This window comes from Pongo abelii, chromosome 10, assembly GCF_028885655.2.
Source record: "Pongo abelii isolate AG06213 chromosome 10, NHGRI_mPonAbe1-v2.0_pri, whole genome shotgun sequence".
Lineage (NCBI taxonomy): Eukaryota > Metazoa > Chordata > Mammalia > Primates > Hominidae > Pongo > Pongo abelii.
The window spans coordinates 101,421,305-101,709,662 of NC_071995.2; the positions used below are offsets into that span (position 1 = coordinate 101,421,305).

Here is a 288,358-nt window from a genome sequence, read left to right on the forward strand (position 1 = left end):
CAAAGTCAGCTTTGCAGCATTTTAGTCATTAGGGGAAAAAAGACTGCATTCTTGAATTGCACATAGTTTTATGCTGAGAGATCACAATGTGTATTAGCTTATTAAAGGCTCCAAGAAGTCCTGCAGTAAATAAACTGGGTAAATAGCTATTGCTCAAAACTTATTTGACCATGGAATTCTTTCTTTTCCCCCCAAGAAATTCCTGGTCTAGCAATTTTAGACTTATCAGCAAGACAGTATGTGCAAAAAACAAAAGAATAATTACCTGTGAGCACTGGGTAAATTCCTTATCTGCAAACATGGGACTATGATCTAATAATTCATGACAGCGGCCTCTAGAGAAGAAAAACAAGAGGTGATAAATACGATTCATAGTCACATAGCAGAGACCATAGGAAGACGTATCTATGGAAAAAGTTAAACATGATGCATGTTTTGACATTCAGAAATTACTCCAGAGTATCTCACCTTCTAGCTCATTAAAATGTTATCTCAGAAAGTCCAGCTATTCAGAAGATGTATTCCTGTATAAAGGAAATATTAGTACATTTGTACAAATAGTTTTTAATAGCGTAAAGGATTCATGGCAGAAGCACTAAATCCATGCAAATTCTCTGTAATATCAAAAATCCTATTTACATAACTGTGTCATCATTATAGTCCTTTCTTATACATTTATCACATTTGAATCACTCAACTGTTCAGATTTTTAAAAATATTTGTATTTTATACAATTCTGATCCTATCTCCAATTTACAGATAAGAAAATAAAATTAAAACTGAGAGAGACTTAGTGGATGCTGTGGTGTGCCACCCAGATTCCCCTTAGGACCAGAGCTCTCCTTCTCCTAGCCAGAATGGGAGGTAGCTGATGGATCTCAGTTTATTTCTCTCTCCAGGAATTGACCTCTGCCAAAGTTAGTTGCCTTGCCCAAGTTCAGGCACCCTCCCTGAAGTAGCTCACATCTACTGATTTGCCAATAAAAGGGTACAAAACTTAATTCCCTTGCCTGGATTCAGGACATTCCTTAAGGACCATCCTATCCCAGCTGCATAATTCATTGTAGGATCAGCTGAATCTTCTGAAACTTCATCACAGTTCATCTTTTGCCTTTTTCCAGTTCTACTTCCCTTACTCCAACATAGGTGTGAATCCCCAGAGTCTGCCTCTACACCCCCAGTAAATATCATGCATGCAAATCTCTGCCTGAGGGCCTGGTTCCTGGGGAAATCCAAATAATGACTCTAAGTCATCCTACTAGCAGTTAACAGAAACAGAACTTGAAGGCAAATTCCGTATTCTCTCCAGAGAACACCAATCTGGCACCTGTCAGGTGAATTTTGTGGGCCCCCTTCCATCAAAATTCAAATATTGAAACCTAATCCCCAATGTGATGATGGTATTAGATGATGGGGACTTTGGAATGTGATTAGGTCATGATGGTTCCACCCTCACTAGTTGAATTAGTGCCCTTATAAAGGAGATCTGAGGGAGCTTGTTCACCCCTCCCACCATATGAGGACACAGCTGGAAGATGCCATCATTGAAGCAGATAGCAAGCCCTCACCAGACACTGAATCTTCTGGGCACCTTGATCTTGGATTTCCCAGCCTCAAGAACTGTGAACAATAAATTCTGTTGTTAAAAATAAGCCAGTCTAAGGTATTCTGTTATAAAAGCCTGAGTGGACTAAGCCTATAAATGGATGTGACCTCTACAAACACATCTCCTGCCATTAGGCACCTCATTGGTTGGCTTCAATCACATTAGCCTTCTTTGCCTTCCACAGACATGCCCAGCACAATCCCATCTCAGGAATTTGCACCGTCTCTTCATTGTGCCTGGAAATTTCCTCCTCCAGATATTTACATGACTGGCCCTTGTCAGTTATGGCTCAGCTCCAGTGTCACTGCCTCAGAGATGCTTCCCTGACCATTCAGTATAAAGTAATCCCTCGGTTCTAGTCTTTCTTCTCTACAATACCACTCTGCTATATATTCATTGTATCACTTATTACTCCATGTTAGCTTATTCATTTATTTGTGTATTTGTCTGTAGTGTTCTCCCCCAGTGCTTGATCTCCAGAATAGTGTAATCCCCACATTATTAAAGCAGAGACTTTGTGAATATTCTCAGTGCCTTGAATGGCACTTCTCAAAGTATGGTCCATAGATGGCTGATCAAATTATTTTCATACTAATACTAAGGCATTAAATGCCTTTTTCACTGTGTTGACATTTGCAATTATTGTGTAAATGCAACGGTGGGTAAAACTACTGACTCCTTAGCACAAATCAAGCAGTGGCACCAAACTGTACAAAAGGTCACTGCATTCTTCTTTTTCATGCTCTTTCAGGAAAAAAAAAAAAAGTCAGTTTTACTAAAGAGTGCCCTCGATGAAGTGGTAAAAATTATTTTGAAATTGTAACCGCCGAGTACACATTCTTTTGATGTGCCATGTGATAAATAGGAAAGCACACCCAAAACATGCCTCCCCACATAGCAAAGTATAATGATCGTCTTGAGGAAAAGCATTTGTGTGACTGATTGCAAGCTGCACTAGCTACATTTTTCATGAAACACCATTGTTCCTTGAAAGAATGACCACCAGTCAAGCAATGGTTACTTAGATTTGCGTATCTGGCAGACATTTTCTCAAATAAACAAAAAATATCACTTGATAAAATTCAAAATTTCAAGTGAATGTTAGAATTTTGGAAAACTTGTATCTGCCACCATCGGTTTGACAGCTTCCTAATACTTAAGAGACTTTTCTGATGAAATTGATAAGTGATGTTAACGAATGTATGCTATTTTTGGATCTAGTCTATATAGTACAATGTAATGTGTCAACTTTTAGACTATGTTAATGACTCAGTAAACCAATATTTTCCAAGTGAACAATGCATGAGGTTACAAAATTATTCATGGTTAAAGGACCTATTCCAAGTTCAAGATAGATCAATGAATTTTAATATGAGTATGAAAAGTTGATTGATATGGTTTCAAATTCCTCCTTGCAACTGACTTTTAAGAACTTATAGCCACTTGGATTTTATTTTAGCACCAAAGAAGATTACCCACAATTATCTGAAAAGACTATTACAATATTTTCCCCTTTCCAACTATGTAACTATGTGAGCCCGGATTTCCTTTATGTACTTCAGCCAGAACACATATCACCACAGATTGGATGCAGAGTATGAGAATCCAGATTCCAGATGAAGCCAGATACTAAAGAAATCTGCAAAAAAATGTAAAACAATTTTACTCTTTTCACTATGTTTTTGTTTTGAAAAAATAAAGCTATTTTATATTCATAAATCATATTTGTATTAACACATGATTTATTATTTTAAAATCAACCAATTAATATTTACATTTCTTAGTTTTAATTTCTAAATCAGTAAATATTGATTAACACAATAATAAACACAGTACCTAAACACAATCCTTTGAAGTCCTCAATTTTTTTTTTTTTTTTTTAGTTTATTAAGAAAGTGAAGGAATAAAAGGATGGCTATTTCATAGGCAGAGCAGCCAAGTCCTCAATAACTTTTAAGAGTGTAACAGGATTCTGGGGTCAAAAAGGTGGAGAACCATTGACCTAGAATCTGTGTTGGCATAGAGTTGGCATTCAAAAACTATTTATTGAATGATTTCAATATTTATAAAAGAATATAAATAATAGAAATTCACTCCCCATTAGATTATGCATCATGTCTCTGCACATTACAAATAGGATATTGTATCCAACTGAGTGAATGAGTACACCTTCGTGGTGGCTAAAGTAGGTGGTTGTCAAGAAAGAGAGTATCCATCTCAAATTTGATGGAGTTTTTTTTTTTTTTTTTTTTGCAGAGGGGTTGGGGTTTGGAGACGGAGTCTCCTTCTGTCACCCAGGCTGGAGTGCAGTGGAGCAATCTTGGCTCACTGCAACCTCTGTCCCCCAGGTACAAGCAATTCTCCCGCCTCAGCCTCCCAAGTAGCTGGGATTACAGGCACGCACCACCATGCCCAGCTATCGTTTGTATTTTTAGTAGAGACAGGGTTTCACCATGTTGCCAGGCTGGTCTCAAACTCCTGGCCTCAAATGATCCACCCACCTTGGCCTCCCAAAGTGCTGGATTACAGGCATGAGCTACCGCACCTGGCCAATTTGATGATCTCAAAAGGAAATCTTCATTTCCTACATACATCCAAAATCTTAGGTATTTTGGGAGTACAGGAAGTCTGTGGGCTTAAAATTAGTTCTTAGAGGCCTGGCCTTGCCTAGTATGTTCTTTACTTGTAACCAAGAAACATTTACAAGAAGGAAGAATTTCAGCACAGCCTCAGAAAGTTAATGAATTTGTATACATGCTCTACCCATCAGATTACCCGAAGACATGAAGGGAAATGCTGCTTGAACAGGAAGTCTGTTTTGGAAGCCCAGACTTTTGAAGATTGTCTTTCTTTAATGAAGATGTATAAAATCAAATTCATAGTCAGAAGCACCAAGCTGACCCTCTTCCTCAAGCTCCCCTCTCAAGCCAGGGCATGATAACCAGAAAGAAGCAGACCAACTAAAATTATTGGGGACCCGTTAGCCATGCCAGTGTTACAGAGGCTAAAATTAAGCAGCACTGAAGTGAGCATTCTGAATAGTGAGACTCGGAGATGATGATGGGGCTTTCTGTAGAACATTTTCTGGAGCTGGCCCTGAGACTTTCAATGACTTTAAAGCAAGCTTACTCAATGGCTAGCCAGATTTTGAACAATAGCTCTGACTGGCTTTCATAAGAAAAGTATAGGAGGTTTGCTTCAAATTTTGGAACAAGAGGAATGCTTATGTCTGAATTACAGCAACATCTTGATTAACTAGAACTGAAGCAACAAGACCTTTCAATTAGACACATTTATCTACATTTAAATTAAAAATTGAAGTGAGAAGAAAACCATGTGGCATAAACAATTGAGTAAGGGGAAAGGACTACTGGCAGAGAGTATCCAGGGTTAAACATCCTTTCAGTTCAATCTCCTGTACTTTCAAAGTTCAGTTGCACTTGATACAATAGTAACTATGGTTCCAAATGGTGATTCAGAGGCTTTGAAGATTCAGGTACTCACCAATTCCTCCTGCATTTTGGAAAATTAGTAGACACAATTTATTATTTAAAAACTTGCATGATGTATGCTAACTTGGATAACTTGGAAGCCTATGAAGTTTTACAAAGCTAGACTACAATCTGTTGTAACATATTCCCCTGGTGTGACACACTCACACTGATAGCCACTATCAATTAACAAGTAGTTGCTTAATGATAGCAGCTAAAATATTGAAGATGAATACAAAATTACTTTTATTATAACAAAACAGAGACAGTATTTTTAAAAGTGTAAAATGTAATGTGCCTTACTTTACTCCTTTTCCTTTCTCCATATTTGACTTTCACTCTACTAGATCCATTCATCCATTTGCTGGGGGAGTAGGGCTATCATAAAGGAGTTCATTGCTAAAGATGAGGATGATTTTCATAAAAAATAAGATTTCAGAACTGGAAAAAAAATGTGTGAAACTTGAGTTTTTGTTCAGAGGAAGATTTTGTAATCTCTTTGTCTCTCTTTTAGCATGGGCCATTCCTGGAAGACCCAGCTCTAAGACTCCTCCTGTAGGGTGGTGACAATACCCCATCTATTTGATAGAAGCCTATCAGTTCATTATAGTACATGATGAAAAATGATACAAAATAAAAGTTACATCACTCTTCCCATATACCCAGACATCAATCTCAGGAAAAGAGAAAACAGAGATAGAAAACAAAGCTGGTAGATTGTGTGTCTTCACATTCCCTTTTTTTCATCTTTGGACAGGAGAAAGGAAGGTGTATTAGAAAAGCAGAGATAATCCTGAAGGAAAAAGGGGGTATTGTGTTTTTAACTCACAGACTTCCCCATAGGCTTGACAAGAAAAGCAGAGATAATCCTGAAGGAAAAAGGGGGTACTGTGTTTTTAACTCACAGACTTCCCCATAGGCTTGACATAGCAGTGTGATCAGGCTGAAGGTGGCCCTGAGTTGAGATCATCTGAAGTTGCCTTCTGTTCCCATTTGGGGTAAAAGTGGAATTGAGACCCAACAGGCTAGTGGTTGGTCTCTTCTATAGATGATGGGTGTATTAGTCAGGGTTAGCAGAACCAGGGAAGGAGGACCAATAGGAGGTATAGATATGAGGACATTTATTATGGAAACAAATATAAAGATCAAGAAGTCTAACAATCTACTGTCTACAGGCTGGAGAAAACTAGGAAAGCCATTGGTGTAATTCAGTCCTAGTCCAAAGGCCTGTGAACCACGAACTCTGATGTGGAAGGGCAGGGAAGTTAGATGTCCCAGTTCAAGAACAGAGAGTGAATTCACCCTTCCTCCACCTTTTTGTTCTACAAGGCCTTCAACAGATTGGATGATGGGACTCACCTTGGTGAAAGAGAGCCCCTTTTCTCAGTCAGTAGCAATTCAGTTGTTAATCTCTCCTCTCTTCCAGAGACATCCTCACAGACACACCCAGAAGTAATGTTTTACCAACTATATAGGTATCCCTTAGCCCAGTCAAGCTGACATAAAATTAACCATCACAGTGGGTGAAAAGATCCTGTAGCAGAAGTTAGGTGGGGCATTTTACCAGGAGAACAAGAGGAGGCCAATGCTGAAAAGAGAGGAATAGTCAATTTTCCCTAAGAGTACTGGCCAGGTCAAAGAATGGTTAGCATTAGAAGGCAGCAAATACCCAGCTTTCAGGCAATAAGAAACATCACCCAAGAGACTAGGAATGCCAAAGATACTATCCCCCAAAGTCTCTGAACCTTACCACCCTTCACAAGGTCACATGAGCCATGTACCCCCACCCCATATACGTGGATGCCATCTTACAGAAGAATCAGGGAAATCATCAGAACGCTGATGAGACACTGAGCACTATCTAAAGGGACTATTTTAGTGATCAGATGTCACTAAAGTTTTAAAGTATGTAGCTAGGACTGAAAGTTATTCCCCACTCCCCCACCCCCTCCGGCTATCAGAAGGCAGATTAGAATTAGTTATAGATAAAATAATAAAATTGCATTTCCTCTGTACTTTCAAATTGTTGGGTGAGTAAATTTGTGGCCAGCTACCCATGAGAGTTCTATTAGGATTTATGGATCTATGGCTACCCTGTCTCTGTGTAGGTTAATAAATGCTCAAACTAAATTTAGGAAGGTATATCAGGCCAAGGTCAGAAACAGATATAGAATAATCAGCAGATGGGAGGAATGAGACAAGTTATCATGAGGCCCTTTCTTGACTTCCGAAATTTTCAACAATTGAATTGTTCTTTCTGAAAAGAAAGTCCAATTGCAGCTGGAACTCAGACCATTAATTCACTGACCTGGGACTTCTTCTGAGACAACTTGGGGGAAGAGATGGGACTTCATAACAAGTTCAGAAAGCACATGGGTAGTAATGCAGCAGTGTTTATAAGTCCATGGGAGGCAGAGTGGGAGCCATGCTGGTCCCGCAAGAGCTAACTCAGCTAGTGCCACTTCCTCTCCTAAGCCAGCAGGCAGGAGCCTGGAGTATATAATTCAAGATGATCAGGAGGGGAACACGATGGATAGTTGGGTTGAATTATCAGCCAATACTTGCCATAACAAACCAGCTGCTCACTCCCAGCTGTATAGGACCCACTCATGATTTGGTTCTGGACAGGGATACTCTCTGCCACAGTGACTGAACTCCTTGGGGACTCATGGAATCTATGTTAGGGGAGAATCAAGCCTCTTTGGGGATTGAATTATGGCACCTAGTGGCAGGAGGTAAAGCTTCATGAGTACCAAAGGTTAGCAAGGCAGGATTTGAGGGCTTGGAGAGTGGAGAGAAAAACAGATTTGAGCGAGACCTGATCCCAAATCCACTTAAAATAAGGCAGCACTTAGATGTAAGTAAAAGTTATTGATGGGTATGTAAAACTTTACCAAGGATAAAGTGAAATGGGGACAATAATAGACTTTACTCTTTTGCTTTTCCCAGTATGTGCATGGCTCAGTATATCAATCTGCAGAGAATTGAGAAGAAATTAGGAATGCTGCAATTAGAATGCAAAAAAAGCACATTAATAATTTTCAAAATTGATCCCTTTTATAATAGCCTCCCGGTTATTCATTTGCATAGCAATGTGCTTTCTGGAGTGCGGAAGGGACAGCGTTGGAGTCTCAGCTGTGAATTATACACATCCTACAATGGAGCTCTATCTCACAGGGCTTTTTCTTGGCACATTTCAGGGCATCTGTCAAAAACATAAATGATACCCACTACATGTGCTTTGGCAGGAAAAAGATTGAGAACAACTGCTTTAAACAACGAACCTGTACTGTGGATAATAAGCAGCTTGAAGGGGTACAGCGGGGCTGGGGAGCAGGGTAACCTAAACCTGAGCAGCATTATATTGGGCAAGTTTCTCCACCTCTCTGAGATTCAGTTCTCCCTTCTGTGGAGGGAGAGAATTGAAGATGATTTCTACAGGAACTTCCAGAGGGAAGAATCGTGAACTCTTCAATGCTCCAGGACACAGGGTTGAGTCCCCTCACTAGCCTTCAAGTACTCCGGACTAGACATGGCAGTGTGCAGAGTGGCCTCCTGGCCTGAAAAGGGCTGCAATAGGGTTGTACAGGATCATCTGGGAGGAGGGTCATTTTGCTGTGTGCCTCCATCCTCCTCTTTCTTCTCTGACTTCTTATTACCTTTTCCCACTTGCCCACAAACACCACAATATACTCAAGATGCTCTCCATTATCAAAAAGTGCTTTTACTTAAGCTAATACCAGCAATTTATACTTTGGTGTGAGTTTATGTCCCAAATCACCACCCCAAAGGGGTGGTTTGGTTGCCACTCACTGCATACATTGCCCCACATAACTCTGTTTGCTCTGTCAACACGTACCCTCTGCTGCCTCTCACCAAGCCCCTAATCTCCTCATATCCTCTTCCTGGTGAACTTCCATCCTTTAAGACACATCTCACATAAATGCCACCTTTTCTGTTACAGGCTTTGAAGCCTTGACTCCCAGACAGAGTTATTTGCTCCTCCTCTTGGTTCTGGTGGCATTTAGGGGCTTGCCAATTCCCCCACAGCTCCCTCAACTCTGGCCAGGTCTTCACCTGACTGACTTCTAGGGAGTCCTCCTTGCACACAGCATCTCCTCAGAGAGGCCTTCCTTGAGCAGCTTGGGCTTCGAGTCTCCTCCCCCAGTTATTCACTAACCCTATTTTAATTTCTTCATAGCACCAGCGACTCTGCAGTTATTGTATTGATATATTTGTTTCATGTTTATTGTCTGTGTCTCCCCATGAGAGAGGACGCTTGTCTCATTCTCTGCGGTGTCGCTGTCACCTAAAACAGCCTGGTACACTGTCAGGGCTGATAACTATTGTCCTATGAACGAATCTTGTGCACTCCTTAAGAGTCTGTCATGCTATATCACACATAACATATTCATTTCTCTGTCTCTCTCTCTCTCCTCCTTGTACTCATGTTCAGCTGTGTTCTCGACACTAGTCAGGAACTTGGTACATATCAGATCTGATGAGGGAATAAGTGAATGAAGAGTAAGACTCTCTTCTACTTATATTATTAAGAAAAGTTTTGTCCAATTTTAAGCATTAGAGAGTGGCTGGAGAAGGAGCTACTCCAATGCCCCTGAAAGTGTTTACCCAGAGACTGCCACCTGCTCTTCCCATGGGTAGTGTGGGTGGTGTGGGGCCAGGAGTGATACTCAAAATATGTAAGGACTGTGATGGCAGCTTCTGCTGGTGACTCTGATGTTAGCAGTAGACTGGAGTGGCTCTCAGGGCCAAGCATCAACCCTTCAGTGGCTGGATTCTAGGATGTTCCAGGGGCACCAGGAGAGTGGCTGGGGTCCTAAAGGCATCATGCAGGAACCTTAGAGCAGCTGCTTTTACCAAGATATACAGATATATTTAAATATTTTCATAATCGCTACATCTCCATCCTGGCTCTTGGCTGAATCTTAGCCTGGCCTGGTGCCCTTGCAGAGAAGAGGGCCTTCTTGGGAGAGTGTTCACAGACAGAGCCTGTGGGGCTCAGCCCTGGAGGGATGCACAGCAAGAGTAATTCATTTAGCAAAGCACAGAGCAGTCAGGAGTGGGGAGACTACGAACCGCCCCTGCACTTACAGCTCAGGGGACTGCTTCATGGAATGAGGGGTATTTGATGTATTGGGTGCTCTGGAGGATCTGGAAAGCGAGGCTGGCAAGGAAATTTCCAGCTGACAGCAGCCCTGCAGCTAAAAGTCTCTTCTGTCTGCCTGTAGAGAAGAGGATGATCTGGACCTCTGACACAGAGTCCCAGGCCACCACCACACTCCCAGATCCACCGAAACAACCCTTCACTGTAAAGGTGGGTTTGGAGGCCTAGGGAGGAAAAAGGATTTACCTAGCTACCGGGTGGCAGAGTTTCTACTAGTCTTTAGATCTTCAGGGTAAAGATTAAAGGTACAGGCTTTACAATCAGCTAGAACTTGGCCTGCAATTTGGTTCTGCTACGTGGTCACCATGTGTCACTGAGCAATCATTTTATCTCTCTGAGCCTCCGTCTCCTTGTCTGTAAAACTAGAACGGTTGTATCTGCCTCAGATCATGCTTGAAAAGCCCTAAGCATGATGCCTGGTACACTGTAAAGACCCAGAGAATGTGTATTATCACTAATATGACTAGTATTATTATGTCCTTCCTAATTTGGGCATATTTTGATTGGCTTAATCTGAATGCTGAATTTATTCAGTGAGAGCTCGAACCTAAATCTTTGTCTCATGATCCTCTCTTTCCTATTTCTGCTCCATCTACACGTAGCCTTGCTACCAAATTTCTGAAAGAACAGCTAACTTGACCAGGGTAACCCACTGTTACCTAGAGTTAGTAGATCTTTAACATAGTGCTTCGAGGAAAGGTTACTCCTTTCAGCAGTCTTCTGATGAAGTAGAAGGTTAGCCAGAAAAACTGCCTGGTCAGAGCCTTGTTGACAAATCTGAGGATCCTTTCCCATTTTGCTGAAGCATGGGCTGGGGAATGCAATTGAATTGTGATGATTCTGAATCTCCAGTGCTGAGGGGTAGATTCTCTGAACCTAAAGTATTACCGTTCCACCGAACTGTCACCCTATAGATGGGATCCCAGAAATAACATTTGATAAGCATTGTTTGATAAACATTGTGTATCAAACCGTGACACCAGCTGGTTCCTTGCTTTTTTTTTCTTTAGCCTAAAAGTGAAAAAAAAGAAAAAAGAAGAAAAAAAGAAAGATGTGTAGTTAGCTAAGGGCTATTTATTGTTCACTGGGCTTTAGTTAAGAGGCGTACCATCATTCAAATCAGCCAAACCACCCTTGCCTCCTTTGTCTGAATTAACCTGAAAGAAGGAAAGAGATTCTATTTTTTTTTCCACTTTATTTCCAACACATGTTGGCCTGAGTTTCAATGGTCTATGAACCATACCTTCTGTGTCTGTACTCTAGACTCTGTGTGAGAGATTCTGGAATCTACCTAAAACATTAGCATTTTTTGGTCCTAGCTAACAAGAAGGTGAATGTTTCTATTGTTCAGTTATGCAATTTCCCATATTGCTGAAAAGCCTGTTCTCCTTGCCAGTGAGGAGGTTTGTGGACTGATATTTTATGAAAGATGCTAGAAGAAAAGAAGGGGAGAAGTGGGGCATCAGGAGGGTGAGGAGGGCACCATGCATGAAGGGAGGATGGTTTCACACGGACAGCCCCGACAGGAGCGCTTGGATGAAGAGAGCTTGCAGTGCAAGCACGAAGCACGAGGTTTCACTCTTGGCCTAAGAAAACCTTTGCAAGGGCCTAAATAAAACTTTTTAACTTAAAAAACTTGTAATGAGCAGTAATGAGTTCCAGCTGTGTAGCAGAGCAAATTCCCAATTCCAAACAGCTTCCCTAGAAAGAAACAATCATGTCTGTCCCTGCCTCCTTAACTCTTTCATCCCTGGGAGAGAGACACACTCAAGCCTGTTCCTGGGTGCCCAGGAGGTGGAACAGGTGGAGTGGCCTTTGCAAGGTGGGCCCAGAGCATGTTGTGGGCTTCCCTGTTTGATCAGATCTCTGAGATGGGCCAAGGTTCTGCTGTCACTGCTTCTCCCAACTCTCTCTATGACAGCCATCATCTAAATCAGGGATTGGTAAACTGGAGCCCACTGGCCAAGTCCAGCATGCTAACTTTTGCCTGTTTTTGTAAATGAAGAGTTATTGGCACACAATCACACTTATTTATTCATGTATTGTCTATGGCTGCTTTCCTGCTACAACACCAGAGTAGTTGTGATCAAGAGACTTTGACCCACAAAGCCCAAAATATTTACTACCTGGCCCTCTACAGAAAAAGTTTGCACAGCTCTGACCTAAATAAAATTTAAGGTTACTTGAGGCTTGCCTATCCCTATCAGTATCAAGGCTTTGGTATTTTTTCACTGTAGAATTGGGTGAACAACAAATATCTTCAGAGATCATAGGGTCCAATCCATTTCATATAAGAAACTGAGGCTTACCAAGTGATTTGCCCAGAGTTAAGAAGTTAATGGTAGAGCTGAGGTTGGTATTGTGTACCCCTGACTCCCACGTCAGTACCATTTCCACCATATGAGCTACCTTTCAAACAAGGAAGCTAATCTCTCCAGAAAATGGACTAAAGTGACAGATCTTTGCTTTCCATGATCAATAGCAAAATACCTACAGTAAACTGGTTTTCAGAAGGAACATTTTATTAAGATCTTTTTGCTATGTATTAGAGATACTCTAGTGTTTGCTAAAACATGTCCTGTAACTTGTGTGTGTGTAATGATCTGGTATTTTAGTGGTAGAGTGTTTGTATCTAATGATTAAATAATCATCTCGTTATTTAACCCAGGACAGAGCCAAAAAAAAAAAAAAAACTGCTCGTTTGATCAGGCCCTATGAACAGTGACAAGAATTTGCATAGTGATTTAATGGGCTGTTACACAGAATATGCACAGAATAAGTTAGTTTTTAATGGGCTGTTACACAAAGTATGCATAGAAAAAGTTAGTTTTTCAACTGAGTTTTAATTTGATTTTTTTCTAATAATCTCCCAAGGATACATTTTGGCTCTGGCCAAATAGATCAAATGTTCCAAGAGGGCAAGTAACAGACATTTTGAAATTTGTGTATTCTTTCCAGCTTTCTTGGAACTTTAGTAACACAATAACACAATAGCATAAACTCACAATGAACTGAAATCGATCTAAACCGGAGCTCAAATAACTGAAATTTAGTTTTTGGGTCACTCTTCCCATCACTCAAGTTTCAGAGAAAAGAGCCTCATAGCAACAAAACAAGTAGATGAACATTTAGTTTAAAAATTGACAAAGCAACTTCTGGAAAATGTCTCTGGACTCAGTACAGACATGGGATGGGGAAGATGAGTAATTTCCCGGGGTCCCCATAGTTTGTTAGGTATATGCCCCTTGGGGGACTGGGCAGTGGATTCCGGGAAGCAGCCAGAGGGAAAGGCGGAGTCACCAGCTGGAGCTAAAGAAGAGCCGAGTTCATGTTCTTATAAGCAGCCCCGAACCAAACCACCTCCAGGCTCTGAGGCTTGCCTGGCTCACACCCTTGCACTCCTTCGGCCTCTATCCCACCACCAGCCCCAAGGCTGAGCATCTGCCAAACTGACTTTCTCAGGGTTCTCCGAAAGTGCCCACGCTCTCTCTCAAGAGGCAGATGAGAGTAGTGTGGTCTCTGTAGCTGGATTCTCTGGGTTCAAGTGCTAGGTTGGTTCTTTATCAGCTGGGCAACCTTGAGCAAGTTACGGAATCTCTCCGTGCCTTTGCTTCTTCATCTATTAATGAGAATAATAATGGTGCCTGTCTCGTAGCTTTGTTATGAGGTTTAAATAAGCAAAGTTGTGTCACCTGCTGAGGACACAGGCTATTTCTCCAGGATTTTGCACTTGCTACTCCTTCAGCCTGGAACACCATCATGCTACCTCCTAAGAAGGAAAGGGACTTTCCCTGACTCGTCCCACTCTGTTGATCAGCTTCCATGCAAGGCTGGGTTATGATTCCTGCCTCTGGGTCCTCATGAAACCCTATGCTACTTGAAGGCATTTTATCTACTTGTCTGATTCTCCCATTAGGCTGAACTCCCTGAAAGCTGGAATTTGGTCTTAAGCATTCCAATGTTAGCACAATGTTTTTGCACAAGCTATCACTCAAGGTCTACTTTTTAAATTGATGATGCATAATGCATGCATGAATGAACAAGTCATTATATGAATAAACTAATAAGTCAATGAATAAAAGCCAAATCACTCTTCATATCTTTCATCTATCTGGATCCTGGAGTGTATCTATAACAAACACCCACCTATCTGCTTTTGAGTGGATCAGAAAATTTTTAAAAATGCTTTCTTCTTTAAGATACTTCACTGCCATCTCTTCCATCCCATCAATTCATTCCATAATTATGACAATTATAAAAATGTCATAATACATTGATTTTGTTAAAAATGAGACATTTGACTGTCATCTTCTTAAAACTTTAAATAATAAGTATATAAATCTACAGTGCCTATCTTGTAAATGGAACCCCCATGGGTTTTGCACTGCCCAACCTACACAAAGATGGTGGCCTTGCCTGTGCTTCCTGGAGCAGGAAACCAGGTTGATATATTTAGAAATAAATATTTACCTCAAAACTCAGAAATCAGACCATCCTGTGAACCAGCTACTTGGTCTTATTTCTGGGTATTTTGCTGTGAAGGACTGCAAGCCTAATGGCACATTGGGACTTACCATGGAGTCAGTCCTTTCACTTGGTTCATCTGTCCTCCTTAGTCATGCCTACTCTGGGACTTCTGTCAGCTTTTCCTCTCAGCAGTGAGATATGCCATAAAAGGGCATGGACTGGAAGCCAAAAGACTTGGGTTTTACTTCCATTAACTCACCACTGATCAGTTAGGTGATCTTGGGCAAATCTCTTAACTGATCTGAGACTTAGTTCCTCCTTAGAAAATCAGTTGTAAGGTGATTTGAAGACCACAAGTTCTCTGCAAAAGCAAAGTGCTATATTATCATCATCAATAATAATAATAATTACCTTAGTATAATAATAATAACAGTGACAGTACTTCTAATAAACCTACCATGAATGTCACATTTTTAATTGATTCAAATATTCTATACATTTGATGAGATACATTAGTTCATTAATAAGTTAGCAAGAATTTGATTATCTGACATAAACCATCCTCAGAACAGAGAGAAAAATCCTAGGAAGGAGTGACACTTGGTAAGTTTTGATTCATGAGAAAGAGGTTAGGAACATGAGATGTCCCCATACCAGAAGAGTTTGAAGCAGGGGGACGATAGGAAGGCATTGGACATCTGCAAGAAAATGGAGGTCTTGTTATCCTCAAAGTTTGGCACAAGGATTGTTTTCAACACATGATTCGGGGCTTTGGGTTGGCTTCTAATGAATGACTCAAAATTATGCTGTGCACTAGAGTTTACATGTTCGTTTGTGAACCAAACACTATAGTGACCATATTGGTCTCAAAGGGTCAATCTTAACTTTGGTTAAGAGAGAAATGATCAGGAAGGAAATATTTAAACAGAACCTTTCCCTTTAAGATAGAAAATCTCAGATTCTTGTGAAACCTTGCCATACTTTGGGGTTCAGACAAATGTTGTAACCTTGTAATTAAGATAAGATGTTTTGCGTGAAGATACTAGAATTGGGAATGCAGACAGTGTAGCCCAATAACATTCTCCCTGGAGGGAATGTTAAGGTAGCTTGCCCAAAGTCATGCATCAAATTAGTGTGACAGCCATAACCCCAACCAAGTCATCCCATATGTATGGATATTAACAAGCTGCATTACTCCGAATATCTGTATACCCATAAAGCATTGACAGGAGTCTCTGATGAACATCTGTAGGCTTCACTAATGGAGGTTTCCTGGGTGCCCATATCTAATTGCTCCACTTGTGGCCACTCGCCCTGAGGGCCCCAAGTTTTTATCTGGGGTTTGCCACTATACAACCAGGGTATAGCATTATGGACTGATAGGTGTGGGGAGGCAGCAATAATGAAGACAATGAATATTGTAGGCTCAATTATGATGTTGGAAATACTCGTATTGGGTCTCTAGAACTGCTGCCAAAGGTGGGACAGGTACAGAATTCTGGCCAGTGCTGACTCTCTTCCTTGCCACTGTTCCCCATATATTCTTTGGGAGAAGCATGTACCACTGAGCAGATGTTCCTTCTCCTATCTAGGTTCACTCCTATACTTACTGGGGCTCATCACAATGCTAGATGTTGTTTTGCTTTGTTTGGACCATCTGCATTTATTTCTACCTACTTAATGCTCGCCCCTGAATCTCGGGGGCTGGAAGCCAAGGAGCTACATTTCCCAGGCTCCTCTGCCTCCAGGATTGTCTAAATGTGATTTAGTCGTATGACTTTCAGTCTGCCAGTGAGATGCAGTAGCATAAGATGTGGAAGGGGGAAGACAGACCAAAGCCACCATTTTCCTCTGGAAGGAGTAGCATGTGATGTCATGTAGGCATGCTTTTATAATGATCTCCTGAAATTTACCTGCCTCAGGCCTATGGAGATGACAAGTTTCTGAGCCAGGCAGAGCTTCATAAATGTTATGACTCTTGGAACCCCAGCTTAAAAGCTAATGCTAATCCTCCCAACTTGCCCTTTCAGCCTTTTCAGTGATTTTATAAACTTATTACTCAATGTTAAATCCCCTTTTGCTTGACAGACCTAGTGTGATTCTCTTTTATTGACTGAACTGCCTGATGAAACCAGCTTGCCACTAACCATTGTGTAACACTGGGCAAGTGACTTTCCATGCTGGGCCTCCACACCCACTTGTTGAGGACCCACAGAATTTCTCTGGTAGCAGAAAGGTATCCAGGTACTGCTTACAGGCATGGGTTTGATAGGGGCTATTTAGTTTCCAGTAGAAGGAGTACTGGTTGCATTTTTACTCCATTATGAAAATGGATCCCATCTCACCTATAATCTCAGGAGAAGCTCATATATCTGCCATATGTAAGTGGAAACTCATTTGACCCTTCCATGGTCAAATGAATTTCTATACTTCCCTCTCACGTTCCAAGCCTGAACAAGAGACACATTTATTTGTGTCAAATTATTGCCCCATCCAAACCCTTCCTTAGAAGGTCAGATCCTTCTGGCAAGGGGTGGAAATTTGTGGTCAGCCATTTCACCCTATAAAAATTATAGTGGCCAATGCTGTCAGTGCCCTACCTACACTCCTTCAGCTTCAACACTTTAATGTGCCCCAGGTATTTCCAACCATATGTATCTGCATCAGTTTACTGGATTGTTTCCTCCAAAGCCCAGAAAAGCCAAGTCTGCCTCTGTGCAAGGAAGCCTGGCTATGCCAGAGAATTAACAGTCCTCAAACAAAGACTGGCAAGGTGGTGTATAAAGACCCCAGCTCTCTTGACCCCGGGTAGGATAGCTCAGAATAGGTGGCATATTTTTCTCACCATTTTTCAGAGTTTTCACATAAGATTTTTCTTTTTTTTATTATTATTATACTTTAAGTTTTAGGGTACAGGTGCAGAACGTGCAGGTTTGTTAACATATTGTATACATGTGCCATGTTGGTGTGCTCCACCCATTAACTCGTCATTTGGCATTAGGTATATCTCCTAATGCATATCTCCTAATGCTATCCCTCCCCCCTCCCCCCACCCCACAACAGGCCCCAGTGTGTGGTGTTCCCCTTCCTGTGTCCATGTGTTCTCATTGTTCAATTCCCACCTATGAGTGAGAACATGAGGTGTTTGTTTTTTTGTCCTTGCGATAGTTTGCTAAGAATGATGGTTTCCAGCTTTATCCATGTCCCTACAAAGGACATGAACTCATCATTTTTTATGGCCACATAGTATTCCATGGTGTATATGTGCCACATTTTCTTAATCCAGTCTATCATTGTTGGACATTTGGGTTGGTTTCAAGTCTTTGCTATTGTGAATAGTGCTGCAATAAACATACGTGTGCATCACATAAGATTTTTCAACTAAGGTTGCCCATAGTGGTAGCTGGCTTAAGTTTGTGAGCCTTGATTGGCTGTCTTTCCTTCCCAGCCTCTGTTTCCAAATAAGCCCCCTGCACTTGGATGCTTGCTCAGAGTCTGCTTCTGAGGAAAGTAAACCTAAGGCAGTTAGTTTATCAAATGCTTTTCTTTATGACAGCCACTTACACTCAGCGGACTGAGATAGCGGGGATTTTTATAGATGAAGAGGAAAAGGAATTCTGGAGTTAGAATGAAGGAGCAGTCTGTGTCAGGGGCTACAGATTGCTGCATGGAGGTCCCAAGGAATTGAGGAAAAGCCAGTACAAGCAGGAAGAAGGGTGAAGAGCATGGGATGCTTATTCATGGCCATCACATATAAAGCTCTGAGGATAGAGCCTGACATGTAATAAGGGCCTAAATGTGTTTGTAGCTCTTGTCAGGTGTTTTCATTTTCTTCAGCACTTAGCCCTGGGGATCAGATCATTCATTCATCCTTTCATTCATTGATTTGGTAACATATTTACTCACTCAACAATGAAAATCATTTCTTAAATACATATGTTGTATTAGTAACTGTGCTAGGTGCTGGGATGGAAAGATAAATAGGGCACAGCTCTTGCCTTTAAGATGCTTCTAGTCAAAAGGCCCAGAATGGAAAGCGCTCCTCCCCCTCAGTACCAAAAAATCCTTCCCAACTCAGATTCACTTGCCTGGGGTCTTTTTAAGGAGGCCTTTGCTTGACTCCAGAAGGGGTCGGCTAGAGTCCACTACACACTGTATTTTGCTTATTTAAAGCAAATAAGTAATAATGTAATGGCAGGAAGTCTCATAAAATGGTTATTTCTGTTCCCGGACTACTCTGGGGTTCCATCTAATTTATAAACATTGTTTTATGAAAAATTGAGATCATTCTTGGAAGTGCCCAGAGAGAATGACCTTTGCTTGTTTTGGTGCAGTGTTTGTGTGTGAGTGTGTACACGGCTATTGTTGCTAAGGAGGCGATGACCAGCCATGGGTAATGGCTGTCTTTCCATTCTGCACATTTCCTTAGTCAGGGAGGGTGTAACTGACACCCCCTCCCACACCCAGCTCTCCCCAGAAAGACAGAAATGGAGTCAGACCATGGAGTCAGCAGTCTAACTGAGTGCCTGGGAAAGGCTGGTTTTACCACTGATACAATTAGGACAAGTTCCACTATGCCTTCAGGTGCTTTCAGACCCGGAAATTTGGGGGCACATGCCTCAAGTGGTTTCTCATCTAACTCTTTATGAGAGTCAGGCATTAATACCAGACTCTGTCTCTAGGGATCTTCACCCAAGCTTAAGATGGTGGGGAAATATGCTTTACATGGGTGGGGGAGGGGCAGACTGGCAGGGAGCAGAGAATCAGATTCCAGTGAATCTTAGGAGTGCCTAGTCCCAGGAATAATTTGGCAAAGGATTAAAAAGCAAAAAGTTAGAGTCACTTTCCAACTCTGCCACTTAACTTGCTGTGTTGCCCTGGACACATCACTTAACCTCTCTGTGCCCCAGGTTTTTCAAATAGTAAAAATACCTGCATCATATTTTATAAAATAACTCAACAAATATTTATAACGTGTATACACTACATCGCAGGCAGCCTCTGATAAGCATTTGGTTAGGCTGTTTCCTTTGTGTGAAATGTTCCTTCCTCAAATATCTGTCCAGATCCACCCCCCCTTCATTTAAGTTTCTGCTCAAATGTCACCTCTGTCTAGAAGTCTTCCCTGCTCAGCTGCTTCTTAAAAAGCAGTATTTTTTTTTCTTTTTTCTTTATCCCCTTCTCTGCTATCCTGTTATCCTTAGCACTTATCATTACCTAAAATTATGTCACGTATATCTTTTTATTTAACTAGTTTGTTTTTATTTTCTGTTTTCCCTAGCTAGGACGTACATATTATGGGAGCAAAGATGGCTTTTCACCACTGCATTCAAAACGCACATAATGATGTCAAGCACACAATAGGTACTCAATACATGTTAGTCAAATTGACTGATTTTGTGTACACTCTCCCAGAGTGTGTACTCTGAACTAATTTAGTAATTGGAAATCCCAGATTAAACGTAAATGTTCATAAAAATACCCCTATCAGAATTTGCTAGACTTGGTTAGGCTTGTGATTGAAACAATTAGCATTTTCCCTTAATAGCCACAGAGGTCACTTTTTTCTGTATCTTCACCTCCTTCTTCCCCCCAGCTCTCCTCCATGGTTTTCCTTAGCCCTGGACTGTTTTGGGAGTGAATCTTTTGACTCTGGGATCATTCTTTCTCTTTGTATGGACCTGAGGCACTGCAGGGGGGAGGCATCCTGCTTCAGCTCCTCAGAAAGCGTTTGGAGGAGGTTGTCATGGGCTACACAGCTCCCCTGGGGCTTTGCTGGAGCCCTCACATCCATGAGGTAATGAATGTGACCCTCTCACATAGCCAGAGCACACACGAGCTAATTTGGAGAGCAAATTCTGAAAAGGTTGATGTAATTGGCCCCAGGGGCCCCTGGGTGGGGTCAGAAGGAGAAGACAGCCTTTTCACTGGGCTGGCATGGCCTAGCTCTGCACAAACAAGAATTGGCTAATGGGAAGACAGTCACACGCACCCATGAATTATCAATGTAGATGGTAACCCCACTGACTCTCTAAGGCCACAGATGCTCCTGTAAGGGCTGTGGTGAAAGAGAGGTTAAAATAAGAAAGCAGAAATGCATGGAGGTGAAGTGGCTTACCCAAGGTCACACAGCACGTGAGTGACATGGCTGGGATTAAAGCCTAGTTTGCCTCTTCCTGAGCTAGACTGTAAGCAAATTTAAGACAAGGACTGAGTCTAACTTGCTCATCCTAGATTCCTCAGCACCTAGGACAGTGCCTGGCACTGACAGATGTAGAACATTCCATACATCCACCATTTTGACCTAACATATAGAAAAAGAAGCCAGAGAAGCAGAGAGAACAAAATCTTGGGTGGCTGCCATGGTTATCCCTGAGCTTTCAGCAAGCGAGCTTTTCCATGTCTGTCCTCAATACTTCCTTCACAGTTGTCTCCTGGCATTTTGTCTCCACAGTTCTTCTAAGAGAGCTTTGGAATGCTTGATCCAATGGCATTGGTGAGGAAAGAATCTAAGTATTATTGTTTCTCCATTTTAGGATCATTTAAAAAAAAGAAACCACTTTTGGACTTATTATATCCACATTGGGTCAACAGGTCGATGGAATCCAATTAATCAACTCACTGAAAACAAATTGCCTAGCTGAACTGACTAGAGCCATCTAGCTAAGTATGTTACTGGAAAGAGGTAAAATAATAGTTAGCATTGTGTGGGGCAGAATGCAGATTGCTGGATTTGAAGCCCAGAGGTTCTAATTCAGTAGACGTGAGGTATGGCCTATGAATCTGGATTTTAGCAGGCATCCTGATGAACCAGATGCAGGTGATTCAGGGCCTTTGCATGACTTTGGGTGAAAAAGCCCTCATGTGGGAGGTAAGAGATAAAAATTCTAGTTGGGACACACCTCTATGTAGACTATGGGAGCTTATCACTTGACCTTCTTGGACATGACTTTCTTAACTAGGCAATGAACACGTCATTTGAGGCTTGCAAGCTGGCAGCTTGGTGACTTCCTATTGCTTCCAGAAGGGTGTTGTTATTGCCATTTTCTTCAGCACTTTAGGCGGTCTTTTTCTTGCAGGGCCATAAAATCTATGAAGCATGTTAATGTCAACCATATTTCACATTCCAAATTAAATATAATTTAAATTAGCTACAAAATAGTTAAACTGCAGTTGGTTGGTTAGCATGTTACACTTTGCAGTTATCTAATTAAATGTTACTTTTGATTTTGTAATTTTCTTTTTATGTTTTGGAACCAAAACGTCTTTTTTCTAAGGTTCTAACAGTTCTAGAAGGTCTAAAAAATCTTAGGTCCTAGATAATATGTCTTTAGTTTTTCTAATAGTTGGGATTGCTCTGATTTTGTTTGTCTAAGAGAGTATTTTAACAGGCAATAAAACTAGTTAGGAGTTAGCTTGATGAGTTATAAGTTAGGAGTTATAAACAGCTTAGCCTCTAGGATCCTATATACCATCCGTTTTATTCCATCCAATTCTTTTTTTTTTTTTTGAGATGGAGTCTTGCCGTTCCATCCAATTCTTATTACCTGTTGGCCCCTGGACTTGTTACCCATTATCTATCATGGGATCTACACTTAGAAAGTAGAGAAAAAGAAAACACAAAGAAAGACATTGTGTAAATATATTGATCACAACCAATTAGAAGACTATGAAACAGAATGTTGAAGCCATTTTATTAAAATATAGGCATAAATGGAGACTTCCTCTATAAAGAAAAAGAGTCAAATATGAATGAATTTTCTCCAAACCCTCTTTAAAAGACAGAATCCTGAGCAGAAGGTTTGCTACCCTACAGGGCTCCACATTCCATTGTGTAGACTGCTGGCCACCTGTGGTCATTTACACTTAAATTTAGATGAATTAAAATAAAATAAAAACTCAGTTATTTAGGCATACTATTGACATTTCAAGTGCTCAGTGATCACATGTAACTAGAAGCTATTGAATCAGACAGGGCAGGTGTGGAATATTCCCATCATCACAGAAAGTTCTGTGAATAGTACTGCTGTAGGGGATGTCTCTTGCTCTTATCAAATAATCTATTGATTCACATTTTGTTGAAACAGTAAGTTTAGTCATCTGTGTTTCAATTTCTATGTCTAATGTCAATATGGAAGAATGTTTCGTGCCATGGGTAATCAATGGAATGATGAAATGGTCTGTAATAAAGTGGACTTTGTAGCACATTAATATGTCTTTTTTTTTTTTGGAAGCACAAGATGAGTTTTTAAAAATTCAAAATTGATTTCTAAAATGTCACCCAAGGCCAGGTGCAGAAGCTCACACCTGTAATCCCAGCACTATGGGAGGCCAAGGTGGGAGGATCACTTCAGCCCAGGAGTTTGAGATCAGCCTGGGCAACACAGGGAGACCCTCATCTCTACAAATAATAACAAAAAATTAGCCAGGCATGGTGGCAGGCACCTGTGGTCCCAGAAACTTGAGAGGCTGAATCTAGGAAGTTGAGGTTGCAGTGAGCTGTGATTGTGCCCTCACACTCCAGCCTGGGTGACAGAGTGAGACTGTCTCAAAAAGATAAAAAAAAAAAGCCATCCAAGCTAATGTTAACTCAAAGCTGCAATACAGATGGTCATAAATAAAACATTCCATATAATGAATAACCTTTTGATTTGATAATTTATATGAGGGGTATTTGATATTTTTGTTGCAGTTATCAGACAGAACTAAGAAAAAGATAATCTGTTAATGAAACTAGGTCATCTGTTTATTTAATCATTGAATTAAAATACAAGCAAAAGAACAACTGATATTTTTAGAACAATTTACAAAAAAAATTTGACATTGTACCTCAAATTAGAGACAGATATATTTCATGTCTAACCTTTAGTCTTCAATTTTGTTTTCACCTTCTTTAACTCAGTCTTAATTTTCTTGTTTCCTTTTTTTTCCAACACTGGCAAGTTTTTAATCCTTTAGAAAATCAAATCATTTCCAAAGAATAGTACACATACCACTTTAGATGGAATAAAGATATTAACTTTAAAATTTATATATTAAAACAATATAATTATTCCTTCAAAATGATGAATTCTCAGATATTAAGGTTTAAAAAATATTTAAGCAAAGAAATAAGACAATTTAAAAAATGCTAGATAAATAATAGTAGTGGTATCTTGATAGAAAAAAATCATGAAGTTGGTGTGTAAAAAACTGAAGTTTAGAAAACATTGTTTAAGGTAACCATCAGTATTACCTGGCATCAACCCGCTGGCATATTATCTCTTAATTGTTTTAGATTTATTCTAAAAAGGCCTTGTGTTGGCCATTGGTATCATGCTTGTTCCAGCTGCAATACTCCAGCGTTATTTAGAATCTCAGTCTTCTTTTCGAACTTCCATGAAGAGGTGAGCATTTCTCCCATCTCCCCAACACATTCCACACCATATTTAGCTTCCCTGCTAGACCTGTGGCTTTCTATTCTTACCTATCTGCCATATACCCTTTTTTCTTCCTGAGAAGTCCCAATTCTGACTGGTATTGTACATACTTCGAATACACTGAATAGTCTTGGTTTAGTGGCATTCACTTTGAGAACTTAGATTAACATGATTAGAGTCTTTCCATCAAATCAAAATTCAATCGTTACCTGTTCAATTATATGATGGGCCTGTGGACTTATATTTTTAGTTATATTTTAAAGAGGGGCGGCATAAATCCATTGCTTTATTGAAGCATTTATCAGAGTATCCCATTACATACTTGTCCTCTATGTCGATTAGAAGGAATAAAAGGGTTCCAAAGCCAAATAAATTTGGGAAACACTGAATGTCAAATTCCCCCTCTTGGAATCTCCCATTGCAAAGCATTATGGTGTCATGATTAAACATGCAAGTTCTGTAACTAGATGGCCCCAACCGGAAGCTCAGCCACCAGTTATAAGCTCTGTGCCTCTGTTTCCTCGTTTGTAAAATGGGGAACACAATTAGTGCCTATCTCATAGGGCTATTGCCAAGTTTAAATAGGCCACTGTGGGTAATGTACTTTGCACAGAGCCAGTCACAGAGCAAGTATTCCATCGTGTTTTGTACAACAAAAGTATATTAGGCAGGGTGCAGTGGCTCACACCTGTAATGTCAGCACTTTGGGAGGTTAATGCGGGTGGATCACCTGAGGTCAGGAATTCGAGACCAGCTTGGCCAGCATGGTGAAACCCCATCTCTACTAAAAATAAAAAAAATTAGCTGGGCATGGTGGTGGGCGCCTGTAGTCCCAGCTACTCAGGAGGCTGAGGCAGGAGAATCAGTTGAACCTGGGAGGTGGAGGTTGCAGTGAGCCGAGATCGCGCCACTGCACTCCAGTCTGGCAATACAGCGAGACGCTGTCTAAGAAAGAAAGAAAAGAAAAAAAAAAGGTATATTAAACATTGTGAGAAGTCCTGCAGGGTTAAAAACCTATTTAACTTGGTTCAATCCAAATTTATTTGATTTTGGAAGCATCCTTCTAGTATAAGTCTTTAGAATATTCATGGGTCCATAATTTGGAAGACTTGTGTTTGAAAGCCAGGAGCTCAGAAAGCCAATTGCTTTCTTGGAGGTACTTTTCTGTGTGAGGGTCTGCTGCCCCCAGGTGGACAGAAAGACCTTGGCTGGAAACCCAGAGTCTGCCCGGCCAAGCTCCCCACAGGTGTAATTAAGAGAAAGTAGAATAAATAAATAATTTTTTCTGTTACTATATGTTTTAAAATAATTTGAGGAAGAGTTATTTATTAAAATACTAAGTATAAAAATGGATATTACTAGACAGAGGGAGTACCAAGAGCTAAGACTCGAAGTTGCTCCTCATTAAAAGATAATCTTTTTATTTTTGTAGCCCCTGCTTGGAGAACTGCTGAGACAGGCACACAATAGGTATCAACAAAGATTTGTGGAATAAATGACTGGCTCATTGACTTATTACAAAGAAGGGCAGAAAATCTGAGTGAATGTTGTGTCTCTAATTACGCTCTTTAGGGAGCTCAAAGAACTGCTGCAAATATGTATAAAAAATTCCAGGTAAATGACTGGGAATCTTTTCTCTGGGAAGATCCAGTACTCATTAAGGAAGAAAGGTAAGCTAATAATGTTTTAACAAATGTGTCAGCTAGAATTAAAATTCAAAGCCTCTAAACAGATAACCAGTAAATTTGGCTAACCAGAATAACCAACCCTATAAAAATTACAACCCTATAATTAAGTATAGTTAAGTTTTTCTCTGAAACAGCAATGTGAGAAAGTGGAAGATGAGACCAGTGGTTTTCAACAGGAACATGCCAAAGAAGTTTCTACTTTCCAAGTTTCTAAAATCATTACTTTTTGTTCTTGTCTTCTCTCCTTTTTCTCTTTATTTGTATTACTGTTCAATACGAGCCATTTTGTTGACTGTAGTTGGGAAGACAGACATAAAAGCAGTAATCTAACTACTCATGCTAGAGAACAGGGGATGATGGAGAGAAAACCTGGGCATTGTTCAGTTGGAGGCCTCAGGTTCTGAGCAGCAGTAAGTGCCTTTGATTAGGTGAAGCAGAAGTAATGATGTATCAGAAAGGCACTGGGGAGCTTGGCTCCTGATGTGTAGAAGGAATGAAAGCAGAAAAGCTCAAGCCTCATCAGCAGTAGAAATCCACGAGCTTTCTGTCATGGATCATTAACACTACTCATTTCTAATGACAGTTTCTGTATCTCTGAGTTTACAGTCAGAGAGAGAGGAGCTGATTGGCCAAACTGAGATCAGATGTGCCTGAATATTTCCCTTTTGCTTCTCCAAGTCCATTCTTTTTTCTTCCCCACCCTTGTCTGCTCTGCTCTGAGCCCCAGGCGGGTCAGCCTGAATGGACTGAGTCATGGGCCCTTTGCCCTCTGACTTCCAATTGGGTTCAGCCAATGGAGAGTGCTATAGCAGATCAGAGGGAAAGAGGGGAGTGATTAGGATATTTGTTCCCCTAGCTCCCTCCCTGCTGTGCCATGTGGCCCGGATACCTCCCTCCACTCAACCTAACAGCTCCTGTTAAAGGTCTTTCTTTCCGTTTAAGTTCAGGGGTGGGGCTTTGCCTATTCCTTTTAGATTTTTTTACAATTTGCCCATTGCTTGTATCCAGTCCCCATAATGAATTCCTCCCAATTTACTCAATTTGAGTATTCCTTCTATTCCTGTTGGGTCCTGATAGATAATAGAGAACTACCACACAATTCATCACGCAATTACTCAGCATCTCTGGGCTACACTTTCCTCAGCTGAAAAATAGGTCAATACTTCATAGGGTTATAGTAAGGCTTAAGTGGGTTAATATATATAAAGCTTGGCACATTAAAAACCAACAAACCTATGCTATTATTATTGACATTTTGTCCTTGCAATGAGGACATTAAATATATTTTTATAAATGTGATTAAAAATGTTATGTTTGTAAGAGACTTCACATAAGCACTTTTCAAACTCAGTAAAGATTCATGTGTGACCAAGTGTCTCCATTTGGGCCAGGAGAAAGTGAGATTATAATAGTTCTGGCAGCCTTTCCAGGAGTAAGTAGGTAGTGGGTTTCTGAACTAATTGTATGGATTGACTTATGTTGATTTCTGAAGAGATGGGCTGTGAGCCGCCTTCCGCCCACTGATCGCTCCCAACCTCTGAACCCATCAGTAATGAGAGCCCATCTTCAGAGGAGCACCAAAGGCAGACACTGCCCTCTCTTCATGGAGAAACACTACCTGCTGGCTCATCCTGCACGATTAAAAATATTGTCTTTAAAAATGTCCCCTTCCAGGGAAGGCTCTGGATCCCAGAATACTACATAACGGGCTTACTTACTCTTCACAGCCCAAAGCCAGTTCCACAATGTCTGCCCTTAACTTCTGTTCTCTGGACCTGTGGTACCCTAGAAAGGAAGAGATTTGCTGAGAAGGCTCCATCTTTGGGACACAGCCCCATTTGTTCAGCAAGATATTTTGTTTTGGGGGTTTTGTTTGTTGTTTGTTGTCCCCCCAAGATAAGAAGTTACCACAGTCCTAAGGTTGAAAAGCATCACTGAAGGCAGGCAACATGGCTTTGTTAAAAAAGCATGAGGTCTGAAGCCAGAGACATCTGGGATTAAATCCCAATTTGGTCATTTATTAGCTGGATGACCTTGGGAAAGTTACTCACCATCTCTGGGCTGAAGGATCATCATCAGTAAATCAGGGGATACATCTTGTTTCTGTAGGATTCTTGTGAAGATTGTGAGAAGATGGAAACTGCCTGACAGGGTACCTGACACAATCAATAAACGGTGGCAATTATTGGCAGAAATAGTAGTCGTTTTCATTCTTAAAGTCCTTACCTGTCATGCAGAAATACTCCAAAGCATCTCATAGACTCATATATTCTGGATTGGGAGGGGCCGAAATATCTAGTTACTTCAACAACCTCTCCTCCCCAACCCCCTGCCAGACAGAATTCTACAAAGCCAGTGGGAAAGGTGTAGGGATCCTCCTGGGACTTCCAGTTGGCTTAAATCTAGACACATAACTACAGCGTGCAGTTAGTGAGGGCTCACTCTGTGATGGGCACTGCTCTAAGACTTCCATAAATATTTTCTGAGTTAATACTCAACACAATCTGTGTTGTAATTCCTACCATTGCCCCCATTTTACAGATGATGAAACTAAGCCTCAAAACAGTTAAGTGACTTTTCCAAAGTCACATAGCTCATGAGTGGACACAGAATATGACCCCAGGCAGTCCTCCTTTTTAACTGCTCTATTGTGTTGGCTCAATATCTGGCTAAAAGACACAGCAAAAAAGTCATAAGCTCTACATGCTAACGTGGCTACTTGGACTGAATTGACTCATCAGCACAGCAACTGATCTGATTGATTTGAGCATGCTGCATCTATTGGAAATACAGGTGTCTTATAGACCAGAGCTTCTCAACTCTGGAAGCATATGAGGATCACTTGGGGAGCTTTTCAAAAAGTACCAATGCCTGTACCTTACTGAAAGATATTCTCATTTAATTGCTCTGGGGTGGAATCTGGGCCCAGAAAATTTTCAAATCTCCCAAAAAGTTCTAATACATAGCCAGTGTTGAGAATCACTGGTGTAGACTCTTCTCGTCCTTGATGGCGACACTTAGTCACAGAGCTTCTTGGAGTTCTTTAGAGGTTGGGTTTGTTTATCTTGACATTTAGTTCAGAACTAATTAGCTGATCCTCATACACTAGGCAATAATACATTGTGTAAATTCTGACTTGGGACGCCACTTTGCATAGAAATATGAGACTTTCCAAAGAGAACATTTTTCTGTATTACTAAATGTAGTCAAGTTTCCTTTGGAAAATGGCAAAATCCAAATCTCTTTTTCCTACTAATCATGTATTGCAAAAAGATTGCCTTGAAACATTGCAAGGCAGCCAACACCATTCAGTAAATTACACCATGCAACTGGCTTAGGCCTCATTAGGCTTGCCCTCTTTGGCCTTATCAAGGGAACAGCCACTTCCCTTTGCAATCCCTTCTGGGAATGGATTTCTTCACTTTCCCCTGAAAGGTCAAGACATCCATCTTTCCCTGAATCTCTCATCAAGTAGTGACAGTTCAGCCTTTTTTGTTATCTTGTTGTGCCTCTCCTTTGAGGAGGAATTTTACTTAAAAAAAAGATGCCTTCAATTGTAGATAATTTATATTCGAAAACAAAACAGAACAATCTTATTTTGAAAAAGAATACTTATAGTGAATTGTGTTAGATGTCTAACCAGCTTCCTCTTCCTCTTTCCTAACAGGATATGATTTTGTTTAGGTGTCTGTCCCCTCCTTTGTACAGCTCATGTGTATTCAATGTCCATGTATGCTCATAATTCCATATGCTTATCCTTCTCCACTGTGACCTAGAGTCTGAGTGCCTGATCTGGTGATGAGTGTGCATTGATGGCATTAATGGCTTCCTTGCACTGTGGCTTTCAGAAGGAGGGTGGGTATTTTTTCTTCTGGCTTCCTTCTTTGCTAGGTAGTTGCAAGTTGACAGCATCCCTCTATGAATGGACAAAGAACCTCTTGGGCAACCCTCCCTGTCTGATTCTTGGCACTTGTGTTCTAATAATAGCCCCCTAATCCTCAGGCTGAGGGCAGTATTGGTTCCTGTTGTTGCCAACCCTGGACACTGCACCATCCTTTGCTGAGTTCCCTAAACTTTGCCCACAGCTTTATAGTCACTTTATTAAATTCTCATTAAACTAGTTTCAATGTGCCATCTGCTCCCTGCTGGGACACTGACTAAGATGTGTGACTCATATCTCCAGTTCCAGGGTCTGAATCTTGATTGTCCTAACCTAGTCACACTATCCCATGTACCAGGGATCAGTTCAGACATGGGGTTAAGGCAATCGGTGCGTGGAACTTCCTTAAGAAATAGTAGTGATGCGGAGGTGAGCACCTGACTTACGTTGGCCAATTAGATGGAAGAGAAGAAGGAAGTATCTGGCTTCAGCTTCCAGTAGTAGCTGTCTTGTGAGTGAGAGGGAAGACACTGCAAGCACAAAGACAACACCTCACGGAGCAGAGCCTGGAATTATAGCTCTGGAGCCCTGACTGTCACATATATGAGCTAATTGTTATAGGAAATAATAAATCTCCTCATAGGTTAAACCCATTTTAGTTTTGTTTTTGTTTTTGTAATTTGCTGCTGAAAGCACCATAGCTAATGTGATTTATTAGCATTTCTTTTAGTTGTGTAGCAGCCGTGGGGTTTAAAGCATTTCCCATGCATTGTTCATTTTCATTTTTTCAAAAGCCATGTTAATGATTATAATAATATTAATAGTTAAGGTAATAAGTAATAATTATATCTATGTGCTAGGCACTATTCAAAGCACTTTATAAATGTTAATTTGGTTAATCATCACAATAACTCTATTCAATAGGTACTACTATCATTCCTATTATGGTTATTAGATGACAGACAGAAAGCACTAAAATATCAAAAACATATATCAGGTCACCCAGCTGGTAAGTAGCAAAGCTGAAATTTGAGCTCAGGCAGTCCAATCCCAGAGTCTGTATTCTTTATATGAATGTATCCTACCACTCATATTTCAAATGAGGAAACTGGGCTCAGAGAACCAATGAACTAGTTAGGAGAAGAATCAGGAAAACTAATCTTGAGCAAAATCTACTGCTATTTCCACTATGCCACATTTTCCTTCCAGTGAGCTTCCTATCAAGGCCTTTTTAATAATTTGTGGAGCAGTTAATGCAAATGAGAGCTCTCCACCCTTCCAAGTTGTCCTTGTGGAACTGGGGCAACATGTGAGGAGAGACTCCCTCTAGGGGCCACTAAGTATAGTGCAGTCTAAAGATTATGCACGTGATATTCAAATCTTATACACTCTCTAAAAGAATTTTGCAAATATGTATACCCCTCAGATATTTTTAAGTTATCGCCTAAAAATTTATCCTATGTCATAAATATGTAATTGCTGGCATATTAAAATATTCACATTTAAAATAAAACGGTTAGCTAATTCTTCTATTGGTATCCATTGAAATCTGATTCCATTGCAGCTTGATACTCACAATAATCCAGCCAAAAGCTGTGGTATGCACTTTGCTAATAGTTAGAAATTTTCTGTCTGTCCTCTTTTCTTGAAACCATATTTTCATTTCATATTGCTCACAAAATTTTGTTGCAATGCAATATATTTTATTCCTAAAAGCATTTTATTGATCTTCACAAAAAAAAGAGTATAAATTAAGCCTCTTTAAAACTTTTTTTCCATGACTCTAAGATCCTGAGGATTAAAATATGTTTTGGATTGAGTGATATTTGCAAATATTATTAATACACAATGTATAAATAATTGCTAACCACAAAAGTGCACTATAATTGGGAATGCATTTGTTAATTAAAAAGATGGAAAATTTTTTAACCCTTTTAGTTTATACAAAATTTGTTTATTACTAAAATGAAACAGGAACCAGTATTGATTATATTTGTTTGGGTTTTTCCCCATTTTTTATAGTTGTAGGTGCTGAGAAACTACATAGTAACGCCACTCAATTCTTTGAGCACCTTCAGGTTATTTGGCAAAAGTATATCATGATCTATTACCAAAGATGATTTTGATGAGCAATCAGATGTTTATTTTCTTCACAGTCTTTATCAGACAAAATAATCATATCCTTCATTTGTTTCTTTTAGTCTCCCCTCCCTCCTCCCTCTATCAGGATACAGATATTATAAAAGCGGAAATCTTGTCTGTATGCTTTGGAATAGTGTCTGTCACATCATAGGTGCTTAACAACTATTTGTTGAACAAATGCCTGAGGCAACCCACATTCAAAGGAAAGGCAAGTACAGTGATTCTGTTAGGACAGGGGATAAGGGAAGATTGGATGTGTAGGTGATTGTAGTCTTCATGTTCTCCACTGTTAAAGCTTCCTTCTTCACCATGAGTAGTAGCCTCTCTGAAGCGTTGTTGTTCCAGCAGAACAGGGATTCTCCCCCCATCCCCACATGTGCAGTAAGGGCAGCTAATTTTCCTGTATCTCTGGCCTCAGGTACCTTAGCAGCCTCCCCTCTATCCTCTCCTCAGTAGGTTCTCTTACTAGATCCCCCAGTAGGCTGAATGGCCATCTGTGGTGTCCTTGGGTGATTTTGATGTGTCTGGTGTTTCCATGAAACTTTGTTTATTCCCCAGCTCTGTGCAACTTAGGCAGACGCTTCTAGAAAGACCCAATAATACTTAACAATACCATACTTAACATTTCCATGCCATTGGAAGGTCTACAAATTACATTTTTATATCTAATTTTTATAATTATCATGGATTTGTGAGGTGAACACCCTAAATTTAAAGGTGAGAAAACTGAGGCCTAGGAAGGTAAAAATCACACGCCCAATATTACATCATCCTCAGATGGCTGAGTATGAGTTTGAATGCCTCAACTAGAAATAGTATAGATTTAAATTTAAGCCCAGCTTTGTTCAGTAACTTACCAGGGAGACTACAAAAAAAGTAACTTAATGTCTCTGAATTTTAGTTGACTCAGTAAAATGCAACCATTAAAACCATTTAATGTCAGAAGGAAATTATTATATTTATAGCCTTAACACTCCCCAGTACATTATTTTTCCTGCCATGAAGCAGTATTATTATTATCCCCATCTTAAGATGAGAAAACTGAGGCATAACATAGCAGAACAGCATAATCCTCAAGAGTCTGGGCTTTGGGCCAAGGGTGGTGACTCATGCCTGTAATCTCAGCACTTTGGGAAGCCAAGGTAGGAGGATTGCTTGAGGTCAGGAGTTCAAGACCAGCCTGGCCAACATAGTGAAACCATGTCTTTACTAAAAATACAAAAAAAAATTAGCTGGGTGTGGTGGCATGCATCTGTAATCTCAGCCACTCAGGAGGCTGAGGCAGGAGTATTACTTGAACCCAGGAGGAGGAGGTTGCAGTGAGTTGAGATCGCGCCATTGCACTGTGCCAGCCTGTGTGACAGAGAAAGACTCCTCTGGGAAAAAAAAAAAAAAAAAAAAAGAATGTAGGCTTTGGAGTCAAGCTGCTTGAGCCAGGTCCTGGCTCTATCACTAACTAGCTAAGTAACTTTGGGCTAGTTGCTTAATACCTGCCTGGCACAAGGTAAAAGTTAATATAATATATGTCAACCACTGTTGGGCAACTTTTCCAAGGCCACAAACAAACCATGATAGTGCCGGGGTTCAAAGCTAATTAGCCAATTTGGTTTCAGAGATTATGATGTGTACTGTAACACTGTTATCTTTAGATCCAGAAAGTCAGGAGATAGGAAGATACATATGAGAAAGAAAGAAGAGCTGGAGGTTTGAGACTGATAAAACCTACAGGCAAAAGAGAGAAGAGCAATTTGTGGTGCATCAGGGCATTTTACTGTATGTCAAGAAATGGAATTTCCCATAAGTTGCCCTTTCCAAAGATTCCACTAAAGAATTATATTGCTTGACAAGGATTTTTTTTTTTTGCCATGATGACATTTCTTTAGAAAGAAGTACTGTTTCTAAAATAGGACATAAGGTAGCCCAGCTTTATTTGGGTTAAAAGTTCTAAAAGAATTTCAGTAGTTCACTCTGGATAGAGCCTCCAATGTGGGGTCTTGGAAAGAAGGGGCAGAAATTCCTAGGGCAAGCACCACTGTGTGTTTCCTAGGCAGTGATATGGTCTACATGCTGTGGATCCTTATTCTATCCCAGGAACTGACCAACCAACCGATCAAGATATCAACCCACTAAGGGTGGCCAGACAGAAGCATGCTGCCCCCATGTCTGTTTCTATCTACTCTCACCTCAGTGCCCATACTAATTAGAACTCCTTTTCTCTCCAGGAAACTTTATCCAAGAAGCCCCACTTCCCCTTCCAAAGCAGTTTGGTTCCTGGAAATATTCTTGGCCTGGAAAAGAGAAATGGTTTCCTATTTTCAGCTGGTGTTAGGTATTATTTGTGGCCACCTGCTAGATCTCAATAGACATATTCTGCATGAAATTATAGCCTTTTTGTGTTCCAAAAACTAGCTCTCCTCTTAGCCTGTAGTACATACAATAACAAACCCAATATCAACAATCATATCTATCATGCAGTAAGCAATCACTACGTTTGCTTGTTGAGATGAATCCTGTGTTTTTGAGAAGGTCACCTCACCTGATCTCAGTTGGGGAATTTCTGTGCTGCAGAATGTCTATGGTCTCTTTTCAGCTTTGAGATGTATAAATCCGGTATGTACCATGAGGTCCCTTATGGTTCCTCAGTAAGATTCTATTGCTGTTTATTATTATTATCAAAAGGAATAACAAAGGCTAACATTTCCTGGACACTAACTATATGCCATTGTATTAAGTACTTACTATATATAATATATATAATCCTTACCCAAAAGAATGTGAAGTGTGTATTATTTTCATTATCCCCAGTTCATAAACAGGGAGACCAAAGTTTATGTAAGTTAAATAAATTCCCCAAGGTTACCCAGCTAGGAGTGGAGGAGGCAAGATGTAAACCCAGGCCAGACTATTCACTCCAGACTACTCACTCTACTGTGTGGAATTACTCTCTCCAAGTTACACATGAACAAGAGAGTTCAATTTACCTTTGTCTATATATTTGGGGCTAGAGTTTTTATAGTACATCATAGTGACTGGCCTAAATTTCTAGCCATATTCTTAGGAAAGATAGGGATCTGCCTGTCAGGTTCCTGCATGATAGTGGCAATGATGGCATTTATTTTCAGTGAAGATAAAAAGCCTGCCTAGAATCTTCTTTTTGAAAGGTTGAAGAGTATAACCAATAAGTTGTGAGGTGGAATTAAGATAAACAAGTGCATTTTACTTACAGGGTGAAAGTGGTCCATACCAGATTCATGATTGGTTACCAGGTGATTGCAGTTGTCAAGATCTTGTATTTTTCCTTGGAAACAAGGAAACTGTAAGAAGGAGAAATGAAGATATCTGAGGTAAGAGAGAAAAAAAGAGACATTAGAATTAATCATTTATAGGATAAGGGCTTATAGATGAGAATCTTGGGGAAAAAACAATGCAGAAGCTTGGGTGAGAAACACACACTATCATCATCATCATCATCATCATCATCATCATCATCATCACTGTCTTCATCGTTGTCATCATTATCATCATATGCACATATGTCCTAGTTTGGGTCTTTTAGAAGCAGACTCTGAGAAAAGGATCCTGGTGAAAATAGTATAGTTGGGAACTAAAAATAGAAAAATGGGAAACAGAGACAGGTAAAGAAAGGCAATAATTACATGAAGTGTTATCAGGCAGGCAGCTATTATTGTGGGCAACTGAGCTTACTGCCTCTGATAAAACTTTGAGAGTCAGTGAGGGAGAAAGCCTCTACCAGCTCTTACTGGTCATTGGTAGAGGAATGATGTGATGGGAAGTTATTAATTCCTAGGAACTTTTGGTCTATCATAAAGGCAAAGTGCCTTAGAATCTGAATAAAACTTTTAGAAAGAGAAACTTAGGAGCTGGCAGTTGGCAGCCAGCCATTCTGCACTGAAAAGGAAAGGGCAGAAGGGTAAGGGGGGTGGGGAGTGTCACTGAGAGCATCTGAAGCAATTTTGCTTTTAGAAGGTAAGAGACAGATGGTAGCTAACATGTATTGAATGCTTAGAATTCGTTTAATTTTCACAGTCTGCATAGAAAGTGTGTATTATTGTTGGCATTTTGTAGTTTACAAGAAGTACAGAGAGGTAACATATTTGTTCACGTGGAAATAGCTGGTAAGCGGCACAGCTGGGAGTTGAATCCAGGGGTCCTAACTCAAACCCTCCACGTTATTCCATCTAACTATGCAGACTGTAGCGTCAGGTTCCTTAACCTATAATCTCCAGCTCCATCCCTCTTGTTCATTATGGATATTTTTATCCAAAACAGACCAATTTGCTTGCAACAGGTTTCCGCTCTACTTGATTTGCATTTTTTCCACATAGGGTTAGTGATAATGACTACTACAGTTAGCACTCTCCTAAGCTCCTTACAGGCTAGTCTTACTTAACACTCCCATCAGACCTGTAAGGTGGATACTGCTATGTTCTCACCTTACCAATAAGGAAACCAAAGCACAAGATGATGAATAACTTGCTTAAGGTCATGTATTGAGTGAATGGCAAAACCATGTTCAGCCCTTGCTTAACTACGATGTTCTGCTGTCTCCTTAGTTAGAAAGGTTTGAAATAGCAAAGTTGTGTGTAGACTGTGGCACGTGGCCATTCCAGGAACTGCCTTTAAAGTGGAACAGGTTTGTAACCATAGCCAATCCAGGGAAATGGCAGAACTTTATCTCCATCCTCAGTTTAGATTCAGAGCCTATGCATAGAGAAATACAATGATTTACCTCTTTCTTTTGGGTGAGCATGCCCACATCTGAGCTCTTGTTTTAAGGCATCAATAAACATGGTGATGATGGACTTAGAAATGTTACATTTCATGTAAATTTTCACCTGAGACAAAGCATCCTTGGTCTTGGCAGGTCTGAATTCTAAATGATGAATCTTTGCTTCAAGGGATTGAAAGGGAGAGATGGATCAGTAATTGAAATCTTCATGTACTTGCTTTTTATCCTCAAATTTCAGTAATTTTTTATTACATAAAATATTAAAATAAAAATAAAAACAGCAACAGTAACAAGTCCAAATCACCTTTAATCACATTATCTTTCTTCTTTTTAAAACAGCATGTGGGGTAAAGAGCAAGAGCAGTCTTTGACCATCATTTCAGACCCAGTAGTAACCACTGGCAACATTCCCACTTGCTAGTCTCTGTTATTCTCTGTGATCATACAAATATACATATATCCATGTACATACATATACATCATTAATAGCATTTTTCAAAAAATGGAAATGTGGTCATGCTTTTTGTTTGCTTAAAAATACCTCATAGACTTCCCTAGGCCATTATTTATAGATTTTCTTCATTTTATTTTGAACTCTTGAACAATGTTCTGTTACATAGATAATAATTTATCTGAGCAATCTTACTAGTGGGCACTTGGCTTGTATTGTGACATTTGCTGCAGAGATCGTGTTGGTGTATTCTTTTATACTCCCCAAATAGTGTCTTTTTAGAGCATGCAGCACTTGCCTGAAGATATCAGGTGGTTGTTTTTTTCTCTCTTCAACTAAGTAGGTAAAGCCTAACTGAATATTTAGTTTTCAGATTTCCAGACACCCTTTTACAAACACTTCCTGCTTCGGATTCTAGTTTAGATGCCCATAACCAATAGCAGTAATTTATATTCTAAATCCTTAAAGACAACAGCATGTCTGGGTTCCCATTCTAATGCCCAACCAAGAAGAAAACTTGGTGGTCACCTTCCACCTTCCTCTATCTTCTCCCCACTGCCTAGTCCAGCCTCCCACTCTCTCTAGGACCAGCCCTGAGTCCTTTGGGGGTTAACAGAGACCAAACACTTGGAAGCCATTGATCAAATATGCTTCCCAGAATTCCCAACTCATCCCCCCACACCCCTCCTCACACATACACAAAGAAAGGTCCAACTCTTTGAACAAAGGTTGCACTTGCAAAAAGCTTCTTCAGTCTTGGAGAAACAGACTTTTTCATTGAGCTCTCCCCTGCACTTAAAACAGAAGCCAGTAGAAAAGACCAACCTGAAGCAGAAGGATCTCACACTCCCTCTCCACCTTCCTCCAGAAGGAGAGAACCCCCAGGTCCCAACCCACCTGGGCCCTGGAGACTCAACCTTCTTCTCAGCTCTCTCCATGGGACTGAAGATTGGCAGGTCTGGGAAGAAGGGAGGTGGGGAGTGTGAATACCTCCCAGTGGTTGGAGAAAGGGGAAGCGCGATGGATGAGTGAATTTCACATCTGGCTAACCTCTTTCCTCGAAGAACCAAGTTAGAAAGAGCATGGAGAAGGGATGGGGAGGGGAAAGTGGATGAGGACTGCTCTTACTATGCTGGGAAACCTCAGTTTCACTGTACAGTGAGGCGTCTCGCATGTCTCTGGTCTCTCTCTCATTTGTGAGCAAACAGAGTTCTCAAAGGAAGTGGTACCTGAACGACGTGGGGTACTTTGAAAGCAGGCCTTCACCCTCTGTCTCCGGGGGCTCCGCGGCCGCCTCCTCCCCGCTGTCTGAGCGCTGCCTCTCGGGCGCAGTAGCTGAGCTCCCAGAGAGGGACGGACCTAGATCTTCATCGGGCTCCCGTTTCTCATCTCTCGGGCTCTGACTCCTCTTGGGGTGCTTAGTTCAAGGCTGGACAGCCTAGAAGACACCCACCAAGTGTGGGTGGGGAAGAAGCAGAGCAAGGGCAGGGCGACCCGATCTACAGCCACACTCCTTGTCCTCCGGGTGAAACTGCAGACGGCACAGCGCTGGGAGGACACAAGGGCCACAGGGCGGGAGCTGTCCGTGGTTCTGGCCGGCGTCGACCCGTGGGTATTTAAGGGTTGGGGTAGCCCGCCTACCTTCTGCTAAACCGCAGGGAGGAGTCAGGGGCTGCAGAACCTGGATTGGTTTTCATTAACCCACGCGCAGGCAAGGTCTGAGAACCGCGTTTCTGCGCCCTTTGCAGCGCAAATCACTGCTGGGGAGAATCTGAAGGTTTCTTTTCGGGTTCTCCGTCAGTGCCATTTCTCTTTGAGGACTTAGAAAACTTTATTCGGATACGTCTCATGTCCTCTTTTCCCCTATCCCCCAGAATTTATCCACCATCTCCCCAGTTCTCTCCAGTTCTCTCCCCTGCCCCACAAACAAATCTAGGCGGAAAAGCGCAAGGTGAGGGCTGCAGTAGCCAAATGGTCATTCCCAGCTTCACTCCTGATCTCTAAGCAGTCCTGCTGGCCTTGGGGATTCTGAGGCAAACTGGGGATGGGACTGGTTTTAAACCCACCGTCCTCGCCCGTGTGTTGACGGGATGCCACTTTAAGTTCATCAGATATAAACTAAATTTTTGGAACGATGAGGGTTGAATCTCTTGAAATGAATGGAGCATGTTTCTGGTTCCAGCTAAGCTGGTTCTAAGCCAGGACTGATGCGTGGAAGGCGCTCCTTTTCAGGTTGGAGCGTTCCTGGGGAGGGAAGAGAAAAGGAGGTCGAGGAATCCAGCGGTGCTTAGGCAAAAAGACTAATATCCTAAATCAACTCCACAGGGTGGAGCAATAGAGGTTCTGCTGCATCGCCCTTGCAGTAATCATTTTAATGTGTCTAGTCTTTCACTGAGCCCAAATAAAATATTTATTTTATTTTCAAATAAAAACTTGTGGAATTAAGCCCGAAAAGTGCAATAATTTGAGTTTTAAAACCTTGTATATTAATGGATTATCTTTCCCCCTCGTCAAACTATACACCTGGTGGCAGATTTTGGCAACTTTTATTCTACAATCCTTTAATGAGTGGGGATGGAGCAATATTCCTGGAGCAATAGGGTGCTTTCTTTTCACTTCCTCATATTTGAAGGACTGGTTTGTCTTGCCTTATTTTGCAAGAATTTTTGATTCTGCCCCCAAATTGGCTTTTTCTGTAGGCTGCAATGTGCGCAAAGGGTGAAATGGCCACAGTGCCAGCAACTTTTTTGTTAAAAATTGTTCTCCACTTCCTGCTCCTGGAAACACAAAAAGCCTCCCAGATCTCACCAAAATTACCTTAAAATTGGGCAGCAAAGTGAAGTCATGCTTTCTTGTGCTGGTTCCTTAGTAAAACAACCTGTCTGTAGCATGATCTATTTTTTTTTAAATCAATGTTGTTTATGTTAAAGTATTAACTATTTCATAAAACGTGCACTGCACAACACCCCCAGCTGAAAGAAGTGTCTTAATCTGTTCTCACTGCTAAAAGGAACTGCCTGAGACTGGGTGATTTATAGAGGAAAGAAATTTAATTGACTCACAGTTCCGCATGGCTGAGGAGGCCTCAGGAAATTAACAATCATGGCAGAAGGGGAAACAAACACTTCCTTCTTCACATGGTGGAAGAAGAGAGAAGTGCAGAGCAAAGGGTGGAAAACCCGTTCTAAAACTATCGGATCTCACGAGAACTCACTCACTATCATGAGAACAGCATGGGGGAACTGCCCCCATGATCTAATCACCTTCCATGGGATCCCTCCCCCAACTTGTGGGAGTTGCAATTTGGATTCAAAATGTGATTTGGTCGGGGACACAGAGACAGATCATGTCAAGAAATGTCTTTAGCAATAAAGCAAATGTTGACTTTTTGAAGGTTATGATCTACGAGTCTGGTAATGCTGCAGCTCCATGAGAGAAAGGAGGTTGCAAAATGAAGAGCAATGTCAGAAATGAGGGTAAAAGAATGAAGGTCTATTGCCTTAAGCTTCAAATGGGAAATTTCAATTTCAATCTCTAAAGTTGCCGTTTTCAAGATAGTTTTAGTTTCAAGTTGATGCAAATTTTATTATTTTATTGTTCATAACACATGCACATGTGTGTACAAGTATGTGTGTGTGTGCGTGTGCAGTGTGTGTTGAAAGGTTTAAATTCTACTTTAATTAAAATTCATTTCTCAACTGGAAGCTTCTCTACAGTTGTCATCTCTTTGGAAAGAGTGGTCAGTTGGGATTATGTTGCTGGACCAAGATGATCAGAGTAATAATAACCAACACTTATTAGAGCCCATTTGTGCTTTCAATAAGAATAATAAATATTTAAAATTGTTAGATAATATTGGAAGTGATTGAGAGCTTCCATATCCACAATATGTGGTTTGATCTTTGTGACAACCTTATAAGATAGACATGCATCTTCTTCACCTTACAGATAAAAAATTGAGACTTGGGGAGATTAAGAGTCTATTTAAGTAGGTTCAGCTTGATGGAAAAACTGCCATTTGAATTGGGATCACCAGAGCTGAAAGATGCTATGTCTATCTCTATCCCAAATTGTAACATGTAAGATTGTACTGCTTTTTAAAAAAAAAAAATGGTACCTGATTTTTGTCTGTGTAAAATGTAAGACATTGGACATTGTCATTAAGGAGATAAATGACACACTTTTTCATGCTGTCTTTATGCAGCCAAAGTTTATTCAAAGTTTCCTGTAAGCAAAATAATTGTCATAATCTTGTTTCCTGGTCTTTGTACAAACTCATTCTCTTTCCATGCCTGACTCTTGCTCCATAAAAAGATAGGCTTTCAGCCAGGCATGTTGGCTCCCAGCACTTTGGGAGGCCAAGGCAGGTGGATTACCTGAGGTCAGGAGTTCGAGACCAGCCTGACCAACATGGCGAAACCTTGTCTCTATTAAATACAAAAAATTAGCCAGGAGTCATGGCACATACCAGCTGCTTGGGTGGCTGAAGCAGGAGAATCGCTTTAACCCAGGAGGCGGAGGTTTTGGTGAGACAGGATCGCACCACTGCACTCTGGGCTGGGCAACAAGAGCGAGACTCTGTCTCAATAAATAAATAAATAAATAAATAAATAAATAAATAAATAAAGGCTTTTAGGATTACCACCCACTTCCCTACCCTCAGTACTGGCAACAAATGTGGGTGCTGTCCTCGGTGCTGAGAATCTCCCCTCTGGAAGGCATGGATAGTCTGCCCCTCTTTCTCTTTGCCCCAGGCAGAGTTGCCTTGTCTTAGAAGGCACTTCACAGTCACAAAACTTCTGTTGTGTAATTCCAGGCTGCACTCCACGCGGGAGAATTAGTAGTTATTTTTCACAAGAGTGACTTTCAAGACAGCCTCCTGTCTCCTTGGCTTTCCCAAGGACATTCTAGGAACAGAAAGTTTGGGAAAGTTTCTGCTTCCTCCTTTTTCACTCTCAAACTCGATTTATTTTGTTAGGCCAAGGAAACAGAGTTTATCTATCTTCACAGATTTGGGGAAGGTGGGCAGAAGCAGTATTTTGGTGCTGCCGGAGCTGGGAAGCCTTTCTAGACCAACGTTACCTTTTGCAAGCAAAGTAGTTGTTCCAAGCTAATTTTTTGTTTTGGGATGATTTTGATGCCTGGTGACTCTCTAATGAACAGCTTTAAAATGTGTTCTACTCCGATATATGGCAGGGTGGGTCTTAGGGAAAGGGTCAGCTGCTCTGTGCCTTTGCTGATGAAGTCCTCAACTTAGCCCTATCTATGGCCTCTGAGAGGTCGGAGGAATGGAGGGGAGTGGTAATAGAATAAATGACTTCTCAAAGAAATCCACACTTTTGAAAAGAGAGACATAAGGGAGAGACTCAAAGTTACAAATGAACATACACCTTAGTCCTTCCTTTCTAAATCCAAATTCCATCCTCCCCAGAACCCTCACAAGGAAAGATAAAAATTATCCCTTTGACACAACTCATTCACTTACCTTGCATTTGCAAGGTAAGATTGTGGGACAAGACAGGTCCAGCTAACATTTGTTTGAGAACCCTTTGGAATAAAGAGACCTCAAAGACGACTAAGTTTCTTTATTTTAAAATAGATATTCCTTAATTTGTGTCTACTTCTAGGAATAGTAAATTGAAGGCATCCAAAGTATAGACAAATTTTAATAACATCAGTGAAAGATGCTGATCTACTTACTTCCTCTGGGCATCATGTACCACCTAAGAATGATCTAATGAAAAGTAAGTACTGCAGTTCAAGCTTAATTGCTATTTATCTTTTATTCATTTAGGCAAATTAAAAAATTAAAAGGCTGTTATGATTTCTTTAGTAATGTTTTCTTGGAAACTTAAGAATCCCATCTCTCAGAGAAGCACATCTTTTTAAAAGAAAGTTTTAAAATTCACAAATACAAATTGTATATATTTATGGTGTATAATGTGGTGTGTATATATATTTGTGCAATACATATATTGATATGCATATATATGCATATATGTGCATATATTGATATGCATATATATGCATATATGTGCATATATACATATGCATATACATATATGTGCACACACATTGTAAAATGATTAAATCAAGGTAATTAGCATATCCATCATATAACATATTTATATTTTTGGGGGGTGAGAACATTAAAATATACTCTTAGCAACTTTCAAGTTTCAAGCAATTTTACTTTTGAAACTTCACAGGAAATCTATTAAAAGGCAGTGACCATCTGTGTGTGTGTGTGTGTGTGTACGTGTGTGTGTGTTGAGGGTGCATGCACACTTTACTGGGAAGAAGATACTTTAAACACATTTTTAATCTTTCCTTTGCAAAATACATTTTTATATACTTTCTTAATTTTGTTTCCTCGATGATTTTTTTTTTTGCAAATGTTAGATAAGTCACTAAATGCTTTCTGAGCATTTCAGCCTGACTATGGACAACTGTGAAGTTTCACTGGTATAATTTTTTATCTTTACTTATCAACAAACATTTATTAAGCACTTACCATAGTGCAGTTATTATCCAAGCAGCATAAATACAAACTAGTCATAATCTAGTCTAAACTAGATATAAGGGGTAATATCTTTCTTTTAAAATAATTGCAATTTTGTCTGGGCATGGTAGCTCACACTTGTAATCCCAGCACTTTGGGAGGCTGAGACAGGTGAATCACTTGAGGTCAGGAGTTCAAGACCAGCCTGGCAAACATGGCGAAACCCATCTCTACTAAAAATACAAAAATTAGCCAGGTGTGGTGGTGCGTGCCTGAAATCCCAACTACTTGGGAGGCTGAGGCAGGAGAATCGCTTAAGCCCAGGAGGCTGAGGTTGCAGTGAGCTGAGATCATGCCACTGCACTCCAGCCTGGGCAACAGAGCAAGACTCCGTCTCAAAAAAAATCACAATTTTGTCTAATTTATAAATTTTCAATAACTTTTAAAATAAAAAATTACAAATTTAGTTGTTTCTAAACTTTTCTTACACAATAGTTTATTTGTGATAAACAATTTTCGCTACCTTCCTTGTGATGCAGCTCACGCAGCAACTGTTTTAAAATAAATTATTGAGCATCTATTATGGGCTAAGTGCTAATGGTTTTAGAGGTGAAAATAAAGTCAAGGTCTCTGTTTTTATAAAACTGACGTTTTATTGGTGGATTTTTTAAAACACAACTAAATTATGTAACTTAGAAACCTACAGTTAAAATTCAGATTCCTACTTTCAGAAACTTATTAAACATCAATGCCACAGGCTTGGAATTTTTTATGTATTTATTTTGATTGTACTCAGCAAGATCATCTGTCAGTAAAGACTGATACTGTTTCTAAAATATTGCTCATTTACTAGAAATTAAACAAATAAAAACACTTACATATTGGAAATTTATTAAATCCCATTGCTATAGACTGGGCTTTTATATCTGGATAAAAAAGAGCTAAGAACTGAGTAGCACATTACCAAAAATACAAATATTATCTTTCATTCAGTATGTAACTTCCTGTGAAAATCATAACTTAACCGAAACTTTACCTTCAAACTCATTAAAACATCTTTACTGGACTAAATCTCACTCTTCAATATTGTCAAAAATATTATCTAATATTTGAGTTCCAGAGTCAATAATTAACTTTTCATGTGAAATAAAGAAACATCAGAATAATCCCTTTGCAGGGATTGTTTGGTGTTTAGAGTAAAAGCAGAGAAAAAAATCCTTTTTCACTTTTAAAATCAGTGGGTTTTACAAAGGCATAAACATAGATACAGGCATAAAATTCCAACTTCAAAACAATGAAACTTCAGACACATTCAGCAAATTCCTCTTTCCTCCCAGCTGGCATAGGTAAGCAGGTATTGTAACACCCCATTAGTGGATCAGGAATAGCTATATAAAGACACATATGAACACTTGAATCATATTTCAAGGCTGCAATGGACCTTGGTTTATAAAGTTTAACTCCCTCATTGTTAGAGTGACACTGAGGTCTAAAGAAGGGAAACAGCTTATCCACATTGACATCATTGGCAGTGGCAGACTGACCACCACAAGTCAGGTTTTCTCAAACTGAATGTACCTGATAGAATTTGGCTATGAATAATAAAAAAAAATTGGGGTACTTAAAAATACAGGTCTCTGGGCCTTATCTTCAGAGATTCAAATTGGGTGGAGCTGGGAAGGTACCCAGAATTTGCTGTTGATGATACTACAGCTGTTCTGAGAACTAAACTCGAAGAAACACTGCAAATTCTTTAAGACTTAACTATTTCCAAAATAAAATGTAAAGTAGTATGAGAATTTCAAATCATAGCTTCAAAGACATTGTTTTTTTTCTCCCCACTGCTTCTCAGATATTCATGTTTTCATGGCAAATACACAATCAACAAAAGTCAAAGTCTGTTGACTGTCCAGGCATGACTTTGAGTGTCACAAGGAGTCCCTGCAAAGGGTTGGAGATATGAGCCTCTGGCCATTTTCTCATGTTACAAAATTATCTAGCTAATGTATTTCTAAGGCAGTGAGAGGAATATTTCATTCCAGGAAATAACTGAAACAATGAAATTGTTTAAACTACTAATGTTTTATTACTAATACAAATAAAAATTTCACATTTATACAGATTTGCTTTTCAATAATGTATTTACTTATTTATTCAGTGAACATTTCCTGAATATCTACCAACCAAGCCTTTAGTCAACATCTGCTGCATCATAAATGTCTTCAAAGTGTTTCCCAAAACAGACTTGATAATTAATTGAAAAATGATACTGGAAGTTATGGGGATTAGGTGCGGAGTTTTATTACCTTATACAACAGTATTTATGATTACAATAAAACATACAAAAATGTTTTTATATTAATATAATACTAAAGAAGTTCAATGCTTGTAACTATTTTAATGAGCTTCTGACTTAAAGAAAATTTACTTAGGTACAATAACAAAGTAGTAATTGGAATCATAGTTAACTAAAATAGAAAATAAACTTCATAGGTTACGATTTATATTAAGCCCAATAATTCAATTCTAATGACAGTCTTGTGTTTTACATTTAGCCTTACATACTCCTTTATGAATTCTCTGCGAAGCATATATGAAGCTTGAATGAAGCAGGTCCCAAATTTTAATTAACCTTGATGAAATGCAACAGATTACTGATTTAACTCAATTGAGAGTATGGGATTATCATCTCTAAATCAAAGATGACCCCAAAAGATTTACCATTATGCTTTTGAGTATGTACTCATATCCTGTCATTTCAGATTATTTTGACTTATTTGTTGTTTCTCCATCTTGTAAAGGATTTAAGGCTGTTATTTTAAATTAAGGTTTGCTTTTCAGACTTTTTCTGATGAAAGAAATAGTTGGATCTCCATCAACAGATTCACAGTTGACAGACCACGTTCTGTCCATGGCTTTACTTTATTTTCTGGAGGGCACTGCAAAGGATTCCAATTTCACCTACAAAGAAAAACACCATCAAAATGGGCCACTTACATAATAAACAAACACTCTTCAAGTGTCCTCAGTGAAAAGCACTAGGGGATAAGTGGGCTTCTTGGATGAGCTGGATGCCACCCCAACTTTCAAGGAGCTTACAGCCTCATTATGGTATAAGTACTTGCATGTTTTAGAAAATGCCAGAGCCATTAATGTAATCAGCATCCCTTTTCCATAGGTCACTTCCCAGGGAAGGACTTAACAGGTCTTTCCCCAGGCAAATCATTAGCTGTTCCATTTCTCTTTTACATTACCATATGCAGATGCTTCAAGAAGCGAAATCATTGAACGTAATAGTATGGTTCACACAAAACTCTAGTGTCAGAATCACCTGAGTTCTATAAACTCCCAAGAGTTATCACAAATTTGGTAAATTTAGCCTTGGCTGTGACTCAAAGTTATTAATTTTTAGCTAGCTTTTCATTTGATTCTGATGCACATTCAAATTTTAGAATCCATGGTCTAAGCAGATAATTCAGTCTAGATGGCAAGATCACTGGATGAAGGTGTGACGCAGCCTTCCATTTATGCCATGTCTTCACATACCAAGTAAATGAGATTGGAAAGGAGAATATTTTAAATATAAAGAACTGCATGGGCAAGGGTTAGGAGTCAGGAAAGAGCATGAGAACTAAAAATTGATCAGTGTTGCTGGAAAAGAGTATGAAGGGCTAGAGAGATAATCAGGTGATAAATGAGGTAACCCTGTGATATTCTTAAGAGCAATTATTATAATATTCTCATTATGAAGGAAGAGTGGAAGGCCAACAGATGAGCCACTGGACAGCTTATAAAGTGGATAGAACCAGGCAGAGTGATACCAACTGGACACTTTGCATAGAAGGGATGGAGAGGCGAAGGAGAAAAAGGAACATGGCAGTGATAGGCCAAGTGTGGAAAGGTGGAATGATGGTAGGAGGTGGAGTGGAATCTAGGAAGGTCAAAGGAAAAAGGACACAAGGGTAATTCTGACCTTTTTGTCAAGTTCTTCTCCATCAGTGAACCCATGGCTTACATGGAGGTGCTTTTCTTCTTAATTAAATATTTCAATAAATTTATTATTTTTCCTATGGCGATGGTAGGGAAAGACAGTCTTCTATTACGGAGAAACTGAGTGGCCTCATGAGGTGTAAATTACTTACTGTTAATGGAATCAGCCAAAATCTTAAGCTGCTGGGTATTGTCCAAGACCTCAATCCTTTGGGTGTATGGGTCATAGTGAACTGAGAAGGGCCGAGGTATTGTGGCAGCAAAGTTCCTAAGACCAAAACCACAGGCTTGAGTGAAGGGCACCATTTGGAGAAAGGTAATCTTAAGAGAGTTCTCAGTGGCATTTTACTTCTTTTTTAGGAACACGGACACCTCCCTAGAGGAGGGTCTTCAACAGCCAGGGCTGAGGAGGGGGAATGGAGTTTTAGTGAGTCTTCTTGGGAAGACTTTGCATGTGTGTATGTGTATGTACAAACACATATATACACATATTTATTTAGTCACCTAGCTCCAAGAAGACAGAGATAGCTTACAATGAAAGTACTGAATACAATAAAGCCACAAACTCCTATCATTAAATAAAATCAAGAGTAAGTAAAATCTAGCTAAAGAATGCTATATAGAGGAAAAAAAGCTCTGAAATGCTTGACAATCAATGCAGAGGGAAATAGCTCTCAAGTGGTGAAGAAAGCACTATGTTAATAATGAAATTTAACATCGATGGAGTACCTTCTATGTACCAAGAACTATGTTAAGTTCTAACTGCCCAATGCTCTTTACAAATATCCTTCCTTATTTAACCTTCACAAAAATCTTAGGAGAAAGGCACCATTAGTATGCCCATTTTACGGATGAGGAAACAAGCTTGGGAAGGCTATGTGACTGCTAAGGCCATACTGTCAGTAAGTTATGCAGCTGGGAAGGAACCCAGGCAGTCTGACTCTGGCCTGGACCCTTTGCTTTCCTGCCTTCCCAGTGCCTTACTCCTGGATCTGGGAGAAATCCACCATGAGGGCCTCTATGAGGGACATCATACAATACCATTAACAAGATGTTGCAAAGTAATCACAAATTTCTAAGTTGGCCTCTGGTGAACGTATAAGCTGCTGTACTGAAAATACAATGTTACGGGAGACAGTAGGGACCTCCAAGTTTGGCAAGAGTGGCTCCCCAAGTTCCAAGTCAAGCTGCCTATGCTGAAACCCTGCCTCTGTCTATTATGGCCCTTGTGACCATGGGCACAGGGGACCACTCTTCTGTACCCCAATTTCCTCTGTAAAATTGGGGCAATAGTAGTACCTGCCCCAGGGGGTTGCAGCAAATGCTCTTATACTATGGAGTAAGTGCCCCATGAGTGTTAGTTGCTATCTTTCATGAAGAACAAATGGCCAAGTATATATTTCCACCTTTTCTTGTCTGAAAGGAGCTGTCTCAGCCCAGCTGGTGGCATGAGCCACGTGTTGCACATCTGTGATTTTGCCTGCTCTGCACCTCTTCCTCCTTCTTCCCATAAAGCAGCTCATTTTTGCTTTAGGTGATTTACCCCTACCCTACTAGGTGTGTATCAGTCCAGAAGTCAGTATTCTGTGCCAGCCCTCCTCTGGCGAGGAGGTAGAATGTGAACCATGCTCAGTCAATCACATCTCTGCCTACAACTTGAATCTTGAAACCCCAAGTGGTTAGAATTGGTTTCTCTTGGCTGAGATGCTTTGAGGGAATCCAAAGGGATGTGCAGATTCCTTGTTTTGAACCCCGTCCTTTAGCATTCTCTTTGACTCTCTGAGCCACTTCTCAGCAGAATGGGGTTTTCATGGTTGTTTCCCTTGAGGCCTTGGTACTGACAGGCCTGTTTCTTGGCAAGCTCTTCCCTGCTGGTCTGGGACAGATCACTTGCTGGTTAGAGAGTTGTCTCCAGGAGGGCCCACCCAAATGTGATCTTGGTATGACAGGGTGCTCATCAGCACTGCCTCTAAGCCCCAATGCCTGGGTCCAAACCTTGAGCCTTGGAGGGAGAGGGGGATGATGCTGGAAGGAGGCTAGGCTCCCAGTTTAGGAGAGAACCAAAAAAGCAGAGCCAGAAGGACTTGAGAGCTCTAGACAGAGCTGGAGAAATAGTCATTTTAGGCCACACCAAGTGGATTTGTGGGCCAGCATTTTACCTTTAATTATCTAAAGATAGTAGACTTAAATTAAGGAATATCTATTTTAAAAGAAAGAAACTTAGTCCTCCTTGAAGTCTCTTTATTCCAAAGGGTTCTCAAACAAATGTTAGCTGGACCTGTCTTGTCCCACAATCTTACCTTGCAAATGTAAGGCAAGTGAATGAGCTGTCAAAAGGATAATTTTCACCTTTCTTTGTGAGGGGTCTGGGGAGGATGGAATTTGGATTTAGAAAGGAAGGACTAAGATGTATGTTCATTTATGTCTTTGACTTTCTCCCTTATGTCTCTTTTCTCCCTCATGTCTCTCTTTTCAAAAGTGTGGATTTCTTTGAGAAGTCATTTATTCTATCACCACTCCCCTCCATTCCTCCGACCTCTCAGAGGCCATAGATAGGGTTGAAAGCTAACATACCCAGTGTCATAGACTCCCAAAGGCCCGTATGTCCCATGCCTGTCATCCATCACTGATAAGATTTTTTTAAGTGGTAACATACAGTGAGTATTAGGATATTCATGTCCAGGTGGACCCTCTGCCCAGTATGTCTCCTGCTTAGGTGCAGGAACTGTGCACTTAGAGGGCCAACAGTCTCAGAGTCCCAGAACCACTCCATCAGCCTCTTGCTGAACTGCCTCTGAGATTAATGCCTTCACCAATTATTTACTGAGTGCTTACTCTGTGTCAGGTATTGTTCCAGGGGCTGGAGGAAAAACAGAAAATAGAAAACAAAATTTCTACCCTCATGGAGCTTACCTTATGTAATATATTACAAGTTAATAAGTATTACAGAAGCACTGGTGGCAGGGATGAGTAGAAATAAGTTGGTTTGAGAAAGACATATAGAGATTAAATTTGGGTAAAGATACAAAGGACAAAGCACATTTTGTAGGTGTTTGGGAGAAGAAAGTGAAGAAAGGACTTCCTAGGTTATAAGACTTCTTTGATTTTGTGGGGAGACTTCTGTGGCCACTCTGTATTCAGGAGGCTTCAGTGTCTTGACTTGGTGGTTGCGTTGAACAGGGACCAGGTGGCAGGGGTGTGTGCAAAGGTCAGCATGCCCAACCTTCCAACAGAGAACGGAAGAAAAGGAGGGTGGAGAACATGGGAGAGAAACTGTCTATGGTACAAAGTTGCTGTAGGCATTGGAGTCCACTCTCCTGGCCAACCACCCACAGATGAGTGGCACCAGTCAGGAGGCCCCCAGAGCTAGTGGCTCACCTTTGTCACTACCTCACCTTACTTTCTCCTTGGCATCATTAAAACTCTCCGCCACGTAATACAGGGGCTGGAACTCCGTGACAGGGTAATTTTGGATGGCTGTCTTCTCCAGTTCCAGGGGGAGAAGCTTTGGCTTGTCTGATAAGCAGTACTGTAGGCCCCAAGTGAAAAATTATTATCACTGTTAAATCAGGATCAGTATTCCCTGCTGCATCCCATAGGCCATTTGTGCCCCTTCTCTCATCTCACCCTGATTCCTTCTACATCACAGCCCAAATGCTGTGAGCCAAATTACTTTGCACATACTAGGTTCTACCCTTCATAGCTCATCTAAAACCTACAGCCAAGGGAGAAAGGAGTAATTCATTCCAATTACTTTCAAGTAAGGCGGTCCATAGATGATGTGGGAGCCAACCACACTTTCTGGCATGTGTTTGCATACTCACAAGCCTGCATGCATAGGTCAGCCTTGGAATCAGGAGGCCCCTTCTCCCCAGAGATATGTGTACTTGCAATTCCATTTCTATCTGTAACACCCACAGCCATAATCAAATCATAGCTGCTAAGGCACCAGTCACTGGAGAATGAGTTCCCAGGTTGCATATAAAAATGGATACAAATAGGGTTTCAACAATATTGAAAGCACAATAATGGTTTTCTGTACCCACCACTTTCAAATCTATCCTTGGTTCCTGTTAAGGTCATACCTGTAATTCACCAAAGGATGACAGGAGCCCAGCACCATATGCCTTTATGGAGTCTCCTTGTTTGCAGAGCCCAAACTCCACAGTAAACCAGTAAATCTGGAATGGAAAGTCAATCTGAGAGCACACTCTGTGATGGTTAATTTTATGTGTCACCTTGACTGGATGAAGGGATACCTGGATAGATAGTAAAGCATTATTTTGGGGTGTGTCTATGAGGGTGTTTCTGGAAGGGATTGGCATGTGAGTCAGTGGACTGAGTGGAGAAGATCTTTCCTCAATGTGGGCGGGAACCACCCAATGGGCTGGAATCCCAGATGGAAGAAAAAGGCAGAGGAAAGCCACATTCGTATTCTCTCTCTCTTTGAACCAGGACACCCTGTTTCTCCTGCCCTTGGACATCAGAACTCCAGGCTCTCCGGCCTTTGGACTCTGGGACTCGCACCCAACCACCACCCAGGAGTTCTCAGGCCTTTGGTCTCAGACTGAGAGTTATACCATCAACTTCCATGGTTCTGAGGCTTTTGAACTTTGACTAATGTACGCCACTGACTTTTCAGGTTCTCCAGCTTGCAGGCAGCATATCGTGGGACCTCTCAGCCTCCATAACTGTGTAAGCCAATTCCCCTAATAAGTCCCCCTCAGATTTCCCTCTCTCTCTTTCTCTCTTTCTCTATGTCTCACTGGTTCTTTCTCTCTGGAGATCTTTGACTAGTGCACACCCCAAAGAAGGAGAAGGCAGCAACTGCCCCAGTGCCATGGACAGGATTGCCCAGGTAGAAGCCTGTGCAGGTTTGTTCTCTGAATCAGCATGACCTGTGATCACATCTCTGTGTCCTGTGTCTCACTCTATCTAGTCACCTGTTGAATCGAGTGTTGGCTGAATGTAAAGCATGATGGAAAATATCAGGAGGTACTAAGAAGCCCCAAAAGGAGGCCCCCAACAATTTGTTCTCCATATAACAGGAACTCCTCCATCTCTTTTGTTTTTTTCTCTGTGATGTCAACTAGACTGAGATGTTCCTCAGATGCTCTGAAGCTGGTAGAGCTCATCAGGCACAACAGTGGGAGGTAGCAGATTGGGTAGTGATAGAATCAGTGAGGAGAATGTCCCATCATCCATGCTAAAACTTGGGGATGTTTCTGAAGTCAACTACTGCATTTATGCAAATAACCAAGTATTTTTCTTTCAATAACTGACAGTTCAATATGTCCTAGAGAGTTGGCCTGAAAAAAAGAATATTGGGGTTCTGGGGCTAAGAGGAACCCAGAGCTCAGTTAGCTGCTGGAGACAGTCACAGTTTTGGAGAATTAAGGGTAGGTTATTAGTTACATCTGTTTATTGGACTAGAAAATGTTAAACCTGGGAGGGCTGTCAGAGCTCAGTCAGTCTGACCTCCTCACATACAGGTGAGGAGTCTTCAGCCCAGGAAGGTAAGGCAACATGCATGTAGTTACACAGCAAATTATGGGCAGCAAGAATCCAGGACTGTTCCCCAACCAATCAGTAACATTTTTTCAATCAGTAACAATTTTTTAGAGAAGTCGAATTGGTGATAAGTCATTTTAATATTGTTATGGCAGGTAACATGATGCTTTGCGTTCCAAGTTTATTTTCTTTGTAGAAATGAGAAATTCTATCCAGCTCTGTAACTTCTTTGAAAGCCGCTCCTTGTATCTCTGTAGCCTCCGGCATTTAAAAACCTATGTTCACAAAAATTTAAATAATTCAATTTAAATAGTTAAATTTTTAGTTGCTTTTGAGATGGGCAAGATATGAGCTATTGCATCCCATTTTTAGAGATGAGGAAGAAAAACCCACTGTCCAGCGCCTGAAAGCAGCTGTCAGTGAGAAAATAACCTTCTGGGAGTTTTTAGCCTTTTGATGGAATGAGTTCATAAGCTTCTAAACTGATATATCTTAATAATAGATTTGCACTCATTGGCAGTCCTTAATTCAATTATAAATGTTTATTTTTCAACTTCCCGGACAGGCAGTGTGGCTAGTGGCTGGGGTGAGATGTACTAAAATTAGAAACGAGTATGAAGGAAGGAAATCACCTGCTATGCAGAATTGCTGCTTCTATAGCCCCAGTGGACAAGTGTCATCAGATATACTCAGGAGAAGAAAGTGTTCAGCAAGAAGGGGAAAGCCCACCCCCATTTCTCCCTCATGTCTGAGAAAGAAAAGATCCTAATGTATGCTCTGGTGTGAAAAGTAGAGATGTAAACATTCCACATTCAAAGCTCTGGATCCAGATTACTTCATACACACACTTTATGCCAAGGGTTTTCAAGGGCTACTATTACAGCCTGTTGGTGGGTTCAAGATACTGCTTAAAATTTAAGAGATGTAAACATCTTCAGGTAGCTGATTTCAAAATCAAATTATTAAGGAGAAATCTATCAAAATGTGAAGTTTCACTGGTGCAAATGTAACCCACCACATTCTGATTTTTTTCCCCAGATAACCTGGCTTCCAGGGGAGTAGGAAAGTTTCAAAGACCTGAGGGCCATAGCCTATAGCACTCCCACCATCCACCCAGGGAGAGAAGGGACTTACTGTGGCGAGCTTTTCAATGTACTCATCAGGCGCACCCAGAGAGGCAAGGCCAATTTCCTGTAATTGGGGGAAAACAGTCACTGGAGTAGCTGGTGTCTGGCCATCTTTAAGTTTCACCCACAGAACCAACCTGGTACTTGGCCATAAAAAGGTGATGGGTGGCCAGATGCCTTCAGAATGGCCCACATAGACCCTGAGTGTGGTGTCAAGTCTTTCCTGCCCATATGTCATAGAATCACAGATCTCCAGGGCAGGGGGACCCTTTCACTCTCACTTGGCCCTTTGTTTTCACTTTATAAGTGAGGAAATTGAGGCACAGAGAAGTGAAGTGACTTGCTCATGGTCACAGGGTCGGTTAGTATCTAAAGCTTCTTCTCTTGACTCCAGCTCAGTGATTATTCATCAGCAGAACATTCCTGGAGTGTTAAATGAGTCTTAATCATGTAGCCTGGAAACATCACAGGAGGACTGCAGATAAGTGGTGACATCGGTCCAGGCATATATATAGGTGGAGAGTCTAACATGTCATAGATTAATTCTCACCACAGCTTCTGTTGCAGAATTTCTCTACTGTCTCTTTGTCTCTTTTACAGCACTTACTGCAGCCTGCCTTGTGTGTATGTGTCTTTCCTACTGTATACATTAATTCATTCTCAAAATATTTATTAAGTTCATTCGATGTGCCAGGCAGTGTATAAAATCAGTAAAGACATCTTGTGAGTTTTAGTGGAGACAGACAATAAATAATGAACATATACATAACTATGTTAGAATATAAGTTCTTTGGAAAGAAGAAACAAAAGGAGAAATAAATAAGAGGGAGTGAGAGCTCCAGGGGATCAAGGGGAGACTTCCATTTTAAATAGGGTTCCAGGGTAAGCATCATTGAGAAGGTGATATTTGAGCACAGACTTGAAGGAAGTGGGGTTGTTGGTTATACTGAAATCTGAGGGAAGCACACTGTTGGCCAAGCATATAGCCAGTGCAAAAGCTTGCATTTCTTTCCCAAGAAAAGACAGTGTTGTTTGGGTCAAGAAACGGAGGAACCAATGTGGCTGGAGAAGAATTAGTGAGGGGGCAGTGGCAGGTGATATCAAAGAGGGATCCAGAGCCAGATCACATAGAATATTTTTAGATGTTTTAGGGCTTGAGTTTTTCCTTTCAGTGAAACAGGAGCCATTGCAGGGTAATGAGCAGATAGATGGTCATGATCTCACTTGTGTTATCAAGTACTCCTGGCTGCTGTGTGAGAATAGATGGTAGGAGTTGAGGGTAGAGGCAGGACACCAAGAGATGGTAGGGGTTGAGGGTAGAGTAGGACACCAGGAGACTGGAGGGTAGACAGGGAACCAGGAGACTGAAGGGGTTGAGGGTAGTGTAGGACACCAGGAGACTGGAGGGTAGACAGGGAACCAGGAGACTGAAGGGGTTGAGGGTAGACAGGACACCAGGAGACTGGAGAGGTTAAGTGTAGACAGGACACCAGGAGACTGGAGAGGTGGAGGGTAGACAGGATACCAGGAGACTGAAGAGGTGGAGGGTAGACGGGACACCAGGACACTAGAGAAGCTGAGTGTAGACGGGACACCAGGAGACTGGAGAGGTTGAGGATAGACAGGACACCAGGAGACTGGAGAGGTGGAGGGTAGACAGGACACCAGGAGACTGGAGAGGTGGAGGGTAGACAGGATACCAGGACACTGGATAGGCTGAGTGTAGACAGGACATCAGGAGACTGGAGAGGTTGAGGGTAGACAGGACACCGGGACACTGGAGAGGTGGATGGTAAACAGGACACCAGGAGACTGGAGAGGTTGAGTGTAGACAGGACACCAGGAGACTGGAGATGTGGAGGGTATATAGGACACCAGGACACTAGAGAGGCAGAGGGTAGACAGGACACCAGGAGACTGGAGAGGTAGAGGGTAGACAGGACACCAGGAGACTGGAGAGGCTGAGTGTAGACACAACACCAGGGCACTGAGAGGTTGAAGGTTAACGGGATACCAGGAGACTGGAGAGGTGGAGGGTGAACAGAACACAAGGAGACTGGAGAGGCTGAGTGTAGAATATTCCAAAGAATATAAGTTCTTTGGAAAGAAGAAACAAAAGGAGAAATAAACAAGAGTGACTAAGAGCTCCAGGCGATCAAGGGGAGACTTCGATTTTAAATAGGGTTCCAGGGTAAGCATCACTGAGAAGGTGATATTTGAGCACAGACTTGAAGGAAGAGGGGTTGTTGGTTATACTGACATCTGAGGGAAGCACACTATTGGCCAAGCATATAGCCAGTGCAAAAGCTTGCATTTCTTGAGAGTTGAGAGTAAATGGGACACCAGGAGACTGGAGAGGCTGAGTGTAGACAGAACACATGGAGACTGGAGAGGCTGAGTGTAGACTGGACACCAAGACACTGGAGAGGTTGAGGGTAAACGGGACACCAGGAGACTGGAGAGGTGGAGGGTAGACAGGACACCAGGAGACTGGAGGGGGCCAGGGTAGAGACCACTAGAGGGGGCCAGTGAGGCGGCTACCGCAGTCACCAGGATGAGAAGACTCTACACATATTTTGAAGGTAGAACACACAGGATTTTCTGAAAGATTGGTTGTGGGGTTAAGAGAGAAAGGAGTTGGTAATGTCCCAAAGTGCTTATCGTTTGATCAGCTGGAAGGGCAGAGTTCCTATGAACTGATATAGAAAAAGCTGTGCTGGAGAAGGTTTGAGAAGGAAGATCCAGAACTCAGTTTTGGACAGGATGATAGAGATGTCTTACAGACATCCAAGGGGAGATGTTGAATAGGCAGTTCAATATGTAAGTCTGAATTTGAGGATGGAAGTCTTGGCTGCAGATGTAAATGTGTCCATCATCAGAGTAGAGATGGTATTTAAAGCCATGAAATTGAGTGAGATCACCAGAGGAGTGCGTGTAGACAGAGATGTAGACTACGATTAGGCCCACTTTGAAGCAAAAAGCTACATGGTCTGCATCTCTATATCACTCCCTGGGCCAAGTCCAGAGCCTGGTTCAGATTAGGCTTATAAAATACTTTCTGATTTAGAGTGAGCCAAATTCAAATTCTTAGCCTGGATCTGCTCTCTCAATTCAACTAGAAACCACTGATAAATCCCAGACCAAAATGGCACCTTGTTCTCTTAGTCACCATTCTTTGTGAGCCTAGAGCTTGCCTACAACAAGGGGGGCCCAACATTCCCTGTGCTCCAGCCCCACTCCATCCTGTACTGTAGTGGGAAGCAAGTCCTGCCTCTGATCAAAAAGGAATGTTCTCAGGAAACTTTCAACATGACTTGCTGCCTTGGAACTGTCCAGATCAAAGTTGGAATCATGTGACACTGATGCCCCAGGAGCTCCTGTTTGTTGACTTGAGCAACTGTCCACTCTTCTGTGGGGTTCCCCAAAGTGGAAATGGCTTAAGGAGGACTGCCACTTAGCCCCTGACTTCGTAAACTAGCTTCTGGTGGTAAGAATAAAAGGTTCCTATTCTTCAAGGAAAAATCTGATTGTTTTTTGGCCATAGTAACAAATCCAGATTTTAAAACTGTCCCAAGCAATCAAAGATATCTTGGCAGCAGTAACCACACTTCTGAATGACATTGGTGATGCTTCTACAGTTAAAGTTCAACTAATCCCTAAACACTTCCACTTCCAAAAGTCCAATGATCTTTGAACGCCATAATTCCCCAAACTTCACATAAAAGTAATTTTTCTTTTGTTTAGAGAGACTGCATCTTACAAGTACAGTTTTCCCTCACTTAGCAAGCAATAAATTCCACTTTTTTGTTTGTTTGTTTCAAATATTTAGTGGTAGCTTCTTTATTTGACAGTGGGAATGTTTATTTATTCCAGCTGAGGGAAAATGCCCATTAAATTCACACACAATCCCATTATTCTGAAATCCCAATACTTGGCTCAGCATTTGCTCATAGGTCATTCTATTTGATTCTCATGCTTCTTTGTGAGGAAGATGACTGGTGGAGAGGGCTTTTGACTGATCCACACTTATTAAAACTGAGGCACAGGGTGGCTGATAATGTAACCCCAGGTCACACAGCTGGTTAGTGGCAGGGTTGGAGCCTCGGTACATCAGAACACCATTCAACCTTCTCATGATCCCAGCTACCAAACCATGGTTTTAGGCTGCCTCTCAGTGCCTGGAGAGAATTAGTAGCATTATTTTACTCAGCCCAAAACTTTCTTTTTTGGCCAGGTGTGGTGGCTCTTGCCTGTAATCTTAGCACTTTGGGATGCTGAGGTGGGAGGATTGAGGCCAAGAGTTTGAGGTCAGCCTCAGCAATGTAGTGAGACTCTGTCTCCACAAAAATTAAAAAATTCAGCCAGGCATGAAAGCATGTGCTTGTAGTCCCAGCCACTCAGGAGGCTGAGGTGGGAGGATTGCTTGAGCCCAGAAGTCTGAGGCTGTAGTGAACCATGATTACACCACTGCACTCCAGTCCAGCCTGGGTGACAGAGTGAGACCTTGCCTTAAAAAAAAGAAAAGGAAAAGAAAGCTTTTTTTTGAGCTTGTTAACCACTGTGAAAGATGAATGAAATTCTAGGTTGCAGGGTTGCAGCTTTGATGATGGTGATAAGATATTCAGCTCATTTTTTTTCTTTGTTAACTCTAAGTCAGGGTATCAGCATTGGATTCTTGGCAAATGTCACCTCACTTAATTCAAGCCTATACACAAATAACTGCCTGACAAGGTAGAAAGTTGCAACAGCCCTGAAAAGGTGAGGGGAATGTACTAAGAGACTGGAGAAGGTGAGGTAGTTCCTGCATGGGAATCAGGGAGGATTTCATGGATGAAAGGCTCTAGCAGGAAAAATGAGATTAGTACACTGAAGAACACACATATGATTCAGAGGATGAGTGATTCACCAACCCCATGCTTGATCTCCGAAATGGGTATTTAGCTTCCCAGAACCACACACCCATTTCAGGTGGGATCATAGAACTGTACCTGGTTTCCGCTCTTGCAGAGGGCATGAGGACCCCTCCCTGGGCTCAACTCATTTGAGAAATTCAGGTCACAGACCTATAACTGGAAGGCTAAAAAAGGCATTCCTTACCTGGGAAAACTGGGCAAAGCTGCGATCTGAAAACAAGGGCACATGTCCCAACAGCTCATGGCAGATGTCACTGAAAGACAGAAAGCACAGAGAGCTTGGAGGGGAGGAGGTTTAAGCCAAGCCAGACTCAGTCTTTCTACATGAGGAATGGGCAGAAAGAATGGAAATAGCTCTTTTAGGCTTATGATCCCTCTCCCAGGAATAAGTGATATGCAGAGGTTGGGATCAGAAAAGGCAGGGTACAAGGTAAAAAGGAGAAAAGGAAGGAAAAATAAGAGACAGGTGCAGGGCAGGGCACAGCAGCCAAGGGTCTTAAGAGTATGCCCAGTGGGGTACCAGGCAGAAGAGCTAATATTCCTGTGGACATGCTCCCATATACCTAAGTGAGCTATGAGTCATGAACACGTCTCATCCTGTCTTCTCCCTGATATTGACTTCCCTGGGCAGATACAATATGCTCAGCTATTCCACTGGGAACTAAAACAAAAACAGTGCTGCTCTTCTCTTAGTCTGGAGGCAGACAGCAGTGAGGGAAGAAAACCTACATTTATTTAACACTGTATGTGCTATGTCCATTTGGAACAGGTCTTTTTGGATTTGTAGCAATGAACTTTATGGGCAAGGAAAAACAATTTTGGATGTTCTATTAATTGTTTATAAGTTGCATAAGTTTTGTCAGACTAAGGGGATAACGAAACACCCAAATAAGAAGTATAATGGCTGCAATTCTCTACCTCTATCCAATACACAATCTAGGCAAAGAAAGATAAGAGTAATCTAGATGTATACTTAGGAGGTATTGAGATAGCTTGGGTGCCACTTGTTCCTGTTCTTATTTGCAACTTCGTAGCTTTGACTTTAGAACTTGATTGGGATCTCTCATTCTCACTGCCAAGGGAGTTCTGAGTTACTGGATCACAGGATGCCCAAATCTCCAATCAGTCTGGTCTATCTACTTGGATGGAGCAGATCTCCAGAATAGATGAGTTGTTTTTAGTACTACCAGCAAACAATCTAGACAACTAGTCCTGTGGACCAGCCAGCAATGAACCCAAACCTCATTCTTGCAGCAGGAAAAGATGGCGCTCATTGTGCCTGGCAACTGGTAGCTGGAGGACAATACTCACGGTTCGGGGGTATACATGGGCCTGGATCCATGTCTGATGTACTGTGTGCAGTGGAAGACTCGGAAGGCCAGGCCACCCAAGAAATCCCGAGAGGAAAGCAGGCCAGCCACAGGTCGGAGGCGGAAACCAGTGCAAGCTGGGATGCAAAGAAGAAAGAAAACTCAAAGCTCATCACCGCTGAGTCAGAGGCACTAGGAGACCTTCAGGTAGTGGAGTAGTACACATAGCTGCCCAGGGACATAGGCTTTGACACTAGGTAGACTTGGCTTCAGATGTCTGCCTTGCTGCTTTCTAGCTAGGTGATCTGGATCAAGTAAATTCCCATTTCTGAGCCTCAGTTTCCTCATCTGCATAATGTGGATAGATACTTCTTAGAGATGTTCCAAGAATAAAAAGAGCTAATGAATACAAAGTACTTAGCACAGAGCCTAGCACATTGGAAACATGCAATAAATTTAGCTTTCATTACCATTTGTTAGGGTGGAACAATTATTCCCTACTTCTGCTGCTTCTAGAGTGAAGAGGGAATTTGTACCTCATTTCCCAGAAGGGAAGAGTATGGATAGAGTGCTTCCAGCTTCTGTACTGCACCTCACACAGTCGACCCCATGAGTAGCAGTGACCTGTCTGACTGGAGCATTTGGGAAGAGAATATGAATATTGTCAATTTAACTCTTTCTGTACTGCTCTTTCTCTCTTGATTGCTCACACAGGACGTCATTCCAGTCTGCTCTTGGCCATGCAATGGACTATGCTCCATGAATTGGCAGGTTAAGTTTACCTAATTAAGGGGTAAAATATTAGCAAGTCCATTTGTGTGCACATCTATATCACATTCTCTAAATCGCTCAATTTTAAAGCTGACCTCTGATCACCATCTCTATGGTTCCTGTATCTGTCTCTCAATTTGTTCCAAACTTTGGAGGATAAGGACAATGACAGTGATAATGGTAATAATAGCTAACACTATATATGACCTACTGTATGTAAGACACTCTTTTAAGCTACTTTAGATATGCTACTAATCCCCACAATAGCCCTGTGAAGTAGACACTTTTATTATGCCCACTTTACAGGTGGGAAAGCTGAGACAGAGATAGGTTAAAGGTTTTATTCAAGGTCACAGCCACAGGGAGTCTAGCTTCAAAGTCTGTTCTCTTAATTACTATTATGTAGCTTCCCAACTGCTAGTATTACTGTTTTATTATTCTTATTATTGGTCATAGCAATAAGAGTAATTAGCTAAAGAAGTCTTTGAGATCCCCTTGCCTCTTGCCCCCATGTTTTCTGTGTCTTCAGGCTGAAGCACACTCTGCTTGGACCCTTACTCCATTCTTTATCTAAGAAGCAAAGACTTTCTAATGGAAGGGACCCAAAAGGTCATCTAGCTCACCCCCAAACTGTCCTGGCTACAACTTCCCTTCCTGCCAAGTAATTTCCCTGGCTCATTGCCCGCACAGTGGCCCATCTCTGCACAGCTCTGATATATAGAAAATTTTGTAACCTGTAGTCTGTCTCCCCACTTCTGCTTATTCTACCTGGCACACAGTAGGTGTTCAATATGTGCTAGTTCATTATTTTGTTTTTGCTAAATTAACATCCTCTTGGCAGAAAGAATAACACCCATTTCACCTGGATATACTGTACAGAGAGGCTTGCGACTCAATGTACTTACTTTGAGTAAGTACTTGAGCTACTCAGATATCAATTCAGTCCAAATTCACTGAGTACCTGCTGTATATGCAAGACTGTGCTGGTTGTTTTCATATGCAGCACCTTACTTCATTCTCATAATTTCCCTATGGGAAAAGCTAAAGAGTTGATACAGTGTCCATTTGACAGAAGACAAAACTGAGGCAGGTTTACTCAGCTGGAGAGGATCGAAGGCAGGATTCATACCAGATGCACAGACTCAGAGCTCAGGGCTCTTGGCACCATCCCCCAAAATAGCACATTTCTTACACAAACACACACTCCTAGCTCATAACACAGCAGGAACTACAGGGCAAAAAAAAAAAAAAAAAAAGAAGAAAAACTCAGTGAAGCACCTTGGGCTTTAAGTGTGAAAGAAAATACTTTTCAGGGAAAGGTACACAGCAAAATCCACAGCCTCAGGTGTTTGATTGAGTGAAAGTGGATAAACACAGTAGGGGCTGGAGCGAAGGCAGAGTGCAGTGAAATTGAGTTCCTCCTGGAGGAATCAACCTGCATGCATTTCTACAAGCATATGCTTTCACACTTGCCTCCACGTACTTGTCTTCCCCTTCCCTCTCCTCTGCCTCAATCCTCCCCCAACTTTCTGCAGGGCCATTTACCCTGATGTGGACTTACTCTGCAGGAATTGAGAAACGTCTTCCAGCTGGGGAATGTTATCTTCATGGAAGCCACAGTACTTTTCAAGAAGTGGAAAAATGTGATTGTACTCATAGCAAGCATGGGTTTTATACAAGGACTTCAGAGTCTTGAACACCGTGCCCCATGTTTTCTTTTCTTCCTCCATGTATTCCACTCGAGGGATGGGCTGCCCACTAGAATACAGGCACAAAACAGGTGTCTCAAGCAGGGCAGGGGCACAGCAGAACACAGGTTAGGTTAGCAGAGGGAGTCGGGGACCAGAACTTGTGAGCTGCCATCACTTGCTACAGTGAATTTCATACATTATTTGAAAGAGAAAAATTCCACATCTTGATATAGGAAACATTATTGCTTTGATTTCCCACATGAAAGAGTGATTTGGTTAAGCAATGATACCGGCTGCAATGAGGATTTGCTCTCACTTTTGGGAAATCACTTGGTTTTTCTACTCTTCTAATTCTCTAATTGCTTACCTAGGGTAAAAATTCACTTACCTGCACAGGCCAGTCAGGTATCACAAAGGTGTAAAGTTGCAGAGATTGGCAATAAGGAGAATAGGGTCTGGCAGAATACATTTCCTTTCTAAACCAGGGCATCTAAGTTCAGTTTAAAGTAACACAGTGTATTTTTATGGTGTTAACTAAAGCAATTATACCAGTGGGCTAAACTGGATTTAATAATATGTAGGCCATAAATCTGAGATCCCCTTTGTTTGGTAGGCATGCACTTATTGGGTTTGATATTTCTGCTCCTGGGAAGTTATAAAGGTATTTAAATACATGTTAAGTAAGATTCCACATTGTATACAAATATCAAAACATCATGTTGTATACCATAAATATATACAATTTTTATTTGTCAATTAAAAAACTAAATAAATAAGTTCTAGATCAAGGATAATAAATAAATATTGGAACAAAGGAGAGAAAATAAATATATAAATCCATGCTAAGGTATAAAATGCTTTATACCTTCTCTACACTGAGCTTGTTCAAGTACAGATGCCAGGCTGCATAGATCCTGAATCTCTTGGGGAAGGGAAGGCTTACATATCTGGATTCTAGTAAGCTCCCCAGGTGACTCTGAGGCAAACTATGGTTTAAAAGTCATTAGTTTTAAAAGTCTTGGAAGCTCGAACTGGGTGGAGCACACCACAGCTCAAGGAGGCCTGCCTGCCTCTGTAGACTTCACCTCTGCGGGCAGGGCATAGCCAAACAAAAGGCAGCAGAAACCTCTGCAGACTTAAATGTCCCTGTCTGACAGCTTTGAAGAGAGTAGTGGTTCTCCCAGCATGGAGTTTGAGATCTGAGAACGGACAGACTGCCTTCTCAAGTGGGTCCCTGACCCCCGAGTAGCCTAACTGGGAGGCACCCCCCAGTAGGGGCAGACTGACACTGCACACGGCCGGGTACCCCTCTGAGACGAAGCTTCCAGAGGAATGATCAGGCAGCAACATTTGCTGTTCAGCAATATTCACTGTTCTGCAGCTTCCGCTGCTGATACCCAGGCAAACAGGGTCTGGAGTGGACCTCCAGCCAACTCCAACAGACCTGCAGCTGAGGGTCCTGACTGTTAGAAGGAAAACTAACAAACAAAAAGAACATCCACACCAAAACCCCATCTGTATGTCACCATCATCAAAGACCGAAGGTAGATAAAACCACAAAGATGGGGAAAAAACAGAGCAGAAAAGCTGAAAATTCTAAAAATCAGAGCACCTGTCCCCCTCCAAAGGAACGCAGCTCCTCGCCAGCAATGGAACAAAGCTGGACAGAGAATGACTTTGATGAGTTGAGAGAAGAAGGCTTCAGACGATAAAACTTCTCTGAGCTAAAGGAGGAAGTTTGAACCCATTGCAAAGAAGCTAAAAACTTTGAAAAAAGATTAGATAAATGGCTAACTAGAATAAACAGTGTAGAGAAGTCCTTAAATGACCTGATGGAGCTGAAAACCATGGCACGAGAACTACATGACAAATGCACAAGCTTCAGTAACTGATTCAATCAACTGGAAGAAAGGGTATCAGTGATTGAAGATCAAATGAATGAAATGAAGCGAGAAGTTTAGAGAAAAAAGAGTAAAAAGAAATGAACAAAGCCTCCAAGAAATATGGGACTATGTGAAAAGACCAAACCTACCTCTGATTGGTGTACCTGAAAGTGACGGGGAGAATGGAGCCAAGTGGAAAACACTCTTCAGGATATTATGCAGGAAAACTTCCCCAACCTAGCAAGGCAGGCCAACATTCAAATTCAGGAAGTACAGAGAATGCCACGAAGATACTCCTTGAGAAGAGCAACTCCAAGACACATAATTGTCAGATTCACCAAAGTTGAAAGGAAGGAAAAAATGTTAAGGGCAGCCAGAGAGAAAGGTCGGGTTACCCACAAAGGGAAGCCCATCAGACTAACAGCTGATCTCTTGGCAGAAACTCTACCAGCCAGAAGAGAGTGGGGGCCAATATTCAACATTCTTAAAGAAAAGAAATTTCAACCCAGAATTTCATATCCAGCCAAACTAAGCTTCATAAGTGAAGGAGAAATAAATCCTTTACAGACAAGCAAATGCTGAGAGATTTTGTCACCACTAGGCCTGCCCTAAAAGAGCTCCTGAAGGAAGCACTAAACATGGAAAGGCACAACCGGTACCAGCCGCTGCAAAATCATGCCAAAATGTAAAGACCATCGAGACTAGGAAGAGACTGCATCAACTAACGAGCAAAATAACCAGCTAACATCATAATGACAGGATCAAATTCACACATAACAATATTAACCTTAAATGTAAATGGGCTAAATGCTCCAATTAAAAGACACAGACTGGCAAATTGGATAAAGGGTCAAGACCTATCAGTGTGCTGTATTTAGGAGACCCATCTCACGTGCAGAGACACACATAGGCCCAAAATAAAGGGATGGAGGAAGATCTACCAAGCAAACGGAAAACAAAAAAAGGCAGGGGTTGCAATCCTAGTCTCTGATAAAATAGACTTTAAACCAACGAAGATCAAAAGAGACAAAGAAGGTCATTACATAATGGTAAAGGGATCAATTCAACAAGAAGAGCTAACTATCCTAAATATATATGCACCCAATACAAGAGCTCCCAGATTCATAAAGCAAGTTGTTAGAGACCTACAAAGAGACTTAGACTCACACACAATAGTAATGAGAGACTTTAACACCCCACTGTCAACATTAGACAGATCAACAAGAAAGAAAGTTAAAAAGGATGTCCAGGAATTTAACTCAGCCCTGCACCAAGTGGACCTAATAGACATCTACAGAACTCTCCACCCCAAATCAACAGAATATACATTCTTCTCACCACATCGCACTTATTCCAAAATTGACCACATAGTTGGAAGTAAGGCACTCCTCAGCAAATGTAAAAGAACAGAAATTATAACAAACTGTCTCTCAGACCATGGTGCAATCAAACTAGAACTCAGGATTAAGAAACTCACTCAAAACCACTCAACTACATGGAAACTGAACAACCTGCTCCTGAATGACTACTGGGTACATAACGAAATGAAGGCAGAAATAAAGATGTTCTTTGAAACCAATGAGAACAAAGACACAACATACCAGAATCTCTGGGACACATTTAAAGCAGTGTGTAGAGGGAAATTTATAGCACTAAATGCCCACAAGAGAAAGCAGGAAAGATCTAAAACTGACACCCTAACATCACAATTGAAAGAACTAGAGAAGCAAGAACAAACACATTCAAAAGCCAGCAGAAGGCAAGAAATAACTGAGATCAGAGCAGAACTGAAGGAGATAGAGACACAAAGAAACTTTCAAAAAAATCAATGAATCCAGGAGCTGGTTTTTTGAAAAGATCAACAAAATTGATAGACTGCTAGCAAGACTAACAAAGAAGAAAAGAGAGAAGAATTAAATAGACACAATAAAAAATGATAAAGGGGATATCACCACCGATCCCACAGAAATACAAACTACCATCAGAGAATACCATAAACACCCCTATGCAAATAAACTGGAAAATCTAGAAGAAATAGACAAATTCCTGGACACATACACCCTCCCAAGACTAAACCAGGAAGAAGTTGAATCCCTGAATAGACCAATAACAGGCTCTGAAATTGAGGCAATAATTAATAGCCTACCCACCAAAAAAAGTCCAGGACCAGATGGATTCAGGGCCGAATTCTACCAGAGGTACAAGGAGGAGTTGGTACCATTCCTTCTGAAACTATTCCAATCAATAGAAAAAGAGGGAATCCTCCCTAACTCATTTTATGAGGCCAGCATCATCCTGATACCAAAGCCTGGCAGAGACACAACAAAAAAGAGAATTTTAGACCAATATCCCTGATGAACATCGATGCAAAAATCCTCAATAAAATATTGGCAAACCGAATCCAACAGCACATCAAAAAGCTTATCCACCACGATCAAGTGGGCTTCATCCCTGGGATGCAAGGCTGGTTCAACATACACAAATCAATAAATGTAATCCAGCATATAAACAGAACCAAAGACAAAAACCACATGATTATCTCAATAGATGCAGAAAAAATGCCTCTGACAAAATTCAACAGCTCTTCATGCTAAAAACTCTCAATAAATTAGGTATTGATAGGATGTATCTCAAAATAATAAGAGCTATTTATGACATACCCACAGCCAATATCATACTGAATGGGCAAAAGCTGGAAGCATTCCCTTTGAAAACTGGCACAAGACAGGGATGCCCTCTCTCACCACTCCTAGTCAACATAGCGTTGGAAGTTCTGGCCAGGGCAATCAGGCAGGAGAAAGAAATAAAGGGTATTCAATTAGGAAAAGAGGAAGTCAAATTGTCCCTGTTTGCAGATGACATGATTGTATATTTAGAAAACCCCATCGTCTCAGCCCCAAATCTCCTTAAGCTGATAAGCAACTTCAGCAAAATCTCAGGATACAAAATCAATGTGCAAAAATCACAAGCATTCTTACACACCAATAACAGACAAACAGAGAGCCAAATCATGAGTGAACTCCCATTCACAATTGCTTCAAAGAGAATAAAATACCTAGGAATCCAACTTAAAAGGGATATGAAGGACCTCTTCAAGGAGAACTACAAACCACTGCTCAACGAAATAAAAGAGGATACAAACAAATGGAAGAACATTCCATGCTCATGGATAGGGAGAATCAATATCGTGAAAATGGCCATACTGCCCAAGGTAATTTATAGATTTACTGCCATCCCCATGAAGCTACCAATGACTTTCTTCACAGAGTTGGAAAAAACTACTTTAAAGTTCATATGGAACCAAAAAGAGCCCGCATTGCCAAGTCAATCCTAAGCCAAAAGAACAAAGCTGGAGGCATCATGCAACCTGACTTCAAACTATACTACAAGGCTACAGTAACCAAAACAGCATGGTACTGGTACCAAAACAGAGATATAGACCAATGGAACAGAACAGAGCCCTCATTAATAATATCAAACAACCCCATCAAAAAGTGGGCGAAGGACATGAACAGACATTTCTCAAAAGAAGACATTTATGCAGCCGAAAAACACATGAAAAAATGCTCACCATCACTGGCCATCAGAGAAATGCAAATCAAAACCACAATGAGATACCATCTCACACCAGTTAGAATGGCAATCATTAAAAAGTCAGGAAACAACAGATGCTGGAGAGGATGTGGAGAAATAGGAACACTTTTACACTGTTGGTGGGACTGTAAACTAGTTCAACCCTTGTGGAAGTCAGTGTGGCGATTCCTCAGGGATCTAGAACTAGAAATTCCATTTGACCCAGCCATCCCATTACTGGGTATATACTCAAAGGACTATAAATCATGCTGCTATAAAGACACATGCACACGTATGTTTATTGCGGCATTATTCACAATAGCAAAGACTTGGAACCAACCCAAATGTCCAACAATGATAGACTGGATTAAGAAAATGTGGCACATATACACCATGGAATACTATGCAGCCATAAAAAATGATGAGTTCATGTCCTTTGTAGGGACATGGATGAAATTGGAAATCATCATTCTCAGTAAACTATCGCAAGAACAAAAAACCAAACACCGCATATTCTCACTCATAGGTGGGAATTGAACAATGAGAACACATGGACACAGGAAGGGGAACATCAGACTTCAGGGACTGTTGTGGGGTGGGGGGAGGGGGGAGGGATAGCACTGGGAGATATACCTAATGCTAGATGACGAGTTGGTGGGTGCAGCGCACCAGCGTGGCACATGTATACATATGTAACTTACCTGCATGTTGCGCACATGTACCATAGAGCCTAAAGTATAATAATAATAATAATAATAATAATAATAAAGAAAAAAAAACAAACATAAAAAGAGAAAAAAAAAATAATACCACACATCTACAACCATCTGATCTTTGACAAACCTGACAAAAACAAGAAATGGGGAAAGGATTCCTTATTTAATAAATGGTGCTGGGAAAACTGGCTAGCCATGTGTAGAAAGCTGAAACTGGATCCCTTCCTTACACCTTATACAAAAATCAATTCAAGATGGATTAAAGACTTAAATGTTAGACCTAAAACCATAAAAACCCTAGAAGAAAACCTAGGCAATACCACTCAGGACATAGGCATGGGCAAGGACTTCATGTCTAAAACACCAAAAGCAGTGGCAACAAAAGCCAAAATTGACAAATGGGATCTGATTAAACTAAAGAGCTTCTGCACAGCAAAAGAAACTACCATCAGAGTGAACCGGCAACTTACAGAATGGGAGAAAATTTTTGCAATCTACTCATCTGACAAAGGGCTAATATCCAGAATCTACAAAGAACTCAAACAAATTTACAAGAAAAAAACAAACAACCCCATCAAAAAATGGGCGAAGGACATGAGTAGACACTTCTCAAAAGAAGACATTTATGCAGCCAACAGACACATGAAAAAATGCTCATCATCACTGGCCATCAGAGAAATGCAAATCAAAACCACAGTGAGATACCATCTCATACCAGTTAGAATGGCGATCATTAAAAAGTCAGGAAACAACAGGTGCTGGAGAGGATATGGAGAAATAGGAACACTTTTACACTGTTGGTGGGACTGTAAACTGGTTCAACCATTGTGGAAGACAGTGTGGCAATTCCTCAAGGATCTAGAACTAGAAATACCATTTGACCCAGCCATCCCATTACTGGGTATATACCCAAAGGATTATAAGTCATGCTGCTATAAAGACACATGCACACGTATGTTTATTGTGGCACTATTCACAATAGTAAAGACTTGGAACCAACCCAAATGTCCATCAATGACAGACTGGATTAAGAAAATGTGGCACATATACACCATGGAATACTATGCAGCCATAAAAAAGGATGAGTTCATGTCCTTTGTAGGGACATGGATGAAGCTGGAAACCATCGTTCTCAGCAAACTGTCGCAGGGACAGAAAACCAAACACCACATGTTCTCACTCATAGGTGGGAATTGAACAATGAGAACACACGGACACAGGAAGGGGAACATCACACACCAAGGCCTGTTGTGGGGTCAGGGGAGCGGGGAGGGATAGCATTAGGAGATATACCTAATGTAAATGACAAGTTAATGGGTGCAGCACACCAACATGGCACATGTATACATATGTAACAAACCTGCACGTTGTGCACATGTACCCTAGAACTTAAAGTATAATAATAAAAAAAAAAGACAGTGTGGCAATTCCTCAAAGACCTAAAAACAGAAATACCATTTGACCCAGCAATCCTATTATGAGGTACATAACCAAAGGAATATAAGTCATTCTATCATAAAGACACATGCATGCATATGTTCACTGCAGCACTATTCACAATAGCAAAGACATGGAATCAACTTCAATGCCCATCAATGGTGGACTGGATAAAGAAAATGTTGTACATATACACCATGGAATACTATGCGGCCATAAAAAAATGACATCATGTCCTTTGCAGGAACATGGATGGAGCTGGAAGCCATTATCCTTAGCAAACTAATGGAAGAGAAAACCAAAGACCACATGTTCTCACTTATAAGTGGGAGCTAAATGGTGAGAACATACAGACACATAGAGGGGACCAACACACACTGGGGTCTATTGAAGGGTGGAGGGTGGGAGGAGGGAGAGGATCAGGATATATAACTAATGGGTACTAGGCTTAATACCTGAGTGATGAAATAGTCTGTACAACAAACCCCCATGACACAAGTTTACCTATATGTAAATACCTGCCCATGTACCCTTGAACTTAAAATGAAAGCTAAAGTAAAGATTAAAAAAAAAAAAGTCCTTTTGAAAACCACCTGGGAATGAACTATGTTCTGAACAGCACAAACAGATGTAAACCAAACAAAGCCTGACTTCAAAGACCAGTGACTATTCCCTAGGCTGCAGGCCTATTTCTCTAACAGGAACACAGGGTCTGGGACAAAGTGAGACTGTTTATCTCAGAATTATGGATCATCATTAGGCTCCAGATTAGGTCTTTCTTGCCCTTTCAGAATTGTACCTCATCCAAACACATTAGAGCACAGTCTTTGTTATTGTCTAGAGACAGGTGACAGGGATTAGGCAAAAAGATAGCATTTTGCTTAAGTATTGAAAGCCAGACAAGTTCAGAAGGTCTTGTGGTAGCCAGCAATGATGGTGAAAAAAAAAATCAGGTAAGCTCTTGCCCAAGAACGCGCCATTATCGAGACTAAGCACTGATACAGGAGACAAACAGACTTCGGAAACAGACAGAGACTGTTCAGTCCTTGGCCCTGCCATTCCCTAGCTGTATCAGCTCAGGCAATTTAGTAAACCTCTCTGAGCCTCAATCTGTGCAGCTGCTACGTGGGCTAAACATAAGTAACTATTTGTATGGTGTGGATAAATTTAAGTCTAATACTATGTATAAAGTACCTAGTATTAGTACTGACAAATCCTAACAATTGGATAATTGATCATTACCATTATGACTGATTCTCATTTTAAAAGAAGGGCATCTGTTACTCCTGCAACAAATTTCAAGAGATGGTAACATCCTGAGCCCCAAGATGTTCTGTTGGTTGACACCTGCTGTTCTAGGGACTCAACATCTGTTCCCCATTCATCAGTAAAGCACCTTTCTCCCTTCTCAGTCTGTGAGGTTCGTGTGAGGAGAGACTCCATTCCTACCTTCAGAAATGGGCATGTGACCAGGCTAAGCCAATTGAAATCTCTCATTCTCCTGCATTGTGCCTGGCTGAGAGACCGGCCTATGTCCTAATCAGAGTCAGTGGACTCAATGCCAGAACTGTGGTTGACTTTGTTGGCAATAGCACCTCTAATTGAATTGAGGTATCAGCCTAGAGGTGCTAGGTTCCCTCTCCAAGAGAAATGAGGCCAATGTCTGAAAGCAAGGCCAAAGCAAAGGACACTAGAGTCAGAGAGGCAAATAATGAGACACTGAATCCTGGACCTGCCTGAGCCTAAACTACCCCCCTTAAACTCTTCATTTATAGTATCCAGTAGAGCTCTCCTTTATGTTTGAGTTGTTTTGCAGCTGAAAAATATAAGCTCCTATGATCCATTTTATCTATTCCTAGATAAAACTTAAAAGCCCAACCTCCACTCCAGTAATATCATCAAAACCTGCTGTAGCAGCCTTCTAGATGGTTCTAGACACAATTCCTGGCTCTGCCTCCAATTCACCATTTTGAATCTTTACTCTTATATGGTCTCTTGGATTCATTCATTCATTCAACAAATGTTAATTGAGCACTGTGACAAAACAGTCAATTATCCCTGCCCTCATGGAGTCCACATTTCTAGTAGAGGCAGATAGAAAGCCAACACAACTCCGTTAGATGGTGATAAATGCCATAGAGAAAAAAAGGCCAAAGGTATAGGGAGTTTCAGAGTGGGGTTTCAATTTTACATAGGGTGTAGAGAGGGCATGGCTGAGAAGGTGACATCTAAATGAAAACCTAAGGAGATGAGGCCTTGGTGCTTCACTCTGGAGTCTTCCGTTTAGCTGGAACATAACTATTTGAGATTCTGATTCTGCTTTTCTGCAGGTTAATCTGATTAGCACCAGTACCTGAAGTCTAAAGCAGTGACAGCTGTATCCCCTTTATGCAGTTATTGGGGCTGCTCCTCCCAAGCTTGATAGCAGTGGCTCAGCAGTCACTGCTTTCCTGGGAAAAGCAGGAGAATCTCAATTCTAACTCTGCTGCTTCCTAACTGAGTGAGAGCTTGGTCAATTTTTAAAAAGCAAAATCACAAACAAAAGCACAAAAATGTTAAAAATGTGACACTAAACAGACCATGTAAAGGACACATGTTGACAAAATGAGGGTAGAAACAGAAAGGTAGAGTGTTGCCTTGTTTGACCTCAGTTGGAGATATACACCTCAGTAGAATCAAATTTTTTCTCCTCTCTGTGCAAGTCTGGGAATGACTGTGAAAGTGTACAGTGAGTATCGATTTTGGGGTCACAAATACACTTAAGCAAGTAGGCAAATTCGCAAAATAGAATCTGCAAAAAAAAAAAAAAAAAAAAAAGGATGAACTATATCAGACCCTGAAGTAAGAGACTATTTTGAAGAAGAAAGACATGGTAAAAACAGCACCGAAAGCTTAAATGAGATGAGATAAAGTAAAGTCTGAAATAGGCTTTGAATTTTTTAAAAAGGCGGGCCCTTTAGTAGCTACATGACCTTCGGCACATCAGTTAGTTAATCATGTGGGATTCATCTATAAAAGGTGAGAAATTGACTAAAAAATTTTAACGTACTTCTGAGAGTCCAGCCATCTATAGATGATTTTCAATAACCAAGTTAACTGATTAACATCCAGGATTGTGAGATGATTCACCAATTTCACTCTTCTTCATAAGGTTTCACATTTCTATGAGAAGGAGGTTGAGGAGGATCTGTCTCCGCTCTCCCCAAATCCCAGCAACCCAGGAGTAAGTGAATGTACTTTCTAAGCACCTCCTCCTTGATTATATGAAGTGCAGTCTCTAGACTCTAGGAGTCCCCAGACACTCAGAAGAGTGGCTAAAAATACCCTTAGAATTCAACAAACCTGAGTTTAAAACCTGATTATGTCACATACTAGCTACATGATGTTGGCAACTTACTTAACCTTTGTAAGCTTTGATTTCCCTATCTGAAAAATGAGAAGTTATTATTGAGGCTAAACAAAGTGATATATACAAAGCATTCACCAAAGCCCCCAGACACACAGCAAGAAGATAATAAGTATGATCTGTTATTGCTGACTATCTGAAGGACTCTTGCCTGTACCTGCTTTGATGGTGTCCACCTGACTGTGCTGAGGCAAAGGTGGGGTCAGGAGAGGGAGGTCACCATCTTCTGTGAATCCTGCTCAGCAGGATCCAAGGCCCAGATGGGCCTTTAGGTCTGACTAAAGACAGCACATTTTTGAATTCTTCCACTACCGAAAGTCATTCAGAAAAAAACTTTCTCTCTCTTTTTCCGGAGGTTTTTCCATGTTGAAAGTAACGTTGTATTCAGTATAGAAAGGCCCATCATCTTTTCCATCTCCCTGAGATTCTATCAAAGCTGTCAAAGTACTATGCTATGAGCATTCTGGACAAATTTTAAGTTTCTTCTTGTGGATGTCTTTTCTTAATCCCTTAACTCAGTAACAGCACTTGTCAAAACACTAAGTTTCCCATGGTGGCATTTCTGTAGTTCCTTAAGACTCAAAGGAGCAAAGCTGTTGTCTTCTCAAACATGTTTGATATTTGCATTTTCTTTTGGCTAAAATAGGGTAGGGGAGGAACACAGAACCCCAGACAGGAAAAAAAAAAACAACATCCTAAAATTGTCCTTCACAGCTGGGTCAGACCAGATAAAAGTAGAAAGCTGAAGTTTGGCTGGCCTGAAATCTTGAATGGTTCATTATTTCAGTAAAGCAGCCAGCTCCTTCTTGAATGTAAATGATTCTCTTTTTCCTTCTTCCCTGTTTAATGTAGAGAAGACTGGAGGCTGTTTTATTCAGGACCAAGGCCTTTTCTAATTACTGCAGACACCACTGTGTAATTAGACAACAAAGCTTGGGAGAGAGCAGGGCCCCAGCACAGTGGGTAATTTTGTTTTGTCTAGCAGCAATCGTTTTTTATCGTGTGTTATTAAAGAGAGGGTTTAAACACACCCACACACACACATACACGCATGCATGTGAACACATGCACACACAGAAGGCAGGACTCTTCATGCTGGTATTTTCCATCCTCAACTGGATGAGGGCAAGGGAGAAGCAGGCTATGGGTGTGTTTTTCTCTCTTCCCCCCAACAAGCAAGGCAGACTTACTGGCGGTAGTTGTAGGCAATGTCAGCAAACTGCTTCCGTCTTGCACGGTACACAGGATCTTTAAAACCCTAGGAGAAAAGAGACACCTGATTTTTCAAGGCTTCATAGGAAGAGGTCTGGTACCTTTATGAATGCTTTGAATGGGGGCTCTCAAGCCATGACAGTGCATGTCTCCTTCCCTTGGTTATACCCTAAAACTAAAGTCTCGGTTAAACTTAGCTCTCCTACTAGATATTGTGAGTGACACCTTATTAGTAACTCCTTTGATTTAGCATGAGCCTCCTTGCTGTGGATTCCAATGTGCACGATCTGTTCTTAAAGAAACCTCATCTACAGCATATCTGACTGACACACTTGCTAAATTAGGCAGAGTTCATAGGATGGATGTCTATGATTAAGATATACAATATCCATTTAATTCCTGATTAAGGTTTGTGTCTAGCTCTACCTTTTAATTTCTTGATAGACAAGCAGGCACATGCTTATTGCTCTTGCAATTTTTAAAAATACCATTGATTAAATACATACTATGTGCCAGTTTGTGAGTACTAGAAACTGATTTTACATATAATTCTCACAACAAACTTGCAAGTTCGACGAGTATGATTATCCTGTTCTTTCCGGAATAAATGGTGGTTCAGAGAAGTGGAGCCATAGTGAAGGTGAGGCTGGGATTTGGATCACCATCAGTAATTGTCAGTCTTTACAATCTGGCAGGGGCCTAGCTAACTGAGAGTCTGTCTCAGGACCTAAAAAGGATGATAATGGCATCTCCTCTGAAGCTGACTCACAGGCAGCCTTTTCCCAATGATTTGCAAGCAGCACATTTCCGAGTGAAAAGAGGCTAAGTGTGTCTTTGAGTGTTTGGGGTAGAAATGGGATTCCAATTGATTGAAAGACAATTTTCCAAAAACAGTTGATTGCAGTCTAAATTTTGGTAAGACAAGAGACTGATGTCATTTCTGTAGAAGTCTGCTGTGGTTCTTCCAAGCCTTTCCCAGTAAGCCATGCCATCCACCACTTTAGCTCACAATTTCTCTGCTCCACTGTCCCTCCAAACCAAGGCAGTAGTGAATTCAAAACAAAAGCTTATGTCACAGAGTGTAATGTTTAAAGGAGCCTTTTAAAAAGAGAAATATTCCCTGATTTTTAGATATTGTTTTTTGTTTTGGTTGCTTGATTGTTTGAATTTTTGTTTTGGGAGAGTTTTCTCTCTCTGTCTCTCTCTCTCTCTGTCTCTCTCTCTCTCTCTCTCTCTATATATATATATATATATACATATATATATCTCAGGGCCTACCAGTAATTGTAAAGACACAGAGGGCAATGTAATATAATGTAATTTCTTCTGAGAATCTGCGGCATTGATTCTGGCACACAGGAAAAAACTACAGACACTTGTTGGAAGAAAGGAAGGGAGGGAAGAAAGGAGTTAATTAGTTTATTTCCTGGAATATACTTTGAAAAATAGAAACATCCAAATGTTTCACACTTGAAAAGTGAAGTAAAACTACTACACATTTTTTTTTTTTACTCCAAATCTAAATCCCACATAAATAATGTGATTACTGTGTTTAGAAAAGATTTTATGACACGGTTATTACAAAGTATAACTCTTCCTTTCCCTAGAGGACTGAATGGTTTTTAATCATTAATTACAGATTAGAAAGCTTAGGAATCTGAGGACTTAAAACTACTGTTGTGCCTCGTTTCTACTGGGTGAAGATAAGTTGGTTTGAGATGATGTGGTTAAAAAAAAAATAAAACTGGGCACAATGATTTACTTTCCAAACATCAATAACACATCATTTTAGAAACCTGTCTACTGGACTAAACAAAGAACATTTATTTGTCCACATCTCCATACTTGGGGCTCAAAATAAAAATGAAGTATTGGTCAGTCATTAAGGTTTGATTGTTACGGTCATTCTCACTTGCCATTCTTATTTAATAGTTAGTAGTGAATAGTTTTTCTCCAGGCCCTAAGGATAATATGTAGACTTTTGACCCTGTAAGCACCTTGGGGAAAGGTCCATTTCTATATTTTGGTCTGGACTTGAAGAATATGAAGCCCATGGAGCCATTTGCCTAAAGGCCCAAAACTACAGAACTAGCACCTCCATTTGGATTTTGTGGTCCTGCCTAGGCTGGCAAGTTGAGATTTGAGCACTGAAGTAGGAATCCAGGAAGAAAAGAGAATTCCTTCAATCCGTGGATTTCCACTTCACCATGCTGCTTCTAGGAATGAGATATCCATGAACAGTTCTTACCCCCATTTGCCTTTATTGTTTATCTTTCATTTACCTTGCCTAGGTGGTTTAAAGATTTTCCACTTGTGAAAATAAAAGCTAATGTAATACTGTATACCCAGTTGATATTATCAATTATGTCAATTATGTCATATATCAATTATGTCAGAGGAAATATGTAAGTATATAAATGAAATGATTAAAGAAATACACCAAACTCTAACAAATGTTACTTCCAGGTAGTGGGAAAAATAAGTAACAGTAACAGTTGTATTCTTGAAAACTATTTATGCTTTTCAAGTTTTCTAATGTGAGAATGGGTTTCTTTTAGAATAAGAAATAAAGAAAATAGTATTAAACATCCATCTCAAATCATTTTAGTGAAGTAGCAGGAGATTCACACATTGGTATACAGGAACACACACACAGATAACGCACTATACAGATCTTCCATGTGGGAAGGTTTCTAACCCTTTCCAGCTCCTGGTTCATTATCAGCCTGCAAGGGGCCCCAACCAACCAGGTTGCAAGGAGTTTTGCTTTCTCAGTTACCAGCAGTCAGAGAGCTCTGTGGCCTGACGCCCAGCCTCTTGGGGATCTGGCCTTGCATTCCTTGGGCTACCAGACGACCACAGGGCCTCTGTAGCCGTCCATGTGGAGTACATTCTGAATCAAATCACAGTTGGTGATGACTGATCACCCTGTCTCAATTTAGACTAATAGCAGCAATTTCAGTAGCACTGCATGTAATTTATTTATAATCACCCTGTCTCAATTAAACTAATAGCAGCAATTTTAGTTGCACTGCATGTAACCAAGAATGTTTTGACAGGAAAATATATTGTTGGTGAAGGAGTGGTGAGGGGGAGGGGAGGGGATAGGAGAAGACAGAAGAAAGTCAAGAGAGTTCTACAGGATGCAAGTCATGACATCAACTGAAGTCTGCATGTATTGAGAGGCATAATTTGTGTGTGTGTGTGTGGGTTTAGGGGAGAGGGTAACTACATATATGGAAAAGTCTTGAGTATTCTTGTAGACTGAGATATTTATTCCATAATTTCCTAATATCATAGCTAAGGTTAAACCTCAGAAGTGCTCTCTTTAGGCTAGTGAGAACACAGGTTTTAAAGTCAGAAAAGCTGTGTTGGAATACTAATTCATTTATTCACTAGGAGCATGGCTTGGGAGTGGCCAGTTTATCTCTCAGAGCCTTAGTTTCCTCACCAGTCAAATGAGACTGTCAATCCTACCTGCTTCACAGTGTTGTATAGTTTAAGTCAGGTAATGTCGGCAGCACATTAAGCAAAATTCTGAGCACATCGTAGTCGCTCAAAGCATGATGCATTTGTGCAAAATGGCAGGAAATCCAAAGACAGAGAAGTCTGGCTCAGAATATAAAAAAGATATACTCTGGAATGGGTCAGTGATCCCCACTGGCCACAAGGGGCTTTTAAACCAACATCTACAGAATTCTTACCTTGCTGTGTATATTTCAGCTAGGCCAATAACAAGAGGCTTTTTGCACTTTTCATAATGTTTCATGACAACTGGGGGAAGGATGGAACACAGAAGACAAAAGGTTCAAACTGGCATTTATTAAGTAGCTGCCATTCCCATCCTATAGACATCAGTCAAGGAGGACTTGCAAACAGTAGACTAGGGGAGCACCGACCATGCCTAATCCCTTTGCTCACCCTACAATTGGCCAAGAAGCCTATTCTGGAAAAATGTATGTACCTAGTTGCCCAAGCCCATAAGCCAGGAGTTATTGTTTTACTTCCCCCTTCTCTCTTCCTTCACATCCAGCAATCAATTTCTGCCCATACTACCATTGAAACATCTGAGTCTGTCCTTCCTACTTCATTCTCACCGCTGCACCTGCATTCGACCACCACCATTTCTTGCCTGACTATTGTAGCTGCTGTGTAAGTGGCCTCTCACTCCCTCCACTTCAGCCCAAATTATATTTATAAAGCACAAGTCTGGTGAGGCCACTTGCCTCCTCAAAAGCCCTTCAATGGCTTCTCGTTACTATTAGACTATTGTCCAAAATATTTAGCACAGTCCACAAGGCTTTACATGATCCAGCTCTGTCTATGTGTCCAGCCCTGTGCTGACTCACTCTGGCCTTCCTATGATGCTCCAGAGTGCACTGGTCTTGCTTTAATTCCTTAAACACACCATGCTCTTTCCCACATCAAGGCCTTCACACGTGTTCTACCCTCTGAGTGGGACCCTCTTCCTCACTCGTTTAGACCAATAAGTCACTATCTGTTCTTTCTGTCTTCCTGGATTTTTCCAAAGTTTACTGGTTTCTCTCAGTGTGCTGTATGTTTCTCTTTTCAGATGGTCTCACATATGTTAATAATGATTAAACTCAGGAAACTCTTTTACATATCACTGGATTTTCAGGGCATAGCACACTCAGCATATCCCCAAGTAGAAGCTGTTCAAAAATTATGCAAAACAGGCCGGATGTGGTGGCTCATGCCTGTAATCCCAGCACTTTGGGAGTCCAAGGTGGGCAGATCACCTGAGGTCAGGAGTTCGAGACCGGCCTGGCCCACATAGTGAAATCCTGTCTCTACTAAAAATACAGAATTAGTCAGGTGTGGTGGCACATGCCTGTAATCCCAGCTACTCAGGAGGCTGAGGCAGGAGAATTGCTTGAACCCGGGAGGCAGAGGTTGCAGTGAGCTGAGATCGTGCCATTGCACTCCAGCCTGGGTGACAAGAGCAAAACTCTGTCTCAAAAAAAAAAAAAATATATATATATATATATATATATATATATATATATATATATATGCAAAACCTAGGGCAAAAAAATTACTGTGTGCCTTTTAAATGTCATATGAGATCATTGTCTCACAAGCTCACTCTGCTCTAAGGGGATATATATTTACTACTTATAAAGTTACAACCACTTCAAAGTAGATGCTGGCTTTTTAGAAGACCAATAAGTTGCAAAATATTCATTTGATTATCAAATTGTAAGTTGTTTCTGTCTAGTAGAAAGGATAAGACACATGATTATGGCTTTATTGTCTTATGGAACATTAATCACTTGTGCATCCATCTTTGTGACCTTATTCTGGCTTTCTATTTTCCGATGACCACATGTACTTTGGTCTCTTGTATCTTTTCTGCACTATCTTTGTCATCTTGCTGGTTCCCTCAATAGTGAGTTAAATGGATCTTTGACAGGTGTTCACTATATACCTGCATGACAGTTATGTTTTTAACTTTTCACAAATTATGCTTGGATAGAGCAATTTAGTAAGAATGCAACAAGTCTTTGATGACTCAACTAGCTGACTGACTCTTAGAATGAACTCTGACAGGGCTTCAGGTGGAGAAAATTAGGTGGGCAAAAGGAAAAGAAAAGGAGAAAAGTATTGAAAAATACAGCCTTGTTCTTGGGCTATTTGCTGAAGAAGAAATTTCCTACAGGAGAGCAGGAAAACTTGATGCCCACACCTTGAAAGATTAAAAACAGTTTCAGGCCTGGTGTGGTGGCTCATGCCCATAATCCCAGCATTTTGGGAGGCTGAGGCGAGCGGATCACCTGAGATCAGGCATTTGAGACCAGCTTGGCCAACATGACGAAACCCCATCTCTATTAAAAATACAAAAATTAGCTGGGTATAGTGGCACACACCTGTAATCCCAGCTATGTGGGAGGCTGAGGCAGGAGAATCACTTGAACCCAGGAGGTGGAGGTTGCAGCGAGCTGAGATTGCACCATTGTACTCCAGCCTGGGCAGCAAGAGTGAAACACCATTAAAAAAAAAATGTAGTTTCAAAGACTTGGGTCAAGAAGTAGAAATATCCACAGAAGGACAGTTGTGTTGGCTGATATTTTCTTCACTAAGAAGCCCCCTCTATTGCAGATCTGTAGCCTAGACTCCAGTGCAGCTGCCAGGTAAACTGGAATAGGTAGCTCTGGAGTTGGGGTCTATGTGGCAGAGGTTGCTGGTGCTCCCCAAGATCTGTCCTCTCTCCTTTGTTCAGAGAACGTTGCTAAACTATTTTCCCCCATCTCCTTTGCAGTTAGTAGTGGGCATGTGACTGAGCTCTACTCAATGGAATTTGATTGAAGGGATGTGAGTCATCTCCAGACATGGCCCATGAAAACTTCCCAGAAGCAATTCTCACTCTCTCTTCTCCCATCCACTGGCAGAATGAGTGGGCTCCAAGGAGTTGAAGGAGGGTACAGCCATTGGTGGAAGGAGCCTTGGTTCTGAAAGACCATGTGGAGCAGTTTCCTTACTGACCCACATTGGAAGTGAACTTTTATTGGGTTGGCCACAGAGATCTGGGGGTTGTCTGCTGAGCAGTTAGCCTGCTCTGGTTGCTAGAGGGCTAGACTCAGATCTTCCTCTTTCTAGAAGTCCTCCCTAATCATTCCAGTCCACAGTGACCTTAGAAATGATAGCACATGCTATCTGACTCATGAAACCTGGCATTTATGCACTTTTTTGAGTTATTATTTAACTAATTATTATCCAAACTGTATTCCATGGAAAACTACTGCTCACGATAATGTTGTTACGTATTTCATTAAAAAGAGTTCCATGGGTAAGTAAGTTTTAGGAAACATTACATTGACTGGGTTTCATTTTTGCAGGATTTTCCAAAGTTTCTAATGAGATCATGGAATTTGCATACTTAAAGTAGGGTTATAGAATACAGAGTTTCTCTCTTTGATCATGGGATATTTTTCATAAACTACAGTTTGGGAAACATGCATATGGCACTTTCACTTGCATATATATATCTTGTGCCTCCCATGAGGTTGTAAGTCATGAAGAAGTAAACTTATTGTGATCTGTTACTCTGTACCCAAAGTATAAAACACAATGTGATTGTTGCCATCTCTGAGGTAGTAACAGTGTGAAAACCTTAAGTCTGGGAAGAGACAAGAGGAAGGCTTTAGGGAGGCAACATATATGATTTAGACCTTAGATGAATAGAGGTTTTCAAGTGGGGAAATAACAGGTGGGTTGGCAAGAAAAAACATGTCAGGTAAAGGGAACAACATGGACAGAAAGGGGTGTAAATTTTGGAAATGGAAATTAAATAGAACCAGCTGGATTCTGCCTGCCAAGTTTGCAGTTACTATTCCAGCTCCCTCCTGCACTTCTTTGAGAAAATCAACACCCCTTCTCTCTCTACTGTACAACCACAGGCCCCTGGAGGGCAGGGATCATGTCATCTGTCACTTCAACCCCTTTTCTTTTATATGGCCTGAGACATAGTTCACATACAGGTGATGCTACACGGCCCTATCCCTCTGAGATTTCTCATCTGAAAATGAGATATACAGCCCTCGTAGGGTGGTGATAATATTCAAATTAAAAACGGAATGCCAAGCATTTAGCATTGTGCCTGGCACACAGCCCATGCTCAAGAAGCATTAGCTCCTAATATCATTAGTTAAATAAAAGCTTTTGGAAAAAAGAAAGCAAGGTGGGAAAGGGGAAAGGAAGGAGACTGGGAAAGAAGGGGAAAGGAGGCAAGATGGTCACCAGGAAATCTAGCTTTCCTATTTCATTTTCCCACTTAGCTAAAACTGAAAGGCAGAGGCCGTTTTCTTTCTGTCTTGGAAACAATCCTTCCTTTACTTCATTTTTCAAAGTGACTGCTTTGGAGGACCTGATGAGAGATATTGGGTCACACATCCATGCATACTGCCAAGGGCCGGGTTCAGGGACGAAGAGATCACACAGGATGCAACGGGACAGAGAGAACAGAAGGTCCTTTCGAGAAGAACACCCGCTGCCTGCACCACTCCTTGTGCTGGTGTCTGTTTGCAGTCACACACTGAGGCCAGGCCTGTGGGCCCCGGGGTCTCTGGGAAAGCACGCTGGAGGGTTTGTTTTGTCCTTGGCCCACGTCCCTGGGATCTGATGAGAAACCAAAGGAACAGAGAGAGCCTGGCGCCTCGTCTTCAGGGAACTGTGTACCTGATATGTTGTATTTTTACAATAAAATTCATAACATTGAGAGGGCAGGGAGTCAAAGATGTGGCTTTTAAAGACCAATGCATTCCAGAGAGTTTTAAAGCCAGTGCCAGCTGCTTTGGAGGGGACTTGAGGATACAGGGAGAAAAATGTCCATCTCTTTGCATTGGCGTCTTCCACTGTCCCAAATGAAAAGGGAGTGAGACGAATGGGAAGAATGCCGGCTTGGGGCAGGAAGACAGGAGTTTGGTAAGAGGAGAATAACGCCCTGCTGGGCAGACCCCTTGGATGGGGTCAGAGGTGAACAGACAGCTTTTCTGAGAAAAAGTATCTTTGGAGATGCTTTGCTGACAGAGTTGATGGCTAAGAGGCCCCAGACAGAGACCTGTTGAACGGGTACACAGAGCAGAATCCCACCTGGAGCAACCTTGGCACCCCAGGGCTCCTGGGAGTAGGCTACATGGTATATAGGAGGATGGAATGGGGGTCAAAAGTCCCCACATTTACCTTTACTTTTCGGGGAGAGAGAGTATTTAAGTAATATACACTAGGAGCTTTAAATTTAATTCCTATCCTTAGTTTAAATATAACTTAGTTTAATTTCACAACTGATATTCAAGGAAGCCATTGGAACTTCACATGAAAATGCATAGGTGAGACTCAAACTTCCTACACGTTTGCAATTGGGTGCTGGTTAGTAAGTTGTGGCAGTTAATACACACAAACACACACACACACACATATTTGTGTGCACATATATATACACCATATATATACACACATATATATACAGGTATATATATACATATATACCTGTATATATATACACATGTATACATGTATATATATATACACATATATACATGTATATATATATATACACATATACGTATATATATATATATATATACATAGAGAGAGAGAGAGAGAGAGAAAGGAGGAAGGATGGAGGCACACCCAAATATTAATATTGATTTATTGATTATTTTAGAATAGTGTGATAATAGGTGATTTTTTTTTTCTGTTTTGAAGTCTGGGAGATTGGAGGAAATTCACCTCTGTTTCTGTTGATATATGCTTTCTCATTATTTAAAAAATGCAGAACTGTCCAGAGAGAAAAATAGAAATAACTGAAATTATGGTGGCTTTTCATTTTCCTCCTCATGCCCCTCTGTGTTTTCAAGCCCACTATAATTGGTTTTACAATTTGAATTAGAAGAAGCATCAATCATTCATATTTCAAAAGGCCAGCTTGCCCCTGAAATAGCTTGCCTTTGGCCTCTGTAAAAGAGCCTGGATTTCTGCCACTAGCTAGGCCTTTGTCTTCAGGCACCGTGAGCTCTCAGGATTCACAGTTTAGCACGGGGCCTTAGAAAAGTCATCAGGCTCCTCGGGCCTCACTAGTTCTGTAAGATGGAAGCATCTGCTTTGCCTCCTGAAAAGTGCCTTTGTGAACATTCTTTGCTGATTATAAAGACCCACATAAATGTGAGGAGAAAACAGACTCCCGTGGAAATGTAGATGCTTCCTCTGGGTTCTGCTAAACCTTCACCGATGTAAATGGCTGCAAGTCATTTAAAGATGAAGGAGTCATTTGCCTGGCAGAGAATAAAGGGCAGGCAACAGGACGGTGGCCCTTCCCACCGATGGAGGCTGTGAGACCTGGCCCTGAGCCACCGCAGCCTGGGCTGTTCCTCTCCAGACCCTCTGCCCCAGAGTAGAGGGAACGATGAAATATCCCCCACTCCGGTCCTCTACTCAAAAACCATTAAAGGACCTGCCCCCATGGCTGCAAGACACAGGCCCAGCCCGTGTTCCTCTTTCTGGTCCATTAGACCTTTTACAATCTCATCCCAACCCACTGCCCCAGCCACATGTCTCATTCTCATGCTTAATGCACCAACCAGTCATTCCCACAATATTGTGAATGCTTCCAAGACTCCCGGTATTCTCATACACTGTTCTTTCAGCCATAAGCCCTCTCCGTTCCTTATCTGACCAGCATCTCCTGCTCAGTTTTTAAAATCCAGTTTCAACGTCGCCACTCCCCGCTGCCCCCTGCAGTTGGCAGAGTTGTTAGTACAGGTTGCTGTTTACCAAGCACTTGATTTAAACCTCCATAGATGTACACAGGTAGAAACAATGATGATTTGCATCTGTGTGTGTGTTTGTGCATACACAGACCTAGTATATAGAGACAATAGTTTCTGGACAGTGATTTATATTTGCTCCTACAAAAATAGTGACCATGATAATGATGATGACAATAATTTCTTGCTAATTTTTCCCAGCCCTCGTGTAAATAGGAACACAATAAGTGTTTGTTGAACAAGTGAACGAGCACATTGCTCCAAGTAGAGGAGGTAGGAGGAAGGGAGGGGAGTGGAGGAGAGGCACTGAAAGAATCTCATCCTACGGGCCATGGACTCACAGGGTGGTCAGCATCCAGTTCCGCTCCATAGCTGAGAATCTGATTGGCAAATCTATCCAGCTCTTGAATGGTTCTTGGGAACCAGGGCACTGAAACACAGAGAAGGCAAAGTCCTGAGTACAGATTGGCAGGACATGACCAAAGGCCTTGCTGAGATCAGAAGTGGGGATCCCAGTCAATGGTGATGGCAAGTGGGCTGGCTTCCAGATAACCCCCAAACTACTATCATTCAAAAGTTAAACTCCATTTTCCTTAGAAACCAGTTTTAAAACCCATTCCCAAATACATTCTCTTTCCTGGAGATGTTCTCTGAATTATCTCAAAACTCATCTCCCTCCCACCCATCATGGTAGTTTTCTTTGATGGTTTTCTTTAGCAGCAGAATTTTTTTCCCTTCTGTCACCCAGGCTGGAGTACAGTTGCACGTGATCTTGGCTCACTGCAACCTCTGTCTCCTGGGTTCAAGTGACTCTCCTGCCTCAGCCTCCCGAGTAGCTGAGATTACAGGTGCGCGCCATCATGCCTGGCTAATTTTTGTAGTTTTGGTAGAGGCAGAGTTTTACCATGTTGACCAGGCTGGTCTCAAACTTTTGACCTCAGGTGACCCAACCCCCCCTTGGCCTCCCAAAGTGCTGGGATTACAGGCATGAGCCACTGCGTCCGGCCATTAGCAGCAGAATATTACATATAGGCCCAAAATATAAATTATATAAAACCAGACTGTTCTACTGTAAATGAGTTCATGAGACCCCATCTTCCCATTATGTGTTTCCCTCCGAAAGGCCCCAGGCACTGCAGCAAAATCTTTCGATCGCAAAGCCAGTTAGAAAGCCGTTGTTGAAGCAGAGTGAACGGAGTCAGATAGTTGGGATCTGAAGATGCCTTGCAGCACCTAAAGGATTTCAGACTTGCTTCTGAGCCAGTGTAGTGGGGAAGGGGTTGGGCTTGAGTGGGGTGGACTACAACACCTGAGGCTTGCAGAGAGAGGGGCCCAGGGAGAAGGGCAGGTGGCAGCACCAACGTCCCTGTGGGTTACAGGAAACAAGATACATTGCAGGTGAAATTTTCCCAGGAATGAACAGAGACAAGGGCATTTTGGACTGTAAGTTTCATGAGGGCAGAAACCATGGGTACTTTGTTGTACCGGGCATAAAGAGAAAAAGAAGGAGGGAAGGAAGAGGGAAGAGAGGGAGGGAAGAAAAGGTTAGAAAGGAGGGAGAAAACAAGATAAGGAAGGAAGGAAGAAAGAAAAGGAGGGAAGAAAGGAGGGAAGTAATGGATTCACCCTGGTTATGTTAACATTTAAGTTATTGACAGCAGTAACCACCATCCAGAGTGCCTGCTTTGGTACAGTTGCTATTTCTGAGGTACCTTCAAAATAAGGAAGGCATGATAACCCCTCTTGCACGGGTAAGAAACTGAGGCTCTAAAAGCTTAAATAGCTGGTTCAAGATCACACCAGGAGTAAGAAAGTGGTAGATTCAAAAAGAATCCAGAGAGCCAAAATAGACGTGGTGGGAACCCTGAAGTGAGTGCAAGGCTTCCAGAACTTCCCCTGAAATAAGGTTGAGGGGAAGATGCTGAACTTCCAATCAGCATGCGGTCTGGCTTGGAATCCGGGTTCCATCTGCCTACTTAACCTCTCTGTGTCTCAGTTCCTCCTCTGGGAGGAGGAGGAATAAAACAACTGGGATACACAACTATAGGAAGAACAGCAAACGTGTTTTTGAAGCCTTCCTACGTGCCAGGCACTTCTGGTGGAGCATTTCTGGTGGAGTAGCTACTTGAATCTGAGGATTGCTGTGGGCAGTGATGAGAAACAAGCAAAGGGCGCCGCTCAGCGTCTGGCACATAAAACGTGACTTTCAATCTGACACCCATGATTCATGATTCTGACCTGCTTAGATGGGGCAGGAAAGAGCATGTGTGCCATCTAGTGGCCAATCTGGGGAAATTCCTTCCGTGATCTAAACAGGAGCCTCAGGAGGAGCAGCAGCTGCATTCCAGCAAAACAAGGAGAGCTGATTCCAGCAGTTCATAAAGGTCCATTTAGACCCTTGTTTCTGCAGAGCTGAGGAACCTAGGCTCTCTACCACCCATGTTAGCAATAAAACTAACACAGAATGGTGTTCTAAATATTTTACCTGTGGGGGGGGGGTACTATTAATATTCCCATTTTAAAGACGAGGACACTGAGGTACAGAGAGGTTTAGTGCAAACTCAAATACACACACTGCTAAGAAACAGTGGAGTCAGAATTCAAATGCAGGTCCAGCTGACTCTCTGGCCTCTGGTCTTGATCATCAATCCATCTTGCCAATCATGGGAAGGTGGCAGAGCATACTGATAAGGAGGGCTGACTCTGAAGCCAGATTTCCTGCCCAGAAGTTTCCATGCCCCTAAAGCACAACCCTCTTTTCCAGATTGGCTCCCCATGGACAGCAAGAATAGAAGCAGATGCTGCAGCCATCACTCCAGGTAACACTTCTGTCGTACTTGCTGTGTGTTGGACACTGCCTTAAACATTTCACATATGCTACCCCCTTCAATTTCTGCAACAGTCCTTTGAGGTAGGTATTATTATTATCCCATTTTACAGATGAAGAAACTGAGGAACAATGAGGGCAAGTCTCTTGATAGACCTCCTTGGTTCCAACTGCTGAAAGTTTGGAGTCTCGGATGACTCAATACCATGCTCTGTTCATTTGGTGAGGAACATGGCTTCCCGCCTGGTCACCTACACTCCTCCCCAAGCTCTCCTTCCTCCGTGGGTCCAGCATTTGCATTGTACACTGAACCTCTGTTGTCAGTGCCAAGAATGGCGGTCGTTTCTCACCCAGGTTTGCAAGGGCTTGAGAAAGGAATCAGCACTTTAGAGTCACCCAGGGCTCAGGATCTTCTAAAAGATCTTTCTTGCTTCTCCAGGACATTGTCACCGAAGGGTTTCAATGAATGGCACCCACCTGGACAAGGGGGCCTGACCCTTACCTCTATGTTCAGGACCATGGATAACCCCATCCCCGCACTGTGGAGGTAGCCTGCCTCCACTCATTCATCATCTCTCTTTTGCCTGGGAATCGTTTGTAATTCTGGCAGTAACTGCTGCCCCCAGAAATAAGGCAGAACAAGTCCTTTCTTGCTGCACCCCCTTTACTTAGGGGACCTTTAGAATCACCAAAGGAGATTCCACAAATATGTACTAAGCACCTCCTGCGTACCAAGCACAAAGCATTGTGGAGTGCATACAAGGGAGTCTCCATCCTTGTGGTGCTTACATTCTGGCAGGGGCAACACGAAATAAGCAATAAATAAATGTAAATACATGACAATGTCAGGAAATTCTTGAAGAAGAAGAATAAAGAAGCATAAGGAAATGGAAAGTGATGGGGATGCTCTTTTTTAAATTATTTTTTAAAAATTCCATCTTTATTGGGGTATAATTGAACAATAAAAATGCATATATATTTATAATATAAAATTATAATTGTATAAAATTGCATTAAATTGTATAATTTATATATACATAATTATATTTGTATATATTGCATATATTTTATTATTTATTAATTTAATTAATTTATTTATTTGAGACAGAGTCTTGCTCTGTCACCCAGGCTGGAGTGCAGTGGTGTGATCTCGGCTCACTGCAACCTACACCTCCTGGGTTCAAGCAATTTTCCTGCCTCAGCCTCCCAAGTAGCTGGGAATACAGGCACGTGCCACCACACCCGGCTAATTTTTGTACTTTTAGTAGAGACAGGATTTTGCCATGTTGGCCAGGCTGGTCTCGAACTCCTGACCTCATGATCTGCCCACCTCGGCCTCCCAAAGTTCTGGGATTACAGGTGTGAGTCACTTATATATATTATATGTGTTATAATTTATATAACACTTATATATATTTATATTATAAAATTATAAATACAATGTAATTATTTAATACATGCATACATCATGGTTACCATGATCAAGTTAATGAACATATTCATCATCTCATGTAGTCATTTTTCCTGTGTGGGTATGGAGTGGGACAAGGACACTTCAGATCTCTCTGAGCAAATTTCAAGTACACAGTAAAGTGTGATTAACAATAGTCACCATGCCGTACATTTGACCCCCAGTACTTGCTCATCTTATGACTGAAACTTTGTACCCTTGACCATCTCCCAATTTCTCTCATCACCCTACCCCCTGGCAACCACCATTCTACTCTCTGCTTCTATAAATTCAACACGTTTTGAATTGGATATAAGTGAGATCATGCAGTATTTGTCTTTCTGTGTCTAGCTTATTTCACTTGGCATAATGCCCATGTTGTCCCAAATGACAATATTTCTTTTTTCATGGCTGAATAATATTCCATTGTGTGTGTCAGGGGGGTATCACATTTTCTTCATTCATCCATCTGTTGATAGATATGTAGGTTGTTTCCCTTGGCTGTTGTGAATAATACTGCAATGAACAGGGGGTGCAGATATCTCTTTGACATACTGATTTCATTTCCTTTGAGTATATACTCAGACATGGGATTTCTGGAAAGTATGGTAGCTATATTTTAATTGTTTGAAAAACTTTCATGCTGTTTTCCATAATGGCTGTGCCAACTTACATCCCCACCAGCAGAGTACAAGGGTTCCCTCTTCTCCACATCCTTGCCAACACTTACCTCTTGTCTTTTTGATGTTAAAGACAACATGCTATTTACTATGACATCCTCTGCCTCTAGACCCCAGAGGGAAGACCCTGGTGACTTGACATTGCCTTGGCGTGGCTCAATGAAATCTGGGATACTCAGGATCTGGCCCTAGTCTAGAGTTGGTTTCCTATTTGTGTCATGAATAGTCAGTCCAGCAATGGTTAAGAGTCTTAAAACAACTAGACAGCCCAGGTTTAAATCTTATCTCTGCATTTACTGTCTATGAGCCCAGGAAAAGTTATTAAATCTCTTTGTGCCTCACTCTTCCTATCTTTGAAATGGTGAAAATGGTAGTACTAGAAAGTATTGCTTTATCAGAACAACATGATGTTAAATGAGTTAATATGTGTGATTTATGGAAAACAATACTGGCACATAGTAGACAGTATTACTGCTCAGCTGTGAGTTACATATGTGTGTATGTATATATACACATACACGTATACACACATACTATATATATATATATATGCATATATATACACTATATATATATATAATTTTTTTCTACTCTATCCTTAGTTTATCATAGCAGAGGGCAGAGTGGAAAGTTTTCCAGCAAGCCTAGAAAGTCTCTACCACTTATTTCGTTGTGTAACTGGCAAGTGTCTTATCTCCTGGAGCCTTAGTTTCCTTATTCACAAAATGAATTAAAATGCTCTTTCCGTATTATTGGATGGATTAAATGCTGCAGCAATATGACACATATTAGCACAGTGGCCCATAATATGTGTTTTATCAGTGTTAACCATTAATATGACAAAGATTTTAATGATGATGATTAAAGGAGGAGGAGAAGGAAGAAGAGGAGGAGGGAGGAGGAAAGAACAGAGACTGGGATCAGGAAGCTGGTTCTCTGTCCAGCTTGGATATTAAGAGGTTTCTAATCTTGGGCTTCAGTTTCTGTAACATGTGGGTATTAGATTCATTGGCGCGGCAAACCCTTTTGAGTTTCATATTCAGAGACTTGTGGGATCCTCTGAAGGGCTGAGACTGGCCAGATGATACTTGAAAAGTCAGCTCCACTTCAATCAATGTGTCAACCTCACTTATTTTTCAGAAGTACAGTCACTACATTTGTTCAGCTCCCAAATGCACAGCCTCATTTTCCTTTCTCCTCCCACCAGAGAAATAACGTTCTTCCCCACAGACCTCAGTCAGGGTGCACCACCTTGACTCGGGGCTGTGTGGGCTGGCTGGCGCCCAGCGAACACCAGAGGGCAGCAGAACCAGCATATTTCTAGCTCTGGGTGACTTTTTTTCCTTCTCCAAAGGAAAATTCTTATTGGGCCACCTGGCTTCATTCAGCCCTCTTGGTCGGAGAAACAAGACAAAATAAAACAAAATGAAAACAAAAAATTTGAAGAACTTGAGAAAGTTGCCAAGACTCAGAGGATTCAAGTCTTTGTAAAAAGAAGACACAGATCAAAACAGCTCACCACATCCCAGACCTCTGAGCTCTGCACCTTGTCGCAAAGGCTGTGAGGGACCCTGAGGTAGCACTGCGAGGCTGCAGGGTGCTCACCTGAGTCCAGGGGCCTTTGGTGGCTTCGGGACCCCATCATCTTCAAGAAAAGGTCCAAAACACAGCTAGGCTGGAGAAGTGGCAAAGCCTGGGGACTCATCATACACATTTTGGAGCCAGACCACCTAGCTCCAATCTCAACTTTGGAACTTTGGAACTTTGTGCAAATTACTTAATCCCTCTGTTCCCTAGTTTCCCATTTACGAAATAGCTATAATAATAGTACGTCCTTCAGAGGGTTGATGGGAGGATTAAAATGAACTCATGTATGAAGAGTTCTTAGAATGGTGTCTGGCACACAAGTGCTTCTAAGTATCTGGAAGTGGTATTATTATCATTATAGAAGGACAAGTGAGAAACGGTGAGAAGGTCTGGTGCTCACTTCCTCCAGGCAGCAGCCCAGCTCCACATTTGATCTATTCCCTCACATAAAGTTAATGCCCTTGGGTGCAGCCTATTTGTCTTCTAGGGTAGGATGAGGACTCAGGTCAGGCCTAACCATTAAGAGAAATTCACCATTAAGAGAAATTCACCAGCTGTCATGTTGGAGAGCAGGGACAAAGCCTCAGGAACAAGACCGGGGAGACGCACCTAGGTGCTGGGTGTTGGGGATTGGGGGTCGATCCCTGATGTGGCTCACTTCCCAGCTTGCAGAGTTGTGAAGCGGGCAGTGTGAGGACCTCAGGAGAGACCACAGAAGACCCCAGACAAACTCAGTGCCAAGCCTTGACACATGTGCTGACTCTTTACATTGTGCGAAGGGTGTGCACATCCTGGGTTTGAAGCCAGCAGGTCTGAGTTCAAGTCTCATCTTTCCCACCCACACAACATGGAAGTCTGAGCAAACTACTTAATTCCTGAGTCTCTGGCTTTGCATCTGTGAAATGGGCAAGGTGCTGAGCACTTGCCTGCCTCTTTCTTTGGGGTGGGAAGAAACTGACCCAAAACAGATGCATCTGTGGCATCAGTCCTTGCACCTGAGCCTCATAATAAACTCCAGAGTTGCTTGTCTGACTAAGATAGTGGTCCCAGAGGCCACTAGAGGCCAAGCCAGTCCACACTTGTGTCTCTAACCTCTGCACCTGGGCTCTTCTAATTTTTCCCAGGCAAAAAGGGCCTTTTTCCTCTAAAGTTACATTTTCTTGAGCGCTTATTATGCACCAGATACTGTGCTAAGTGCTTTACTTTCATCATCTCCTTTAATTCTCAAAACAGTCCCAGGTGGTAGACATTATTGCTGTTCACTGATGAGCAAATAGGCTCAAAGAGATAAAGTGATTTGCTCAAGATCACTGAGCTAGCTGAGCTGAAAGAACAATTCTGCAGCCGATGCACTTCACCAAAAAGCAATGCTGGGCTTAGAATAAAGGTGTGGTGGTGGTGAAAGGGTGCTTTTAAATTTTAGATTCCTTTTCTCCCACCTTGAGAAGGAAAGGAAGTGTGACAAACTAGGGCTCTAAAGGTGCTTGAAGAAGATCCCTAGGACAGCCTTGAGTCCGCCCCATCCTAAGCATCCCTGGATTTAGGGATAGTCACTTTTTAACCTAAGTTCTCTTCACATACCCCTTATTTTCTTTAGTGAAGGCTGCAGGTCCCTTCCCCCTACCCGGTCTCTCTCAGAAAGCTGGAAATAGAGACTGACCTCAGCGACCCAGGCCTCCGTTTTGAAAAGTTAAATCAGATTAGCTCATTAATGGCCTTGCCAAATACCTCGGCCGGTGGGCTGGCCTCTGTGAGCCCCTCAACAGTCTCTCCGGTGGGCGGCTGGGCTCCGCGGTTAATGAATGACTTGGGCAGGCTGGGGCAACAGAGAGCCTCTGTGGAGCAGAGGCACCCGGTGGGGGCAGATCATTAATAAATATTGATTTGGCTCCAAAGGAAGCAGCCCGCTGGAGAGCTGGCCCGGGACACCCACGTAGTGGTCCCATTAAGTCGGGGTCAACTGCTCAGCTAGGACGCCAAGGGGTGGCTGGCTCAGGAGCGCCACTGAGCAAAAGACCCCCCAGGCCTGGCCAGAGCCTGCTTCCTGGCCAGTGGGTCAGAGGAGGCCCATTCAATTTACAGCAGTTCAAGGTGCAGGCTGAGTCCAATCTTACCCCCTCCCTCCACCCGATGTTCACCAGCCCCAGGGGTTAGCCGGCAAGGCACCCAGGCTTGCCTCCAGCCTGTCTCAGAGAGAGCAATAAATCCTGGTTTCTTGGGTCTGAAATAGAAGGCTGTTTCCACCACCCCCTCCCAGGCTCCCGGATGTCTCCTCCTAGGCAATGGCCTCCAGCCCCCCAGAGAAGCAGTCCCTGTGTGCTGATCTCCACAGCTCCCACAAAGGAAGAAGAGATGGCATGCCAACATCCTGCAGGAGGAAGACTTTTGAGGGTTTTATTTTTCTCTTTTAAGTAGCTTCTACTTTCTTTCTGGAGAAGTAATGCTCTTCAGGAAGCTCTTGGCAAGAATGATGAGCCAAAGGCTGGCTGATGATGCCCAACTATTACCCTCTGCCTCCTGGTGACAGCAGTGGTCAGAAGTCAGAAGTGGTGATTTTAGGACAAAGCATCTGTTCTCTCTGTTCACATGGAAAAATAAGAATCCCCGAACCAGATGAATAAAAGGGATCTTGCACACGAAGTAGTGAAACTGTGCTTAATAAGCAGAGGGAGTGAGTGAACAGATATGAGTGAAATTATGAATAAATAAAATAATAACCTGTAGGGCTATTTATTCCAACCACCCACTTAAATTACAACTACCCTCCCAATATCCTTTTTAAGATACTATGTATCTCATAAACATTATCCATTGGCAGGTTGGCCCCCATATCCCCAAATATCTAATTCTGTCTTCTGAGAGCTCACCATTGCATCGAGATCTGGTTACCTGTCACTGACAACCCTAGTTATGGTCAAGCAACATTGGTTCAAACAGAAGATATCTAAAGCCTCCTCCATGTATTGGTTATGTCACTCCAGGAGCACTTATTTGGCCCTGCTCCCCTTCTTCTCATCGACTGAACCCACGCCTGGGCTCACTGCCTTGGTGTACCTCCTAAGACTGAAGCACGCCATCTTCTCTATCACTGCCGTGTGTTATGCCATGTAGCCACAACCTACTAGATTACAAAATGCATGGGTCTAGGCACCATGTCTGTCTTTTTCACTATTGCATCCTATCATGTGGCTGACACCGAGTGGGCACTCAATCAATATCGGTAGCATAAATGATCAACTGAATTAGGAGATAGTTGTGAATGAGAGAGGAAGTTGGCAATGCTGACTCTGTGCTGTTTGAGAAGGAGTAGTAAGAGAAGGAAGAAAATCCCAACAGTCAAGATTTTTAAAAAGTAAGGGCCACATAATTCATAACATGCTAAGGAAAGAGAGAATTCCTGGGGGATATTTGTGTCAAATGCTACAAAAATGTCAAAGAAGATGGAAAAAAAAGAGGCTATTGGTTTTGAGTATTGTCAGAATGGCACAAGAGAAAGGAAAATGAGAAGAAAAAGGGGAAAGAAGAAAGAAGGAAGCAAGGAGGAAAGAGGATGGTGGAAGTAGGGAAGGAAGGAGGAAGAAAGAAGGGAAGGAGAAAGAAAAGCTGCATGAAAAGCTGAACTTCTATCTCATATGCCAGTGTCATGTGCAATATAGCACAAAGTCAAGTGGATGATGTTAAGCACAAAAAATATTTGGAAATGAGAGATCATTCACAGGGTCTCTCATACAATCCCACACATGAAGTTGTCTCCATGGCTGCTAGGTAAGCCTGGCTTCAATGAGGTGGTGGCTGCCACCAACTCCTTATATATTATTATTGGCCTGGTAAGTGTCTATGTCCACGGAGCTGGTGGTGACAACTGACCTGTTATTGGCTGGGGTTATAGATCATAGAGAGCTGTCCCTATTGAAACTTAAGGATGTCTAAGATCAAGGGCCTATTCAACTCAAGCAAGTTCGATTTGATCTTTCAAGCACCCTAATGCACAGGATACTCCACATAATCCCCTCCATGAGCCACAGGAATTGGGAGAGTGGGTCTTCACTCCATTTCACAGATGAAGGAGAAGCGGTCATCCATCTGGAAGGATGTCAGATGGAATTCAAACCTAGCTAGTAGTGCACAAAATGGAGACCCAAATCCTGGCTCTTGACTCTAAATTCATGGCCCTTAGTGCATCACGACAATACTCCCTCAATCCAGCATGATGGCAAAGTGACATTTAGTTAGTCATTCCATATCCTTTTACTTCCTTCTTCAATTGAGAGAACACACCTGTCACACAGAGAAAATGTATTCCCAGTCTAACTTTTTCTACCTTTCACAATCTTTTGGACTGACCCAAATAGCATTTCACGGTTGCCTTTGTTTATCAAACTTCAGGAGTTTTGGGAGTTTGGACTTGCTCAACCCTAAGATTCATTGTGTATCCTTGTGAGAGACTTAAGGGTAAATTTACTTGTAACCTTTTGCATGGGCCCTACATGCTAGGCACTTTATGCAAATTATATCATATAATCCACACAACCACACTGTTACCCGGATTTCTTCATTTGCAGATGAGAAAATTGAGACCTAAAGAGGGAAAGCAACTTGGCCAAACAGCTACAGCCCAGGAATTGAACTGCAAAATCCATACAACCTTTTAATTATACCTTTCTGTCTTGTTTTCTAATACTGAAAACAAGAATAATACTATGTTTGCTTTAGCTGCCTGAGTTGGTTGTTGCAAAGCTTAAATGAGATAACCTAATGCGAAAGAATTTGGAAAACACTGGATGTGGCATACCACTGAGGGATTCCTCTTGGAATGAGAGCCTCCTTATAATTTTGTAATCTTCCTGAGCTTGAAGCTCTGTGACCTGGCAAACTAGATGGGCTGCAGAAATAGCATTTGCTCAGGATCTTCCTTTGCCAATGAATAGAGCTACCTGTGACTGACTGCAGGGAGCAGACCATCTTCCAAGCATATGAAGGGACTCTGCTTCCCACTCCTGGGTTGGTGTCACCTGAATGGGCTGATCCTCTCAGCTGGAGTCTGCTTGTCTCAGTGAGGCAGTTTGCTGAAAGAGTGACATCCCCAGCTGCCAGGACTTAGTGCTACATCAGTGCATCCAGCAAGCATCCAGGTAAAGACTGAAAAAGGCAGCCAATCCTGTGTGTTTTTGCAAACATGCAGATACTTGGTCTCCTGCAGACACAGAGCCACATACATCTACAGCTGTGAAAGGCACACATGGAATGCACAAAGTGAAATGCACGGGACAAGGTTTAGAATTGAGAAGAGGGCAATGGGAAGGTGGAGACAGAAAAGCCAAGCAGAGGACAGGAGAGAGGAAAGAAAAGTGCAGGTGGTGGGAGTGGGGAAAAACTCTAACCAGATGGATTCCCTTCCAGCCCTAAGCGGCTTCTTTCTAAAAATTCTTAACTCTTTGGGAACCATAGCCCCTTTGAAAAATCTTGTCTCCTAAAAAATGTGCATGCACACACATGTACTACCTTGCCCACAATCCCAGGGGCTTTTCAGAGCCCTCTAAGGAATCCTATCCTCCCTTCAACCCCAATTGATCTGAAACGTCAGCTTTACTCAGCACTGTTCTTCAGGTCAGCAATGTTGAAGCAGAAGAAACTCAAGAAGGCAAGGAGGGGCAAATAAACAAAACCCAACAGATATTTATCTGCTCTTGGAAAATAACTGCAAACATATTTCTCAAATGGTGATGTTCCTAACCTCTGTCTACCCAAGACATTGTGTCTGTCTGCTTCTCCTGGCTGCAATCTGTCTCCATGTAGGAATTTTCTAGCCCCCACTAAATGTAATGTCATGCAGTCGACTCAAAAGGAAAGGTAAAAGGATTAGTAGATTGATCGATGAAAGATATTAATGCTCTTTCATGTTGGGTTGAAGAAGGATTTGAAGTCATCAGGAAAGAGGGTAGCAGGAGAATAGACCTCAAGTATTCAAAAGACTCTCTGGATTAAAATCCTATTAAATTCACATCAGCTTCTCCAGGAGGCATTTGAGAAGGTTGGGGTTTCTTTACCATGTCGCCGTAATTAACCTTCTCTTAAGCTGTTTTGGGTGGGGAACTTTCGCAATTAAGAAACTGAAAAACTTTTATTTTCTATCACCCACATGGCTTTTTGAATGGTTTAAAAACTAGAGTGGAAAGTGGTTTAGCTTAATTGATTTGAGGGGTTCAGATCTCCTACTTGAACCTGCTGTCAGAGTCGCCTCTGAGATCTGAGCCCCACAATAAAAAGGGCATTTTGTCCAGAGAAAGAATCAAAGCTTCAGATCTACTACAATGCTTTTCTTCCTCTGACTGTTCTCCCACTGAGTCCTATAGAAAGGGCAACTTTGCAAAGGAATGGTTGTTCCCCTTAAAAAAACCTGTTTCTTGGCCCAGACCCCACTTCATGGAAACTACCACAGAAACCCAAAGAGTCTTTCTTGGCAGATGCCAGGTCGTGGCATGTCAACATCAGCTCTCTCTCATTACAGGTACGGTAAGGTCAGGTGGGGGCAGCCACTATGGGATTGGGTGACCAATCATCTGAAGAAATAAGGGTCACAAAACACATGTTATTTTAAAGGGTTGATCTTAGCTAGTTTTCCTTCCCTAGGGAAAATGTCATCCCACTTCAAATATCAACAACCTTGCCATTTTGAGCAAGAAAGCGAGAAGCCCCATTAGGGAACTGAACCTGTGCTTCCTCCAGGCTCCAATAAGCCCAACTTTTATTACACGATGCCTCTATGTGAAAACATTAACTTTTTAGGCCGGGCACTGTGGTTCACACTTGTAATCTCAGCACTTTGGGAGGCCGAGGTGGGCGGATCATCTGAGGTCAGGAGTGTGAGACCAGCCTGAACAACATGGCGAAACCCTGTCTCTACTAAAAATATAAAAATTAGCCGAGCGTGGTGGCATGCGCCTGTAATCTCAGCTACTCGGGGAGGCTGAGGCAGGAGAATGGCTTGAACCCGGGAGGCAGAGGTTGCAGTGAGCAGAGATTGTGCCACTGTACTCCAGCCTGGGTGACAGAGTGAGGCTCCATCTCAAAAAAAAGAAAACATTAGCTTTTCTACTTTCTTACTTCCTGGATCCTCAGAGCTAAACACAAGTGGAGAACAGGCGGAATCGCACCAACCCTGTCTTTGTCACAGCACCTGTCCCTCTATTCTACTTACCTAGGTGTGTCTTCCCCTTTGCCAGGCTGTGAGCTCCTTAAGAACAGGCAGTTTGACCCTTTCTCTCCTAGCACTGTGCCCGTCACAGAGCTGCTCTCAACACACCCTTGCGCATGACCCCCCAGAACCCACTGTTTGCCTTAAGGCAAGTCACAGCCTCTGTTTTTACAATGAAAAATGAAGGGGTCTGTAGGGCTGCATGACCTCTCAGGTCATTTTCCAGTTGCCAGACTCTCTGAAAAAGTAGCTGTGTACAGGCTGCATTTCGGTCGCTCTTGTGCTCATGCCAGTGTTTATAATAATAATGATGATAATGGTAAGAATAGAGAATAATTTTAAGTCCTTAATTAAACATGCTCTGCTCTGTTCTCAGTGCTTCACTTGTGTGATTTCACCAGTCCTATAAGGCAGAGGCTCTTGTGACTCCCCTTTGATAGAGTGAGAGACTGCAAGGGTCAATGATTTGCTCAAAGTCACACAAAATGTGGTCGCCGTGCTTTCTGAATCTGCACTCCTAACTCCCCCTCTATGTCCCCACTAAGAACCTCCTTTCTGAGCCTCCAGTTCAGGCTGCCGGCTCTCCAGCTGGTTTGCTATATATTCCCTGGCTCCTCCAGGGGCTGGCTGTCTGCCTGTCAATTGCTTTGATTTCCTTCCTCATGGCCCCAGCTGGCCCAGCCTCCACCTGCTCCAACCAGAGGCTGAATTGCCCCAGGATCTGGCAGGCCCTTTGTCCAAAGGGTCTGCAGCTCCTGTTGAGAGCAGGTGGCCGGAAAAAAGCAAGGGAGGGCAGTCATTGGGGAAGCAGCTTGGGAGGCTGAAAAGGAAAGAAGGCAGATAGTACTGATCCAGGGAGGAATTCCAAGTGCCTGCCCTCCAGGGATCTGAGCCCATCTGCATGGCTGTCTGCTCTCCACAAGGCCAGAACACTGGAGTGGGCTTTCCTTGCCTTGGTTATACCTACAGAAGAATGAAGGCAGAGACGAGTCTCCTAGAAGGGCCATGGAGCTACCTTTTAAAAAATGTTTCAGTGGCCTGTTTCACAGGGTGGATCTTGCCTCATTTTAAAGCATCTCTGCCTATTCAAATGCTTCTTTCAGCTATGGTGCCTGAACTCCTCTTGACCCAAAGTCTTTCCAAGTGTTTTTGAAAGAAACTTGATTTTACAGTAGAAAAAAAAATAATTGTTTAAAGAAGTTAACCTCAGCAATCACATTCTTAGGTATTTACTGGAATCAGTTGAAAACTTATCTTCACACAAAAACCTGCACATAAATGTTTATTCACAGCTTTATTCATAATCATCAAAAATTGGAAGCAACCAAGATGTCCTTCAATAGGTGAATGAATAAAGAAACTGTGGCACATCCTGACAATGGAATATTATCCAGGAACAAAAAGAAATGAGCTATCAAGTCACAGAAAGACATGGAGGATTTGTAAATATGTATTGCTAAATGGAGGAAGCCAGTCTGAAAAGGCTACATACTTGTATGATTTCAACTATGTGACATTCTTGATAAAGCAAAACTATGGAGCTAGCAAAAAGAGCAGTAGTTGCTGGAAGGAGTGTATAAAGAAGAAGGAATGAATAGCTGGAGCACAGGGCATTTTTAGGGCAATGAAACTATTCTGTATGACATTGAAATGGTGGATACATGACGTTATGCATTTGTCAAAACCAGTAAAACTGTAAAACACAAAGCATGATCCCGAATGTAAACTGTGGACTTCAGTCAGTGATAATATATCAATATTGGCTCATCAATTCTAAAAAAAAATACCACACAAATGCAAGATGTTAATAGAAGAAACTGAGGTAGGGACGAAAGACCTGGGAACTCTCTGTACTTTCTGTGCAGTTTTTCTGTAAACCTAATACTGCTCTTTTAAAAAGTCTATTAAGGCCAGGCACAGTGGCTCACGCCTGTAATCCCAACACTTTGGGAGGCTGAGGTGGGTGGATCACCTGAGGTCAAGAGTTCGAGACCAGCTTGACAAATATGGTGAAACCCCATCTCTACAGAAAATACAAAAATTAGCCGGGCGTGGTAGGGCATGCCTGTAATCACAGCTACTCGAGAGGTTGAGGCAGGAGAATCGCTTGAGCCCAGGAGGCAGAGGTTGCAGTGAGCTGAGATCACGCCATTGCACTCTAGCCTGGGCAACAAGAGCGAAATTCTGTCTAAAAAAATAAAAATAAAAATAAAAAATAAAATAAAAAGTCTATTAAAAAATGGTTCATTTTAATATGCTTGAGGCCCAAAAAAGCAGTCACCTTCCTCCTCTGTATTGCTTTCAGGCTAATCATAATCATAATAACAACCACATGCTATCATTTGTCCAGCCCTACAGTGCACCAGGCACTGTTCTAAGCGCTGTTTATGTATGACTTCATTTAATCCTCACAAAATCCCTAGGAAAAATTGAGGTCAGGGCAGTTAAAGCAATTTGTCAGGGGTATCAAACTCAATATGTGGAAGAAGTAGGACTTGAACCACAGTCTATTCAACTTCAATCCCACACTTACAATTTCTACACTCTATCACTCTTTTCCTCCCCGGAGGATGAGTAGCATTTCAGTATGTAAATAATGGGACAATGCAAGTTTTGACAACTCCTATATTAGTCATTCACTCAGAAATATGTGCAGAGCACCTGTGTACCAAGCAGTGTGCTAAACTCTGAGGATACAAATATAGGTAAGAGAGTCTACTTGCCCACAAGGAGATTGCATGAGAGGAAGAGACAGATAAGAAGATGGAAAATGACAATGAAAGCCCTAGTAACAAGGAGCCAGGTAGCTCCAGCTCTGGAATTGGCATGTTATGAAAAGGACTTGGGGAGATCCCTCTGGTTGGAATGGAGAGATTCAAAAATCCATTCAACCGTCTTGAGTTGATTTTTGTATATGGTAAAAGGCAGTGGTCCAGTTTCAATCTTCTGCATATGGCTTTCGAGTTATCCCAGCAGCATTTATTGACTAGGAATCCCTTTCCTCATTACTTGTTTTCATGGGTTTTGTTGAAAATTAGATACTACTTATTGGGTATTTTGCTGATTACCTGGGTGACAAAATTATCTGTACACCAATTTACCATGACACACAATTTACCCATGTAACAAACCTGTACATATAACCCTGAATTTAAAATAAAAGTCAAAAGAAAAAAAAGACAGAAAAATAAAAATAAATAAAAATTAAAAGCTTATAAAGTAAAAACAAAAAAAAAGAAAGAAGAAAGAAATAGCTATCTTTAGGAAGGCGAAAAATAACTAAAATTCATTATATGTCTAACATATACCAGGCACTTGCCTGGGTCCCCAACCTACATCCACTCATTTAATCCCCCAAACAGTCTTCCAAGGCATTATTTCCAATACATATATATTATTTTGCTTCCGCAAAATAACAGCAATATATATTAAATATACATATATTTAAATATGCTGTTAAATATGTATATTGCTGTTATTTTATGAAGACAGTGTGGAGTTACTTATGTTGCAAAATTTCTCTAATTCTTACCTGTGTCTTTCTTCTTATCTCGTGAAAGCTCATGGACAGTGGCACCAATGTCGTGCCTCAAGATCTTGATGATGTTTGTCAGAGCAGGCAGGCTACGTTTATCCAAATGGGTGAAAAATTCATACTCATCTTTCTTTAAACGAGAAGGTCTAGATTCAATGTGGGTCAGGTTTATATCATTCTCCTAGAAGAGAGAATGGGGAGGGTGAGGAGACAGTCACTGGAACTAACGCAGGCCAAAGATGCAGAACCAGAACAAGAAAACCTAACACAACAAAATGGAGAGTTCAAGAATACAATTATTTTTATAAGAGTAGAAAAAAGTCCTTAAATTTGCAAAAGTTGTTTACTTTTTATTCTTTAAAACCAAGTACTAAGTGGCAGGAGGTGGGGCAGTTAGTTCACATGTCACAATTTAATCACATGAAAATCTGCTAAAGGCCTAGAATTGCCACTATAAGATTTTGATTTGGTTAAAATATTTAGGACAGTGGCTGCCAAAAATATTTACATAGGAAACACCCCCACTTTCCAAACGAAATTCTATGGAATTACAATAAATAAATAATATAGAAGCAACATTGTTCTGCTTGAATAGGGGGTCAGACTTATTTGATTTATATCTAATATCTAAATTTATTGCTTGTGAGACAATGTACTTTCATGTTTCTATTCCTCAGTTTTTCCATCTGTAACTCGCTGGTCTTAATTATACCTGCTTAATAAGTTCATTGGGAGTGTTGGATGATATGTTACATGTGCACCACTTGGCACATAGTAAATGCTCAGTAAAAATTATCTATTACCACTAATATATTTATATAGGCCTGGCGCGGTGGCTCACGCCTGTAAACCCGCACTTTGGGGGGCCGAGGTGGGCAGATTGCCTGAGGTCAGGAGTTGGAGACAAGTCTGGCCAACATGGTGAAACCCCGTCTCTACTAAAAACACAAAAGAATTAGCTGGGCATGGTGGTGTGTGCCTGTAATCCCAATCCCAGCTACTTGGGAGGCTGAGACAGGGGAATTGCCTGAACCAGGGAGGTGGAAGTTGCAGTGAGCCAGACTCTGTCTCAAAAAAAAAAAAATATATATATATATATATATATATAAAAAATTACTTTCCATTCAAGCTATTCAATAAACATATACATTTGTAGCACCCAACAGTGGCCAATCATCCTTCTAGCAGCTTGGGATCCATCAGTGAACAAAATAAAGATGCTTTCCTTTATAAAGCTTACATTCAAGTTGAGGGGATACAAACAACAAACAGAAACTCATTTGTGCATGTTATCATGAGAAGGGCTAAGGCAAAAATGCAACACAGAGCAGGGGGAAGCAAATGGGCATTCCTGAGGCAGGGTGAGGGCAGATTGCAGGACTAAACAGGGCAGGCACATGGGGCCTCATTGGGATGGCAGGATTTATGTACAGTCCTAAAGGAGTTGAGAGAGGTGAAGGCCGGAAGGTGGCAGCATGCCTGGCCTGTTGAAGAGACAGCCACAAGGTGGGTTGATGAGAGTGGAGGAGGTCAAGGGGAAAATAACAGGAGACAGTGTCAGAATAATCACAGGGTCATTGCAGGCCATTTTAAGAATTATGGTTTTGATTCTGAAAGAAATAGGGATCTTTGCAAGATTTTGAGCAGAGGAAGAATATGATCTCATAGGCTTAAAAGGACCAGTCTAACTTCTATGTTGAGAATAAACTTTAAGGGATAAGATATACCAAGAAAGGCCTGTTAAGAGGCCATTGCTGACATGCAGACAAGACGTGAAGATGGCTATGTCCATGTTGGTGGGAGTGGAAATGGTAAGAAGATATTACATTCAGGACGTCTTCTATAATCTCCTCAAAAGGATCAAAATTATCCAAGGATATGAGAAGAGTTTGTGGGTAGGAAAATGGAAAAAGTCCATCATATTCCATGCCAACCTCAGATTTGACTATTACTCCGGTGACTACGTGGCTAAATAAAGAGAATTTCAGGAATCCAACGGGAAGAAAAGAGCACATCATATCTCCCTGAGGAATATCATCTTTAAATCAAATATCATGGGCCAGGCTAGGTATTTGGACAATGCAAGGATGAATAAGATATTTCCTGCTTTTACATTAGCCATTCCTACCCTCATCAGACCATTTTTAATGGCTGCCTGATGATCTGCTGCATAGATGTAGTCATAAATTCTTTAACCAATACTCTAGTGATGGATATGTTGCTTCTTGTTTTTCTGCCACTAGAAATAACGGTCAGCATTATACATAAAGTTTTGCCTACTTGTCTACCTGATTTCTCAGAATAAATGCCTAGGGGTCAAATTGTTTAATCAGAAACTACCCTTTAAAGATTATTTATATATTGTCCCATTGCCTTCCAGAAAGTCTATACTCATCTCTTCTATCTTTCCACTAGAGGATCCATGTTTCTCATCTGTACTACCTTTAAGGATTTTCAATATTCTTGACTTGACAGATGAAAACAGCAAATAACTCATTGTTCAATTTTTTATTTAACTGCTGATGACACTAAATATTTTTCCTAGGTTTAGTGGCCATTTGCATTTCTTTTATGAATTATCAGTTTATACCATTTTCTTATTATAGAGATTTTTTTACTGATTTGTAATAATTATTTATATTTTCATATTAACTCTCATATATATGTGTGTGTGTGTATATTTATATATATTTATATATAATTCAAACTGACATTTATTGACTATTCTTAAACACCTCAATGAAAAAACAATTTTTAAAATGCTCTCAAAAAATGTTGGAACATCACAAGTATAAATAGTCTTAGAGTTTTTAAGAAATGTAGCTGTGATGCATTATCAGAAAAAAGGCAATAACTTCTTTCTCAAAGGCAATAACTGCCTGAGTATCAGAGTTTGCTTGATATCTCAAATGTCCCTAATTGTAGAACCAAATTCCTTGGACTCCTCTGGATTACTACGGCATCTGCTGAGTGCTAGGTGCAAAATCACCAGACATAAATAAGAAGCACAAGGTGGGTTGTATAATTTGTCCAAATGTGTCCTCTAAAAAATATTAGGCTGGATGACTCAAGAGTTTTATTTACATCTGTCTTGTCCCTTTCCAAGAATGGGCTGTGGGGGACTGGATCTCATTTGTAATTATGGCACAGTTTTCTTGTAAAACCTGGACTCTTTACATTGGTTCTGAAGTAGAAATGGACTAAAAAATGAATGTTGGTCAGCAGCAACACTTGGCAAAGTCTACTAAAATACCCTGAACCCCCAACACAAAGATTTCAACTTGCAGTCATCAGTCAGTGTTTTCCTGCTGGAAGCACTTGATAAGCATGGAAATACCCCACTCCCACATTCGTGCAAAGAGCTGGGAAGCTGCTTTCATTAAATGCCATAAAAATGTGAAAATAATGATTATTTACTACAGCTTCTCAATTTCAATGTCTTTAGATGGTGATATTTTAGCTGTTATGGTTATTACAAAAACAAAGTCATTTATTTTAGTTGGTCCTCTAACATAAATGCCCAGCAAATCATCTGCTACTTAGTCAGAAAGTATGTGATTTCCTTAGTAATGCTATTTATTATGGAGAAAACCAAGGAGTATTATATACACTTTATTAAAACAAACAAACATATAATAAGGGTTACTCCAATATTTAAATAGACAGAAAGTATCTGAAAATATAACTAACTTTAAAATTTCAAAAAATTAAAATTCACTGAACTTGTAGTTGAAGAGGTATATCTTTTGCCTTGATCATTAATGATATACGGTTCAAAAGAACTGTAGTGATGCCTTTTCATACTTAAGTATCACTTTATAGTACAGAATTCTTTTCTGTGACCATCCCAACAATCCTTTGAAAAGGTTAAGGGAGACATAAAAAAATAAAATCAGAGATGAAGGTGCTTGGCTGTAAGTAGCTAGAGAGCGAGGCCTATTTTTTTTTCTAATTTCAGAGTCATTAGTTTTTTAACCACACTGCCTTTCCTGCCAGGCATACATACAGCGAGCACTCCACAAATATCAACTTTTATTATTATTACTACCATTATATCAAACACAAATAATTAAAACCTCTAGGTGTAGTAAATATAATAAGTAACCTCAAACAGGCTCATGGTGCAGCCATTATTTATGGCTTCAACTGCAGACAACACACCCCTGAGGGCTGTGGCTAGGGAAACCCACAGAGGGGCCCCCACTAGGGAGAGAGAGAATAGTGGGGAGGTAATGCCAGAGAGACAGAGATAGATCTGAAGCTTTCTCTGGCAAACAGAGATTAATTGTTAAACAAAGCAAAGAGCAATGTCATCCTTCTTGGCTCAGGAATAAAGAGAATGGGTAGGTTCCACCTACTATTTACCTAAGATGAAACTTCAAAAGAAGACATAACCAATCCCTGCCTTATGTAGAGCTGAGAGCACAGCAAATCCAAGAACCGAGAATGGACACACCTCTGGCACACTTATTTGTGGGAGAGTTTGGGAAGGGAGGGGAGCAGAGAAGAAGTTCTGGGAAGCACACCATAGGATACAGTGCTCATCACTCATACCCCACCCCTGGAAGCATCCACTTCCACAGCTTTGAGGATAACAATAAAACAATTTATGTTTTATGACTCAGTTTTTCTAGTGCTAGAGATTTAACTTATGGGAAAATTCACATAGCATTTCACCAAAACTTCTAAGCTAACTAAACTCCCATAATTGAGGAATGATGAAGTGGACTGTGGTATAATTACACAATGGAAGATTAGGCAATCATTAAAAAGTGAGTAACAAAAACAACAACATATATTTAAAACGTGTCAGTAAGCACTTCAAGACATGAGTGCAGTGGCGGTCTCCAGATGAAGGGCTTAGGGATGATTTTGTTTCCTTCTTTCTCTTTTTTTAAAATCATAGTTCAAGTTTCCTAGAAACATTTATTGCTTTTTTTTTTTTTTTTTGAGACGGACTCTTGCTGTGTCGCCCAGGCTGGAGTGCAGTGGCGTGATCTCGGCTCACTGCAAGCTCCACCTCCCAGGTTCATGCCATTCTCCTGCCTCAGCTTCACGAGTAGCTGGGACTACAGGCACCTGCCACCATGCCTGGCTAATTTTTTGTATTTTTAGTAGAGATGAGGTTTCACCGTGTTAACCAGGATGGTCTCGATCTCCTGACCTCGTGATCCACCTGCCTCAGCCTCCCAAAGCGCTGGGATTACAGGCATGAGCCACCGTGCCCGGCCACATTTATTACTTTTATAATAAAAATTTAACTTTATTTGTTAAATTGTTATAATGATAACCATTGAGGTAAATACTTATGATAGATATAGATACGTGATTATTAAAAAATGTTTAAAAAATTATGCCCAGGCTAACAAATGGGGGGTGGGGGATGGGAGTTATGATGAGATTATATGTAACTGCTACTTACTTGGCAAAAGTCTTATATGAGTGAAGTTTCTGGTTAATTACACACTGAACATAGAGCTGAATTGTTTAAATCATTTCTTTCCCTTTGAGTCAATTTGTTAATAAATAACCCTCCAGTTTGGCATGTAATTTCCTTATTGGCGTCTTTCTAATTTACTAGTACGGATCCTTAGAAACCAATAATTTTGATTGCTAAGAGAGCCTCAAAAGTTAATTTACAAGCCTGATTAGGATCATACTTTTAACAAATGAATTTTTACTTTTCAACAAGAGGTTTGTGTAGGTTTACAAATTGACCCATGTACACTCACCACATCTTTGCTGAGGGATAAAGAAAGCACTCTTGATATTACTCCAATTGGACTTCTAGGGGAAGGTAATAAAGGCTTGAACTTTTCAAAAACAATTTCACGATTTGTCTAATATTTAATTTATGCATAAAAGATGGCAGCATAAAACCTTGCTAATCAGGATTCAAACAGAAGATACAGGCAAGGTGAAATGAATCACCAATTTTTCTAAGGATTCACCACAAAACCCTTTCTTCTCCTATCCTTTAAGAAAGCCTTTCTAAAGGGGGATTGGTCACAAGTAAATAAAACTATAGAAACAGAGTTCATAATGGTGAAAAGTTGGCTTGTCTTTCTGGATCTTCTTTTGACTGCACACTGGGCACCCCGTCTCCTCCTCCTCCTCTATTTTATTCATTGAAAAGAGAGAATGGTATCTTGCAAGTATGTGGGCTATCTGAGCTCAAATTCTGGTTCTGCTACTCACTACGTTTGGATATATTAATTGGCCATTCTGAAGTTGGTATTCTGTGTTTAAAATAAAGATAATATTACCTGGCAGCTTAATGAGAGTTTAAAAAAGCAAAAGCACCTAACAATTTTTGTCTGCACCTAACAATTTTTGTCTTCATTAATATATATTCAGTAGGTACTCCTTATACTCTGCCTCTTCAGCTTGATATAGATACCCATTTCTCTGAAAGATGGAGCACATTACATTTTATGTATCATTTTATCCTTCAATATTTGTTTCACCCTAAATTTTTCTCAGCTCTTTTTTTTAATTTTTTTTTTTTGAGAGCACACTTCAAAAAGAAGGAAAGCCTAGGCATCTTTTGAGATGAGAATAGACTAGCAAGGGAGAACTTCTTGGACCACTATGTGCTGTTGTCTTGGAGTAAACTTAAGTGAAGTTATGTCCTGGCCTATTTCAGAGGTTGCTGGGGACAAAATCAAAGACATTTACAAAAAATGCCCTAAATCACTGGTTTTAGGTAAATAGACAGGACCATTCAATAATTCACTCAGTTAAGCACCATTTTTGTGTTAACCACTGTTCTAGGTGCTGGAGTGTAACACTGGGAAAAGCAGAAAAAAAAATCTCTGCCCTTGTGGAGCTTTATGTTCTCAAAGGAGGAGACAAACTGTAGTTATGGTAAATAAGTAAAATATACAGTCTTCAGATGGTGGTCAGCACCATGGAGAAAGATGAAGTAGGAAAGACGGACTGGCTACACCATTGTGCATGGGGGTGCTATTTTTAAACAATGCAGCCACAAAGTCATAAAAAAATAAACAGGTAACATTTAAGCATGAACCTGAAATCAGTGAGGGAGAAAAACATGAGGGAACAGCCAGTGCAAGGGTCCTGGAGTAAGAGAATGCACAATGTGAGGGCAGACCAACAAGGAGGCCGGTGTGACTGGGGCAGAGTGAGCAGGAAGTGGGGGTGTGAAGACACCAGGCAGAGAAGTTACCAGGAATAGATCATGGAAGCCCATTTTGGCCATTACCTGAACTTTGGTTTTCACTCTGAGTGATATAAGAAGCCATGAGAGGTAATTAGGCAGAAGAGAGATATCATTTGATTCACGTTTTAAAAGACGCATTCTGGCAGCTGTTTTAAGACTAGACTGTAGTGGGACAAGACAGGAACTGTCTGGGGCAACAATAATATTTGGGGTGAGATACGGTAGTTGCAAAGGTTGGAGAGGTCGCAAGGAGATAACTGATGGAACTTCTTACATGTTTCACTGATTTCCTCTTCTGGGAGGGCCAACAATGCCCCAGTTGACCAACAATATGGAAGGAAATTAAACCCACTGGCATTTACAGGAAACCAGAAATATTCAAGAAAGTATGAGCAGCACAATTAAATTCTATAGGGAGCTCAAGATTATCCCCCACTCTAGTCTGGAGGAGGAGATCTTGGAGAGGTTCAAGCTGGATCTTCCATGGGATTCTCACCCCAAAGACCATCTTTTGGGATCTCACTCTTGCTTCCTCTTGGCATGTCTCTTGTGTGATTCTTTGGACATTTTTTCTTTCAGTCACCTCCCACTTCATGAGATTATTTCTTCCCCCACTCTCCCTTCCAGGTAGTTGGGGCTGCCTAACTCAGAGGAGACTCCTTGCAGGAGAGAGCCAGGGTTGCAGCTTAATCTGGCTCAGCTCACGCCTTTAGGGAAAAGAATTGTCTTTTCTTTGTGTTTCTTTTCCTATACCACCAAATTGGTAAAATATTCTAGGTCAAAAAGACCTTGTAGGTTGGACACGGTGGCTCACGCCTGTAATCCCAGCACTCTGGGAGGCCGAGGCAGGTGGATCACCTGAGGTCAGGAGTTCGAGACCAGCCTGGCCAACATAGTGAAACCCCGTCTCTACTAAAAATACAAAAATTAGCCAGGCATGGTGGCAGGTGCCTGTAATCCCAGCTACTCAGGAAGCTGAGGCAAGAGAGTTTCTTGAACCAGGGAGGTGGAGGTTGAGGTGGGCTGAGATCATATCACTGCACTGTAGCCTGGGGGATAGAGTGAGATTCTGTCTCAAAAAACAAAACAAAACAAAAAACAAACAAACAAACAAAAAACCAAAAAAATAAACAACCTTATGGAGCAATAATCACAACTCATATGCTATCAATAGGCCACAACCTCTGCCTAAAAGTTCCCAATATAAGATCTAACTTCATAATGAAAGCTTAAAAAGCAAGCTTTTTGTTGCTTTTTCTCAAGTATGCCCAGATATGAACTGTTTAGCAGCTAAAAACACCGTGACAGCTTTCATTTGAGATTCTGATACTCAATAAATAAAGTCATCAGACTTGTATAAAATGTTCAGTGAAAACTGCTTGTATGGACAAACAATGGAAATAACCTAAATGTGCACCAACAGAAAATGGATAGATTATAATCACTCAATGGAATATAGAGAAGAGAAAACAAAAGAGCAAGAATTGTAGAGATAGATAGATAGACAGATATATATATCCATATATATATGTCTCACTACAGTTCTTGCTCTTTCATATATATATATATACACACACAGACACACACATAATTCTTGCTCTTTCATTTTCTCTTTCCCTCTGTCTCTCTCTCTCTCTGTGTGTGTGTTTATACCTATCTATATCTATAGATACAGACAATATATCTATTATAGATATTATCTATATCTATAGATACAGATATCTATCATAGATATATATAATATATAGCTGTATATCTATATCTCTGTATATATCTGTGTCTCTATATATCTATATCTACAGATATATAGTATCTACTGTGTATCTATAGATACAGATAGATAAGATAGATAGGTAGATACACACACATATCAGTGTAGAAAAATCTCAAAATCAGTGTTTAACACCCTCCCCCAAAACACAAAATTGCAGAAAGAGAGGTACAATATGATTCCAATATTACAAAGCTTGCAAAACTTTGCACAGTGGCAGTATTGTAGTCAATGAAGTTTATCTGAAGCTCAATTATTGCTAATTGAAAAGTTTGCACATCTATGCCATATATCACTACTAATGGATATCCATATATAACAAAAGTTTTTAAAGATGTGTGGGAATAATCTATACTAAATTCTAATTAATAATTGCCCCTGAGGAAGGAATGTATGGGGAGGGAGGTATCCAGGACTTTCAGTTATCTCTGCAACATTTTATTTCTTAAGTAGGAATTGAGTTCCATGGGTGTTCTTTATACCATTATTTATATTTTAGGGTTTAAATAAAATAAAAACATCATCTGGGCTATAATAACTTTTTTTTCCTGCAGTCACTTTTGCTCCAGTCCTGCTCACCAGGCCCAGGGATCACAGATAGGTCTTTAAAATCCAAATCCGAGAGTAAGAAACATCATGTACCTGCCTAGATGTCCTCTCTGTCCCTGGAATGCTGAGGTTCGCAAGTGGGAAAGCTATTGAGGGTTCTGTGACCTGACCACTTGTTTTGTTCTCTCTTCCCCTAAATCAGTTGTTTCTTTGTTCTAGAATTTACTTTTCCATTCTTCTGCCTTCTGCTTATCAACTCCTTCAGGTTTTAGCTTAAACATGACATCTGCAAGAAACCTCCCCTGGCCTCCTTGGCCTCACATCTGGACTAAGAATGCTCATGAAACCTTGAGTTCCTCATATCACTTGTTACATCTCAATTGTAACTGCCCATTTATGTAGTCTACTAGTTCTATAGGGACAGAGGGTGAACATTTGGCTCACTCCACTGTCCCCAACATTTATATAGGGTCTGATAACAGTAGATAATCAGAAAATATTAATTAAGTGCATAAATAAGAGATCATTGAATATCTGATGAGGTCATTGATCTCTGAATATCTGATGAGGTCATGATCACTGGGTGTCTGATGAGATCATTGAATATCTGATGAGGGGGAGGAGTGGATCCCCTAGGCAGGAGTAGGGCACAAAAAAGTGGGTATAACTAATAGATACTGTGCCTTTCCCATTTGCTTCCAAAAGGTCTACTGTAAAAATGGAGGGTAAATTCTGAAGCAGTTTTTGGATCTAAGTGTCTAGCTCCTGGAAGCTTGTTTAGTCTGAGCCTCTGTGTCTTCATCAATTGAATGATGCTGTCTTTGAACCTACCCACATACGTCAGAGACGGCCTTGGAGCTCAGAGCTCTGTACATCTGCTTGTTTGCTTGTTCCCTTCCCTAGAGAATACATGGTAAGGTGAACAGTGTACTTCCTCCAGGAGCCTGCTTCTCATTTTGTAGCCCATTACTAAGCCACTTACAATAAAGACTCTCAGGAGACTATTTTCCTAAAAGGCATGGACATGAATTAGTAGAGGCTAAAAATATAGAGCGCTACTGAAAATGTTTAAACCAATGCATAAATAATTGAAAGTTGGAACGATCTACTGAGGTCAGTGGGATGTTTGTAGGTTAGCAGGTAGGGGTTTTGGTATACTCCTAATCATTTGGCCCCAATTCACTGGAACTTCTACTCTTATCTTAATTTTTAGAATGAGGAAACCTAGCCACTAAGAAGTTAAATACTTTTCTTGAGGTCTTTAAGCTCACAGGTTGTGCAACTGGGTTCTGAATCCAAACAGTTTGACTCTAGATGGTATATTCTGAACCCCAATGCCATTCCACCCCTCAGGACCCCAAACCTAGGTTATCGCTGATAGTTTGGAGTTCATAACTCTAAAACAGCATAAGTTTAGTGGAACACTAGTGCCTGGAAGATATTAACAGATCTTCCCTAAACAGGGTCCCATGGTAAATACATACAGGAAATGCTGAGTGAGATTATGTTGAACAGGTTTCCTCTCTACAGAACTTCTCAGAGTCTTTAATAAGTTCATGTGCACTATGGCTTTCTAAAACCTAGATGTGGAATTTTTCAGATATAATGACCCTTGGCACTCTTTTCTGATAAAACACCTACTATCATACAGATTTTGACAGAATATTATTTAGGAAACACTGCTCTAAAGTATAGTCTAGATTATTTCATTTGTTTTGCCACTTATTTCCTTTAACGTCATTTTATAGGGTCCAGAAATATGTCATAAACTGCACAGCTTAAAGGTCTTGTCTATATTTTCATCTATGGCTCGCTTCTCCACCTCATTCACAAAGATGTTGGGAGAGATGTAAATACCCAAGTACACTATGCACACCACAGTCCCCCTGCTCTGCCAAGCTACTTTTCTTCTGGCGAATGGCTCAACCCCAGCTCTTATTGCTCATTGCCGTTTTTCTGTAAGTATTCACAAACAATAAAAGTCATTCATTCTAGATTTTCATTTAAAAAAAAAACACTTTAAAATCAAGGGTTTCTACTCTCCCTAGTCTTCCAACATCTTTCTCATCTTCACACTTTCTCAAAGAATCCTGGTGGGGTTCATAGATCACACGTGGAAGGGGTAAAGTAATAAAAATTGTGTAAGCATCTTCTGTGGCCTCAGAGTCACACCAGGCATAGCAAGACCAGTAAGTTAATCATTGGTAGATCTAGGATTTAGATGCCCAATATCAAGCCTATATTCCTCCTACTCTTTATGTCATAACTTGGGGCTACTATAATGTTTGGAACCAAAGATATGAATTATTCTACAGGCAAATAGTGATCTCTTGATTTCTCATAAAACCTTGGCCCCAGATAGCTCCCTGATTCACCCCCTTGTAAGTAACAGATAGGTGATGGGGTGAAGTCACTAGTCCAAGGACAGGGTACCAAGATCTACCAGCCATGCTTCTCTTGGCTCTCAATATTTTGTTTCAACATTCCCAGTTTAAAGATCATTCTTTTTACAATGAAAAGAGATGCAAAATAACTTCTGTGTCATTCTGCTTTCTCATAGCAATTGGTTTTTCTCTGATTAAAAAAAATATAAGCCCGGAGATTTTAGCATAATAGACCTAGGTCAATTTCTGAAGTCCTACCACCTTGTCTACCTTAGACAAGCTACTGAGTCTCTGAGGTTTAGTTTCCTCCTCTCTAAAATCGGTATGGCATCGCTGACTCCCCACAGCACTGTGATGAGTATTAAATATGACTTAATTCATGTGAAGTGATAACACAGTCTCTCATGCACAGCAAGAACCCCTTCCTGGGCAATAGCTTAGAACAATGGTTCTCATTCCCGACTTGGCATCAGAGTCACCAGTGGAATTTAAAAAAAAAAAAAATTCAAGAACAAACAAAAATCCAAAACACATGAAAAAATGACTGAAAATGTTGATTATATCAGAATTTTAAATTTCAATGTGACAAATTATACCATAAACCCAAGTAAAATGAGAAAGACTGGGAGAGAATTTTTGTAACACACATAACAGTATTCAGAGTATATAAAATGTCAAAAAATCAGTAAGGAAAAGGCACATTTGCCACAAAAAATACAACGTGTAGACAAATCACAATTTACAAAAAGACAAATTATAAATGTTATGAAATATGACCTACATCTCACTAAATCAGAAAAATGAACATTAAATCAACAAATTACCACATTTCACTCATTATATTGTTCAAGATTAAAGGCAATAATAAGCATATATTCTTAAATGTATAGAGAAATGAGTATTCTCATGTTGAACCAGTGGGAGTATAAATTCTTACAGGACATTTAGAGAAAAACTTTATAGTTCTGATTAAAACTAAAAATGTCCATATCCTACGACCGGATTCCACTTCTAGGTATCTACCCTAAAGAAATTTTTGCATATTACTTACCAAAAAAATTGAACAAAATACTGCAGAATTGTCTGTGGCTGTAGAAAATAGAAAACACCATGGATGCCAAAAATAGAGGGATGATAAATAAAATATGACACACAGATATTAAGAACTATACTTCAGAGGTTAAAAGTTATGAACCTGATCTATATGTATCAACATGTATACATTTTTTAAATGTTGCATTCACAAAGTATATATATAGTAATTCTTACTTAACAGTTAATAAATATTCTGAGGGTTTTACATGCATTAAGTGATTTAATCTTTAGAACTACCCTATGAAGCAGATACGATTACTATTTCCATTTTACAGATGAGGAACTGAAGCACAGAGAAGTCAAGTGACCCTCTCTAAGCCACAGCCCTGCATCCATGGAGTCCATCCTCTTGGCCACTCCATTGTGCTTACTGAAAGAAGCTGCAGACCAATGTGCACAGCATGACACTTGTTAATATCCTTTTCCAAAGGATTGGAAGGAAATATGCTAAACTCATAATGATGCTGTCTTGGCTAGAAAGCTTGTAGAATGATCAGGATAGAGGAGAGATGAGAAAAGACTGTAGTTTTATCTTCTAATTTTTTTTCTTAAGAAACAATATGTTAATTTGTAATATTTGAAACTGCAATGATACAGGAAAAAATGAAAGTGATATGTCAAAATGTTAACAGTGGTTGATAATAGATGGAAGGAATATTAGTAGTTACTTGTCTTGCATGTAAATGCATTTTTCAATATGAAAGAAAAAATACCCAGAGACAGGTACTCTTGCCCCCTCCCCCCAAGAATGAGAGATTGGGGCCAGGATATTTGCATTTTTTAAAAAACTACAGAATGATTCAGATGTTCAGGGATAGCTGTATTTGGCAGAGGTGTGGAGTGTAATAGAAAGATCATGGGCTTTGGAATCTGAGATTCAGAGTTCAATGCCATTTCCACTGCACATTAGCTGTGTGATCTTAAGCAAATTACTCAACCGCTCTGAACCTCAGTTCCCTCATCCATAAAGTGAGAGTACTACCTTCACTTAGTTTAATGCAGATTAAATCAAGAGTCATATGTGCCCAGCTCATTGCATAATGTGGTTCCACAAATACTAGAGTTTGATCCTCTCTTAACGCAGCATCTTTTTCTTTTTTCTTTTTTTTTTTTGTGGGTGGGGGGACAGAGTCTCACTCCGTTGCCCAGGCTGGAGTGCAGTGGGGTGATCTTAGCTAACTTCAACCTCTGCCTCCTGGGTTCAAGCGATTCTCATGCCTCAGCCACCTTAGTAGCTGGGATTACAAGCATGCACCATCATGCCCAGATAATTTTTGTATTTTTAGTAGTGATGGGGATTCGCCATTTTGGCCAGGCTGGTTTGAACTCCTGGCCTCAAGTGATCTGCCCGCCTCGGCCTCCCAAAGTGCTGGGATTACAGGTGTGAGCCACCATGCCCAGCCTTAAGTCAGCACTTTGAGTGATTGTAACATTTTGGCAGGCTGTTACTAAGGCGAGAAGTATACTGGCCTATACAATTTCTACAGCAACTGCTGAAGTATGTTTGGAAAAAAAAAATCAATACTCACTAACAACCCTTCTTCAATCACCCAATACAGTGACCTCTGTTTCCTCTTCTATAAAATGGGTGTAATAACATCACTTACTGACCTGTGCAGTTGAGATTCTGGATAATGCTTCAGAGAGTTCACCCAGAGTTCACATACATGCATCTGCCCCCCTCCCTACCACCCCCCCACTCCCCAACACACACACACACACAAACACACGTCTTGAGTGCATTCCATCCAGTTCTGGTAATTTAGTTACTTGTCGTTTATTTATTAGGTTGAAAACATTCTGTTCATTTACTATTATTTAATCTATTAACTCTGACTTAGGCCTAACGGGCAACCTCTCAAGGAGAAAATGCTGATTATCTAATATAAAAGCTAAAAAGTTACATAGGTGCATTTTACAGATATATTCTTTCTCATGGACAGTTTGTTGCTCAGAAAATGCTGTCGCTCTTCTCTACACCCATTGCTCGCTTGCTCTCACTCAGACATACATTCTCCTCCCCCAGGTTTAATTTTTTAAGGCAATATTTAAAGAATAATTTTGATTTATGAAAAAATAGAAATGATAGCACAGAGAGTTTCCACATAACCTGGACTCAGTCTCCCCCATTATGAACATCTTACATTAATGTGGAACATAGGTTACAATTAATGAACCAATACCGATGCGCATTATAAACTAAAGACCATACTTTATTCAAATTTCTTTAGTTTATATCTAAAGTCCTTTGTCTGTTGTAGGATCCCATTCAAGGTACCACGTTACATTTAGTCCTCATGCCTCTTTTTTTTTTTTTTTTTTTTTTTTTGAGACAGAGTTTCACTCTTGTTGCCCAGGCTGGAGTGCAATGGCGTGATCTCAGCTTTCTGCAACTTCTGTCTCCCTGGTTCAAGCAATTCTCCTGCCTCAGCCTCCCAAGTAGCTGCCACCATGCCCAGCTAATTTTTTGTGTTTTTAGTAAAGACCGGGTTTCACCATGTTGGCCAGGCTGGTCTTAAACTCCTGACCTCAGGTGATACTCCCGCCTCAGCCTCTCAAAGTGCTGGGATTACAGGCATGAGCCACCGTGCCTGGCCCTAGTCTTCATGCCTCTTTAGGCTCCTCTCGGCTGTGACAATCGCTCAGACAGTGCTTGTTTTTGATGACCCTGAGGGTTTTCGGGAGTAATGGTCATGTATTTTGGATAATATTCCTCTTTTTGATGACCCTGAGGGTTTTCAGGAGTAATGGTCATGTATTTTAGATAATGTTCCTCAATTAGGATTCATTTGATTTTTTCTCTCATGGTTAGACGGAGGTTATGGATTGTGTGGAGGAAGACCACAGGGGTAATGTGCCATTTTCATCCTACCAAGAATGCGTACTATCAACATGACATCACTGATGATGTTAATTTTAATTTTTTTTTACTATTAAGGAAAGGTTTGTTTTAATATTCAGTTTCTTTTTGAATAATGTTGATTTTGGTCACATGGCTGAGGTGTCTTTGTCACATTTCTCCACTGTAAAGAGACTCTTCTCCCCCTTCCATGTGGTACTTTTTGGAAAAAAAGTCACTATAAAAACCCACTACTTCAATTATTTGGAACTCTAAATAGGAGATCTATCTTTTCTCTACTTATTCATATATTCAATCACAAGATTTAATTGTATTTTAAAACTCAGGGTAAAAATTAATTGGCCCTGGCTGGTAGCTCACGCCTGTAATCCCAGCACTTTAGGAGGCCAAGGCAGGCAGATGACTTGAGTCCAGGAGTTCCAGATCAGCTTGGGCAACATGGTGAAACCCTGTCTCTACTAAAATTATAAAAATTAGCTGGGCATGGTGGCATGTGCCTGTAGTCCCAGCTACTGGGGAGGCTGAGGAATGAGAATCGCCTGAACCTGGGAGGTGGAGGTTGCAGTGAGCTGAGATTGCGCCACTACATTCCAGCCTGGGTGACAGAGTAAGATTCTGTCTCAAAAAAAAAAATAAAATAAATAAAATAATTGGCTCAAAAAGTGAAAAGATACTTTAAAAATATTTTTTAACTTAAAAAAATTTATTAAGTTAAAAAAATTTTCTTTAGATTGAATTTCATTCTTAATTGAACACAACATATATAAAACTCAGGTTCTGTTGAGGATATAAACATGACTGAAACAAGGTTCTCTTCTTGAAGAAACCATCCTCAGGGCTAGACATAATGTACATGCTGAGCATGCAAGGAAGTGCTGCAGTTAAAAGTAAGAAGTGCTTTGGGAACACTGAGAAGATCGTAATTAATTCAAGGAAAGCTTGATAAAAGAGGTCTGAGGTCAGGGCCAGCTTCTGGGATGTGCATCCAGTGTCGTCCCACAGGAATCACACTTGGGGTTTCATGTTCTTTGCAACCTCCTTGAAATTCCTTTTTTTTGAGATGGAGTCTTGCTCTGTCACCCAGGCTAGAGTGCAGTGGCACGATCCGGGCTCACTGCAAGCTCTGCCTCCTGGGTTCACGCCATTCTCCTGCCTCAGCCTCCCAAGTACCTGGGACTACAGGCACCCACCACCACGCCTGGCTAATTTTTTGTATTTTTAGTAGAGATGGGGTTTCACCATGTTAGTCAGGATGGTCTCGATCTCCTGACCTTGTGATCCGTCAGCCTCAGCCTCGCAAAGTGCTGGGATTACAGGTGTGTGGTGAAATTCTTAATAACGACTTTTGAATTTGTGTTTGATAAGCAAAGTCCAATGGGACAATGAAGCACATGCTGGGTATTTGGAGACTCAGCTCATGTGTAATCACACTATTTGCCCTCTCCTTACCTTCTCAGCCATGGTTCCAAGGGGTTGCTTTCAAGTACGTTGGCCCTCTGGACCCACGCAGCCTTCCCCTCCCTGGTCTTACCTCACCACCACTACTGCCCTTTGCCCAGAGTCATGACCAGGAGGCATCAGCTTTGGGGGGAAGCTCATATTCTGCTGCCACTCTCCGCCAACCCTGGGAGATCTGGCAGGGGATTTGGCGGGTGATTTGGCTTCAGGCAAGCTTCCTTTCCATTCTCCATCCAGAGGTTACAATCTCTTGGGGGATAGCTCATCACTGTGGGTTGGTGCAGCAGGCCCACGGAAATGGAAGATGGATTTCCCCATCCTTTGTAGGGGCTTGGCTGTCAGCCCAGCCCTGGCTGGAGAGGGAACCCAGCAGTTAGAGGGCCAAGGTGCCCAGGGGAGGAGAGCACAACTAAATGGCAAATCAAGAACACCGTGACAGGACATGAGAGAGACCACAGCAGAAAGGACAAAGTTATATATTTTAGTACTTTTAACATTTAGCATTTAGCATTGTTTCCTGTTATTGAGGAAGAGACCCCACGTTTTCATTTTGCACTGGGCCCTGCAAACTATGAAGCCCGTTCTGTCTGAGGCAGTACTGAATAGCAGTTAAGAGTGTATGTAGGTTCTAGACTCAGAATGCCTGGGTTTAAATGATTTCTTCAGTATTTACTAGCTGTTTGACCTTGGGCACATTTACCTAACCCCTCTAAGCCTCAGTTTCTATCTCTGAAAAATGGGGGCAGAAATAGCTCCCACCTCATGTTATTTTCGTGAGACTGAATAAGATCATGTCTATAAAGCTACCTTTTACTGAGATAACTTCTCATGCTCTGCCTTACCTCCCCAGCTACTCAGAATATTTGCTTCCCCTGTTAGATCCTAAAGGAGGCAGTTTCTCTTCCTTACAATTTCTATGTGTCCCCCATCTTCCTCCCCACCCACAGTGCTGAGAACATCATAGGTTTTCACAAGATATCTAATCGTATCCAGTTATGCCCCAAAAGGATTTGTTGATTGCATGCCCAAACACACTGAGCACTAACTATGTGCACAGCCCTGACCAATGTGCTACCCCTGCCTCCCAATCAGCTAGAGAGGTCACAGGAATCTTAGCATAAAGCAATGCATTTTCAGGTGGGACAAAATCCCAGCAAAAATATTAGCATAGTACTCAGAAGGAATCTGGATGAGGAAACCTATTTGGAGTTCTGTGAAGTTTGGCTGCCCAGCAAACACCCAAATCAACATTTCCTAAACTCTGTTCTGAGATGTGAATACATGTTCTTAAAATAAAAAGGATCCACAGTCAAGTAAGTTTGGAAAATAATACATACATTTCTCTCTTTAAACAACTTAGTATAATTAGTTTTATAGACTCTAAAAGTCCTATAATCAGGTAAAATAATATGCCCAAGTTTCCCAAGTTTATTAATTATGGAACCACTTTAGTCATAAGACATTTACCAGTGTCTCGAAGAACATTAGCTATTTTCTAAAGCATAGTTTTGGGTTAAGCTACTTGAAGAAAGGGACGGTGTCTGGCATATTATTTTACACATATACATAGAAGACAATCAATATCAATTTAGTGAATAAAAGAATTAATATTTATTTCTTGTTTTCTCTAGTTTTTAACTGTAATCACATGTGTCACATATGATTATAGTTAATCATGCCTAATCACACATATGATCAGGCATTTTACAAGACACATTATTTCATCACAAAGTTCCTGTTGAAACTGACAAGGCACATATTATGAGCACTATATTATGAATGGAAAAACTGAAGCTCAGAGGGACTGAATGACTTAACTAAGGTCACACAGTAGGTTAATGTAAAAACTTGAGCTCAAATTCAAATCTGCCTGTTCCAGATCCTGTGTTCTTTTCATTGCATCTAACTAGAAAAGAAGATGAAAGTTTGCTATGACATTATCCAAGACAAACATGATTGTAGCACTGACCTCAAATAAGCGCAACACTTTGGCCAATGCACCAACTTCTTCTTTGAGTGAGAAGATCAGTGATATGGCACCATTTTGACTGGAGTTGTCTTCAATATAGCTTGTTTCCTACAGGATAAGATGCATTTGTTTAAAACATTTTCCACAGTTTAGCAATTCATTCTTATTAAACCTCCATGGACAAAGCAAGCATGAATTCTTTCTTCTAGTTAAATGTTGCAATACAACGAGCTATATATATTCTATACAGAAATATGTAGTGTGGTGGAAAATAAATAAGTCCAGGGCAATTAAATGATCAATGATGCTACTGGGTCAGTTATCAACTTAAGGAATCTTCAATTATTCATTGATGTCACCATTCAATCCTGTAAATTCAATACCTTTTATTGAGCACCTACTAGGTTCCAGGCACTATTTGGGCTCTGAGAAATTTAAAGATGAATAAGACAATGCTCTATCTTTTAGGAGCTCACAATCTAACTTAATAGACACATATATAACAAACTGAAAGATCCTTAGAGGTGATATAATATGGTTTATAAAATGTCCCAGAAAGACATTGAGAAACATGCACAGGCTTTTGAATCCTAAGACCTGGATTGGAATCCTCTCTCTTTCATTTTCCAGGTGGACTACTTTGGGCAAATCACTCAGCTTTCTTAGTTTTCTCATCCGTGAAAGCATGCTAATAACAAGCTCTGTCAAAACAGTATTCAGAGCATGAAAAAAGGAAAAGAACAGTTTAAAAAGAATATTGAGAAATATATAAAAATGATGGAAATATTATAAATACACAAAAATGACCTCTTGACCTTTGGCAAAGATCTCAGGAAGCATTAACTTGCTGAGATCTGAGACATCCAATTGTTGAAAAAGAGTCATAAAATCCATGAAAGTACACAAATAACCTATCAGAAAATAAACTTAGTCTTAAACTAAATCTCAAAGAATGTCCAGGATCTAGCACTTACCACACGCACGTGACAGAAAACCAAGGTTGGGGTTAGGGCTGACATTCCAGAGTTTGCTAAATCATTAGCCTAAGTTGAAAAATAATACATAAAATTCTATGTGTGTCCACAATAAGCAGCAGGTACCTAAAACTGGGAAGAAAAAAATTTGCAGAACAATTACTCTCTTGTAAGCAAGTTAATGAAATTAATGGAATGGATGTTACATCATCTCAATGAGAGAAGGCTGTGTTAGGAAACTCTTAGTGACTCAGAATAACAAGCCCTGCATGAATACTGATGACCCTTAGCAAAAAATTCTTTCAATTCAGAAAATTCAGATTTTTGCCAAAACATCCCATGAAACTGAGGTGTGAAGGAAAAAACATTTATCAGCAAGAGTGATTTTAGGGAGCTTCAAATGAAATGGAAGACTAAACTGTTAAATATCCCTATTTTGATCATGATGTTATCTTTCTAAAAAACTGTTAATGTACCATTTATTTAGAGCCTACAATTTCTGGGTATTATAATAAGCACTTGATTTGGATTATCTCATGTAATTTGGCAACAGCCTAAGAGGCAGGTTTTATTAGGCACCAAGTGCCCCCTTTTATTGATGACAAGATTAAGGCTTAGAGAGGTTAAGTAACTTGCCTATAGTTACACAGTTAGCAGTGGAGCCAGGATCTGAACCCAGGTCATTTGATCTCTGCATACTGTCCATGAATCACAATCTCTTGCAGCCTCTATTCCTCTTCCCCCTTTTAAACCCTGCCAGAGAGGTACAGATGAGTCTCTGACTTAAGTCTTCTTCCTACCAAAGAATACTGAGCCTTCTTCTTTCCAGTTTTCTTGAAATGACAAAAGATATTCCTGTTTCTAGTTCACTTGGCAGCACTCTTTTCTCCTGTTGGCTTCCAAGAAAAGTAAGATATTTCTGATACACATCCACAGATGCCACCTTTGACTAGGGCAATTCAGACTAGAATGTACCTGGGCTTCAAGTTGAGTCACCCCCCAACCTGCACCCCACTCCAGTGTGTGTTCAGCCAATCACAAGTCTGATCTCGTCTTCTTCAGAAATGCCTCTGGGCATCAGGTCCTTTCTTCCCACTGCCATCACCTGAATCCATTTCTTAGTGGCCTGCATCGATCCAGCCTGACATTTTTACTAGTGTCCTTCTACTTAGAATCCCTCAAATGCTCCATCCCCATGGCTTCTTGCTGATGTTTGGCAGTTTCTGTGGTACCGAATCTCTGGAGGCCCACCTACAGGAACCTCCTTTCCAGCCAAGCTGCTTTCTTTCTTTCCTTTTTAACTCCTCATTAGAGTATTCACCAAATTTCCCTTTCCAAGATCTCACCTTCCTTAAAGGCTCTTTTGAGTCCCACTTCTCTTAGGAAGTGTTTGTTCCTCTCAGCCCAGGTGCACAATCACTTCTTTATCTATGCTTTCCACTTGGCATTTGATGCCCACAGGGTACTTCATAATAATTGACTCACAGAAATTGATTTGTCCTTAGTGCTCATCTAGTTAAACTCCCTCACATTACAGATGTGGAAAATTAGAGCCAAAGGGAGAAAATAACTCACCTGAGGCCACATAGGTAGTGGAGGCTGGTCAAGAACTCAGGCTCCTAATTATCAATTTTTCTATATAATTCCCTATGCTATGGACATAATATGGGAATTTAGTCCTCTGTTTCTTGCAAAGTAAAAGATTTACTCTGGTCCAGTCACCAGACAGTTAGTCAATACTACTCCTAACAGCCTATATTTCACCATGCTGATCCCCCTTCACTTGCTCCATTCTCTCCATACACTTTGTAAATCAGTGTTTCTCAATGAGTGTTCCTTGGATCTTGACTCCAAAATTACAGGTGATTCCTTCTTATAACGCAGTTCCCTGGGCTTTACCTAAACCTGTTGAATCAGGTTGTCTTAGAATCTGCCATTTCAAAACCATCCCAGATGATTCTTAACCATAGAAAATTTTGGAACCATTGATATATATACAGCCTATTTTTTTAAATTATAACTTTTCCCTAAATGTGTCCGCAAATTCACATTTACTATATAACAAGACACTACTTTTGTTTGTTAATACAATTTGTGGATTCTCAATCTTCTAAGTGCTCTATAAAGAACTTTAAACCCCTATGCTTTCCTGAGATCCCTGCCCCTAACCCCTTCCCACAGTTGTAGGGACCCTATTGCCAGCAGCACCAAAACTATGTGGAGGATGGAGCCAGGACCTGTTCTGGGATCACTCTGACTCTCACGCTGTTCCTCTGTACAATAAGTTCTGTCTCCTAAGAGCCATGCACCATTTTCATAAGAAATTTTTTTTTAAGGATTCAAAAAAAAAATCAGTCCAAAGTTCTGCAGTCTTTCTAGTTATATTAACGTTAACATTAACCATTCTTTTCTCTCCAGCTTCCCTGTTCTCTACTGAGAACTCTTCTCCCTAATCCTACAGATGACAGGGGCCTGCAGACTCACATTATTTCCCGGGCCTGGGCTTTATGACTGAATCTCAAGAGTCCAGGAGCAGACTTCCTCCCATGGGTAAATATACAGGTCACATTAAAGAATGTATTCTGCAATTCTTCACCTCAAGAAAATGCCAACAAATCCTGGAGAATGGAATATACCCTGGGCATTATTTCCAAGTCACATTTAGGGTTCTTTCACATTCCATGCCCAGGGCTAACTCTTGGTCATTTTCCTCTCTGCTTAGTTTCTGCCTCCCCTGGTCTGAGTAAGTTTCTGTCTGAATTCTCTTCATGCCTCATCTTCTTCCCAAAATGAAAGGAGGATAGTTACTCACAATTTTGCCATTTTGATACCTTGCTGAGAGCACTTTATAAATATTACAAAAGAAATCTAGAAGGGCTCCACATCCCATCCCAGATCATTAGGGACCAGCCCCTTCAGTGTACAGAAGAGTAAACAGACAACAGAGAGGGACAGTAACTTGTCCAAAGACACACAGCTAATTGGTGGCAGTTCTGGAGGCCAGATCCCCAATCCCCTAAAGCAATGGTCATTCATTCCTGTGAAAGCCACCAAGGACAGATGTTCTCCCACTTAGAAACAATTGTTGAGGACATTTGTCTGTTGACTTCCTGGACATTCTCATCAGCTTCCAATGAATTCAGACTTCTTACTGAGCTTATGAAACCAGGAAGCACCAGCAGTCTTCAGATCTCTTTCTCTGGAGGCCCAAATTCCCCTAACTGAGCAGCTCAGGCTGCCGTGGCTCACCTGTCCAAAGTCAGAGGGTTTCCTGCCCAAGCCTTGGTTTTCCAGGACCGCAGTGGACATGTTGGCTCCCCGGGAGTGAGGTCTCTGGCTTTTTAGGGCCTCAGGTCCAGGCAGGTTTGCAAACAGCACGTGGGGCTGAAGGTTTTAACCTCACACTAGGGAGGAGATGAGAGTTACAAAGGGTGCCTCTTGCGCGGTGCATCTCCGCACAGTAACGCCCCTCGTGGGCGTTGTCCTGACGCAGGAGGCCAGGGCAGCCTGCCCGATGCTCCAGGTCACCTGCCCAGGACAAGCCGGAGGGGAGGGGCTGAGGGAGGGTGAGGGGGACGCAGGAGGCACCACTTCGCTGCCCGCCTTGGGTAATGGGAAGAAGCCAAGGAGCGACGGGCCACCCAAGCCCCGTCGATTAGACAGGTTTAGGCACTTCCGGGACGCTCAGAAGCCTGGGAAGCGGGTTCTCTGCAATTGGAATAAGCCTGCGACCGTCTGGTATAACAATTATATGAATAATCCGCCCCCCTTACCCCCAGCTGAAACAGTCAGGATTCTCATTTAGATTTTTGTTGTTGTTTTCCCTTCTGTTAACCTCTAAGCACACTGCCTTGCTGTGCGCTGACTTCAGAAAACTACAGCTAGAGGGCACGTGAACGCTGAGCACAGCAGGTAAAGAGCAAATTTAAGAGCGATCTGGATTTAAATCCAGCCTGGTGTTCTCTAGCTGTTCGCACAACTGCTCCTGAAGCTCGGAAAAGAGGGTGGTAGAGCCACCTTGCTGGAAGGTTTTAAGAATAGGAATAAAGAAATGCATTAAAATTTAGTACAGTTCTTCCACATAAACACTCAGTAAATGGAAGATATTGTTTAAAAGCAAATCCACATAAATTTGACAATAATTACTGAGACCTGTACCGTGTGCTTGGTGGTGTTCTAGTCTTTGGGAATACAGCAATGAACAAAACAGACTCTGCCTGCCCAGCCATGCTGCCATTCTGGTGGGCAGAAAATAAACATATAAATAAGTTTAGGTAGGGCTGTCTTTTGAAGAAAGTAAAGTAGGGGGATGGTCTATGAGTGAGCTGGTGGTTTTTGGCCAGTGGTCTTCAAATAGTCAGGAAGATGTCATTAACCACACTTTTAGAGAAGACTGAGGGTGAGGCATTACTGACCAGCAGGTAAAACAAAGTATAAAAGAATGCTGGAAAGCAGGTTCAGAGGTTCAGAAAGGATGTGAAAACTCAGGGTCCTCAAGCCTTGAGTGCCTCCTTAATATTTTCCCAAGAGAAATTAATGGGCTGTAAGAAAATAAGCCAATAATAAAGGTTGCTGGAAGCCCATCCCTCTCCTCCCGCTGTTCTTTGACTAAGCATCTGACAAAAAATAAATAAAAATAAATAAATAAAAATAAAACTCAGGTTTAGGATTCAAAACAAGTGGTTTAACTCTTGGTTCTACCACTGATTTGGTCAAGCCCATGCCTCAGTTTTTTTTTGTCTTTAAAATTAGAATTTTAAGGGATATTTAGTATTCCTTAAGCCTCTATGATGTGCCAGGCTGTCTCCTGTCTGCTAAGAATACAGATATAACAAGTGCAATTTCTGTCCAAAAGGAACCTTTAGGGGCCTGATGAATATTTCCCATAGTAAGTTGGAAGCTCAATGTTGTTAAATATTGAAGGCGAAGATCTTGATTTCCATCCTCAGGAGAATCTGTATTCTTTATCTGACTCCGGTATTTTTCAGTGTAGTAGACATAAAACATGTTGTATTCCTCAGCCTCAGGATTTTCTTACAAACATCATTTCATCCCTTGATGCTACTTGAAGGCAATGAATGTGACAGCTCCAAAAATATTACAGGCATGCAATAAAGAAAAGCAAAGAATGTTATCTACTTATTTGCATGCACACTCTGTCTTAGACACTGTGCCACGCTCTCCACGTGCATGGTTTCACTTCTTCCTCTTAACAATCCCATGAACTATGCACTCCGTCTTAATAGGCAAGAAACTGAGGCCCAGGAAGTTTAAACAAATGGCCCAAATTCAACCTATGTTTCACCCAACACCAAAGCACTGCACTGGCTCTCAAATACTTTTGCTTTCCTGTTTGAAATGAGGATAACATAATTTTTAGCACAACAAAATGATAGCTTTTCTTTCTTCTCCCAATAACAGCTGAAAATGCAATTCTTTTTTCTAATGTTTAATTTTTGTGGGAACATAGTAGATGTATGCATTCATGGAGTATGTGCAATATTTTGATACAGGCATGCAATGTGTAATAATCACATCATTGAAAATGGGGCATCCATCCCCTTAAGCATTTATCTTTTGTGTTGCAAACAAGCCGATTATACCCTTTCAGGTATTTTTAAATGTATAATTAAATAATTTTGACTATATTCACCCTGTTGTACTATCAAATACTAGGTCTTATTCATTCTTTCTATATTTTTTTGTGCCTATTAACCATCTCCACCTCCCCTCCAGGCCCCTGCTACCCTTCCCCACCTCTGGTAATTAGCTCTCTACTCTCTAGCTCCATGAATCAAATTGTTTTGATTTTTAGACCCCACATATGAGTGAGAATATGTGGTGTTTGGCTTTCTGTGCCTGGCTTATTTCGTTTGACATAATGACCTCCAGTGCTGTCCATGTTATTGCAAATAACAGCATCTCATTCTTTTTTATTGCTGAATAGTACTCCATTGTGTATTAAAGTACCACATTTTTTTAAAACCCATGTTGATGGAGACTTGGTTTGCTTCCAGATCTTGGCTATTGTGAACAGTGCTGCAACAAACATAGGAGAACAGACATCTCTTTGATATACCGATTTCCTTTCTTATGGGTATATACCCAGCAGTGGGATCACTAGATCATATAGTAGCTCTATTTTTAGTTTTCTGAGGAACTGCCAAACTGTTCTCCATAGTGGTTGTACAAAAATGGAATTTTTAATCCTATCTCACATAAAAATGCCCTAAATCTAGGTTGAGAGGAAAGCACATCATTGCTACCTCAGAGAAGAAAAACTAATTGCTTCTTTAAAAAAATTATTCTGGCAAAAAGGAAAAATTTATTTATGCACTAAGATAAAAATAAGAGATTGCTTGTGCCATAAACTTGCAGATGATTTTTAAGCCACCTTTTTGTTCAGTTTGGTTGGAATGCAATGTGCTGCTATAATGAGAACAGTGCTGGGTGCTAAGGAAATTGAGGAAAAAAAGGCACGTCTAGAAGAAGCACTCACAGTCAGTCAGTAGACCACTGAGGTATTTTTTAACACTGCACAGAGGTGGGGAACATGTCGCAAGATGAGAAGTTGTGTACTTGGCAAACTTAGAGCTGACCTTCGCTGATTTGGAAGTTGAAGATTACCCAACCATTGCAGGTTTATCAGTTCTTTCTTGTTTATCTTCATGTGCAGAAGGTTGAGTTAATCATAATCCATGAGTTCATGGCACAGAAACAAAACCTACATGACCCTTCTCTTGTTTTTTTATTCATTCTCTTTTATCATAATTCCTCACTCTCACTGCCTTTCCCCAGAGGCAACTTCTCTAATATGATGTTTAGCCTTGAACTTGTGAAATACATAGAAATGTTTGTGCATATATGTATTTTTCATGGATATGAGATGTGGCACTATAGATTTACTATAATCTATGGATGTACTATAGATTTCATAGTTTCTTTTTTCTTTCAACTGTGTTCTTAGGATCTAGCCATGCTGCTGAATATATATCTAGTTCTTTGCTTTTCTAATTGGTCAGAATATCCCAGTGTGTATCTGCCACATTTGACTTCTTTATTTTCCAGTTATGGACATCTAAGACGTTTCTAATTTTTCACCACCCCAAACAATACTGTGATAAATTTCCTTATCTTTATTCCCTTATAGGCCTGGGGTAGAAATCTTCTGGGATAGAAGAGTGGGGCTATTATGAATCACAGGGAACATGCACTCTTAATTTCACAAAGTGCTGCCAGATTGCCCTTTAGAGTGGCTTGGACCAGTCTACACACCAACCAGCAAGCAAAAGAGTTCCTAGTGGTGGGTATGCCTAACATGTGGTATTCTCCAAAGGTCAGAATTTTTGCCAATCTGAGCAGCATAAGCTGGTGTGTTGTTATTTTTAATTTGAATTTCGCTCATAACTCATGGGTTTGAGCATCTCTTTATATACTTATACCTCTTAGATTTCCCATGCTATGAATAGTTTATCATCATATTCTCTACCCATTTTCTACTAGGGTTCCTGTCTTGTAGATTTGTTGCAATAATTTCTGTTAGCTCTGTGTCCAAATATTAGCTCTGCGCCCTTCTCAGTCACTGAACACATTGCCCCCCAATGTGTCACTGTCAGTTAATTGTCAACTGGTGTCCTTCCTTGATTAAACAATAAAACAAGTAATTTTGAAATAATAAGTCCATCCTTTAAAAAATTTTTGTGGTTTGTACTATAGAGTATTGTTTAAGAAGTCCTTCCCCATCCCAAAGTTCCAAAGAGGTGCTCTTCTCTCTATCATCTAGATCTTTCATATCTAGATATTTAATCTACCTGCATTATAGATCTACCTGTACATGCCTTGGGGATTTCTTAGAGGCTTTTCAACATGGTCCCACAGTCCAGCTAATACCACCTAACTTAAAAAGGCCCATCCCACAATCAATTTTCTTTTGGGATTTTCTCACCATAGAGCCTATTTTAACTTTCCGCTAGTTATATAGGTCAAATTTTCTTTCTCTGATTTGAAAGTTATCCCTTATATTTTTATCTTTTTGCTATATTTTTATTTTTTCTCCAAGTTATATAATTTTTTCCTTTTAGATATAATTTTTTTCATTTATTTTTGAGGAGGTGAGCACTCATATGGCTCAAACATCAAAATGTAAAACCTAGTGAAAATTATTTCACATTCCCCTGTTCATCAGGCACCTGATTCTCTTCTCCAAAGATAACCAATGTTGTTTCTTCTAGAGATTTTTAAGCAAATATTTATGATAGTGTATATGCGTATATTCCTTCCCTCCTTTTCTTACACAAATGGTAGCATACTATACATGATTCTAAATCTTACCTTTTTTTTTTTTTTTTTTTTTTGAGATGAAGTCTGGCTCTGTTGACAGGCTGGAATACAGTGGTGCGATCTTGGCTCACTGCAGCCTCCACCTCCCAAGTTCAAGTGATTCCCCCACCTCAGTATCCTTAGTAGCTGGGGCTACAGATGTGCACCACCATGCCCAGCTAATTTTTTTTGTTTTAGTAGAGAGAGTGTTTCACTATTTTGGCCAGGTTGGTCTCGATCTCCTGAACTCATGATCCACCCACCTCAGCGTTCCAAAGTGCTGGGATTACAGGCATGAGTCACCGCGCCCGGCCCTAAACCTTGCCATTTTAAACTTTAAACTTAATGATATATCTTGAGGTCATGCTGTTTACTACATGAAGACCTTATTTATTCTTTTGTAATGGTTCCACTGTATTTTTATGTGGATTATCATAATTTATTTCATCAGTACTCTGTTGGTAAGTATTAACATTTATGTTGTTTCTAATCTTTCACTATTACAAGTAATGCTCTAATGAAGAACTTTGTATGTATCATTTTACACATGTGTAAGAAGATATCTATGTGAAATAATACGTTAAGTTGAATGTATGAGTCAAAGGACATGAGAATGTATCATTTTAGTAGATATTGACAAATTACCCTCTAGAGGATGACCATATAATTTATTATCCATGTTGGAATGTCTTGATAGTGAAAGGAGATACTAGTTATAATTACACAGAAAAAAAAACAGATATAAATTGGACTGTCTCTGTTAAACGGTTATGTATGGTCTATCAATCCATATGAGTTCTACCAACTTACACTTTACCAACAAAATATAAGAATGTCCACTTTCCCTATAGTTTTCAACCCAATGTGACATTGTATACTTCACCACTGGGCAAATGTCAACAAGTAAGTTCAGATTTACAGAAAGACCAGACATCACTTGAGTAAATCAAGAGGTCTGCTGAGTCAAGATTCGCAGCAAAAATATCATCAGTATCACCTACGAACAAGCAGGATATGTTTACAGCAGGGGGTACACACTTGTGGATGATAATGCCTGCATGAATGAGAGATATGCTAGACCTTATGGAAGCTCAGCTCCTCCTTCACACACATGCCTGATGAGCATGAGACTAAAGCAGTTCTGGACAGGGACTTGACTGTATACAACACACTTGGTTTCAGCATAACACGTTAATCACACATTGCACAGTTTGGTGAAATGGATATAGCACAGGGTACCCTTATGCCTGAACAAACTTCTCATTAATCATATTCAAGCTCTTCATGCTAATTTAAACTGCTTGAACCAAGAACATTTATAAATTTATTGCTGTGGGACCAGAACAAATGTTAGGTACCCAGGCATGTGGCCTATAGACCATCCATGAGAACTTACCAAAATTTTTGATTCTCACCATTCTAGAGGGGGAAAACCATATTATAGTTTAAATTAGAATGTACCTTATTTTGAGCAATGTTTGTACATATTTAAAAGTAATTTCTATTGTCATTTCTGTGAACTGTCTATACCTAAGATGTCTAAATTCTGATTATTTCTCTAATGGGATATTTTGTACCTGTCTTGGGGATTTCCCAGAGGCTTTTTGACATGGTCTCACAGTCCAGGTAATACCACCTGACTTAAACAGGTCCATCCCACAATCAATTGTCTTTTGGGGTTATCTCACCGTGCAGCCTATTTTAAGGAAAACATACCTTGTCCTGCCAATGGTGGAGTCCAGCTTCTTCTCTGGACTTCCTCTCTGTCTATGCTCAATATTCAAAGAAGTTATCCAGTTTTTTGCCTTTATACACGAGTTAGGCAGTTTCTACACCTGCAAAGTCCAGAGGATGTAGGCCAAGCTCTCTGGTAGGTTCTTTTTAACCTCCCTAACTTGGTATAAGGTAAAGAGGAGGGAACCCTTCTCCCCTTCCAGTGGAAGCAAAAGGGAAATGTCACAGCACATTGACACATCTCTAGTGAAATTCTCTTTCCAGCCATTTGTTTTAGTCTTCTGGTTTGTCCTTATAAATCCTTACAGTGAGTATTGAATCTAATGCTGTAAAATGGGATTCTCCATCTCTTAGTATGCATGTCCTGTATAGAAAGTCGTAAACTCCAAAGCAGCAAAAACAAGACAATCACATTCAATGTACTATTAGCAGCAACTAGACTGATGGGGTTTTTTTTTTTAATTAAGCTATTTCCTTAAATATTTAACCAGTTTTATGCATTTGTACAGAATTTAGCAAATGGGGATGTTAGAGACAATTTCCATGGCATTTCTACATGTCTTGGACTACCTTTTCCAGAATATATGCACAGCAAAGAGCTTTAGAGGCTAGTCTGTTCCTTTGGGTCAGACAGCAGAATTATTTATTGACCAGTATAATAATTATAGAGAACATCTCCATCTCTGAAGACATTCCATAATAATAAAGTCTTCAACCTCTCACCAGAAGAAAACTTGTTTCCATGCCAAGGTAAAGATAATGCCTATCTTTGAAGAGGAGGATGAGGAAGTTGCCATCAGCTTTTGTATGGATCAGAATGTCCCAAGCTCAGTGTTCCTCGGCTGTGAAACTGTATGCTCAGCATCCACCTGGATCCACTCTGCATTACCCATGGACTTGGGGGACAAGGAGAATCAATAAAAATATGGACCTCATGTTGCCTGTTGTGCCCTGAACAATAAACTGTGTAAATTCATTTGGATTCCTGGTTTACTCATTTGCCAATGTTATGAAAGTGTGGAAAGTCTGCCTAGAAGTTACACTGATGTTCAGGAATTGTTTGGCAACTTGATAGGAAAGAAAGGGACCTGTGGCATATACAACTAGGTTCTCCATTTTCTTTCCTTCTTTCTCATGGAAATGGAAACTCAATATTAGTTTTCCCCAATCCTTCATAGAATAAAAACTGTCTTTCCCAGCCTTTCCCAGCCTTCCTTGCAGCTGAGTGTAACTACAGGTCTAATATTTGGCCAAAGAAATGCAAGGAGAAGTAGTCTGTGCAATACCTAAGTAGTGCCCATAGAGGAAGCACACCCTTCTCCTTTTATTTTCTCCTTCTTGAAGGATGGGATGCAGGTATGCTGACTGGAGCAGGAGCAGCCATATTGGATTATAAGGTAAATTTAGGAATGGAGACATGTTTTTCAGAGCAAAGGAGGAAAGGTTCAAGATAGAAGAAGCATTTGTGGTTATTGATACCGTAAAGCATCACTTCAGCAGCCTTAAACTGCTGACTTAGAATTTGGATGAGAAAAACTGACTTCTACTTTGTTTAAACTCATTTTTTTTTGACGTTTCTGTCACTCATAATCAAATCTAATCACAACAACCTAAGAGACATGGATTGATATTTAAGATAGATTTACTTGTCCTAAAACTATTCTTTCTTCATCAGACTTCAGAGAAAAATGCAATATGTCTCATTGAAAACACAAAAGAGACTTCCTAAAAGTCAGCATGGCTCACGAACTTCTTCAGAACTTTGTTTCCATGGCATCCTTCTTTTTAGTCTAACTTTTCCCTCACAGACAACCCAGAAATCTAAAGATCAGGCAAAGCCCACATAAACCCAATGCAATTAAGGTATGAAGTCATGGTTTTCATTAAAATAAGATTTCAGGCAGGCTATTCCAGGAATTCTTAGCAGAATTTAGACTTTACATTGAGTCACAATAAAGTCAGTTAGTAAATCAAGTGCATTTGTTCCAAGTTTAAGTACAAACCAATATATATATAATATACGTTATATGTATGATCTCAAGACTCTGAAGCCATTGCATTAGCATCCCTTCTCGGCAACATCAGAGTGAGATCACTGAGGTGCTGTCATTCATGCACACATTTATTCAACAAACGTTTGTTGAAGACATACTAAGTGCTAGGCACTGTTTATGGTAAACAAGACAGTCCACTCAAAGTAATTTCACATGCTATTAGGGAACATAAACATTAAATAAGACAAAAACGGCAAGACAAACTCAGTACTTAACAGTGACCAAGAAGACATTGAGTTTTAAAAAGAGGTAAGAGACTATTGGGGGATACTGGTTTAAGTTGGGTGCTGAGGGAAGATCTATTCAACAAGGTAATGTTTGAGCTGAGAACTGAATTATGGAAAGTCTCCAAATGCAAAGAGCTGGGGGAAGGGATTTCTGGTAGAGGAAACATCTATACAAAATCTCTAACATATGAGTAAATGGGACTTTTTTGAGGAGCATACGTAAGCCAGTTGTGGTGGGGGTAAAGAGAGTGAAAAGGAGAGAGGTATAAGCTGAGTCTGGAGAAGTAGGCAGGACAAATTCATGTAACTGGTTCATAGCCAGTTGTGAGCTAAAAGTATTAGGTTGGTGCAAAAGTAACTGCAGTTTTTGCCATTAAAAAAATGCAAAAACCACAATTACTTTTGCACCAATCTGATAGTTCACATAGACATTCCAGAGACTATTTTTCAAGAAGTTATCAATAATTTTGTGAGCATATTTCTAAACAGAACCACGATTAAAAACGAAATTATGTAAATTTGTGATTGAATCAATTATATTAAAAACAAAGGTAATAAATACTCCAAGAAGATTACTTCTAATTATTTTACTGCATTTTATTACTATCTTTGCTTTTAAAGTTATTTTATGTCCATTGTATCTATGTTGTAGCAATATGACATAATATGCTACTGTACCTCTCTTCCCAATTCTGTGTTCAGTGACATGATGTTGGTAGCTTGATGTCAGTCATAGAGTGAGTCTTTACACCATGATAATTAGCAAACACTGTTTGGGTGGGTGGGTGGGTGGGTTGCTAAACATTTACCACAACCCCACTGACTATTACTATGGTAGCAAAATCACAAATAGGACTGGATTGAAGTCTGATGGCTCAGAGGACAGAGCAACAATGTCATTAGGAATAGAAGACACTTAGTGGTAGAGAAGGCTCAGCCATTGATAACAGAGCAAGAGACATTAAATCCAAGGTTATCAGGGTATGCTTGGTCTGAAGAAAAATTCAAGGTGAAAGCTAGGGGAGGCTGCCAAAATGGAAGGCTTAGGAGTAAGGATCAACACTCACCTGGTCAATTCATACACTACATCTTCAAAAAAGTTTGGTTTTTTTTTTTCTGACTCATTGCTCCTAGTCAGAGGTGGGCACCCTTCCTTGGCCTAGATACTGCCTGGCAGTTTTCTCTGCAAACTCACACATTCTCTTGTGATTTTGTTTCCACTCTTCTGTCTCCTCTCCTCAACTAAGAACTCTCAGGACAGAGATCAAATATTAGTATTTCTAAATCCTCAAGAATAAGCATGGTGCCTGATGCACATTATGTGTTCAATGCTTACTAGTATAATCAGAAATGTAGAAAAATATGCACAAGTATGTTCAGGGCAACATGATTCCAGATAGTATGGGGAGAAATGAAATCTTCAGCACAGGGAAAATAATTAATTACAGTTTATTCAAATAATAGCTGCAGCCACAAAAAAAATAAGGTTATAAAAGTGTGATATTTTACAATTTACACAATTAAGCTATGAATAATTACTGATAAAAGATGTAAAGCCTTGTATTCCTCATTATGTAGGTATGTCAGGAAGCATACACCCCAACCCTATGCCAAAAAACAAACAAACAAACAAAAACCAAAAAACAAAACCTAGAAAGAGGCAGTGTTTTGTTTAGATTGTGGAATCAGGAGTGATATTTTGTTTGTCACATTTATTCTTTCCCACTTACATGTATGTAAGGAAGTACAGTTGCAAGGGAAAATATACTTTGTCTAAAACTATATTGGATTTCTAGTTGAACGTAAATGAAATATCCTTCAGCTTTATTCTTTCTATTTCATTCCTTCTGGAAAGAGAGAGAAACAAAAATTAATTCAGCACTTAGTTATTCAGTACCAGGCACATTGGAAAGGTTATCTCACTTGATACTTTCTATAGTCCAATGAGATACACTTTTATTTTAAAGTTTTTAAATGTTTAATGTATACATAGTAGTTGTACATAGTAGTTGTATATATTTGTGGGGTACATGAGATATTTTGATACAATCATACAATGAGTCATAATCACATCAGGATAAATGGGGCATCTGTCACCTCAAGCATTTATCCTTTCTTTGTGTTACAAACAATCCAATTATACTTTTAGTTATTTTTAAATGTACAATAAATTACTGTTGACTGATAGGTTTTTAGTATTCTTATTGTGTGGATGAGGAGTCTGAGATATTGTAGTCTTCTGGGATAGAAAGCAAAATATCAGGTATGGTGATGTCAGGGCTTGGAGAAAGTCCCCATTATCTTTTCCCTCTGGTTCTCAAGGGAAGCAAAATGTTTAGTGGAAGGGGTGTGGTCTAAACACCCCTATCCACTTAGAGACCCCTGACCCTTGCAGGGACTTGGTAGGTTTGACCATTTGAAAGCATGAGTTTTGGAGACTGCAGTTATTACTCATCTAATAAAAAATTTTGGAGGCACATATTCTGAGGTACACAGTCCATCAGGCCATGGGGTGCTCAGTTTCCTGATAAGACACAGACCTGATCGTGGATACAAATTCTTTCACTAATTCCTCTGTGTCTGTCTCACCAGGGGAAAAATGTTGCTGAGGTCTAGGGCTAAGGAGACACTTGGGGGACTAGACATGAGATTCATCCACCCAATCTAAAAATATTTGTTCAGCTTTTGCTGCAAGAGAGCCACTCTTCTAGGTTCCATGATTATAACTGCCTTCCTGAGTTTATGTTTCTTTTAGGAAATGGAGACTGATATGGTTTGGCTGTGCCACCACCCAAATTGGGGCGTTCTCATGCCCCCATGCTGCTGTTCTCATGGTAATAAATGAGTTTTCAGGATATCTGATGGTTTTATAAAGGGCTTTTTTCCCTTTTGCTCGGCACTTTTCCTTCCTGCCACCATGTGAAAAAGGATGTGTTTGCTTCCCCTTCCACCATGATTGTCAGTTTCCTGAGGCCTCCTCAGCCCTGGAAAACTGTGGGTCAATTAAACCTCTTTCCTTTATAAATTACCCGGTCTTGGGTATGTCTTTATTAGCAGCATGAGAATAGACTAATACAGACATTAGTCAAATCACAGGAATAAATTCAAATTTGTAATCTTAACAAGTGCCATGAAGGAGATGTACATAATGCTCTGAGAACGTTTCCCTAGGAAGTTTTTGCAATCTCAGAGAGCAAAGTAGAAATATCTAGATGAAAAGGGAAGGGAAGAACCCGGAACCTTCCAGAACCTTCCAGGCAGAAGGAATAGCATGAGCAAAGGTCATGTTGCAGAAACAATGGGGAACTTGTTGAAGATGCGAGTGGAAAGCTCCTTGGGGTAGACCATGTCAACCATGGCAAGGAACTTTTATCTTTATCCTGAGAGGTGGAGTGCCCTTGAAGTGTGTAATCAGAGGTGGCTCCATTAGATATGCATTTTGACAAGACCACTCTGGCTGCAAGGTGGAGAGTGGAATGGAAGGGATCAAAAGCAGCTAATAGGTGACTGCACTTGTCCAGGTGAGAAATGGCCATGATGCCTTGGACTAAAGTGGTACTGAGGGTGGAGATGAAGAAAATAGGATGAATTTGAGAAAAATTTAGAAATTTTAAAAAGAGGAGTCTAGGTATGAGCCAGCATGAGAAACAGGTCAAAGATGACTCTTAGGCTGCTAAGTAGATGAAGAGAATGCCATTCTCAGAGATAGCCCCATCTCTGCTTTTGAAGGAACAAAGAGATCTATTGAGCTGTGCTCTTCAGTCTAATCATTGAGAAGATCCCTGTGGAACTAGGACTCATTGAGATATTAAGTTAGGGAACTTCTATTATGTGTTATGTTTCTAAAAACTATTTTTCTATTTGTATTTTACATTTTGATTTACAGAGTATTTTCAAATACATTATCTGTAAGGTATAGATTGCTATCCCCATTTTGAAAATGAGGAAATAAACTGAGTAGTTAAGTAACTTGCTCAAAGTCACACAGCTATCTGAGTCCAAATTCAATGCTCTTTTTATTTTATTTCTGCCACTCATTCATTCAGTATATGTTTACCACCTATTCAGAGGCAGCAGAGGCAGATTCATCATGTAGCTAATGAACTAAAGCTTTAGAGCCTCACATCTACATAAGCTCTGAGGCTCTTAGAGGAACCCTAGAAATGAGTTTGTCTGGTTACATATTTTCATCTTTTTGTTTTTTAATTTGCCAGAGTAATATAGTTAAACCACAATTAGGTATGACTTCCGTCTCTTCCCACATTAACATCCTCTCCGTCATGCTTCTCCTCATGGCCAGTGGCCACAGACATCTTTGAGATCCAGATAAGAACAAGATAGGATGAAAATTAATTTGTGTATAGTTAGTGGTTATATTGACATCTTTTGCACCTACTTTTATAAGAGTTGTTTTGCTGACTGTCTAAGTGTAAGAAGAGATTCCAGAACACCCCTGCTGTCCACTGTGCTGAGTTACTGGGTCTCAAGGTCTTGAGAAGAAGTTTGGAGAGCATGTTGTATGGGGTCTAGTTCCCTCTAATCCCTGATCAAAACAGAATTTCTCTCCTTGTCAGGAATATACTTGATAATAAAGCAAAAACACACACCCTTTCTTCCCCATTTCTGTTGAGAAATTGTGTGAAATCAATTTATGAGAATTCCTGTTTGTAAGGCACAAATCTTTAGTGGTTCTACAACTACACATTTCAGTATATTTGTGTGTGAAGTGATATGTCTTACGTATCTATGGTATCAATAATAAAAAAACAAATTTCAATCATGTTATAGAAAAAATAAATTATCTATTTATTCTCTCTGAAGATAATGAAAGTAAAAATTATGAGATAATCAGTGTACACCAAAAATACAGAAAGAGTTACTGTAGAGGTTGATTAGATAATTTATTAATAAAAATATTATATAATTTACCTGGAATTTGTGGCATTTTGCCAGCCTTCAATAAGGTGGCATTTACTTGGGCTTTTGTTCTAAAGACATATTCATTTTTCTATCAAATTTTATATTTAAAATTTTGTATTCCTTTCCTTAAATAGAGCCCCAAAGTTTTATAAGCCACAGGCTTCCAAAATTTGTATGTACTCCCACACAGGAACTACGTGAATCAGACAAAATAACCTGCTCCAGCTTATGAGAGGGAAATGGCAGTGGGGTGGGTAGGTGTTAGAGCTTGGCTGTGTGGGGCCAAGTGCTGTGGGAAAGCACCACAGATGCCCCTGACTGCCTTAAGGGTTGATGATAATGGTTAGGAAAGGAAGATGTTTCCCAAGTGGAAAGGAGAGGTAAGGATGTCTTAGGTAGAAAGACTAGCGAAAGCCTCACATAGACATAGTTTTAATCCTCACTACTTGATCTAAGGTCCATGAATTGTTTCTTATGCAAAGCTCTGATGACTTCATTTTGCGAGCTCTCCTTTCATTGCTACTTTCCTCAATCTCCTTGCCTACCTTCCCTGGGGAGAGTCAGTTGCCCTTTCCATTGGTCTTGGTCAGCACCCTGTTGATATTCTGGTTTTGCATTCAGCCTTTTTCCTTGCCCTCTTGCAAAAAGGAATATTATGTTAACTCCCTCAATACAGAGACTGAGTCTTTTTTCAATTTTTGCATCCTAGAACCCACCACATTGTTGGTACATAGTAGGTATCCAATAAATATTGATGCAGTAATATTTATTGAGCTTCTGTCATGTCGCAGCCCCTGTACTAGACACCAAAAAACCACTGGTAAATGAAGCAGACACAGCCCCTGCCATCCTGGGGCTTACATTCTAGTGTCTGTTGAAAGAATAAATGAATGGTGGTGTGTGTGCTGAACAAGCTCAGAAAAAGTGATGTTAGGAAAGGGGTTTGAGGTAGTCAGAGTCTGTCTCCTCCAATCCCCCTTCCATTGCTTCAGACTTATCATCTGTGTTACCTCTCTGCTTAAAAATCTCCCAGGCCATCCCAACCAAACCATTTGTCTGTCATTCAAGGCTTCCCAAAGCCAAGCCCACCCTGCCCAACCATCCCAAACCCTTAGGACCCACCAGTACAGGGCCTCTGCTCTTCCCATTGTGCTCTTCTTATGCTTACAGCTTATGAGAAGGAAATGGCACAAGACTTTGACAAGTTAACAACCATGATTATGTGAAACCATCAATATCAACTACAATGAACATTTATTAAATGTCTGCTATTCAATAAATAAGCACCAGACTCTGTGGGCTCCTTGGAGAGAAGACCCAATTGCTTGAGGCTAGGAAGATATTCACATAAAAAGATCGCTGGTGATCCCTAGACAGCCCATGCCAAGGAACAAATGAGGCTACAGAGATGACAAGAGGAGAAGGACAGTTTTTCTGAGACTATTAAATTAAGTGTTTTGCATGCCACTTCCTGTATTACATATACATATATCTTACATTTTGTAAGCAGCTTTGGTACCACCAACTCAATTCACTTCTTCAACAAGTGTATATAGAACATCTGCCTTTTTTGAGACACCACAATGAGTGCTGAGTTCATGAAAGGAGGCAAAGCAGGTTTTTCACTCTCATGGGAACTTCAAAGGTGGTGGGTTCTTATAAGAATAATAGGAGGCTACTGAAAGGTTTTTCATTATTTTAATTTTTAATTTTTAATTGTTGTGAGTATGTAGTAGGTGTATATTTATGGAGTACATGAGATATTTTGATACAAGCATGCAATGCTTAATAGTCACATTACACATTGCATGCTTATACTCATGGAAAATAGGGTATCCTGTACCTCAAGCATTTATTCTTTCTTTGTGTTACAAACAATCCAATTATGCTCTTTTATTTTAAAATGTACAAGAAATTATCATTGACTATAGTCACCCTGTTGTGCTGTCAAATACTAGATGTTTTTCATTCTATATCACTATATTTTTGTACCATTAACCATCCACGCTTTCACCACCACACTATCCTTCTCAGCCTCTGGTACCCATTGTTCTTCTCTCTGTCTCCAAAAATTCACTCTTTTTAATTTTTAGCCTCCATAAATAAGTGAGAACATGCAAAGTTTGTCTTTCTGTTCCTGGCTTATTTCATTTAACATAATGACCTCCAGTTCCATCCATGTTTTTTCAAACAACAGGATCTCATTCTTTTTATGGCTGAATAGTACTCCATTGTGTATAAGTACCACATTTTGCAAATCTATTCATTTGTTAACAGGCATAGGTTGCTTGCAAATTTTGCCTATTGTGAATAGTGCTGCAATAAACATGGGCATGCAGATTTCTCTTCAACATACTAATTTCCTTTATTTGGGATATATACCCAGCAGTGGGATTGCTGGATCATATTGTAGCTCTATTTTCAATTTTTGAGGAACCTCCAAACTGTTCTCCATAGTGGTTGTACTAATTTACATTCTCACCAACAGCATACAAGCGTTCCCCTTTGCCTGTCTTTTGGATATAAGCCATTTTAACTGGGGTGAGATGATATTTCATTGCAGTTTTGATTAGCATTTCTCTGATGATCAATGATATCAAGCATCTTTTCATATACCTGTTTTCCATTTATATGTTTTCTTTTCAAAATGTTTATTCAGATTGTTTGCTCATTTTTCAATTAGATTATTAGAATTTTTCCCATACAATTGTTTGACCTCTTTATATATTTCAGTTATTAATTGGTTGTCAGATGTAGAGTTTGCAAATATTTTCTCCCATTCTGTGGGTTGTCTCTTCACTGTGTTGTTTCTTTTGTGGTGCAAAAGCATTTTTAACTTGATGTAATCCCATTTGTTCATTTTTGCTTTGGTTGACTGTGCTTGTGGGATATTACTCAAGAGATCTTTGCCCAGTTCAATGTTCTGAAGAGTTTCCCCAATGTTTTCTTTCAGTATTTTCATAGTTTTAGGTCTTAAATTTTGATTTGATTTTTTAATATGATGAGAGATAGGAATGTTGGTTCATTCCTCTGCATATGGGTTTCCAGTTTTCCCAGCATCATTGATTGAAGAGACTGTCCTTTCCCGAGTGTATGTTCTTGGCACCTTGGTTAAAAATGAGTTCGCTGTAGATGTATGGATTTGTTTGTGTGTTCTTTATTCTCTTCCATTGCTCTGTGTGTCTGTGTTTATGCTAGTACCATCCTGTTTTGGTTACTATAGCTCTGTATTATAATTTGAAGCCAGGTAATGCAATTCCTCCAGTTTTGTTCTTTTTGATCAGAATAGCTTGGATATTCTGGGTGTTTCATGGTACCTTAAATTTTAGGATTTTTTTTTTCTGTTTCTGTGAAGAATGTCATTGATATTTTGATAGGGATTGCATTGAATCTGTATGTTGCTTTGGGTAGTATGTACATTTTAACAATATTATTTTTTCCAATCTATGAATATGGAATATCTTTTTATTTTTTTTGCATCCTCTTCAATTTCTTTCATCAATGTCTTATAGTTTTCATTGTAGAGATCTTTCACTACTTAGGTTAACTCCTAGGTATTTTATTTTATTTGTGGATATTGTAAATGGGATTATGTTCTTGATTTCTTTTTCAGATTGTTTGCTGCTGGCATATAGAAATGCTACTGATTTTCTATGTTAATTTTATATCCTGAAACTTCACTGAATTTGTTTAGGCAGTTCTGTTATTTGGTTAAGTATTTCGGTTTTTCCAAATATAAGATCATATCATCTACAAATAAAGATAATTTGACTTTCTCCTTTCCAAATTGGATACCTTTTATTTCTTTCTCTTGTCTGATTGCTCTAACTAGAACTTCAGTGGTTAAAGTAAGCATCCTTGTTATTTTCCAGATCTTTGAGGAAAGACTTTCAGTCTTTCCCCATTCAGCATGACCCTAGCTGTGGGTCTGTCATATATGGCTTTTATTGTGTTGAGGTATGTTCCTTCTGTACCCAGTTTTTTGAGAGTTTTTATCATGAAGGGATGTTGAATTTTATCCAATGCTTTTTCAGCATCAGTTGAAATGATCATATGGTTTTTGTCCTTCATTCTGTTGATACGATATATCACTTTGATTGATATGTAAATGTTGAACCATCCTTGTATCCTGGGATAAATCTCACATGGTCTTGATGAATGATCTTTTAAACGTGATGTTGAATTTCTTTTGCTAGTATTTTGTTAAGGATTTTTGCATCAATGTTCTTTAGGAATACTGGCCTGTAGTTTCCTTTATTCATGTGTCTTTATCTGGTTTTGGTATCAGAGTAATAATGGCCTTGTACAATGAGTTTGGAAGTCCTCCCTTCACCTCTATTTGTCAGAATAGTTTGAGTAGTATTGGTATTATCTCTTCTTTAAATGTTTGGTGAAATTTAGCAATGAAGCCATGGGATACCAGGCTTTTTTTTTTGCTGGAAGACTTCATTATGGCTTAGGTCTTGTTACTTGTTATTGGTCTGTTCAGGTTTTGGATTTCTTCATGGTTCAATATTGGTAGGTTTTATGTATCTAGGAATGTATCCATTTCTTCTAGGTTTTCCAATTTAGCGGTATATAGTTGCTCAGTGTAGCCTCTAATGATCCTCTAAATTCCTGTGGTATTGGTTGTAATGTCTCCTTTTTCATATCAGATTTTATTTAATTTGGTCTTCTCCCTTTTTTTTCTTAGTCTGGCTAAAGGTTTGCTGATTTTGTTTACCTTTTCAAAAAATCAACTTTTTGTTATGTTGATCTGTTGTATTGTTTTCTTTGTTTTATTTCTTTTTGCTCTGATCTTTATTTTTTTTTCTTCTATTAATTTTGGGTTCTGTTTGCTCTTGTTTTTCTAGTTCCTTAAGATGCATTGTTAGCTTGTTTATTTGAATTTTTTTTATTTTTTGATGTGGATGCTTAGAGGTATAAAATTTTCTTTTAGTACTGCTTTCCCTGTAACCCAAAGGTTTTGCTTTGTTGTGTTTCCATTATCACTGGTTTCAGCAAATTTTTCAATTTCTATTTTAATTTATTCATTGACCTACTGGTCATTCAGGAGCATATTGTTTAATTTCCAAGTGTTTGTGTAGTTTCCAAAATTCCTCCTGTTATTGATTTCTAGTTTTCTTCCATTATGGTCAGAGAAGATACTTAATATAATCTCAATTTTTGAACTTTTAAAGACTCTTTTGTGACCTAAAATATGGTCTATTCTTGAGAATGATCCATGAGCTGTGGAGAATAATGTATATTCTGCAGCCATTGAATGAAATGTTCTGTAAATATGTATTAGATTCATTTGGTCTATAGTACAGATTACGTTGATGTTTCTTTGTTAATTTTCTGTCTCAGTGATCTGCTCAGTTCTGAAAGTGAGGTGATGATGTCTCTAGCTATTATTGTATGGGAATCTACCTCTCTCTTTAGCTCTAATAATATTTGCTTTGTATATCTGGGTACTCCATCATTGGGTGCATATATATTTACAATTATTATATTGTCTTTATGAATTTGACACTTTATCATTATATAATGATCTTCTTTGTCTCTTTTAATAGTTTCTATCTTGAAATATATTTTATCTAAATGTAGCTACTCCTTCTCTTTTTTGGTTTCCATTGGCATGAAGTATGTTTTTCTATTTCTTTATTTTTAGTCTATGTGTGTCTTTATAGGTAAAGTATGTTTCTTGTAGGCAACAGATCATTGAGACTTATTTTTTCTTTCCATTTAGACAGCCTATGTCTTTTGATTGGAGAGTGATATGGTTTGGCTGAGTCCCCACTCAAATCTCATCTTGAATTGTAGTTCTCATAATCCCCACATGTAGTGGGAGGGACCTGCTGGGAGGTAATTTAATTATGGGGGCGGTTACCCTCATGCTGTTCTCATGATAGAGTTCTCAGGAGATCTGATGATTTTATAAGGGGCTTTTCCCCCTCTTGCTTGGCACTCCTTTTTGCTGCCACCATGTGTAGAAGGATGTGTTTGCTTATCTTTCATTATTGTAAGTTTCCCAAGGCCTCCCCAGCCCTGCAGAACTGTGAGTCAATTAAATCTCTTTCCTTTGTAAATTACTCAGTCTCAAGCATGTCTTTATTAGCAGTGTGAGAAAGAACTAATACTGAGAGTTTAGTCCATTTATATTCAATGCTATTATTAAGTAAGGACTTACTCCTGCCATTTCTGTTGCTTATTTTTCTGGTTGTTTTGTGGTCTTTTTCTTCTTTCCCTCCTTTCTGTCTTTCTTTTAGTGAAAGCGGTTTTCTGTAGTGGTATGTTATAATTTCTTGCTTTTTACTCTTTTTTGTATCTGTTGTATGGTTTTTTATTTGAGGGTACCAATGAGGCTTCCACATAATATCTTATAACCTATTAATTTAATCCGATGACAACTTAATGCTGATTGCATAAACAAACAAACAAGCAAAGAGAAAACTAATTTTATAACTCTACACTTTAACTTTGTTGCCCTGATTGTTAACTTTTTATTATTTCTATTTATATATTATTGTACTTTCAATGTATTGACAAGTTGTTGTTGTAGTTATTTTTTTTTTTACTCATCTTTTCATTATTCTACTCAAGATATGAGTAACTGATACACTATATTTACAATGTTGTTATATTATGTTTTTCTCTGTGCTTAGTATTACCAGTAAGCTTTTCACCTTCAGATTATTTCTTAATGCTCATTAACATCATTTTCTTTCAGATTAAAAAACTCCCTTTAGCATTTCATGTAGGATAAGTTTGGTGTTGATAAAATCCCTCAGGTTTTGTTTGCCTGGGAAAGTCTTTATTTCTCCTTCATATCTGAAGAACTTTTTGGCTGGATATACTACTCTAGGATAAACAATTTTTTCCAGAGGGGAGGTGCCAAGATGGCTGACCGAAGCAGCTACTGTGCACCGCTCTCATGGAATGCAGATAAAGTTGTGAGTAAACACTATAAATTTTCCTTAGCACTGCTCTTCAACAAGATTGTCCAGGAAGCCATGTTGGAATTCATCAAGGAAGCAACAGTGAACCACAGAGAGCAGAGAGGAATGAGGCAGGACAGCTGCCCACCAAGGACTGGCATGGAAGCAAGGGAGTCTCCTCACCATGGGGAAAGGGTGAGTGAGCAAGAGGCCCCAGTGACCACACTATTCCCATAGATCTTTGCAATTCTGGGCACAGGATATTCCCTGTGACCCTCCCCACGACTCCTCCCTCCCAGGCCTCCAAACTGACATGGACAGTTGCCTAGAGTCTGGGCAGAGCTACCACTCAGGCTCACATGGATCCCCAAGGGTCTTGGATCCCTGAGCACCCTGACACCACCTGCTGTATGTGTGTATTTCACCAATAAGGAATGCCAGGCTCTCTTGCTAACCCCCAGGATAGGGTTTGTGTCCACAGTGCTGAGGAAGGGACAGACTGCAAGCCTCACCTCTGCTTCATATCTTCAGGCAAAGCCCACTGGCCCAAGACCCCAGAACAGTCACCCTACTCCCACCTAAGCACTTGGGCCAGTAGCAGCTCTGCATTTCTCTGGGACAGAACTCCCAGAGGTAAATGACAGATGCTTAGTTGCTGCTGCATGCTGTCTGCTGTCTTGGCCCTCACCTCTACTTCCCTCAGGCTAGAGAGGTAATGAAGAGCCCAAAAACTGTCTCAAGCCTCCAATATGCTATAGTAGATGCCATATAGAAAAGGAGCCAGATTATTCTTGACACTGGTCCCTGCCCCTGCTACGCTTCACTCAGCAAGGCCTCCCAACCTGGGCTCCCACCACAGCCACCTTCTCACTTCAGTTGGTGGTGGCTGTGCATTTCTGTGAGGTGGAATACCCAGAGACAACCAACGGGCTCTCTGCCATTGCCATGGCAGCATATCAACTCTTTCTGCCCTTGGGCTGGGGAACGCACAAAGACCCTGATTGCTGTGCTCACATATCCAACATGCCTCAGCCACCATACAGAGAGGAGCCCAGTCTCTCTTCCCTGTGAGCTCCTGACACCCTGCTCTTCATCAGGCAGAAACCCCCACTTGGGCCTGCAGAGTAACTATCCCACCTCCAGCTGAACGTTTCCACTGACAGCCCTGTTTCTCTCTCAAGTAGAGTTCCCCCAAGCAACTGACAGCCTCTCTGCCATTGCCACTGCTGCCTTCTGGCTGAGAAAGGAACAACAAAGAGCTTGAGTGCTTTACTTGCATTTCCAGCACACCACAGAAGACCTATGGAAAAGAGGCCAGACTGTCTTCCCCCAGAGCCCTCTACACACCTTGTTCTTCACTGGGCAGGTCCCCCTGGCTTAGGCCTGCAACACAGCCGTCCCACCTTCAGCTAAATGTTCCCATTGGCAGCAGCTCTGTGTTTCTCCAGGGCAGAGCTCCCAGAAGCAAGTGACAACCCCTCTGGCACTACCACTGCCCTGGTACCTACCCTTGCTGCTCTTGGGCTGGGGAGTTAACAAAGACCCTGATCGTTTTGCTCACAGCTTCATCATGTAGCTTCCATACAGACAGGAGCCCAGTCTCTCTTCACTGTGAGACCCTGACTCCCTGCTCTTCTTAACCATGCAGGGCCCCCAGTTTGGGACTACAAAGCAGCCATCCCATCCGTAGGTGATGGTTACAATTGGCAGTGGTCCTGCATTTCTCTGGGGTGGAGCTCCCAGGTACAAGTGACAGGCCTTCTGCCATTGCCACTGCCAAGGTCTCTGCCCCTGCAGACCTTAAGCTAGGGAGGAAACAAAAGCCCAAGCTTGCCCCAGGGCTGCAGTGTGTAGCCTGGGAGTGCCAAGCCAAGATCTGTGGCCAGCACTTGACTGGGAGAGGAGCCTACACTGTCAGAGCGCTGAGAGGATGGAGGCAAGCAGGAGGAAATACAGAGGAGCCAGGCAACTGAGTGAGAACCTATCTAATGGCCCTTATGTTTAAGTGCCATCTACTGAACTGCAGCTGAAACTACAACAGCAAAAATACTTTGCTGATACACCCCACTGTGAAACCATGAGCAAGAATTCAGCCACAAAGACAGACCCTGCACAAAGCCTGGCCCTCTGAAAACATCTAGAAATGAAGCCAACTGACTGCTCAAATGACACCACAGTTAAAGAACATCATCCCACACAGATGAGAAAGAACCAGCATGACAACTCTGACAATTCTAAAAGCCAAAGCTTCTCATCTCCAAAAGACCACATTAGCTTTCCAGTGATGCTTCTTAAGGAGAATGAAATGACTGAAATGACAGACATAAAATTCAGAATCTAGATGGCAATGAATATCATAGAGATTCAGGAGAAAGCTGAAACCCAATCCAAAATTCTAAGGAATTCGGTAAAATGATTCAAGAGATGAAAGGCAAAATTTCCATTTTAAGAAAGAACCAAACTGATCTAATAGAGCTGAATGACTCACTACAAGAGTTTCATAACACAATATTAACGGCAGAATCAACTGAGCTGAGGAAATAATTCAGAGCTCAAAGACTGGTTCTTTGAATTAGCTCAGTGAGACAAAAATAAAGAAAAACTAAATTTTTAAAATAAGCAAAACCTCTGAGAAATGTGGGATTATGTAAAGAGACCTAACCTATGAGTCACTGGCATCCCTGAAAGAGAGGAAGAGAGAGCAAGCAACTTGGGAAACATATTTGAAAATATCATCCACAAAAATTTTCCCAATCTTGTTAGAGAGGTCGACGTTAATATTCAGAAAATTCAAAGAACCTCTGATATACTACACAAGATGACCATCCCCAAGACGTATAGTCATCAGAATCTCCAAGGTCAGTGTGGAAAAAATATATATTAAAGGCAGCTAGAGAGAAAGGGCAGGTCACTTGCAAAGGAAACCCTATCAGGATAACAGCTGACATTTCACCAGAAGCCCTACAAACCAGAAGAGATTGGGGATCTATATTCAGCATTCCTAAAGAAAATAAATTCCAACCAAGAATTTTATATCCAGACAAACTAAGCTTCAAAAGTAAAGGAGAAATAAAACTCTTTTCAGACAAGCAAATGCTAATGGAATTCATTACCAACAAACCTGCCTTACAATAGATCTTTAAGGAGTGCTAAACATGGAAACAAAAAACCATTACTGGCCACAACAATAAGTACATAGACCATTGACACTGTAAAGCAACTACACAATTTATGTAACAACCAGCTAATAACACAATAATAGGATCAAATCTGAACATTTCTATATTAAACTAGCATGTAAGTAGGCTAAATCCCTCCAATTAAAAGACACAGAGTAGCAAGCTGGATACAGAAGCAAGACCAAACTATATGCTGTCTTCAAGAGAACCATCTGACATGAATGACATCCGTAGGCTAAAAGTAAAAAGATGGAGAAAGATCTATCAAGCAAATGGAAAACAAAAAAGAACAGGGATAGATATTGTTACTTCAGGCAAAACAGACTTTAAACCAACAATGATAAAAAAATAATGAAGTAGAGGATCACATAATAATACAGCATTCAATTCAACCAGAAGACTTAACTATCCTAACTATATATGCACCCTGCACTGGAACACCCAGATTCATAAATTCTTAGAGGTCTACAAAAAGACAGAAAACCACACAAAAAAGTGGGAAACTATCACAAAGCAAATCCACAGTGATCAAGTAGACTCTTCCTGGGATGCAATGTTGATTCAACATAGGAAAATCAATAAATGTGATTTATCACAAAAACAGAACTAAAAACAAAAACCACATGATCTTCTCAATAGATGCAGAAAAGGCTTTTGATAAAACTCAACATCCCTTCATGTTAAAAACCCTCAACAAACTAGGCATCAAAGGAACACACCTCAAAATAATAAGAGCCATCTATGATGAACACACAGCCAACATCATACTGAATAGCAAAAACTAGAAGCTTGAGAACTGGAACAAGACAAGGATGCCTACTCTCACCACTCCTATTCAACATAGTACTAGAAGTCCTAGCCAGAGTAATCAGGCAAGAGAAAGAAATAAAAGACATCCAAATAGGAGAGGAAGTCAAACTGTCTCTCTTTGTAGATGTTCTGATCCTATACTAAGAAATCCCCATTTTATCCGCTCTAAGGCATCTAGATCTGATAAACAACTTCATCAAAGTTTCAGAATAAAAAAAATCAATGTATAAAAAATTAGTAGCATTTCTGTACACAATAACATCCAAGCTGGGAGTCAAATTAAGAACACAATCACATTCACAATAGCCACAAAATTAAATACCTGGGAATACAGCTAACCAGGGAGGTGAAAGATCTCTACAATGAGAATTACAAAACACTGCTGAAGGAAATCAGACACAACACAAGCAAATGGAAAAACATTCCATCCTCATGGGTAGGAAGAATTAACATAGGTAAAATGGCCATACTACCCAAAACAGATTCATTGCTATTTCTATGAAACTATCAATGACTTTTTTTTTCACAGAATAAGAAGATACCATTCTAAAATTCAAATGAAACCAAAAAAGAACCTAGGTATTCAAAACAATCCTAAGCAAAAAGAACAAAGTCAGAGGCATCACACTACCCAACTTCAAACCATACCACAAGGCTAAAGTAACCAAACAGCATGGTACTGTTACAAAAACAGACACATAGACCAATGGAACAGGTTAGAGAACTCAGAAATAAAGTTGCACATCTATAATTACCTGAATTTCAACAAAGCTGATAATAATAAGCAATTGGGAAGGGAATCTCTATTCAATAAATGGTGGTGGGATAGAGGACTAGCCATATGCTGAAGATTGAAACTGTACTCCTTCCTTTCACCATATACAAAAGTCAACTCAAGATGATTAAAAGACCTAAAACTTTAAAAACCTAAAATTTGTAAAACCTAAAACTGTAAGAACCCTAGAAGAAAACCTAGGAAATACCATTCTGGACATCAGCCCTGACAAAAATTTCATGAAGAAAACACCAAAAGCAATTGTAACAAAAAGAAAAACTGACAAGTGGGACTTAATTAAACTAAAGAGCTTCTGCACAGCAAAATAAAGTATCAATAGAGAAAAAAGAAGACCTACAAAATGGGAGAAAATATTTGCAAACTATGCATCCAACAAAGGTCTAATATTCAGATTTTGTGAGGAACTTAAACTAATAAACAAAAAACAAACAACCACATTAAAAATGAGCAAAGGACATGAACAGACACTTCTCAAGAGAAGACATACACACACCCAACAAGCATACGAAAAAAATGCTCAACATCACTAATCATTAGAGAAATGCAAATCAAAACCACAATGAGATACCATCTCACACTAATCAGAATGGCGATCATAAAAAAATAAAAATGTAGCAGATGTTGGTGAGGTTGTGGAGAAAAGGATATGTTTATACACTGCTGTTGTGAAAGTAAATTAGTTTAGCCACTCTGGAAAGCTGTTTGGAGATCTCTCAAAGGACTTAAAACAGAACTACCATTCGACCCAGCATTATATTATATACCCAAAGGAATATAAATCATTCTACCATAAAGATACACACGTGGACAAGTTTGCTGCAGCATTATTAGCAATAGCAAAGACATGCAATCAACCTAGATGCCCATCAATGGTAGACTGGATAAAGAAAATGTATGACATATACACCATGGAATTTTATGTCATAAAAATGAATGAAATCATGTCATTTGCAGCAACATGGATAGAGCTGGAGGCCATTATCCTAAGTGAATTCATTCAAGAATAGAAAACCAAATAAACATTGAGTAAAGATAGACACAAAAAACAGAACAATAGATACTGAGTCCTTCTTGAGGTTGAAGGGTAGGAGAAGGGTGAGGATTGAAAAACTACCTATCAGATACTATGTTCACTATCTGGGTGACAAAATAATCGGTACACCAAACCCCTGTGATATACAATTTACCCATGTAACAAACCTGTATGTGTATTCCCTGAACCTAAAATAAAACTTGGAAAGAAAAAATAGTTTTCTCCCTTCAGCACTTTAAATATATCATGCTACTTCCTCCATGCCTATAAGGTTTCCACTGAAACGTCTACTGTCAGATGTATTGGAGATCCATTGTACATTTTTTGTTTCTTTTCTCTTGCTGCTTTTAGCATCCTTCCTTTATCCTTGACCTTTTTTGATTATTAAATGTCTGCAGGTAGTCCTAATTGGGTTACATCTGCTTAATGTTCTATAGTCTTCTTGTACTTGAATATTGATATTTTTCTTTAGGTTCAGCAAGTTCTGTTATTTGCCTTTGAAAAACTTTCTACCCCCATCTCTCTCTCTACCTTCTCTTTAAGGTCAACAACTCTTAGGTTTGCACTTTTAAGGCTATTTTCTAGATCTTGTAGGCATGCTTCATTCTTTTTTACTCTTCTGTCTCCTTTGTGTATTTTCAAATAGCCTGTCTTCAAGCTCACTAATTCTTTCTTCTGCTTTGTCAATTATCTTATGACTGTAATACATTCTTCACTATGTCTATTGCACTTTTCAGCTTCAGAATTTCTGCTTAAGTCTTTTTAATTATTTTAAATTCTGTTAAATTTATCCAATAGAATTCTGAATTCCTTCTCTATGTTATCTTGAATTACGTTGATTTTCCTCAAAGCAGCTATTCTGAATTCCCAGCCTGAAAGGTCACATATCTCTGTCTCTGCAGCATTCGTTCCTGGTGTCTTATTTAGTTCATTTGGTGAGATCGTGTTTTTCTAGATGGTCTAGATACTTGACCATCTAGTTCATTGGTGTCTGGGCATTGAAGAGTTAGTATTTCATATGGTTCTTACCATCTGCGCTTGTTTGTAGTAGTCCTTTTTGAAAAGGATTTGCAGGTATTCTAATAAATTTGGATATTGTAATCCAAGTTTTTGATTACTGCGGCTGTATTTGCAACAGGGGAAACTCCAAACCAAGTGATATTGTGGCCCTTGCAAGCTTACAGAGGTACCACCTTGGTGGTGTTGGATAAGGTCCAGAAGAATTATCTGGATTACCAGGCAGAGACTCTTGTTCTTTCTCCTTACTTCCTCCCAGGTGAGTAGAGTCTCTCACTCCGTGCTGAGCTGTCTGGAGCTGGGGGAGCAGAGCAGTGACACAAGCACCCCTGTGGTCACCACCACTAGGACTTCACTGGGTCAGATCTGAAGCCAGCACAGCACTGGATCTAGCCCAAGACCTGTGGCAACTACTGCCTGGCTATGTTCACTCAAGGCCCTAGGGCTCTACAATCAGTAGGTGGCAAAGCCAGCCAGGGTGACACATTCTCCCCAGCCTTAGGCTGGTCCAGAGGTGGAAGCCCATACTGCAAGTAGGGTATTAAACACCTAACTCTTCAACATCCAGGTGCCAGAGCCTGGAGTTGGAAACCTTAGGAAACTACCTGGCGCTCTCTTTTACTGTGGCTGAGCTGGCACCCAAGCCACAAGACAGAGTTCTTCCCATTCTTCCCTCCCCTTTCCACAAACAGGTGTCTCTCACCCTGGCTACCGCTGCCCCAGGCCCACAGGGAGTACTGCCAGGCTATCACTGATCTTCACTCAAGGGCTAAGGGCTCTTTGGGCAGCTTATTGTGAATGCTGCATGGTCTGGGACTCTCTTTTCAGAGAGACTCTTTTCAGAGACTGCCCAGAGCAGTCCAGAAATGCCATCCAAGAGCCAAGACCTGGAATTGGGAACCCAAGAGGCTGCCGGCTATTTTACCCCACTGCGGCCAACCTCATACCCAAGCTCCAAGACTAAGTCCCCTTTATTCTTCCCCCTCTGTTTCTCAAGCAGAAGGAGTATCTCCTCATAGCCACCACAGCTAGGAATATGCTGGGTCACACCTGAACTCAGCATGTCTGAGTCTAAACCAAGGCCCATGGAATATACTACCTGGTTACTGTTGCTGATCATTCAGGGCCCAAGCGTTCTTTCCATGACTGGGTCCTTCGCTTCAAGGCAGTGGGGTCTCTTCTGTCCCAGGGTGTGTCTAGAAATATTGTCTGGGAGCTAGAGCCTGGAATAGGGGCCTCAGGACTCTGCCCAGCACCCTATTCTACTGTGGCTGAGCTGATATTCAAGTTGCAAGACAAAGCCCTCTTTATTCCTCCCTCTCCTTTCCTCAAACAGAGGGAAGGAGTCTCTCCTGGAGCTGTGAGCTGTGCTGCCAGGGGTTGGAAGAGGGGTGAGACAAGCACTCCCTTGGCCACCCTGGCTGGGGATTCACTAGGTCATGTGCCCCGCAAGTCCACTGGCTTTGAGCCCAGCATAGCATCAGGACTTGCCTGGGAATTGCAGTTTTTGTGGCCTAGACTGCCTTTTGAGTTTATTTAGTACCCAAGAGCTGTTTAGCCCATGTTGGTGAGACTTGCAGGAACCAAACTTTTGAACACTAGGATGGGTAATTCTCCTCTGGCTAGGCCTGGTCTAAATGCTCCCTCTGTGGGTCTGACTTGAGTTCTGCCTGGTGTTGCTTTCCACTGTGGCAGGGCAGACAATGCCAAGTCCCACAATCCCTTTGCTGTGCCTTACCGAAGCACACAGTTTCTCTCTCCATGCCATGCGTCCACTGCTGCTGGAGTGTTGGGGTGATGGGGGAGGAGTTGCATCAGCAATTCAAGACGGTCTTTTCTACCTTCTTAGGTGTCCCTTTCAGTGATATAAAACTAAAATAGTGTACTGTGATCGCTCACCTGATTTTTGGTTCTTATGAAGATGCTTTTTTTGTGTGGATAGTCACACAATTTGGTGTTCTTGTGGGGAGAATGATAGGTGAAGGCTTCTATTCAGCCATCCTGTTCCCCTGTACTGAAAGGTTTTGTAGAGGAGCAATAGGGTATGTGATTCTTTGTAAAGATCACTTTGTCTGGAGCTGTAATATAAAGTTCCATTTTTTACGTTCTGATGCCTTTTATACGTGTGACTGTGACATTTAGTTATATCATTCTGGTGGCAGTGAAGAAAAGATATTTGAGGGAGATTAAGCTGAAAGCATGAATACCAGCTGGGACAATATTGAAGTAAAGCAATGATATAGTAATAGGGAGGAAGAAAATGATTTAAATTCAGATGGATTTTTCATTATGTACATTTGTTTATATTATATACATACTAAATGTGTATGTTTGTGTGTGTGTGTCTGAGTGTGTGTATAATTGTTAAGACTTGGTGGTTGTGGAGTGGCTGTGAGAGAGTGGTGAGAGTGTGGCATGACCCCAGGATTTTGGTTTGACTGTGTGGGCGGATGGTGCTAAACCCTGAAATATAGAACACAAAAGGAGGGAATGAGTTGAGGGAGTAAGCATGATCTCAGTTTCAAATATGTTGCCCTTGATACATCCATGGAATATTCCAGTAGCAATGTTGGTCACACCAGTTTCAGATCCCAGGGAGGTCAGTCCAGAACCAAGAATTTGAGAGTCATCAGCAGAAGAGGTGGAAGCTAAACTCTAAGGGCAGCATATGTCATCAAGGAACTTGACACTGGGGGTGAGAAACTAAAAAAACTAAGTACTGAGAAACAAAGGATCGGAAGGATAAGAACCATGGTAGTCAAAGGAGGAGAGAATCTCAACAAGAGATGAGTAATCAACAGGGCCAGAAACACTGAGATGATCAAATGAAGTAGGACCCGATGCATCTTTTATGTGTAGCAAAATAGAGTCAGGGGTGACTGTATTAGTCTGGGTTCTCCAGAAAAACAGAACCAGTAAGAGATTAGATGTAGATGGACATGTATTTCAAGAAATTAGCTCATGTGATTATGGAGGCTGAGTCCCAAGATCTGCAATTGACAAACTGTGGGCCCAGACTGCAGTTCCAGTATGAGTCTGAGTCCAAAGTTAGGAGAAGACTAGTGCCCCAGCTCTAAGACAGGCAGAGAGAGTAAGTTCTCCCTCACTCATCCTCAGTCCCTCAACAGATTGGATGAGGCCTACCCACAATCTTTTCTCAGCCCCCCTCATCCAGAAAGACTCCCACAGACAAACTCTGGGTACTTCAGAGGGAAGAGCAAGAAATAAATGAAACTGTGGGTGTTGACTAATGTTCAAAAAATTTGGCAGAGGGCTAAAGTTGGTCACAAGGTCAAAGAGTGTATCGGCCTTTTTTTTAGGATGGGAAGGTACGCATTTTATAAGTTATAGGTTTATGAGTTAATCAATCAAACTTTCCTGAGTTGGGGGGAGACCAGATTGGGAAGAAATAGAGCTCAGGAAAGGAGGTTGGAGAGAGGTAGGGCAGAAGGGAGGATGAGGAAGAATCAGAGAATGAGGCTACACGTGGGAATGGAAAGTTAAGATTTCCAAAGTGAGGCTCTTCTGGGTAAAGACAAAGCCCAAGATGCAGACTTGAAAGGGGTGGCTGAAGAGGAATGGAGGTTAAGGCTACTGGAGTGGAGAAAGTCAAGGAAGCGAAAGGCTCAGGGGCTGGGTAGGTTGTTCCTGTGGCTCTTTTCTTCCTGCTGCAAGTTTCTGACCATTCTTCATGGCCAGTATCAAAGGCCATCTTTGTAATAACTTACTGAGCCTCTCCTCCCCCTTAAGTGACTAGGGCATCCTCTTACCCAAATAAAGTATTAACATATCTACATGGCTAGTTTAACTTCTTTATCAGAATATATTAGTTCTTCATGAGTCTGAGTAATGGAGACTATCTTATCACCCAGAATACCTCTAGAGAAATAGTTCTTTATCTTTAGTATGCAAAAGGACTACCAAGTAGCTTGTTAAAAGAGCCAATTTGCCAGATTCTGATTTGGTGGGTCTGGGATAAAGGTTCAGAATCTGAATATTAACAAACATCTCAGATATCTCTAATGGGAGTATCAGGGGAGAACGTCATTAAGTCCGCACGATGCTCTATAGTTGAACCAAATTTTATGGAGAAGAATTAATGGAATAGAATCAAGTAGTCCTGAATGAATCAAATTGCAAATGTTCACAGTCCCAGCTGCAGTTTGCGAAATAACCGGCAGGTGGCGAACGACCCACACAACTCGCAGAAATTACAGCTTCTCGGGGGTCCCATTTCCTAGACCCAAAACTGCCCAGGAGTAGAGGAAAATCCTATTTCCCAAGCAATGCTGTCGGCGACAATGGTGAGTTTCATCCGTTTGCATGTGCATCCTGATGTGCCAATGGCCGATCTCTTGCCCTAGTCTCCAGGGCTAAAGTCATGCTGACCCCATGACATTGCCTTCTGGCTACCAAGAGCCATAATCTTGGCACCAGCAAGGACTGGTCTCACTGATTACATCATTTGCCTCCTGAAGGTTCTTGTGGCAGAAAGGCAGTGGGAGAAGAACAGCAAAACAAGTTTGTCTGTTCAAAGAGAGGAATGGTTGCCACTAGAGGATCATGTGGTCCATGCCTGTATTCTCTATTTAGTCAGAAACAGAGAAGAGGCATCTTACTCAACCCTCTCATTTTATAGAGCCTGAGAGACGATGAGCAACTTGCCAGAGGTCACAGAGGTAGAAAGTTCCAGGATTTTCTGGGATCTGTCTCTTTAAGTGACTTGCCTTTTCATTGCACCTAACAGTAACATGTGTCAAAGAGTGTGTGTATGTTGAAATCATTAGTGTCTGCTCATGGATTGTTACATAGAAGAAGCTTAGGGGTGACCATCTGGTTGGGGAAGAGGGGCTGGATGACATTAGGATGTGTTTGCATAACAAGTCCACCACTTTTACCTAGATTGTGTATTTATTTGGGGTGGGAGATGCAGGAGGGTGGGCGTCCAAAGAGAAGGGAGCATGGGGAAGAAGATTCTCCATGGTTGCCCCCACTGCATGTTTTAATGGACTTTCTTATACGTCTCCTTTAATGTCTACTAAGTCACAAATGTATTGAAGGCACTCATTGTGTCTTATTCCCCTCTGATTATGTTTCATAGTTATTTGATGAATCAATGAGCATGTCAACCTTGATCATTTTTAGATCTGAACAGTATTTTCTAATTTCTTATATGATTAGCATATACCTCCTGTTATCTATTCCTGTCTGCTTGTACTTATTTAACACATATCCAGTGTTTACTATGTGCACTGTTGTCAGCATTTTACAAATATCAACTTATTTAATCTCGTCTTTGTTGCTGTTTCCTAAAGAGTCCATGACAGTGAATATCTACTATTAGAAATCCTTCTCTTTCTCTCTCTTCCTCTTCCTTTCAAAAGGCCTGAAAATCGGTTACTGGTCCCTGACGGTGCTGCAAATACTTGGCCTGGGGAAGAGTGGTGGGGAGGGATGAAAGAGTTAACTAGCTGACCTGGGGCGCACAGTTTCCCTGGCAGATGCTGCGCTCAGGCTGCGGCTGCTTCCTCCTGAATCTGTTAGGAGTATACTTTCCCTTTGCCCTCGGGGCCAGCGTCCAGGTTTGCCCCGGTGGTGGAGACAGCTCCAGCCACGAAGCTGATTTATAGGCCAGAGCATTCCCAGGCCGCACCGCAAGGAGTCGGGCTGAGCTTGGACTTTGGGAAGGTGGTGATGGACACAGGACACGTGGCCACACAATGGGGACACACGACTGACCTCAGTCACTTCGGTAAACTGCCCTTGCTTTCCGGAGGCGGCAGGAACGTTTCAGGAGCTCCAAGGCTCTAGGCGCCTGCATTCCTCGCCCCAGCCTGTAGTCCCCTAGCCCTGTTGAACGCAAGAGCATCCAAGGGCGCGCAAGTCCCCAAGAGCTCTCAGAGGTCCCTGACCCTGAGCGTTAAAGCCCTTCCTCGTGGATGAGACCCTTGGTGCGTTCCACCCGCTTGGGGGCTGAGACTGGCCAGGACGCACTCAGAATGAACTTTCTGCGCAGGTTAGATATAGGCACCCAGGGGTTTTGTGACGTCACAATGCTGTCTGGCCTGGTGAAAGGCAAAGGAAGGGTCAAAAACGGATAGTGTGTGTGTTGTGTGGCTGAAGTGGGGGCATGTGAGAAGAGGGAAGTCCGAGGAATGGGGGAAGGGATTTGGGGACATGAATTTGAGAAGGAGCAATCAAGTTTGTGCGTGGGGGGGAAGCAGGATTTTTTCTTCTTCCCTCCTATATGCAAACTGTCACTTCGGGTTAGCGTGAGCCCTTATCTGGCTCATTAGCATGAGCTGTGGCTAACACGCTTAAACCCTCTAATTATTTATTATGCCGTCACGGGGCGGGTTGCAACCCCACCCCGGGGCGCACTTTCGGGAACCTGGCCCGGCTGCGCACTACCAGGGAGACCCCTTAAGGCTCAGGAGTCCCACGGGGCACTGTTCTGAGGGTCAACGAAGCAGAGTTGTTGGGGGTCTGTCTGGAATGGCTTCTCACCAACATTCATCCCCAGGATAGTAGTACTGCACTCGCCTAGTGAATCTACATAGCACCCTAACTTCTCCATTAACAACTCCAAAGACGGAAGTTGGAGCCAAGAGGAACAGACTTTGCAAAAATAAAAACAGAAGCCAAACCTGGTGCAAAGGGTTGGGAATTGGGCTCAGTAGCATGTTGAGTACACCTTCCAGAAGAATCCTGGGGAGAACCTAAAGTTTGCTGGAGCCCTCTTCCCCACCCCCGAGTTCCAAGAGGATCCACAAAGTGGGGGTGGGAGATTTGATGGGCTGAAATCCGGTCACTCACGTCCACGGTTCTATTCAGAAAACAGTTTCAAAATAAGTTAACCTCTGTAGGGCGTTTTTTCCCCCTCCCCTTCTAATTGTCCCCCCTTCCCCCCTCCTTCTTCTCATTTGAGTCTGTTTTATGTTCCCCTGCGTTGTGCCAACTATTTTATTTTTATTCCTTCTCTTTCTCTCTTGCCATTCATTCCTTTTTTTGTGTGTGTGGCTTCTCCGGCTGATGTGCGGCTCGTTACCACCCACTGCACACTTGCTCCTGTAGCTGAGGTGTTTCTATACAAACTCCAGCGTCCAGTTGTCATATTAATTATTACACTGAGTAATGACTGAAATGGTCAAAATAAGGGGAGACTCAAGAGCGCTTTTTCTTGCGGCTCAAAGATTCAGCAAAGAAGCCGTGCAACAAAGCACTAATTGGTCCCCAGAAACACTCTGACAAGGCATGGAAGATAGGTTTCACAGAGCCCTTCGATTGTGAAGTGGGGAGAGCTCTGAATGGACTCCACGCTTCTTTTCTAAACTCTCTTGCTGAGCAAAAAATGGACCTCTGTTTGAATACTGCCCTGATCCTTGAATACTATACCCAGCAGAGAAAAAAATGCACCATTTATTGTAAGTTTTTTTTTTTTCTTCTCCAGCTATTCAGGGGTTCTCTGTGAAGAATCAGCTGGTTTTGTTTACCGTGAAAGACCTTTACTTTATTTTCATTCTTGGAGGAGGTGGGGAGGAGGAGGGAAGGAAAGCCATGTGCCTAGACAGAGAGGAGCTGGCCTACTGTAACAAAATAGAGTGTAACAAATCCTACAAAAGTTTAGAATGTATTGATTCTTTGGAGAGCTATATAGATTAACGACTTTCTTTATGCTCATCCAAGGAAGGTATTTAATCATAATGTAAATGGGGCTTTAGAAAAAAATAAAGACTTAGCGTTACTTCTCCTTATTTGGAGAACTTCAAAAGGACTTGTGAGGGTGGCTGCAAATTACCTCCTCACCCCACCCCACATTCCCTCCTTATCCCAAAAGCCACAATAAAATATAGTTTGTGCTTTTTTTGTTTTGTTTTTTCAAACTTTTTTCTTTTTAAAGAATATTGAAAAAGTGAATAGATTTGTTAGAAGGCTGAATTCCTTAATGCAGGTGCAAGCCTGGCTGCTGTGACCAGGAAGCTGAGCCAAGCCAAATACGTGGTTTGTGCTATTCTGCCCCCTGAGCAGGCCCTCCAAGGCTGGTGCAGAGTCAATGCAGGCTGGGCAGCAATCCTTTCTGAAATTACCTTGGTTAGGGTATTCTTAGAGGCAGTAGATTGTGCAGTAATGTTCTTTTCATTTTCCCTGAGTAGGACAGTGTCTAGCACAGCCTTACAGCAGCACACACCCCAGCAGGACAGAGGCCCTGTATTAATTATAGCTCCTGGAAGATGAATATTGGCTATGAATGCCAAGCACACTCACTTTTCTCAAAGCATCCATTGCTTCTGGAACTCAAGTCACTCCCAAATTGTGGATTACACTTAAAATCCTGTAACAAAATCCAGAATCCAAGACTTGTGTTCATCTTTGTACTCCCTTTGCCCCTGATTCAGAATCTAACTAAAGTTAAAAATATAACTTTATTAAATTATTTGTCCAATGAAAATCCTAGTTTCACTTTGAATATCAATCCCTCTCCCCAAAGAGAAAGCATAAATTGGTTTTCAAAGAGATGAGTCATATATTCTTTTTACAGAGAGACAACACACAATCAAGAGAACATACATAGGTCTTGAGCTTCAGCAAAGGTGGTACTGGCCTGGCCTTCAGCTGTGAATGGAAATTAAGGCGGCAGGAGACTCAGGGCACAGGGTCTCTGATCTCAGGGCAGCAGACCCCTGTGGCCACTAGGAAAGCCATCTCCCCCTACAGATCCTGATGCTGAATGAAGATAAAGTCTAATCTGAAGTATGGTTCAGCTCTAGAGTGTTCTGATATAGGAAAGTGGCCTGAAGGTGCAGAAATTAAGTCCCTTATTGTATTGGAGGAGAAAGAGAAGCCTTCTCATCTTTCTGTAATGTCTGTACTCTGGGTGATACTCATCAAAGGGGATCAGTGCTTTGCCCTTCCCACTCCCCCACCCCCATGACAAGACAGAACACTGAATGCTGCTATTCGAAAAAGTGAAAAGGCAATCTCTGATATGTGGAGAGACTTGCAAAGCAAATTACCCAACAACATCTGATTTAATTCTCATAACACCCTTGACATACAGGCAAAGGGAGTACTACCACCTCATTTATGAATGAAGGTATCAAACCTTCCTTTTGTGAGTTATTTACTTCTCCCTTCATGTGAAGATAAATGAGACATTGTTCAAGTGTCTTCGCCAACTAAAGCCCGAAGGACTTGCTCAGAATCAGGCCCACTGTGTGGCAAGAGAGCCACAGAAAGCAGGGCCCAGTGGCTCTGCTGAAGCCCCTTGCATATGGACCACAGAACATCTCTATAGCCTAGCTTACTTGCTACTGTTCATGTCTAAAAATCGGGTTACTATCTCCATCATCTTAATATGCCAGCATCACCACCATTTCTCAAAAATGACAGGAATGACTAACCCCTAGGTGCTGGGACAGTGAGACAGAGTGGCACTGGATCTCCATTGGCTGGAATGATGATCACAGAGTGGTTCCAGGAAGCCAAGTGCTGAGGCTCCTCCTGCCACACACCCTTTCCTGGGTGGGTTGTGTGAGCATGACTTCCTTATTAATCCCTTTCTCTTTAGACCTGGGCTAGAGTGCTCTACATACATATCATTGAAATCTCACAACTCTTGGAGGTAGATATTATAATTATTGGCATAGGTGAAATAGAGACCCCTAGAGTGTCTCAGGGTCACACAGCTCTCAGGTAACGGGGCCTAGATACCAAGTCAAATCAGCCTGCTTTATCTGGAATTCCATGGGCCTAGGAGAGCAGAACATGTGGCCAGTTCTCTCAGGTCGGGAGGAGGGATTATAATCTAGGTCACAAAGTCAGAGGCAGGATTCTAATTTTGGCTCCTAAGCCTCCCGTCTTTTGCTTCACACTGGTGAAAACAACCAGAAAGCCAGTATCAATGGAAAACTCTCTTGGTAGAATCCCCAAGGATAGAAATGCAAACCTCTGAAGAAAAATTATAGACTGTTCTACCCTAGGGTTGGAGGAGAAAGTGGAGATGACAGTGTTGAGGTGCAAACTCCAGGTTTACTTGAGTTGGGGGAGGAGAACACCTTGGTTCTTGGAAGGCTTTGCAAAGCATGTAAGGAAGAAAACTTAGCATACTAGGGTGAGAAGAGTGAGGACAGGCTCAGGGCTGGCATAGGGAGAATAGGGACAAATGTTCTGGCGGTTTTGGCCAGAAGGATCCCAGCAACAACTGTCTTTTCTCCTGGCCTGAGGCCAATGAGTAAGGCCACTACAAGACAAGGCTTCTTCACTACAATGCACTTCCATTTGGGCACCCATTTCGTGGTGTGTGTAGGGGGGAGGAGGAGAGGAGGTTCTGTCCTCTACATCCCTGGTATTGAGATCTGTGTGTATGCATCCTGGAAAAGGAAACACGTGCTGGCTACCAGCAAATTTTCTAAGCTGTTAGATACAAGTTTCAGAATTAGCTAGTGTACATCCCTACTGTGTAGCTCAGAAAACTGAGGCCAGTAGAGGCAGAGGGACTTGTTCAAGGTTATAAGGCACCACTGTGGTAGAGCTCAGACTCGGGACCTTTGTGAAGTGAGTCCAAGTTGGTAGGGAGTTTGGGGCTCATGTTTCAGCTTAATGTAAAAGAAAACACATCTAGATGCTTCCACGTTTGTGACACTCCCTCCCACCCCCAACACTCAACTATTTGGCTGAAATAGAGTGAATGGGGCATTCCGACACAGCTGGGTCATGTGGGAGTTGGGTAAGGAGTACCTGAATAATTCGTATTTCTGCAAGTGGTCTGAGGCTTACTCTGGCTGGGAGGTGCAGGGTGCCCAGGCTGTGTTGTGACTCTGCTTTTGGGTGCTCACCTCCTATACTTCCAGAGACCTCTTAGGCCCTTTCCTTGGTCAGGGATGTGGAGAAAGGCCTGAGATGTGAATCCCACGGGGTTCAGCCAGTCCTGTGAGGCCATCAAGCCACAGGTTACTGTGGGGAGAAGGGGCTGTGTGGCTGGGAAAGGTTACAGAATTGACCTCTGCTGGCACGATTTGGTCCTATACCGCTGAAGTCTACCTATTCTGCAAAGATGAAACTGAGGCAGAGAAGAGGTGATTCACTTCGGGAGCCGCCCGTCCTTACTGCCCACCATCATCACTATTGTTCCAGAAACACTCAGCCAGCCCACATACCAAGAGCAGCTCCCTGGGTCATCCCGTTGGCCCTTTAGAAAGATCCACCTCCACAAAGGGGAGTTCAATTCGAACCAATTATCCGGATAATTCACCACAATCATTCCTGCACCCAGATCTCGGATTATTTCTACTGGAAAATCAAATGGATGATTGCCCTCCACTTCGTTCTGCCTATGTAGACACGACCTGAGACGTGCCCCAGCCTCTCTCCGGACCAGAGCCTTAAAGAGATGGGCCTATCGCTCGGTCTGCTTTCTCCGCAGCGCCGCGTCCCCAGACGTCCTGAAGCTGGACGGGGTTCTGGCCAGAGAGCGCCAGGGCCGAGGGCCCAGGAAGGGCGCCTGGGCAGGCGCTGTCCAAGCGGTCGAGCGACGGCTGCAAGCGCCTCCCCCTCCCTCGCGGCGCCAGCACGCGGCCCCGCCGGGCTCGGCTCCCAGTCGCCTGCCACCGGCCCGCCGGGCACACGCCTGGGGCGGGATGGTGGCTGCGCCAAGGCCGCCGAGGTGCCCGCGGCGGCGCCGAACAACCAGGAAGCTCCACCACTTCCTGGTGGAGCCCTAAGCGCCCTAAGCGCCCTAAGCGCCATCACTCAACCCCCGCCCCGCATCTTTCTTCTCCGAGGGTCTGGGAATATCCCAGAGCATTCCCTTCTTTATGATATCCCCTAAACTGGTCCGGAAATAATCCTTATGGGGAGGGGGTGGCGGTAGGGGGCGATGGTACAGGGGGCCAGAGGTCATCCTAGGGGGACGTCCCTGCCATATACACCCACCTACAGGACGGCTCACAACCACTCCTCAGTGTCGCTTCCCCTCGGCCCCCCCCACACTTGCTCAGTTATGGGGAGCACATCCTAGTTTTTAGAGCTGAGTGGGACATTAGAGACCATACTCTGTGGCTGCAGAGGAGGAAGCGAAGTCTCAGAGAGGATGCCACTTCGAGGAGCCACAGAGCATTGAGAGGACGCCTTGGGACTAGAACCCACGTTTTCACATAGTCCAGCACTTTTTTTTCACTGTTCTGGACGGAGTCCCTCCCCCACCCATGTTTCTAAACTTCAATCGTAATTTGCTCCAATTCCTAGGGTCACCGAAGAACCCGAAGAGAATAACAGTGAGGAGAGGGAGAAAACAGGAAAAGTCGAGCCCCACTCCCTGCTCACCTCCACACCGTTCCTGTGCCATTTTTTCTGCCCGAACCCTTCCCTGCGCTTTGCTTCAAGTTCTTAGCAGAATCCAAGAGAGCTTCACCCCAAATCTTTCTACCTATACACCTCAATTCCTAGAGCCATTTGTCCCTCCTGTGACGCCCCCCACCCCCTTCCTAAAGCCACCCCCGGCTGCAGCCCGCCCCGAGCGCGCCGCCTGTTTATTCAGCCGGGAGTCCGGCACGCGCCAGGCGCACGCACTGCAACAACAAACCCAGCTGAATGGAGAGTTTGCAAGGAGCGGGAGAAAGGAACGGGAGGGGGGAGAGGAGAGGAGGAGGGGGAGTTTAGGGAGTGGGTGGGAGGAAGAGGTAAGAGGAGGGGGGGAGTGGGGGCTGCAGCCGCTCGCTGCAGCAGCGGGGAGTGGGGGGCGAGGCGGGGCCAGGACTGCGCGTGGGGCTGGGTGTCCCATTGAAAAGGCGGACGCACTCCGGCAGCCCAGCACTCTCTCACTTCTGGCCAGGGAACGTGGAAGGCGCACCGACAGGGATCCGGCCAGGGAGGGCGAGTGAAAGAAGGAAATTAGAAAGAAAGGGAGTTAACAAAATAATAAAAACAGCCTGAGTCACGGCTGGAGAGACCGAGACCCGGCGCAAGAGAGCGCAGCCTTAGTAGGAGAGGAACGCGAGACGCGGCAGAGCGCATTCAGCACAGACTTTTGCTGCTGCTTCTGCTTTTTTTTTTCTTAGAAACAAGAAGGCGCCAGCGGCAGCCTCACACGCGAGTGCCACGCGAGGCTCCCGAAGCCAACCCGCGAAGGGAGGAGGGGAGGGAGGAGGAGGCGGCGTGCAGGGAGGAGAAAAAGCATTTTCACCTTCTTTGCTCCCACTCTAAGAAGTCTCCCGGGGATTTTGTATATATTTTTTTAACTTCCCTCAGGGCTCCCGCTTCATATTTCCTCTTCTTTCCCTCTCTGTTCCTGCACCCAAGTCCTCTCTGTGTCCCCCTCGCGGGCCCCGCACCTCGCGTCCCCGATCGCTCTGATTCCGCGACTCCTTGGCCGCCGCTGCGCATGGAAAGCTCTGCCAAGATGGAGAGCGGCGGCGCGGGCCAGCAGCCCCAGCCGCAGCCCCAGCAGCCCTTCCTGCCGCCCGCAGCCTGTTTCTTTGCCACGGCCGCAGCCGCGGCGGCCGCAGCAGCCGCAGCGGCAGCGCAGAGCGCGCAGCAGCAGCAGCAGCAGCAGCAGCAGCAGCAGGCGCCGCAGCTGAGACCGGCGGCCGACGGCCAGCCCTCAGGGGGCGGTCACAAGTCAGCGCCCAAGCAAGTCAAGCGACAGCGCTCCTCTTCGCCCGAACTGATGCGCTGCAAACGCCGGCTCAACTTCAGCGGCTTTGGCTACAGCCTGCCGCAGCAGCAGCCGGCCGCCGTGGCGCGCCGCAACGAGCGCGAACGCAACCGCGTCAAGTTGGTCAACCTGGGCTTTGCTACCCTTCGGGAGCACGTCCCCAACGGCGCGGCCAACAAGAAGATGAGTAAGGTGGAGACACTGCGCTCGGCCGTCGAGTACATCCGCGCGCTGCAGCAGCTGCTGGACGAGCATGACGCGGTGAGCGCCGCCTTCCAGGCAGGCGTCCTGTCGCCCACCATCTCCCCCAACTACTCCAACGACTTGAACTCCATGGCCGGCTCGCCGGTCTCATCCTACTCGTCGGACGAGGGCTCTTACGACCCGCTCAGCCCCGAGGAGCAGGAGCTGCTCGACTTCACCAACTGGTTCTGAGGGGCTCGGCCTGGTCAGGCCCTGGTGCGAATGGACTTTGGAAGCAGGTAGGTTGCATTTTGGGGAGGGCAGGGGGGTATTCTTGCCTTCGTCCTCCCTCTGAGTGTCTGTGGAAGTGGGGATGTCTCCAAGGAGATAAGGGGATTTTTATTTAAAGGATTTGTGAAAGTTGGTCGATTTCAAGTCCTAGTTTGTTAGTTTCAGCACTGGCCTCTGAAAATGGCTTTGCCCAGGTCTCCAAGGAGTGAAGGGTAGTAGTGAGGTGCAGAGATACTGGTGAACCGAATACTGGGACATGTCAAAAGGGATGTCTACCTGACAGACTCTTTCCCCAGACCTCCATCTCCCTCTACCACTAGCCTACACGTTCAAACTAACCTCTCCTGTTCTTTTCCTTATGTTATAGGGTGATCGCACAACCTGCATCTTTAGTGCTTTCTTGTCAGTGGCGTTGGGAGTGGAAGGAAAGGAAAAGAAAAAAAAAAGAAGAAGAAAAGAGAAGAAGAAAAAACCGAAAACAGTCAACCAACCCCAACGCCAACTAAGCGAGGCATGCCTGAGAGACATGGCTTTCAGAAAACGGGAAGCGCTCAGAACAGTATCTTTGCACTCCAATCATTCACGGAGATATGAAGAGCAACTGGGACCTGAGTCAACGCGCAAAATGCAGCTTGTGTGCAAAAGCAGTGGGCTCCTGACAGAAGGGAGCAGCACACGCATTATAGTAACTCCCACCACCTCTAACACGCACAGCTGAAAGCTCTTGCTCAGGTCCCTTCACCTCCCCGCCCTCTCTCAAAGTGCAGTTCTTAGCCCTCTAGAAACGAGTTGGTGTCTTCGTCCCAGTAGTCCCCACCCCAATAAGCTGTAGACATTGGTTTACAGTGAAACTATGCTATTCTCAGCCCTTTGAAACCCTGCTTCTCCTCCAGGTCCCGATTCCCAAACCCCATGGCTTCCCTCACACTGTCTTTTCTACCATTTTCATTATAGAATGCTTCCAATCTTTTGTGAATTTTTTATTATAAAAAAATCTATTTGTATCTATCCTAACCAGTTTGGGGATATATTAAGATATTTTTGTACATAAGAGAGAAAGAGAGAGAAAAATTTATAGACGTTTTGTACAAATGGTTTAAAATGTGTATATCTTGATACTTTAACATGTAATGCTATTACCTCTGCATATTTTAGATGTGTAGTTCACCTTACAACTGCCATTTTCCCTATGTGGTTTTGTAAAGAACTCTCCTCATAGGTGAGATCAAGAGGCCACCAGTTGTACTTCAGCACCAATGTGTCTTACTTTATAGAAATGTTGTTAATGTATTAATGATGTTATTAAATACTGTTCAAGAAGAACAAAGTTTATGCAGCTACTGTCCAAACTCAAAGTGGCAGCCAGTTGGTTTTGATAGGTTGCCTTTTGGAGATTTCTATTACTGCCTTTTTTTTTCTTACTGTTTTATTACAAACTTACAAAAATATGTATAACCCTGTTTTATACAAACTAGTTTCGTAATAAAACTTTTTTCCTTTTTTAAAAATGAAAATAATCAGCTGACTCTAAGCTTTCTTTGACTCTGATGCCCCTGGTCCAGTTTTATGAAAATGTCAAAGGGAAGAGGTGGATGGAGAAGAAAATGTTGCAAAACATGCTAAGTGGCAGAAATGACAATGATAAGTGCTATGGCCAGTCCCATCCAAATGGTTACTTTATGATGAATGAGTGTGTGTGTGTGTGTGTGTGTGTGTGTATGTACATGTATATATGTTTTCTTTCTATCCTATGCTGCAAATGTACATGCCCACCAAAAAGAATAGATGGTGACTAAGGGCTGCATTATCCTTTGATCAAAATTTAAAATCCCCCAAAAAAGTGAACCAGAAAGAGAGAGTCCTCCACCATTTTCCAATTCTCAACTCCATTCTGAGTTTCTCCCTGTGAAACTATGGTGGGGCTGGATGAAATAATGGAGATTAGGTCTGGGTGGGGAGGATGGTGGTTCTGGGATGGGGGTTGGAGAGGCATCCCTCTCCACATACAAGCTCCTAGTGGTGATTATGTTTCTTTTCCCTCACTTCCAGGCATACATTTTCTACTCATTTTCTCCAACACACATACTTGCTATATTGATTTTAAGTAAGAGGCACATATGATATGAATTCATTCCAAACGGATTGAGATTCTAATTAAAGAAACGCATTAGAAATGTGTGGTCGCTTTGAGACACTGGTCTATCTAAGCTTGTGACTCTATCCGAATAGCGTGAGCTGCGTGTAAAAGTACCCAATTACCAAGATTCAAAAAGAAATTGGTGGGTTTTTGGCTGGCTTGCTTCTTGTCAGTTAGCAAGGACGTGATTAGAATCCTACTCGGCCTCTCGCCGGCTCCTCGCTCGCCGCCTGCATTACTTGCAGATTCAGTTTGCGTGTCTCCAGCCAAGCGGAAAGCCGAGCGCAAAATGCATCTTACAAAACCCAACAAAGAACGGGTAGCCAGCACGTCTTCCAGAGTTAAAAATCTAGTCTGTGTTGGTACATCTATACCATTTAGTGGCACAGAATAATCATTTTTTAAAGCCACGATGCGCGGAGCACGCCACAGCGTCTGATGTCATTTTGCTAAATGACCCTCTATAGAATGCACATTGAGGCTTCAGTCCCTTTCAAAGAGATGAGCGTAATTAAGGAAAAAAAATCAGTAAATTCCTCATCGCCATAAATAATCGGACTTTCTGCCAGCAGTGGGCCAATTTAGAGCTTACTTGAGAGAAGTAATGCTTTTGTGATGCCTGCTTTTATTTTTATCTTCTCATTTGGAGGACCAGAGATGGGCTCCACCCCCACTCTCCATTTCTGTTTCCTTTAATTTAGCTCCTTTGCAAGTTTCCAGATAAGGTATGCAAAGAAAGTGTAGCAAGTCATTTATGGCTATGAATATAACATTAGGATAATGTTTCAGCCCCCACAAAAGGGGATTTTTTTTTCGTTCTCCTGTGAGGACAGGTGTTCTTTACTCACTTCTGAACGGGAAATATCCAGTCTCGTTAAACTCGAAGCAAAGTTAGTCGTTGTTTGCCACAATGCGAAGGCAAACTCGAAAAATTCACAAAAACACACACAATTTTGCCGAAGCAAGGAAAGGGCAAAGCGAGGATTGGGCAAAATCTCATTACATCTGCTCTAATCGCTTAGCAACACAAAGCCAGGGCTTGTGCGGCGAAGGGAAGCCATTCACAGAGCTCTGACAGGCCGCATTCAGCGCGCGTTAGTCAGCTCCATAAATCACCGCTGCCCATTGGCTGCGCGGCGGGCTTTGGAGCGGCCCTGGGCTGTCAGCGAAATACAAAATGTAGACCCCAGAGGCTAGCAATAGTAGCCTCTCCCCCGTCTTAGCCCCCACCCATTTTTCTTTCTTTCTTTCTTTCTTCTTTCTTTTTCTTTCTTTCTTTCTTTCTTTTCTTTCTTTCTTTCTTTTTTCCTTTTTTTCTTCTTTCTTTCTTTCTTTCTTTCTTTCTTTCTTTCTTTCTTTCTTTCTTTCTTCTTTCTTTCTTTCTTTCTTTCTTTCTTTCTTCTTTCTTTCGAGAAAGAGAGAGGAGGGGAATGCTGGGGTAGAAAACTGCGTTGACTTTATTGACTGAGAAATCTTACCTATTCAACAAAGGCTTGGAGACCACCGAGTTAAGACTGAAGACACGCCCGAAATCGACGAGGAGGAGCGGGGAGTGCAGGAGAGAAAGAAAATACAGACCTGCCGCGGGCTGCAGAGATGTTGAACGGCACACATCATCAGAGGCTGGGAGAAAGCTATTGGTGCACAGGTTTCACCTCTCTGACACAGTTCTTTTAACATTTTAAATTGAGAGTAGGAGAAGATGCATCAAGAAGAATCTATCTCAAGTTCACATCAGGCAGGACCCACCAAGGAAGAGAGAAGAAACTATTCTGTGGTTTGCAAAGAACTTCAAAGGAGTAAGACTGAGATGTCTTAAGAAAGAGCAATAGAACGTGCCTTTCCACTTCACTGTTCTTGCAGTGCTGGGGATGTTTAAACACAGAAGTAACAGCCCAGTTCCTTGATACACACAGCAGCTAGGTGAAGCCACATAAAGGAGTTAAGAAAAGGCTTGATGGCAGAGATTACAAGCTATATGTAAATGTTATCCCCTGCTGTTGTTGCTATTCTTATCTTCCAGTCCTGTATCTCATTTTCCTGGGGACTGGTCAGATGCATCTAGATCACAGCCCAAACTGGATTCTTACCCAAAAACCACGTAGAAAAAGTAGATGTGGAATCAAGGGAGATTTTTCTAAGAAGCCCAGATTGCCTTACCCCAAGTGCCACCTCCTCCAAGAAGCTTTTCCTGATCACCCTCTTTAAAGCAGCTCTCCATCTGCTACAATCACTGTCCATTAATCCTGTTTTTCCTTCCTGGCATTTACCACTATCTGAAAATGCTGTATCTTTGTTTGGTTATATGATTATTGTCAATTATCCCCTAGTACATGGTAACCTCCCTGAAGCTAGGGACCTTACTTGTCTTGTCTTGCCTCCCCCGCCCCTGGGAAGATAGGTATTTGTTGACTAAATGGACAAATGGGGATGGTTTTCTCTGCTTCACTGAAAGTTGTGTTTCTCATTCTTCCTTTCCCCTCCACTTGCACTCTCCACCCTTCTCTGCTCTTCTCTCTGTCTCAGGAGGCAGGCTTATCTTTATGGAATTCATCACAAGAGTTCTGTGTCCTTCTGGCTTCCTCTTGGGTTTGGCCAGTGGGAGACACCAGCAGGAGTTGGCATAGTAGGAGGGGAGATAGGTTGGGATATTTTTATCCCTGCTCCATCCCTGCCTAGGCCCTATTGCTTTGACAGTGGCTCTACTCCTTGTCCTAAGGCTGGGGCTCTTGTCAGGAGGCTTCTCTCCCGCAGATACAGCTCTTGCTGAAGTCTAGTAACAACTCCCTTCTCTTGCCCCTTAATTAAGGGCCAGAGCTGGTAACAGCTCTCCCTTGTTCCTAGTCTCTGGGTGCAGCATCATTTTTGTTAACCTCACCAACATCTCTGTCTTTCTGTTAAACTTTTTCATTTACCCTTGTGCCATCATCTCTCTTGCCGACTCTGTCTGCTACACAGGCCATTTCCCCATAGGATCTCATGGATATACTAGTTTTGTGTAAGACTTTTCAGGGACTTGGGGTTATGAGTAAGAAAAATCCTAGAGTATGGGTGAACCCAACTCCATACAACATGTAACTCTAGACACATCGCTTCATCTTTTTAAGCCAGGAGTAAAGCCAATTACAGTTTTCTCTTCTGGAAAAATGAGAAAAATTATACCTTCCTTTGCATAGATCACCAGATGAACAGAAAATGAAAGGGCTTTAGAGCAACCAATGACTATATCAATGCAAGAGATACGTGCTTCTTAAGATCTTTCTGAACCAGGTAGTGGGGTGGTACTGGGGACTTGCCGTTAAGATCAGCAAAGCTGTTGCTGCTGTTGGAAGCCACCCCCACTTTCTTTGGCCCATTCATTCGCTCTGCAATTTATGCACTCACTTCAAAGGGGATGGACAAATTATTAAATCTGGTCAACATTTCTAGAACTTAGTTGTGTTAATTTGTATTTTCTAGAGAGTGCTCTCCAAGAAGCATCAGTTATTGCAGCTTCTTTAAAAAAAACAAAAAATAAACAAAAAAAATAAACAAAAAACAACACTGTGGATGCTTTTGTGGTGTAATAATCGTCCTCAACCTCAGGTCCTTTTACTTATTGCTGAAAAGCCTCTGAACTCCTTTTTCCCTCTCTCCACTCCTGAGCCAAGAAATAATTCTTTTCGGAATTCCCGAGAAGCTCCAGGTTATCCGGAGTCAACGGTAAGGAGGGAAATGGATTCGCTGACACTAAGGTTGTTTACCCACTGCGAAAGCGAATGGCTTGGATCTAGCGCAGGTCGAAGTTATATTCCTTCTTCCTTTGTATGCAAGATTAGGTTGTTACAAAAGAGGGTGTGTAGGTTAATGGCAGGAAGCAAGTTGCAGCGCGGAGCGCGGGCCCTGAGCGCGTGTCAGGCTTAATGATTTATTCAAGCTGCAGCGCATCCGGGCGTTGATTGGCTGCAGGCATGCGTCCGCTGTCAGCTGCGCGCGCCGGGAACTCTCCAGGCTACCTGAAGCTGGGGGGAGGAAGAGAAAGCGTGGGGACCCGAGGGGAGAGGTGTGAAAAGGAGGAACAGGTAGGAGTAGGGGGTGAGAGAGAGAAACAGAGATAGAGCAAGAGAGACATAGAGAGAGAAGAGGAGAGAAGGCAAGGAAGGAGGGAGAAGAGAGAAGGGAAGAGAAACTCAAGCGTAGGTTGCGGGGGTGGGAGAGAGGAGAGAGGAAAAGATGGAGAAAGCAGACGAGAAAAACAAGAGGGAGAAAGAGAATAAAGGAGAGGCGAGGATAAGAGAGAGCATAGAGAGAGGTTGGAGACAGGAGTGGGACGCGCTCCCAGAACGTCCCGCGTGCGCCCCCCTCTAGGCAGCCAGCGGGCGGCCGCTTACAAAGCCGCCTTTGATGCTCTGGCTACCAGGGCTATTTTGGGGACGAGATGGGGGAAAGCCGCCAACCCACACTCCTTGGAGGGAGTCACTTTCTGTAAAGTGCGTTGGAGAGGACTGGGCCCTGGGTCCGGGCTGTCGAAGCAGGAAGTGGATGTAGGGGACAAAAGCTCCGCACCTGCCAAATGCGAGGACCTTAGAGAGAGCCTCCCCCTCGTCGCTCCCTGCTCCCCCGCGGGCCCGGGAAGCCTGCACTACCGGGCTCAGCGCAGCCAGCCCCACCGCCTCCGGACTCGACCCCACCATAGCCCCGCCCTCCGCATCCTCTCTGAACCAAACTACTTCTGCCTGCCTTTCTTTGGATCTGTCTTTCTCTGTCATTTGAGTTACTTTCTCTTTCGCGTCTCTTTTCTTTCTTCCTTTTCTTCTTCCTCCCCCTCTTCTGTCTCACTCATTTGTTCTTTCTTTTCTGTCATCATTATTTACAATTAACAAAACCCCAGACATTTCTAGATTGGAGCTCTGCTCAGCCGGTGGACTCTTTGGAAAGAGGGAGGACAGTGGGGAGAAAGAGCAGAAGAAAGGTATTGCTGGGGGAAGAGAGTGACATTTGAAAATCGAATGAAAAAACCAGCCCACTGTGTGCATTTGCCTGGATGAAGTTGTTGAGCCTGCAGGGTCAGCAGTCAGAGGGCGGCTGCTTCTGTCGGGGGAATTGGAAATTCTATCAACAACCACCCCTCTCCTGAAGACCAGACAGAAGTAAAGCTGGCGTGTCCTTCCCCCAGCCACCCACCTCCAGTACACACAGCTTTTAGGTTCCTCCAGCTATCTCTCTTTACTAGGAAAAACAGTCTGTCTCCATTGTCCAGGTGCCAGCAGGGCCTTTGGCAAAAGGGAGGCCGGCCAGCCTTCTGATCAAACTCAAAGGTTAGTTAAAAGACAAAAACAGCTGAAAGTCTTCATGAATAATGTTGGGCCAGCACCCCCCTCCTCCACTCCACCACCCCAAACGCCCCCCTCCCAACTCAGTGTAGTGCAAGCCGTGCTGAATGCCCTACCACTTGGTTATGCTGCTCGCCTAAGTCAGAATTTCACAGAAAGGCCGAAAAGAAAAGCTCCCACAATTAGGGGTCGCCTGTCAGAAAACATTAACGCCTTCCTCTCCCAGCCTGTCAGGGCTGCTGCAGATACAAACCGCCATGGCGAATTGGCCCTCCACCCCATGAAGTGCCTGCCAGCCAAAGGAGCAGGGATTTGCAAGCCAAAGGGGATGGAGCCTGCCCTAGTGCAGTTTCCGCAGTGTCCTGACGCACAGAGATGCCCCCAGCTTCTCCTTTCTGAGGCTTGGCTGTGTTGGATGCCTGGGAGAGGTCATACAAGATAGTACTGCAGATGGGCAAATGAATGACCACCCAGACCAGGGCAGTATAGTAGGACCTTTTCCTACAATGGAAATGGGTAAAATATATACACATGGCTACATCCTTATCTCCTGTTTGCTGAGCATTATTCAAGTGCCAGGGATCTTATATTGTTCATGATCAGAGCAATCCTTCAAGGTGGTGTATTATTATATTTATCTTATAGGTGAATAAAACTGAGTCTGTAACAGTTAAGTAGTGGCAGACAGGATTGGACCTCAGATTTGCCTGACTCCAAATTTCATTCCCCTTCCACCATAATCCAGCCCTTAGTTTCTCCAATAAGATCCAGACACCAACTCTATGCTTCCTTGCTTCTGAAAGCATTGCCAATACTTGAGCGTGTTCTTTGCTATCTTCTTTGTATTACCTAGAATATTCTCCACTTTTAGAACAGTATCTGGCATGTCCTTGACACTCATAAACTTGTGGAAGGAAGGGAAGAGGAAGATACAAAGAAAGGAAAAAAAGGAGGAAGGGAGGAATTCCTTAGAAAGGTCCTTTTGGTTTACTTTGAACATTATTTTGTTCTGGAAGATATTTAACTTTGTGTGAAGAGATCTGGTTGGGATTCTTATGTACCATCAGTTAGTTCGGGAGTGGAACCTTTGTTTTCTCAACTGCATAAGTGGAGATAATAATAACTACCTTCTATGGTAATGATAAAGATAGAATAAGATTAATTTTGCAAAAGTTCCTAGCATGATATCCAACACATGCTCAAGAAAATCCAGTTGAAAATGAAATAGGTATTAGTCTTTTATTTTTGTGTATCAAGAAAATATATATCACACATATCTTACATCTGTGAAACAAAAATGCTATGCCATAGCTAAGTCCTCAGGGAATTTTTAATACTGTTGTTCTGTGCTGTTCATGCCACCAAGATAGAATAAGGTAAAGCAGAGTTCATGTTCACAGGTCTAAAATTGTGGAAAGAAGGAAAGAGGAAAAACTGTCTAGTGTTGTGGAAGAGTTTCAGGGCTTCCAAGAAGTGAGCCGTCATCTTCCAGCAAGAGCAGAATGATGTGGGTGTTACTTCTCCCTGATGAAGCAGGCAGGAAATTATCACCCCATTTTGTGGAACAGAAAAGTGAAGCCCCAAGATGTGACTACTTTGCTAGGAGAAAATAGACACTGGAAGTTAAAATTGGCCACTGTGATTCCTTCCAGGAGACATACCTTCTGAGCTTTCCAGAGTGATTCAAAACTTTGGTCTCCTCAGGACTTAGAAAGAACATTTTCACAACACCATTCATATTCATGGGATAGTCATTATTTCCATTGCATGGGACACTAGTGAAATTATTAAAATTTGCTTCAGTTTTCAAACTTCCAAGATTGCTGTCACTGTCTCTCTCTGCTTCTACCCACCAATCAGCTCTTTCAGTTCCAAAACACCAGTTTTTTAAAAATGGAGAAAAAAAAACAAGAAAAACTGCTGTTGATAATCCCAGAAATGTTTGATAATCCTGCAAAGTTGGTCAGCTTCTTGGTCATTAGCTTTTCACTGAGTCCTTGTATGATGTTTTCGTTTCTGGAGAGCAGGGATGATCTTCCATATGTCCCTCTTTGTCTTTCCCACATTTCTGGGTTTTTTTCCTTCTCTGGGCAAACTTCTTCATCTTCCACAAGACAGATTATGCTTTTGAGATATAATAATTACCTCGCGGACTGTTGGCCAAAAGTAATGGAGGCCAAAAATGTAAACACAAGGTCTACTTTTCAGATATTTTACGAAAATATTACATTGTCTAAATATGTTCAGAATGCAGTAGTATTTGATACATAGGACAGATTTAGAAACAAACATAAGCCTGCGCCACATAAGCACATAATATAGGACTGCTGAAATAAAAACTGTAGAGTTGGTATAACCATAGAGATGTAGCCAATGGTGGTTCATGTAAACTAATGATGACATTTTTCCCCTTGAAAATCTGTGAAAATATAATATCAAATATCTCAGCCTATGGAGGATGATCTGGCTAGACTAGTCCAGGTTCAGCATTCAGACCACTCATGTCTCCAGTTCCTGAGGACGTGGAAGCTGTGTTTGGAAGACAGAGCAACACATGTAGGGCATGTTTTTTCTCCTGTTGGGGTGGCTAAGAAGAGGCCTGCTTTACATCCATCTCCTCTTTCTCAGGAACGTCCCTGTTTCACTGGGACACAGAAATGAGAGGGATTTATTTTGAGGTGTCTAAACAGGGTATACATTTCAACGAACAGCTAATTTGTTGCTGGAGATCCTCTATAGATGAAAACAGACATGCTATTCTAATTCTAGAGAATTTTTTGTAAGGCAAAAAAAAAAAAAAAAATCAGACAAGTTGAAAAGACACGTAGCCAGAGGTGTTTGTTGTAGTATTTTTTTTTTTAAGATAATGGTGAAAAACCCAAAACAACCCGAAACTTTAATCTTGAGTATTCGTTCAAATAAATACTTTATTTGCAGTCAGGTCACAGCAGCTCATGCTTGAGATCTCAGCACTTTAGGAGGCTGAGGCAGGAGAGTTGCTTGAGTGCAGGAGTTTGAGACTAGCTTGGGAAAGATGGCGAGACCCTGTGTCTACAAAAATTAGTTGAAGGTGCTGGTGCACACCTGTGGTCCCAGCTACTCAGGAAGCTGAGGTGGGAGGATCACTTAAGCCTAGGATGTTGAGGCTACAGCGAGCCACTATGGTGCTACTGAACTCCAGGCTGGGTGGCAGAGCTAGAGACCCTGTCTCAATAAATATATAAATATATAAATAGATTAATATTTGCAAGCTCATATAATAGCATATTGTGCAGAATTTTAAATGGAGATGCAGATTTATGTTTATTACCATAGAAATATATCTGTGATATACATAAATGAAAAGAAGAAAATAGCCATCACCTATAATTCTATCAATCAGAGAATATTAGTCAACATTTAATTATCTATCTATCTATCATCTATCTTTCATCTATTTATTTTTATAAAATAGCATCACATCTTTCACTTTTCTACTTAAAATATGAATACTAATTAGTTTAGTTATTTATTCAACAAATGTTTTCCCAGGTCCTGTTGTAAGCCCTCAAGATACAGTAGTGAAAAAGACCAACATGTTCCCAGACCTTACAGTTTATGTCATCCCATAAGACAGAAACTGGAACATCTAGTAGTTACATGTTTCTGTATCATTGGTCTTCTACAACATGATTTAAAATGTTAAAATGTTGATTGAAGGTACAATAACATCTTAACAAATCTGTGTATTTTTAAACAAGGGAATTTCTTTTTTTAAAATATGTTGCCCTTAGTGAATAAATTCTATGATGAAAAACATTATAACCAAACAAACAATTACACACTTCCATGATTATATCCTCAGGACAGATCTACAGAAGGAGACTTGCTTTACCCAAGGAAATGTGTCTTTTGGAGGCTTTTTGCTTAATATTTCTTAACTGCCTTCAGAAAGATTCAATGAGTTATGATTCCATGGTCAGTGATATGAGTATAAATTTCCTCATGGTCTCACTAAGTTTTATTATATTTTAAACCAACACATTTACCAATTGGTAAGTTTTCTTAAAAGTGATTTCTCATTTTTAAAATTATGCTTACATCACTAGTGACACTCAGTTTTTCTTTTCTTATGTATTTGTAGCAGTGATTATCATATGCTGGACTAAGACTGGTAGCATTATAATAAGTGTAGAGAGGTTTGCTTAAAATACATATTTCTGGAGATTCTAATTAACTGAGGTTGCTCTCATACAAGGCTAGTTCGTAGACAATCATTTTTAATTTTAGCCTTTCTGGGGAGATAAATCAGATAGAAAACCTTAGAAATAACAGTTGTGGATAAGATAAAGCCTCTAATTCCATAAAGAGGGCTTATTCTAAATTTACTTCTCCCAAGTTACATGGGTTGAATGTCCCCAGTGGTAATCTATTGGAGGTGAATGCAGAGGATTACTTTGGACTCTGATTCCCCCAGTGGTCCTGCTTCTCCTTTCCAGTCTCTTCCCGTTTGTGCTGACCTCTCAGCCCTGCCCCCCACCTGCTGCTAGCCCGGAGAAGAAAGCCATTTCCATTGGCCTTGGCTGCCTGGGGAGATCTATATTACTCTGGGGAAGACAAGAGCTGCCCCCATCTTGGTAAAGTGTGAAATTCGGTTTTGATTGAAAAGGGAAGCCATTTCAATGGGATTACACCATGACCATGTAGATTAAACTCAGCCATATGGCCTAGGGACACTTCTTCCTACTGTCAGGTAACAGTGCATTGCTAATGACATGGCAATGACATTTTCAAATGAAAAATAAAGCCACCTGGATGGGAATAAAGGAGGCAAATAAATGACAAGATGCTGGTAAGCATTAACAGTGCTCTGGACTCTGCTGGTTTTGAAGAGGGGATGCAATTTGCTTAATTTATAAGTAAAACCAGTAAGCGTGATGATATAAAAGGACTTTTGCCTGCTTGACATAGTGGAAAGAGATTCCTTGTTTTTATCAAAAGAGATCCCAGTGTTGACCTAATGAGATTGCTCAACCACACTTAACCTCAGTTTCTTCACCTGTTAAGTGGGCGTAAACACATTTCGCAGGGTTGTCACAAGACAAAAACAGTTATATGAAGGTGATTTGTAAACTGCTAACTGATGTACAAATGGAAAAAAATAGGTGGTTTTATCAGTCAGAGCTCTCAGTTACAAGCAACAAAAATAGACTTTGGTCAATTAAACAAAAAAGAAAGTTACAGAAGGAGCTTTGGGTAGTTCATAAAATTACTAAACAGGCTAATTCCAGAATCAGAACATGGACTAGAAAATGTGCGACCGGGAAGCAGCCAAAACCATCATTAAAACCATTTCCCAGAATAGTTGGATAAGGCTGCAACCACCACTGTTTCTGATCTCTGATTCCCACTGTTTGTACTGACGCCATCCCCAGGTCTAGACATTGGATGTCCTGCTGGTGCAGATGGTGCCACAGCCTGGAAATTGGTTTGCCATAGCCCCAGGTACCACTGGGACAAAAACAGATTATCTTCTGTCCCTGCTTCTTTGTGCCACTAGTTGTCAGGTCCACATCTATGGTGAGAGCTTCAGAATGGTTGAGCCATAGATGCAAAGAAGGCCAGGAAAGTGAGTGGCCTTGTCTGCTTTTAAACTTTTCTCAAAATGCTTAATACCCAAGGGAAGGGTACTCAGACACTGGGCAGCCAAAAATAAAACAAAACAACAAACAAGAAACTACAACTATCTTTTAGATCAGGAATCTGCAAACTATTTTGTAAAGGGTGACATAGTAAATATTTTCAGCTTCATGAGCAACTACTCAATTCCGCAACTGTAGTGCAAGAGCAGCGAGGAACAATATGTAAATGAATGAGTATGGCTGTCCTCCAATAAAATTTTACCTACAACAACAGGATTTGATTCCAGATTGTACTTTGCTGATCCTTGCTCTAGAGTGATCATGATGGTGACAACTAGGTGAACTTTAAAACTGTCCTTCAAGGAGTGGCTGGAAATGGATGCTGGCAGAGGTAGTAGCAATTCACTCAACTGTGCACTAGCAAGATGTTTTCTCTCATTCGGTTATGTTGGCCCTGGTAACTCTTGGTTTTGTTGGGAAAACTGTTTCCCAGTTAGGGGGTTAACAATATGTAAACTATTTGCATTTAAACATAATTTCAGTTCAGATCTGCGCATTAGTTGAGACCTCCTCTAGGTAGGGAGTGTAGCAGAACAAAGGAGGGAGAAGAAGTGCCTTCTCCTACCTTATGCCTTCCTGCATGACCACCCAGGCTCTGCTCTGAGGCTCCCAAGTGCTCCTCTTCTCAGCCCTGATGCATTATTACACCTTTTGGGTCAAGTTTCATATTTCCTTGCCATGGATGGTATCACAAGGGCACTTCATCTACCCCAGGAATCTGGATATTACCTTCTTCCTAAGGGCATGTCATGCCACGCTGGTGAAATTCAGCAGAAACTCCTTATGGTTTCCATGTGATGTTCCCATAGACTGGTTTAGTTGACCTGGGAAGGAGGAAGAATCAATCTAATGATGAATCATCACATGTAAATGTTTGCTGTCAAAATGATAGAATAACTCTTTGATGGAAAAAGACACTTTCCTTCTCTCCATCATTTATTTAACCCATAGGAATTGTGGTCCTAAAGTATGTCATGTCTATACTGGGCAATAGGGCTAGAGATGTATAAAATGTGGCCTCTGTCCTGGAAGACATACAATTAGGTTTGTTCCTCTTTGTAGTCAAGATTTTTTACTGGAAGCAGTCATTTATTGTATCTGTAGCTCCCAAGCATACTAAGTGTTGCAGGGAAATGAGCTTATTCATCACTAAACGAAAGAGGCCAGTCATCATATTTATCAGAAATAGGTTGATGGTGCAGAAAACCCAACCTATGATAGTAAAACCAAATTACGGATGCACCCCTCCTTCTTTCCTTCTTTCCTTCCTTCCTTCCTTTCCTTCCTTCCTTGCTTCCTTCCTCCCTCCCTCCCCTCTCTGTCCCTTCCTTCCTTCCTTCTTTCCTTCCTTCCTTCTTTCCTTCCTTCCTTCCCTTCCTTTCTTCATGCCATTCTTTTCTTCTTTTCTCTCTTCCTTTGTTCCTTCCTTCCTTCCTCGCCTTCCTTCCTCCCACTGCCTCCCTCCTTTCCTCCCTTCTTTCTTCTTTCATTCCTTTCCTCCCTCCTTCCTCTCTCTTCCTTCCTCAATCTCTCCCTCCTCTCCCTTCCTTCCTTTCTTTCTTCCTTCCACCCTTCCCCCTCCCTCTTTCCCTTCCTTCCTTCATTCCTTTCTCAGTCCCTCCTCTAATTCCTGCCACCCCTTCTCTGTTCTCTCCCTCTTTCCAGCTTCCTTCCTTCCCTCTCTCTTTCCCTCCCTTATTCCTTCCTTCCTTCCTTTGTTCCTTTCCTGCCTGTCGTCTTTCTCTCCTTCTTTCTCTCTTCTCCTCCCTCTGTCTGTCTCTCTTATTCTTTTCCTCTCTCCTTCACTTCCTTCCGCTCTTCCTCCCTCCCCTCTTTCCTTTCTTCCTTTTTCTCTGAGCAAAAGTCTGGATGTAAGAATGCACTGGGGTTACTATGATGGCTCTCAGTGCTTTCAGGGTCACAGGTGCTGACTAGCTTTCCACCCAGCCATCCTTAGTGTTTAACCTGTTGCCTTGTGGTCCCTGGATGACTGCCCCATCTCCAGATAATGTCTGCTTTCTAGGCAAGAAGGGGAAGGATAAAGAGAAAAAGAGCAGGCCAGCTGAAAGCTGCTGTCTTCTAAAATGTGGCTAGAGTTTTACTTTTTAAGCCAGGAATGTCACTGCTTAAAACTCAAGGGGGATTCTGTGAGTAAGGAAGAGGGACACAGTGGGTATGGGGTTTCGGAGAGACTTGGACTCTGTCTACTGTAGATTTTACTCAAGGGCCATTTTTAACGAATTTGTGGGTCCCACCCAGGAGCCGGGCATTTGCTCCGAATACTTTTCATCCGCCTTAATTGTCTGAACTTTTAAGTTTTCTTAACAGTAGGGTCAGATTTCCCAACGTGGTGTCATCAATTTTATTTATGGACTCCCTGAATGTTTAAAGGTAGAAGTAACTTAGAGGTCTCCTTCTTCAACCCCCTGAGCTACAGATGGTGGAAACAGAGGCTCAGAAATATTAAATGACTTAGGCTGGGCACGATGGGTCAAGCCTGTAATCCCAACACTTTGGGAGGCCAAGGCGGGCAAATGACGAGATCAGGAGTTCAAGACCAGCCTGGCCAAAATGGTGAAACCCCGTCTCTGCTAAAAATACAAAAAAATTAGCTGATCGTGGTGGTGGGTGCCTGTAATCCTAGCTACTTGTGAGGCTGAGGCAGGAGAATTGCTTGAACCCGGGAGGTGGAGGTTGTAGTGAGCCCAGATCGTGCCACTGCACTCCAGCCTGGGTAACAGAGTGAGACTCCGTCTCAAAAAATAAAAATAAAAAAATAAATAAAAAATAAATGACTTGCCCAAGATGATACCACTCATAACTGGGAGATTTAAGGTTAAAAAAACATGGAGAGAATGGCAAGTATGTTCCCTCAAAAGGCCATTTTCTCAATTAGATTTCAAGATTGCAAAAATTTCAAACCATCAAGGCCGGGCAGAATATTCTCTATCTAGTTGCTTTCATTGCTGGGATCTACATTTTAGCTGACAGCCCTGGCATTGGTGTTTGAACTACATTTCCAGCCTTTCCTATTTTTTTTCCATTCCTAGAACTTCTAAGGGCCTCAATCTAGCTCTCATTCAGTGCTTCTTAGGCTCTGAAAAAAAATGTTGGTTGAAAGAGCATGCCCAACTTTTTTTCCAAATCTTGGTTTGTGATATTGCCACCCCCCTCCCCCTACAATATTTTCAACCAGAAACCCAAGAGTAGTTTGTATCCTTTCTCATCTTCTTCTACCAGATCCCAGTGAGCATCAATAAATCTAAAAGATTCTATACGATGTCTTAAAAGTCTGGAAAATTGGGAAATATTAGAATGATTTGTTGAACTATTTCCCCCAGTTAATGATTAGATCCATAAAGCTTTAAATTTAGAGATATTTTTCCTGTAAAGATATCCTGAGGTTGGAGGAAACTTCTGAGAATGTTATTTGGAAATGTAACTGATGCACAATTTAGACATATTTTTTTCTGTTTCCAAACCTTTTATAAGCCCTTTTCAATTCAGCTCCTGCCTTCTCAACTCCATGGCTTTTGCCTTTGTTCAGGACCTGATCATTTCTCCCTGGACCTTCGCCTCTTAAATACTGTTCTTATTCTTGTCACTCCAATCCATCCTCCACCTTCTGGCCACTAGAGTACTTTTAAAAATAATACACAGACCACATCACTGCCACCAAAGTGATCTTTTAAAAGTATGATTGTGTATCTCCTGTTTAAAACACTTCTATCGTTTACCCCATTGCTCATGACAGCAGTTAGTTTTTTCACCCCACAAACATTCATGGAGCTCTTACAATGTGCCAGTGCTATGCTAGGCAAAGTCGACATGATGCTGAATACGGCAGATGTGCTGGCTACTCAGCTGGAACTTCTGTTCTAATGGATGCTTGATAAGAGATTTGATGACCTAGCCTCTGTCTTCAGCCTCACCTAGATCTCCAGTCACCCTGTTGACCTTCATCCCCCAGCAAAGCCAAACTGCTTGTCCTCTCTGCACACATTCTGCTTTGCCTCATCTTGGTATCTTTGCATATGACCTCTTTGTTTCTCTGGTGTCTCTGTCGTCACTTCCTCCAGGAGGCCTTCCTTGATCCCACTTAACACATATTAATCACTTTTCTCTGGAACTTTTGCACACAGTTGGCCCTCCATAGCCATGGGTTCTACATCCGTGGATTCAACCAATTTCAGATTGAACATATCCGAAAAAAATTACATCTGTACTGAACATGGACAGATTTTTTTCTTGTCATTATTCCCTGAATGATATAACAACTATTTATATATCATTTACCTTGTATTAAGTATTATAAGTAGTCTAGAGATGATTTAAAGTAGAAGGGGGATGTATATAGGTTATATGCAAATATTATGCCATTTTATATCAGGGATGGTAGTATATCAGCACCTGTGGACTTTGGTATCCCAGGGGTTCCTGGAACCAATCCACCACAGACACCAAGGGATGACCGTATTCTGTTGTTATGTAGTTGCCCTCATCACAATATTCTATTTATTTGTGCATAGTCCTTCCTTTTTTATTTCCTAGAGTGAAAAAGCTTATCAAAACAAAAGAACTTTGAATTGTGTTTAGAATTCAGAAGAACTCCTGGAATCACTTTTATTAAGTAGACTCTGCTGTATCAAAAAGAGAAAGGATGAAAATTTTCATATTGACCACCAGGAGTTACAATGAACATTCTGTAGCTCTGAGAACAATAGCTCTAAAGAAAAGTAGCCAGGAAACTCCATGATGCTTTATCTCACTCAGCTATAACAATTTGTGAATCCTCATTAATTGTCTAACAATGTTTCATGAATCTTGAAAGTAACTGAAATAAAAGGGTTCATTAGTGTGTGCTTCATAATGGGAGAAACTCAATTTTCAGAACACAAGAAGGGAACTATTCTTTTTGTTCTCTTTAGGTGTCAGGAGGTCTAGGGAACAGAAAGAACAGTCTATAGCAAAATGCAAACTGATTTGGGACTTTTTTCTCAGTCTAAAAAATCTTGGTAGCAAGAAAATGGGGGTGGAGAGAGAAAAATCTAAGCAAAACTGATTCATGTGGGAAAGCAGAAACTTGTGTGTCTATTCTCTTGTTTTTTTCTCCATATGAGGGAACTTTTATGTTTTATTTTCACACTAGATTGTTGGGGTTTTGGGAAAAGTACTGTGTTTAATATTCCCAATGCCTAGGGCAGAAACATAGTAGGTGCTCAATAAATGTAGATTTCAATTAAATAACTATATAGTTAATGACTGTTTTTTGGGAAAAATTGTGTAGTATAATTGTATAGTTGATGACTGGTTTTGATGGGAAAAAATCTAAAATCTAAGACAGGTGACAGACATGATAGGAAAAAAACATTGGATATGTAAAACGACAGGTCTTAAGGTGTTGCCGAGTTTTACATTATTGGGCATGCAGGACGTAGGCCCAGCAATGGGGAATATGAGTATATGTGCACATGTACAACACCGTGCAGATGGGTCATATGTATCCCAAGCTTTGTCCTAGCAACTCCTAGACTCTATAGCTTAAGTCCTGTTTTTTCTGGTAGTCTCAGCACCCCCTTCTCTTTTGTTGCCTTTGCCAGTGACATGGAATTTTATTCCTGCATTTTATTTTCAACTTTTCTTTTCAAACAACCTCAGGGAGTCCAGGTATAAAAAAAGAGGAGGGCCCCAAGAGCTGTTCTGGCCCACTGGGAGCAGGATTTTAACTTCCCTTCTTTCTGGCCCCAATTCATAACTTTTTATTTTTGTTCTTGGTGCCCCCTTCTTTATAAACCCATTCAGCAATTTTTTTAAAAAAATTTATACAAATTCAATGTGTGTGTGGATTTTGGGTGGGCTGTGGAAACTGATTTACGAGTCAACCACTTTTCTCTTTTCTTGCCATCTCCCGCTTGAGTGGTTTGTCGGCCCTGGGGCCTTTCTTTCACTCGAGGAGAATAAGGTTGTCTATGGAAGAGGTCAGCATTTCAAATTGGTGGAGTTCAACTGCACAAATGACATAGAACTGACAAGAAAAGACAGGGGGTTTGGAGGTCACAGACTGCATAGGTCTCGCTTAGGGTTTTTGCTTTGTGATGAACCCTGGCACCAAAATGAATTAAATAACAGGCTTAAGGACTATTGAGGGAGGACTGAATGCAAATCAAAGATAAGTAGAAGTTTTCTTTCCTAAAAGGGGAATGATTTTTTTCCGTCCCTCTCCCTTTCCATATCTGTGCCGGCAAGAGCTGCATGTTAAACATGATTTTGCTGGCATTATGCTGGGCGCTTTCACTCCAGGCCGCTGCGATGGCCTATCTTGGCCTATGATTAATGACCTGCTAGGCAATTTGGAAACCATAATAACTCCACGGTTCACACACAAACTATATAGTCGCATTCCTTTTGCAGATTTGCCAAGCTGTTACCAAGGGGCCCGCAGAGGAGCCGGATTGCTGGAGAGATAGGGAGGCATTTCTGCAAATGCCATTCGGGCCTTATCTTGCTGAAAAGTGCAATAAGCGGCAGGCTCATTTACAAAATTCAAAGCGTAGATCTTGCAGCTTCTTTATTTAAGCCCAGATTAGGGAAAACAAAACACAACAAACAAAAATGGCTCCAAAAAAAATGGGCTGGTGAAAATCAATCTCTCTGTATGGTCTCCAGGCTCTGAGTGATTCCAGAGACAGCATAGTGGTATTCCCAAATTTTGAACTGGATTCATCAAGGTCTAATGATAGTAATGCCTCTCAAAACAAAGAGTGGATTTTTGAAAACCCTAGGCAGAGACAAAGACTCTGCTTGAAGTTTTGCTCTTTGGAACTATTTGTGCACACACTTCTAAACAGTAAAATTGTTTATTAGAGTGGAAGGGCATTGCACTGGGAGTCATAGAGTCGGGGTCTAGAGCTGGGTCAGTCGCTGCACTGCTCTGTGACCCGGGATGCATTTCTTCTCCTCTCTGGGCTGCAGTTTTCACATCAGTTCAATGAGAATGTTGGATTTAGAAACAATCTAGCAGGCTTTTTCTGGCTTGAATTTTTATTTATGTTGCAGATATTTATTGAGCACTCACCATGTAGTTAGCACTCTTCTAGGCTCTTGAGATATTTAGAGAAGAAAGCAGACAAAGTTCCCTGTGCCCAAGGAGCTCACACTTTAGAGGGGTGAGACAATCATTGACAATAACAATAATTTAATAAGGAAATTATATATGCTAGAGGATAATATGCACTATGGAAAAGAAAATAGTAGGACAGAATAAGGGGAAATAGGAATGGTATTAGGTGGAGGTTGGAGACAGAACACAGTGAGAAATATGGTGGTCAGTGAGATTTGACAGTGACCTGAAGGAGATGGGGGAGTCAGCCAAGCATATATCTGACGGAGAAGCATTCAGGCAAGGAGAACATTTCTAGAGCAAAGGCCCTAATGGTCTATAAGACCACTGATGCTGTCGTTTTCTGTGACTAACTGGCTCTCAGTCACTTAGCTAGCTGATGGTGACTTTATCACCCAGCCCTGTGGTTTTCAACCTTGGCTGCATGTTGAAAGCACCCAGATAATTAGAAAAATAAAACTCCTGGGCCCTACTTCCAGAGATTCTGATTTAATTGGTGTGAGGTGTAGCCTGGGCATGGAGGGCTTTCAAAGCTCCCAGGTGTTTCTTCCATGCAGCCAAGGATGAGAAACACTCAACCTTGAGAGCAGTGGGTCAGCTCCACCATAACCTTTCTGGGAGCTGTTTGTCACTAAGAAAGCTGGCCTTACAATGCACACAGTCAAGCCAAGTAACTGTCATCAAGTTCCCAGGCATTATCTCATGAAGAACCTTCTATGCACTAGGTTCTATGCACAGTACTCATCATGCAAGATAATCCATGCCAAAATATGGAGAAGATGGACATGTGAAAAACATTTTTCACAAAGAAAAATGTTTGGTATGGAGCACCAAAACTTGTAAGATGCTAACGGCCAGTTTCTCTCACACGTAACTCATTCAAATGACACTTCCTTATGTTTGCCATATTCATGTAATATTGAATCATGCTTTTCATTTAATTTCTTACTTTATTCTTGTCCTAGTCAATAGTACCCATAAAATTACTTGTTTGATATGCTATATGTCACAAATTTGATACGTACTTTATATAATATATGTAATTACATATATATGTATGTAACTGAAAAAATGACAAATGTTCATCCGTGCACTATCTAAAATCATCTCCAGGATGACTACCAGAAGAAAGTGAGCTACATTTTTGGAAATAGAACTGAATGACATGAGGTGGTGACAACAAAGGGAGGAAGAGAACATTTGAGGCTGAGGGACCCATGGCTTCCATTTTTATTTACATACAAAAAAAGTCAATGCTGGACTAAGAGAGTCAAAGTTAGGTAGTTGAGGTAGGCTTTCTAGTTACGCAACCCATTGATCAAGTTTGTGCCATTTGGACGATTAGTGGATGGATTTTTCTTTGAAATTTCTAAACATCAAAAATCACTTGCTTTTCACTGTATAGCCAGACTTCACTTTTCTCTCTTTGTGTCAAAGCACTGTGACTGGAAGTCAAGGTCATGCCACATGAACTCAGGGGAATCTAAGGCATAAACCCTAGTATGTTTAGAAAAAATATTAAAATGATAATTTTTGGTCTGATGATTGTATCATTCTGGAGAGCTTACCTTTGAGAGAAAAACATGTAAAAACATTTTTTTAAAAATTTGGCTTGGCTACTGGGTGAGGCAAATTTCCAAATTTCTATGTTTTTCAGGTATATATTTGCTTTGAAAATTCTTTTTTCTTTCCCTACTTATTCTAATTAGAAGGCAGCAACATATTTTTGGAATCTGTACGATACTCAATAGACACATGGTGCGGGTGTCCTCTTTTCTAAAAATACTTTTATTTTTAACTTCCAAGTAATAAATAAATTAATTCCCACTGCAAACTATTTAGGCATTGTAGAGAATAGTTATAGCTTCCTATCTTTATTCCAGAGGGAGTCATTTTCACCAGCTAGGATTGAACCTGGCTGGCCTTTTTTTTTCTTTTTAAGGTATTTACATATATGAAGCTTTGAAACTAATTTCTGTCTGTATGTGTTTCATAGAAGTATGCGTGATGTTATACTTTACATGTCATTCTGCAACATTTTTTTCACTGAACAATATGTCTCATGTATGTATGTCTTGTACTAGGTCAGTACAAATGAATCCACCTCATTAAAAAAATAGGCGCACAAAGTTTCAAAGTATGCATTTACATACTAGAGATAGTCATTGTTCTACAAAACTAATGTTGCCTGATGACTATCCATGCAAATGCCTTCCTCTTTTATAACATCTCATCATACACCTATGAGTCTGTCTCTAGGGTAGATACTGAAAATTGAAATTGATGGATTATAGGGCATGAGCATTATTAACTTTAATATATTCCACCAAAATATCCTCCGAAATAGCTTAACCAACTTTCACTATGTTGTAGGACCACGTGCCATTTCTTAGGTGTGTCTTTTATGTAATTCCACTGTTTGTAGGTGGTATATTCACTAAAATCTTCTCACCTATGGTAGTGGGAATATATTTACCCAGATCTATCCATATTCTCATTTGCAGCCCAGAGTAGTAAGACGTGGTTGAAAACATCATGGAATTATCTGTCCCAGGCAGGGATGATAATCCTCATCTTAAACTGTGCATTGACCAGCTGAGCTAAACAGTGGCCCAGAGTCTTCACAACACCTTGGCACATCTATGTTGCATTAATTACATGCAGGATATTAGGCTTTGGAACAGACAGACAAAATAATAGTGGTTAAAATAAGTTTAGAAAATTAATTGTCTCACAAAGCTTTTCAAGTGTGATAAACTCAAGGCTGGTACTGAAGATCCACAGTGGTAGGAATCCAGGTCCCTTTTCTTCTTCCACTTTCCTTAGGGTCAACACCCTATTCCGTCTAGTCAAAGATGGTGCACAGCCACATCCACATTCCAGCCAGGAGAAAGAGGATTAAACACTCAGAAGCCACATTAAATCTGCCCATATGCAGAATTTACACACAACGCAATATCTATCTGCAAAGGGGTCTTGGAAATGTACTATATATATATTGCTTTTGTTCATATATATATATATATATATATAGAGAGAGAGAGAGAGAGACAGAGAGATGGAGTCTTGCTCTGTCTCCAGGCTGAAGTACAGTGGCATGATCTCAGCTCACTGCAGCTTCTGCCTCCCAAGTAGCTGGGACTACAGTTGCACGCCACTACCCCTGGCTAATTTTTTTTCAATTTTTTTATTTTAGTAGAGACAGGTTTCACCACATTGGCCAGGATGGTCTCAATCTCCTGACCTTGTGATCCACCTGCCTTGGCCTCCCGAAGTGCTGGGATTACAGGTGTGAGCCACCGCACCCAGCCTATTTACTTATATTTTTTACGGCCACGAACTCAGCCAACAATCAGGAGTTCTATTACCATGAAAAGGAAGGTAAGAGCAGTTATTGGCAAACATTAGCAATCTTGCTACAAATGTCAAAAGGACCATTACGTGGTATCTCAACAGGAAGAAGAATAACAGCAAGTTATTTGTCTAGAGTTTACATTTTACAAAGCATTTTGATATATATCATCTCATTTTGCACTCACATAATCCTGTAAATTAGAGAAGCGAAGTGGGGAAGATGGACTCAAGAAACAGGCAGAATTAGAAAAGTGAACTCCAAACAACCATTGTCAGCTGCTTAATTTAAAAGCCTTATTTGGTCATTAATGGAACATACTTCAATTGTTCCAGATACGTGATTCTGCAGGAGAAGATATTATTTCTGAAAGAAGTGGAGGTCTTTCCTTTTCAGATGAAGAAGTGAAATCTGGTTGGGATAAATATGTAAAGAGGAAAGGTGGAGAATGCAGGGAAACAGGCTCTGAGGAGCCAAGCAGACAGGACCACAGGCATAAATGGCATTTGAAGGGGACACACTTGATTATATGAGACGATTTCTAAAATGCTTATGACCTTTTGTTGGGGATCTCCTCATCACTGATGGAGGTCAAGTTTGGCACAGATGGTTGCCCGTTAAGTGTACGTCAAAGGATAGGATTTCAGCATTTGTGTCATTTCTCACTTCAGCCTTCTTGTTAAGCTTGAGGCATCAAAGTAAGAAGAGATAAGCTCTTCCAGTTCCCGTGGACCACATACAGAAGGAATGCAGCTCAAATTTATTGAGCACATACTATGTGCTTGACACTGCTAACAGCAGTTGGATTATTTCATTTTGATCCTCTAAACAACCCTAGGAGGTGGAAATAATTCCAGTTTTGCAAATGAGGAAATAGGCTTGAAGGAATTGTAGCCATGTGGCACAAAGCAAAGTGGCTTATAACTGTGTGAGCCTTCAGACATTGAGTCCAATCAGTACTTGCTGACTACCTATGTTCCAAGTTCTATTATCAAAGGCAAGGATGATTGTCACTAGGTGCATGTCCCTTCCTCTGGTCAGAGCAGCCTATGCCTATGCTATATCACCATGTGGGTGAAGAAATTTGCAGACTCATTCATTGGTTTTACTTTCCCATTTTCCATTTCTGAATGAAAAATCAATTTCTGAGACTCTCTCCAAGTCTTCTGAATGTTTCTCTTTCTTTCTTGGATGTCCAGTATTCATTCAAGGTGAAGACCAGGTAATGAAGATTCCTGTGACTGTGAGGACATATAGCTGATATATCAGTTCAAAGAGGAAGATGAGCATGAAATCTAGACTTGCTTAGATTGATATTAAAGGCTTTTCATGGTCTGGCCTTAATCTGCCTCTCCAGACTTGTTTTCTGTGACGTCTCACAAGGAATCACATTTCAGACCTGCCTGATTCATTCATTTTATTCCATGACTATTTAATTATTTATAGGATGTTCCATGCATGGTTTTAGGCATAGGGAATTTAAGCGGTGATCAAGACAGATGTCTCTGCTATCCATGGGGCTTACATTCTATTAATCAAATATATAATAACATAATTTCAGGCCATGGTAAGTGCAATGACGACAATTAGGATGGAGTCATATGATAAAGTGGTTGGAGCATATGCGGATTGCTTTAGCAAGGGTATCTGGGAGGTGTCTCTGAGGAGCTGGCATGTTGCTGAGACCTGAATGATGAGGAAGTGTCAGCCAGGTGAAGATGGGAAGAAGCATGACATTGGTAGTGGGAACAAAAATGCAAAGGCTCTGAGACAGGAATGAGCTCCAGGAGCAGCAGAAAGGGGCTGGAGCATAGGAATAAGGAGGAGAGTAGTGGAAAATGTGGCTGAAGAGGAAGTCAGAGCTAGTGCATGGAGTTGTGAAGGTCATTGTAGGTGGTTAGGATTTTAAGTTCAATGAGAAGTTAGTGGATGATTATAAGCAGGGAAATGATCTGGTTCATGTTTTAAGAGAATAGATTCAGCTTCTCTTTGGGAGAAAAGACTGCAGGGAGCAAAAGTGGAAGTAGGAAAGGCAGCTAGGAGATCACAGTTGTCTTCAGGGGAGACATGATGGTTTACGCTGGGGTGGTGGGGCATGAAGAATTGGAATAGTCAGGATTTATACTGAAAGCGGAATCAACAGCAGAACTAATGGATTGCTGGGGCAGGGTTGGGTTGGGGAGCAAAGTAAAAGAGACCCTGAAGATACCATGTTGGGTTTTATTGCTGTTATTGTTGTTTGCTTTTGTTCATTCTGGAATGCACTCAGAGTGCCCTTCTTCCTATCTCCTCAATTCGACCAATTATTTGAGTCTCAGCATAAAGGTCATCTCTTGCTGGAAGCCTCCAACCTGTGACTGGAATGAATCTCTCCCTGCCTCTCTATTCCTTATTCAAGACTTCTCACACTTGATATTTTATTGAAGAAATTTGTAATGCATTAGTGCCTCCACCTTATGCCAGGAGCCATATTACAGTGCCTCCGGAGTAAACACAGTGCCTAAATCATAGCTGATGCTCACCCCTTGCTGGACTGAGACAGCCCAATGCTGCATTTTGCTAAGACATAGGAAAAGGAAGAAAAAAGTAAGATGTGGAAAGTGCTCAAGACTAGCTGCAGAGGTCTGGGTTCCAGTTCTAGCCCTGTTTCTAGGGAGCTGGGAAATTTGGGACAAGTCGCTTCAGCTTTTATGATCTAAACAACCTTGCTGCTTAATGAGATATGAGATACAAAATTTCTTAAATCTCAAATAGTTTATGGTTAATGATTCATTTTATGTGTAACCAGAATGTTCAGAAAACCTAATAATTACATGAAAAGTCTGTATGCTTGCAACCTCCAGAATTTAAAGGTTTCTAGAAAGTTACAATAATTAAAACAGCATGATAATCATCCACAAATCAGCAGATCAACTGATAAAAGAAAATACAACATCTTGAAACAATATTTACCAAAAAAGGAAGAATAAGATAGTGGAAACACTATAAATCACTTAGGAATGAACAATTTATTTAACAAGGACGTTGAGAAAATTGGCAATTTGAGGAGATAACAGTTTCTGACTTTGCTCTATAATGTAAAATAAAATCCAGCTTAAGTAAAGAGCTAAATATATTTTAAAAAATACAAGCAATCAGAAGATAAGATAGGTCTTTATTTAACTGATTTGTGACACGTGATCTTCTTAAGCATAAATATGATGGGAGAAACTATATAAGAGAAGTGACCAATCGATTTGACTACAAAAATATTTTAACATTTACTATTTTAAATTATCTTAATCATATTGAAAAATGGAAAGCAAACTGGGAAAATATTTGTAACATGTATTATCAATATCTAGTACTTGTATGTCAACGCAATATCAATAAAGACAAATATCAATACTAAAAAGCTTTTCCAGATTAATAAAAAATACTTAAGAATTATGGTAGAAAAACAGAAAAGATACAAATAGATAATTTATAAAATATGACGATAGTAAATAAAGATTAGAAAACTATTTAACGTTACCAATAAAGAAATGAAAATTTAAATGAGATATTTCTTTACCTGTTTAAAATATAAAGATTAAAATAATTGATAGTACTCAATTCAGGCCATGGAAATAAATATTTCACAATGACTGGTGGGAATCCAAATTGGCATAGCCTTTTGGGAAAGCAATTTTACAGTGCATATCAAGAATATTGACAATCTCATATTATTTAAACCAGAAATTCCTTTCATTGAGGTTAACATCCTGAAAACTTCTCATAAAGAAACAGTCAGATATGTAACCAAAGATTCATCTAAGACCTCAATTGAAGTACTACTTTTAATAGAAAAAACTTGAGAATAATGTTAATGATCAAAACCAGAGGAATAATAATGTGAACTATTAGGATCTCCATTAAGGAGGTTTTTTTTTTCAAACTCTATTTATTGACATGGAAATGATCACAATAAAATTTTAGGTAAAATGTAAAAATCAGGATACAAAGCTGCATACACAATATGAAACTGAACCTCATTGTGTAAATATTTATAATATATATAATCACTTAGAAAAACACATGAAGGAAAAGAATAGCAGGCTAATAATGTTCCTGGGTAGAGCGATTTCAAATGGTTTTAATTATCTTTTTAATATTTCCTGCATATTTTATTTATACAAGCGGAAAAATGCAAATGCTATAAAATCTAGCAACAAATAGACAAACAAGCAACCTCCCTTTTCTTTCTTCCCTCCTCCCTCCCCTATGTGTAATAGATATTTCTAGGGAAGAAAGCACAGAGAATCTGGATTTTTTTACTTAGAAAGTTCAGAATAAGGCTGAATTTGACTGACTCATCAAGAGAAAGTTTCTAAGAGAGGAAATATGATAAATTAATGGTGAGACATAAAATAAGCCATTTATGTATTATATATATATGTATATATATAATATTTCTAACTTTTTTTTTTGAGACAGGGTCTTGCTCTAGTGTTCAGAGTGCAGTGCAGTGTCACAATCATAGCTCACTGCAGGCTTGATCTCCCAGGCTCAAGAGATCTTCCCACTTTAGCCTCCCGGGTAGCTGGTACTACAGGTGTGTGCCAACATGCCCAGGTAATTTTATTATTATTATTATCATTATTATTGAGATGGGGTTTTGCCAAGCTGCCCAGGCTGATCTTGAACACCTGGGCTGAAGTGATTTGTCTGCCTCAGCCTCTCAAAGTGCTGCGATTACAGGTGTGAGCCACCACATTCAGCCAATATATGCCATTTATTGAGCACACATTGTGTGCCAGGAAGGATGGTCGGAACTTGGCATGTTATTTCACTTTACTGGCTGCAGTTTTATCTCTGTCTTACTCAAGGAGCCCCCTCTGATAGGTCCTTTCTGATGGGACCTGTGGCTACTACAAGGAGAGTAGGCAGGAAAAAGATGTGTCCCAGTGTTCTCAACCAGAATTCAGAAAACACTTCTTCACAGAAATAGTGGTGACGGGGGAAAGTTAGCTTCTTTTTTTTTTTTTTTTTTTTTTTTTTTTTTTTGAGATGGAGTCTCGCTTTGTCGCCCAGGCTGTAGTGCAGTGGCGCGATCTTGGCTCACTGCAAGCTCCGCCTCCCGGGTTCCCGCCATTCTCCTGCCTCAGCCTCCGGAGTAGCTGGGACTACAGGTGCCCGCCACGATGCCCGGCTATTTTTTGTATTTTTTTAGTAGAGACGGAGTTTCACCGTGTTAGCCAGAATGGTCTGAATCTCCTGACCTCGTGATCCGCCCGCCTCGGCCTCCCAAAGTGCTGGGATTACAGGACTGAGCCACTGCGCCTGGCTGAAAGTTAGCTTCTCAAACATGATTTGTTTTATAGTTAGATTCTCCCTTATATTATTTGTATAGTTTGCACAGTTCTTTTTATGTAGGCCTAGAAATCAAAGCCTGGTTTATTTAAGATGATTAGGGGCTTGGTGTTTGCTGGGCATTGTGTTAAGTGCTTTACACCCATTATCTTATTTAACCTTTATATACCCTATAACGCTACTACTATTTAAGTGTAGAGTTTATTTTATATTGTGTTCATATGTGTTCTTTGTGTTCACAGCATCAGCTATGATTCAGGCACATAGGTACTCAATGTTTAGCTCTCACTTATAAGTAATAATACAGGGTATTTGGTTTTCTGTTCCTGCATTAGTTCGCTTTGGATAATGGCCTCCAGCCTCATCCATGTTGCTGCAAAGGATGTGATCTCGTTATTTATGGCTGCATAGTATTCCATGGTTAAACTTCACCACTTGGTGGGAAGATCTACAAGGTAATGTTAAAAAAGGGCTTGGGCACAGGAGGGGAACGTGGTGCCCAGGGTGACTATTTTTACCAACAATTCACATATTTTATTCACAAGGAACCTGAGACCTAGATAAGTTATTTCAATACTTCTCAAACTTCAGTGTGCATAAGAGTCATTTGAAGATTTTGTTAAACTGGGACTTGTGATTCAGTAGGCCTAGGCTGGAGTTGAAGACTCTGTTTCTTGTGAATCTGCTTGAGAATCTGTTTTTGAGATTCTTGTTTCTAACACACTCCCAGATGGTGCTGGTTCTCTAAGTCCCTGGACAACGATTTGATTAGCATGGGGTCAATCCACTTGCCAGATCCTAGGGCTAGAGTATGGCTGGGCCGTGATGTGAACCCCAGTAAGCTGGTGTCACACTTGGCTGGACAACTTACAAGAGCAGGTGCTTTTGTTCTCCTGATGTGCAGTTTTTCAACATCATCTCCATCCTCTATGCCCTATACTAGGTCCTATGTCAAGAAGATAAGTCAGTTCTGCACTCATTGCTTCAGGGGAGGGATCAAGAGCTCTGGAAGCAGAAATAAAGAAATATTTCTTCCTCTCCAAAATTTCACAGTCTGATGCCCCTTAGGCCAAATCTAGCCTGAAGATGTGTTCTGATGAACACATCTTAAAATTCTAGATTCACACATGCTTAGAATTTTAATTGCCCATTAAAAACCCTTAAATTCTCATAACAATCAAGATTGTTAGCTTTTTTTGAAAGCTTAGATAGTCTGGGAACAAGGGCCAACTCTCCCACATGGCAGCAGTTAGTTGGAGCTTATAGTGCCTGTTGCTTTCCTAAGGGACAAGGACCCCAGTGAGCCATGACCCCCACCTTGTCCAATGGACTCATTTCTCATTATCTGCATTCCTCAGTAATGAAGGGAATCTGGGTAAAATGAAACATTTAGTAGAAAGATTGAAGAGGTCCACTGGGCCAACGGGAGAGGACCAGCCCTAAACACCGTACAATCTGGAATTAAAGATGCAGAGAATTTTTGGAGAGCCCAGAAACAGAATCACCTTTGGGCTGCTAAGCCCTCACTTGAGTGAGCATGATCTACCATCCTTGGTGTTTCAAGGCCGTGACAGATGATTGCATGGCCAACATCTGAAGGAGGCTTTCTTTCTACAGCTCCAGCATGTCATCTTGTGCAGGAGTAAGAAAATAGAGAGGGAGGCATGTGCTCCAAGACTTTGCTTCATCCCCATCTGACACACTCATGAGGACAACTCTCTCCCTAAAAAACCCAGGACACTTATAAGCTCAAGAGAAGATGTGTAGAGCCCTAGATGCCCAGAAGAACTATAATGGGAGCAAAAGAAAAGCCCTTTCCCTGTAATTGGTGAAGGGGTAGAGGGACTGAACAGAACTCACTAGGAATCCCTTTTGAGCAGACAGTGGCTTTCTATATCCTTCAGGTGGATTGTTGGTAAAAATAGTCACCATGGGCACCACATTCCCCTTCCGGGCCCAAGCCTTTTTTTAACATGACCTTGCAGATCTTCCCACCAAGAGGTAAAGTTTAACTGTGGAATACTATGCAGCCACAAAAAATGAGATCACATCCTTTGCAGCAACATGGATGGGGCTGGGGACCATTATCCCAAGAGAACTAATGTAAGAACAGAAAACCAAATACCATGTGTTATTACTTATAAGTGGGAGCTAAATATTGAGTGCATATGAACACAAAGAAGGGAACAACAGACATCAAGACCTACTTGAGGGTGGAGGATGGGAGGGGGTTGAGGACTGAAAAACTATCTATCAGGTTCTATGCTTATTACCTGAGTGACAAAATAATCTGTACACCAAACCCCTGTGACATGTACTTTCCCTATATAACAAACCTGTACATGTACCCCTGAACCTAAAAATTAAGAAGTAAAAATTTAAAAAATCATAAGGAAGAAATAGATTTTAATTTTGTAACTGTTATGTATCAAAGATTCATTTTAGAAATCAAATGAATTTCTAAAGCATAACAAAAAGAGGTGCATTTTATTTCCCCATCACTGGACTCTGGACTGGCCTTGTGACTTGTTTGGCCAGTAGAATGTGGCAAAAGTGACAGACCAATTCCAAATCTAGGCCTCAAAATGTTTTGTGTGTTTCTGCTCTGTGTGCCTGTGGAACATCGCCTGATGCCATCAGCATGAGGCCAGGCAAGCCTGCTGGAGGATAAGAAACACAGTTTACAGAGACCGGCCATCCCAGCTATGGCCACCAGAGATCAGCTATTCCCTAGCTGACCTAGCCCATAACTGAAGATGTGTGAGTGAGCCCAGCCAAGATAAGAAGAACTGCTCAGCTGAGCCCAGCCCAAATTGCTGACCCACGCAATCATGAAACATATAAATGGCTTTATTTTAAGCCACTGAGCTTTCTGGTTGGTTTTATTTTTTAGGCAGCAAAAGCTGACACTCCACTTAACACACTGTTAGTTTCCTGGAATGTCTGTAACAAAGTACCACAGACAGGGTGGCTTGAAACACAGAAATGTATTATCTGACAGTTCTGGAGTCTAGAAGACCAAAATCAGTATCAGCAGGGTTGGCTTCTTCTGGAGGCTCTGAGGGAGAACCTGTTCCCTGCCTGTCTCCTAGCTTCTAGCAGCTGCTGATAGTCCTTGACATCTTGTGACCTGTAGAAGAATTACTCCAATGCCTGACTCTGTCATCAGGTAATATTCTCTTCTCTGTGTGTGTCCAAATTTCCCTCATCTTATAAGGGCACCAGTCATTGGGTTAGAATCTACCTTATTCCCCTATGACTTCAACTTGATTGAGTCTTCAAAGACTCTATTTCCAAATAAGCCACCATCCAGGGGTACCAGGGGTTGGAACTTCAACATAATTTTCTGTGGGACAAATTTCAACCCCCAACACACACTATGGAATTGCTCATATTGGAAAACTCATTTAGATTTCCAAATATACCTGCTAAAGGAATCTTTGAAACACCATCCATTGGTAAGTTGTGTTTTCTTTCTCCATGTAGTTATTTGTGGATTCGAGCTAGGATTGTGCCATTTAATCTAGTTTGGTAGAAAGATCGGAGACTTTGGAGATGAAGAAGGAAGTTAACATTCATGGTATGTAAATTGTCTTATTGAATCCTTACTTAGAGTATGTATTTAAAAAAAAACTATTTCACAGGTCAGAGATGTTGAGAAATTTGCCTAAGTCACACAGTAAATACCCTCAGCAATCGGGCTTTGAATGCAAGTCTATATGATTTCAAAGATACGATCTTTCTACTGTACCCTAGAGCATCTCCTTGGTGTCAGAAGATCTGGATTCTTGTCTCGATCCATTTTCTACTTAGTGGCATGATCTGGAGTCTTAATTTTACTGAAATCCCTCCTCTTTAAAATGGAGTCAATAAATGTCATCCTTGTTGATTTTTATGAGTATTGAGAAAGATGAGGCAGAACATGGTGGCATGTTTTGGTTGGGTTTTGGAGTTAGACAACCTTGAACTGGGGTCTTGGCTCTAACTCTGTGATCCTGGGCATATCGTGTAAGCTTTCAAAGCTTTAATATCTTTATCTGTAAAAAAGAACATAATAATATCACCAATCTTAAATGTTTATTGCAAAGATTAAATAAGAAGATTATATATATAACATATTTAGCTCAGTATCTGGCCATAGAAAGTGCTCAAAGATGACCTATAATTAGGTATTTAAAAGCATTTTCTAAAGTGCAAAGTTCTAATTAATGCTAATTATTAAAATTGCATTTTATTTTCAGTTTGATGAAATCACGTGCTCTCTGAAGCCAGAGTGATTTCTCTGGGCTTTTTCTGACTCAGCATCCCCAGGTTTGCTTACTGACTGTAACTCATACCTCTGCACAATCTGAAAAGCAGACCTAGTCCTGTGGCTAGAGATTTTCCAGGTAGAAGGACAAAGCTCCCACCGCAGAGCTCCCCAGTGCTTCCCTCTCACGGTGGAGGGAGGTCTGTCAGGATGATTTAGGCTGTGCGAGGTCTCAGCATCTCTGACAAGTCCCTCATTAGCTCATCCTTGTTTGCATGCTCTGTGACCTGTACAGTTTGTATAGGTTGTTCCAAGTTCTCACGTGGCTGGCTTCCCTAGACCTGTTTCAGCTTGAGTGACTCAGGGCAAGATAACATGTCTGTCAAAGTATTCACCAGGGTATTCTAATAAGTGTTGGAAACATTTGCCTGGCTGCCCCCCGCCCAACCCACCCCGCCCACTGACCACCACTAATATCCTTGGGGTTTCCCTCATTTGTAAACTTAGGCTCTGAGAAATAGAAATAGAAATTCCCATCCCTGCTCCCATAACCTACGCTCACCTTTTTCTCACTCAGACAAAGGCGGGATATACGCAGGGTCCTGGGTGCTTGCCTTATCTACAGCCCCTTCTGAGGGAAGTAACTTTAAGTATAAATCTTGATACTTTCTACCCACATGAAGACCACAGCTGTTTAGACCAAGGAGCAGTGTCAGCCCCCGAAGGAGGCTATTTGCAGTGCAAGAGGTAGTGTCTTAAGACTTATGACCGGCAAGGGAGTTCTATGCCTTGCACTGACCACAGTGCCCACAGACAGCTCTTCTCCCTTGAGGAGGTTGGGCTGAAGACACCCATAAAGGAATATGAAGACAGTGAAGTCTCACCGAGTGAAGTCAGTGAGAGGCCACTAAGAAGCAGAAGCTAGGAGGGAGAGGGAAAGCCTGCAGAGACAGAAGTGCCTGAAAGCAGACAGAAAGGGAATGAGTTCCACGTGTGGGGAAATTGTGAGTGGGGACTGTCTAAGGAGATTGTTACTAATGTGGTCATGAAGTCACCAGAGACTTGAGTTTCTGAGGCATCCCAAAAAGTAATGTAGACTGTGCTATTTCATTCTTAGCTAGCAACAAAAACTAACTCTTGTCAACTTGAGGAAATGGGAAATGTATTGGAAAGACATGGGAAGGCTCTTAGAATAAAAGAGTAGCTGAAGAAAGATGTCTCTGGGAATCCAGGAAGCAAGGTCCTTCTGAGTTTTGCCTCTGCAATGAGTCAAGTTTAACTCCAACCTCACTCCACTCCAGAGTCAGAGTCATTGAGAGTGTCTTAGTGTTTCAGCTAGACCTACCCTGTGATTAGAAAATCCTGGTTGATAGAAATTAGGCTTTTTTTTTTTTTCCTAAAAAGGGGACCTGAATATTGGTGGGGCCAGAGAAATAATAGTCATCTTATTCTATGAGTTTTGTCTGTGTGGCTGCTGACACCGTTTCCTGTGCCCTTATCTTTACATCTAAAACCTCTTGTCACCTCAGATCCCCTGAGCTTGTCTCACAGATGTGATCCTCCTTTATCTTCTCCAATTTTGCACATCTTACCATCCTAAAGTGTTACTCACATTCTCTTCCTTTTATTGGTCAATTGTTGGTAGCTGCATTATTGCTCCCATTTCTTCACTCCTTGTATCTACTGCTTTCACCATGTGACTTACCAGTTCCTCCCACCAGGGGTTAGGCATACTTCCCTATTTCTTGAGTTTAGGATCCGCCATGTAACTTGCTTCAGTCAATGAGATATTTGCAGACATAATGCAAGCAGAGGCTTAAATTGTGCTTGAGCAGTTGAACTTTCCTCATTTGCACTTCAAAATCATCAAGAGACTAGTGGGCTCTAGGTAGCCTACTGGTCCCAGGATATTGACAGTTCTACAGAGCATACCTGAAAACAACCTCCACCTAGAAACCAAACTCAACTGAACCCAGCCTAGATCAGTAGACCTCCAGCTGATTTGTGGATGAACTAGCAAGAATAAATGTTTAATTTGGGGACAGTTTTCTACACAGCATTATTATGGCAGTAGCTAACATATACATCTTGCAAGGTGTAATGGAAATAACATGGTTTTGGAATAAGATAGACTTGGTTTGCAATTCTGAATCTAAAAAGGTAGGAGAAACTTAATCTCTTTGATCCTCAGGTATTACACTAATGGAAAGAATAATTACTTTTCCTTTTCATTTTTCTGAAACTGTTGTTTTTATCCACTTTATTGAGTAATAATGGAATACTTCATGTTACATATGCTTAAAACATAGTTTGATAAGTTTGACATATATGTGCAGTTGTGAACCTCTATCACAGTCAAGATAATAAACATGTTCATCACCCCCAAAAACTTGCTGGTGATCTTTTGTAATTCCTTTCTTCTTTCCCTTAACTTTTCTTCCATCCTTAGGCAACAACTATCTGCTCTCTGTCAATAGAGCTTGCATCTTCTAGAATTTCATTGATATGGAAACAAATGGCATGTACTCATTTTGTTTGGTTGCTTGGCTTCTTTCACTGAGCATAATTATTTTGAGATTCATCCATGTTGTTCATTAATTCCTTTTACATTTTGAGTAGCATTCCATTGTATGAATATAACACAATTTGTTTATCCATTCACCTGTTGACAGATATTTCACTTAACAGATTTTGACTATTACAAATAAAACTGATATGAATATTTATATGCAAGTCTTTGTATGACAAACATTCATTTTTCTTGGGTAAATGTCTAAGAGTACAATGGCCGGATTGTATGGTAGGTATAAAATTTCCTTTCATTTTTTTATTGAAATTTTACAGAGATAGTGATAAATTCACATGCAGTTTTAAAATATACAGATAGATTCCACAAACATTTTACTCAGTTTCTCCAAAATGTAACATTTTGCAAAACTATATTATCACAACCAGGATATTGATATTGATACAATCCAACAATCTTATTCAGAATACTAATTTGTAGGTACACTTATTCTTATAAGCAATTTGTGTGTGTGTGTGTGTGTGTGTGTAGTTCTTTACAGTCTTATCACATGTGTAGGTTTTTGCATTTACCATCACAATGGAGATACTGACTAGTTACATCACAATAAGAAACTCTATTGCTACCTTTTTCTCTATTGTTACTCTCCCCACTGCCCCTCCCTGGATCTTTAACTCCTGGCAACTACTACTCTGTCCTTAATTTCTGAAACTTTGTAATTTCAAACAACGTTATATAAATGAAAGTAAGTAGTTTGTAACCTTTTGTGCCTGGCATTTTTCCCCTACTCAGCATAATTCCTTGCAGATTTATCCAAGTTGTTTTGTGTACCACTAGTTTGTTACTTTTTATTGCTGAGTAATATTCCATAGTGTGTATGTACCACACTTTGTTTAATCATTACCTGTTGAAGGACATTTGGGTTGATTCCAGTTTTTTGCTATTACAAATAAAGCTGCTATGAACATTTGTGTACAGGTTTTGTGTCGAAGTAAATTTTCACTTCTCTAGGATAAGTGCCCCAAAATGCACTTACTAGATTGTATGGCACCTGCATGTTTAGCTTTGTTACAAATTGACACGTTATTTTTTGAGAGTGTCTGTACTATCTTGTATTTCCACAAGCAGTATCTCAGTTATCCAGTTTTTTTTACAACTTTACCATCATTTGGTGTTGTAACTATATTTGATTTTGGCCACTCAGGTAGGTGAAAGGTAATATTTCATTATGATTTGAATGTACATTTCTTTGGTGTGTAATGATATGGAACACCTTTTCATAGCTTTATTCACTATATATACGTATATAGATATATGTATGTGTATATCTTCTTTTGTGAAATGTCTATTCATATCTTTTGCCCATTGTCCAACTTTTTTTTCCTTGTTTGTTTTTACTATTCATTTGCAGTGACTTATATGTCCTAGATACTTGTCTTTTATCAGATGTCTGGTTTGCAAATATTTTTTTCTGAGACCCTAGCATATCTTTTCATCCTCTTGACATGGAATTTCAAAAAATAAAGGTTTCTAATTTTTGTTACAGTTTGATTTATTAACATTTTCTTTTATGGATCATGTTTTTGGTGTCAAATCTAAGAGCCCTTTGCCTAGGCTTCGATTTTAAAGATTTTCTCTTATTTTTAAGAATTTATAGTTTTACATTTTACAGTTAAGTTCATGGTCTATTTTTAGTTAATTATTGTATCAAGTGTGAAGTTTAGGTTGAGGTTCATTTTTATGGCTATGAATATCCAATTGCTCTAGCACTATTTGTTGAAAAGGTTATTTTTCCTTCCTTGTGTTGTTTTTGCATCTTTGTTAAAAAGTATTTTGGCATATTTATATGGGACTATTTCTGGGTTCTTTCTTCGGTTCCATTGGTCTATGTGTGGATATCTCCATCAGTACCACACTGTCTTGATTACTGTAACTATACAGTAAGCCTTAGTATTGGGTGGAGTGGTTCTTCCCAGTTTACTCTTCTTTTCCAAGATTATTTTAGATTCCCTTAGAATTCAGATTTCATGGTCAATGGTTCCTTCTTCTCAGCGACTGAAAAATACTTTGCCACTAACTTTTGACCTTCATGGTTCCAAATGAGAAATCCACTGTCATTCCAATTGGTGTTTCCCTGTAGGGAATGTGTCATTTCAATATTTTTTTCTTTTATCTTTAGTTTTCAAAAGTTTAATTATGTTGTCTCTTGGTATGGATTTTTTGGGGTTTATTCTCTTTGGGATTCATGCAGCTCCTTGGATCAGTACATTGTGGGGTTATTTTTTCTTTGCCAAATTTCAGACAGTTTCAGCAATTATTTCTTAAAATAATCTTTCACCTCCCTCACTTTCATCTCTCCTTCTGGGACTGTATTAGTTCGTTTTCATGTTGCTGATAAGGACATACCCACAACTGGATTTTTTTTTTAAAAGAGGTTTAATCGACTTACAGTTCCAAGAGGCTGAGGAGGCATCACAATTATGATGGAAGACAAGGAGGAGCAAGTCACATCTTACATAGATGGCAGCAGGCAAAGGGAGACAGCTTTTGCAGGGAAACTCCCATTTTTAAAACCATCAGATCTCATGAGACTTATTCAGTATCAGGAGAACAGACTTGCCCCCATAATTCAATACTGGGTCCCTCCCACAATTCAAGATGAGATTTGTGTAGGGACAAAGCCAAACCATATCTTTCTGCCCCTGGCCCTTCCCAAATCTCATGTCCTTACATTTCAAAACCAATCATGCCTTCCCAACAGTATCCCAAAGTCTTAATTCATTTCAATATTAACTCAAAACTCCACAGTCCAAAGTCTCATCTGAGACAAGGCAAGTTCCTTCCACCTATGAGCCTGTTAAATCAAAAGCAAGTTAGTTACTTCCTAGGTACAATGGGGGTACAGACATTGGGTAAATATACCCATTCCAAATGGGAGAAATTGGCCAAAACAAAGGGGCTACAGGTCCCATGCAAGTCCAAAATCCAGCAGGGCAGTCAAATCTCAAAGCTCCAAAATAATCTCCTTTGACTCCATGTCTCACTTCCAGGTCACACTGATGCAAGAGGTGGGTTCCCATCATCTTGGGCAGCTCTGCCCCTGTGGCTTTGCAGGGTACAGCCTCCCCTCAAGCTGCTTTCATGTGCTGGTGTAGAATGTCTGTCATATTTCCAGGTGCATGGTGCAAGCTGTCAGTGGATCTATGATTCTGGGGTCTGGAGGATGGTTGCCCTCTTCTCACAGCTCCACTAGGCAATGCCCCAGTAGGGACTCTGTGTGGGGTCTCTGACCGCACATTTCCCTTCTGCACTGCCCTAGCAGAGGTTCTCCATGAGGGCCCCACCCTTGCAACAAACTTCTGCCTGGGCATCCAGACATTTCCATACATTCTCTGAAATTAAGGTGGAGGTTCCCAAACCCCAATTCTTGACTTCTGTGCCCTCACAGGCTCAACACCATGTGGAAGCTGCCAAGGCTTGGGGCTTGCTTGCACCCTCTGAAGCCAAGGCCTGAGCTTTATGTTGGCCCCTTTCAGCCATGGCTGGAGTGGCTGAGACTCAGGGCACCAAGTCCCTAGGCTGCATAAAACATGGGGATCCTGGGCCCAGCCCATGAAACCATTTTTTCCTCCTAGGCCTCCAGGTTTGTGATGCGAGAGGCTACCATGAAGACCTCTGACATGACCTGGAGACATTTTCCCCATTGTCTTGGGGATTAACATTCAACTCCTCATTACTTTTGCAAATTTCTGCAGCTGGCTTGTATTTCTCCTAAGAAAATGGGACTTTCTCTTTTACTAAATTGTCAGGCTGCAAATTTTCCAAACTTTTATGTTCTGCTTTCCTTATAAAACTGAATGCCTTTAACAGCACCAAGTCACCTCTTGAATGCTTTGCTGCTTAGAAACTTTTCCACCAGATACCCTAAATCATCTCTCTTAAGTTCAAAGCTCCATAAATCTCTAGAGCAGGGGCAAAATGCTGCCAATGTCTTTGCTAAAATGTAACAAGAGTCACCTTTGTTCCAGTTTCCAGCAAGTTTCTCATTTCCATCTGAGACCACTTCAGCCTGTATTTCATTGTCCATATCATTATCAGCAATTTGGCTGAGGCCATTCAACAAATCTCTAAGGAGTTCCAATTTTTCCCACATTTTGCTGTCTTCTTCTGAGCCCTCCAAACTGTCTTAATCTCTGCCTGCTACCCAGTTCCAAAGTTGCTTCCACATTTTTGGGTAGCTTTTCAGCAGCACCCCACTATACTGGTACCAATTTACTGTATTAATCTATTTTCATGCTGCTGTTAAAGACATGCCTGAGACTGAGCAATTTACCAAAAAAAAGAGATTTAATGGACTTACAGTTCTACGTGACTGGGGAGGCCTCACAACTATGATGAAAGGCAAGGATGAAGAAGTCACAACTTATGTGGATGTAGCAGGCAAAGAGAGAGAGATCTTGTGTAGGGAAATTCCCGCTTCTAAAACCATCAGATCTTGTGAGACTTATTCACTGTCAGGAGAAGAGCATGGGAAAGGCTTGCTCGCATGATCCAATTATCTCCCACTGTAACCCTCCCACAACATGTGGGAATTCAAGATGAGATTTGGGTAGGGTCACAGCCAAACCGTATTAGGAACTATATTAATATGAATATTGGATCTCTTGTTATCACTCCACAGGTTCCTGAGGTACTGCTCAATTTTTTTCAGTTCAGTTTCTCTTCATTCATATAATTTTTTATATAATTATAAATAGTATATATATTTTTAAATATCAGTTTCCAATTGTTCATTGCTAGTATATAGTAATACAATTGATTTTTCTATTTGGTCTTATATTCTGCAACCTAGATTCCATTTGATTTTCTACATGGATTTTTTTTCATGAATGATTATGTCATCTTTAAATAATGGCAGTTTTACTTCATTCTTGCCAATATGAATGTCTTTTTTTTATTTTTATTGCCTTAGTGCATTTTCTGGAACCCCTAGTACAATGTTAAACATAATGTCTTTTTTTCTGTTCTTAGCAAAAAATCATTTAGTCTTTCCCCATTAAGTATGATGTTAGTTGTAAGTTTTTCATAGGTGCCATTTATTAGGTTTAGGAATGTCCTTATATTCCTAGTTTTCTGAGAGCTTTTCTTTTTAAATCAGGAATTAACATTAAGTTTTGTTAAATATTTTTTGTGTCTCTACCAATATTAACATATATTTTCCTGTCTACTAATATGATAAATTATATTGATGGATTTAAATATAGCAAGCCAATCATATATTCCTGGGATACATACCACTTGGTCATGATGTATAATTGTCTTTATATATCAGGGAATGCTGATCTTCAGTTTTCTTTTCTGGTAATGTCTGGTTTTGGTATCAAAATAATGCTGGCCTCAAAGAATGAGTTCAAGAGTATTCCCTTCTCTTTGATTTTCAACTTTTTGAAATATTTGGGGTAAGACAAACATAATTTCCTCCTTAAATATTTGCTAGAATTCATGAGTAAAACCATCTGGATGCAGAGTTTTCTTTGTGGAAAATGTTTTCTAATTGTAAATTCAATTTCTGCAATTTATATAGTACTGCATATTATGAGTTAATCTTAGTTCATCTAAATTGGCCCCTGTGCTTGTCTTCAGGGTTGTTAACTCTTGGTCAATCATATTCTGTAACCCTGGGTGAGTTGTTTCATAATAGAATGTATCAGACTTTCAATATTTTTAGTGATAATAATTTGACTTATGATTTGAATGTGGTTTCAGTGGATTCTGGGAATTTCAGTGGTAAATTCTGGTCAGTTACATAGCTCAAATGTGTTTATGTGACCAGCTCACTATAAGAAAACTCCCGACATATACAGAATTTTGGCTTTGGCTTTCTTCTACTGAGGGTCTTTGCACACATGCTGGTGGTAATTTAAGACTTAGAGACTATGCATATTCTATGTGAACTGATGCAGTGTGGAAGGAAAAAGAAGCCTACACTTGAGACTTCTAGTGCCCTTTCTATGCGCATATTTCTCCATCATAGTCACTGTTTTCGATGCTCTTAATTCCTTTGATAGATCCAGGTTTTCATCTGACACAATTTTCTTTTTACTTGTAGCACTCACTTTAACATTTCTTTTCTGAGAATGGGTTCTTTCAGCTTCTGTATGTCTGAAAACAATCTTTATTTTACGTTTGGTATTGAAAGATATTTACACCAATTATACGATCTTAGGTTGGCATATCTATTTTTCTTTCAGTACTGTAAGGATGTTGTTCCATTATTTTCTCTCTTTTGTTGTGACAAGATATCTGATGCAATCCGTATGTTTGTCCCTCTGTATATAACATGCTTTTTTTCTGTTTAATTTTAAGATTTCCTTTTCATCATTGCTTTTAAGCAATTTGATCATATTGTGCCTTGGTGTAGTTTTCTTCATGTCTCTTGACTTGAAACTTGTTGAAATTTTTGAAACTTTGCATTTATCATTTTCTGCAAATTTGAACAACCTTTTGGCCATTATTCCTTTAAATATTTTTTCTAGATGCCTCTGCCTCCCATGCATCTGATTGTATACACATGTGGCCACATATGTCCCACAGCTCACTGATGTTCAATTCATGTTTTCTAGTCTTTTTTCCTCTCATTTAATTTTAGAGTTTCTATTCCTGTTTAAAATTCAGAAATTTCACTGTCTTATCTGCCATTAATCCTATCCAGTGCTTTTTTCACTTGAAGTTGTTATCTCTAGAAGCCTAAGGTTGGTTTTTAACAGTCACTTCCATGTATCTATTCAACATATGCATTCTTCCCTCAGCTTTTTGAATTTATGGAATACAATTATAATAACTATTTTATTGTCATGTTTGTTAATTATAATCTGTGACATTTCTGGGTGACTTTTAATCAATTAATTTTTTTATCTCATTATGGCTAATATTTTCCCATTTCTTTGCATGCTTGGTAATTTTTGATAGGATGTCAGACATTTTGAACTTTACCTTATTGGGTGCTAGATATTTTTGTGTTCCTAAAATATTTTTGAGCTTTGTTCTGGGACATGGTTAAGTTACTTGAAAAAAAGTGTTTTTTGGGGGGAAATCTTGTTTTAGGCTTTGTTAGGTGGGACCAGAGCCACCTTTACTAGGGCTAAATTACTCCAATACTCCAAAATTTATGACTTGAATATGGTTTATGTGGATCCTGGGAGTTTTAATGATTAAGAGATAAAAATCCCTTTTAAAACTCTAACTGGTGCCCTCTAAATTATTTTTTTTGTCGTTCTTTTTATTTATTTATTTATTTATTTATTATTATTATACATTAGGTTTTAGGGTACATGTGTGCAATGTGCAAGTTAGTTACATATGTATACATGTGCCATGCTGGTGCACTGCACCCACTAACTCGTCATCTAGCATTAGGTATATCTCCCAATGCTATCCCTCCCCCCTCCCCCCACCCCACAACAGTCCCCAGAGTGTGATGTTCCCCTTCCTGTGTCCACGTGTTCTCATTGTTCAATTCCCACCTATGAGTGAGAATATGAGGTTTTTGGTTTTTTGTTCTTGCGATAGTTTACTGAGAATGATGATTTCCAATTTCATCCATGTCCGTACAAAGGACATGAACTCATCATTTTTTATGGCTGCATAGTATTCCATGGTGTATATGTGCCACATTTTCTTAATCCAGTCTATCATTATTGGACATTTGGGTTGGTTCCAAGTCTTTGCTATTGTGAATAATGCCGCAATAAACATACATGTGCATGTGTCTTTATAGCAGCATGATTTATAGTCCTTTAGGTATATACCCAGTAATGGGATGGCTGGGAATAACGCCACATATCTACAACTATCTGATCTTTGACAAACCTGAGAAAAACAAGCAATGAGGAAAGGATTCCTTATTTAATAAATGGTGCTGGGAAAACTGGCTAGCCATATGTAGAAAGCTGAAGCTGGATCCCTTCCTTACACCTTATACAAAAATCAATTCAAGATGGATTAAAGACTTAAACATTAGACCTAAAACCATAAAAACCCTAGAAGAAAACCTAGGCATTACCATTCAGGACATAGGCATGGGCAAGGACTTCATGTCTCAAACACCAAAAGCAGTGGCAACAAAAGCCAAAATTGACAAATGGGATCTAATTAAACTCAAGAGCTTCTGCACAGCAAAAGAAACTACCATCAGAGTGAACAGGCAACCTACAAAATGGGAGAAAATTTTCGCAACCTACTCAACTGACAAAGGGCTAATATCCAGAATCTACAATGAACTCCAAAAAATTTACAAGAAAAAAAAAAACAACCCCATCAAAAAGTGGGCGAAGGACATGAAGAGACACTTCTCAAAAGAAGACATTTATGCAGCCAAAAAACACATGAAAAAATGCTCACCATCACTGGCCATCAGAGAAATGCAAATCAAAACCACAATGAGATACCATCTCACACCAGTTAGAATGGCAATCATTAAAAAGTCAGGAAACAACAGGTGCTGGAGAGGATGTGGAGAAATAGGAACACTTTTACACTGTTGGTGGGACTGTAAACTAGTTCAACCCTTGTGGAAGTCAGTGTGGCGATTCCTCAAGGATCTAGAACTAGAAATTCCATTTGACCCAGCCAGGTAAATTATAAGATTTTCAAATCTGATATTTGGAAACAGACACTATTATTGACCCTATGATTTGACGTTACTTTCTCTAATCCTTTCAGGTGGTTCTTTCTTCATCCTTGGGTACTTTTCCCACATGGATGCATTATTGAGTAGTCTACTGAATACTTGAAGGGGACTCTCTACAGATCTATAAAGTTCTTTCTGTGTATAGCTCTCTCTTCTCTAGTACTCTGTCCTGTGGTCTTCAGTTGCCTTGGTTTCCCCAGATTCCCAGATTCTTGTCCTAGACTCAGAGATACTACCAAGCTCTTCCTGTGTCTCTCTCATCCTGCACAATGCAGCCCAGAAATTTTCTTCTGGAGCTAAGTTGGAACAATGATAAGGTTCACCTATTTTGTTTTTCATCTTGGATAGATTATGGCCTTCCTTGTCTTATGTCCAATGTTCCAGTGTATTCAGAGCCATTTTTTTTTTTCATTTTTTCGGTAGTCGTTTGAGTCAGGAGTGTAAATCTAGTCTATGTCAATTCATTTTAATTGAGATCAGAAGTCAAACCCTTGTGTTTCATTCAGATACCTTTCTTCCTGCCACTGGAGCCCATATCTCTCAGGGAAAGCTCATCTCACTTCCCTGGGATGAATCTGGAGGGTTTAAGTATAATCTCATTGAGTTCAGCACTTCAGCTAATCATCACGTGGTATTCCCCTGGCCACAGAGATTATTTCAAGAATGGACATACAAATCTGTTTTGACTTAGTCACAAAAGAAAAGTTTTCTGGGGGATTCCATGAAGAGTTATCTCCTTCTTAAGAGAGGATAAATGAAAGTAATGGTCTCGTTTCTTCTGGATATAGTTGTCAGCATAAGTAAGACCTGAAAATGCAGCAATGATATTACTACCAGCAAGAATGTGAGGCTAAGGAAAGACAGAGCTAATAGAATCACCAAGAAACAATGATAGAGAAATTGTATTAAGCTTTAACTAATCAAACCTTTACCTCTGGTCTTTTCCAGTTACATGAACCAATATATTTTCTTACTGATTTAACCATTCTGAAATTAGCATTCTTTTATCAGGAGATTAAGCTTTTTCCAGCTATGCACTTTGACTCACACTTAACATTTAAATTCCTATAGATCAAAGACTAGATATCATTTGTTTGTGGCTCTCTTTGCAACCAAAAGCAATAGGCGACTGAATGACTTGGGAATGTTTTAAAAATTTCTTTGAGTCTCAGTTTGCTTGCCATAAAAGTAGAAATAATATTATCAAGTTATTATAAAGATTTTAAAATGCTATAGTTTTTCTTTTCTTTTAATTAATTTGAATTTTTATTTTAAGTTTTGGGATACATGTGAAGGATGTGCAAGTTTGTTACACATGTAAACGTGTGCCGTGGTGGTTTGCTGCACCAATCAACCCATCACCTAGGTATTAAGCCCAGCATGCATTGACTATTTTTCCTAATGCTCTCCCTCCTCCAACTATACCCTGACAGGCCCCAGTGTGTATTGTTCCTCTCCCTATGTTCATGTGTTCTCATTGTTCAGCTCCCAGTTATAAGTGAGAACATGTAGTGTTTGGTTTTCTGTTCCTGCATTAGTTTGCTGAAGACAATGTCTTCCAGCTCCATCCATGTCCCTGCAAAGGACATGACCTTTTTCCTTTTTATGGCTGCATAGTGTTTCATGGAGTATATGTACCACATTTTCTTTATCCAGTGTGTCATTGATGGGCATTTGGGTTGATTCCATGTCTTCGCTATTGTGAAGAGTGCCACAATGAATATAAGTGTGCATGTATCTTTGTAATAGAATGATTTATATTCCTTTGGGTGTATACCCAGTAATGGTATTGCTGGGTCAGATGGTATTTCTGGTTCTAAATCTTTGAGGAATCGCCACACCATCTTTCACAATGGTTGAACTAATTTACATTCCCACCAACAGTGTAAAAGCATTCCTATTTATCCACAACCTCACCAGCATCTGTTGTTTCTTGACTTTTTAATAATCACTGTCCCAGTGCCTGTTAAGCCTGTCACACATTATCAGCTTAATAAACATGAGTCCCCCTTTGCCTCATCACAGTAAGTGTTCTAGTGACTATTTCTTTTTCTTTTTCTTCTTTATTCTCTTTCTTTCTTCTTTCTTTCTTTCTTTCCTTCCTTCTTTCCTTCTTTCTTTCTTTCTTTCTTTCTTTCTTTTTTTTTCTTTTCTCTCTCTCTCTCTCTCTTTCTTTCTTCTTTTTCTTTTTTCAGAGTCTCACTCTGTTGCCCAGGCTGGAGTCCATTCATTGCAACCTCCACCTCCAGGTTCAAGTGATTCTTGTGCCTCAGCCTCCCGAGTAGCTGGGATTACAGGTGCATGCCACCATGCCTGGCTAATTTTTGTGTTTTTAGTAGAGATGGTGTTTCACCATGTTGGCCAGGCTGGTCTTAAACTCCCAACCTCAGGTGATCCACCTGCCTCAGCCTCCCAAAATGCTGGAATTACAGGCTCCAGTGACTATTTCTATAGCTCTGGAGTCAGGATTCACCAGTGGTGTGCTAGAAAATATTTAAAAATGGGTCTGTCAAAAAAAAAGGCATCATGCTTTGTGGTATTTTCCATTATCCATGGTGAAAATCCTTCCACCATAGCCAATTTCAAGCAATCAACATGACATCACTAAACATAGAATTGTGAAGAGATGAATAGTAACACACCATTATATAATATTTCCATGATACAGATACCAATATAATAGAGACAAATAACCTCAAAAGCATAAATAATAATAAAACAGTAAAATAGTTAAGAAGTTAAACTTAAGAGTTTAAGATCTTTATTACCTTTGTTTTTAATCTAATTGATTTTGTTGTCAGCTAATTTAAATTAAATTTTTTTCTAATTAAGATTTTTTATTTTTTTCACAAGCACAAAGAATAATTTTTTATTATTAGATTTACAGATATAAAATTATATTTTAATAAATGTTATCACAACAAACAGAATAGGAAAACAACAGAACATGTTTATTACAGGCATACATCTAGGAGATTAATATAAATAATTGCTATTACATTAGTCAATTTTTATAATTCTACAACTTAAGATTTAATGATGACAATATTTAACAATAGGAAAATCTAGCAACTGGCTCTTGCAAGCTGGTACCAGCCAACTCCAACAGCCTGCTGTGTTTCATCTCCCACCTCCCCAACTCACCTTTCTAGGGCTAGCTCCCTTGAGCAAGTAGTTGAAAAAATGGGAGTCTTCCTCTTACATTTCTCTGGAACTGAGTTTTGGACTCTGCTTCTCAGTGGCTTGTATGTTTTACCTGCAGGTCACTGGTTGATTTGTGGCAGGACACCATGGAGACATGGATGTGGGGCAGGCTACTCTCCCTCTGACTGTCCTGTTCCTTTGATCTCCCAGCATCACTCCAAACAAAGCTGCAGGAGTGATCTTGGCACCCTTTAATCAATAGTTGAGGAGTAATTAGACAAAATTATAATGTCAGAAGGGAAAATCCAAAAGCTGTGTGGCAATTCGTGCAGTCCAAAGAAAAACATATAAAACACTAAATCATATAAAAGCGTATAAAACACTAAATCCTTCACATTTTAATTCAAGAGCAACTTATTGGACATTTACTATGTGCCAGGCATAAGGTTAGATCCATTTAAACAGTTGACGTATCCCAAGATTTTAATTTGGCTATCTTGTCCTCAGTTTTTATTCTCTCCCAAAGTGTCTATTTTTTCTTGCCTTCCTAATGTGAACTCTTACTCCCTGCTCTCCAGGAGGAATCCTGTCCCCTGACATCTCCACCTGCAATAGTTCTTTCCCCCAGTTTGGTATCATTTCATCTCAGTCAACTATAAATGAGATATGGGGGGAGATGGAGGCTTTTTGGAACATATATGGATGACCTTTGACACCTTAGATTCTACAAAAGAGGCTGAGTTAAAGTAGGGTTGGGGCTCCAACTCACACAAAAAATTGCAGAGCAGCATAAACCTTCCAGATATCTCCTTTAAGATCACCCTAGCCGCGAAAATTAGTCATACTTACTGATTTTCTTGAATATTTTTCGGGTAAACATTAACTTATTTCATTAAGCATGTACACATAATCTCTGAAGGAAGAAGTATTAATTCTGTGTCAGTAAACCTTAAACCCATAATGAGGAATAAAATGTTTACCAAGTGGTCTGGTAATTTCTAAGGCACCTCTTGCCATGGCAGCAATAAGTAACATTGTTATGCAGAGAAGTTGAGTTCCTTTGTTTTACCCCATTATTCCTAAATTATATCCCTTCTTGCCCTTCAACAATAAGACTCAACCCCATTAGTGATCCATTTTCCTTCTTGTGGCCTCTCATAGGAGCAGGTCTAAGTAATGCAGCAAATTGGGATTCAGGTGTTAAGAGAAGAAAGATGAAATAGGACACAGTCCCTATTACCACAGAGCTCACCCTTCAGTGGGGAATACACAGATGTACAAATAAAAGATTATGATACAATGTGATAAATACCATAGCAGAGCATCAACAAGTAAATGGCGTGGAATCATAGACTAGACCTTCATTTTGGGTGGGAAGGTGGAAGGCTTGGAGAAAACTTCATATTAACATTGGGCAGTCAAGGCTTAGAAGGTGTATTAGTCAGGGTTCTCTAGAGGGACAGAACTAATAGGATAGATGCATATATGAAAGGGAGTTTATTAAGATAATTGACTCACACGATCACAAGGTGAAGTCCCACAATAGGCCACCTGCAAGCTGAGGAGCCAAGAAGCCAGTCTGAGTCCCAAAACTTCAAAAGTAGGGAAGCCAATAGTGCAGATTTCAGTCTGTGGCCAAAGGCCCGAGAGCCTATGTCAGGTGGCTGGTGTAATTCCAAGAGTCCGAAAGCTAAAGAACTTGGAGACTGACGTTCAGGGACAAGAAGCATCCAGCACAGGAGAAAGATGGAGGCCAGAAGACTCAGCAAGTCTACTCTTACCTTGCCTCCTTTTATGCTGGCAGCTGACTAGATGGTGCCCACCCAGATTGAGGGTGGGTCTGCCTCTCCCAGTCCACTGACTCCAATGCTAATCTACTTTGGCAACACCTGCACAGACACACCCAAGAACAATACTTTGCATCTTTCAATACAATCAAGTTGACACTCAATATTAACCATCACAGAAGGGATTTGCCTGGCAAAGAAGACTGGATTATGTGAGGTACAGAAAACTGCATGTATCAAGATATAAAAGCCTTTGGATGGGGTAGTCTACTATGGTAGACTTTGGTAGTGTAGTCTACTATGATTATTGCATGTGCATGTGTGTGTGCATGCATGTGTGCATTTAATGTGAAAGGAGTGATAAGGGCTGAGCAAAATAATCAAAAAGTGAGCAAAATGAGCAAAAAATGTGTAAAATGAGCAAAAATAAGATTGAGCAAGATGCCAAAGATATTTGAATGTACTAAAGATTTTGGACTTTATTTTGTAGGTGTATTGGCCTGAATAGAGCCAATTAATATTCTCAAGTGGAAGAGTGATGTGCTCAGTTATGAGAAATAACCTTGTTCACATTGTTGAGTATGACTTGTTGTGCAGAGACTGAAGGCAGGGGGATAGTTAAGAGGCTGTTAGGATAATCAACTTTTCAGAGATGAAGACCTGAACTACTGTGGTAGGTAAGCATAGAGAACATTATAGATCAACAGTTCATAGAAGATAATTAATAAAAAGAAGAATGAAAGAATGCTTTAAGTCTCCTAAATAAACCTCTTCCAGGTAGGTAGGGATGCTGTTAACATAACGTAGGTAGCAAGCATGGGGAAGACACTGACGGAATGAATTTAAAGTATCTGGAAAACACCAAAGCAGAGATGTCCAAGTCTCAGTTACAAATGAGATTTGGCATTCAAGAAAGAGGTCAGAATGGAAGGTCTATAAATTTGGAAATTATTAGAAAATAATAATGAATTATTTTCCCACTGCTGCTTTAAGAAGTTAAGTAGTTCCCCTTATCTGCAGTTTTGATTTCCATGGTTTCAGTTACCTACAGTCAACCACAATCTGAAAATAGCTGAACATAGTGCAATAAGGTATTTTGAGAGAGAGAGAGAGAGAAAAAAAAGAGTCCACATTTACATAACTTTAATTACAGTATATTATTATAATTTTTCTACTTTATTATTGTGATGGTTGTTAATCTCTCACTCTGCCTAATTTATACGTTAGATTTTATCATAGGTACGTCCGTATAGGAAAAACATATTATATATTGGGTTTGGTACTATCTGTGATTTCAGGCATCCATGGGGTGTCTTGGAATATATCCTCCGCAGATAAGGGGAGATGACTGAACTATAAACTTAGGAATTTAAAACAACACAAAACTGTTATTTTTCAGAAGCCTGAAATGAGTTTTTTGAGACTAAAATAAAGGTTTCAGCGGGGTTGCATTCCTTCTGTAGGCTCCAGGGGGCAATTTTCCTTTCTTACGTTTTCCAACTCCTAGAAGCTGCCTTCTTTCTTTGGCTTGTGGCCCCTACTTCCACCTTCGAAGTATCTTAGTCAACCTCTCTTTTATTGTCATATCTGCTTCTTCCATACAGACCTGCCTGCTCGTCTAAACAATCCAAGATAATCTCATCTCAAGATTCTTAACTTAATCACATCTGCAAAATCCCTTTTTACATGTATGCTAACACACCAAACAGGTTCTGGGAATTAGAGTGTGTACATCTTTGGGATAGGAGGCGTGGTTCAACTGACCACAGGGGTAGAAGAGAAAAGTGTGGAAGAATGAGGAAAGAGAAGGGCTGAATGCAATAATCTGGGAACATCAATCTGAGAAGGAGGAAGGAAGATACGTGTACAATAAATGTTTCTTGGAAGTCAATGGATCAAGATATTTATAAAAGGAGAAATTAAAACTCTCCAAGACTCTTCTCTGCCCGTGGCTCTGTTAGCCTGCCAGCCACTAGGTTTACCTTCCTGCTGTCTATGAAGTGAACAAAAACAGCAAATGGTATATGAAACAATGATGCAGTCCATATTTGCCAGTTCCTGATTTATTTGCTCTCCAGGGTGGCACTAATTAACTCTGAACTCCTGGTTTGACTCCCAGGTCTAAATCCAAGATTTGATGTAACCTTGAGCTCCCTTTTCAGAATTCGGGTTGACTTGTCCTCTGGTTCTCTTCTTCTTTCACTGTGGTAGCAGTGAGCAACAGCAGACTTCAAGATCCTTAGGGACCTTTACCTTCTAAAACTGGTCTCTTCCTTCCCTCTCAAGCCCCTTGAGCAGAAAGAGTGGAATCAGTACAGCAGGTCCCTGAACAACATTGTTTCATTCAATGACCTTTTGTTCTGACATTGAGAAAAAAAAAAAAAAAAGATTCCTGGCCAGGGCCACTGTCTGTGTGAAGTTTGCATGTCCTCTGCATGTCGCCATGGATGTTCTCCAGGTATTTTGGTTAACTCCCACATCCCAAAGATGTGCACATTAGATGAATTGGTGTGTCTAAGTTGTTCCTATCTGAGTGAGTGTGGGTGTGGGTATGAGTGCATCCTGTAATGGAATGGCATCCTGTCCAGGGTGGATTCCTGCCTGGCCCCCTGAGCACATAGCCACCTGCTACTCTGAACTGGAGTAATTGGGTAAATAATTATCTTACTTGCTTTTATTAATCTCTTTAAATGTATATTTAGCTACCATTTGTTTCAATGCTTAATATTAGAAGTGTTTTGGCCTTTATTTAGAAGTATTATAATCAGAAATATGCCGTATGAAGTTAACTCTTGTTTATAGCAATTAGCTTATGGTAAAATTGGTTTTGCTATGTCATTTTGCTTAAATGTGCAGTTTCAAGAACCTATTGACGACATTAAGTGAGGACTTAGGTGTATTTCCTGTATTTGCCAGGTAGAAGGACCCAGAGAAAGACTCTTCTTATCACTTTGGGGCCACGTGGTCCATTTCTGAGGAAACCACTTAGCAAGGAGTTTTCTGTCATTCATCTAGGTGAGGAATGGGATACTCTGAATTGCAGTAATTCCAGAACCACATGGAATGGGGGAGCTTAGTTCCTCGAAGAAGGAGGAATTGGTACAACCACAGGACAGAAAGGAAGGGCACTGGACAGTAACAAAATAGATGTTCATTACAGTAAGAATAGACATCTGTCTTTTCTACTAAGGAGATGATGGAACTTCTGTAGCATTTTCAATAATTCTATGCATAGGCAGTTTACATCAGAGAGGCCAAATTATAATTATGCTTTTAATCGTGTGACCTGAAAACAGTAGATTCCATTCCCTAGTACCTGGTATTCATGCACAAATTCTATGAAAAAGACATATGTGGCTTCTAGCACAGTGCCTGGCACATAGGTGAGACCCAGTAAACACTTTTTGAATTAATGAGGGCATGAATGAACATACTGTCTATAGATATGTCAGTCTCTAATCTACCGGTATTTTCAGGAGGTGGGGCTAATTTTTTAAATAAAGATGTTATTTTATGGACACATACAGCAGTGAAATTTTAAAATTCACACTTCCAAATCAGCATGTTAGAAACCCTACCTCATCCTCACACACTGGCTTTAGACAGCAAGAACATCTGAAAGCTTTTGTATAATCTGATTAAGAGCTAAGTAAGAAGAGGCAAGGGGTTAGCGATTAGTGGTTTAACACCGCATTTACCTAAGCTGAAAGGCTTTTTCTAAAGATCTTAAAAAAAAATCTTTGTGAAGTATGTAATATGAGGGCTGAGCTTGAAGCCCAAAGTTAACACATCCACTGTCCTTTTTGCCCACTCTTGTCAATTTTTATGGTCAGAGTTCTTCCACACTGAAGCTCTGAGACAAGTCTCCTCCATTTTCATATGGGACAGAATTAATTCCCTGGTATTGTGGCACCATCAGAAATCTGTATGTTTTTCTACAAATGACTATACTGGTTGTGACATGCATTCTCAAGGGAGGTGATATCACTCCCATGGAGGCAAAAATTGGTACTTGGGGTGGAGGAAAATCTTAGATATTACAACGATTTGTAGCCCTTCAAAGGACAGTATAAAAATAGATAGTATATCCCTGGTAATTTCATGGAAGCCGATTAGGAAAAAAATAGCTAAAAAGGCTTCTTAGAAGAGCAGTAATAATAGTAATACTATAGTTTACTGAGAATGATGGTTTACTGAGATATATTTGAAAGGGTTGGGAAATACTGGGTAATAAGGAAGTGTTTAAAAACACATCAGCGCTGTTTCTTTACACTCCCCAAGAAAAAGACATACTCCCCAAGAAAAAAGATTTATGTGTACACTCCCCAAGAAAAAAACATATATTGGAGGATAGAAGACTTGAGTTATAATTTTCATATTTGCCACCGATAAGCACAGCCATTTATTTACTCATTTATCAAATATTTATTGAATGCCCTGTATGTTCCAGGCACTGTATTAGATAGATACACTATAGCAAAGCTCCTATTCTTGTAGAGTTTATATTTGGGGATGGGACAGGCAAATAAATAAGCTTTGAATGCCTAATAATAATGTAACAATGATGATAGCAACAAATATAATTATAACTGCTGTCTAGAGTAAATAATCATCAATTTTAATAATTAATAATAATACATGATATACAGAAATTTCAAGAGGACAACAGATACAGTTGAGCTTATAGAGTGATAACAGAGATGGTTTCCTAAGACAGCAGTCTATGACCTGAGTCTCAAACAGTGAGAAGGATACAGTCCTAAAAAGATCTGGGGGCAGGTCTTTCCAGGCAGGGAGGAGAACAAGGCAGAGGTCCTGAGGCTGGAGTGAGTTTGTTTTATCTGAGGAACAAAAAAAGGTACATGTGGCTGGAATGAACTGAGACTGGGAGAGACAGGCTGGAGATCAGCTATGGCCAGATTATCCTGCACCTGCAGGCACTGATGGGGAGCTTGATTTTATTTTAAATGCAATGTGACATCCTGGAAGTCATTCTGTTTCTGTCAAATGGCAAGGATGGGGTGATGAGGATGGAGCAGCTGAATGATTCTCACAGTCTGGAATGCTAAGTCTAGCCTTATCTAATTCAGGACCTGGGAGAGGTGCCTTGAGTATCTACAGTGAGGAAAGTAAGGTAGCAAAGAGACCTCAGATCCTGCCTCCCAGAATCCTGTCACTAGGGCTGGGGAAAGAAAGGAGTGGAGAGCGCTCAGGGCTGGGATGCTATATTCCTCTAAAACCAGACCGTGTTCTTCCTCCACTTTTAATTTTTGAGGTGCACAGGATTTTTTTCACTTGGACAATCTGCTTCTCATATTACTTTAGCTTTCTGTAGTGAGAAAAAGCACAGGATTAGGGGTCAGGTGCCTCAGGCTCCAGAACCCCATCTGTTAGTAAATAGCTAACCTGATCCAGACCATTCCCGGATCTGGGCCTCCAGATCCTCATCTGGGGACCATCATTAGGATTCCTTCTGTGATTCGATTATTTTCCTCCCTGCCAGAGCCGGGGAGGAGTCTAAACCCTTGCATGCAAGTCCACCAAAGCTGTCCTAAAATAATAAAGCAATTTCCTTTGAAATGGTCAAGAAGAAAAGTCAGGAGGCCCTTGCAAAATGTGATGAAACCCAGCCCCAGCTGAATATTAAGTTAGCGAGGGGTCTGCAATGAGGGTGGGGGGCTGGGGAGAGAAGAAAGATGCAGGGTTGGGGAGAGAGAAATTTTAATTGCAATTGTTTGGCCTGCTGATCCTAGGCAAATGACAAGAAGCCCCCAAGCAGCCTCAAACACAGATATTTGAAAGGCAGAGACGGCTGGGGGATGGTTTGGTTTCTCCCTCCCCTCTGAGGCTGTTTGAGGAACGGTCTACAGTGCTGACAAGCACGGGTTTTGGAGGCCATTGAAAAGTTTTGGGCCTAAATAGGGTAGGCAGCTTGGCTTAAGTGTTGCTAAGGAATACCTGGCAACCGGCAACAATAGGCCTTTTAGAGAATCCAGGGCAAACAGTGACCGTGGTAATGGGGTGGGCTTAAGGGTCTCCTTGCCCGGCTGGGCCCCTCCTCTCCTCACACAGAGGCCTGGGCACTGGGCTATGTTCCGGAAATTCCCTGCACAAAGCCCCATTCAGTGGGAGGAGGGCCAATGCGTGTGCTTTGGGGGCAGTTGGGGTGGAGAGAGGGGGTAGGGAGAGGGCGGGGGAGGGGGTACCGGAGAAGGAGCTTTACTGCCAAAAAAAAAAAAAAAACCTCTCAACTCTCTTTCTTCTCGCAAAGACTAAAAGAGGCACAGAAAGTGCTAAGTTTGTAAAAGAGTCTGAAAAGGTTCAGAAAAGTAGCATAAAAGGAGCTGGGGAACGCCCCATGAATTTTGAACAGACAGCAGAAAAGGGACCCTAAAAAGCAATTAGTGATGCTGCTTGTAAATGAAGAGGCACCTCGTTTGGGGTGGGGAGCTGAGGTCTGGAGGTAGGTGTGCAGGGGTGCAGCAGGTGGTGGGGGTTGAGGGGCAGGTGAGGAGAATGAAGTGGGGCAGGGAGCGGGTGAGGGGAACAGGAGGCCAGTGAAGAAAGGAGGGATGGAACTTGGGGAACTGTGGCTTCAGTCCCCACTCTAACCACATGCCTTCAGGCTGCTCTCTCCTTGGGCCGTGCAGATGCCCCACCCACTCAGTTTCTGTCCCCTGGTAAGGCAGCCCCCAAAAGTCATGGGTGCCTGGGACAGTGACCAGCACCCAGAGTCTGAGCAGTCTCCCCAGTCCCTTCAGTCTCTGATAACCATGAAAGAATCCCTGACGTTCTGTGTGAGTGGAGACTGCACTCTGCTCACAAGTAGGCAAATGGCAGGATGCTCCAGGGAGCTGGGTGTCTGCCTGCGTTCCTGGGGGAGGCTCACATGACAGTCAGTGAAGGAAGGCCAGGGAGCCAACAAATTAGCGCTCTACAAATTCCACGTGCCCGAGCTGCATAACATTCATGCTCAAATACCCTACTCAAAGCCTCTAAAGATAATAATTTTACATTTCCAGCAGAATGTGCACAGTGACAATTATCTGTATTCCTACTGTGTCGCAGCATCAACCGATAATCAAGAGAATTATGTTCCAGTTGAAAGCAGATTTAAATAAACAGACACTAAATGGAAGCCAATAATAGATGTACCAAAATAGTCCAGGCAAGGAAGCAGCCATTCAGATAAAGAGCTGTTTAGTCGAGGAGACATGAGGCATCCAGAGCACAGAGTTTACAGCTCTCTGTCTGTGGCTCAGCCTGTCTGATTCTTTCTAGCTGTCCTCTGCAGACCCGCCCGGAGGACTATCCTAAACTGATCCTTTTCCCCTCCTTTCCTTCCTCCCTCCCTTCTCCCTCTTCCTCCCTCTTCTTTGTTTCTTCAACAAAAATTCACTGTTTATTATCAACTAGGTACATTTGGACACCATCATTAAAATTAATAAACCCTACCCTTCTTTGATTTTTGTGTCCTTCTGCTCAAGATTTAAACTGGATCGTGTTGGCCCTGCATAGGGCTAGGGAGGAGGGTATTAGTAAGTTCTTTCAAGGAAAATCTAACTGCTGTTTCTTTAAGAAGGGAGAACGGGATACTAAAGAGACAAACTATTGGAGTTCTACTATATATTAATTCAATGATTGCACATTTGTTAGAGGTCACTGTGTGTTCCAGGCACTGTCCTAGGTACTGCGAATTCAAAGATAAAAGCGCTTGTTCCTGCCCTCCCAAAGCTTCCAACCTTGCAAGGAAGGAATAAGCAGGCCTGGTGACAGCTGGATGGGCACGGGTACAGTGCATGATGGAAGCACCAGAGAAATGCTCTGCCAGGGTAAGGTGAAGGAGACATCAAGAGGAGGCAGCTGTGCCTTGAAGGAAAATAACTTAAATGAATTTACAAATTCATCTAGAAATAATTGTTGAAGCACAGGAATGAGATAAACTGCTGAGAGAACATGTAGAATGAGGCAAACAGAAGTGTGTACATGCAAACCAACATTAAAGTCAAGTTCAACAAAAATATTGAGTCTTCTCTGAAAACTAGTATTATACTTGCTTTTAATGTCTTCAAAACTTAGCAGAATGCCTGTCATGCAATAAAGCATTTAATATTACTTAGTATTTAAGTCATCACATAATACCTTCCACAATGCCCAACAAAACACATCTTCTTTTTGTTTGTTAAGAATTTAAGCCTTGTGCTAAGTATCCATCATAGCATCTATCTATCTATCTATCTATCTATCTATCTATCTATCTATCTATCATCTATTTACCTATCTATTGGTGTATCTACCTATCTTACACATATAAAGGCTAACATTTATTGAACATCATCATGCATCAGATACCTTGCTAAACTCTTGCACACAATGTCATCATATAGTTAATGTTAATTCCATTTTATAAATGAGGACACTGAGGCTCAGAACAGTTTAGCCATGCAAGAACTAAAACCTGGCCTGGCCAACTGCAAAGCCTGTACTCTGATCCCAAGGTCACACACTTCTCTCTATCAAAGAAGATGAAACAGGAGTTGAAGTCTTCAGGAGCTTATTGCCTGGCTGGGGAGAAAAGAACACCTTCTTGAAATGGTAGAGAATAACCATAAAGTGTAAAGCAAGAAAGAACCTGTTATATTGGTAAGTTACCAAGAAAACTGCTTGAGGAAGGCTAATGCTAGACATAAAGTTAGACAGTTGTAAGTTTGGATCCCATAACCTACTTATTGTACAATATTATGTGCGACGAATGCCAATTCTCCTAATCTATTAAATGAGTGGAAAATATTTCTTCACAGGTACATTTTGACTCTACGGGAAGCTATGTTATAGAAAGCTCAGTGACCAAGATGGACACCCACATTGTAGAAATATTTCCTCCCCTCTCACTTTAACAGAGAAAAAGCCCAAACAAGCAAACAAAAACAAGACAAATTGAAAAAGAGCTTCAAGTAGAGAAAGCATCAAGAATATAGAGCTACATTTCTTTGTCAAAATATTTATAATAAAAAGAAATGACATTGTTGTGGAAAGGCAAAGGCTCATATTTATAAATATTAGAAAGAAAAATTTAGCAATGAATATTATGTGACAATATTTAAGCTTTGAGAAGATAGTTGGATGTTTCTCTTTATAAAACAGCTATAAATTAAAGCCAAAAGAAGATGGGAAATTCTAGTTTCTCTTTAGTGATTTTCTTTTACTGTCTGTATTTATTATTACTTTGTAGCTACATGTGATTGCCTGAATAAGGAAAGTAATTTACTCCACTAATTTATCTGCTCAGGAGGAATGAAAGTCAAGGAAGATGAAATTGAATTTCTGTTTTATTCAGCATTCTTTAAGAATAGTTTTCTTTAGGAAAAATGTCTCATTATTACTTACAATAACAATAAGGAAAAATTCTCATTTCCTAAATGTGTCATTTAGGAAAAATGTCTCATTATTACTTACAATAACAGTAAATAATAAAAAGTATCCATGTTTTTTAATAATGGGCTTTTCAGGACCACAGACAGCTCAGAACATTTTAGTTACTTACACACCCTGCCCAGTGTATATCATTTCATGGATAGATTTAAAATTTCGTATACATTCTTATTATACAATTTAAAAAATTTTCTTTCTTTTCTTTTTTCAAGACAGGGTTTTGTTCTGCCATCCAGGCTGGAGTACAGTGGCATGCTCATGGCTCACTGCAGCCTTGACCTCCTAGGCTCAAACAATCCTCCCACCTCAGCCTCTCCAGTAGCTGAGACTACAGGCATGTGCCACCACACGTGGATAATTTTTGTATTTTTTGTATAGATAGGGTTTCATCATTTTTCCCAGGCTGATATTGAATTTCTGGGCTCAGGCGATCCACTCACCTCTGCTTCCCACACTGCTGGGATTATAGGCGTGAACCACCGCACCCAGCTCAATCTTTATTTTCAAATTTATATTTTCAGTCTAAAAGAAAAAGGCATGTTTGGGAATGCTAAGTCTCTAGTTATTTTTCCTCATTTTCATTCATTGTTGGTATTTCATCTCAATTTTAATTATGCACTTAATGTACTCAGTAATGAGTGATAAGATTAGCTAAGATCTAGATTGTCCTCAAATTGTTTCTTCAAAATGTCCTTGACACTTTAAAGCAAAACTTACTCTAATTGAGTTTGAATGTGCAATAAAATGGAGATATAGAGAAGAAAGAAATCTGTAAAAGATCAGATTACATTTACCTTTTTTTTCAAGTTTCATATAAACCAAGGAAGTGAAGAGGTGAAGAGGTGTTCTAGAGTTTCTCCTCTCCTTTCCAATGAGGGGAGGACCTCCAGGATCAATAATTTAGAATGGGGTTAAGAAGGAAAAAAATATGGACAGAGAAAGTCAAGAAGCAACTGGATGTGGATTGGCATAAGTAGCTATATCATTTAACCAAAACTCTTTCAGTTGCTAGTGAAAAAAACCTAAATCAAACCAATGTGAACAATAAGAGAGAATTTGTTGATCATATATGAAAAAGTTCAAGACTATACAGCTTCAGGAACCGTTGTACCTGAGCGCTCATATTACATATTATTAGAATTTTTTTACTCCCTATATCTCAGCTTAACTTTTCTTTACAATGGCTTAATTCTCAGGGAGGTTTTCTCTTTATGCTAACAAGGTGGGCACCACTAGCTCCAGGCCTACATTCTATCAGCATAGCAACTCCTAAGAAAAGTTTCAGCAAAACTTCTGCTTTTTCCACTGTGTTTAGGGGATTGGACACACTGATTGGCTAAGCCTGAGTCGTGTGCTAACTCCAGAAGCTACAAATTGGATGAGATCCAGAAGAATCACATGAACTGAGAGGAGGGAAGGAGAGTTTCTTCAAAGGAATCATAGGTGAAATCAATGACAGGCAAGTAGAAACAATAGATGTTTGTTACTAGTATATCAATTTGTTACTAGTGCCATAACAGAATACCACAAACTGAGTGGCTTAAACAACAGAAATATATTGTCTTACAGTTCTAGAGGCTACAAGTCCAAAATCAAGGTGTCAGCAGCGTTGGCTCCTCCTGAGTGCTGTGAGAGGAGATTTCACACTGGCACCCCAGGCCTGTCCCCTGAAATCATTCTGTCCTCTTAGGCCTCTGGCCTCTGATGGGAGGGTGGCCTGCTGAAATGCATTCAGAGCTTTTTTTCTCCTTAATCTTGATGATTAGAACCTCTAATCTCTCTAGCTAGTGGTTGCACCACAGCACCCTTGGATTTCTCTCCTGGAAATGCTCTTTCCTTCTCTACCATATGGCCAAGCTGAAGATTTTTCCAAATTTTTATACTCTGCCTCCTTTTTAATTATAAATTCCACTTTCAGATCATTTCTTTGCTGCTGTATTTGATCATAAGCTGTTAAAAGTAGCCACACCACATCTTGAAGACTTTCTTGATTAGAAATTTCTTTCACAAGATACCCTAGGCCATCACTCTTAAATTCAGCCTTCCACAAACCCTAGGGCATGAATACAATGTACCCAAGTTCTTTGTTGTGGCAGTGTAACGAGAGTGATCTTTACTCCAGCTCCCAATAACTTCCTCATTTCCATCTGAGACCTCATCATCTGGGCCTTTACTGTCCCTATTTCTATCAGCATTTTTGTTACAACCACTTAACTAGTTTCTAACAAGTTCCCAACCTTCTTTTACCTTATTATCTTCTTCTGAGCTCCCCAAACTTTTCTAACCACTGCCTATTACCCAGTTCCAAAGCTGCTTACACATTTTTAGGTATCTTTATAGCAACACCCCACTTCTTGGTACCAATTTTCTGTCTCAGTTTGTTTTTGTTGCTATAAAGGAATACCCATAGCTGAGTAATTTATAAAGAAATATTTATTTGGCTCATGGTTCTGCACACTGGACAAGACAGCATGGTGCCAGCATCTGCTTCTGATGAGGGCCTCAAGTTTTGCCCACTCATGGCAGGAAGAGAATGGAAGCCAGTGTGTGCAGAGATCACATGGCAAGAGAGAAAGCAAGAGAGAGGGGAGGGAGGTGCCAGGCCCTTTTTAACAACCAGCTGTCAAAAGAACTGATAAAAGTGAGAACCCATTCACCCCCATTCCAGGAAGGGCATTAATCTATACATGAGGGATCTGCCCCCATGACCTGAACACCTCCCATTAGGACCTGCTTTCAACATTGGGGATCAAATTTCAACATTAGGTTTGGAGGGCATAAATATCCTAACTATAGCACCCTATCATCAAATAATGTCACATTCTGACCTTGTTGGAGGTTAGGACTCCAATGTATTTCTTTTGTTGAGGTACACAATTTAACCCATAATATGCCTCTACACTAGGTGTACTTTATTTTCTTGGTCAAGATTACCTCTGCCCTTTTAATTTAATCATTTTTTACAGGAAATACTTTTCACCTAGAAAGACTTCTATTGGTAGGGGCTGGGCACGGTGGCTTCCACCTGTAATCTCAGCACTTTGGGGCGGGTGGATCACGAGGTCAGGAGGTCGAGACCATCCTGGCTAACACAGTGAAACCCCATCTCTACTAAAAAAAATACAAAAAATTAGCCAGGTGTGGTGGTGGGCAACTGTGGTCTCAGCTACTGGGGAGGCTGAGGCAGGAGAATAGCGTGAACCCAGGAGGTGGAGCTTGCAGTGAGCCGAGATCAAGTTGCTGCACTCCAGCCTGGGTGACAGAGGGAGACTCCGTCTCAAAAAAAAAAAAAAAAAAAAAAAGAAAGGCTTCTATTGGTAGCAGATGGAGATGGAGTAGTTCCCCAGCACTGTACCCTCCAAACCCAAAGAATACAATTAACACATATTTTATTGGAAATGGGGTTTTTTGTTTGTTTGTTTGTTTCTCTTAAAGTGTAGATATGTGTTTAGGAAAAGGGATATAATATATAAATAAATGTGTATAAGTTAACTTTGTAATAGTTTAGTAATTTCCAAATTGACATTCCTAAAAGATTTCCATTAAAAGGAGTATTCCCTAGTTAAAAAATTTGGAAAATGTTTCTTATGTTATTCCTCTCTTGAATAACTATAATGGATATTAGCATATTGTGGTAAATTGATTATAGTGATGTTGCAATTATTCAGCCGTCCCTATACCCAGGTCCTTTGCAATGTAACGTTGGGAGTTCCTTCTATCAAAAGGTGGAATATATTTCCTGCCTCTTGACCCATTTTTTGTTTGGCTATGTGTCTTGCCTTGGACTATAGAGGTTATCCAGCTTGATGCTCTTGTGCTTTTCCACTCCTCTTCCTGCTTCTCTGCTGTTCTCTTCCAGCTAGCCTGCTGGAAGATGAAACATATGCAGCAGAATCAAGTTGCCCTGTCATCCTGGCCAAGGTTATGCTAGAGCAGTCAACTGCCAGACAATTCCAGGACATGTAAGCAAGCCAAGATCTGCACACCATATAGCCAACCTGTAGACTTATGGGCAATAATAAATGGCTGTTGCTTTAAGCCATCAAGTTATTGGGCTTGCTATTTACCATTTTTGTGGCAATAGATAACCTACACCTGTATCAAAGCTTCCAAGAAGTCCTGCATAAAGAAATACTTTAACTTGGTTTAAACTAGCACATTCCAAATGTACCATTATAGCATAACTATTAACTTCCAGAAGAAAAAATATTGTGGAACTCTATATTGGGAAATTCTTCCATAGTCATATCCAGGAATGACAATACTAAACAGATTTTTAAAAATTCCTAGGTTATTGATTACCATCTATGGTGCAGGCAGTGAATTGGTTTTTAGTATCCATTTAAACTCTACGCTGTATGATTCATGACTCTGTAAAGGTTGCAAATATAACCAATATATTTCTCAGATTCCCTTGAAGCTACTTTTTAAAATGCACACTAGTTTCCCCCAGTTAGATGTTCTTGTATGAGATTTGAAATGTGAAAGAGAGGCAGAGCTATTGTCCTGTTTTTAGCCTTTGTTGTTGACAAGCAAGGTCTTGGGGACTTTCTTTTTCTGAAGCAACATTTCAATGTCTAGTTTTGCTTCTGGATGTTGAGAGGCACCGGGGGTGGCATCAGCAGTGGCATTTTGTTTTCTCCATTATGACCATCATAGTATGTTCTTGAATCAACAGTTCCAGAGAATATGAAAAGAACAGCCATGATGTTGGCACCAGTTTTCTGAGAACCAATGCTGGAGGTCAAGACTAAAGTTCTCTTCTTCAACTCTCCCAATGATGTACTAAGTAACCAGATTCCTATATAAAACCTCTTTCTGCATAAAATAAATTGAGAGGGTTCTGCGTCCTCCCTTAACTGATGACAGATCCTGTATTTAATGGTTTGAGTCTAAGATTCCTTATCTGTAAAAATTAGGGTTAATAATATCTTACTTGAGATAATGAGTAGCCTTGTAGCTTGCAAAAGAGCAATTGCTCAATTAAGGGGATTCTCCTAATATGGCATGGCATCTTTTAGAAGTACTAACTTTATTTTTCTGTTTGTTGCATATTTTAGCAGGAGAAGGAGCCAGTAACATACATTTGTTACATGGAAAACGGCAATTATTTTTCTTCTTTTCTCATCTGACAAGAGCAAATGCCATTCATTTTTTGCCATCATGGCAAGGAAAATGCATTTAAAAGACACAAGGGTGAGAATAAGAGTGAGAGTGAGAGTGAAAGAGGCAGAGTGGGAGAGTGAGAGAGAGTTACAGAGTGAGAGAAAGAAAGTGAGAGAGTAAGATAACTCTTACTCTGTAAGGCTGTTGCTACCTTGATATGGTTTGGCTGTGTCCCCACCCAAATTTCATCTTGAATTGTAGTTCCCGTAATCCCCACATGTCACGGGAGGGTAACTGAATCATGGGGACCGTTACCCTCATGCTGTTGTTGTGATAGTGAGTTCTCATGAGATCTGATGGTTTTATATGGGGCTTTCCCATCCTCCTTCACTCTGCACTTCTTCCTGCTGACACTATGTAAAAAAGAAAGTGTTTGTTTCCGCTTCCATGATGATCGTAGGTTTCCTGAGGCCTCCCTAGCCCTGTGCAACTATGAGCCGATTAAACTTCTTTCCTTCATAAATTACCCAGTCTTGGGTAGTTATTAGCAGTGTGAGAACAGACTAATACATTCCCCCATTCAGCGTCTTTATACCATCTGTTATTTCCCCTTTTTGCAAATCTCTCCCCCCCCAACTCTGTGTATGTGTGTGTTTGTGTGTGTGTGTGTGTGTGTGTCTGTGTTGGTACCTTTCCCATCAATATTTACACATATTTTAGTCTTTTTAATTAAAAAAATTTAAAATCCTCCATCTATTCCATTTCTCAGCATTTTCCTGCTTTTCACAGACAAAAGTCTTGAAAGTGTTAACTACATTTGCTGCCTTCATTTCTTCCCTTCCTATCCATTCCTCAACCCCCAGAAATCCAGCTTCTATCTTGTTACCTCCATAAAAATGTTCTCTAACATCAACTACTCACATCACTTAGCTGCATATCAGCCCTCAACCATTTGTTCCCTTAGCTTCAACTGGCAGAATTAACCACTCCCCCGCTTTAGACACATTTTTTTTCTTCACTCAACACAACGAGACTCCCTGCTGTTTAGTAAGAATTTGTTTCCTTTTCTTCCTGCCCTTGTAGCTAGACTACATTTTTCACTCTCTCCCGCACTCCTAGTGATTGAATTCTACTCGATGGGATAACTGGGAGTAACGTATGTCATTTCTGAACTGAAGCTTTTAAGAAGTGAGGAGGACCTCCCATGCTCTCTTTTTACCATTCTATTGACTGAATGAAGACAAAAGCGACGAGATGGTAGATCCACAAGACAAAAGGAACTTGATGAACCTGGGTTCCTGATTCACCATGTGGAGAAGTGCCACCCAAGAACGACGGACATGTAAATGAGAAATGAACCTCCACAGTGTTTGAACATTATATATATATATATAAAATACACAATATATATATTATATATATAATATATATAATACACAATATATATATTATATATATAATGGTTATATATAATATATATAATACACTGTATATATTATATATAATGGTTATATATATTATATATTTATATAATCTACTCATAGTTGCACAGTGTTTGAATATATATATATTATAGCAGCGTAGCTTACCCTACTAATACTTGAAGTGGTGTGCTGCTGTAATAAAAATCTAAAATATATGGCAATGGCTTAGCATTTGGTTTTCAGATGGCGAGGAAACAGAGCGGCCAGATCAAATATCCCAGATGCTGAAGAAAAATGCTTGCTGAAATGGTTGCCTGCAGCAATTAGAAGGCAGAAGTACCTTTGGAGTCTATTGCTCTGGGCAGAAATTCGGAAGTGCCCGGTGTTAGTGTGTGTTGGTTGATTCCGGATATATTACAAGAGCTCCAAGAAAGACATACTCCTCAGGCAAGCATTGCAAAGAAAAGAAAGGGAACAGAGACAGTCCAGAAATATGGAGCACATAGGGATGAAGAGTTATTTACTTCTGGATCCCAAAGTGCAGGAAATATCAGTAGGAAGATGTTGAATAACAAAGGCCCCCAGAGATTTTTCAATTAACAAGAATTGTGGTGGAATTCAGATTAAGTTTGCTGTCTTCCTAGACGTGCCTACTGCTTGAGATGGCCTCCAGTTAGCCAATACTAAGTTGAGAGGGAAAGAGAGGTACAGAGGGATAAAATAAATAATAAAGCAGAATTTAAGACCATGTTTAGGAAAGAATTTTGATTTTGGTTACTGGCTTGCAGAACTGGCCCAAAGCAAGTAGATCCTAGAACATATATTTAGGGTCAAATCAAGGAGCCTCCTCTACTACTAGGTCAAAGGTTTCATCATTGCTAAGGACTACAGGCAGTTAGTTTACCATTCTTCTCTGTCTTGAATGGAGGCTTTTTATGGCTAGTAGCCTGCCTTGTTTCACATTATATACAGGTTGAATATCCCTTATTTAAAATGCTTAGGACCAGAAGTGTTTCAGGTTTTGAATTTGTTTGGATTTGGGGAAATTAGCATATACATAATGAGATATCTTGAGGAATAGAACCAACCCTAACTACAAAACTAATTTATTTTTTATATATACCCTATATGCATAGCCTAAAGTTTATTTTATACAATATTTTAAATAATTTTGTGCATGAAAGAAAGTTTTGACTGCATTTTGACTATGACCCATTGCATAAAATTAGATGTGGAATTGCCTACTTATGGCATCATGTAGGTGCACAAAAAAGTTCAGATTTTGGAGCATTTTGGGTTTTAGATTTTTGGATTATGGATGCTCAACCTGTACTGAGTGTTTTTTGTGTGTGTTGGTGGGGGAGCTTACATAAGGTCAGATAACTTGTTTTTGGTTTAACTTGTTTACAAGCAGACACATCTGGACTTGATGAAGAAGGTTGCACATCTAACCAGAAAACTGGAACTTTGAGCTAGATGGGGTAAATAGATGAGGCTTTGGGTCGGCTGCCTTGGGAAGGGGCATGAATGTGCTTTATTTTTGGAAGATTTAAGGGGCTGTTGTGGAGAGTTGTTACATCTACTTGCCCAGCATCTTTTTTCCTTTTCAATGCAGGAATAAATGTCTCCCACTGATACGTTGCTTAATCATTTGGTCCCTCATTGCCTACTGCAGAAATGCACTCCTGACCCAGGCTGGCCCTTCTAAATATATCATCATCCTGGACCCAGTAATGAGTTCATGGTCAAGCACCTGTCCCAAACAGGGCCAACAACATCCTCACTTAGGGATTTATATGGATGCCAAGCAAGTTTATCCACGTGTGTGATTTCTAGTGTTAAGAAAAATATAGGAGTTGAGGGGAGCCATTTTTACTGTCAAATAAAATGAGTCTACCAAGAATAAAGCCAAGACAGTGGCAGACAGGGCTGATACATGCAGTGAGAGACAGAGTCCTAATGCTGTTATTTGAATCCCTGGATATAGTTGTGTTTGCAATTAAAGTCACCATTTGGAGTTCCTAGTTTAGATGGCAAATACTTCTCCCTTTGCCTTAGCTAGTTCAGATAGAGTTTTGTGATTCTCAGCTGAAAACATCTTAAACTGTCGTAGTATTGAAGCTGGGACAAAAACTCCGGTTTTCTGATGCCAATTCAGGGCTCTTTTCCTCACCTCATGAGAGTTATGAAATAATTCACTTAAAATTAATAAAAGACTAATGAGGAACTGTGGTAACAAAGACACTAGCCAGGTAGTAAGATCAATATTTGCCAAGAAACGAAAACAATTCTGTTCTGGAGAAGTGGAATTGCACAGCCCTGGGAAGCTGTGAGAAGTCTAACCACAGGGGAGGCACCCTAGCTTCTTGCTCAGCAGCAAGACAAGTTTGGTCAAAATCTCATGGTGATGTTTGGACACTGGTATCAAATAGCCAAGCAGCAGAAAGCTAATGGGTCAGGAAGTGGGAGGACCTTCGCCTGAGATTAATATAGTAGCAAGCGTATAGTTTTTATATCTACATAGCCCAAGTTCAATGACAGTTCCTTCACTTACCAGCTGCTGTGGTTTGAATGTGTCCCCTCCAAAATTCAGATGTTGCCAATGATGTGATAGTATGATGAAGCAGAGCCTTGAAGAGGTGATTAGGCTGTGGGAGCTCCTCTTTTGAGAATGGGATTAAGACCCTTATGTATATATTTAAAAAGGCTTCATGTGGCAGCATTCAACTAGCTTTCCCTTCTGCCTGCCATCATGTAAGGACACAGCATTTCTCCCATCTGGAGGATGAAGCAACAAGGCACCGTCTTGAAAGTAGAGAGCAGCCCTTACCAGGCAATCAAATCTACAGATGCCTTGATCTTAGAGTGTCAATCTCCATAACTTTGAGGAATAAATTTCCATTGTTTATGAATTACCCAGTCTCAGGCATTTTTGTTATAGCAGTAAAAACAGACAAAGACACAAGGCACAAAGTGTTTGGGAAAATTATTTAACCTTTCCAAGACTCAGTCGTCCCATGTGAAAGATGGCACATTACTCAGTGGGGTGTAATAAAGATTAAAGAGATATATTTGGAATAATTTTTGTCACATAGTAAGAGCCCCTGCATAGCTGTATTTATTATTATTGTTACTACTTAAATTTTTTTTTTTTTTTTTTTTTTTTTTTTTTTTTTTTTTTTTGCTGTTGACTAGAGAGAACAATTGGGCATGCTAGTCGAGGTCCCAAGAACCTCAGCAGAGAGAAAAACAGAACTACTAAGCTTAAGGCTGATGAGAGAGGCCAAGTGTGTCAGTTTTTGTCCTTTGAGAAGCAGATACCAAAATGGAATTCAAAGTGCAAGAGATTTGCTGGGGGGGAAGCACCTATGAAGGATAAAGCTAAATGGGTGGGAAAACCTTCTGACCACAATGCAAGTGTGATGTCTGTGAAGAGAGGGACAGAGGGGATAAAACAAAACAAGGTTGAAACAGCCTCAGTCTACAGTGCAGCTCTGAGTAAGGCTCAGTCCAGAGCAAACATTGGCTGTTTGAGGAGCCCCACGTTAGGTAGAGAGGCCCAGCTCCAGAGCCTTCGTTGGCCATAGCCTCAGTGAGAACACTACTGCAGTGGATCTCGGAGGTGCAGCAGCTAGAGGCTGTCAGCTAACTACACGCCTCGCAGCAGGTTCTGTTTTGCAGGGAGATCTGAGCACCATGCTCCCATGGCTGCATGCCACTCCTAGGATCATTTTCCTTGGAGGGCTTTTTCCTACTTGACATCTCCAAGGTACTTGGCAACCTGCAAGGCAAACAGGCAGAAACAGGAGCAGAGCCAGCCTGATTTCTCTTCTTTCTGACCATTTCTCACTACCTCCCTAGCCTAAGACAATATAATCTTTGGCCTATTTTTATTTTATTAGTTATTTTTATTATCTGCCTCCTAAATGATTGTCTCTGCTTCTGTGCTGGACCCATTGTTCAGTCTATTTTCAGCATGACATCCAGAGCTGTCATTTTATATGTCAGATGATAATATACTTTACTCAAAACCCTTCACAAACTTCCATTTCATTCAGAAAAATCCTTGTAATAGCCTGGTTCTGTGTGACCTCACATTGCCCATGGCCCTCTTCTCTTATTACCTCATTCTTTGCCTACCCAGCCCGAGACCCATTAGCCGCTGTGTTATTCCTTGAACAAGCAAGAAAAGCTTCTGGCCCAGGGTTACTTACCACTCCCTCTGCCTGATATTCGGATGATAGCAGATTTATTCCCTCACCTCCTTGAGGTCTTTGCTCAAATGCCACCTTCAGTGAAGCCTCAATAATCCACCTGATTTAAAGTTGCAACTTCCCTGTTCCTATCAAATTCTTTTTAGCTTTATTTTTCTCTAGAGCACTTACCACCATCAAACATACAGTATCTTTTTACTTAATTTTGTGTATTATCTGTGTCTCCTGCTAGAATGTAGGCTCCATGGGGGTAGGGATTTGGGTTTGTTTTGTCCACAGCTGTGAATTTTGTTGGGTCAATGAATACATTCTGTAAATAGCAGCAGGAAGCATGGAGGTAAAACCCAGGGCTTCCCCTGGTGAAGGAAGAGAAAAAAAGCGCAGCATTTGGAGTCAGTGAGTCTGGGTTTGGGGCCTGACTCCAGCACTTACTAGTTGTATGACTTTGGAAAACTCATTTATAATTTGTAAGCCCTGTTTTCCATATCTGTAAAATAGAGATGACAACAAATACCTTGCTGTATTAGTCCATTCTCACACTGCTGATAAAGTCATACCCAAGACTGGGTAATTTATAAAGAAAAAGAGGTTTAATGAACTCACAGTTCCAGTGGCTGGGGAGGCCTCACACTGCTGGCAGCAGGCAAAGACACGTCTTACATGGTGGCAGACAAGAGAGAAAATGAGAGTCAAGCAAAAGGGATTTCCCCTTATAAAACCATCAGACCTCTTGAGACTTATTCACTACCATGAGAACAGTATGGGGGAAAACTCCCCCATGATTCGACTATCTCCCATTGGGTCCTTCCCACAACATGTGGAAATTATGGGAGCTACAATTTAAGATGAGATTTGGGTGGGGACAGAGCCAAACCATGTCACTTGCTAATTGTGAAAACTAATGAATATAAGAGGACAGACAGCACAGATGTTTTTGTTATGGTTTCCATGGCCTGACAAGCAGTGACATGTTGAATTCCTCACACTAAGGTGTTGAAGTCATTGACAATTCCTCCAATGACATTTTATAGCTTTGGGTTTGTTATTATTAACCAAAGGCTTTGCCTAATCCTAGCTGCTCTGGACTCATTCACTTTGTAACCTGAAGCAAGTATTTGGACCTCAGTCTCTCCATTTGTAAAAAAGAGATGATTGTATCCTCTACGCCTAACTTGCAGGGATGAGGATCAAATGAAACTCAGTGTGTGAGATCCACTAGAAACTACTACACAAATGCAAATGATTCCTGGGTTGGTGACATGGCTTCACGTGTCTGAGTCTGATGTCCCCAGCTGGAGTAAAAGAACCTGAGGACGAGTCATGACTAACAGTGTTTCTAAGCCCTCATCCCTCACAAACCAATTTCTCCAACTCAACCCTACTGCAGGCTCTCTTTTATTGTCAGTTTGTTTGCGAACAGACTTTGTGTATACTTTGAATTCCTTAAGCATTTCTTTTAATCATCTTTTCTTAATCTGTTAACTCTGCCCTGATCTTTTAGGCTAATATATTCGTGTTTGAGCTACCATCTGAAATAGTTTTTAAGTGGATGTACTATGAAAGACTGACTAGTCAAAATGAAGGAAAATATTTCCTGAACTGACATTATCTCAACTTGGGATTTCATGTTAGGCTCCGATTTAACACACATAGCTATTGTAAGTAATGTGCTTTTCAGTTCCTTTATTTAAAAGCTCTACAGTTTTATGGCTCTGTTTAACTCTTGAGTGCTTTTACCTTTTTTGAGAAAGGCTATTCCTCCTGCCATTTCAGCTTGCTGTCCCAAATGGATGTGTAAACAGGGCACCATCATGTATATGTGAAAAAAGATGACCTACATATATGATGGTACAGTACGGTATTAAAAGTACAATTTCAGCCATTTCTTCCAATTAAGGCTAACACGTCTGTGATTTCAGCCTTCTATTTGAAATAAAAGTCTAACGATAATTGGAGCACAGAGCTATTCACCACTGTACTTCAATCTGGAAATAATTGTCTTTGTTCAATTAGGAATCTGCATTTTCATGCCAATCTTCACAGATTATTTTGAATGGAGAATGCACTCTGATTAAGGGCTATACTTCTTAGGAAAAAAAAAGTAGCAGCCTGGAGTCCTTATCCCCTTGTTAGATTTAACATTTTGTTTTTCCCTAACAGACTGAGAAGGATGTCATATAGACAACTTTTTAAACTTACTTATTCAACGTGGCAAAATTCTCCTGGGGCATTCATATATGGCTTTATTTTTTTTTTAATTCCATAAAGGTGATTCTTTAAAGTTAGTCTTGGAAAAGTGCCAATTGGTCTGAGGTCTTTGATTAATTTGTCATGTGAAATTGACCAGGTTTTATATGGAGCAAATATAATCACTACATTTTTGAAATCAGTAGAACCACTTCTCTCCCTCAGTGATCTTTAAACAAGCTATCATATGTAAGTCATGAAAAACCTTCAGAATTAGAGATTGTTATCCCTATTCAACAGACAAGGACAATAAAGGTCAAAGAGTTTATGTGATTTTCCCAAAGCCACTCAATGATTCATGGGTGAAACTAGAGTCAACTGCAAGTCTCACTGGCTTGAAAGCCCAGGATCTCTCATGCTTCTAGTACCTTTTTCTTTTTAATTTAATATAGCCAAAGTAAAATGATGAGGGGCATTCTTGTTAAAAATGACAAAATGCTATAGCTAGAGCTATGAAAAATGCCAGCTCAACATACATCTTTGCTACAAACCACCTCCTCCAATAATTCTGAAAAAAAAAATGCTCGTGTTTAGCATTTCTTGTTGAAAAATGGCCTACAAATTATGGAAACATATTAACACAATGTCAACTTCCTTAAATAATATAAGGTACTATCCACATCGATATATGACTTAATAGTTTTTTCAAAATAAATTCCTTTAGAAACAAGGCCATGTCTTCTCCATTTTTGTATGCCTTCAATCAAATGCTGTTATTAGTTGAGAAAATGAAGGACTCATTCTCTTAATATCCCCAAGAGGCAGTTAGAATATACAGAAGCTATATATTACTTACATATCATCTGTGTGTGTATACATTGACATATACACACAAGTAAAAAATCCCATCAGTGCAATAAGTAAAACTCTGGTCACACCTTTCATTATTCCTTTCAGAAACATTATACAGCATTGTTAATCTCAACCTTTGATGCAAGGCAATTCCTTCTCTTTAATAATACTCTGGTAAACCTACACATGAGTGTTTTCCTATTCTTCTCTGCCTTTGAATGTACTATTTCATAATGACAACAAGAAGAAAAGACTTACTTAAGCACCTGGATGGAAAGTGATAGCTAACCCAACTTTTCTTATTTAAAATATAGAGAGTTAGTATTTGAGAGATTTGGGGTCAAATGGGACTTGTAAGCAAAGGTGACAATAACCTCTACATCTCATGCTGGATTTTATTCCGGTATGGAGTGTTTGTCTGGAGCTGTGGGTTGGTGAGAGGAACGTGGCACGTTCTCTCTCTCTCTCTTTTTTAAAATTTATCTACCTGCTACATAGGCTGTGGCAGGTGTGGAGATAACTTTCCAATAATTACTGGAAGCAATTTTCTCCAACTTCACAGGAACTTACCATCTGGTTCTGAGGGCCAGAGATAACTCAGTCTCTAAGTTAGCTCAGGGCCCAAGAAAAGATTGATAAAGGAGTCTGATTATGCTGCGGCATAGCAGTGTCAATAACACATCACTGTTTGGTCACTCCGAGTGAGCTCTTCAGATGTCTTCAGAAAAGAAAGTGGAGCTCTAATTGAATTAACCTATCTCAAACCCAAGCACATTACTTAACGCAGAGGATGTCAGGTTTTATGAAGGTAATATAGAAACACTAAAAATGTATTTGCATAGTCTGTGGGTCTTTTTCATCTAACTTTTGGTCTCATACAGTAAACTGTCAGATTCAATTTCGGCCTTGAGTACTCTAGAATAAATAATTTTGCCCATGACATTTTTCTTACCAGTAAAAATGTTTGGCCAAAGTTGAAAAATCACTAAGCTGCCAAGCCAATATGCTCTGTGGCTTAAGAGAAAATAGGTGTGTTCATCAAGCAAAGGGAAGATACAAAACTACAACATGAACAATTTAGCCCAAAAGACAAACGTTTGCAGAAAAATGAATATTGTTCTGGTTCTAAATATCTGGGATGGCTACTGAAATTGCTAAAATCTACTAGCTAGTTTCTCTAATCTCCATTTGATTTTGTCACTGTGGCCATAAACATCTTGGAGTGGTTATTTGGTATAGCCAGCATTGGAGTGGATGCTTAGCATGCAGAACATTCACCACAGGCTGATTTCTGAGGCCCCCTGAGATTACGTGTAGCAATGAGAAAATGACATAGTTAAATTATATGGTAAAGCATTAAGTAAGAAAGTAAACATACAGGCTCTGTCTCTTGGGAGAATGTCAGCTTACATATTTTTAAAGATGTCTTATTAAAAAAAGGTCAATAAACTGAAGTTATCTCAGCTTGAGGAAATAAAACAGTTCTCTGGAGAAAATAGTTTATTCTCTAGAAGGTGTATAAGGAGAAGAAAACATCTTCAGGGGAGTAAACACTACTTATCCCTTTTCAATGTAAAGAAAATTACCAGTATTTGTAGGGTGGAAAGTGAGGGAGATGAAATGTTAAAGACTGAATGTTCATTTCCCTCCAAAATTCATACAAAGAAGCTTTAACCCCCAAAGTGATGGTATTTGGAGATGGGACCTTAAGGAACTACCTAGGATTGGATTAGGTCATGAGGATGGGGCATTTATGATGGAATTAATGCCCTTATAAAAAGAAGAAGAGACAGGAGATCTCTCTGTCTCCTTCTTCTCCCAGCCACCTCACCACCTTGTGCAGTTACCAAGAAAAGGCCTAGTGAAAACATAAGAAGAAGATGGCTCTATGCAAACCAGGAAGAGGACTCTCACCCAAAACCGAATCTGCCAGCACTTGGAACTTTGACTTCTCAGCCTCCAGAACTGTGAGAAATAAATGTTTGTTAAGTCACTCTGTCTATGGTATTTGGTTATGGCAGCCCAAACTAAGACATGGGGCAATGGTCAACATCGTTTTAAGGTGTGTCCTACTATAGAAGTGTCTTTTCTCTTCACTGGCAGAGAAAACTAAGCAACCATGTTTGTACTATGTCATGTCCCTGCTTGGACCAGGACAGATTCTTGAATCAATGTTAGAAAATCTATTGGCTGACCCACAGCCAACCAAATTTTCACTCTTGAAAGTGCTAAGATCATGGCATCTAGCGTAGGGCCAATCCTATGGAGAGGCAAAACTAAAAGCAAACCGAATTGAGGAAGGGGCAGAAGTGATGAGTGAAGAAGAAACAAAACACAGGTACTCCATAGAGAAATTAATGGTGGGCAGACATCCACAAATGCTGAGTCCAGTTCCCAGTTTTTTCCTGATGAGTCTCAGTTGAACCTAATTTCCTTTTTTTTTTTTCTGAGACAGAGTTTCACTCATGTTGCCTAGGCTAGAGTGCAATGGCGTGATCTTGGCTCACTGCAATCTCCACCTCCTGGGTACAAGTGATTCTCCTGCCTCAGGCTCCCGAGTAGCTAGGATAATAGGCATGCGACACCACGCCCAGCTAATTTTGTATTTTTAGTAGAGACGGGGTTTCTCCACATTGATCAGGCTGGTCTCGAACTCCTGACCTCGGGTGATCCAACCATCTCAGCCTCCCAAAGTGCTGGGATTATAGGCATGAGCCACTGTGCCCGGCCCTAATTTTCTTGCTAAAGAAATGTGTGAGAGTGCCTCGTATAACACTATAATACTCCTCACTTCCCACACTTTTTTTTCAGTTGAGCTAATTTCAACAAGTTTTTATTAGCTTACAACTAAATAATCCTTGAATAAGATAAAGGACAAGCATTTAAAGATAATATTCTTGGCATTTTAAAATTATAGAAAATGGGAAATAAGGAGGGAAAAGATGTAACACTTGTTCAGTGTCTTTCATGTGACACACATTGTGGTGGTAGGTGTATTAGATATTTTAAACTTTTTAGCAGCTGCATATCTCAAGAACATTCTGATTGGAATTATACATATGAAGCAAATGTGTCTCAAAGAGCTTAATAAACTTGCTCAAACTCCTGAAGTATCAGAATTTAAACTCAGGAGTGCCTGGCTCCAGAATTTCTTTCTTTAACACCAACATCAAACTTTGGAGCAAGGCAAATATTGTGACCAGGTAACAATCAGACTCTTGAACAAAACAGTGAAGATATAGGTTACTAGATTTGAAGGTTGATCTCATGTGTCAACTCGAAGGGTGTTTTTGGGTGAGATTACCATTTAAATCAGTGAACTTTGAGGAAGTTGATTGTCCTCCCTAATATGGGTGGGTCTCATCCAGTTAGTTGAAGCCCTGAATAGAACAATAAGACTAGCCTCCAAGAGTAAGAGATAATTCTGCAGTAGACTGCCTTCAGACTTCTCTTATGCCATTGGCTCTCCTGGGTCTCTGCCTGCCTGCTTTTGGACTGGAAGTGCACCATTGGCTCTCCTGGGTTTCTAGCTTGCTGGTTCACACTGCAGATTTGGGTTTGCCAGCCTCCATAATTATGTGAGTCAGTTCCTGGCAATGAATTGCTTTCTTTCTACATAAAACCATTCTATTAATTCTTTCTCTGGAGAAGTTCAACTAATACACTGAAGAAATGTTTGTTCAGAAAACCAAGATTGCTATTCCAAGCCAGTTCTGGAGTGTGTAAAAGGATTCTAGTTGGGGTGTTTGATACAGCCCTTTCTGTCTTCTGATGCTTATTGTTGGCATAGTGTACTTATTTCCATTTTTTTATTTTAAACATATTTACATTTTTATGTCTAAAATTCAGTACTTGAGTCTTTTAAAATTTATTTTTACTGTTTTTGCCTTTTGATTGAAGTGTTTAGCTGACTAATATTTAAATTATTATTGATACAGTTAGATTTAGTTCTACCATCTTACTGGTTTTTTTTTTCTGTTTTGTTCCTCTGTTTTTCATATCTGTTCCTTCTATCCTGACTTCTTTGAATTAATTGTAGTTTTTGGAATCCCATTTTAATTCATTCATTGGCTTTAAACTTATATCTCTTTTCATTATTTTTTATTGTTCACTGTGAAGTACAATATACATCCTTAACTTTTTACAGTCTACTATGAATTAATGTTGTGCCTTTATGCAGAATGTATACAACTATAAAGACACATTTATTTTTCCTGTCATGCTTTATGGTAGTTATGGTACTATAATACAGTACATATGCTACCAACTGTAATGACAATGTTGTAATTTTGGGATTAGTCGTATGTTATTTTTGAAAAATGTAAAAGTAAAAACAAGTGTTTTATATTTACCCCCAAATTTACTGTTTTCAGTCTTCTTAATTATTTCCCAAAGCCTGAAGAATTTTCTTTAGCATTTATGTAGTACAGGTGTGCCTTCTGTAAATTCTCTTAGTTTTCTTTTGTCTGAAAATGCCTTTATTTTGCCCTAACTCTTGAAGAATATTTTTGGTAGATATGAAATTTTGGGTTGATTTCTTTGCTAGTGCTTTAAAGGTGTTCTGCTGTCTCCTGGTCTTCATTATTTCTGGTGAGAAGTCAATGGTCAGTTGAATTCAAATTACCCAATGTTCTTTGTTTCAAATGTGTCGTTATCGCCTGGCTTCCTTCAAGATATTCTCCTTAGTTTTGATTTTCATCAGTATGACAATAATGACTTTAGATATAATTTTCCTTTCATTTATCCTGCTTAGTGTTTGCTGAGTTTCGTGACTCTGTAAATTTGTGCCTTTCCCCAAAGTTGGAAAAACTTCAACCACTATATATCTAAAATATTTTGTGTCCTGTTCCATCCTTCTTTTCCTCTGGGACTTCAATTACATGTATGTTAAACCTTTTGATATTGCCTCACAGTTCTCTGAGGTTTTGTTCATTTTCAAAACCTTTTTATCTCGGTTCTTCATTTTGGAACATTTCCACTGATTTATCTTTAAGTTAATTGATTCTTTTTTTCATCTTTAATCTGAGTCAAACCGATGCAGTGGCTTTTTATTGCATACATTATATTTTTAGGTTATAAAATTTCCATTTGAATCTGAGAGTTTTGATTTCTTTGCTGAGATTTTGACTTTTAGTTGATTGTGAGTATAATAGCTGTTTTAAAATTGTTGTGTAATAAGTACAAAATCTGAGTAATCTCAGAGTCAATATCCACTGGTTTTCTCTTCACTAAGGGTCAAAATTTTCTTATATTTTAAATGCCAAATAATTTTTAACTAGATTCTGTAAATTGTTAATGATACATTGTCTAGGCTCTGGATGGTGTTATATTTCTCTGAAGAATATTGATTTCTGTTTGGTTTGTTAAGCAGTTAACTGAACTGAGCTCAAATTGCAAACTTTTGTTGCCCTGCAGTGAGCAGCAGCTGAAATTTCAGCCTTGGATGTGCTCTTTAGAGTTTGCCTTCCACATGCATATTTTAGAGGTAGACTAGAGATTTCTTCAGAGTTTATATGCAGAATTCAGGGCTCCATTCTCTGCTCCCCTCATACATGGAATCCCCCTTCACCTTCCAGTTGCTGTAATTGCTCAGAAATCGGTTTCCTAGTTCTTCAAGCCAGTAACACTATGACTTGCCTTCAAAGCAAGCACTCACCAAATGCCGTTTACTTTTTTCAACTGTCAATCCCCCACCAAAATTTGCCTGATTTGGGTGGTTTTTCAGTGCCTTCAGGTATTGTTTTTTATATTTTTTCCCAGAGTTTATGGTTATTATTTTCAGATAATATAGGAGCTAGTCAACCATGACAGAAGGTGGCAGGCTAGCTGGAATTTTGGGGACTAACGTTTGCAAATAAACCTCCACACAAACCTCTTGGGAAATAGTCTTTTTGACTTACAGAAACAAATATTTAGAAGGTTTAGTGTTGAAGAACTTATTTCGGATGAAGCCAGCCTCAGTCATTGCATGCTAATGTCACACTTTAGTAAGTCCTTAAACAGGTAATCAGACATAAACTGTTTTAAACTGAAATTTCTGTAAGTCTCAAATATCAAATTTATATCTCAGTATCACAGAATGAATAAATGGATTATGTAGTGTGTTAGAAGACGATAAGTGCTGTACAAAAAGTAAATCAGAATAGGGTAATGAGAATTGGGAGGGCAAGTAGGGATGGAGAGCATTGCAATTTTAAATAGGGTGATTGGGGTATGGCTCATTGAAAAGATCACATCCAAGCAGATTGTTGAAGGAGATAAGGGAATTTGTTTGCAGCTATCTGGGGGAACAGTGTTTCAGAAAGAGAGAACAGCATCATTTACTACATACACCAAGTGCTACATGTTTAATCCTCTCAAAAAAACACCAAGAAAGAGGTTCTATTATCTCTCTTTTACAGATGTGTAAACTGAGGGGCAGGGAAGTTAAATACTTTGTCTATGATCATAAAGCTGATAAGCCACAGAACCAAGTTTGAATGCTTGGCATCCTGTCATCTTCAGACCCCATTCTCTTAACCTTTGTTATCTGTTTACTGGATTCATCACCTTTTTTTTTTTTCAAAAATAAACATTCTGTATGATTTCAATTGTTGATGATATAGTCCCAACCCTTAAGATGCATACGGTGTAGTACAGATGGTCATATGAATAGATAAGTTGGAATATAATGCAGTGGAGGTTATAACAGGGGTCTGTAGGAACAAAGGCAAATTGCACAATTTTACATAGAAAGTTGACTAAACAAAGGAACACTTGAAACTCCGCTGCTACTTCTGGTGGAGTCATTTGTGTTTGTCTTATATAAATCCTGAAAGGGTTTATATAAGGTGAGTCACCTTGTAGTTTTCTCTAACCCTGCACAAAGCTGCCTTGAATCTGAATTTAGGATATCTCTCTGCAAGAGAAGAAAGGAAAAAGGAAGAAAGGGAGGACAGGAGGAAAGAAGGAGGAGAAAAATGCCAGGGAGAGTTCTTGATAACATGTAAGCTCTCTCTCTGCCGGTGTGCCTTTCTTAAGAAGTTTTTGCCAACAGCTCTTATCTCCAGGTGAATTGGTAAATGCTAAATACCAAAATTGAGGATCACCAAGATCCAAACTTGAAACCATACACTGGAAAGGGCCACACATGTCACCCTAATAATCATCCTCTTTTGCACCCTAAGCACATGTCTCTAGATATACTTATTTAATTACTTCAAAACTCTTGTTCTTCATTTTCAAAAAGGGGTTATAATACTCTATTATATTTCACAGGGCTATTGTGAATATTAAATAATACAAGGCTTGCCACGTATTAAGTGCTCAGTAAATGATAGCACTAACTGTTTCCATTCCAATCTGTTTCTTGGATATTAAAGTGCTCAATAAGTGGTTGGAGATTATGAATTCTAAATTTTATTATGTAGTTGGTTTAGGTAAAAATATTTGAAAGCAAAAGTCATATAGGATAAGTGGTGGAGAAAAGCACAGATTTTTGGAGACAGAAGGACTTGCGTGCGACTCTGGTTCTGTCAGTTATTAGCTAAGGGAACTTCTGTTACTAAACTTGTTTTCTCATTGGTGAAATGAAGGCAGTAATCTTTAAGTATTAATAATAAATATCTATACTGTATTGAATACTTGCTGTGAGCCAAGATTTTCTAAATATCTGTGTTATGGTATGAAAGCTTTATAAATCCTACAATATGAAAACAGTATAATGGATATTGAGTGAGGGTGACAATTGTTGAAAAGATGCAAATCCTTGGTATTCCTGCATATTCTTAGCTTCTTTCGCAAGTATTTTCTCATCTGCCTGGTTACCTTGCTTCGGAATATCCCAAGGCTCAGATTTGTGTCATGCCTTTTCTCTACCAATTTTCCCTCCCTTGGGAATCTCAGCCAATCCATGATTTAAATACCATCTATTAAATGGACTACTTTCAAAATCATGTTTCAGCCACGACATCTCCTCGGAGTTTTGGATGCCTCTTTCCTTGTGTTTATTCTATATTTTCAAACTTAATGTGTCCAAAATGAAACCCTAATCATTTCTCTAAACTCACTCCGCCTACATGTTTCCCTACCACACTTAATGGCAATTCCATTCCTCCCACTGTAGCAAGACAAAAATTCTGCAGTCATCTTCACCCTCTCTCACACCCCCAGCCAATTTTCAGCATAGATTGTGCTCCTTTCAGAATCAATTCAGAATTAGACAGTATCTCACCAATTCCACTGCTACATCCCTGGTTCAAGCCTCCATCCTCTCTTGCTTGGATTATTGCAGTGATCTCCTAAGTGGTCTCAAGTAGTCTCTCCTAGCTTTGGCTTTAATGTCCCTGCCTATCCCCCACCCTCATACCCCTGCTGAAATATGTTTTCAAATATATAGTAAAGGTGAGCCTGTTAAAAGGTAAGTCAGATCATGTCTCTTCTCTTCAAACCTTCCTCTTGCAAGTTTGCATCTTACAGAAAAGCTAAAAGTCTTTACAATAGCCTCCAGGGCCCTGCGCTATTCCCAGTCTCCTCTTCTCCAACCTCATACGACTGTGACCTTAGCTTCTATTTTCCTCGTTGCTCATTTTTCTGTAGTCCTCTTAGCTGTTCCTAGAAGACATTGGGCATGCTTCCACTTCAGGGACTTTGCACTTGCCTTTTCTTCCACCTAAAATATTCTTTGCCCAGACACAGTTTCCCTGCTATGTTCTTAGGTTTTTGTGCAAAAGTTACTTTCACAGTTAAATCTTCCTAGCAGGTCTGGCTATATATATTATGAGGCTCAGTGAAAATGAAAATGCAGGGACCTCTTGTTTATGAAATATTAACAAAGACTGAAAAATCCAGCAGTAGTAACTTTATTTAACTCAAAGCTATCCAAATTTATTTGAGCACATAAATCTTTTTTCTTCTATATTACCATTCACAATATTTCTATGTAAAGCATTCTGTAAAATGCCTGGCAAAACCTTAAATACATCTTTCAACACCAAAATTTTATAAGTCTATCCTCAAATCACTATTAATAGTCTATAAAATTATATAATTGTTTACATTTTAATAATAAAATTTACATTATACATGTAGATAATATATGTGATTTAATAAAATACATTTATAATATATAGCTTTTATATCCCATAAGGATTCAGTCCTTCAGTCATTTTTTTTGCTTTATAGGAAGTTTGCCATGCAAATATGAAAACAGGAATTAGCCCGAGTAATTTCTCTATCCAAGTAAGTCTGAAAATAATATAATATACTTTGACAGTATATCTTTAAAATTTTATGCATTTTTTCTGCTTTATTTTTCTTAAGGTTTTTGTAAGACATTTGTATTTTAGCAGGAAATGTGATTTTCATTCTTTAGTACTAAACCCTGAAGATTGAATAACTTCAGGATTCAATAACACTGGAGATAACAATTTCTAAAGATGTAAAGACAAGAAACTTTCCTCTGAGACAGGCAGAAGAGGTAAGGGCTTTTCCAAGGAAGAGCTCTTCCTTTTCTGACAATAACTGAAGACAAGGCAAATCCATATGTATGGTCTTCCATAAGGTATTTCTCTATTCTTCCATTGAGAGGATGCTTAGCCATATCTGTGTGCACGTACACACACATATATACACACATATACATACTATATATTCTTCATATCCCTGCCTCAGTATTGCTCAGGGTGAAGGGCCACACTTATTTTCTTTAAATAACCACTCACAAAGTTACATTTTTGCAAGTTATAATAAAAATAAAATCAAGAAATACTACTAAATAAAAGAAGTGTTATACTAAAATAAAGAAATTTTAAAAAACAAAGCCATACAAAATACAAGGTCACGTTTAATTATTACACTCAACAAGCATAAAATCACTCTGTCACATTTCTTTAAAAATTTCTAAATGCCTATTCTTTTTTTTTTTTTTTTTTTTTTTCAGAAGGAGTCTCGCTCTATCGCCCAGGCTGGAGTGCAGTGGCGCGATCTCGGCTCACTGCAAGCTCCGCCTCCTGGGTTCACGCCATTCTCCTGCCTCAGCCTCCCGAGTAGCTGGGACTACAGGCGTCCACCACCACGCCCGGCTATGTTTTGTATTTTTAGTAGAGATGGGGTTTCACTGTGTTAGCCAGGATGGTCTCGATCTTCTGACCTTGTGATCCGCCCACCTCGGCATCCAAAAGTACTGGGATTACAGGCGTGAGCCACCGCGCCCAGCCTAAATGCCTATTCTTAATGCTGTATTTATGCCATCTCAGATTGGAACAGTTTGGAGACTAGCTCCAACTTGTGGGCTACCTATTGACCAGTAGTGTTCTTGCCTTCACCATTAATTTAGTATGTAGTGTACACTACCATTTATTGTGATTTATCTTTTTATTTCCTTGAGAGCAAGAGATATCTATTTGTGTCCTTGAAGTTCCTAGGATAAAACACTATACATATTACTAGATATGTATCATATACACTAGGTAGATAGATAGATACATATCTAGCTTTATGATATAGATATTATATTATCTGTATAATAGATATCGATAGATAGATATCTGGATAGGGTTTTATAAAACCTTAACTTTTTTTCCTATTTATATTACTCCATGGATCAAAATTTGAGAGTTTTAACAAGGGAACAAAAGAACGAATGCTCTTTAAAAAATTTCCAAAATCAAGAAAAAATGAATACAGGGCCATAATGTTTATATGCACACCAAGTCACCAAATAATAGTTTTAGAAGGCTTTTAAATAAGTTCTACATTTTAAAAGAAAAGTTGCATCTACACATTGACAGATTTGTGTGTAGCTGTCTTGCTTTTAAAGATCTCCTGGGATCGAAATTTTAAAATTCCCTTTACTGTCTTAATCATGCATAACATTACTTAAAAAAAACCCATATATGCCATTTTCTAAAGGGGTAAATTTATTTCTTGTATTTCCTGATGAAAAATTCAACACTAAAACAACTCAGAGCAAAAGACAAAGGTGAGATGTCTAATCTCAACTTTTTAGATTTGGGTGTTTTCTCAAGTCACCTTTAAAGCTCTAATGGTGACAGAATGTTGTAAATCTGATGCATTTTTCATGCAAGCTGATAATAGCCTTATTTAAGGCAATAAAGAGCATACAGATTTTTGATTAGTTCATCTGAGGTTTGCTACACTCAAAAAAATAAATTTTTAGTGCAATATGGTTGATTTATTTTGTACAAACTATGTTAGTGAAATGATGGCTGGCGAAAGGAGTCCTTGCCATTGTGGTCTAGAACCCTGAAAGCTGTAAATGAGATCCTCCTGCAATTATTCAATGGGCTGGTGAGTGCTGAGTTCTATAGCAAAACAGAGAGGTACAGGTATGTCAGGGAATCAAGGATGTCAAGCATGGGGATGTACTCCATCTAATTCTTTCCTCATTGCTGTCTAATGCCTTTTATTAATTCCTCCACCTTCAGCTTCAGGATAAGTTGATCTACTGTTTTGTGTTTGAGCTGCAGCTCAATACAAAATTTTGTTCCATACAAAATATTTGTTGGGATCACAAACAACAAAACGAAACAGATTGTTTGGAAAATATAAAGATTCACATGAGCATATACAATGATAAAGAACAAAAGTACAATAAAACAGCCACGTACAGGGACAATATATTTGCATGTAAAGTGTTCATATTATAATTTGCAAAGGCTCATTAAAGTTTATAGAAGTCCACACCTCCATAAATAAATTGGCAAAGAATAGGAATGAACAGGCATGAACAGGCAGTTCATCCAAGAGAAAATACAAACAGGAAACAAGCAAATGAAAATATTTTAATTCTCAATACCGATCAAAGAAATGGAAATTAAAGAAATTGATAGTAAAAACATCAACTTAGAAATGCTAAATTGTACTAAAAAACTAGGATCTTAGAAACTTAAACATTCATTAAAAATTAACATTCAAACAAATTGCATGTTCGAAGGGAAACAAAAATTCACATAATGATCAAACAGATAAAACTACAAAGCTATCCATACTATTTGGGACTGAAAAACCATGGAGGGATGTATCCTAAGGAAATAACAGAGTCAAAAGGCTGTATGTATGATGATATTTGTTGTAACTAAAGGAGAAAAACTTATTAAACAGTAAAAGATTAAGTAGCCAATAAAAATAATACTTTACAAAACTACATAGAAATCTAAAAAAATAGTAATTATATAATATTAAATGAACATCAAAAATGCAAAACAATTCCAGCTATTTAAAAACTGTATGTATGTGGTGATTCACAAAGTTAAAAATACACAAGTTGTTTTAGAGTAATAGGTTAAGATTCCCTCCCTCTTTTTTTTTTTTTTGCAAATCCCTGTATTTGGATTATTTCACCTATCCTATGTATTTTTTTCCCTAAATAATAGCAAAAACTCTAAAACATTTTCAAGGGAAAAAGAAGAAAAAGATGGGTATCTGGAGGAGATACTTCTCCCCCCCTCACCTTACAGTCAGGCTTTTGCTGACACTCAATTTTTTTCAGCCCTGTCAGCCCCTTTTCGGAGGAGTTGATGTGTAGCCCTAATCCTCTCTGCTGGCTGCCTCCCTATTCAGGAGGGTATGCAAATACTTCCAAACCAGAGCATTTTAGACCTATTCAAGGCCCAAGACAACACACTTTTCATTAGCATTTGAAGTGTGAGGGCTGAAAAAGGGGAATGGACAACTTTTTTTCTTTTTTCTTTTTTTCCCTTTTGGCTCGAAGCTTTGGGGAGACTTGAAAATGTACGTTTTTCATCCCTTTGCACACATCAGCATTGGCGCTAAACTTCAGAGGGACGCATTGACTGCCCTCAGGGGAAAGCATTCAGGGGGATTTTTACACATACACAGAGGGCCATCGCCTGAAATAAATCACAGAAAGGAGGTGGCAGAGATGAAGCGAGAAGGGTTCAACGCGGGCTAAGCTATGCGTCCAGAGGCATGAATTTAAATCGCGATTTATTTTCTTCTCGCTCTGCACTTGCATGAACCTCAGTTTCTTAATCTTCAGCAATGGGGAGGGGGGCTTTGGGGAGAAGTGGCACAAGATTTAAAATGCAAGGCAAGTCTCCCATCAAACAACCCTCTGGAGGTGCTCTGTCTGTAGCCGTGATGTTAGAGCCTGGTGCTCTGAAGCCTAGGTCACAAGTTCAATCCCCTTCTGGGTCAGTTAGCTTTTCTCTGTTCCACAGCCACAGACTAAAGGCCTGAGCTCCTTATTCAGGCCAAATGTCTAACAAAATGTGTGCCCTTGGTCACTGCACAAAACAGCCCAGCCAGAGCCTAGCAAATCCATCCTTTACTGTTGGGGAGCCGTCAGGAAGCAAGCTGTCCTTGGAGGCCTACAATCTCTGCACAGACAAGGTGGGAAGGTGAGAAGGTCAGAGGGAGGTAGTGTGTGGGTGCTGAAGATGGCCAGAACTTGGAGGAGATTGAGCCCAACAACTTACTGTTTGACTCTGAGTAACTTATTCAACCTCTCTGGGCCTCAGCTGTTGACAAGCTGTTGTGATGACTGGGTGTGTTAATGCACATCAAGAGATTAACACTGTGCCTGGTACACACTAAACAGTCAGATTTTGCTAGGATTGTCATCCCTAACCATCATGATAAAACGGTGCTTTATGGCTATTTCAGGAAATGTGAAAAAAGGATTTAACATGTGAGGGTAAGACAGAGAGCTTTTTGACTGATATCAGTAAAAATGATTACATGCCCAATATATATCAGGTACCTTGATAGATTCTTTTTGGGGGGAGATAAGTTATTATACAATAATAAATCCCACATGGATACATGGATCTTGTCCCCAAGGAATTTATAGAGCCAGATGACCCTGCTATAAACCCTGATTCAATCAATTAGGAATGACATTGGATCAGTTAATCTGTCAGTGCCTTTGTTTCCTCACCTGTAAAATGGGGATTATAACTACCTACCTCATAGGGGTGTTACTGGATTAAATGAGTGTATGTGAAGTGCTTAGTATTTATAGGAAGCCATTAAATGAGTGGATATTTTTATTATGTGAAAATAAAGCATGCTTCTGCCGTTCTTCAGCTTTATTTATTTTTTGAGATGGCGTCTCTCTCTGTTGCCCAGGTTGGAGTTCAGTGGTGCAATCTCAGCTCACTGCAACCTCTGCCTCTTGGGTTCCAGCGATTCTTCTGCCTCAGCCTCCCGAGTTGCTACGATTACAGGTGCCCACCACCATGCCCAGCTAATTTTTGTATTTTTAGTAGAGACAGGGTTTTACCATGTTGCCCAGGCTGGTCTTGAATGCATGACCTCAGGTGATGCACCTGCCTCAGCCTCCCAAAGTGCTGGAATTACAGGCATGAGCCACCATGCCCGGCGCATTGTTCAGCTTTAAAAAGGTGACAGCATCCTACTACAAGCCAGATCAGAGCCTTGGTATTTTTTTAATAATCTGACTCCAACCTGCCTTTCTGGTTTTGCTTTCATTTCTCCACTCTCTTCCTCCACATCATATTTCGTGATCCACTAACAGTGATGGGTTCCTTGATGCTTCCTGGCCTCCATGCATGCATTGTCTCCCTGTAACCTTTTCCTCCCTCGTTTGTCCATCTGGTGAATAAATCCTCAACATACCTTTCCTCTGGAAAGCCCTCCTTGACCTGCCCAGAAGAATCCCCTGCCTCCTCTAACTATTGGTTTTTATATGTACAAGTTTTTACATGTCCAATCATAGACCACAGACCAAAAGCATCTTAAAGTGGAGCTACTTAAAATAGGGACAAAAGTAATGTTAAGAAAATAATGAGAAAGAGATTTCCAATGGAGTTTCCAACGGGAGGCCATCCCTCTGCCTCACTTCCACAAGAGAGAACAGAGCATGACTATATAATGCAAAGGAAAAGAGCTGTCATTAGTTCTGTTTGTCAGGTTTTCCACCCTCCCACTGTAAACGCCACTCCTCATTAAGGAAGCCTAGCTTTGTGTCCATGATGACTCCATTCTCTACTTGATTCTTAGCCACTGCTTTTTATCAGGATGGAGCGAGCAGCAGGAGAAGCTCCAAGCCCACTCTTAAGCAGATTTGATAATGGGTTTCATTTCAAGATCTAACTGATTGGACTGAGAAGGATAGATCTGAGAGGGACTGCTGGATTGGGACTGCGTCTAGGCACAGCAGAAGAGAGTGCTGTGGTTGATGAGTGATGCCCGTAGTGCCTACTAGAAAGAAGAGTGGTTGCAGTTTTGTAACATAGTTGCAAACCCTGTCTGGGAGGTTGTAGTATATTCCTAACACTTGCTTAATATTTTATCTAGAAGTTGGAGCCAACTAATACGAGCTCCCCTAAGTTGTCTCTTCTCTGTTTTAGGGATCCCCAAACCCTGGTCCCCAGACTGGTACTGGTCCATGACCTGTTAGGAAGCAGGCTGCACAGCAGGAGGTGAGTGGCGGTGAGCAAGCATTACCACCTGAGCTCCACCACCTGGCAGATCAGCAGCAGCCACAGATTCTCATAGGAGTGTGAACTCTATTGGGAACTGCTCATGTGAGGGATCTAGGCTGAGCGCTCCTTATGAGAATCTAATGCCTGATCTGAGGTGGAACAGTTTCATCTAGAAACCATCCCCTTCCCCAGTCCACGGAAAAACTGTCTTCCATGAAACTGGTCTCTGGTGCCAAAAAAGTTGGGCACCACTGCTCTACTTCATTATTTCCTGATATCTTACCTTGCCTTTCCTACTGAGCAACCATCTTAAGAGAAAAAGAATTTTTTTTCTAGAAATAGCGTGTTATACAATATAAATAGTCATCCCTTTGTATCCACAGAAGACTGGTTCCAGGATCCCCAGTGGATACCAAAATTGGCAGATGGTCAAGTCCCTAATATAAAATAGTGTCATATTTGCATATAACCTATGTACATCCTCCTGTATACTTTAAGTCATCTCTAGATTATTTATAATACCTAATACAATGCAAATTTCATGTAAATATTTGTTATGCTATATTGTTTATTTGTATTGTTTTTATTGTTGAATTGCTTTTTTTCTTATTTTTGAAAATTTTTGATCCACAGTGGGTTGAATCTGTAGATGTGCAACATGCAGATACAGAGGTTGACTGTATACATTTTTTATTTGTCAATTAAATAAATAATTAATTAAAAAAGAGAAATTGTCCTTGTTCCAATCACCTCCCATCTGCCCGGATCTAAAAAATAAAAACTTCCTCCATTTCCTTACAACATGTTCAGAAAATTTATAATAGGTTCTCTGAGAAACATTTTAAGCAGATGAAATGCTGAGCAGCTGCAGGGACCTAAAGGAAGTATAAATCCATTTGCTGATTTTTTACAAAATTTAGATTTAGCAATGTTCAGGCTTTGAGAAAATGGAGTGGAAAGACCATTGATGGAGGCAAGAAAAGAATAAAATAGGGGAACTCTGTTCATTAGCTGTTGTTGCTAGCAAACCACCTCAATACTTAGAGGCTTAAAACAACCATTTATTTGGTTTCTGGGCCTGGGGTTTGATGGGGCAGTTCTCCTGACCTAGGCCAGGCCTGGCTGATCTTGGCTAGGCTTATTTATGCCTGACATCAGCTTCGGGCCAGCTGTGGGCTGGCTCATCTAGAATGGTTTCAGCTGGGGTAGCTCATCTTTATTCCCATGGTCTGTAATCCAGAAGACCAGCCCAGTTTGTTCACATGGCAGCAGGGCAGGATTTCTAGAAAGAGTAGACACAGTAAGGTTTCTTTGAGGCTCAGGCTTAGAAATGGCATAATGTCACTTTTGCCGTATTGTCATGGCCAGAGTAAATCACGAGGCCAGCACAGATTCAAAGGCTCCATCTTACTAGGAGGAGCTATAAAGTCACATTACAAAGGAGCCTTTTACCAGGAGGGAAATAACTAGGGCCATTTTTATAAACAATCTACTAGTCATTTACTGAAGTGACTGACTAGGATGTGCAGGAAGGCAAAGGAGGGGAAATGAGGCCTTGTAAATGAAGATGAGGCCATGAGAATGGAAAGGGGGCCAACAGCAAGATAGGGAAAGGAATGGGGGAAGGAGGGGAATAGTTCATTAGAATAATAAAGTAGGGGGCAGAGAATAAAACTACTCACCTCTAACAGCAATCATGATGTAGTTGAAGGAATTAACCCCTCTAGAATTTAATTTCTTCATCTATAAAATGGGAATAATAACATCTGGATTACAAGGTGGTTGTGAGATTGTAAATACAATGCATAAAAGATTTAGCCTACATGGGGTATTCAACACCCCCCCATATATGCAACCCCATCCACGCATGCGCATGTTATAATTACACGTGTGGAACATCTGACCAAGAGTCAAAACCTGGGGCATGATCTCAGATCTGATTTTTATAATCTAGTAAGTCTGAGCAAATCACTTAAATCTCTGAACTTCAGTCTTATTATCTGTTGAATGGAGATAATAATAACAACCTCAAAATAACTCTCCTGAAGAGTTAAAGAAAGGAACCAAAGAGCTCTCTGTGTGCTCCGGAGAAGAGCTTAGCCTTGACCTTTAACCCAGTATGAGCAGAAATAAGTAAAAGTCCCAGGATTCCACATGCTTCTGGATTCGCCTGGTAGCCTTCCCACTTCTTTCAGTCTTAAGAAAATCAGGATTAATTATATTGTGCCCTTATCCCTCATTCTCAGTTCTCACAAGAAGCCCAGAAATCTCAGGATATGCCTCTTCCCTCAGTCTCCCATTTCATATGGCTCTGCACATATTCTTCTCACTAACCTTCTTTATCCCTCAAGTCACAATGGCCACCTATCCAGTGCTCAGTCACCCATGTGACTAGTGGCTACCATACTGCACAGGATAGGCTTCCTCCTTGCACCTCTAACTCATTCTCCTGATGATTTCATCCATTCCCATGGCTTTAAATGCAATCTCTGTGTTAATAAATCCAAAACGTATATCTATGGCTCAGACCTCTTAGCTGCACTCCAGTAGCCATTACCTCCTTAACATATTCATTTGAATGTGTGAAAGCTATCTCAAAGTCAACATGTCCACAACAAAAATCTTGTGCTTTCCTTCCAAATCTGCTCCTCCCATGATCTTTGCCATTTCAGTGAACAACAAGCTCATTATTTTAATTGATCAGGCCACAAATCTTGGAGTGATGTTTGACTCTTCTTTTCCTCTTAAACCCCACTTCTGATCCATCAGCAAGTCCTCTTGATTCTCTGTCTTCAAAATGCATCTGAATTTGTATGTTCACATCTCCAACACAGCCCTCCTAGTCCAAGCTAGTGTCATCTTTCACCTGGATTAAGGTGATGGCCTCCTAATTATTCTCTCCCCTTCTGTCCTTGCCCCATACTTCTGTTCTCATCACAGCAATCAGCGTGTTCCTGTTTAAATGTAAGAGAGTCTTACCACTTCTCTGCTCAAAAATCTTCCAACGTTTTCTCTTCTTTTTCAGAATAAAAGTCAAAATCTTCTCAATGGACTTTGATAATCTGTATTTTCATTTCTTACTACTCTTTCCCTTGTTCACTCTCTTTTTGTCACACTGGCTCTTTGCTGACCCTGGGACACACAAGTCTCACTTCTACCTCAGGGCCTTTGCACGTGCTGTTTTCTCTGACCAGAATGCCTTTCCCCTAGGTAATCTGCTTAGATGGTTTCCTGGTGTCCTTCAGTTCAATGCTCAGATGTTACCTTCTCAGCAAGTCCTTCCCCAACCACTCTGGTTAAAACAGCTCCCACCCTCAACCCCAGTACCCTCTACCTCCTTCTCTGCTTTATTTTTGTCTAAAGCACTCCTTCCATTGGATGCTCCATGTATTTATTTACTTGGTTGGTTGGTTGGTTGTTATCTGTTGCCCCCACTAAGCAATGAACTACATCAGAGGACAGACTTTGGTTATTTTGTTTCCTGAGGTATTCCTTGAGCTTAGAACAGTGCCTGGCACAGAGTAGCCCATCAGTGAAACTTTGTTGAGTGTATAAGCAAAACAATGACTATTACAAGTTTAGCACTGTGCCTGGCACACAGCAGACGTTTAATAAATGTTATTTTCTTTTCTCACGGGTGTGTGTGTGTGTGTGTGTGTGTGTGTATCAAATGGTATATTGAATAAGGCATGATATATCGCTATAAAATGCTACACAGTTTTAAATCACTACTACCTGTATTACTGCATTTACCATAGTGCCTTGTACTTAGCCCATATAAATTTTGAGCAGAGATTTAGATAGGATCGCTGCAGGAAACAGATACTGGGACAGACACAGCTTGCTCTAACAGTGAACCATCTAGATGCTTCTTATCTGTTGCAGGCTAGACATCCAGATGACCAAGTAATTATAATCATGTTTAATGCAAGAGTAAATGTTCTTATTGTGTTCTCATGGCTTTATATAAGAGATAAATCCTATACAGAGTAGCCATATGGTACAACCACCAGAGTCACCTAATGCCATTTCGTGCCAGGACAAGCAGCCCTAGACTCCTCACCTGCTCAGAGCAACCACTGCAGAGACCCAGATAACCAAAACTTAGCCATTAACAAAAGGCTAGAGGTCCTGGTATACTAGATATTACGGCAGGGATATATATTTTAGGGAGCTTTACATACCAAACAATTAAAAATTTATAAAAACAGTTTTTGAAGCTTAGAAGAGCAAGCTTCAGACCTCTAGGTAATTAATTTATGTGAATTGTTTCAGCTTTCAAAAATACTTTTCAAATATGAAGGGCTTAAAAATTGTTCTGTTTGTTTTACCCTTACTTTCCTCCTTACGCAGCTTTCTTTCCTATACTGACAGTAAACAATTCTCTGTACATTTCTAAACGGCCCATTTACTATTTTTATAGGGCACTTAATGAGTTTCCTTCAGAGATTTGAAAAGAACCATTTCCTGGAAAGAAGATAAAACTAAAAGTGTTCTGTAATGATCAGTGATGGGATGAGGTAAGCAAATCTTAAGAAAATCATAATTTAAAAAATCCCAGCAAATTTATGCTAAAAGAGGCCAGATAGTCATCAAATGACTAATAAGGCATAAGTTAGACCTCAACTGTGCTTGTAGTTCTAGTTGAACCATGCTTCAGCCATCAACTGAGGAAGTGGTAATTAGATTATGCACTTCTTAGAAGCACAAGCACCTCTCCCTTTGGTTATATTAGAGTTCAGGACTTAGAAGGAGAGTATATAAGCCTTAAGAGGATAAGGACCAGCATTTCTCTTTTTCGCTGTTTAGCCCAGAGCACGAGGAGGCCCTGGAGAGATTATCTCTGGAGAGGTAGTGACAACCATCATGGTAATCTGTCCCCAAAAATCTGGAAATACATTGCTGGTTTTACTTTTCTGAACTCCCTAGGGCCTAACTATTGTTACATAAAATGTAAATATTCTTCTTTTAGGGATATCTTTGTTTAAACACCAAAGGAGAGCAGCCAAAACCAATTATAAAAAGCCATCTGCATTTATGTGAATAGGCCAGCTTCCTGACCACGGGGGTCAGACCAGGTCATCCAGGAATCCATGAGCAGGGTTTTGGGGAGTGTAAGCCCTTGAACCCACTCGTTTCTGCCCCTCTGAGACCTTGCTCCATCAGTCTGCTTCCTACTATTGTGCCACTCAGTCTCTGCCAGTCTGTCTTGCTCCTTCTCCTCAGCCTAGGGACATACTCAAGTCTCTTCCATCCTGAGCAAACCCAGTTCTTTCTCTCCTGTTTCTTTGTCTTCCTCACACTTATTACACTATGACAAAACATGGTCCTAATTTTGCCTATTTCTAAACTTCATTAAATGAAATGATATAGTGTAAATTCTTCCATAACAGGCTTCTTGTCCTCACTATTTGGTACATGACATTTATCATGTTGTTTTGTGTAGCAATAGTTTATTTCTTTGCTGTCTAATATTGTTTATTAATATTTAACAATTTCTCTATTTTACTATTGGTAGACTTGCTTCCAATTGTAAATTATTAAAAATAATGCTGCCTTGAACATTTTCTGTGTCTTTTTGTGTATATATGTATACATTTTTGTTGGATGTGTATCCAGGAGTGAATTTACTAAGTCACAGGATACACAGATAATCAGGTTTATAGATGCTGCCAAATGACTTTTTGAAGTGGCTTTAAAAATGTATATTCCCATCAGCAGTTTATGAGAGTACAGGTGACCCAAATTCTCACCAATTCTTGGTATTTTAATGTTTTATTTTAAACATTCTAAAGGATGTATAGTGGTTTTACTTTGCATTTCTCTGATAACTAGTGATGTTTAATAGCTTTGTATATTTTATTACCCACTTAGGATCCCCTTTTTTTAGGAGCTTTTTGAAAGTATTTATTCATGATTTATTCAATTCTCTGGATTTTTTATTCTGATTCAAAGGAGTTATTTATATATTCTGGATATAAACATTTTATCAAATATTTATATTGCAAACTTCTTTACGTGTGACTTCTTTCACTTTCATGATGATGCTTTATGATGAATAGAAGTTCTTCATTTTTATGAACTATAATTTTTATTTTGTAGTTAGCGCTTGTTATATCTTATTTAAAATGTTTGTGTACCCCAAGCTCATGAAGATACATTCCTATGATATTATCCAGAGCATTACTATTTTACCTTTTACACTTAGATCTATGATCTATTTGGAATTGATTTGTTGTGTGTGGTTTGAAACAGGGGGTCAATATTTTTTCCATATGGATAATCAGTTGAAACATTACCGAACATTGAAAAGACAATTCTTCCCTAACTTTATTAAAGTGGCAACTTTGTGATGAATTCAGTAGGCTTTTATGAGAACATCTATTTATAGATTCTATTCCCTTTGTCTTCGGTCACTTATTTGCTGATGCCACAATATCTTAGTTACTTTAACTTTATAGTATGTCTGAAATTCTGAAGTTTAGGTCCCTCATTGTGATGTTATTCTACAACATTATCATGACAACTCTTTGCCTTTTGCATATCCATATACTTTGTTTTCAAACTTTATATTTAATTTTATTTTAATTTTGAGATAATTGTAAATTTGCATGCAATTGTAAGAGACACTACAGAAAGATTCTGTGAAACTTTTATCCAGTTTTCCCCAATGATAACATCTTAAATATTATTGCACAATATCATAAACAGAATATTGACACTAAAACTCATTGTGGTTTTAATTTGTGTTTTCTTAATTACTGAACATCTTTTCATGGGCTTATTTGCTAATTATGTAACCTCTTCTATAATAAAATGTCTGTTCATATCTTTTGCCTGTTTTAAAACTGGATTGTTTTCTTTCTTAATGTTGGATTTGAGAGTTCTTTATATATTTTAGATACTAGTCCTTTCTCAAATACATGGTTTACAAATATTTTTTCCTGGTTTGTAGCTTAAATTTTATCCTCTTTACAGGATCTTTCTAAAAGCAAATGTTTTTAGTTTTGATGTGGTCTGAATTATGACTTTTTAAAAAACTGAACTGTGTTTTCGATGTTAATCTAAAAACTCCACCAAGTCTCAAATCCTGAAGATTTTCTCCTACTTTTTTTTTAAAGAGAAGTTTTGTATTTCTACAGTTTTCATTTAAGTCCATGATCTGTTTTAAGTTAAATTTTGTACAAGATGTGAGACTTAGATTGATTTTTACGATGGCCTGTGAACGTCCACTTGCTCTAGTAACTTTTGTTGAAAAGGCTATCTTTTCTCCGTTCAGTCTCTTTTTCACTTTGTCAAAATCAGTGAGGCATATTTTTGTGGGTCTATTTATTGTTTTTAAAATTTTTATTTCATTGATTTATGTGCCTTTCCCTCTAATACCACACAGTTTGATTACTGTACCTATGTAATGCCTTCCAATCCAAAAGACTGATTCCTTCCACTTTGTTCTTTCCAAAATCATCTTAGTTAATTCAGTTTATTTGCCTTTCCATATAAATTTTAGAATAATCTTGTCTAGATATATAAGAAATCTTACTGGGATTTTGATAGTGATTGCATTAAACCTATAAATCAATTTGGGAAACATTGACATCTTTACAATGTTAAGTCTTTCAATCCATGATCATGGTATATAGTTTATTTAGATTTTCTTTGATTTCTTTGGTCAGCATCTTGTAATTTTCAGCATATAAGTAGTATACATGTTTTATTTGATTCATCCTTAAGTATTTCAATATTTTGAGTGATTATAAATGATATTGTATTTTTAATTTTGGTTTCCACATATTCATTGCTAACATATAGAAATACTATTGATAATTTAATGCTTATTTTATATCCTGCAACCTTGCTGAACTCCCTTATTAGTTCTAAGAAGCTTTTTTTTGCACATTGCTCAAAATTTTCCATGTAGACAATCATGTCACCTGTAAATAGGAGCTGTTACATGTTTTTTCATTTCTGATTTGGCTTCCCTTTTCTTGCTTTATTGTACTGATTAGAACTTTCAGCACTACATTGAACAAGAGTGGTGAAAGCAGGTATCTTTGCCTTGTTCCCAATATTAAGGGGAACATATTCACCAATTTAGCATTAAGTAATAAGTAGTGGTAGGTTTTTTTGTAGATGTTCTTTATCAAGTTGGGGAAGTCCCTCTCTATTCCTATCTTTCTGAGAGTTTTTATTATGAATAGTGTTGGATTTTATCAAAAACCTTTCTACATTGATTGAGAAGACCATGTGATATTTTTCATTAGCCTGTTAATAATTTGGGGTTATACTGCTTGATTTTCAAATATTGAACCAGCCTTGCATCTCTAGAATAAACCTCACTTGATCATACTGTGTCATTCTCTTTATGTATTATTACTATTTGTTTATATTTTGTTGAAGATTTTTGCGTCTATATTCATAAGGGCTATTGGTCTATAGTTTTCTTCTTTTGTATGAGCTTTTTTCTGGTTTTGACAGTTGGATAATACTCCTTAAAATGGGTTAGAAAATCATCCCTTTCTCTTCTATTTTCTGGAAGAAGTTCTATAAAATTGGTGTTAATTCTTGTTTAAACATTTGACAGAATTCTCCAGTGAAATCATCTGTGCCTAGAGATTTCTTTTTTGGGAGTTTCACCATTATAAAATAAGTTGTCTTAATAATTATAGGGCTACACAAATGATTTTATATTGAGTTGTGAGTAGTTTGTGATTTTTGAGGAATTGGTCCATTTCATCTAAATTGTGAAATTTATATGTGTAGAGTTCTTCATAGTTACCTTTATTATCCTTTTGATGTCTGAAAGTTCTGTGATAATATCCCGTTTCATTCCTAATATTGGTAATTTTTGTCTTCTCTCTCATTTTGTCAGTCTTACTTGAGGTTTGTCAACTTTATTATCTTTCAAAGAACCAGCTCTTTGTTTCATTCATTTTTCTATATTGCTTTTCTGGTTTTTACCTAATTGATTTCTGCAAGTATCTTTATTATTTCTTCCCTTCTGTTGCTTTTGGCTTATTTTGCTCTTCTTTCTATAGATTCTTTAGGATGGCTTTATTAGTTTGAAATGTTTCCTCTTTTCTAATGTATGAATTCAGTACCATAGATGTCCTATTTAACACTATTTTAGCTGTGTCTCACAAATTTTGACATACTGTATTTTCAATTTCATTCAGTTAAATGTATTTTTAAATTCCTCTCGAGACTTCTTCTTTGACCCATGCAATATTTAGAAGTGTATTCTTTAGTTCCCAAGTGTTTAGAGATTTTTTCTGTTACTGATTTCCAGTTTAATTCCATCATAGTTAGAGAAAATATTTTGTATGATTTCAACTTTTCTGAATTGGTTGAGATTTGTTTTATGACCCATGATATAGTCTATTTTGGCATAGATCCTTCAGGCACTAAAAAGAATCTGTATTCTATTTGTAGGGCGGACTGTTCTATACATACCGATTAGATTTTATTGGTGATGGTTTTGTTGAGTATATACTTGCTAATTTTCTGTCTAGTTGTTCCATTAGTTGTTGAGAGGAGTATGTTGAAAGTCTCAAATACTAATTGTGGATTGGTATATTTTTCCTTTTACTTTTATCAGGTTTTGCTGCTCAAATTTTGCAGCTCTGTTATTTGGTGCCTACACATTTAGGCTTGCTATGCCATCTTTACTTTTATCACTTGAAAAATATTGTGCTAGTTTGTGGCCTCTGGGGTTTCTGATGAGAAATGAGGTACTCACACCATTTTCTCCCTAGAGGTGCCATTTCTCTCTCATTGCATTCAAGATTTTTTCTTTGCCTCAGTTTTTAGAAGTTTGACTATAATGTGCCTTGGTGTAGATTTCTTAAGATTTATCTTGTTTAGATTATGTTTGGTTCTGTAGGTTTATGTCTTGTGACAAATTCTGAAAGTTCTCAGCCATAATTTCTTTACATATTTTCAGCTCTATCTTCTTTTTCCTCTCCTTCCATGACTCTGAAGACATGAATATTAGATTTTTTGTTATAGTGCCAAAAGTCCCTGAAGCTCTGTTTATGTATGTATTTATTTAGTTTGTTTATCCTCTCTGTTCTGATTGAGCGTTTTTTATTGTTTTATCTTCCAGATCACTGATTCTTTTTTCTATTCGCTTAATTATTTTGTTGGACACATCCATTGAATTTTTCAAAATTTTATTTATTATATTTTGTAGCTCTAAAATTTCCATTTGGTTTTTCCATATACTTTCTATTTCTTTGGCAAGACTCCCTATTTCTTTTCTGTGAGTTTCTGTTTTTCTGCTAAGATTTTTTATTTATTTTGTTTGCTTAAAGCACGTTCATAATTGCTTGTTGAAGCATTTTAAAGATGGCGGCTTTTAAATTGTTTTCAACTAATTCTAACATCTCTGTCATCTTGGTTAGCATCTACTGATTGTCATTTTCCCTTCACTTTGAGGTCCTCATGGTTGGTGGTAAATAAAGTAATTTTTAATTGAAAGCTGAATATTTCATGCATTGTGTTCTGAGACTCTGCACTCATTTAAACCTTTGGTTTTAGCTGGCTTTTTCTGACACTGTGCTGACAAGGGAAGGGGAGAACAACACTTCTTTTTTTTTTAAATTTTACTTTAAATTCAGAGACACATGTGCAGAATGTGCATGTTTGTTACATAGGTATACATGTGCCATGGTGATTTGTTGCACCTATCAACCCATCATCTAAGTTTTAAGCCCCACATGCATTAGATATTTGTCCTAATGCTCTCCCTCCCATTGCCCCCCAACTCCCAACAGGCCTTGGTGTGTGTTGTTCCACTCCCTGTGTCCATGTACTCTCATTTTTTAACTCCCACTTATGAGTGAAAACATGCAGTATTTGGTTTTCTATTCCTATTACTTTGCTGAGAATGATGGCTTCCAGCTTCATCCACGTCCCTGCAAAGGACATGATCTCATTCCTTTTTGTGGCTGCATAGTATTTCATGGTGTATATTTGCCACATTTTCTTATCCAGTCTATCATTGATGGGCATTTGGGCTGGTTCCAAGTCTTTGCTGTTGTAAATAGTGCTGCAATAAACATACATGTGCATGTGTCTTTATAGTAGAATGATTTATAATCCTTTGGGTATATACCCAGTGATAGCATTGCTGGGTCAAATGGCATTTCTGGTTCTAGATCCTTGAGGAATCGCCACACCGTCTTCCACAATGGTTGACTAATCTACACTCTCACCAACAGTGTAAAAGCATTCCCACTTCTCTATAGCATTGACAGCATCCATTGTTTCTTGACTTTTTAATAATCACCATTCTGACTAGCATGAAATGGTACCTCATTGTGGTTTTGATTTGTATTCCTCTAATAATCAGTGATGGTGAGCTTTTTTTTTTTTTTTTTTTTTTGACAGAGTCTCACTCTGTTGTTAGGCTGCAGTGCAGTGGCATGATCTCACCTCCCTCTAACCTCTGCCTCCCATGTTCAAGCAATTCTCCTGCCTCAGCCTCCTGAGTAGCTGGGACTACAGGCATGTGCCACCATGCCCAGCTAAATTTTGTACTTTTAAGTAAAGATGGGGTGTCACCATGTTGGCTAGAATGGTCTTGATCTCTTGACCTCGGGATCCACCCTCCTTGGCCTCCCGAAGTGCTGGGATTACAGGCATGAGCCACCCTGCCTGACTGATGAGCTTTTTTTCATGTTTGTTGGCTGCATAAAAGTCTTCTTTTGAGAAGTATGTTTGTTGGCTGCATAAATGTCTTCCTTTGCCCACTTTTTAATGGGATTGTTTGGTTTTTTTCTTGTAAATTTGTTTAAGTTCCTTGTAGATTCTGAATATTAGACCTTTGTCAGATAGGTAGCTTGCAAAAATTTTCTCCCATTCTGTAGGTTGTCTGTTCATTCTGATGCAAGGATATTCAGGACTTGAACTCAGCTCTGGATCAAGTGGACCAAATAGAAATCTATAGAACTCTCCACCCCAAAACAACAGAATATACATTCTTCTCAGTGCCACATGGCACTTATTCTAAAATCGACCACATAATTGGAAGTAAAACACTCCTCAGCAAATTCAAAAGAACAGAAATTATAACAAACAGTCTCTCAAACCACAATGAAATCAAATTAGAACTCAGGGTCAAGAAACTCACTCAGACCTGCACAACTACATGGAAACTGAACAACCTGCTCCTGAATGACTACTGGGTAAACAATGAAATTAAGGCAGAAACCAAGAAGTTCTTTGAAACCAAAGAGAACAAAAAGACAAGGTACCAGAATCTCTTGGACATAGCTAAAGCAGTGTTAAGAGAGAAATTTATAGCACTAAGTTCCCACATCAGAAAGTGGGAAAGATCTCAAATCGACACCCTAACATCACAATTAAAAGAACTAGAGAAGCAAGAGCAAACAAATTCAAAAGCTAGCAGAAGACAAAAAATAACTAACATCAGAGCAGAACTGAAGGAGATAGAGACATGAAAAACCCTTCAAAAAATCCATGAATCCAGGAGCTGGTTCTTTGAAAAAATTAACAAAGTAGATAGACCACTAACTAGACTAATAAAGAAGAAAAGAGAGAAGAACCAAATAAACACAATAAAAAATGATAAAGGGGATATCACCACTGATCCCAGAGAAATACAAACTACTGTCAGAGAATACTATGAACACCTCTATGCAAATAAACTAGGAAAATTTAGAAGAATTGGATAAATTCCTGAACACATACATTCTCCCAAGACTGAACCAGGAAGAAGTTGAATACCTGAATAGACCAATAACAAGTCCTGAAACTGAGGCAGTAATTAATAGTATACCAACCAATAAAAGCCCAGGACCAGACGGATTCACAGCTGATTTCTAACAGAGGTACAAAGAGGAGCTGGTACCATTCCTTCTGAAGCTATTCCAAACAATAGAAAAAGAGGAACTCCTCCCTAACTCATTTTATGAGGCTAGTATCATTCTGATACCAAAACCTGGCAGGCACACAACGAAAAAAGAAAACTTCAGGCCAATGTCCCTGGTGAAAATCGGTGCGAAAATCCTCAAGAAAACACTGGCAAACTGAATCCAGCAGCACATCAAAAGCTATCCACCATGATCAAGTCAGCTTCATCCCAAGGATGCAAGGCTGGTTCAACATATGCAAATCAATAAATGTAATCCATCACATAAACAGAACCAATGTCAAAAACCACATGATTATCTCAGTAGATGCAGAAAAGGCCTTTGATAAAATTTAACATCGCTTCGTGTTAAAAACTCTCAGTAAACTAGATATTGATGGAACATATCTCAAAATAGTAAGAACTATTTGTGACAAACCCATAGCCAATGTCATACTGCATGGGCAAAAGCTGGAAGCATTCCCTTTGAAAACCGGCACAAGACAATGATGCCCTCTCTCACCACTCCTGTTCAACATGGTATTGGAATTTCTGGCCAGGGCAACCAAGCAAGAGAAAGAAATAAAGCGTTTTCAAATAGGAAGAGAGGAAGCCAAATTGTCTCTGTTTGCAGAAGACATGATTCTATATATAGAATACCCCATTGTCTCAGCCCCAAAACTGCTTAGGCTGATAAACAACTTCAGCAAAGTCTCAGGATACAAAATCAATGTGCAAAAATCACAAGCATTCCTATACACCAACAATAGACAGAGAGCCAAATCATGAGTGAACTCCCATTCACAACTGCTACAAAGAGAATAAGATACCTAGGAAAACAACTTACAAGGGACATAAAGGACCTCTTTAAGGAGAGCTACAAACTACTGCTCAAGGAAATAAGAGAAGACAAAAACAAATGAAAAAAACATTCCATGCTCATGGATAGGAAGAATCAATACCGTGAAAATGGCCATACTGTCCAAAGTAATTTATAGATTCAATGCTATTCCCATCAAGCTACCATTAACTTTCTTCACAGAATTAGAAAAAACTACTTTAAATTTCATATGAAACTAAAAAAGAGCTCATGTAGCCAAGAGAATCCTAAGCAAAAGGAACAAAGCTGGAGGCATCATGCTACTTTACTTCAAACTATACTACAAGGCTATGGTAACCGAAACAGCATGGTACTGTTACCAAAACAGATATATAGACCAAAGGAACAGAGCAGAGACCTTAGAAAAACACTACATATCTACAACCATCTGGTCTTCCACAAACCCGACAAAAACAAGCAGTGGGGAAAGTATTCCCTATTTAATAAAAGGTGCTGGGAAAACTGGCTAGCCATATGCAGAAAACTGAAACTGGACCCCTTCTTTACACCTGATACAAAAATTAACTCAAGGTGGACTAAGACTAAAATGTAAAACCCAAAACCATAAAATCCCCAGAAGAAAACCTATGCAGTACTGTTCAGGACATAGGCTTGAGCAAAGACTTCATGACTGAAACACCAAAAGCAATTGCAACAAAAGCCAAAATTGACAAATGGGATCTAATTAAATTAAGGATCTGGCACAGCAAGAGAACAGCACCTCTTTACTGATGGGTGGAATAGGTGGAATAGAAGTCCAAGTTTCCTGCTCATTCTCTGTTAATGCTTGAGGGGGATGCTTCTGGTTCCTGTTAGGTGGGATTGGGAGTTTGGGTCCCATTAGGCCTCTATTGATAACGCTTTGGTTGGTGGAGGTAGGAGTGTCTCATTACTGCTTCTCACATTGCCTCCATCTACACCACAGGCAGAGGTACCCCTTTAGTGCTGGGTGGTGTTGAAAGTCTTAACTTTCCATTGATCTTCTTCAACATTTCCTATTTAGGGAGGTGGTATGACTCCTCATCACTGCAGGTTAGGATGGGTATAGGAAAGTAATGTTTATTCTGTTGATGGATATAGTGTTCTACACATGTCAATTAGGTCAAAGTGGTTCACTGTGTTGTTTTCATCTTTAATATCCTTAAGAACTTTTTTTCTCCTTGCTTTATCATTATTAAATAAAGTGTGTTAGTATCCCATCATGATTTTTTCTTTCTATTTCTCTGTTGGCTTCTGTTTAATTTTGCTTTACAATCATTTTTAAACTATTTACTTGGTATGTATAAATTTAGAATTGTTTTATCTAAGTGGTAGACTGGCCCTTTTATTAATACAAAGTATTTTTCTTAATCTTTAATAATAATTTTTTATTATAAAGTGTTTCTTTGATATTGGTATAGCTATGTCAGCTTTCTTTGGTTACTGTTTACATATATATCTTTTTCCTTCTTTTTACTCTCAAGTGACCTTATATCAAAGAGGTATCTCTTATAAGGTGCACACAGTTGTGTTTTTACCTGATTTTTTTTAATGAGGCATTTAGTACAGATATATTTCACATTTACTTATATTGTTGATTTTACATATATCATCATTTTGTTAGTTTTCTCCTGTTTTATCCTCCTTTCTCTCATTCTTATTTTCTTTTGATTAGTCAAATATTTTTCATTATCCATTTTCCCCCTTGGCTTATTGTTTATACATTTATTTAGCATTGTTTCAGTTGATACTCTGTAAGTTACAATGTTTACATGCATCATTGACTTGTTCTAGCCCAAAATAAATGAATGTTTTCACTGCTTCCAAGTCAATGCTTATTATGATCTTAGTATTCCATTAGCCGTTCTCAGATTTTATGTTATCATGCATTTATATTTTCTTTTTTTATTTCTTTTTATTATTATTATTATTATTATTATACTTTAGGTTTTATGGTACATGTGCGCAATGGGCAGGTAAGTTACATATGTATACATGTGCCATGCTGGTGCGCTGCACCCACTAACTCGTCATCTAGCATTAGGTATATCTCCCAATGCTATCCCTCCCCCCTCCCCCCACCCCACAACAGTCCCCGAAGTGTGATTATATTTTCTTATTTGTTCCATTATTGTTTTATAAAGTCATTATTTATTTATATATATACACATGTATTTATTCTTTCCCTTTCTATTTCTTTCTTTCTGCAGTTCTGTGTTTATCTGTGATATATTTTCCTTCTGCTTAAAGAAGGACTTGATTAGCATTTTTAAAATTTTGCTTTCTGGTGATAAATTCTCTTAGTTTTTGTTTGCTTAGTCATATGTGTATGTCATTTTTATTTTTAAGTAATTTTTTTACTTGATACTAAATTCTATATCAATAAATATTATCTTTTAGCATTTTGAAGATACCATTTTATTTTCTTCTGGTTTCTTTTGTTTCTGTTTAGAAGTCATGTGTTAGTCTTAGTAATGTTATTTTAAATATTAGGTTGGTGCAAAACTAATCGTGATTTTTGCCATTATTTCTAATTATTTTGCCATTATTTCTAATGACAAAACCATGATTACTTTTGCACCAACCTAATATAACGTGTCTTTGTTCATTTGCTGCTTTTACAATTTTTGGTTGAATTTGGCTTTCAGAAATTTTAGTGTTTTGAGGCTAGATGTATGTTTCTTTGTTGTTAATCCTACTTGGAGTTTGCAGCATTTTTTAGATCTGCGGCTTGAAGTCTATTAATTTTGGAACTCTTTTTACATTTCTAATAAATTTTTTACAAATGTCACTTCTATTCCATTCTATCTCTCCCTCTCTTCTATTATTTGAAGCACACATATGTTAAATATTTTCACCATGTCTCCTGCGTTTTTTTATGCTGTTGGCTGCTTAATATGATTAGACCAAAAAATGCTAAGGAGTCTACTTCTAATAGAATGGAGAACACTGATAGTCCTTGGCATGAATTGTTTAGAAAGTTATGCAAAATAAATGCATTTGGCACTCCTGAATCACCACTCATGAGAGGCAAGAAGTTTGGTGACTCTATACATAATACCTTTGACTAAGTGTGGAGAACCAAAGATTCTTTGGTTGGTTGCTCCTAGATTCACTTGACAAAGTGATGAAAGAAAATGATGAATTCAGGGATTCTAACTCCCGGCTTCAGAAGCAGATACAGAGCCTTAAATCTGCTAATATTACCCTTAGTAAGAACCTTATCCCCTGTAGAGAAAGAGCTGAAATTGTGGAAAAACAGACACAAGCTCTTATCATGCAACTGACTGAACTTCAACGAAAGGTACATGCACACCCTCACCAGGTGTTTAGTATTAAAGTGAGAGCATTGATTGAAAAAGAATGGGACAGTGCAACTTGGAATGGGGACGTGTGGGTTGACCCTGATGAAGCTGGGGACACTGAGCTTGTAAACTCTGATGAAACTTTTTTGCCAGAAGAAACAGCTTCCCCATCCCCAGTAGTGACAACATCCCCTCCTTGACCCATGCTGCCATCAGCCTTTCCATCTTTGTGTGAGGAGATAAACCCTGTGCCACCTGAGGCAACAGTGATGGCCTCCCCTGAGGCAGTTGCCAGGCAAGATAATGTTGATTTTCCTCAGGAGCTACCCGAACACCCCTGTTTCCTTCTAGACCTATAACTAGACTAAAGTCCCAGCAGGCCCCTAGTGGTAAGGTTCAGAGTGTGACCCATGAGGAGGTATGCTATGCTGATAAAGTACTGCTTGAGTTTTCTAATTTATATAAGCAGAAATCTGGAAAACAGGCATGGGAATGGATATTAAGTGTGTGGGATAATGGTGGAAGGAACATAGAGGTGGATCAGGCTGTATTAATTTGGGTCCACTAAGTAGGGACTCTGCATTTAATGTTGCAGCTCAGGGAGTTAAAAAGGTTCTAATAGTTTACTTGCTTGGTTAGCTGAAATATGAATTAAAACATGGCCCACTGTGAGCCAGCTGGAAATGCCTGATCTCACTTGGTTTACTGTAGAGAAAAGGATTCAAAGGCTTAGGGAGATTGGGCTGGTGAAATGTATTAGTCACTTTGGACTTACTCATCCCAGCTGGGAGGGTCCAGAAGATATACCCTTTACCAATCCTTTGTGACATAGATTTGTGAGGGCAGCACCTGCATCTTTGCAGAGCCCTGTAATTGCTCTTCTCTGTATGTCAGATCTAAAGGGTGGGAACCACAGTCACTCAACTACAAAATTTAAATACAATGGGAATAATTGGATCCCCAGGTGGCAGGGGCCAAATGGCAGCACTCAACCATCAAAGCCAAGGTGGGTGTAGCTACTGTAATGGACAGCAGAGGCAAAGAACCAATCAGAATAGCCTGACCTGTGTAGAGTTCTGGCATTGACTAATTAATCATAGTTTTCCTAGAAGTGAAATTGATAGGACGCCTACTATATTCCTACTTAATTTATATAAGCAGAAAACTTCCAGGTCAAATGGACAAAAGACTAATTTGAATCATAAAAACAGAGAATCATGGCCCCTCAATCAATTTACAGATTTGAGCCAGTTTACAGACCCAGAACCCCTTGAAGGAAGGGGAGGCTGGGTCCCTTTGGGGAAGGACCCCACTACACTACCAACAATTTATGCTGTTAGTCTTTCTCCCATCCTTCCCCAAGGAGACCTTTGGCCTTTTACCAGGGTAACTGTATTGGGGAAAGGGAAATGATCAGACATTTTGGGGACTACTGGACACCGGCTCTGAGCTGATCTTGATTCCAGGGGACACAAAACATCACTGTGATCCTCCAGTTAAACTAGGGGCTTATGGAGGTCAGGTAATTAATGGAGTTTTAGCTCAGGTCCAACTTACAGTGGGTCCAGAGGGTCCCCAGACTCATCTTGTGGTCATTTCCTTAGTGCAAGAATGCATAATTGGCATAGACATTCTTAGCAGCTGGTGTAACCCCCACATTGGCTCCCTGACTGGTAGGGTGAGGATTATTATGGTAGGAGAGGCCAAATGGAAGACATTAAAGCTGCCTTTACCTAGAAACATAGTAAATGAAAAACAATATTGCATCCCTGGAGGGATTGCGGAGATTAGTGACACCATCAAGGATTTGAAAGACACAGAGGTGGCGATTCCCACCACATTCCCATTCAACTCTCCTATTTGGTCTCTGCAGAAAATAGATGGATCTTGGAGAATGACAGTGGATTATCACAAGCTTAACCAAGTGGTGACTCCAGTTGCATCTGCTGTGCCAGATGTGGTTTCATTGCTTGAGCAAATTAACACATCTCCTGGTACCTGGTATGCAGCCATTGACTTGGGGAATATCTTTTTCTCCATTCTTGTCCATAAGGCCCACCAGAAGAAATTTTCCCTCAGCTGGCAAGACCAGCAATATACCTTTACTGTCCTACCTCAGGGGTATATCAACTCCCTGGCTTTGTGTCATAATCTTATTCAGAGAGATCTTGATTGCTTTTCACTTCAACAAGATATCACACTGGTCCATTACATTGATGGTATTATGCTGATTAGGTCCAGTGAGCAAGAAGTATCAAACATACTGGACTTATTAATGAGACATTTGTGTGCCAGAGGATGGGAAATAAATCTGACTAAAATTCAGGGACCTTCTACCTTCGTAAAATTTCTAGGGGCCCAGTGGTGTGGAGCCTGTCAAGCTATTCCTTCTAAGGTGAAGGATAAGTCGCTGCATTTGGCCCCTCCTACAACCAAGAAAGAGGCACAATGCCTAGTGGGCCTATGTAGATTTCAGAAGCAACACATTCCTCATTTGGGTGTGTTACTTTGGCCCATTTATCAAGTGGCCTGAAAGGCTGCCAGTTTTGAGTGGAATCCAGAACAGAAGAAGGCTCTGCAACAGGTCCAGGCTGCTGTATAAGCTGCTCTGCCACTTGGGACATAAGACCCAGTAGATCCAATGGTGCTTGAGGTGTCAGTAGCAGATAGGGATGCTGTTTGGAGTCTTTGGCAGGCCCCCATAGGTGAATCACAGCAGAGGCCTCTAGGATTTTGAAGCAAGACCCTGCCATCTTCTGCAGATAACTACTTTCCTTTTGAGAGACAGCTCTTGGCCAATTACTGGGCTTTGGTGGAAACTGAACGTTTGACTATGGGTCATCAAGTCACCATGTGACCTGAACTGCCTATCATGAACTGGGTGCTTTCTGGCCCATCTATCCATAAAGTGGGTTGTGCACAGCAGCACTTCATCATCAAATGGAAGTGGTATACATGTGACTGGGCTGGAGCAGGTCCTGAAGGCACAAGTAAGTTACATGTGGAAGTGGCTCAAATGCCCGTGGTCTCCACTGCTGCCACCCTGCCTTATCTCCCCCATCCTGCACCAATGGCCTTATGGGAAGTTCCCTATGATCAGTTGACGAGGAAGAAAAGGCTAGGGCCTGGTTCCCAGATGGTTCTGCACGATATGCAGGCACCATTCAAAAGTGGACAGCTGCAGCACTATAGCCCCTTTCTAGGACATCCCTGAAGGACAGCGGTGAAGGGAAGTCTTCCCAGTGGGTAGAACTTTGAGCAATGCACTGGTTGTGCTCTTTGCAAGAAAGGAGAAATGGTCAGCTGTGTGATTATGTACTGATTCATGGGCTGTAGCCAATGGTTTGGCTGGATGGTCAGAAACTTGAAAGAAGCATGATTGGAAAATTGGTGACAAGGAAATTTGGGGAAGAGTGGATGGACCTCTCTTGAGTCAAAAACTGTGAAAATATTTGTATCCCATGTGAGTGCTCAACAATGGGTGACCTCAGCAGAGGAGGATTTTAATAGTCAAGGTGATAAAATGACCCATTCTGTGGGACACCATGCAGTCTCTTTCCCCAGTCACCCCTATCATTGCCCAATGGGCCCATGAACAAAGTGGCCATGGTGGCAGGGATGGAGGTTTCACGTGGGCTCAGCAACATGGACTTCCACTCACTAAGGATGACCTGGCTACAGCCCCTGCTGAGTGCCCAATTGCCAGCAGCAGAGACAAACACTGAGCCCTCAACATGGCACCATTCCTTGGAGTAATCAGCCAGTTACCTGAACGCAGGTTGATTATATTTGACCTCTTCCATCATGGAAAGGGCAGAGATTTGTCCTCACTGGAATAGAAACTTACTCCAGATATGGGTTTGCCTATCCTACATGCAATGCTTCTGCCAAGACTACCACCCGTGGACTCACAGAATGCCTCATCCACTGTCATGGTATTCCACATAGCATTGCCCGTGACCAAAGCACTCACTTTATGGCTGAAGAAGTGTGGCAGTGGGCTCATGCTCATGGAATTCACCGGTCTTGCCATGTTCCCCATCATCCTGAAGCAGCTGGATTGATAGAATGGTGGAATGGTCTTTTGAAGTTACAATGCCAACTAGGTGACAATACTTTGCAGGGCTGGGACAGAGTGCTCCAGAAGGCTGTGTATGCTATTAATCAGCATCCAATATATGGTACTGTTTCTGTTTCTCCCATAGCCAGGATACCCAGGAATGAAGGGGTAGAAGTGGAAGTGGCACCACTCACCATCACCCCTAGTGATCCACTAGCAAAATTTTTGCTTCCTGTTCCCTCAGTATTTAGCTGGCCTAGAGGTCTTAGTTCCAGAGAAAGGAACACTGCCACTAAGAGATACAACAATGATTCCATTAAACTGGAAGTTATGATTGCCACCTGGACACTTTGGGCTCTCCCTACCTTTAAGTCAATAGGAATTAGATTGTTGGTTGTGGTGATTGACCCAGACTATCAAGATGAAATTAGCCTACTACTCCACAACAGAGGTAAGGAAAAGTATGCATGGAATACAGGAGATTCATTAGGGCGTCTCTTAGTATTGCCATGCTCTGTGATTAAGGTCAATGGGAAACTACAACAGCCCAATTCAGGCAGGACTACGAATGGCCCACCACCCTTCAGGAATGAAGGTTTGGGTCACTCCACCAGCAAAAGAAGCATGACCTGCTGAGGTGTTTGCTGAAGGCAAAGAGAATACAGAATGGGTAGTAGAAGAAGGTAGTCATCAATACCAGCTATGACCACATGACCAGCTGCAGAAACCGAGACTGTAATTGTCATGAGTATTTCCTCCTTCTATTGTTAAAAACATGTTTGTGCATATATACACTTGTACTAAGAAAATACCTTGATTTTATTTTTTTCTCCTTTATCATGTGACATCAGATTTATTGACTTCACATCAGCATTTAAGTATTATTATTTAAATATATAATAGCATTTGGGTTTGGGATTGGTGCATCTGGTTGAACAAAGGATAGTTGTATTCTGTTAGAGGTAATTATGACCTTAATATTGTCTTTACTTGAAGATTATATATGATCTCAGGAGATGTGTATGGGTTCAAGTTGACAAGGGGTGGACTTGTGATGGTTAATACTGAGTGTCAAACTGATTGGATTGAAGGATGCAAAGTATTGATCCTGGATGTGTCTGTGAGGGTATTGCCAAAGGAGGTTAACATTTGAGTTAGTGGGCTGGGAAAGGCAGACCCACCCTTAATCTGAGTGGGCACCATCTAATCAGCTGCCAATATGGCCAGAGCATCAGGCAGGCAGAAAAAATTGAAAAGGCGAGACTGGCTTAGCCTCCCAACCTACATCTTTCTCTCATGCTGAATGCCTCCTGCCCTTGAACATCAGACTCCATGTTCTTCAGTTCTGGGACTCAGACTGGCTTCCTTGCTCCTCAGCTTGCAAATGGCCTGTTATGGGACCTTGTGATCATGTGAGATAATACTACATAATAAACTCCTCTCTCTCTCTCTCTCTCTCTCTCTCTCTATATATATATATATAAAAATATAAAGTCCTATTAGTTCTGTCCCTCAAGAGAACCCTGACTAATACATGCTGATTTATGTATTTTTGAAAAAGATACTTTTTGTTCTCTGACTCTGCTTAGATATTTTCTACTGACCTAATTTCTATTTTACTAATCCTCTTTTCTTCAGTTTTCAATCTGCTCTTAACCCATCAGTTGAGTTTTTAACCTCAATTGCTGAATTTTGAAGTTCTAGAATTCCCATTTGATTTTTTTTTGTAGATTCTGATTCTTCTTTGTAATTTCTTTATCTTGCAATATATTTCCTTGGATATTTTAATCACAGTTATTTTAATGTTTATACAGATATTCCTCAACTTATGGTGTGGTTGCATCCCAATAAATGTATATAGTAAGTTAAAATTATCATGACCCAAAAATGCATTTAATACACCTAACCTATCAAACATCATAGCTTAGCCTAGTCTACCTTAAACATGCTCAGAACACTTACGTTAGCCTACAATTAGGCAAAATCATCTAATACAAACTCTAGTTTATAAGAAAGTGTTAAATATTTTATGGTACTTATTAAATCTTGTTCTCAAAGCAAAAGAGCAAAACAGTTTTATGGATAATTGAAGTATGGTTTCTACTGCATGCGTATTGCTTTTACACCGTTGTAAAGTCTAAAGTCAAAAAATTGTAAGTCAAGCCATTGTAAGTCAGGGGCTGTCTGTATTTGATATCTCCTATAACTAGACCAACTAGCTAGGTCTCTTTCTCTATATTTTTTCTCTTAATTATATTTCTTGGCATACCAGGCAAATTAGCATTGATTACTGAGTAATATGCATGAATAATTATAGAATTCTGGTTGAAGTATTCCTTCTCCAGAGAGTTCTCACCATGTCCTCTGAAAATAGTCTAAATAAGGGCAGGTTTCCTGATACACTTAGGGACTTATCAGACTCAAGGCAGAGTGCAGAAATGATTTAATGAGGCTCAGTCTCACTGATTCACCTCCCTGATCCTAGGAGGTAGCTCTTTGGGAGCTTCAGCTAACACCTGGGGTGCTTACTGATGCATCTTCTCTTTTTGGTGGACTCTGAACTCCAATTTTATTTCCTTGCCACTGTGAGACAAAAATTCCATACTGCTTCTCATGGGTGTTCTTAGCTTCTTGGTCTCTTGTGCTGGGAAGCTTTAAAATATGACACATGTCTGAAGTGAAAAACTCCAGAATGGCCTGCTCATTTCTCTGCACCTCTGTGCTCTCCAGTATTTTGCACCCTTAAGTTGTGATTTCCTTGGCAGCTCCATAGTCTAATTTTTGTGTTTGTATCCCTATAAGTTTGGTAAAAGCTCTGTTTGGGTTCTCTTTTTAGTGGTGGTTTTCAGTTCAGTTTCTCAGTGCCTCACCCACCCCACAATATGCCAAGACTTGTCTCCTTCAGGTAGAAAGGAGAGCCTTTCATCTTTGTAATTCCATTTTCTTCACAATGTTGACTTTCAAATTCCAGTTGTTTCAGCATACACATATACATATGTATACACACCTACATACACATACACATACACACGCACACACACACACACACACAGCTGACATGGCCTCTTAATCCCACTGAGTTAGTAGGAGTGTCCAAAAATATAGTATCAAGGTTTGCATAAATATATACAAATGTACTCATACGACCACAAATTGTTCTATATGCCAAGAGGATAAAGAAAACAGGGTACTAAGAAAACAAAAATACAGGTAGGGAAGAGAAGATGTCTTATTTTGGTTGGGTGGTCAAGGAAGGTAGTGACTTTATGACTTGTTTCTGTATCTCCATCTAATCTTGCTATGATTTTCTTTGTAAATATGGGTATCTTCTCAAGGATTTCATGAAATGAGTGTCAACATGTGATTGTTACAACACTGAAAATATCTCTTCACAAAAGAGAATTGTTTATGAAACAGGAATCATGAATAAGATTTCCTAAATATATCATAATTTTATTTTTCAAGTGGCAAATCATTAAGTCTGTGTCTGACTGTATTCACTTTAATGCTTGGACCACATCAGAGTGAAGTAAAATGCCAGTGATGCTGTATTTCCTGATTTTTTACCAACTCTTTAGGAAACAATCATGAGAGAAATAGCTCCATGGTTAACCAAGGTAAGAACTAGTAATTCACACTCAAATTGCTTGGATTTGAAATTGCAGTTTCTACCCATGTCATGGGGCTGCATTTTAAAAAAACTATTTACCTCCAAATTCGAAACTACACCATAAACTCTTCTTTATCCTTTTTCTCAGTTATGGTCCTTCTCTACAGAACTACACGGAAAGTTTATTTTTAATGTTTCTTAAATGAGTAAAGGCTGAAAAACCCCTTAAAGATGAGAAAATAAATACATGCAAAGAGACTCTTTTTCTGTTACTGCTCCTCCTAGCAACACCCACCTTCCCACATGGTAAAATTGACAACTCTGCTACTTCTGATTTAGGGGTTGAAATCACACCCTCAATCAGAGAGCATCCCTAACATTGGCTGTGTTCCCACCCAAATCTCACCTTGAATTGTAACAATCCCCATGTGTCAAGGGTGGGGCCAGGTAGAGATAATTGAATCATGGGGGCAGTTTTCCCCATACTGTTCTCATGGTAGTGAATAAGTCTCAGGAGATCTGATGGTTTTATAAATGGGAGTTCCCCTGAATAAGCTCTCTTGCTTGCTGCCATGTAAGATGTGACTTTGCTCCTCATTCACCTTCCACCATTACTGTGAGACTTCCCCAGCCAAGTGGAACTGTGAGTCAATTAAACCACTTTCCTTTATAAATTACCCAGTTTTGAGTATGTCTTTGTTAGCAGCATGAGGACAGACTAATACAGACATCAACATGTGGTTTCCACCCAGACCCAAAATAGGATAATTAGTGTTTTCTTTTGGTAAAGGCAGAAGAAACCTGATGAAAAAATGTGTCATGATCCATCCCAGCTATGTATCTCCCTTGTTTCTTGGGTCCAAACAGTGTACATAGCATGTAGGTGCTTACAGCATCATCTCCATCCATTCCTGCTAACATCTAGAGATCCCAAAAATGAGAGTTAAAGCAAGTCAGTGATACCATTTCTTGTCTAAATTCCTTTTACAGTAAAATATTCCCCAGCCTGATTCATGAAGCAAGTGCCATCACTTTTGTGCTACTTAAGCATCACCTGACCCGGCAAGGATGACTTTTCAAGGCTTTGAACATTTGCTTCTTAATGCACACATGGTAAGAGTTCATCATTTATTCTTAACTAGTTTTTTAAAAATAGTAACAGAGTCAGATGCTTCTCTTCTCTTTTGTGAGAATTAAGTAATAATGTTCAAAATGTCTATATTGGTTTATTTAAAACAAGTCCCTTTAAACAGACAGAAGAACAGATCCTATCCCACCTATTCTCATTAACCTCTATCTCGGAAACTTCTTTAACAAATAAAAACTTGCTTGTATTTTTTGTTCTCAGCTAAAAAAAAAAAAAAAAGAAAAAACATCTCCACAAATATAAGAATTCCCATGTGTATCATCTCCTGAAATAGGCAATTTTAGTCACCAACCCATCAATTCTACAATAGCAGTACACTTTGAGCAGATGAGAGTACCTTCCATATATAAGCTATTAGAAAGTGCCCCCCATGGTTATATACCCAGTAATGGTATTGCTGGGTTGAATGGTCTTTCTGTCTTTAGATCTTTGAGGAATCACCACGCTGTCTTCCACAATAGTTGAACTAATTTACACTTCCACCAACATTGTATAAGCGTTCCTTTTTCTCCACAACCTCACCAGCATCTGTTATTTTTTGACTTTTTAATAACAGTCATTCTGACTAGTGTGAGATAGTATCTCATTATGATTTTTAAAGGAATATAAATTGCTCTGTTATAAAAAGAACATGCACTCTTATGTCCACTGTAGCAGTATTCACAATAGCAAAGACATGGAATCAGCTTAAATGCCCATCAATGATAAACTGGATAATAAACACATGGTACATATACACCATGAAATACTATCCAGACACAAAAAAAGAATGAGATTACATACTTTGCCAGGACATGGATGGAGCTGGAGGCCATTATCCTTAGCAAACTAATACAGGAACAGAAAACCAAACACTGCATGTTCTCACATAACGGGGACCTAAATGATGAGAACACACGGACATACAGAGGGGAACAATACACAGTGGGACCTATTGGAGGATGGAGGGTGGGAGGAGGGAGAGGATCAGGAAAAATAATTAATGGGTACTAGGCTTAATACCTGGGTGATGAAATAATCTGTACAACAAACCCCCATGACACAAGTTTACCTATGTAACAAACCTGCACGTGTATCCCCAAATTTAAAATAGAAGTTTAAAAATAGTAAAAGAAAAGAAAAAGAAAATACTCCCTCAATAGCCAGCAGACAACAAATGGCAGCTATTTTTCTTCTTTCTGTCTCCACTCCCAGACCATACATTCTGTGAAATAATTTGGTTGATTTGCTTAAATTAAGTGTGAGAGCTTAGCTATTATCATTTTGTTTCTAAGAATATGAAAGAGAATCATAAAAATTCAAAAGGCAAATGTGTTTTTTTCAAAACAAAGTGAGAGCTGAGAGAATTTGGAGAGATATTATTCTTGGTCATGGCATATGACCCCTTCAAACTTGCAGATGGATGCTGGGGGTGATAGGAGGGGTTTTGCTTGCATGAGCTTCCAAACACCTGCAAAAAGAAAACACAGGTTGCTCCATAAAAAAATAAGCAAGAAAACACATATTCATGGAAAATAAGTACTGACCAACCTGACTAAATGGAAAGGAACTTATGTTAATTGAGTCTCAAATGTGGGATAAGGACATCAAACAGAGTGTTTCACTAGTTTCTTAACGCAGTTTTTTTTGGAAGGTCCTTACTCATGCCTATTTTAAGAGACGACATACGTGGGGATTGCAGAGGTTAATATATTTGCCTGAGGTTACACAGCTAATTCTGCTCAAGGCCGAATTTGAACCCAATAAGAGCCAATACCATAGTTTATAACCTCTCCCTACAGCACACAACTTTCCAATCAGAAGTTTCCCAAAGCCTCATAAGCAAGTAGAATGGAGATAAATGGGCTTCTCTACAGACAAATAAAAGGTAAGAAACATGTTTACGGGGAGCTAACCTAAGTAAAACTGAATGATGAGGAGTTGTGAACTAAAAGTTATAGTCCCAAAGAAATGATCCAGAGGGCTGAGGATGAAAAATCTTATGTCAGGAAGAAACTTTATTCTTGAAGACAGCAGTTTCAAGTGTCACAACATTCATTTAATTTACAAATGCTTATTTTTCAGGCACCATAAAAAATACTTAGGTTAATAGAGAGCTTAATTGAACAAAGGTCTTTCTCTGGAAAAGCTTACCATGAAGTAGAGTAGATAGCTCCTGTCTGCAAATAGCTTGGCAAATGAAGTGGAGCCTGGGGAATACCACATCAAGGAAGCAGGTAAGCCTCCAAATGTTATCAAACAGAAAGAGTACTGAATGCAAGATGGAAAAGCTTACCCCTGTCATTGTGCAAAGATAGGAGACCCCTCCTGATTATATGCTAGATAAAAAATGGACAAAAAGCCTCCTATTAAGGGAAACCAAAATGCCTAAAGATGAAATAGTTTCTGAATTGTCTATAAATAATATGATTAGGATTCTGCCCTGGAACGAGAGTAGATAATATATAGTGATACCTATAAAGTTAGAATGCATATGACCTCTCAAAAATCTAAAACTAAAGTAAGGGGCTGGTTGCTTTATGGCAAGTAGTACTTTCTACAACAATTAGTTGAGATAGATTGAACATTCAGTCCGGGCATAATGGCTCACGCCTGTAATCTCAGCACTTTGGGAGGCTGAGGTGGGTGGATTGCTTGAGCCCAGGAGTTTGAGGCCAGCCTGGGCAACATAGGGAGACTTTGTCTCTACAAAAATAATAAAAAAAATTTATCTGGACTTGATAGTGCATGCCTGTGGTCCCAGCTACTTGGGAGGCTGATGTGGGAGGTCACTTGAGCCTGGGAGGTTAAGGCTGCAGTGAGCTGTGATCATGCCATTGCACTCCAGCCTGCATGATAGAGTAAGACTGTCTCAAAACCAAAAAAAAACACAAACAAACACACACAGAAAAGAAAAGGAGCTGAAGCGTTATTTTTTTAATAGCAAAAGTTCTTTTTTACTTTTCCCCAGGTTTAATGCTCCAGAAATGTACTGTTTTTAGTTTTCATATCTACTTTTTGTGACAGTTCTCTCTTCCTTGCTGTTAGATGTCACTTTTGGCCTCCATCAATATTTATTCCCTTCTTTTTTTCCTGTCTTTTAATGAAATCATCTTAATTTGTTGCAAGCTTAGAAACCAGATAATTAAGTTTGTTAGAATTCGATGTAGATCAAGAGTTGGTTCCAAAAGCATTGTAGGTGCTTACAAATAGTAGACACTTGCCAACATTGCCTGAGTAATTACATTTTCCAAGAGTATTTTTACTGTCAGGATCATAGCAGTGATGCCACTGATCCAATAATCATTAAGAGCCTAAGCATAATATAACCATAGACCATATTTCAATTTAATCAAAATCTGTCTTATTTCATGGTCTGTGCTAATTTATACCTCTTAATTCATTTCATAGGTCCCCTACTATTCCATTGGAATTGTATTTCTAAGTCTTTAAACCAGCTATTTCTATTATGTTCCTTTAGCCTCAGCCAATATTTTTGACCACCCAACCAGTCCAGTAAGAATGAAGTCTGAATAGCACCTTCTCATTTATGAACAGTGGAAGATCTGACCAGGGTAGTGTATATGGGAGAGGAATAAAATGAAAGGACACTTTAGGACCATAATTATTAAGACTCTATACATGACCATGGGTGATGGAGTAATGAGAAGGAGTAAGATATTGACTGGGACACTTTTTTTTAGGTTGGGTGAGGGAGCTTAGAAAACTCAGGAGGAACTAGTTTAGTGAACAGAAGGAAAGTAATTGAGTTTGGTTTTGGATATGTGGAGTTTGAAATGCTTTGAGACATCTATGTGATTTCCAAAGGTCAAGTTGTCTTTAAGAAATCAATATCACACACCGGGTCCAGTCGGGGGATGGGGGGCTAGGGCGAGGGATAGCATTAGAAGAAATACCTAATGCTATGTAGATGATGGGTTGATGGGTGCAGCAAACCACCATGGCATGTGTATACCTATGCAACAAACCTGTACGTTCTGCACATGTATCCCATAACTTAAAGTATAATGATAATAATAATAATAAAGAAATCAACATGCTTAAAATATGCATGATTACCCAAGCCTTTTTTTTTTTTTAATAAGTAAGGCCTTGTGTCAGAACGTTCTAGGACAATTCTAGGACACTTGTTGGGTATTATAGAGGGTTAATGCTCTGTATGATGAGGGCAAGAGGCAGAGAAATATGGCCTACCACTGTCATGTTGACCAGTCAAATCCATTGTGCACCTATAGGTTTACTCATGAGGCCTGTTAATGTCATTCTAGGACCAGAGAAGCCTTTCTCAGATTCACACTAGAACTGGTTCCAGGGCCAATTTTACAAAGTCGCAAGGGGGACTTTTTCAGTGACTCCAGTGAATAAGTGGAATCTCTTCTGATCTTGAAGGATGATGTTGATGAAAGCCCAGTGAAAATCATATTGTAAAATATCTAACTGAAACTATTCTTTTCTAGTCACTGTCAGTGCCATTATAGTGATACCTAACACTTATTTATATAATTAAAGAAATGTATATATAGCATTCACCAAGTACTAGATTGTTTGCTAAGTGCTTTATAAATACTTATTTAATTCTTATACCAACCCTATAATTAGGTATAATTATTATTTATCTCTTCTAGATAAGAAAACTGAGATACAAAAAGGTTAATTAAATTTTCCAAAGTCACACAGGTAGTAAGTTGTGAAATTGGGATTCAAAACCATGCAGTTTGAGACAATGAACTCTGAGGAAGCTTATGCTATGTTGATGTTCATATCAGCCAGTCAATTAATTAAAATTGAGTTTGTAGATTGAAAAAAAAATTGTACCTGTATATAAACTGTGTGCAATAAAATCTTGAGACTTTGTTCTAGACCCATTTTCTCTATGTTCAATTTAATACCAAATTATTAAGGTTAATATGAAAAAATGGATTTGTCTGTTTGCCTATGTCCTCTTTCCTTCTAAAGATAATTGAAGATATAATTAACATGTTTTACAAATCTGGAAGCATTGAGTTTAAATTGCTAGTTGGATTACCTCATGTAGAAAACATCCATTAAGCAATATAAAATGCCAGCCAACAGAAGAGAAAAGTGCAAATATTTAAAAATTGGAGATTATAAAGTCAGGATAGACCTACACTTTGGAGGGAGCCTAATAATAGTAGTAAACAAAAACACATTGAACTTAACGTATGCCAGGCATTCTTCTAAAGACTTTATACATAGAGACTAAGCTTGTAGATGGGGAAACCAAAGCACAGAGAAGTTAAATAACTTGCCCAAAATCACCTAACAAGTAAATAGTGAAACAGCTTGAACCAGGCAGCTGACCCCCAGACCCTGTGCTGGAGTGATCCAAGCTAGACACAGAGCAGGCAGTGATAAAGGCGAAGAGAATTTGGCATTCTCAGCTTGAGCCTCTTGGAGACAAGGCCTACAGGAAGCTAATAGAATTCCTGGAGAGGTCTGGTGCCAGGCAGTCACTTTAAGATATGAAAGAAAAACTGTTCACACTCAGGACCCAATAAAATTTGATGAAGGTGAGGACGTTGCTCTGTAGTGTGTCACTGGCATTATGGAAGGGATCCATCTGGGTCATTAGCACCATAATCCCCAAAGTCAGTGTTAGGAATCTAAATTCTGAATTTAGAGTCCACAATAGTTGCCTCCATTGGTGACATTCATTCTTCAGCAGTCACAACTTAAATCAGTCTCATGTTCATCTTGTAGGGCAGCAAATTAAAATTTAATTCAACAAAACTAAAAGGACAAGAAAGAGTTTAGGACAATCGTTTGCTCAATATTAAAGTAGCACTGGATTAAGGCCAAAAAAATCTGCTTTAGCTCTGTCACTCCCTAGATGATTGACTTTACCCAATTATCTGACATTATATGGATCTTCATTTAATCATTTGTAAAATAAAGGGAGAAGAAATTAACAGTTATTAATTGCCTTTTATGTACAAGGTTTTGTTTTAGGAACTTTGCATATGTTGACTAACTTAATCCTCACCATTTTAATAATTGATAGGTTACTGCCCATTTTCAAGATTGAGAAAATAGAGGCTTAAAGAATTTACGAATTTACCTAAAGTCACCCAACAAGTGGGATTCAAAGCATCAAAGTTTATGTTTTTTCGTTTGCTGTTGTTTGTCTATATTTTGCATTTTATCTTCCTTTTATCATTGCAAACCTATAATTCCAGAATTTTAGAAGTACACAAGGGGGATATGATGTCATTGCTACTATATTCTATAAACCCTAGAGCTACCACCTAAAGGACCACCACATCAACTTATCTTTACCTCTTGAGAGTTCTCCTTGGATTCTGATTTAATTGTCAAACACAATAGTCAACTGTATGGTGGCTGAATGGACTGTGCTTCATATAGTGGATCTATGGTAATCCATTAAGGTGAAACCTTGAATGAATTTCCCTTATGAGGTTAACTTATATCTAGAGAGTGACATGTATTACAGAAGAAAATTTGATTATAGGTATTGT

At 40.3% G+C, this 288,358-nt stretch overlaps 2 protein-coding genes and 1 non-coding gene across 6 annotated transcripts; 2 read left to right on the forward strand and 1 right to left on the reverse strand.

Moving 5' to 3' along the window:
• Window positions 1–45,650: 45,650 nt before the first annotated feature.
• PAH (phenylalanine hydroxylase) lies at window positions 45,651–167,555 on the reverse strand. Of its 4 annotated transcripts, none has more exons than XM_024256069.2 (14): window positions 167,259–167,555; window positions 126,171–126,325; window positions 121,948–122,055; window positions 102,676–102,859; window positions 85,746–85,834; window positions 75,100–75,167; window positions 62,765–62,961; window positions 60,434–60,569; window positions 59,307–59,376; window positions 54,217–54,273; window positions 51,657–51,752; window positions 50,967–51,100; window positions 47,724–47,839; window positions 45,651–46,542 (listed from the first exon to the last, which is right to left on the reverse strand). In XM_024256069.2, the coding sequence occupies exons 2-14, from the start codon at window positions 126,228–126,230 to the stop codon at window positions 46,499–46,501; spliced, it is 1,359 nt and encodes a 452-aa protein (XP_024111837.1). In that variant the 5' UTR covers window positions 126,231–126,325; window positions 167,259–167,555; the 3' UTR covers window positions 45,651–46,498.
• LOC112136040 (U4 spliceosomal RNA) lies at window positions 111,835–111,978 on the forward strand. Its single transcript, XR_002917240.2, has one exon. It is a non-coding gene; the product is annotated as a U4 spliceosomal RNA (small nuclear RNA).
• Window positions 166,697–168,620, forward strand: ASCL1 (achaete-scute family bHLH transcription factor 1). Its single transcript, XM_002823660.6, has 2 exons — window positions 166,697–168,063; window positions 168,423–168,620. The coding sequence occupies exon 1, from the start codon at window positions 167,309–167,311 to the stop codon at window positions 168,014–168,016; it is 708 nt and encodes a 235-aa protein (XP_002823706.1). The 5' UTR covers window positions 166,697–167,308; the 3' UTR covers window positions 168,017–168,063; window positions 168,423–168,620.
• Window positions 168,621–288,358: the final 119,738 nt, after the last annotated feature.

What these genes read in the sequence shown, in the direction of transcription:
- PAH (XM_024256069.2), bottom strand. Translation starts at nt 126,230, where the DNA reads ATGTCCACTGCGGTCCTGGAAAACCAAGGCTTGGGCAGGAAACCCTCT. An exon ending in AACTGGATGCTGACCACCCT is followed by an intron (nt 75,168 to 85,745) that starts GTGAGTCCATGG and finishes CTTTTCTCCTAG; the next exon opens with GGTTTTAAAGATCCTGTGTA. An exon ending in CCCATGTATACCCCCGAACC is followed by an intron (nt 59,377 to 60,433) that starts GTGAGTATTGTC and finishes TCTGTCTTTCAG; the next exon opens with TGACATCTGCCATGAGCTGT.
- ASCL1 (XM_002823660.6), top strand. Translation starts at nt 167,309, where the DNA reads ATGGAAAGCTCTGCCAAGATGGAGAGCGGCGGCGCGGGCCAGCAGCCC.